At 42.1% G+C, this 288358-nt stretch overlaps 1 protein-coding gene across 1 annotated transcript; it reads left to right on the top strand.

Moving 5' to 3' along the window:
- The first annotated feature begins 92280 nt into the window (after window positions 1-92280).
- LOC126456740 (uncharacterized) lies at window positions 92281-273813 on the top strand. Its single transcript, XM_050092485.1, has 9 exons — window positions 92281-92310; window positions 120353-120654; window positions 129903-130104; window positions 187389-187720; window positions 192479-192670; window positions 211827-212005; window positions 237906-238130; window positions 272244-272420; window positions 273311-273813. The coding sequence occupies exons 2-7, from the start codon at window positions 120383-120385 to the stop codon at window positions 237914-237916; spliced, it is 1188 nt and encodes a 395-aa protein (XP_049948442.1). The 5' UTR covers window positions 92281-92310; window positions 120353-120382; the 3' UTR covers window positions 237917-238130; window positions 272244-272420; window positions 273311-273813.
- Window positions 273814-288358: the final 14545 nt, after the last annotated feature.

Here is a 288358-nt window from a genome sequence, read left to right as displayed (position 1 = left end):
AGGAATCTGGAAAACTCAAAGGAGTTAATAGACAGAATCAAGAACATACACATACCGGACACAGCAACCCTCATATCATTCGACGTCACATCAATGTACTCTTGCCTTCCAATAAATGAAACAATCATCGTCATCACACGAATATTAAAACAACAAGGAAACATACCAGACACACAAATCAATGAAATAACCAACATACTCAAGACCATTACATCACAAAATAATTTTGTATTCAATAAATAATTTTATTCTCAACACGAAGGACTGCCAATGGGATCACAACCCGGACAATCTTCAGATCCATAATAAAACCAAAGAACTACAGGTTATATACTGGTACCGTTATGTCAATGCCTGATTGATGAACCACATACACACATAGAACAGCTACACAATGAAATAAGCAACTTACACCAAAAATTAACTTCACATTAGAAACATAAACTAACAACGCACTACACACTACACTTTCTAGATCTCACCATACAAAAAACAAACAACACACGCAACTTCACAATATTCAGGAAACTGACAACCACAAGCACCACCATTCACAACCTATCAAACCACCCATTGACACATAAGCATGCAAACTTCTGTTTCTTCATGGGTGTTCTGTTTAATCTGTGGAGCATGAATCTGAACTATACACAAGAACTAAACAAAATAAAACAAATAGCAGCAGAAAATGGTTGTACCCTCATATGGTAGACAAGTTAAATGAAACAATATGCAAATAGTACAAAAATGAACACAGAACACACCACACACACACACAAATCCTCACCCAGCACAGAACAACACAAAACACAACAGAGCAACAACACACACATGAAACGAAATGGCACATACTCACCTGCAATAAGAGCAAAAGCATGTGGCAACTTATTAATATGGATACTAATAGAGGAAAACAACTACAAAGTGATATTACCTTAAAAATAGAGGGAAAATTAGTCTCCAGTGGGAAAGAAACAGCAGAGGAATTCAATAACTACTTTACAGAAACAATAGAAAACCTGGCTGACCATCTTAAAAATAGCTGTCCCTTGCAACTAGAACCAAACTTATGCTCTGAGACACTATTTTTAAGGCCTACATCTGAAATTGAAATAGAAAAGACACTTCATAGCAAAATTTAAAAAAAATCATCTGCTGGACAAGATCAAATTCCATGCTTCCTCCTCCATAATTGCAGTAACTATCAGTAAACCCCTAGCCCACATAATAAACTTCTCATTCCTGAATGGTGCATTTCCTGGTATGCTCAAAATTGCAAAAATTATACCTGTCCACAAAAAAGAAAGCAAAGAGGATCCCAGTAATTATCGACCCATTGCACTGCTTTCAACTTTTAGTAAAGTATTTGAATATATAATGGCCACCAGAATCATGTCCTTTCTAGACAAAGAAAATATCCTGTCACCTGCTCAGTTCGGCTTCCAAAGTAAGAAAGCTACAACTGATGCAATACAAGAATTTCTAGATCATGCACTGGAGCTTGTGGACAAAAAACTCCCAGCCATAGGTATCTTCCTAGATCTAACAAAGGCCTTCGACATGGTTAATCATAGTATACTTTTGCAAAAGATGAATTCCTATGGAATAAGAGGAAATGCCTATGACTGGTTTAAAAGCTATCTGGAAGATCAACAGCAGTATGTCGAATTAAATGAACCTAAGTTCTCGGGTACAGCTAGCACTGTACATTCCTCCATACATACCATAAAGCAAGGCGTTCCCCAAGGCTCCGTCCTGTGCCCCTTGCTGTTCTTACTTTACATAAATGACCTTCCTCACAGCCTACCAGACACAAAAACCCTTTGTTTGCTGATGACACCTCTGTACTCATATCTGCGCCCGAACAAATTCTCCAGTCTAATATAGATAGGACCACAGATCAAATAAGTTGATGGCTTCAAAGTAACAGCCTGCTTCTTAATGCAAAAAAGACAATTGGAATAACCTTCCACACTGGCCAAAACAGAAATCCATTATTACCAACTATATCACTGGACAAAATAATGTTAAACTTGAAAATGAAATAAAATTTTTGGGGATCACTATTACTGATACGCTCACATGGAAAAGGCGCATTGACATTACCAGCACAAAACTTAATAAGGTATGCTTCATGATTAAATCAATAAGGAACGTCACTAACACAAGTACCCAAACCACTATGTACCGTGCACTCTTTCACTCTGTACTTAACTACGGAATCTTCTTCTTCTGGGGCCAAAATTCTGAATCAATTAAGATATTCAAACTGCAAAAGAAGATAGTCAGAACAATTATGTTCAAAAACCAAAGAGACACTTGTAAACCATTATTTAAGAAACTAAATATTTTGCCCCTCCCATGCCAATACATACTATAATTATTATTCTTTACCAAAAAAACTATCAACAAAATTAGCAAAAATATGGATTACATCGATTATGACACAAGATCAAAAACCTCTCTAAGAATACTTCCCCACTCAACAAAATTATACAGTGATGGTGTCAATTGCATGGGAATAAAATTATATAACCATCTTCCAACTTTTATACAAGAAATAAATGAATTCAAACAGATGGTGAAATCTCTTTTAATAAAAGACTGCTTTTATACCATCCAGGAATATTATGAATCAAAATTGTCTTAGTGCACGATAATGTATCAAAGCTGAATGTTATTAAGTCAATTTTGTCACATCATGTAAAAATTCTCCGTGAAGCTGTAACTTTAAGTAACATAATTTGTAGGTAATGTAATATAATCATTCTTCTGTGTTCTTGTTTACTGTTTTAGACTATTGTAAACTGTATATTTGTATTGACTTATCCCATATCAGTTGTACAAGCCATTGTACTGATTTGACCTATGGGACAAATAAATAATAAATAAACAATAACAAGATCGTTCACAGAATAGGCAACATATTAAAGAAACAGGGACTCCAAATAGGATACAGGACAGAGAACACAACACAGAAAAAGATAAGAACACAAGAAACACCCATGGATAAATTTAACAGATCAGGAATGTATGAACTCACATGCAACACTTGCCAGTCAGTATACGTAGGACAAACATGCAGAAACTTCAAAACAAGATATTCGGAACATCTCAGAGCTTGTAAAAGCAACAGCTCCCATAGCACATTTGCTGACCACCTTATAGTCAACAATCACCACCCAACCATAATAGAAACAGACTTAAGAATACTAAAAACCCAGCCACAGCCTATACAGCAAACTGACTATTGAGGAAAACTTAATACACAGAAGGCAATAGCAGAAGGAAATCAGGTCTTAAACGGATACACTACACTCTCTAATGGCACACTATTTAACACATTAAAGGAACTTTACAAATAAAAACTGCACAACAGATAAAGTCTACACACACACAAAATGCAAACAAAATTCAAATTTGGCGCCGAACTCTCTGGTAAACAAATGAACACGCTCTGGGCTGAGACACACAACAAACCACAATCACACTGTGTTCTGGTGTAGTGAAAAAGTGTTTTACTACGTTATTTGTGGAAAATACTTGTAATAGTTACGTATGCATGACAACATCTCAGCGTGATGCGGAGAATGCAAGTGCTTGCCACATGAAAACGTAAGTAAATACGAAAATAGGCGCGAAAAACTAAATTACATTCTAAAAGATAGGTTAACTCCCAGCAAAAAACTTTCCCATTAACATCGTTTGGTTGCAGATGACAAGCAACCTGTAGCAATTAACACAAAAGTGGTACATAAAATTCATACACACCAAATGTAAAGGTATTTACAAAAAAAGAAACGATCTGTTGTTTGAACTAGAAATACACATAATTTTATAATCATTTACCAAATATGTTCACATTGCAGAATAAATAAAAACGAAAACCCACTGATGGTGCCGAAACATGTTTGAGTACTGAGAAAAACGGTGTTTTGCGTAACGCGGACCTCACATCAAAAAACTTTAACATATGTACAGTTTGCAGTTAATTTATTCTTTCTTATAAGGAAAGTGGGTAATTTTTCACATACTCGAGGAACTCGTGAGCAGCGTAAATTAATTTACTTTTGATCCACCTTATTTGCTGGCGCTGTGTAGGCATTTTTAGGTAATTTGTTGAAGCAGACAGGACCAAGATTTTTGTACCTGTTGTGTGTCTTTGCAAGCCTAACACATGGCAAATCAATTGTATGTCCACTTATGTTATGGTCATGAAATGCCCTCCTTAAGTCAAATTTACTCAAATTCTCATTAACGAAGACGAGGGAGTTGTGAATATACAGGCCAGACACTGTAATTATATTTAGTTTCTTAAAATAATCTCTTCGTGATTTGTATGGTTTAAGCCCTGCTATGCACCGTATGGCTTTCTTTTGCCATTTAAACACTACAAAAAGCGATTCGGATAGCTGGAGTAGGAGGTTTTTGTTAATCCTGCGTTGTTTTAACATACTCTTGGAAAATGACATCTCCTAACACAAATTTCTAATAGCTAAATGAAATACCAATTTTCCTAGATTTGGCTTTAAAAATGTTTTGATGTAACGAAATATTTTCATAGAAACTTTCTTCCCCCATTTCCAAACTTAGGAGTTGAATCTCTAAAATTGCTGAAACAAGTATTTTTTTTATCTCCAACCAAGAAGCTAAATACAGTTTCATAGACGTAGCTTTAAAATGTTTTACCAGTTCTTTAATTATTTAGTTTTTTTAAAAAATTCACCCACTATTTCACCCTTTTGGGAGTTGAATTTCGAAAAATGTTGAAACATCATCTTTTTATTTCTGGCCGAGAAACCAAATAGGCCTACCAATTTTCGTAGTTCTAGCTTCAAAATTGCCTTAATAGCGATATGTTGTCAGGAAGCGTTCCATCCCCTATTTCGCCCCCACATGGGTGGAATTCCGAAAAATCCCTTCTTAAACGATGTCTTCCGTATAAGATCAACACCTCCAAAGTCTGGCGGTTTGGGCTGGTTGATGATGAGTCACCATTCAGTCGGGGGATTTCCTTTCGTATTTATAGAAATTTGGAAATTTGTGGTAAGTTCCTATGGGAACAAATCACGTCGGATGAGAAAAATCGGTTTTTAGCTGTTCTGAGGCCAAAAACCGCATAAAACGCATCAATCAAAATCAAATCGGATTATTAGTTTCCGTGTGACTGGCGCAAAACATATTCAATTTGCTGCCTACAGTTTTCTGCAACAAGTTGAAGTCGAGAAACAGCATGTTTCCTGGGTCACGTTCAGAATGTGTTGCGCAATGCGTGCCTTCAGTACAGCTGGTAAGTTTGCAGTCGGAACAGTGAGCACAACATCTGTCAGACAGCCCCCAAAGCCAGAAGTCACACGGATTAAGACCAGGTGATCGGGGCGGCCAGGCTGTAGGGAAATGGCGGCCGATAATTCTAGCTTTTCAGAAATGGCGCTTCAGCAGCCGCTTAACTAGATTTGCGATCTGCGGAAGTGCGCCATCTTGCATAAAAATGATCACATCCACGCTGTTGGAGAGCTGGAATGACGTGGTTGCGCACAAGACAGTCGTAGTTCTTACCAGTGACGGCACAGGTAACAGGACCGGAAGCACCTGTCTCTTCGATAAAATATCGCCCTGTGATAAATGATGCCGTAAACCCGCATCACACAGTGACCTTCACAGGATGATTGATGTGCGTGTTGGATTTCTCGTTGCCCATATTGGACAATTCTGTGTATTGACAAATCCTGTCAGAAGGGAGAGGGCTTCGTCTGTCCTCAAAATCTTCCACGCCGATCGTTGTCCACTTCCATGCGAGCAAGAAATTCTAAAGCAAAAGTCTCCCTTATTGACAAGTCAACAGGAAGCAGCTCGTGCTCATGGGTAATTTTGAATGGATAGCAAAGAAGGATGTTTCGTAGGATTTTAAGCATCGTGCTCACGGGTATGTCCCATGTTCGGGCAATTCTCCGTGCACTACACGTTTGCACACTCGCCTTCTCCTGCACTGCTGTGGCCACTGCTTCCACTGACGTCGAATCAATTCGTTTCCTCCCTCGACCAGGTTCCACACCAAAAGAAGCCGTCTTTTCGAATTTCAGAATCATTTTCTCCAGACCCACGGCAGTCATCCGATCAACGCCTTCTTTCAAACCCTTCAATGCCTTGAACTTATGCAGAGCGACGTGGGCAGCAAATTGATCATGATTCTTGTAATGCAGCTGTACAAGCAGATCGCGATCCTGCTTTGATTTATTTATGGCGAACGTCGCAGACGCGAGAGGAGGAAAAGCCGTGTACCCGGCGTGTTCACACCAACTTCACCACTGTTCTTTTTCTTATGCCATACGTTTTCCCCCTTCTGCGATAATATTCCGTTGTAATTTGACGTCATTCTGACAAGTGGTGTTATTTCTAAAGCGTTTTGAAAGTTTAACTTTAATTATAATCACCCTGTATATTTGCGAGATTATAAGGCACATTATTTGGTACCGAGATGCAGCGCCACACCCCTTTGCACACCATTCTTATGTCATACGTAAGTGGATTTCGCTCTGTAGAATTCGATTGTTTATATTTGCGCCAGAGATTGTCATACGTGAAAGAAAAGACTATTGATATCGATACTTTCTCTGGAGAAATGTCTTTGTGGCGGTACCCAAAACCCAAATGAAAGTTCTAACAAATGTGTATGGGAAAAGATTGCCAAAAACTATTTTTGTGGGAAGAAATGCACTTGCCATTGGTGTTTATAATGCAGTTTCATGTTTCAATGATGGTGTGCAAAGCAGGAAATATGTTTTAGAGAAAATGGGAGGTTCGAGTCCTCCCTCGGGCATGGGTGTGTGTGTTTGTCCTTAGGATAATTTAGGTTAAGCAGTGTGTTAGCTTAGGGACTGCTGACCTTAGCAGTTTTCACACACATTTAAACATTTGAAGAAAATGGGAATGAAGGCCAAAGCTTTGTATGCCATAGACGGAGAGCGGGTAGTGAAAGCAGATAAATCATTTTTGGAGGTAATAAAATCAGGAAGAGTGCATCATAAGAGTGTGAAAAGGAAGAAAACTTATTTAGAAAATGGAAAAGAACCTGCTTATGATACTGGACAGTTCTAAAAGAATGCCAAATACAAGCAGAAACTTTAACGGCCATTTTCCGCAATACACAAATTTCTGTACTTAGGTACATGTAACATCCAAAATAAATATCCTAGTGCTTTCAAACTTGGTATGCTCATTAAACACAAACTACTTAATTCAAAACACTAGAATTTTCCAAATCTATTAAAAACTAGCTATAAAATTTAAATTTTTTTCCAAACGCGAAGTTTAAAATGTAACAACTCATTCATTTTTTCATAAATTGAATAAATTCTAGAGTTTCATACATCTGTAAGCGTAGTTTGTATGCTGTGCAAAATTCGTTCAAAAATCTCTCCTACTTACGAAGGAAAGGGTACCTATAGCAACAAATGCAGTCAATAGTAAGTAAAAAAAGATGAAGTTTCACATGTAAAAAAACGTATTTTTTATGTTTTTGAACTTTCACTGCTACGAGTGTGAATCCTGAATGCTTCCTGGTCGTGTTGACAAAGTTTTGTGAATTTATTTGTAAAAGTATAGTCAGTGGAAATTAAAATGTCCTGTGGTGCCTCTCCTGCTCCAAGTCGTCCCGTTTGACGCCCTACTCCCCTTAAGTCCAAAGACTGGTCTAATGCAACTCTCCGTGCCTGTCTCTGCTGCTACAGACTCGACTACCTCCCCAGTCGGAATTGCGAGGTGTAACACCCTCCGTTCCAGTCCCCCCACCGGGGGGAAACCGCCCAGGTATTACCGGAAATCGGGCCCTGGTCCCCCGTATGACAGTCAAGTGGCTCTGAGCACTGTGGGACTTAACTTCTGAGGTCTTCAGCCCCCTAAAACTTAGAACTACTTAAACCTATCTAACCTAAGGACATCACACACATCCATGCCCGAGGCAGGATTCGAACCTGCCACCGCAGCGGTCCCGCGGTTCCAGACTGTAGCGTCTAGAACCGCTCGGCCACTCCGGCCGGCCTGCGCTCAGAAGAAAGCGTGGATGGACAGACAAATATTCTCTTGGTGGTTCCATGAAACTTTTGTACCAGCAGTGAGAAAAGAGCTAAAGAAGGAAAAGCTTCCACTGAAAGCTATCCTTATAATTGACAATGCCCCCAGTCGTCCTTCAGTCCGATGGTATGGCGTGTAAGGATGAGAAACGCCATCCTCACCTGCTGTAAATTGACGAGACTCTGGTGACCGAGTGACTCCCGGGATAAGGAGTCGCCCTCTTCCATGCCAACGTCCTCCTTGCAGGGCGGATGAGCGGTTAGAGATTAGGGCATTAAGACATCCTATGTTCTTGGGTTGAGAAATCGTCCCTAAAGGCGGAAGATCCAAAGATGGGCAACGACAAAGGACACCAAGGGTAGGCAATTCACCTATGAGAAAGCAGCTGTGATCACAGACTGGGTGGCTCAGAACCGTGTCCGATGTACAAGCACTCTTTCTCCCACCCGATGTGACAGCCTAATTCAGCCCACGGACCAGAGACCAGGGAATTTTGGAATTACCTCTTTTCTCACTGCTGGTACAAACGTTTCATGGAACCAACAAGAGAATGTTTGTCTGTCCATCCACGTTTTCTTCTGAGCGCAGGCCGGCCGGAGTGGCCGAGCCTTTCTAGGCGCTACAGTCTGGTACCGCGCGACCGCTACGGTCGCAAGGTCGAATCCTGCCTCGGGCATGGATGTGTGTGATGTCCTTAGGCTAGTTAGGTTTAAGTAGTTCTAAGTTCTAGGGGACTGATGACCTCAGATGTTAAGTCCCATAGTGCTCAGAGCCATTTGAACCATTTTTGAACCGCGGCCGGCCTATGACAGTCAGCCCCACTCACTACTCAGCTACGGAGGTGGACGTAATTAATCTTCGTAACTGCTTCAAGAGATACCTGCAAGATGTACGTGTGTGAGACCCACACATATTTCTGATTACTTTCTTTTGAGAAATGAACGCTTTTGGGCTGAGTGAGGAGTTACTGCAGAATGCAGGGTGAGTCAAAAAGGACATTACAACTCTGGAATTATATAGGAATGTATTGACGTAACTTACAGAATCGGTAGATGTGTCATTTAGTAGCAAATAACCTCGCCATTTGAGATGCGTCACCCACACCAGTAATAAATTTCTTTCCACACTCATTGCAAAAAATCGGATGTAATACACTAGACTCTCGCTAATCCCGCCATTCCTGGCACGTATGGGTGCCGGATTACCGGAAGTGTCTGAAATTTATTTTATTCATTTATTTTGTTTCTTATTTATTTTGAAAACATAGGGGATATAGTATACTGTACATAGAGGATATGCTTTAAATCCAAAAATACATTAATTTTCAGTGAAAACTTAGTCCTCGAGTGTATACTGTACGTAATTATACAGTCGTGTCACTCACTACGAAACATGTCCCTAATTTTTAACTGTCGCGATTACGATACGCAACGGTGGCATGCTTTATCACGCAACCGCTTTACAAGCATTACATCGGTGGTGCTTGTTGCATAATGTACTCCAGGAAGACCTCGGCAGCTCAGCACCAGCAATGTGAGAAATCTTCATGCTCTCTCCTCCTGTGTCCTCTTCTTCATTACTTTCATCATTACTTTCTTCCATACTTTTGATTATTTCTTCATCTGTTAAAGTTTGGTCCATATTACAATTTTCCTCATTCAGTCACTTAGTAGCATCTTCATCATCAATTTCTTCTCCTCCTGGAAGGTTGTAGAACATGTCAATGTACAAAGTAACTGATAATTCCGAATTGACTGGCTCATCGCTGTCACTCACTACTGGATCTAACTCTGCATCAACGGATGGCCACAATTTTCTCCAGCTCTGCATTATGGTAGCGCTCTCCTCTTTATCCCATGCTTTGGCTGCTTGGAAAACTATATCAAGTATGTTAATCGCTTTCCACGCCTTCAGCATAGTCTCAATAGAGTCGTTTTCACTTTCGTTCATCAAGGAGACGAGAAGTGAATTTCGATAATGACGTTTAATTAATTCCAAAATTCCCTGGTCTCTGGTCCGTGGGCTGAATTAGGCTGTCACATCGGGTGGGAGAAAGAGTGCTTGTACATCGGACACGGTTCTGAGCCACCCAGTCTGTGATCACAGCTGCTTTCTCATAGGTGAATTGCCTACCCTTGGTGTCCTTTGTCGTTGCCCATCTTTGGATCTTCCGCCTTTAGGGACGATTTCTCAACCCAAGAACATAGGATGTCTTAATGCCCTAATCTCTAACCGCTCATCCGCCCTGCAAGGAGGACGTTGGCATGGAAGAGGGCGACTCCTTATCCCGGGAGTCACTCGGTCACCAGAGTCTCGTCAATTTACAGCAGGTGAGGATGGCGTTTCTCACCCTTACACGCCATACCATCGGACTGAAGGACGACTGGGAGCATTGTCAATTATAAGGATAGCTTTCAGTGGAAGCTTTTCCTTCTTTAGCTCTTTTCTCACTGCTGGTACAAAAGTTTCATGGAACCACCAAGAGAATATTTGTCTGTCCATCCACGCTTTCTTCTGAGCGCTATACTGCACTGGTAGAGTATTTATGTCAGTGTGTTGAAAACAACGTGGATGTTGAGATTTTCCAATCACCATAAGCGGTAGTTTATGACTCCCATTTGCATTACAACACACCATTAATGTTACACACTGTTTCTGTTGCTCGTAACCACGGGTTTCCTCTCCTTATTGGCAGGTAACGTTTTTGAATGAAGTATCTTGTAAAAGAGTCCTATTTCATCAGCAGTTAAATCTTGTTCCTCTATTATCTTCTGCATCTTGCCTTAGTGGCCGAGCGGTTCTAGATGCTTCGGTCTGGAACTGTGCAAACGCTACGGTCGTAGGTTCGAATCCTGCCTCGGGCATGGATGTGTGTGATGTCCTTAGGTTAGATAGGTTTAAGTAGTTCTAAGTGCTAGGGGACTGATGACCTCAGATGTTAAGTCCCATAGTGCTCAGAGCTATTTGAATTTACAAACTAATCAACATCCTTATCGTTAGCTGAGCGAATTTCCACGGTGACTGTTAGCTGCCGAATGCTGTGTCGTTTTTTCCAGTTTGACAGCCAACCATCGCTCACTGAAGGACATCACACACATCCATGCCCGAGGCACGATTCGAACCTGCGACCGTAGCGGTCGCGCGGTTCCAGACTGAAGCGCCTAGAACCGCTCGGCCACACTGGCCGGCTACTACCGTCAAGTCGTTTGTTAAATGCAGCTGCTCTTTCCTTTATAATCAGGCCACTGACTGGAATTCCTTTACTGCATTGTTGTACGAACAGTCTATAAACAGCTAGCAACATCCAGTTCTTCATGCTCACTCTTTTGCATAACCTTCCGATTTCCCAACTCACTATCGATTTGTGTCGAGTACTGTCGAATAACATTTTCTTTCTTTTTGATGTCACGAATAGTTGCTCGTCCAACATTGAACTCAGCAGCAATGGCTTTCTGCGAAGAACCTCGATTTAACTTGTCTAAAATTTCTAGTTTTTGCTTGAGGTCTAGCATAACGTGTTTCCTTTTAGAAGACATTATTTCGAACTGTAAGGAAAGCTACAATTTCAAATACAGTATATAAAGCATTGTTGCGCACGATAATTCACCGTGCCCGTGTTTTTGGATATGCGCCAGGTTACTGAGAGGCCGGATTAGCGAGAGACTAGCGTATGTGCTACGTCAACGTGGATTCGACGAAATTGTATGCCCAAGTCTGCTTAGAGGTTGTTTAGCGTATTCAGTGCGAAATTGACGCTGGACAGTTGTTGCACACTTTGTTTCACGAAACCAGAACACTCCGAGAGCATGCTCCACACCAGTGAAAGTAGCCACTTTAATTGTGCAATGCGTTGGCGCTCCTGGTGGCGGAAGGGGGTACTGATGCACTACGTGAGGTTGTTTGCTACAAAACGACACGTCTACCGATTGTGAAAGTTACCACAATAAAATTCTATACCATTCAACATTTGTAAAGTCTTCATTTTTTTTCTGTTTTCCGTCTTTCCCTTCATTGCTATAAATACACTAACTGAAGGCATAAATACTTGTTTTGTAAATGGAACTGCCTTTTCCTGCTGCCACTTAATTTATTTTCCCCAGTTGCGTTTCGCCTTTTTCGTATTCTAAAGCATCCTCAGTGGGATGGTTTGTGTTCCCTCTCAACAGGTCTGGAGGTCGCACTACCACTTTATTTCCGACTTACTTGTTAACCACGGTTAGCGAGTGGTTGAAACATGGCGAACAGTGTGAAAAATGTCGAAACTCAAAATTGTGCCTACATGTCGGTAAAAAGTGGTAGTGCGACCACCAGACCAGTTGAGAGAAAACACAGATCAGAGCAAATGAGCGCACTGATGATGCTTTTAAACATGAAAAAGGCGAAACGCGTCTGGGAAAAATAAATTAAGTGGCAGCAGGAAAAGGCGGTTTCATTTACAAAACAAATATTTCTGTACTTCCAGCGGAGGAGGGCCACGCAAACAAACTGAAGGCTGTTTGTTTATTGCCATACGCATTTTTCTTCTTTTATTTGGGATGCATCTTCAGTGGCCTGTAATGTATGTTTCTTTTTATACATACAATAAACTTATTATGTGGTAGATCAGGGCTTCCCAACGTGTGGTCTGCGGACCCCTTAGGGGTCCACCGGCTCTTTCTAGGGGGTCCGCAGCCACCTTTCACCCAATCGTGTAAAATAATGAGTAAATTTATTGAATAAAAATGTGAAAATCAAATTCATCACTTTTTTCGTGCGAAAAACGTGTACTTTTTTTACTTCATGTCGTATTCCTAAGCAGCCTTTGCGGTTCCTAAGTGAGACCGCATACACAGTTTAGTGCCGGAGAACGCTGCTTCTCTGATCGACTGTTTCGCAACAATACGGCGGCCGTTTGTGAGCCAGGCCACGGCGCTAGACGCGCTGAAACCTTTTGCGCATGCGCAGAACGAGCTTTCTCGACCAATCACAGCGCTAGCTGGCACGTATGCGGCCCCAGGCATCGTTAAATGTTAAACTTGCTTTGTCAGTGCACTGCCTACTTCATGACTCGGTTTTTGACCTTCAAGTTGTTTTCATTCATCTCTAAACCAAAGACTATTGATACTTTCGGGTGGGGAGGGGGGGTCATTGCGAACATGACACTTGCACTAAGAAGCTTTCAGTTCCCATGGCTTTCGCTCTGAAATTTAAAGTTACTGTGCTCTTGACTGACTAGGGGTCCGCCATGGATTTTCGACTGAAGTAAGGGTCCGCCAGCTGAAAATGTTGGGAAGCCCTGTGGTAGATTGTAACAATACGTTTATTGTATGTATAAAGAGAAACATGTATTACAGGCCACTGAAGATTGAAGATGCTTCGCAGATAAAAGAAGGGAAACGCGCATGGCAATAAACAAATAGCCTTCAATTAGTTGCACAGACGGACCATAACCACCACGAATTGTAAAAGTCCTTTTTGATTGACCCTGTAATATACCATAACGTACCAATGAGCAAAAATATGCAAAGTTAACTGACCGACTTTGACGAGGCAACTCGAAACCGTAAGTTACCGAGCGAGGTGGCGTACTGGTCAGCACACTTGATTCGCTTTCTTAAGGAGAACGGTTTAAACCTGCCTTCGGCCATTTTGATTTAGGTTTTCGAGATTCCCCTAAATCGCGCCAGGAAAATGCCGGGACGGTTCCTTTGAAAGGGCACAGCCGATTTCATTCCGCATCTTTCCGTAATCTGACGGGACCGATATCGATCAGTGAAACAGTAAGTTAAACATGTTGTTGAATGTTAACAAGGGGATTGCGCCTGCTCGTCATCACTGATTTGGTCCAGACTCATCGTGTATGCAGGGCTTGGCGAGATATGAGAGTGACAGAACTGAGGGCCACAGGTGATCAACAGTTTAGGGGGAGGGCAAAAAAAGTTGGGCTCGACTCAGCCACTTTAGATGGCAGGAGCAGCTGCTGCAGCCGGAAGGGTCACGGAATCACGTGCCTGTGTGCACACTTCCGAATTTTAATTTTTTCGTTACTTACGTTGCAAATAAACCGAAATGATTGTTAATTTACATTATTTATTACTACACTACTGGCCATTAAAATTGCTACACCAAGAAGAAATGCAGATGATAAACGGGTATTCATTGGACAAATGTACTACACTAGAACTGACATGTGATTACATTTATAACACATTTTGGGTGCATAGATCCTGAGAAATCAATACCCAGAACGACAACCCCTGGCCCTAATAACGGCCTTGATACGCCTGGGCATTGAGTCGAACAGAGCTTGGATGGCGTGTACAGTTACAGCTGCCCATGCAGCTTCAACACGATACCACAGTTCATCAAGAGGAGAGACTGGCGTGTTGCTCGGCCACCATTGACCAGACGTTTTCATTTGGTGAGAGATCTGGAGAATGTGCTGGCCAGGGCAGCAGCCGAACATTTTCTGTATCCAAAAAGGCCCGTACAGGACCTGCAACATGCGGTCGTGCATTATCCTGCTGGAATGTAGGGTTTCGCAGGGATCGAATTAAGGATAGAGCCACGGGTCGTAACACATCTGAAATGTAACGTCCCCTGTTCAAAGAGCAGTCAATGCGAACAAGAGGCGATCGAGACGTAACCAATGGCACCTCATACCATCACGTCGGGTGATACACCAGTATGGCGATGACGAATACACGATTCCAATGTGCGTTCAGAGCGATGTCGCCAAACACGGATGCGACCATCATGATGCTGTAAACAGGACCTGGATTCATCCCCTATTCGTGCAGCCAGGTTCGTCGTTGAGTACACCGTCGCAGGCGCTCCTGTCTGTGATGCGGCGTCAAGGGTAACCGCAGCCGTGGTCTCCGAGCTGATAGTCCATGCTGCTGCAAACATCGTCGAACTGTTCGTGCAGATGGTGGTTGTCTTGCAAACGTCCCCATCTCTTGACGCAGGGATCGAGACGTGGCTGCACGATCTGTTACAGCCGTGTGGATAACATGCCTGTCATGTCCACTGCGAGTGATACGGGGCCGTTGGGATCCAGCACGGCGTTCCGCATTACCCTCCTGAGCCCACCGATTCCATATTCTGCTAACAGTCATTGGATCTCGACCAACGCGAAAAGCAATGTCGCGATACGATAAACCGCAATGGCGATAGGCTACAATTCGACCTTTACCAATGTCGGAAACGTGATGGTACGCATTTCTCCTCCTTACCCGAGGCATCACAACAACGCTTCACCAGGCAACGCCGGTCAATTGCTGCTTGTGTGTGAGAAATCGGTTGGAAACTTTCCTCGTGTCAGCACGTTGTAGGTGTCGCCACCGGCGCCAGCCTTGTGTGAATGCTCTGAAAAGCTAATCTTTTTCATATCACAGCATCTTCTTCCTGTCGGTTAAATTTCGCGTCTTTAGCACGTCATCTTCGTGGTGTAGCAATTTTAATGGCCAGTAGTGCATATTCATAAAACACATGAAGAAACAAAGAAGAAAATTTGGAACTGGAAACAAGTTCCACGGAGGGACTCTGTGTGCAGTGTTGGACTCTAGAAATAACACTTTAGGAAGGGACTGTAATTAATGCATACAGGACTTCCTATTCCGTTTGTTTCATTTTGACCTGCGAGCAGTCCTCGGCTGCCGTATGCGAGCAATAGTTTCTCCACGGAGATAAAATCGGCCGCTGGGGAGGCCAGTGACTAGTTACGGCTGCGGGGCTCGTCCGCTTGCACGCTCTTCTTTCGGTTCATTCGCAGTGTAAGTAACGCAAAAATTAAAAATAAACAAGTATTCTGCAGAAGGACCGGTCCCCACGATCTCGGGATCACAGTTCCGCCACCGCCTGGGCCCGCACTAACGTAACGGCTCGCGTTTCGCCCGACCCACGCCAAAAATGCTGTCTTTCCCTCAGCAATTGGCCATTTGGAGCTGACATTTCTCTCGATTTCTGCGTATACCACAAATTCGGACGAAATCGGCGATGACGAGTTGGCGCGGTCCCATTGTAAGACCGCTGTGCAACGAGAGTGGCGGCACGCTGTGGGGAGGAGGGTCGAGGTTACAGCTTTCCTGCACACACAGTTCTGCCGCGGTACAAGTAACAGCAGGTGCTCCCCGGTGGACGAGCGAAGTCGCGCGACAGCTGGAAGCGTACTCCGGGGCAGTGCGATTCTGGCGGCCAAAACGTCTGCAGAGCACGCGGATTCCAGCCGTGGTGGAACTGTGCCAGCGATTCGGCTGCAGACGACAATGTGCGAACAATCGGCGGCCGATTGGCAGCAATCGCAGATTTTCTGTCAGTGACGACGTTCGCACAAAGGGTGACCAGAGGTCCGGATTAATCCGGACATGTCCTCCTTTTTAGATCTTTGTCCGGGGTCCGGGCGGATTTTTACAGTGTCCGGCTTTTTCGCAAAGTTCAGCGTAATACAGTTAAATCTACAACTCGTCCCGTTCTGTTGCTCTTTTCTTAAATACTTTAACTCTTGGCACAGCCTTCGTGATAAACACGCACCAAGGCGGTGTTAGTAGGTGGCACCAGGATCGTCGATGTTATCGTTGCTCGACCCATAAGCTAATGCAAATATCGATTATTTAAAATTTTCGTTTCGCATCTTCGCTTGGGTCCTGTGGTGCACGTGTGATTTGTGAGTGTAATTTTTAACCGACTGAGTTACGTAAAATATTTGGCTACGCCTAAACGAAAGTGTACATTTTCTGATTGCCTTTCCTGCAAATATCCTGCTTTCAAAAAAGGGAGAAATGAATTTGAAGCGGAATGTAAGATATGTGGAGCTGGAACGTACGACTCAGTGGCCAATAAAGGTAAGAAATAACTCGACACATTAACTGTCACGGTTTTATTTCATGCATAATTTAGGACTTTATCTTGTAGTAAAAAAACGGGCAAAGATTTCTTTTTTTGTGAAAGTAAGTCAGATGAGTGTCACTCAGAGTTGCTGAATACTTTTTCAGTATTTCAGGACATAATTCCAAAAGAATATTTTCTCTAATTACGACATTGTGGACTGATGAGTGGAATAGATTAAACCTTGATGGTCCAATATAATTTCAAAGAATCTTTGTGTGTGTCGTCTTACAATTATCTGTTAAGTAAGCCTAAACTTCTGCAAAAAATTGGTTCCCTCGAGAAGTATCTATAATTGTTACGGAATGTATGTATGTAATGTCTATAAATAATAAACTCATTTATTAAAATTGAACGTATGTTTGATGGGGAATACTGCAGATGAGAATACCACCCGTCAGCTTTGGCCAAGTCACATGTAAGTAGCCAATCAGGAGTGGCGTTTAGGCAGCCGTCTTTGTTAAATCTTAAGACTACGCGTATATATAAAAACAATTGATACCACACTGACACCACAACCAATTTTTTAATTTAAAATAAAGAAAAATATTCCTCTGGGAATCACCACCTGACCACCAGTAACAATTAACGACTAGTTATACTGGTAATTCCCGGCAGTCACGTGACTTGCCCAGAGCTGACGGTGGTATCCTTATCTGCAGTTGACCCGTTCGATTGGTTGGTTGTTTGGGGAAGGAGACCAGACAGCGTGGTCATCGGTCTCATCGGATTAGGGAAGGATGTCGGCCGTGCCCTTTCAGAGGAACCATCCCGGCATTCGCCTGGAGTGATTTAGGGAAATCACGACCCGTTCGATGTGTCCTCTTTTTTCTTCCTTTGTCCTCCGTTTTGAAGCTGTTTGTCCTCCTTTTTAAACAACTGCATCTGGTCACGCTATTCGCACAGTGGTTGTGGAATGGCTCCGTGACCGAAGAGCTCGGTGCTGACCGATTGGTAGAACGTTCCGATTGGTGTTGGCAAAGACTTAGGAGACCGTGTTGGAAAATAGTGTCACGTATCTGTATCAATATGAAGTGAAGGGAAGCATTCAGTAAAAACTAGAAGGTTGCTCCATAAGAAAGTTGAGTTTTTCTGTACGTTTAGTAAACGCAACAGATACACATAATAGAGACTTTACTCATCAATAATATATTCCCCTTCAACGCTGGGGAAACTTCTCGATTCCGAACTGTAGAAATCGCGTCCTGTATAGTGTTTTCTGTCGGGCGGGCGTTACTGTGGAGCAGCATCTCTTAACGCAATCTTCCTGGTCTCGTTCTCGGATCTCTCGGCTGTTGACAGTAAATGTCAGCGGCGATGGCCACTTTCCGGGGAAGCAGTGCGTAGTACACCACACAGCTGCTCTTCCACCAGATGCATTACATTATCTCTTGTGGATAGCTCAAATGGCTCTGAGCACTATGGGACTTAACTTCTGAGGTCATCAGTCCTTTAGAACTGCTTAAACCTAACTAACCTAAGGACATCACACACATCCATGCCCGAGGCAGGATTCGAACCTGCGACCGTCTACGAATGCTAGAAACATAGGTTTGCCTTTCCTTAATCTTTCTTCTAAGATAAGTCGTAGGGTCAGTATTGCCTCACGTGTACCAACATTTCTACGGAATCCAAACTGATCTTCCCCGAGGTCGGCTTCTACCGGTTTTTCCATTCGTCTGTAAAGAATTCGCGTGAGTATTTTGCAGCTGTGACTTATAAACTGTTAGTTCGGACCGGCCCGTGTGGCCGTGCGGTTGTAGGCGCTTCAGTCTGGAACCGCGAGACCACTACGGTCGCAGGTTCGAATCCTGCCTCGGGCATGGATGTGTGTGATATTCTTAGGTTAGTTAGGTTAAGTAGTTCTAAGTTCTAGGGGACTGATGACCTCAGATGTTAAGTCGCATAGTGCTCAGAGCCATTTGAACCATTTGATAGTTCGGTAATTTTCATATCTGTCAACACCTGCTTTCTTTGGAGCAACCCGAATACCAAAATGCAAAACAATAACGCTACAAACTTACACACAACCTAATATTTGGGCAAGCAAGAAACCTGTAACCTGCTTTTTGAATACACCCCATTTATCCCGACAGTTGGAAATTACTCTTATGGCGCAAGCAGCCGAACCTAACCGTCTTACCACATCTTCTGTAAGATTTTTTCCACTTTACGTGTTGTCCAATACGCGACTCCCAGGGACAAGTAGTAGTCGATGTTGAGCGGGAAGTCGCTCGTGTGAAACGAGACACGGGCACCCACCCCCGCCCAGTGTTCTCGTGAGCGGGAGGGGGGGGGGGGGCGGCGGCGGCACGCAGAAGACAGACGGAATGACTGAGAGAGGGGGGGGGGGGGCGCAATTTGCGGAGCGCTCCATAAGAGCTGTCTGTGTTCCGCAGGGGAACTGCCTGGCAAATGGTGGGTCGCAGGAGGCCCGCCTAACACTGACTCCGCATAGTGGCGTCACAGACTCACAAGGGGAGGCCACGACCTTTGGAACGCGGATTTACTGCAAACTTCGTACAATATACTCCATGAGGACAACAAAATGTGTAAGCAGTAGCGCGTACTTCTCAAGCGTTACTCAGAAAATCGCAACATAATTTCGGTCGTCGAATATATATATATATATATATATATATATATATATATATATATATATGTGCGTGGCCATTTTAAAAACGAAGCGGCGGCACCCGAGTAAAGCCGGCACGGTAGCTCAGCGTGTTCGGTCAGAGCGTTAGCTACCCTTTCTAATAAAAAACTGAGTGAACGGATCATCGACAAACTGAATGGGTGTCATTGGACGTCCGCCCTGAACAAAATAAACGAATAATATAGAACAATATTTGTAATCTCTGTGATAACTTCACATGTGGCAATTTCTTTTTGGTGTGTGTGTGTGTGTGTGTGTGTGTGTGTGTGTGTGTGTGGTGCTTTGCACAATATGGTGCTGTAGAAGTTACGTAAGTGCTGGGTATATTTAGGAATATGCGAAAAATGCAATCCCGCAACTTCGCAACAAAATTGCGCGGAATTTTCGACGGTAACAACACACCAAAAATACTTTGCCACAGTGGAATAATAAAAATCGAAAACGGACGATAATGTAAAGAGTATCTTGAAAATCATGTGAACAGCCGTCTGATGATGAACTTTCCAGTTCGAAACCGGTAACGGCGCTATTTACCTAAATAAATAACAGTATTAATAGTGGCTGGTTGCTGTTTTCTTCTCTGTAAGAATTAACCTACATTAATTGTACACAGCCACGGTTTCACCATGTCAGTTTTAGACAAAATACCAATTTTTTTAAGTATTTTGCCTTCAAGCCGCTGGATCGCTGGATCGAGTTGCGTTCGTTAGTTTTTTTTTTATTTTCAACACTGTCATTTTCTTTATTATAATGGTGAAAGTACGTGTAATCGGATGAAGTATTATTAAATTTACAATGTTATTTTGCAGTCTAGTAATTTTTATTATCACAAATAATTTAATATTCATAACTATCGACTAGTAAACGACCAAATGCATAGTCATACTAAAAATGTATGCTTGTCCGTGATTTGAGAAATCCCTTATACCTGGAAGGAGCCCGAAACGACTTGTTACCTCCAAGTTTTGACCGGCACAGACTGCTTTCGAAAGATGTAATGTCGAAAGCGACGATTAATTGTACAAGTTGCAGGATGGTATTTTTCGTAAAAACATGGAAAACATAAAGTTAAACGGCACTAGCTCCATTGAATAAATGCCATGTTTCCGCATACGCCAGGTCTTTTGACGTTTTCTGTGGAAAAACAAACCTCGTTTACATTTTCAAAAACCTCTCTTTCAGACGATAGTTGGGAAGCAAACCTTGCATAAGTCAGTATTTCCTTAATAATCGGCGCTGATAATTGGTTATGCAGTATCGAGTGTATTTTAATAGCGTCTTTAAATAAAAAAAAATTTTGTTTTACACTGTTCGCCGAATTTGTTCAGGGCGGACGTCCGATGACACCCGTTCAGTTTGTTCGTTCCCTCGTTCGCTCAGTTTTTTTTCTTAGAAAGGGAAGCTAACGCTCTGCCCGAACACGCTTTTTTTTTGTATATATCATTTTGTTCGTAACTGTTCGTTGTATTTGTTCGGGGCGGACGTCCCATGATGCTTGTTCAAGTTCATCGTTGATCCGTTTGCTCAGTTCTTTTATTAGAAAGGGTAGCTAGCGCTGTGACCGAACACGCTGAGCTACCATGCCGGCACCACTTGACTGCAGCCTCTTCATGGTTAAAATGACCACGCGCAGCTGTATATATTTGACGATTGAAATTATGTTGCGATTTTCTGAGTAACGCGTGAGAAGTACGCGCTACTGCTTCCACATTTTGTTGTCCTCATGGAGTACTACGAGTGTACAAAGTCTGCAGTAAATCCACGTTCCAAAGGTCGTGGCCTCCCCTTGTGAGTGCTACGCACGGACGCTGGTGCTAGCAGTTGTGGCGCCGTTCCCAGTAGGAAATTGTGGCAAGGATGCGTATACCGTCATATACAGAACATCTCACGCAGGTACCTTTATTCCCCTTGTCAGTTCCTGGGCGGTGTAAAGCCTGTAAACTCTCTTCAGCAAAAACACTACTGCCATCCAGCGGATCAGTTGCATGTGGTATAAAAAAGAAAGGCACCTCAGAAAAGAGCGGAGGCAAAGTCACACCACTACACACAAACTTGCATTTAAATTCAAACTGAAATTTTCTTTTGTCCAATGTAGTTTACAAGGAAGTAGATCCTTAATTTAAAATAAGTGTTTATGAAAACATTTCCCAAAATTTGACATATCTTTGAAGTACACTACTGGCCATTAAAACTGCTACATCAAGAAGTTATGCAGATGATAAACGGTTATTCATTGGACAAATTTATTATACTAGAACTGACACTTGATAACATTTTCATGCAATTTGGGTACATAGATCTGAGAAATCAGTAACCAGAACAGCCACCTCTGGCCGTAGTAACGGCCTCGATACGCCAGGGCATTGAGTCAAACAGAGCTCGGTTGGCGTGTACGGGTACAGCTGCCCATGCAGCTTCAACATGATACCAAAGTTCATCAAGACTAGTGACTGGCGTGTTGTGACGAGCCAGTTGCTCGGCCATCACTGACCAGACGTTTTCAGTTGGTGAGAGATCTGAAGAATGTGCTGGCCAGGGCAGCTGTCGAACATTTTCTGTATCCAGAAAGGCCCGTACAGGACCTGCAACATGCCGTCGTGCATTATCCTCCTGAAATGTAGGGTTTCGCAGGGATCGAATGAATGGTAGACCCACGGGTCGTAACACATCTGAAATGTAACGTCCACTGTTCAAAGTGCCGTCAATGCGAACAAGAGGTGACCGAGACGTGTAACCAATGGCACCCCGTACCATCACGCCGGGTGATACGCCAGTATGGCGATGACCAATACACGCTTCCAATGTGCGTTCCCGTGATGTCGCCAAACACGGATGCGACCATCATGATGCTGTAAACGGAACCTGGATTCATCCCAAAAAATGACATTTTGCCATTCGTGCACCCACGTTCGTCGTTGAGTACAGCATCGCAGGCGCTTCTATATTGAGCTAAAAGTCACTGGATCTCGACCGACGCGAGCAGCAATGTCGCGATACGATAAACTGCAATAGCGATAGGCTACAATCCGACCTTTATCAAAGTAGGAAACGTGATGGTACGCATTTCTCCTCCTTACACGAGGCATCACAACAACGTTTCACCAGACAACGCCGGTCAACTGCTGTTTGTGTGTGAGTTGGAAACTTTCCTCATGTCAGAACGTTGTAGGTGTCGCCACCGGCGCCAACCTTGTGTGAATGCTCTGGAAAGCTAATCATTTGCATGTCATAGCATCTTCTTCCTGTCGCGTAAATTTCGCGTCTGTAGCACGTCATCTTCGTGGCGTAGCAATTTTAATGGCCAGTAATGTAATTTCCTTCAAGTGCTTACCACAAGTACATGTCTCAGAATTGCAAGTTAGTGACTTGTCATTTCCAGAAGCCGTTTAAAAGCTTCTCTGTAATTTTTGCTTCTTGGGAACGCATTTCGAATGACCAGATATAAATGTTTCAAACAATTGGTATTCGTGAACGACAATTTGAAGCCGTGATTTAAAGCTTGAAGGCAGCTCTGCACACATTGAGTAAACATGAGTTAAGAACACCGTTCCTCCCGCTTGTAGAGAACTCGTCACCAGTGATAACAAGTGGCTTACATTTGTTGCTACCATGTATGAATTTTCGTAAATAGTGCTAAACATACTGGTAACCTCCTGTGTGGTTTCTACTTCATTTCTGTGTTCGTGGAGGCGCACCAAATGCCTAACAAACACTAGTTCCTCAGGCGTTGCTACAGAACTCAATGTCTGCACAGAAGACACCAAACAATACAGATTTCACATTTAGTTCACTCATACTTTTGGCCCTGTGACCGATTGCTCTTAGACTTAGAGAAAGCTTTTGACAATGTTGATTGGAATACCCTCTTTCAAATTCTGAAGGTGGCAGGGGTAAAATACAGGGAGCGAAAGGCTATTTACAATTTGTACGGAAACCAGATGGCAGTTATAAGAGTCGAGGGGCATGTAAGGGAAGCAGCGGTTGGGAAGGGAGTGAAACAGGGTTGTAGCCTCTCCCCGATGTTACTCAATCGGTATATTGAGCAAGCAGTGAAGGAAACAAAAGAAAAATTCGGAGTAGGTATTAAAGTACATGGAGAAGAAATAAAAACTTTTAGGTTCGCCGATGACATTGTAATTCTGTCTGAGACAGCAAAGGACTTGGAAGAGCAGTTGAACGGAATGGACAGTGTCTTGAAAGGACCATATAAGATGAACATCAACAAAAGCAAAACGAGGGTAATGGAATGTAGTCGAATTAAGTCGGGTGATGCTGAGGGAATTAGATTAGGAAATGAGACACTTAAAGTAGTAAAGAAGTTTTGCTGTTACGGGAGCAAAATAACTGATGATGGTCGAAGTAGAGAGGATATAAAATGTAGACTGGCAATGGCAAGAAAAGCGGTTCTGAAGAAGAGAAATTTGTTAACATCAAGAATAGATTTAAGTGTCAGGAAGTCGTTTCTGAAAGCATTTCTATGGAGTGTAGCCATGTATGGAAGTAAAACATGGACGATAAATAGTTTAGACAAGAAGAGAATAGAAACTTTCGAAATGCGGTGCTACAGAAGAATGCTGAAGATTAGATGGGTAGAACGCATAACTAATGAGGAGGTATTGAATAGAATTGGGGAGAAGATTTTGTGGCACAACTTGACAAGAAGAAGGGACCGATTGATAGGACATGTTCTGAGGCATCAAGGGATTACAAATTTGGCGTTGGAGGGCAGCGTGGAGGGTAAAAATCGTAGAGGGAGACCAAGAGATGAATACACTAAGCAGATTCAGAAGGATGTAGGTTGCAGTAGGTACTGGGAGATGAAGAAGCTTGCACAGGATAGAGTAGCATGGAGAGCTGCATGAAACCAGTCTCAGGACTGAAGACAACTTCAACAACAACTCTCCTCTACAAGTCCTAGAAGTTTGTAGTGGGTATTTTCGAACACGCCTCGTACAGGATGTAACTAAATTCCCTTTACAGTCTTCAAGGAGAAATTACTTAAAGTATGCATTTTAGAGCCCATTTTTGTTAGATATGTTTTATTATTTTGGTTTAAGTGCTATGAGCACTTGTTCAACGGAAGAGATTTATTTCACAGTGGCGAAGTCGTGCAAGTGGTCACAGCTGCTGAGGGAGTGGTTTCGAGACTTTCTGAGACCATTGCTCCAGAGTGCAATCAGATCTCAGCTAGTACTGCCGCCTCCCTCCTTCTCGAGTCCCATCATTAACATTAGTGCCTAACTAAACTTTAAAACAAAAATAGTTTTTGTTTCAGAGGTTGTATTTTTAAAATGACGAAAGATGAATGATTTAGTGGTAAGATGGCCCAGTGGACAATCCGTCACAAACTGAACACTGATGAAGCATGAAAACATGGAAACAGATGTACTGAACTGTGGAAAAGACGGCCGCGGTGGTCTAGTGGTTCTAGGCGCGCAGTCCGGAACCGCGGGACTGCTACGGTCGCAGGTTCGAATCCTGCCTCGGGCATGGATGTGTGTGATGTCCTTAGGTCAGTTAGGTTTAAGTAGTTCTAAGTTCTAGGGGACTGATGACCACAGATGTTAAGTCCCATAGTGCTCAGAGCCATTTGAACCATTTGAACTGTGAAAAAAAAAGCAAAATAAACAGCGAACGGTCGATGAATGAGAAGCGCAACAAGCAGCAGGATAAGTGGTGACGGTGTTGGACTGCCGAGCGGGCGCGTCGTATTCAAAACTCCCTCGTGCTATTTTTTTTTTTTTCCACAACATTATAAACTGTGCGTCCGGTCATTGAAATGTTTGTTCTCTTTCTGTAGTCTTGGCAGTTGGCATACTATACACTGGTCATAGAACATGAGTCATGTGGTGAGAATACATTACTGTCGCAAGTACATGTGATGAATAGTGAGAGCTGGCGAGATACCACATAGACGTCTCACAGAAGTGAAAACAATGAATAAACGGGTGTGGCATATGTTACAGCAAAGGAATTCAGGAGCCAAGACTTGCAAAATGGAACGCAACTTCAAAAACGTATGTCTTGACAGAGCACAAAGAAACTGTGCGATTGTGAAACTGTCGAGTTCGTTTGTTGCAGGTTATGTGACAGACTATTATTTTTTCACCATTTCCTTGGGAGTCATCACATTTACATTCATACGAACACCTAAATCGGGCAAGGAGGCAAATCTCACTCACCGATCATACAAATTAGGTTCGTGGGTAACAGATTCCTACCATATGACACCGATTCCGTGTATGACACACCAGACGTGTTTCACAGTGGAGTATTCCGCTGACTCGTCATTAAACGTTAGCAGTTCCCATTCGAAAGCCTCTTCCTTCTTAACTGCTTCATATTCTATTAATTAATTAAACCAAACAACTAAATAAGCCTCCTAATTCAGGCGATAGCAAGGAAATTCATTCTCACTAACCGCTTTTTCACAATAAAGAACAGTGGTAATTGTTTATTTCCTATTGTACTTCGACGAAACGTGAGTAATTCATAGTCATACGAACAGCGTTTGTCGGTATTTTGCGTGATTCATTAAAGTACTCCAGGATTGGTGTAAACGACGAGCGGCGTTAGCGTAGGGGTTAATGTGTTTGGCTGCTAAGCAAAAGGTTCTGAGTTCAAATCTTGTTCGGTGCATAGTATTTTCTTTGTGTCTTACTTCATGAACTGTATTCGTTTGAATGTAATTTTTTGAAATTTCTAGTGGCAACCAAAATCGACCATACGGAAAGTATACGCTGTGGACTTTTACCTCTACAAACTCTTCAAAATTTCCTGTAATGGTTTACTACATCTATAATGCTGCACAACAACTGCGTTGAACATCGAAACAAAATTAAGTCATTTATGGGGGGGAAGGTATCAGTCTAGATGTGTAAAAATCAAATTTTTGGGCCAAATAGTTTTTGTGAAATCGAATGATAAGTGTGGAAAAGCAGTCGGAACACCGTGTGTCTGCACAGGCGAGAAGTGCAGTGATGACAAAACCGCGCACAGCGCGGAATGCGGGGAGCACGTCTCTGTAGCAGCGAAAGGGTTAATGCGGCCGCTTTAGCTCATAAACTGCGCGCTCCCCCTAAACGTAAGTTTGCGAACTACACTATACTATGGCGCTGCTTCTCTCGGCGCGTGCGTCGTGTACAACTGGCAACGCAGCAATCTCCCGCGTCTGGGCGGGAATGCGCGAGCCGCCAAGATAAAAGAATTGAACTATAACAGAGTAGCTGCGCACAGTCCAGTGTCATTACACGTCCCTACCTTACACCTCGCTGTTGCAAACGGACGTTACACCACGACACAGACTCAAATCTGAATAAAACGAAAAATAAAAATAAAAATTAGCGGTAGGGAGGTTTGAAGAAATTGGAAGACTTCATGCTGGCAATGCTTTGTGTCTCACTGATACCACTTATAATAATAAGAATAATAATAGTGTTTCAGCACTACAATAATAGAGCTGTCATTACATAATTACTGTTGTATTGTGCTGCCAGTTAGTTCGTTTGTTTATTGTGAAGTGAATAATGAAACAATTGGTTCAAATGGCTCTGAGCACTATGCGACTTAACTTCTGAGGTCATCAGTCGCCTAGAACTTAGAACTAATTAAACCTAACTAACCTAAGGACTGCACACACATCCATGCCCGAGGCAGGATTCGAACCTGCGACCGTAGCGGTCGCTCGGCTCCAGACTGCAGCGCCTAGAACCGCACGGCCACTCCGGCCGGCAATGAAACAATTCCTGGGTAATTGTGGGAACTACTCGCGACTGAGAGAAGGTATTTTCCTGAGATATTTAAGCATGTATGACGTACACTGAAGAGCACAAAGAAACTGGAACACCTGTCCAATATCACGTAGGGCCCCCGCGAACACGCAGAAGTGCCGCAACACGACGCGGCGTGGACCAGACTAGCGTCTGCAGGGAACTGACACCACGAATCCTGCGGGGCTGTCTGTAAATCCGTAAGAGTACGCGGGCTGCAGATCTCTTCTGATCAGAACGTTGCAAGGCATCCCCGATATGCTCTATAATGTTCACGTCTGGGGAATCGGTTGGCCAGCGTACTCAGAAGAGTGTTCCTGGAGCCACTGTCTAGCAATTCTGGACGTGTGGGGTGTCGCATTGTCCTGCTGGAATTGCCCGAGTCGGTCGGGATGCACAATGGACACGAGTGGATGCAGGTGATCAGAGAGGATGCGTACGTACTTGTTACCTGTCACAGTGGTATCTACACGTATCAGGGGTGGGGTCCCACATCACTCCAATTGCACACGCCCCACACCATTACAGAACGTGCACCAGCTTCAACAGTCCCCTGCTGACGTGGAGGCGGCCTTCGGCTCCGTAAGCCCGTATCGATGATGTGTCGTCGAATGGTTCGCACACTAACACTTGTTCATGGCGCAGCATTGGAATCTGCAGCAATTTTCGGAATGGTTCTGTGACGTTGAACGATTCTCTTCAGTCGTCATTGATCCCGTTTTTCCGGCCGCAGCGATGTTGGAGGTTTGATGCTTTACCGGATTCCTGAAATTCACAGTACTGTTATGTCAGATGGCCACTTGTTACGGCTTCTGCAGTACTTGTTATGGCCGTTTGCTACTTGTTACGACTTCTGCAGTACTCGTAAGCAGCAGACACAGTGGCTGCGCCAAAGACTGAGACGGCGTGGAGTTTTACAGTTGTTTATTCAGCTTTCTTTACAATTTCTCCCTCGTCGTCGCCGCCCATCCCTGCGGACCCTTCCGCCCGGCTGCTGCTGTGTAGATTCTCCGACAATGCGCCACCAGTGCTCCGCTGAGGTCAGGATGCCCTGTGGTGGAGGTGAATTCGTCGCCGTGAGGTCAGCTGCCGCCGCCTGCCGCACCGGCGGCTGGGAAGCCGTCAGTCGCGATGTCCACGAGGTCCCGTCATGAACGGAGCACGCACCGTGGGTCCGGGTTGCCGTGGAGTCCGGGCGTCAGTCCCCGGCGGCGCCTGTGCCCGAGACCGCGCTGCGGCCGGTCCTGCTGGAAGTTCTCGCTGTAGTCAGTCACCCACGGTGCCGACCGGACTCGAGCCGACCTCCAGAGCTGAAGTTGACATCTGGCAGCGAACAGATGACTCCGGCGAGCTGGAACACACTTCCGGAATCGTCACCTACGAAGAGTGAACATTCGGACACGGACCACGTCCGTCCTCAGATCCGAACTGCTTCCTAATGGCTTCTGTCCGTTGCTGTCTGCGCTCCACTATTTATATCCGGCAGGAGGAGGTTTTTTACCCTCGGTGGCAGCTTCTTGTTATTACTCCCGCAGTCTATTGCAGCGTAACTTAGCGTGCTGGCCTCACTTCCCTTACTCATCACTCCCCAGGCTTCGTTCGGTCTGCGTGGGTCCTTGCGTCAGCCGGTCGGTAGACTGCTGCTGTCGACAAGGCTATCTGTGCCGCGCCTACTTCGCAATGCCGCGATCGCCGGCTGCCTCTGTTTTGCCATTCTCCACTGCGTGAAGCAACGCTTACTACATGTGGCCGCAACAGTACACTCGCAAAATGTTCGTACGGGAAAATCCGCACGTCATCGCTACCTCGAACTACTGTCCCGTTGCTCGTGCGCCGACTATAACACCCATGTTCAAACTCACTTAGGTCGGCTACTACTGCTACAATGGCAGATTATCGAGATTTAACAACTGCGACAGCCACTTGTCGTCTTACATAAGCGTTGCCAATCGCAGCACCGTATTGTGCCTGTTTACATCTCTCTGTATTTGAATACGCATGCCTATACTAGTTTCTTTGGCTGGCTGGGCTGGACGGATTTGTGGGGAGGAGACCAGACTGCGGGGTCAACGGTCTCTCAGGATTAGGGAAGGATGGGGAAGGAAGTCGGCCGTGCCCTTTCAAAGGAACCATCCCAGAATTTGCCTGAAACGACTTAGGGAAATCACGGGAAAGCTAAATCAAGGTGACCGGACGCGGATTTAAACCGTCGTCCTCCAGTGTGCTAGTTACCGGGTGATCAAAAAGTCAGTATAAATTTGAAAACTTAATAAATCACGGAATTATGTAGATAGAGAGGTACAAATTGACACCACATGCTTGGAATGACATGGGGTTTTATTAGAACAAAAGAAATACAAAAGTTCAAAAAATGTCGGACATTTTGTGACCCTTTTTTTTTGGTTCTAATAAAACCCCACTGCAATTCCAAGCATGTGTGTCAATTTTTACCTCTCTATCGACATTATTCCGTGGTTTATTAAGTTTTCAAATTTATGCTGACTTTTTGATCACCCGGTACTGCGCCACCTCGCTCGGTGTTTCTTTGGCGCTTCAGTGTATGTCTCTCAGTTTTAGTGTGAGAAATGCTAGGCACAAAGTAGATCGTGTGTGTGTGTAGCGAGTGGGCTATGTGAGGAAGGTAATGGATAGGTTCGTTTCACAGGCTGTAACCTCCACCACAGTCTGCCTCACGTTAATGCTAGTGTTGGCCGGCCAGGCGCGAGAAGCAATCGCGCACTGTGGGTCCGAACGCAGTTACGTACGTAGAGAGTTACTCCATTCCAGGAATCGAGAATCACGACCATTTTTGCCTGTTATTGACATTGACACTGGCAACATATTCGGGCCACGCGTTAGAAGATTTTCGAGAATCTTTTGATTTTGTGACTGTTCAAGCTTTCCCGGCGGATGCGTTGTAAACAGTTTCCATGGGTTTGCCGCCGGATCACGTTGTGCAAATTCCACAATATTTCCTCGGAGCAACTGCTGGTGGCTAGGTACGACTGCCGGAAATCGCGCATGCGCTATGATTTGCAGATAGATGGATGGTGCCATATTCAAACTCCCTCTGCCGAAAATCGCAGACCGGCTCTCCCTGCGCGTGCGCTGTACGCTGCGTTTGCCAGCAGTCAGGCCAGACGTTACTCACCAACGGCCGCACTAGACCAGTGTTAGCACGGGCCTGTTATCGAAGAATCTGGATTTAAGGGGACCACACCGTGGTTTTCATCATATTTCGATAGATTAACGTTTTATGTAAGTACTCCGAAAAAAATTTTTCAGCAAAATCTTTTTCAAGCATTTAAAGAGGATTTGCCTACCAGGTGTGTTTATGTGCCACGCTCACTTTTCTGTCACCCACTTTTCTGCATATATTTTAGATCTTTGTATCCCCTACATTGCACTTTAGGGATTTTTTTTTTTTTTTTTTTTTTTACTCCCGAGTGTGTTTTGGCTATCCTTGGAATGCAACGGTCGGTATTCTTTTGTATCTGCTGTTTGTAAACAACACGCTTTGAAACACGCGGTTAGTTTTGTTCAAGTGTGATTGCGAGTAGTTGTTATACTTACGTTTGCGGTGCTTGATGACTTGTGTTTTGTTGTTCAAAATGGTTCAAATGGCTCTGAGCACTATGGGACTTAACATCTGTGGTCATCAGTCCCCTAGAACTTAGAACTACTTAAACCTAACCAACCTAAGGACATCACACACATCCATGCCCGAGGCCTGCCTGCGACTGTAGCGGTAGCACGGTTCCAGACTGTAGCGCCTAGAACCGCTCGGCCACCTCGGCCGACTGTGTATTGTTGTGTTTATTGAAGATGACGAAACGTAAAGGCGTTTTCAAGAAATGATAATTTAGAGGAAACAAGTTTAGAAAGCTTTCTGTACAAGAGTTTACGTCGCCTGGCAACGATGTTTCTAATTGTAATTCTTCAACAAGTGCATCATCAAAGAAGCTCTCACCGTTTCAAGAGAGTTACAACGAATTTACTGTAAGTGACAAGGTGTGCAGTAAAATTATTATAAATTTGACAATATTATCAGATGTAATTTCTAAATTTGTACAATATACACGGTGTGATGAGTCACAGTCTGTGAAAATTTGTGAGAATGCCAGTGGGAGAAAAGGCCTAGCAATTGCTTTGGATTTAATTTGCACTAAATGCTCAGCTGTAATTTCAATTATGAGTGCTTCAAAACCAGATGCAACTGGCCCTTATGAAATCAATTCTAGATTAGTTTATGCCTTACGATCCATTGGATAGTTTATGCCTTACGATCCATTGGCAAGGGCATGGCTGCAGGGAGGACATTTTGTTCAGTGATGACCTTATCAACCACCAAATAAATTTGAAAAACTGACTGCAATATTAGAGAAAGCTGTATGTGAGGTCAGTGAGAAAAGCATGAAACTGGCTGCTAGAGAAGCAGTGGAAGAAAATGATGGGTGTTCGCATATTCCAGTTGCACTTGATGGAAGTTGGCAGAAAAGAGGACATACTTCTCTGAATGGAGTAGTGACTGCCACGAGTGTAGGCACCGGTAAAGTGTTAGATGTGGAGATAATGTCTAAATATTGCAAATGTTGTAAAGTCAATGAACATAAAGAACACACCTGTGTGGCTAATTTTAGAGGAACAAGTGGTGGTATGGAAGTTCATGGATTACAAGAAATATTTCATCACTCCGTAGAAACAAGAGGCGTACGTTATACCAAATATTTGGGCGATAGTGACAGGCATACAACAATGTGGTGAACTCTCAGCCATATGGCGATGCCATTATTAGCAAAACAGAATGTGTAGGCCATGTTCAAAAACGTTTGGGAACAAGGCTGAGAAAACTAACTGTTGATATGAAAGAAAAAAATTAGAAGGAAAATTGTTGACCGGATAGGGTCGGTTAACTAAAACTGAACTAGAAAACTTGCACGTATACTTTGGACAGGCAATTAGGAGAAATAAAGAAAATCTCGAGGCATTGAAGAGAGATGTTTGGGCCATATTCTTCCATAAGTCCTCTACTGATGACAAGCCATGTCATGGATTGTGTCCATGAGGAGAAAATTCGTGGCGCAAATACAATAGGGCTCAGGCAACTGGAGAATATTATTCTCACCAGCATTCTCTTCCTGCTGCTGTTATTACAGCAATTAAATCTATTTTCTGACACTTGGCTCATCCTGACCTTCAAAGGAAATGTCTTCATGGGCAGACACAGAACCCAAATGTCTGTTTCAACAGCATAATTTGGAACCGCCTTCCTAAAACTGTATTTGTGGGCATGCATACAATGAAACTAGGAGTGCATGATGCTGTTATTACATTCAGTTGTGGTAATAATGGAAAGTGTTGGGTACTGAAAAAGCTGGGAATTAATCCTGGTGAAAATATGGTCACTGGGCTGCAACACTGCGATAAAATGAGGATAGCCGATGCAGACAGGTCTGCATCTAAAATCCCCAAGAAAGCAAGACAAACATCCAGGAAGGTGAAAAAGAAGCTGGAAGACCCGCTAGCGGCCAAAGAATGGCCATCACATGCAGCAGGGCAGTTTTAATTAACTGTAAGTGACTTTAACAAATTTAAAAAGTTTTTTCTTTAATTTCCCACAAACTAAAATTTTCAGTAGATATGCCCCATTATATCAGAAACTATCATAAATAAATGAATGAAATTTTCAGAGACTCTGCATGACATAAAAAGCCACCTCTGGTACTACATTCATTAATATTTCCCCATTAGGAAGTTCACAAAAAAATATTTTCTGCAGTAAAAACTTAATATCTTTTGTTGATAAAGTTAAAAAAGTATTTCTTAAAGACTGTACAATGGATACAGTAGATTTTAGTAAAGTTGACTCTATTAGCATCATGTAACATAAAGTAAAAATGTTAAGGTCCTGCATCAAATAGTTTTTTTTCAGAAATGGGTCAAATACTTGCCTAAATTAACACGGGTTAGATAGGCAGGGTGTGGTCCCCTTAATAGCAGCCAGTGCAAGGTTCCAGGCTGTGCTCAGTTGAAATCCCGCATCCTTGTTGATGAGATTATCGGCTGTACGGATATGTACTGCTTCGTTAATGAAGCAATCCCAGAAAGATGATGCCGGGGATGAAACTTCCGTCTTTTCATAAGTCATCCGATGTCCTGTATTCAGGCAGTGTTCCGCCATTGCCGACTTTTCCGGTTGACGAAGGCGTGTATGACGCTGATATTCACCGCAACGTTCTTGTACTGTGCGGCATGTCTGGCCTATATAAGCTGCCCCACATTGGCAAGGAGTCTTGTACACACCACGTTTCCTCAGGCCAAGGTCATCCTTAACCGAACCCAACAGGTTTCTCAGTTTTGCAGCCGGTTGAAAAACACACTTAATTCCGTATCTTCCGAGGGCTCTTCCAATTCTTGACGTCATGGCACCAAAATACGGCAAATGTTGTATTTCACTCGACAGGCTTTGAGGATCAGATGTCACATGTTCTCTGTGAACTAACGTACGTAATGCACTACCGCATTGTGCAGGATGATGGCAGCTTGTGGCCTGCAGATACAGATCCGTATGCGTTGGCTTGCGGTAGATGCTGTGTCGCAAGGTTCCATCTGCTTTCCTTCGTACCAAAACATCAAGAAAAGGTAAAGTACCGTCTTTTTCCACCTCCATTGTGAAGTTTGTATTCGGATGCATCGAATTCAAATGCTGAAGAAACGTAGGTAGTGTATCAAGTCGATGTGGCCACACCACAAATGTAGCAGTATCCACATATCGCAGAAAACAAGAGGGCTTCAGAGTGGCTTGGTGCTTTTTCTTCAAAGTCCTCCGTAAAATAATTGGCCCCACAGGAGACAGAGGGCTTCCCATGGCGACACCAACCAATTCTTCAAAATATTGGTCATAAAATAAGAAGTATGTTGAAGTAAGCACGTGTTTAAATAATGCTACTATGGCCTCCTCAGACTTGTTGCTAATGAGCTCCAAAGAGTCCTGCAAAGACGCGTTTGTAAATAAAGACACAACATCGAAGCTTGCTAAGAGGTCCGATGATTGCAATCTAAAAGTTTTCAGGAGCCCTAACGAAATCCAGAGTTTCGAATGTGGTGGTCGCACTCGCCTACGGGAAGTCCCAATAGTGATGTCAGGTATTTGGCAACAAAATAAGTAGGTGCTCCTGTGTTACTTGCAATGGGACGGAGAGGCACCCCACTCTTGTGGGTCTCGGGTAGGCCGTAGAGTCTAGGGGGAAGTGCAGCCCGTTGACGCAAACTCTTCGAAACTTCCGCTGTAATCGAGCTCTTCCTGACGAGTTCCACAGTCTTTCTCTGGACCCTACCAGTCGGAACACTTTTTAATTTACTATATGCAGGATCGTCGAACAGTTTGTGTATCTTGCTGTTATATTCTGTGCGTGAGAGAAGCACAGTAGCATTTCCTTTGTCAGCAGGTAAGGTGACGATGTCTCGGTCTTCTCTCAATTCTCCTAGAGCAGGGCTTGCCAACGTGTGGTCCGCAGCCGGCTTTCTAGGGGTTCCGCGGCCACCTTCACCAAATCGTGTAAAATAATAAAATTATTGAATAAAAATGTGAAAATCAAATTCATATTTATTTTTTTTCGTCTGAGAAACATGTGCACTTTCACTTCAGGTCGTATCCCCAAGCAGCCTTTGCCGTTCCTTAGTGAGAACGTATACACACTTAGTGCCGGAGAATGCAGCTTCTCTGATCGACTGTTTCGCAACAATACGGGGGTCGTTTGAGCCCCGGCTCACGGCACCAGATGCGCTGAAACCTTTTACGCATGCGCGGAGCGAGCTTTGTCGACCAATCACAGCGCTTGCTGGCCCGTATGCGGCCCCAGGCATCATTAAATGTTAAACTCCCTTTGTCAGTTTATTACTTCTAACATGGATCGGTGGCTGAAGTCAGGATCATTGAAGAAGGGTGCAGTTTCTCCATCGTCTTCACAACAAGGGAAGTTTCCAGTTGAAATGAATGAGGAGGGAGGACGACCAAAGAAAGACTTTACATACATTTCAACGTTTTTCTTCGAATTTCACGAAAAACGACACACACACACACACACACACACACACACACGACTGTTACGAAATACGCATGCTCCTTACACAACAGTAGCCAAATAGTGGAAGTGAACAGACCACAAGCGACAGCTTGTCAACAGCGAAGAGTTCGGACGTGACGTTGATTACTTAGTAATCGAAATTTCACACGATGGAGCTGTCTTCCTCCAAGAGCAATTTTAATAAGGCTATAGTGTGTTGAACAAAGGGAGTAAATCCACTAGTAAGTGTCTGGATAAAGTGGGAATTCAAATTGGATCGTTAATTTCAAGTTGTTTTCATTCATCTCTAATCCAAAGACAAAGACAATTGATACTTCGGGGGGGAAGGAAAGGGGGGGGGGAGGTTCATTGGGAACATGGCACTTGCATTAAGAAGCTTTCAGTTCCCATGGGTTTCGCTCTGAAATTTAAAGTTCCTGTGCTCTTGACTGACTAGGGGTCCGCCAAGGATTTTCGACTGAAGAAGGAGTCCGCCAGCTGAAAAGGTTGGGAAGCCCTGTCCTAGAGCATTTCTTTCAGCTGAGGTGATGTTAAAGTTGGACCTCTTAGATGAAGCTCGAGTCAAGATGCGGCATGTGCCGCGCCTAATCTCTTCGGCAGCATCCTTAGAAAGTTTCCACTGATCACACCTCGCATGGGAATGGTCCCTGGTGTAGGTGCAAAATTCAGACCCTTCCCTAGCACCGAAACTGCAGCGTCGTTTAGAGTCTTCTCCGTGAGATCAAACGCGGTACGTCTTCTTGGCAAGTCTTCTTGCGTTCGGGCTTCGAGTCGATCGTGTTTAGTCATTTGACGAACCTTAGCCTGTCGTTGAGTCCAGTTAGCCAGTGCCCAAGCGGCGCTGCCTACCCAGTTCCAGGATACTGCTGAGAGGTTCGCTGAAATCTTCAGATGGAGTGACAGTAGTTGTCTGGACGCCGAGCACAATTCCTGACGCATGTAGCGCACCCTTTCTCTCGCAAGTGCCCGTCGTTTAATACTAATGGCAGCCGCAGAATTTATACAATGTTTAACTTTAGCAAACATAGGCATGTTTGCTTGTCGCGGCATCGCTGTAAAAATGCAAGGCTGCTTAACAATCTACCTCTCTTGCGACGTAACTTGTCAAACTCACATACGTTCTTCGCCATCTCCTCCCCGTAAAGATACCAGATGTGACTCTTCAAGCTTTCCCGGCGGATGTTTTGATTTTAATCATATAAATGTGACATAAGGTCACACAGGAGGCAGGCGACCATTATTATAATAATCACAAGTTCTGCATTCCGGCTGACTGGGTCGCAGTGGTAAAAGTGAGACATCGGACTAGGAATGGCTTCATTGCTCCTTTAGCTCGTTCCGGAATGTATCCCTCACCAGATATGCAGGAGCGACTGCTAACGTAGATACGGCACGTCAACAAACATTACCAGACAAGTCTGTGTGCAGTAATATCAGCAGTAGAGTCATTCCTTGCCGGATGTCTGACTTTTACGTTGCGACCCACTCAGCCTGAATGCAGAACTACTTACTCATTGTTTTAATTTCGTGTTTAACGTCGGATAACAGATGACAAAATAAATATTATTCTTGTTGTGATATAATTACACTCCTTCGGTTGTTCTGTGGAACCTTGCTTTTAGCCAAATTGCGTGATTCTAGGACAACGTGAAGTGCGCTATAGATTTTGAGGTGCGACTGTGTGACCGTCGAGACATGTGACATATGTGGTCGCGTCATTCGACTACACTGGCGTAGAAGCCAACGTACGTTATACCGCCACGGGACCTTAGTACGTGACATCAATTTCAATTTGACACACTTATGTGTTCCTGAGGAAAAGTGGTCTTGACAGATATATGCACAGAGGGACAGTCTAATAAATAACAAAAAATTTTCTTTCATAAGATGTAACGACAAATTAAAAATTCGATTTTTCGCATGACTAGTATAGTGAAGCCATTCTTCTTGCCAAATGTCACGATTCGAGACCAACGGGAAGAACCGTACAGATTTTGATGAGTGAGTTTTTCTGTGTCAAAATCTACGACAACGCCATCAAAAGATACGGACGTTTATTTCGCAAAGTGACCACACACCTCAGTATGTGACATAAAGTTCAACGTGATACGTCAACCCACTCCTGAGAAAAAGCGCTCTTAGCAGCCAGACAGGCACACTGTCGGTCAAGAAATGAGAAAGAAATACTTTTTCGTGTGACATAATTACAAATCAAATTTTTTTCCCATTAAATGGTTCAAATGGCTTTGAGCATTATGGGACTTAACATCTGTGGTCGTCAGTCCCCTAGAACTTTGATGTCCTTAGGTAAGTTAGGTTCTCACACATCCATGCCCGGAGCAGGGTTCGAACCTGCGACCGTAGCGGTCACGCGGTTCGAGACTGAAGCGACTAGAACCGCACGGCCACACCGGCCGGCTTTTTTCCATTACTTGTAGTGTGTAACCTAGCTTCTCGCCAAATTTCATGTTTCGAAGTCAACGGGAAGTGCCCTATAGGGTTTGGATGAGTGAGTTTGCGAGTATCAGAACATGTGACAGAAATTGGCGTATCTTTTGATTGCGTCGACTTAGAAGCTTCGATGTTTTACATCCACAAGGGAGTCGTAAATTTCAACTTGATGTATGTCCCCGCTCCTGAGAGAAGATGGACGTAACATACGGACGGACAGACAGACAGTTGGATAACAAATGACAAAAAGTTTTTTTCGTGTGATGTAATTACAAATTAACAATTTTCGGATATTTTCCCTTTGCTTACTCTGTGAAATCCCCCCCCCCCCCCCCCCCCCCCCCAAGAACAATGGACCTTGCCATTGGTGGGGAGGATTGCGTGCCTCAGCGATACAGATAGCCGTACCGTAGGTGCAACCACAACGGAAGGGTATCTGCTGAGAGGCCAGACAAACGTGTGGTTCCTGAAGAGGGGCAGCAGCCTTTTCAATAGTTGCAGGGGCAACAGTCTGGATGACTGACTGATCTGGTCTCGTAACACTAACGCTATAGATACAACAGTAAGGAATAGCGCAGTAGGCAGTACAATTGAAGAGCAATGGACATCTCTAAAAAGGGCCATCACAGAAGTTGGGAAGGAAAACATAGGTACAAAGAAGGTAGCGGCGAAGAAACCATGGGTAACAGAAGAAATACTTCAATTGATTGATGAAAGGAGGAAGTACAAACATGTTCCGGGAAAATCAGGAATACAGAAATACAAGTCGCTGAGGAATGAAATAAAGAGGAAGTGCAGGGAAGCTAAGACGAAATGGCTGCAGGAAAAATGTGAAGACATCGAAAAAGATATGATTGTCGGAAGGACAGACTCAGCATACAGGAAAGTCAAAACAACCTTTGGTGACATTAAAAGCAACGGTGGTAACATTAAGAGTGCAACGGGAATCCCACTGTTAAATGCAGAGGAGAGAGCAGATAGGTGGAAAGAATACATTTAAAGCCTCTATGAGGGTGAAGATTTGTCTGATGTGATAGAAGAAGAAACAGGAGTCGATTTAGAAGAGATAGGGGATCCAGTATTAGAATCGAAATTTAAAAGAGCTTTGGAGGACTTACGGTCAAATAAGGCAGAAGGGATAGATAACATTCCTTCAGAATTTCTAAAATCATTGGGGGAAGTGGCAACAAAACGACTATTCACGTTGGTGTGTAGAATATATGAGTCTGGCGATATACCATCTGACTTTCGGAGAAACATCATCCACACAATTCCGAAGACGCAAGAGCTGACAAGTGCGAGAATTATCGCACAATCAGCTTAACAGCTCTTGCATCGAAGCTGCTTACAAGAATAATATACAGAAGAATGGAAAAGAAAATTGAGAATGCGCTAGGTGACGATCAGTTTGGCTTTAGGAAAAGTAAAGGGACGAGAGAGGCAATTCTGACGTTACGGCTAATAATGGAAGCAAGGCTAAAGAAAATTAGGTGGACTGATAAGGTAAGGAATGAGGAGGTTCTACGCAGAATCGGAGAGGAAAGGAATATGTGGAAAACACTGATAAGGAGAAGGGACAGGATGATAGGACATCTGCTAAGACATGAGGGAATGACTTCCATGGTACTAGAGGGAGCTGTAGAGGGTAAAAACTGTAGAGGGATACAGAGATTGGAATACGTCAAGCAAATAATTGAGGACGTAGGTTGCAAGTGCTGCTCTGAGATGAAGAGGTTAGCACAGGAAAGGAATTCGTGGCGGGCCGCATCAAACCAGTCAGTAGACTGATGACCAAAAAAACACTAACCAAAACGGCCTTTCTGTGCTGGTACTGCGAACGGTTGAAAGCAAGGGTTAACTACAGCCGTAATTTTTCCCGATGGCATGCAGCTTTACTGTATGGTTTAATGATAATGGCGTCCTCTTGGGTAAAATATTCCGGAGGTAAAATAGTCCCCCATTCGGATCTCCGGGCGGGGACTTCTCAAGAGGACGTCGTTATCAGGAGAGAGAAAACTGGCGTTCTACGGATCAGAGCGTGGAAAGTCAGATTCCTTAATCGGGCAGGTAGGTTAGAAAATTTAAAAAGGGAATGGATAGGTTAAAGTTAGATATAGTAGGAATTAGTGAAGTTCGCTGGCAGGAGGAGCAAGACTTTTGGTCAGGCGAATACAGGGTTATAAATACAAAATCAAAAAGGGGTAATGCAGGAGTCGGTTTAATAATGAATAAAAAATTAGGAGTGCCGGTAAGCTACTACAAACAGCATAGTGAACGCATTATTGTGACTAAGAGAGACATGAAGCCCACGCCTACTACAGTTGTACAAGTTTATATGCAAACTAGCTCTGCAGATAACGAAGAAATTGAAGAAATGTATGATGAAATAAAAGAAATTATTCAGATAGTGAAGGGAGATGAAAATTTAATAGTCACGGGTGACTGAAATTCAGTAGTAGGAAAAGGGAGAGCAGGAAACGTAGTAGGTGAATATGGATTGGGGCTAAGAAATGAAAGAGGAAGCCGTCTGGTAGAATTTTGCACAGAGCACAACTTAATCACAGCTAACACTTGGTTCAAGAATCATAAAAGAAGGTTGTATACATGGAAGAAGCCTGGAGATACTGACAGGTTTCAGATAGATTATATAATGAGAAGACAGAGATTTATGAACCAGGTTTTAAACTGTAAGATATTTCCAGGGGCAGATGTGGACTCTCACCACAATCTACTGGTTATGAACTGTAGATTAAAACTGAAGAAACTGATTTAATCAGTTTATCCAGGTCCCATCTCCTTAAATTCCCACCTTTTTGCAGAGGTTGCACAAAGTTTCAGGGAGAGCATAAGGGAACAATTGACAGGAATGGGGGAAAGAAATACAGTAGAAGAAGAATGGGTAGCTTTGAGGGATGAAGTAGTGAAGGCAGCAGAGGATCAAGTAGGTAAAAAGACGAGGGCTAGTAGAAATCCTTGGGTAACAGAAGAAATATTGAATTTAATTGATGAAAGGAGAAAATGTATTCCTTTTTGCCTGCTTCATTTACTGCAGTTTTATAAACGTCTCAAAAATTAAATCGACACGTAGTGCAAAATGGCTAAGCAGTGATAGCTAGAGGACAAATGTAAGGATGTAGAGGCTTATCTCACTAGCGGTAAGATAGATACTGCCTAGAGGAAAATTAGAGAGACCTTTGGAGAAAAGAGAACAACTTGTATGAATATCAAGAGCTCAGATGGAAACCAGTTCTAAGCAGAGAAGGGAAAGCAGGAAGGTGGAAGGGGTATATAGAAGGTCTATACAAGGGCAATGCACTTGAGGACAATATTATGGAAATGGAAGAGGATGTAGATGAAGATGAAATGGGAGATACGATAAGGCGTGAAGAGTTTGACAGAGCACTGAAAGACCTGAGTCGAAACAAGGCCCCCGGAGTAGACAACATTCCATTGGAACTACTGACGGCCTTGGGAGAGCCAGTCCTGACAAAACTCTACCATCTGGTGAGCAAGATGTATGAGACAGGCGAAATACCCTCAGACTTCAAGAAGAATATAATAATTCCAATCCCAAAGAAAGCAGGTGTTGACAGATGTGAAAATTACAGAACTATGAGTTTAGTAAGTCACAGCTGCAAAATACTAACGCGAATTCTTTACAGACGAATGGAAAAACTGGTAGAAGCCGACCTCGGCGAAGATGAGTTTGGATTCCGCAGAAATGTTGGAACACGTGAGGCAATACTGACCCCACGACTTATCTTAGAAAATTGATTAAGGAAAGGCAAACCTATATTTCTACCATTTGTAGACTTAGAGAAAGCATTTGACAATGTTGACTCTCTTTCAAATTCTGAAGGTGGCAGGGGTAAAATACTGGGAGCGAAAGGCTATTTACAATTTGTACAGAAACCAGATGGCTGTTATAAGAGTCGAGGGACATGAAAGGGAAGCAGTGGTTGGGAAGGGAGTGAGACAGGGTTGTAGCCTCTCCCCGATGTTATTCAATCTGTATATTGAGCAAGCAGTAAAGGAAACAAAAGAAAAACTCGGAGTAGGTATTAAAATCCAGGAAGAAGAAATAAAAACTTTGACAGAATTACAATGTCATCGGCGAACCTCAGAGACAGCAAAGGACTTGGAAGAGCAGTTGAACGGAATGGACAGTGTCTTGAAAGGAGGATATAAGATGAACATCAACAAAAGCAAAAGGAGGATAATGGAATGTAGTCGAATGAAGTCGGGTGGTGATGAGGGAATTAGATTAGGAAATGAGACACTTAAAGTAGTAAAGAAGTTTTGTTATTTGGGGAGCAAAATAACTGATGATGGTCGAAATAGAGAGGATATAAAATGTAGGCTGGCAATGGCAAGGAAAGAGTTTCTGAAGAAGAGAAATTTGTTAACATCGAGTACAGATTTAAGTGTCAGGAAGTCGTTTCTGAAAGTATTTGTATGGAGTGTAGCCATGTATGGAAGTGAAACATGGACGATAAATAGTTTGGACAAGAAGAGAATAGAAGCTTTCGAAATGTGGTGCTACAGAAGAATGCTGAAGATTGGATGGGTAGATCATATAACTAATGAGGAAGTATTGAATAGGATTGGGGAGAAGAGGAGCTTGTGGCACAACTTGACTAGAAGAAGGGATCGGTTGGTAGGACATGTTCTGAGGCATCGATGGATCACCAATTTAGTATTAGAGGGCAGCGTGGAGGGTAAAAATCGTAGAGGGAGACCAAGAGATGAATACACTAAGCAGATTCAGAAGGATGTAGGTTGCAGTAGGTACTGGGAGATGAAGAAGCTTGCACAGGATAGAGAAGCATGGAGAGCTGCATCAAACCAGTCTCAGGACTGAAGACCACAACAACTACTCTGTGAAACCGTGCTTCGTGCCAAATTTAATGATTGTAGATCATAGCGAAGTACACTGTCGCTTTTGTTGAGTGAGACTGTATCAAAATTTGTGACATAAATGGCCTATCTTTTGATTGGATTGACCTAGAAGCTGCAGATTCTTACGTTGTCAGGAAATTGTAGATCTCAGTAGGGTACATAAATTTCCACCCGTTCCTGGGAAAAGGGGGGGTCTTAGAATCCTAATGGTCCTTAATATTTAACCGATTGTACAGTGTAATTGCCCTGAATGACTGTATTTATCATATTTTGGAAGTATACAATGAAACAGGAATCACAGCTGCGAGAGCAAATTAATTAATTTTTTTTTTGTTAATGGCTCGTAGTTGAATGTAGTCAATTAAAGTCATTGGAAAAGGAATGGACAAGGTACAGGGACACAGTACTAGAAGTGGCTAAAGAATGACTTGGAACGGTAGTGTGTAAAGATAGGATGAAGCAAACAGCTTGGTGGAATGACACAGTCAAGGCAGCCTGTAAAAGGAAAAAGAAGGCGTTTCAAAAATGGCTAAATACTAGAACTCGGGTAGACAGCGAAAGTTAAGTTGAAGAAAGAAACAAAGCCAAACAGATAATTGCAGCATCCAAGAAGAAATCTTGGGAAGACTTTGGAAACAGGTTGGAGACTATGGGTCAAGCTGCTGGAAAACCAGTCTGAAGTGTAATTAGCAGTCTTCGAAAGGGAGGTAAGAAGGAAATGACAAGTATTTTGGACAGGTCAGGAAAACTGCTGGTGAATCCTGTTGATTCCTTGGCAGATGGAGGGAAAATTTTGAAGAGTTGCTCCATGTAGGTGAAAATACGATCAGTAACGTTTCAGATTTCGATGTACAATGGCATAGGAATGATAATGGAAATAGGATCACATTTGAGGAAGTGGAGAAAATGGTCAATAGATTGCAGTGCAATAAAGCTGCTGGGGTGGATGAAATTAAGTCGGAACTCATCAAATACAGTGGAATGTCAGGTCTTAAATGGCTACACAGGATAATTGAAATGGCGTGGGAGTCGAGACAGGTTCCATCAGACTGGACGAAAGCAGTAATCACACCAATCTTTGAACATGGAAACAGAAAAGATTGTAACAACTACAGATGTATCTCTTTAATCAGCGTTGTGGGTAAAATCTTCTCAGGTATTGTTGAAAGTATAGTGCGACTATTAGTTGACGACAAATTGGATGAAAATCATTGTGAGTTTAGGCCTCTTAGAGGTTGTCAGGACCAGATCTTTAGCTTACGGCAAGTAATGGAGAAGTGTTACGAGTGGAACAGGGAACTGTATCTATGCTTTATAGATCTAGAAAAGGCATATGACCTGGTTCGTAGGAGGACGTTATTGTCTGTTCTACGAGATTATGGAATAGGAGGCAAACTTTTGCAAGCAATTAAAGGTCTTTACATGGATAGTCAGGCAGCAGTTAGAGTTCATGGTTCAGAATAGTTTCAGGGGTAAGACAAGGCTGTAACCTGTCTCCACTGTTGTTCATATTATTTATGGATCATATGTTGAAAACAATAGACTGGCTGGGTGAGATTAAGATATGTGAACACAAAATAAGCAGTCTCGCATATGCGGATGTCTTATTTGTGATGGCAGATTCGATTGAAAGTTAAGTAATATTTTACAGCTAGATCAGAAATGTAAGGACTATGGTATGAAGATTGGCATCTCCAAAACGAAAGTAATGTCAGTGGGAAAGAAATATAAACGGATTGATTGCCAAATAGGAGGAACAAAGTTAGAACAGGTGGACGGTTTCAAGTACTTAGGATGCATATTCTGACAGGACGGCAACATAGCGAAAGAACTGGAAGCGAGGTGTAGCAAAGCTAATGCAGTGAGCGCTCAGCTACGATCTACTCTCTTCTGCAAGAAGGAAGTCAGTACCAAGACTAAGTTATCTGTGCACCGTTCAATCTTTCGACCAACTTTGTTGTATGGGAGCGAAAGCTGGGTGGATTCAGGTTACCTTATCAACAAGGTTTAGGTTACGGATATGAAAGTAGCTAGGATGATTGCAGGTACTAGTAGATGGGAACAATGGCAGGAGGGTGTCCACAATGAGGAAATCAAAGAAAAACTGGGAATGAACTCTATAGATGTAGCAGTCAGGGCGAACAGGCTTAGATGGTGGGGTCATGTTACACGCATGGGAGAAGCAAGGCTACCCAAGAAACTCATGGGTTCAGTAGTAGAGGGTAGGAGGAGTCTGGGCAGACCAAGGAGAAGGTACCTGGATTCGGTTAAGAATGATTTTGAAGTAATAGGCTTAACATCAGACGAGGCACCAGTTAGCACTGAATAGGGGATCATGGAGGAATTTTATCTACATCTACATGATTACTCTGCAATTCACATTTAAGTGCTAAGCAAAGGGTTCATCGAACCACAATCTACCATTCCACTCCCGAACAGCGCGCGGGAAAAACGAACACCTAAACCTTTCTGTTCGAGCTCTGATTTCTCTTATTTTATTTTGATGATCATTGCTACCTATGTAGGTTGGGCTCAACAAAATATTTTCGCATTCGGAAGAGAAAGTTGGTGACTGAAATTTCGTAAATAGATCTCGCCGCGACGAAAAACGTCTTTGCTTTAATGACTTCCATCCCAACTCTCGTATCATATCTGCCACACTCTCTCCCCTATTACGTGATAATACAAAACGAGCTGCCCTTTTTTGAACCCTTTCGATGTCCTCCGTCAATCCCACTTGGTAAGGATCCCACACGAACGAGTGTAGTGTAAGCTGTCTCTTTAGTGGACTTGTCGCTTCTTCTAAGTGTCCTGCCAATGAAACGCAACCTTTGGCTCGCCTTCCCCACAATATTATCTATGTGGTCCTCCCAACTGAAGTTGTTCGTAATTTTAACACCCAGGTACTTAGTCGAATTAACAGCCTCGAGAATTGTACTATTTATCGAGTAATCGAATTCCAACGGATTTATTTTGGAACTCGTGTGGATCACCTCACACTTTTCGTTATTTAGCGTCAACTGCCACCTGCCACACCGTACAGCAATCTTTTCTAAATCGCTTTGCAACTGATACTGGTCTTTGGATGACCTTACTAGACGGTAAATTACAGCACCATCTGCGAACAACCTAAGAGAACTGCTCAGATTGTCACCCAGGTCATTTACATAAATCAGGAACAGCAGAGGTCCCAGGACGCTTCCCTGGGGAACACCTGATATCACTTCAATTCTACTCGACGATTTGCCGTCTATTACTACGAACTGCGACCTTCCTGTCAGGAAATCACGAATCCAGTCGCACAACTGAGACGATACCCCACAGGCGCGCAGTTGGATTAGAAGTCGCTTGTGAGGAACGGTGTCAAAAGCTTTCCGGAAATCTAGAAATACGGAATCAAGTGTGAGATCATCCACGTGGGTGCTAAAAGGAACTCGTTAAATTTCGGTTACACGAAAAATCAGTCTAATCTAAAAGCCGTAAATTCAACTAAATACGTAGGTATTACAATTACGAACAACTCAAATTGGAAGGAACACATTTATAATGTTGTGGGGAAGGGTAACGAAAGACTGCGTTTTATTGGCAGGACACTTCGAAAATGTAACAGACCTAAGGGGGACTATGCCCCAGACTGAACGCTGAAAGGCATAATCAGTCTTAAATTATGATGATGATGACTGGCTCGTAGTCTGTTTTCATTTCTCGTGAACGTCGGGTTGACAAATCGAGGACGGCGTAGTGTCTGGCGCCGAATCGCGGTTATAAAGTCTGCCGTCACAGAAGACGACCGACTGGTTGCAGTCATTTCTGGCAACGTCTATTCGCTATAGCAGCAGTGGTCCGCATCCGTATTCGATTAAAAAGTTTTGTTGGTACTTTAGTTTCCAAACTTTCAAGAGTACGGCAGTTTCATTGCGATATTACGAACGAGTAAGGTACGGACAGTTTTGGTCGGATACTGCGACCCGAGATTTGTGTACGCTCGGACGCCAGACCTCTGTGTTGTGTGTACTGCTGGTCAGAGCGCGAGTTCTGCGAGGGGGCGTGGCACGGCAGCGACGGGCGCGTGCGGCCCTGGGCTGGTCGATACAGCGGCGAGCGAGTCAAAAGGGCCGGCCAGGGCGCAAGGGCACGTGTGGCGAGGGCCGGGGGCACCTGTAGCGCGGTAAAGCGGGACACAGCTGTGGGGGGTGGGGACATGTTCGTGGGGAGGGCCCCGGTGCTTCTGCATCTGTTTTTGTTGTGGTCTTCAGTCCTGAGACTGGTTTGATGAAGCTCTCCATGCTAGCCTATCCTGTGCAAGCCTCATCTCCCAGTACCTACTGCAGCCAACATCCTTCTGAATCTGCTTAGTGTATTCATCTCTTGGTCTCCCTCTACGATTTTTACCCTCCAAGCTGCCTTCCAATGCTAAATTTGTGATCCCCTGATGCCTGAGGACATGTCCTACCAACCAGTCCCTTCTTCTCGTCAAGTTGTGCCACAGACTCCTCTTCTCCCCAATTCTATTCAATACCTCCTTATTAGTTATGTGATCTACCCATCTAATCTTCAGCATTCTTCTGTAGCGCCACATTTCGAAAGCTTCTATTCTCTTCTTGTCCAAACTATTTATCGTCCATGTTTCACTTCCATACATGGCTACACTCCATACAAATACTTTCAGAAACGACTTCCTGACACTTAAATCTGTATTCGATGTTAACAAATTTCTCTTCTTCAGAAACGCTTTCCTTGCCATTGCCAGTCTGCATTTTATATCTTCTCTATTTCGACCATCATCAGTTATTTTGCTCCCCAAATAGCAAAACTCATTTACTACTTTAAGTGTCTAATTTCCTAATCTAATTCCCTCAGCATCACCCGACTTAATTCGACTAAATTCTATTATCCTCGTTTTGCTTTTGTTTATGTTCATCTTGTATCCTCCTTTCAAGGCACTGTCCATTCCGTTCAACTGCTCTTCCAAGTCCTTTGCTGTCTCTGACAGAATTACAATGTCTTCGGCGAACCTCAAAGTTTTTATTTCTTTTCCATGGATTTTAATACCTACTCCGAATTTTTCTTTTGTTTCCTTTACTGTTTGCTCAATATACAGATTGAATAACATCGGGGACAGGCTACAACCTTGTCTCACTCCCTTCCCAACCGCTGCTTCCCTTTCATGCCCCTCGACTCTTATAACAGCCATCTGGTTTCTGTACAAATTGTAAATAGCCTTTCGCTCCCTGTATTTTACCCCTGCCACCTTTAGAATTTGAAAGTGAGTATTCCAGTCAACATTGTCAAAAGCTTTCTCTAAGTCTACAAATGGTAGAAATATAGGTTTGCCTTTCCTTAATCAATTTTCTAAGATACGTCGTGGGGTCAGTATTGCCTCACGTGTTCCAACATTTCTGCGGAATCCAAACTCATCTTCGCCGAGGTCGGCTTCTACCAGTTTTTCCATTCGTCTGTAAAGAATTCGCGTTAGTATTTTGCAGCTGTGACTTACTAAACTCATGGTTCTGTAATTTTCACATCTGTCAACACCTGCTTTCTTTGGGATTGGAATTATTATATTCTTCTTGAAGTCTGAGGGTATTTCGCCTGTCTCATACATCTTGCTCACCAGATGATAGAGTTTTGTCAGGACTGGCTCTCCCAAGGCTGTCAGTAGTTCCAATGGAATGTTGTCTATTCCCGGGGCATTGTTTCGACTCAGGTCTTTCAGTGCTCTGTCAAACTCTTCACGCATTATCATATCTCTCATTTCATCTTCATCTACATCCTCTTCCATTTCCATAATATTGTCCTCAAGTAGAGCGCCCTTGTATAGACCCTCTATATACTCCTTCCACCTTTCTGCTTTCTCTTTTTTGCTTAGAACTGGGTTTCCATCTGAGCTCTTGATATTCATACAAGTGGCTCTCTTTTCTCCAAAGGTGTCCTTAATTTTCCTGTAGGCAGTATCTATCTTACCCCTTCTACATCTACATGGGTACTTTGTAAATCATATTCAGCTGCCTGACACAGGGTTCATCGAACCACCTTCACAATTCTCTATTATTCGAATCTCGTATAGCGCGGAGAGAACGAACACCTATTTCTTTCCGTACGAGCTCTCATTTCGTTTATTTTATCCTGGTGATCGTTCCTCCCTATGTAAGTCGGGGTCAACAAAATATTTTCGCATTCGGAGGAGAAAGTTGGTGATTGGAGATTCGTGAAAAGTTCCCGTCGCAACGAAAAACGCCATTCTTTTAACGATGTCCAGCCCAGATCCTGTATCATTTCTGTGACACTCTCTCCCATATTTCGCGATAATACAAAACGTGCTGCCTTTCTTTGACCTTATTCGATGTACGCCGTCAGTCCTACCTGGTAAGGATCCCACACCGCACAGCAGTATCCTAAAAGAGGACGGACAAGCGTAGTGTAGGCAGTCTCCTTAGTAGACCCGTTACATTTTCTAATTGTCCTGCCAATAAAACGCAATCTTTGGTTAGCCTTCCCCACAACATTTTAAATGTGTTCCTTCCAGTTTAAGTTGTTCGTAATTGTTGAATTTACGGCTTTTAGATTAGACTGATTTATCGTGTAACCGAAATTTAACGAGTTCCTTTTAGCACCCACGTGGATGATCTCACACTTTTCGTTATTTAGGGTCAACTGCCACTTTTCGCACCATTCAGATATCTTTTCTACATCATTTTGCAATTCGTTTTGATCTTCTGATCACTTAATTAGTCGATAAACGACAGCATCATCTGCAAACAACCGAGAGTGTCTCCCAAATCGTTTATATAGATAAGGAACAGCAAAGGGCCTATAACACTTCCTTGGGGAACACCAGAAATCACTTCTGTTTTACTCGACGACTTTCCGTCAATTACTACGAACTGTGACTCTCTGACAGGAAATCGCAAATCTCGTCACATAACTGAGACGATATTCCATAAGCACGCAATTTTTCTACGAGCCGCTTGTGTGGTACCGTGTCAAAAGTCTTCCGGAAATCCAGAAATACAGATGTTTTCTAAATCCATGTTGACTGTGTGGTGTCAATAGGCCTGCTTTTTTTTTTTTTTCATCAGTCTACTGGCTGGTTTGATGCGGCCCGCCACGAATTCCTTTCCTGTGCTAACCTCTTCATCTCAGAGTAGCACTTGCAACCTACGTCCTCAATTATTTGCTTGACGTATTCCAATCTCTGTCTTCCTCTACAGTTTTTGCCCTCTACAGCTCCCTCTAATACCATGGAAGTCATTCCCTCATGTCCTATCATCCTGTCCCTTCTCCTTATCAGTGTTTTCCACATATTCCTTTCCTCTCCGATTCTGCATAGAACCTCCTCATTCCTTACCTTATCAATCCACCTAATTTTCAACATTCGTCTATAGCACCACATTTCAAATGCTTCGATTCTCTTCTGTTCCAGTTTTCACACAGTCCATGTTTCACTACCATACAATGCTGTACTCCAGACGTACATCCTCAGAAATTTCTTCCTCAAATTAAGGCCGGTATTTGATATTAGTAGACTTCTCTTGGCCAGAAATGCCTTTTTTGCCATAGCGAGTCTGCTTTTGATGTCCTCCTTGCTCCGTCCGTCATTGGTTATTTTACTGCCTAGGTAGCAGAATTCCTTAACTTCATTGACTTCGTGACCATCAATCCTGATGTTAAGTTTCTCGCTGTTCTCATTTCTACTACTTCTCATTACCTTCGTCTTTCTCCGATTTACTCTCAAACCATACGGTGTACTCATTAGACGGTTCATTCCGTTCAGCAGATTATTTAATTCTTCTTCACTTTCACTCAGGGTAGCAATGTCATCAGCGAATCGTATCATTGATATCCTTTCACCTTGCATTTTAATTCCACTCCTGAATCTTTCTTTTATTTCCATCATTGCTCTCTCGATGTACAGATTGAAGAGTAGGGGCGAAAGGCTACAGCCTAGTCTTACACCCTTCTTAATACGAGCACTTCGTTCTTGATCGCCCACTCTTATTATTTCCTCTTGGTTGTTGTACATATTGTATATGACCCGTCTCTCCCTATAGCTTACCCCTACTTTTTTCAGAATCTCGAACAGCTTGCACCATTTTATATTGTCGAACGCTTTTTCCAGGTCGACAAATCCTATGAAAGTGTCCTGATTTTTCTTTAGCCTTGCTTCCATTATTAGCTGTAACGTCAGAATTGCCTCTCTCGTCCCTTTACTTTTCCTAAAGCCAAACTGATCGTCACCTAGCGCATTCTCAATTTTCTTTTCCATTCTTCTGCATATTATTCTTGTAAGCAGCTTCGATGCATGAGCTGTTAAGCTGATTGTGCGATAATTCTCGCACTTGTCAGCTCTTGCCGTCTTCGGAATTGTGTGGATGATGCTTTTCCGAAAGTCAGATGTTATATCGCCAGACTCATATATTCTACACACCAACGTGAATAGTCGTTTTGTTGCCACTTCCCCCAATGATTTTAGAAATTCTGATGGAATGTTATCTATCCCTTCTCCCTTATTTGACCGTAAGTCCTCCAAAGCTCTTTTAAATTCCGATTCTAATACTGGATCCCCTATCTCTTCTAAATCGACTCCTGTTTCTTCTTCTATCACATCAGACAAATGTTCACCCTCATAGAGACTTTCAATGTATTCTTTCCACCTATCTGCTCTCTCCTCTGCATTTAACAGTGGGATTCCCGTTGCACTCTTAATGTTACCACCGTTGCTTTTAATGTCACCAAAGGTTGTTTTGACTTCCCTGTATGCTGAGTCTGTCCTTCCGACAATCATATCTTTTTCGATGTCTTCACATTTTTCCTGCAGCCATTTCGTCTTAGCTTCCCTGCACTTCCTCTTTATTTCACTCCTCAGCGACTTGTATTTCTGTATTCCTGATTTTCCCGGAACATGTTTGTACTTCCTCCTTTCATCAATCAACTGAAGTATTTCTTCTGTTACCCATGGTTTCTTCGCCGCTACCTTCTTTGTACCTATGTTTTCCTTCCCAGCTTCTGTCATGGCCCTTTTTAGAGATGTCCATTCCTCTTCAACTGTACTGCCTACTGCGCTATTCCTTATTGCTGTGTCTATAGCGTTAGAGAACTTCAAACGTATCTCGTCATTCCTTAGTAGCTTACTTCCGTATCCCACTTCTTTGCGTATTGATTCTTCCTGACTACTGTCTTGAACTTCAGCCTACTCTTCATCACTACTATATTGTGATCTGAGTCTATATCTGCTCCTGGGTACGCCTTACAGTCCAGTATCTGTTTTCGGAATCTCTGTCTGACCATGATGGAAAAGGCCGGGAGATACGGGAAGATTTCAATTAGATTACAAGTATACCTCCTCCTCTTGTGATTCTTGAACAGGGTATTCGCTATTACTAGCTGAAACTTGTTACAGAACTCAATTAGTCTTTCTCCTCTTTCATTCCTTGTCCCAAGCCCATATTCTGCTGTAACCTTTTCTTCTACTCCTTCCCCTACAACTGCATTCCAGTCGCCCATGACTATTAGATTTTCGTCCCCCTTTACATACTGCATTACCCTTTCAATACCCTCATACACTTTCTCTATCTGTTCATCTTCAGCTTGCGACGTCGGCATGTATACCTTAACTATCGTTGTCGGTGTTGGTCTGCTGTCGATTCTGATTAGAACAACCCGGTCACTGAACTGTTCACAGTAACACAACCTCTGCCCTACCTTCCTTTTCATAACGAATCCTACACCTGTTATACCATTTTCTGCTGCTGTTGATATTACCCGATACTCATCTGACCAGAAATCCTTGTCTTTCTTCCACTTCACTTCACTGACCCCTAATATATCTAGATTGCGCCTTTGCATTTCCCTTTTCAGATTTTCTAGTTTCCCTACCACGTTCAAGCTTCTGACATTCCACGCCCCGACTCGTAGAACGCTATCCTTTCGTTGATTATTCAATCTTTTTCTCATGGTAACCTCCCCCTTGGCAGTCCCCTCCCGGAGATCCGAATGGGGGACTATTCCGGAATCTTTTGCCAATGGAGAGATCATCATGACACTTCTTCAATTACAGGTCACATGTCCTGTGGATACACGTTACGTGTCTTTAATGCAGTGGTTTCCATTGCCTTCTGCATCCTCATGTCGTTGATCATTGCTGATTCTTCCGCCTTTAGGGCAATTTCCCACCCCTAGGACAAGAGAGTGCCCTGAACCTCTATCCGCTCCTCCGCCCTCTTTGACAAGGCCGTTGGCAGAATGAGGCTGACTGCTTATGCCGGAAGTCTTCGGCCGCCAATGCTGATTATTTATCAAAGTTTAGGCAGTGGCGTGGATCGAACCCGGGAACGAAGATGTTTTGATTTTGAATCAAAGACGCTATCCCTAGACCACGGGTACACCTTGCCAATGCCTTTCATTTGCACCGACAATATTTACATTTTGAAAACCAGAAAGTGAATATCGACTTGATTGAGAAAAGGGTAATTACGCAAAACCTGAATGTGCAGTATTTGCAAGATTTGGTTCTGTCATTCCGGATTCCTAAGGTGAACTGTTGCCGACCGATCGATCGACAATACTTCCCTGTTCACTGTTTCAGTATCTACCCCGTTATTTACTGCCTGCTCCATTGCCTTACGCTCAATTACCAAATTATTATGTTGAACATTTGTTAATTCATTACAAGGTGGTGCTAACACACTACTCTCGTCTTCACTGTCATTTCTCAATTTACTTTGGAGCCTAGTGTTGCACTTTTCACACGCCATGATTATCACAGTATTTCATACGATAATACAGAAAAACACAATTTGAAGAGCAAAAATAAGAAAACACATCAAAAATAGCACTGAAAATAATATCTAATTAATTGCAAACGCGACTATGAAATACTTGGTGCAACTCCACATGCATGCCACAACTGCTTCATTACAGTATCGTACAACAATGAAAACTAAAACTACAAAGGAAATTCTCTATACAATTGTTGTGTTGGCAGAAGAGCCAACACCGTGTTACGAAGGGAGGCCGAAATGCACGCGTTTTAGCTCACGCAGGCTGGCGTGAGGAGGGAAGGACTATACTGACGTGAGGTCTGGAACATGACAAGGAATTAGAATTCAGAAAGCAGACGTAATTAGTTTGATACTTAACTTTAATCCATTAATGATGAACGTCGCTCTTGACGGTACATGATTCACAATACTATCTGTTCAGAATAGTAACTGAATACGGCGCCTTGCTAGGTCGTAGCAAATGACGTAGCTGAAGGCTATGCTAAACTGTTGTCTTAGCAAATGAGAGCGTATGTAGTCAGTGAACCATCGCTAGAAAAGTTGGCTGTATAACAGGGGACGAATGCTAGGGAGTCTCTCTAGACTAGACCTGCCGTGTGGCGGCGCTCGGTCTGCAATCACTGATAGTGGCGACACGCGGGTCCGACGTATACTAAAGGACTGCGGCCGATTTAAAGGCTACCACCTAGCAAGTGTGGTGTCTGGCGGTAGGGTCGACCTCCATCGGGCCGGGGCACCCGACGGGCGAAGACGACATATGGACCGGAGCGGGCAAGAGTTCCATGTCGGAGGACAACTGGTCACGGGAAGCGATCGGCGGCGCGTGACCCAGGGAGGCGCCCGGCGGTTGCAGCGACGCGTCCACTGCGGGCGGCGCCGCCGGGAGAACAGGCGGCGGCAGCGCGTCGCCATGGGGCAAAATGGAAGGCAGCGTCGGTAACACCTGGGGCTGAGGCGAGCCAGTAGATGGGTCCCCGAGGCGCTGACCGGACGGCACCGTCGCTGAAAGCAGACGGCGAGCGGCAGATCCCGTGCGACGACAGAGGCGCAGCTGATTGGTTTTGGGGGCCTCTGGTGAGGCGCGCCGGCATCTCAGATACATAGCGCGTCCGAGGCAGCGAAGAATGCGCCCTGCGAGCCAACGCTGTGAACCTCTGTAGTGGCGGTAGTAGACAACGTCGCCTGGAGCAAAAGCAGGTGGCTGCCGCTGCACAGGAACCTCATGCGGCGGATGTAGCAAAGACATCAAGGCTCGATGAGGGCGACCGTGGAGCAACTCAGCCGGCGAGCGATCATCTCGGGGCTGAGAGTGATACGACGACAAAAAGAGCAATAACGCGTCCTCCCGAGAATGCGACTCTTTCAATTTCAACATCTGTGACTTGAAAGTCCGGACCAATCGTTCAGCGGCACCGTTTGACTGAGGCGAAAACGGCGCGGACGTCAGATGTTGAATACCATTGGCCTTGCAGAATGACTGAAATTCTGCGGACACAAATTGTGGGCCATTGTCGGAAACAATAGTCTGCGGAAGACCTTCAATGCAAAAGATAGCAGATAACGCTTGGATGGTGGCAGACGATGTCGTGGAAGACATCCTGACAACAAAAGGAAAATTACTGAACGAATCTATCACAACCAATCATCGAGTATTTCAGAATGGACCAGCAAAATCGATGTGTAAGCGTTACCAAGGGAAAGTGGCTTTTGGCCATGAAAGAATTTCCGCGGTGGTGCTGATTGTTGTTCGGCACACACCATGCAAGAAGAGCACATATTCGTAATCGCGGCATCGATTCCGAACCAAGTACAGTGCTGACGAGCAAGTTGTTTATACCCCAATTTCCGTGGTGGAGAAACTTTTAAGACAGAGGACTGTAACGAGCGTGGGACCACGACCCTGGACTGATCATTGTCAGAACGCAACAGCAAAACACCACATCGAACAAAAAGTCTCTCCTTGTGAGCAAAAAATCGGCGAACCAACGTGTCCTCGATCCGTGACTTTGACAAGGGCCATTGCGTAGCAACTAAATGCAGAACGGTAGCAAGGACAGGGTCGGCAGTTGTGGCTGTGGCTACTCGACGAAAATCAATCGTAAACGATTGGACCACGTCATCGGTTTCCAAATCAATGAACATGCATGCAAGTTTGGAGGAATCGAATGCTGTATCCTCAGCAACAGGCAAACGGGACAACGCATCGGCGTTTCTGTGCTTATCTTGTATCGGTCCACTGCTATCGTAGCGGTACTGCGAGAGGAAAATAGACCAGCGAATGAATTTTTGCACTGTAAGTGGAAGTACAGGCTTGTTCGGATGAAAAAGCGATGTCAAAGGTTTGTGGTCTGTGATGATGGTAAAGTGACGACCATACAAGAAATCATGAAACTTTGTAACACCAAGTATGAGAGCCAATGCTTCTTTTTCGAGCTGTGAATAATTTCTTTGTGCAGACGAGAGCAATTTGGAAGCAAAGGCAATAGGGCGATCGTGCGAGCCATCTTTGTGCGCGAGCACAGCACCGATCCTGAAATCCGATGCATCTACCATCAACAAAAGGGGCTTCCGGGAATCGAATGGCGTAAGGCAAGTGTTGGAAATCAACGCCGATTTCAACCGGCGAAAGGCGCGTTCGCATTCCGTCGTCCAGACCAACGGAACACCTTTATGGCGAAAGCGATGAAGCGGAGCTGAAATGGAAGAGGCGTGGCGCACATATCTGTGATAATAATTGAAGCAGCTACAGAGTGTGCTGGGAAAAATCAAACTCTGCGGTGAAGGCAAGTCTTTTATGGCACGGAGGTGTGTGGGACTGGGATGTATGCCTTGGGCATTGAGTACATGGCGCAGGTATGGCAAGTCACGAGCAAAAAACACACATTTGTCCTTCCATAAGCGAAGACCATTTTGTCGCAAGACCTGAAATAATGTTTTGAGATTGGCTAAATGTTCTACTTCCGTCTTTCCAGAGATCACAATATCGTCCAGATAGTTTGCTGCAGTAGGGACCGATGCACAAACAGTTTGTAGATATTGCTAAAACAATGCAGGGGCGGATGCACACCTGAATGGCAGTCGTTTGAATCGATGCAAACCAAGATGCGTGTTAACCACCAAAACGTGCTGGGATTCTTCATCCATCGGTATTTGCAAGTACGCATCTGCTAGGTCCAACTTCGAAAAATATTTACCCGGGCACAGTTTGTCAAAAAGATCTTCTGGGCGGGGTAAAGGAAAAGTGGCAATCACTAGTTGTGGATTCACTGTTGCCTTGAAGTCCACACAAAGTCTTAATTTTCCCAAAGCTTTTGGCAAAATTACTAAGGGTGATGCCCAGAGAGAAGCCTGCACAGGTTCAATTGCACCTTGTGATTCCAAATCGTGTAATGGTTTTGCAACCTCATCACGCAATGCGTGGGGAACATTGCGCGCTTTGAAAAATTTTGGTTGCGCATTTACTTTTAGTTCCAAATGTGCTTTATAATTCTTAGCGCAACTGAGGTCCGGTGTAAAAATGTCTGCAAATTCTTCACATAGACGAGAAACACTGTCTGAAGGCAGCCTGGTTCACTGATTTACTATAGACAAGTTAAACAACTGAAATAAATCGAAACCAAACAAGTTCACTGCAGAGGAAGAATGAAGGACGTACAATGACACAAGTTTTGTTTGTCCCTTGTATGTTGCAAGAAGGCTGCACTGTCCTAACACAGTGATCGCTTGTCCTGAATAACTAGTTAGCTTAACATTTGCGGCACGCAACAGTGTGCCCAGCAGTTTGTAAGTGTCTTGATTGATCAGTGAAACTGCAGCTCCGGTATCGAGCCAGAATGGTATCACTTTGCCATTAATGTCCAAGTCTACCAAAAGTTTATTGTCCTGCTGACAAGAGCGACTGTCTCATGCAACGTGAACTGACACTGGTACAAAATCACTTGCGACTTGACAAGATTTCCAGCGATGTCGACGCACGCTATTAATGGGACGAACACAGTCACTGTTAGAGAGAGTGGCACTGGGCGGAGTGGAATGAACGACATGAATTTTCACGGGCGAAGTTTTGCGAGCCAGAGTATCCTTGGTTCAATTCCGATTCCGGTGCAAAGCAAAGGGCCGGGAATGGGTTTGAGTTTCCGAGCTGAGCTTTTTCTGGCAAACACTCTGAACATGTACTTTTTTATTACAGAAAAAGCAAATAGCTTGGCGTGACGGGCAATTCTCACGCGAATGTTTAGTAGCGCACCGCGGGCATGATTTGAGCACTGCATTTGCTCGCTGGCGCGGCACACATGGCTGAGAGCCTGGTGGCAGCGGCGCGGCCGGGCGCGAGGGCTGTTTACTGCTCCGTGCTGCTTGCCCGGCTGGCCGGTTAACCTGACACACGGCTGGCGAAGTTTCAAATGATTCCTGAGCAAAGTCAAGTGTGTCCTGCCGATCCAATATGTCCATCACTTGCTGAAGGGGGGGATTGACTAGTTTCAAAATCTGTACCCTTATACGAACATCAGAAACGTTCTGTGCAATTGGATCACGTACCATAGTATCTGAATATGGGAGTCCACATTGACACTCAAAAGCACAATCCCTAGTAAGGCCTTGCAAGGTTGCAACCCACTCCTGATTAGTCTGACCTGCCGTAGCATTTGTACGAAAGAAAGTATACCATTTTGCAACTACATTGACTGATTGTTTTTGTCTGCATTAGATGCATATTTCAATTTCTTTGTAGGACAGGCTTGCTACATCGCGTCGGGGAAATAATTTGACTATCACCTGGTAAGTTTCGACACCGACGGACGACAAAAGAAAAGGCTGCTGCTCGTTACCTTGAATTCTGTAGGCGGCGAGATGGAATCCAAATTGGCGTGACCACTCCGTCCAGCTTTCCAGTGCAGCATCAAAAGGTCTGAAAGGCGGTGCAATTACGTGTTGTGGCTGTGATAGCGGTGGAGCAGCGGCTGCCGCTTCGTTTTGCATTGCCCGTTGACCCTGGACGAGCTGTCCAAGGGCATCCAGTAATGCTTGCGTCTGCTGATTCTGTAAGCGATAGAATTCGAACAGTACATCTGGAGATTGTGGCGAAGCCATTACACAATGAAATCAGGGCATTATAGATAAGAACATCGTTTTTACACTCGTCGCCAATGTTCTGTTGGCAGAAGAACCAACACCATGTTGCGAAGGGAGGCCGAAATGCACGCGTTTTAGCTCAGACAGGCTGGCGTGAGGAGGGAAGAACTATACTGACATGAGGTCTGGAACAAGACAAGGAATTATAATTCAGAAAGTGGACGTAATTAGTTTGATACTTAACTTTAATCCATTACCGATGAACGTCTCTCTTGACGGTCATGATTCACAATATTATCTGTTCAGAATAGTAACTGAATATGGCGCCTTGCTAGGTCGTAGCAAATGACGTAGATGAAAGCTATGCTAAACTGTCGTCTCTGCTAGCGATGGTTCACTGTCTACATACGCTCTCATTTGCAAAGTCGGCTGTACACCTGGGGCGAGTGCTAGGGAGTCTCTAGACTAGACCTGCCGTGTGGCGGCGCTCGGTCTGCAATCACTGATAGTGGCGACACGCGGGTCCGACGTATACTAACGGACCGCGACCGATTTAAAGGCTACCAACTAGCAAGTGTCGTGTCTGGCGGTGACATCTCAACAATTATGCGTTAGCAGTAAACAATAACCAATTTCTAATCTTGCACTAAATATTCAAACTGCAAGAAAAGTCAGAAGATTCCAGTGAGGTATCCTCGGCTAAGGGTCGACAGATGAAACTCCTTTATTTAAAATGATTCTGAAACAGCAGAGTGAAACTGAACGTACTGAGCCTATTTCTCTTTACTCATTCTTAAAATGTCAACACTGGCCAATACTATCCTAGCACAACGCAATCTGACTACTCAAAAAAAGATAACCTGACTTCAAGTAATTAATACAAAAGAATGTCCCTGACTAAGAAGAAATCCTAACAAACCTATACAGTATTGTTCCATCATCTTTCGGGCGTGCACTCGGGACAGCGACAATTCTTCTTGCGATATTTCGGCTGGAAACCTCCCAGCCATCTTCAAGGCGAATCGGAGACTGAGTTCGTAGCATCCCTGCTGGTTGTTCGCCTCCAACAGCCCAACAGTACTTCCATCACTGCTGGCGACTAACTTCCAACTGCCCAACAATACAGGCGATTAACTTCCAACTAGTCCGACCAGCCACAGAGTCTCTGACCGCTTTTTTTTTGTAAGAGATCCAATGCAAAGCACTACACAGCGCTGCCAACTCACAAGCAGCCCACTTACACAATTATACACTGAAGCGGCAAAGAAACTGGCATAGGCATGCGTATAACAATACAGATATATGTAAACAGGCAGAATACGGCGCTGCGGTCGGCAACGCCTATATAAGACAAGTGTCCGGTGCAGTTGTTAGATGGGTAACTGCTGCTACATTGGCAGGTTATGAAAATTTATGTGAGTTTGAACGTGGTGTTATAGTCGGCGCACGAGCGATGGGACACAGCGTCTCCGAGGCAGCGATGAAGTGGGGATTTTCTCGTACGATTATTTCACAAGTGTACCGTGAATATCAGGCATCCAGTAAAACATCAAATCTCCGACACTGCTGTGACCGGTAAAAGATCCTGCAAGTACAGGAGCAACGACGACTAAAGATAATCGTTCAACGTGACAGAAGTGCAACCCTTCCAAAAATTGCTGCAGATATCAATGCTGCGCCATCAACAAGTGTCTGCGTCCGAATCATTCGACGAAACATCACCAATATGGGCTTCCGCAGCCGAAGACCCACCCGTGTACCCTTGATGACTGCAAGACACAAAGCTATACGCCTCACCTAGACTCGTCAACACCTATACTGGACTGTTGATGACCGGACACATGTTGCCTGGTCGGACGAGTCTCGTTTCAAATTATATCGAGCGGATGGACGTGTACGGGAATGGAGACAACCTCGTCAATCAATGGAGCCTGCATGTCAGCAGGGGACTGTTCAAGCTGGTGGAGGCTCAGTAATGGTGTGGGGCGTGTGCAGTTGATACGTCTAGATACGACTCTGACAGGTAACAAGTACGTAAGCATCCTGTCTGATAACCTGCATCCATTCACGTCCATTGTGCATTCCGACGGGCTTGGATAATTCCAACAGGACAATGCGACATCCCACACGTCCGGAACTGCTACAGAGTGGCTCCAGGAAAATTCTTCTGAGTTTAAACATTTCCGCTGGCCACCAAACTCCCCAGACACGAAAATTAATGAGCAAATCTGGGATGCCTTGAAACGTGCTGATCAGAAGAGATTTTCACCTTGCGTAGTCTTATGGCTTTATAGACAGCCCGCAGGATTCATGGTGTCAGTTCCCTCCAGCGCTACTTCAAACATTATATACTTATATGGATGTGGTGTCATATCTATATAAGTATATAGTTCTGGCAATACCGGCCATGACCTTCTTCTTCTGTGCGGATGCACACATATTACCCGAACTCTTACGGGACTTGGTAAGAATGTCTTCCACGAGTAATGGATGTATTGGGTAGGGCACTACGAATGTAGTGTGTGGACGTGTAAGGTGAGAATGTGGGTCTTGCGGGAGGCGTGTGCGAGATAGTCCCTGCAGTCATACTGTCCTCTGAGCCCGCGGTGGCTCGGATGGATGCCGGCACGGTAAGTCAGCATGTTCGGTCAGAGGGTTAGCTGCCCCCTGCAATAAAAAACTGAAAAAAAAAGATAGAGCGTCTGCCATGTAAGCAGGAGATCCCGGGTTCGAGTCCCGGTCGGGGCAAACATTTTCACCTATCCCCATTGATATATATCAATGCCCTTTAGCAGCTGAAGATATTAATATATAATTCTAAGTTCAGGCATTAGTCGAGCATGCCACGTCGTGTTTCAGCACTTCTGCGTGCTCGCCGGGACCTACACGATATTAGGCAGATGTACCAGTTTCTTTGGCTCTTCGATCTATGTGTCTGGCAATTAACGTAAAACAGTTTTTTTCACGCTTTGTAATAATTTGGTGAAACAGACGCGTGTTTCACAGACCTTTTACAAGTCACTGCAGATATATGACGCATTTTTCGAGATGGGAACGTTTAACCAAACTGCTGTTAGATACACCAATCTGTACTATACTTTATAATGTTTGAAGTAATCAGTGTCTTAGGGAATCCTCCGTTAACCATTCTAAAATGGTGTATACAAAGATTACCCTTGCATAGGCGTATTGGAATTCTATTGTGTTAAAAAGTTCTTTAAAAATTGAATCTAAGGTATGATTTACACAACGGCGTATTGGAAGACAAACAGTGCACACCAGCGACACGCGCCTGGTCCCTGAAGCTCTGTCCAGATTTGAATATTATGAGACCGTCCGTACTCGACCCGACACGTTCAGGACGTTTCGACAATACTGACAATATTTTAGGTCCACCTCAATCTGTGGAGGGCTGCAGTGCCGCAAATAATCTTTATCCCAGTACCTTCAGATGCCCAAAGTTATTCCAAATTCAGTCTAGTACCCCTGTATGTCCCTGCTAAATACAAAAGCCCACTGCCATTATTCCGTGTTCGTTATATGTTTAGTACGTTTTCTTGTGAATACTTCTATCTCTGACTCTCTACGGTATTATATGTAAAAAAATAAATTTGTTCAATAAAAATCAGAAAAACTAAAGAGTCTGAAACAGTAATGGTATAGCACATTATTTGGCATTACCAACGACGCCTTGAAGATAGGTAAATAATATTGTGCGACCTTATTCTAACATTAGGGCGTGGAAATACTTTTCTCCATTTTATCTGGGAAAATATCAAACGACTAAAAGTACCACTAGTCTGAACGTCGTCATTTTCATCTCCTCCCTCCTCTGATGTGTCGTCATCACTGACGATAACAGCATCCTGTTCATCTCCATTAACGGAACCAGTTGGCCCCTCGTCATTTACGTGATCAATCAATGCTCGCACGCACTTTCTCCACCTCTGGCTCAAAACAATCCATAAACAATCCATATACAGGGTGTTACAAAAAGGTACGGCCAAACTTTCAGGAAACATTCCTCACACACAAAGAAAGAAAAGATGTCATGTGGACATGTGTCCGGAAACGCTTAATTTCCATGTTAGAGTTCACTTTAGTTTCGTCAGTATGTACTGTACCTTCCTTCAATTGGGCCAACTGGCGGTGAATCGAGGAAGTAATGTTGACTTCGCTGCTTGTGTTGACATGCGACTCATTGCTCTACAGTACTAACATTAAGCACATCAGTACGTAGCATCAACAGGTTAGTGTTCATCACGAACGTGGTTTTGCAGTCAGTGCAATGTTTACAAATGCGGAGTTGGCAGATGCCCATTTGATGTACGGATTAGCATGGGGCAATAGCCGTGGCGCGGTACGTTTGCATCGAGACGGATTTCCAGAACGAAGGTGTCCCGACAGCAAGACGTTCGAAGCAATTGATCGGCGTCTTAGGGAGCACGGAACATTCCAGCCTATGACTCGCGACTGGGGAAGACCTAGAACGACGAGGACACCTGCAATGGACGAGGCAATTCTTCGTGCAGTTGACGATAACCGTAATGTGAGCGTCAGAGAAGTTGCTGCTGTACAAGGTAACGTTGACCACGTCACTGTATGGAGAGTGCTACGGGAGAACCAGTTGTTTCCGTACCGTGTACAGCGTGTGCAGGCACTATCAGCAGCTGATTGTCGGATGAACCATTGGCAGAAGTGTACCCGTGGAGGCCAATGTGTCAATACTCATTTCAGTGCAAATGTTCTCTTTACGGATGAGGCTTCATTCCAACGCGATCAAATTGTAAATTTTCACAATCGACATTTGTGGGCTGACGAGAATCCGCACGCAATTGTGCAATCACGTCATCAACACAGATTTTCTGTGAACCTTTTGGCAGGCATTGTTGCTGATTTCTCGATTAGGCACCATGTTCTTCCACCTACGCTCAATGGAGCACGTTATCATGATTTCATACGGGATACTCTACCTGTGCTGCTAGAACATGTGCCTTTACAAGTATGACACAACATGTGGTTCGTGCACGATGGAGCTCCTGCACATTTCAGTCGAAGTGTTCGTACGCTTCTCAACAACAGATCCGGTGACCGATGGATTGGTAGAGGCGGACCAATTCCGTAGCCTCCACGCTCTCCTGACCTCAACCCTCTTGACTTTCATTTATGGGGGCATTTGAAAGCTCTTGTGTACGTAACCCCGGTACCAAATGTACTGTAGAGACTCTTCGTGCTCGTATTGTGGACGGCTGTGATACAATACGCCATTCTCCAGAGCGCATCAGGGATTCCATGCGACGGAGGGTGGATGCATGTATCCTCGCTAACGAAGGACATTTTGAAAATTTCCTGTGACAAAGTGTTTGAAGTCACGCTGGTACGTTCTGTTGCTGTGTGTTTCCATTCCCTGATTAATGTGATTTGAAGAGAAGTAATAAAATGAGCTCTAACAGGGAAAGTAAGCGTTTCCGGACACATGTCCACATAACATATTTTCTTTCTTTGTGTGTGAGGAATGTTTCCTGAAAGTTTGGCCGTACCTTTTTGTAACACTCTGTATAACAATATTTGCTACTAATTAATGTCGTGTATTATGCAAAATACTCTCAAAAGGGAATGAATTAGCTACTTTAACTTTTTATTCTTTGGGGTGAAAGTGGCGTGCTGGACTTCCACAAATCCCAGAATCCGCAGACTTGTTTCAGCAGCGTCTCACGTGCTCCTGTTCACAATTAAAGTTACAGAAACACACTTGTACCACTCCACTGACATCTCGTTGCAGCTGCCAGGAACCACAAGGCAATGTGGCGTGGCATCCACCAACCACTTGTAAAAATTCGTCGTAAGGAGTGTACCACACCGCTACACGCCGTAGGCCGACGAGCGACAGAGACTGGATTCGGCCAGTGCATCGGCGTTCGTCTTCTCATCCGCACCAAACGAAGGGCTTAGAGCCAAACGAATTCTGTCATGTGGAATCGCAGTTTACTTTGATAACATTCTGATACAAGGTAGCGTTTTAATCACTATTTCACCGGCCAATGTTATGTGAATAACATACGCGGCGCTACGAGATAGAGTGTTATATGGTTTTTTCCCGCGTCAGTTTAACCTGAATGTTAAAACCGCCGAAATAACCGATTTTCTGTTTTTTATTCCTTTTTTCTATTATTTCGTGTAGAAAAATTTTACCTTCCTCAGTTTCGAAATACATTCAGTCAAAATATTAAATTAAATAGGCGAATAAAAGAAAATTTATGCTACGAACAGAGCAAGGCATATTATGTTGATACAGGCAGCAGAGAGACTACGTGTATGTAAATGAAGAAGCAGAACTTGAGCCAAGATCGCTGTTGTACAGAATTTATTTTGATGAGTGGTTTCGTGCAGTACATTTCGCTGAATCTTGATCAAATACTTACTATACCGTATCGTATCATAGAACGATATTTCAAGAACATGAGAACAATAGTATATCAGCAAGTCAAGCATAAAATAAACACTACTTAAAACAAAGTAAACATTGCTCTGATTATGCAATCTAACGTTCGTTCATTAGCAAAATGAAAACTCTATACAATCTCATGTTCGTACATTAGCAAAATAATCAGTGCATCTCGCTTCCCGCGCCCGGGTTCGATTCCCGGCGGGGTCAGGGATTTTCTCTGCCTCGTGATGACTGGGTGTTGCGTGATGTCCTTAGGTTAGTTAGGTTTAAGTAGTTCTAAGTTCTAGGGGACTGATGACCGCAGATGTTCAGTCCCATAGTGCTCAGAGCCATTTGAACCAATCAGTGCAATTTGTGTACGTTTATTTTATGTTTGACTTTATAAGCTCCCTTCTACTTGGAGATTATATGGGTTAATTAATGATTATTATGTTAACTCTTATTGTAGTTGGCCGCGTACATCGAGACTTCGTTCATTGTTAAATGCAATGGTGTGGCACTAACTGATGGAGATGCATTAAGAACTGGTAAAATTTAATTTTTTTTCTTTATGACACTGCACAAACATAAACAAACTACTATTCAAACTGTGTGCCACGACTATTAAACAGAAATCCTTCGCTACGTAACCGCCTGTGGCTCACGCAGCCTACACCGTCCGCAGCCTCTCAACAACTGCCTCTAATTGCGACTCTCTGCGCCACTGGCCATTGTCGCCCTCCAAAGAACAACCACTTACAGATACTACACACCACTACCCTCACAACTTGTTGATATACTTTATTCTCATGGTCATGAAATATCGTTCTGTGATATGATAGTATGTAATATGCATGATCGCTTGACAATTCATACAGTGAACAATTTTTTTCTTTAAATACCACTGTGAAAACTATTAAAATGAAACTAAATGATTTGTCCAATGGTCCGCTGTTGCTGTATTTGTTAAGGTCACTTTATAAACCAGACAACCAGTTTCGCAACTTTTCAGTTGCATTTTCTGGTGCAAGTATGAATGCTATGTCATAGGTTGCAGAATGCCGCAAAGTAACAATTGTTTGTGGCTTGGTAAAGTTTTCCGCTCTATTCCCATCGTCAATTGATAAAGACCATCGTCAATCGCGAATCTCGTGTCTGTGTTGTGTCGCGAACTGTACACTTTCCGATTAAAATACGCTGTTGTCGGCCCATGTCAAGAAACAGAATGCCCCTCACAGATGTTAGTCACAAAAGCCGACACGCCCGTGTGTTTCTGCCACCAGCATACCAGCTGAGAAGGTAATCTGCGAGCATCCCGTCTGTAGAAGCGTGTGCAATGGCTGCCATCCCGGTATACTGCTCACTGTTTGAATTGCCAAGCAGTCATGTATAATTTTAGCTGCGGTTGTCCCAGCTTTAAAATTTTCTGTAACAATGTAGTATGCATTTGATAAAGATTCAGTGAAAGGTACTGCAGGAGATCTGATGATGGCAACTTAGTCTGCTGAAACTCATCATTACAATAAATGCAGTACGATAGCGCTCTTGGCTGTTTGAAGTTCAAGTTCTGTTCCTATATTATTCTAGATTGTTCACCAACATGATAATGTCAAGTATATGTATTATAAATGATTTGTTCTTAAACAGAAAACTTGATCACCTCAACTTCCTGCGTAGGGATAGTGAAATGTTTAATAACTTGTTTAGAGTCACTTAGTCCTCATATTGAAAATGAAGGCAGACGTATACGAAAATGTATTCTTTTCTTCTTGGTCCTCTAATGACAGTTCATTAAAATGCAACAGTGTGGGAACATGTAGCCCACATCGTCTGTAGAACAACTGGAGACCTTCGATTTCTTTTACTTTATGGCACTTCCGCTTGTATGTTACGTGGAAATTGTTGATTTTGCTCATAATCTCTTCCTGCATATGGCTGGGAAAGATGTGATACCTCTACTGCTGTGGCTTTCTCCACCAGACATCACGGCGCCTAGAGTATCAGCAACCAAACTGACAGCCTGCAGCCGCGGGTTGTCCGCTTCGCAGGCACACCGAAGCACTACACAACCGATGGGCAATATTGATGAACGGCCACAAGAACAACAACAACAACAACACAGCAAAGACACCAGCGGCCACCAGGGGCCACTACCGGCCCTCATAAACATAAGGATGAGGTCGCTGCAGATCCCGGAACTCTTCTCACACGTAAAAACAACTTGATGGAAGATAGTTCCGAGGTACACATCCGCCGAAGCGCTATAAAGGCCGGCGCTCGGCCGCACATCGGCAGGTCATCGACCGCCAGCAGACGTGGATAGCTGCCGCCCCGGCAGCCCGGCTTGGATCTTCTCGCTAATCTCTGGATTAGGCTCGGTATGTCGGAGAAGTCTGGCGGAGACTAGTAAGTTTGTTTTCTATATTATTCTTGTATGTAGTTGTGATTCGAAGACGGATCACTGTTTTGTGTGGTGTTATACTTGGAGAATTTGTTTTGGTTAATTGAACAGTCCAGTAAATTGTTTTCGGACTTTGATCGTTACTTTCTTCTGCTTACGCAGACATATCATCTACCATTTTGGTAATTGTCAGTGCTATTTTGTTTGTTTCCATAGTTGTGGAAACTCACGACACAGTGCGACAAACTGTAATAAAACAGTTCACTACTAAAAACAATGCGGCGAAACATCGACAAAACGTCCGCCATCTTGTCAAATTTTCCGTCAGTCAAAATTTCTCGGAAACATGTCAAACACGAAAATGCTTGACAAACACGTCAAATAGCACCGTACAGGCTCAAATGTTTGGCGAACATAGTGGAGTTTGACAAATTGTGCGATCGTGTAGGGGGGTCTTTGCACGGGTCTTGCAATGCTCATTTTTTGGTGTTCTGTGACGCACGCTACCCGGGGAGAGCGACGCGGCAATTCTGCCCGCCATTGCTCCACCGGAGATGCACGTCAAACAGGGAATTTAGTCTTCGTGCGTTTCCAGTTGGTGAAGAGACAAGTGTCGTTGGCTTTCCGATGTTGCATTCGGGGGGTGGTGTCTATTCGACGGGAATAATCATTTCAGTTTGAGTGCACAGAATGTAGAGGTGGATACAAACACAACGAAAATATGCGGGGGGCGCGTTTGAGCGCTCACCGAGAGAAACTTGACGATATCGCAGATATCGCGCAGAGTCTAAAGGCGCGTTCACAACATTGTTCGTGGCTAGTAATGGACTACCGATGTTCGCAACATGTTCGCAACATAAAATCAGTGTTCCCCGGCTGTGTCGGTTGAGATCAAACAAACGTTGTTGGTGGCCTGCTACCAGTAAATTCCGCTACGCAGCGCTAGTGTTCGTTTGCTCTGAGTGAGTGTTTTGGTGTTTGTTTTGCTGGAGGGTAGTGGTGCGTTTATTTTATGTGCCTTCATTTTTATCTGAAATGGAGTGGTCACGAGACAAAATTTTCCAGCTGCTGTCGCTCTGAGGAGTGCCTGTGGAATGTACGCTGCGCAGGTTACAAAAATACTGAAATCAAACATGATTCTTTACAAAAGGTTGCTGCGGCGCTTGGCACCTGCAGCAGTGACGTGGACAAAAAAAGTAAATCTCTCTTGTCTCAGTACCGGCGAGAAAAACGAATAGTAGAGGAAAGTAAAAAATGTGGATGTGATACTGACACACTTTACGAAACGAAGTGGTTTGGATTTAAATGTTTACGTTTTCTGGATGATATGGAACCATTTGGAACTATTTGAGATATGAGATGTGCCTGGCTTTGATAGGAGTCTCCTGATGCCAGAAAACGAAGAGTAACAACAAGTCTTTGGTTCACAGGGATTGCTTTTCTGAAATTTGGGACTTTCTTTGAAACAACTGGTTCTATAATATTCAACAACATTTCAAAATCTGGCGGCGACATCCTACTGAAGTTGCGAAAGCCAGAACCGTCTTCCAAATTCAGCTCACAAAGCATGTCATTCCCGCCACGTCTTCTATAGTATGTTTTGTTCCACCGACGACGACTACATCGTTTCTGTTTATTTCGTTAAGTATTATTAATGCAGCACCAAATGTCATTAACTCTTCCTCTTCACTTGACATAGAGTATCTCTTGATGTGAATACACAAAGTAACCTGTCAGTTCACCGCAGCAGACTACGCGAATACGTAGAAATGTTGGTGGCTAGTGTAAACGGGCATGCGGACAACGAACAACGTTGCCAACATGTTGAGGGAACAAGTTGCACACAATGTTCCGAACAAAAACATGTCCTGAGCTCAACGTAAACGCGCCTTAAAGCGACAGGGATGTTTCGCGTTTAGCTGTCAAACCTGTGGCAAGAATTTCAGTTGCGAGTTCAATTTTAATCATCAGCGAGCCATCGACTGAGACAAGATCAGTGAAGTGAATATGTCATTACGAACTTGTGCCAATCGTGTTTAAAATAATTGTCCTTTGTAACGAGTGACGTCCAAAGAGCTTCTCTTTTCATGATTTGATTCTCTGTACGTGGCTTACATTCTCCTGCTGACAACAGTATCAGGCATTATTATGCACTAAGAGACAAATCCACCATTACATGCGTATTAATTTTGCCAATTTCGTATTACGAACGAAAAGAAAAAATGAACTCTGTTTGTGGTGTAATGAAAAAAGAAATTCATTTCGATGTATCCGTGAAAACACCGTTGAAGTTATGAAATATTTGTACAAAGAAATATGCATAATGCAACATCCAAATCTTCTGTAAGGTTTATTTAACTCAGAACTTGATTAGAAGAAATATTTCTAGTTACATTTCCAGGAAGTATGATGAACTGATTTAGCAGCAAAGACGTAATATTATATTAGTGCTAGTTATTGTTATGACTGAGTGTTCTGAATGATGAGTGAAGCCACAAGTGTGCGTGCGGATGCGCAGCTACTTCCCGCCTTGAGAGGGGGGCTGCGGACAGGTGGGTGAGAGGACAGGGGGGGGGGGGGGGGGAAGCGAGCTGCGTGCGGATGGCGCAGCTGCAGGGGGTCACGGGTTCGAATCGCGGTAATCGAACATTTCGACTCATCGCCGCTGATTCCGCACCAAAGTCCTAATGTAACTAATATGGACAGTTCCTCCTCTTTCCATCCCTCTCTCTCCCCTCCATCTTCAGTTTACACAAAGAAGTAATAAATTTAAATATCACGCATGATGCGGCTGTTTTTCACTCATCTCAGTGTTTATGGCGTTAGTTCCTCATCTGTATGTCATTCAATGGCATAATTTTGTAGGTACGTTCAGCGACATATGTGGATATTGTCTGCAAAATGTATTGCGAACACCGTTAGCAATAAAGAAGTAATACATTTAAACGTCATGCGCAATGCGGCAGCTTTTGACGCATTTCGGTGCTTATGATGTCGTACCTCCGGAACTACGATAGGCAGGTGGTTCTTATCCCAATAGCGATCGTTGCCTCCACTGTAAGGGATATGTGTACGAAGTTTGGTTGAAATTGCATCAGTTCCTCTCAGGTGGAAAATCTCTCAGAACCAACTGCTTTTCGCCAGCACGATAATAAAAACACAAATGTACATGGCATAGACAAAACAATGTGAACACCTGTACTTACTTGGGAATGGTTTATTAATTAGGGGGTTGGACCACCATTCGCCCGTAATAGAGCTGCGATTCTTCTTGGAGTACTGGCATATAATGACTGTATAGTATCCAGTGGAATGTTTCGCCACTCTTCGAACAGAACCTCTTCTAACTCCTGTAGTGAGGAGGGAGGCGGAAATCTGCTCCGGAGTCTGCGCTCCAATACCGCCCACAAGGGTTCCATAATGTTCGAGTCCGGGGACTGCGCTGGCCAGAGTTGACGCTGCCGTTCAGTCGCATGCTGTCCCGGCTGTCTGAATGGGTGCGTTATCGTCCTGAAATGTGACATAATTGTAGGGGAACAACATTTGAGTCGTGGGGTGCGCCTGATCACCTAAAATGTTCAGATAATCGTTGGCGTTTGAGAATAATGATGGGACCAGCAGAATACCACGATATGGCTGCCCACACCGTCACACTTCCACCTGCGTGCTTAAACGTTGGAATCAGGCAATCAGGATTTTAGGCTTCTTTTGGCGTTCTCTAGATGTAAACCGGGCCCGATGTCGGAAATAACGATAACTTCGACTCGTCGGACCATACGATGTTTTTCCACTGATCATCCATCCAGGATTTATGCTCCTGACACCATATTTTACGCTGCTTTGCGTCGGTTGTCGTCACCAGTTGTTTCGGTACGGCAGCTTGTTCTCGGCGAACACTGTCAATAGATACGGAGTCTCGAAGATGGCTATTGAGCGCTGATGTCACTTTAGCCCCCATAGTTTTGTATTGTTTTGACGCAATTCGTGTTAGCGTACGACGATCTCTGTCATTTGGTTTTGATTTGCGCCTACTATTACGTTTACACGATGATGTCTTTCCATATTTTGTGGGGGCTGTCATGACTGTTGAAAAAGTTGCTCCTGAAACATTCAGTAAGTTGGCTGTCTTAGTTACTGATGCCCAAGCTAATCGGGCCCCCACAATCTGCCCTCTCTGTAACTGTGGCATTGCACGTCGACTTCGGCCTCTGAATGCAAATACGAAGTGTGCACTACTCGTAAACAACCTGCACTGGCGCCTCGTCACAACTGAACACACAGCCCAGCGCGACGCGTGCCTTGCCTGCGTTGTTGACCGTCAAACACAACCACCCCGTTACTACCACTGTTCACGTTATTTTGCCTCTCCCCTGTATGTACAACCAGACGTTCTCTGTCGGCTCTAACAAGGGGAGGCCACGACGTTTGGAACGCGGATTTACTGCAGACTTCCTACACTGGTAGTAGTACTCCACGAGGACAACAACATGTGTAAGCAGTAGCGCGTACTTCTCAAGCGTTACTGAGAAAATCGCAAGATAATTTCGGTCGTCGAATATATATATGTGTGCGTGGCCATTTTAACCATGAAGCGGCTGCAGCCGAGTAAAGCCGGCACGGTAACGCAGCGTGTTCGGTCAGAGCGTTTAGCAGCCTTCTGTAATAAAAAAACAGAGTAAATCGATCAACGACGAACTTAACGGCTATCTTACGACGTCCGTCCCGAGCTGATGCAACGAACGAAAGCGAAAAAAATTGAGATTAAAAAAAAAAAATAAATAAATAAAAACGCGTTCGGTCAGAGCGTTAGTTACCCTTTATAACAAAAAAAAAAAAAAAAATGAGCGAACGGATCATCGAACAACCTGAACCAGTGTCATCGGGCATCCGCCATGAACAAATTCAACGAACAAAATGTTTAAAAAAAACCGTTTGGCGTTCAAGTCGCTGGATCGAGTTGCGTTCGTCAGTCTTTTTTTTTCTACACTGTCATTTTCTTTATTATTTATATTACAACTGATATAATGGTGAAAGTACGTGTAATCGGATGAAATTTTATTAAATTTACAATGTTATTTGGCAGTCTACTAATTTTTATTATCACAAATAATGTAATATTCATAACTATCGACTAGTAAACGACCAAACGCATAAAGTGGTACTGACAATGTATGCTTGTCCGTTATTTGAGAAATCCCTTATGCCTTGAAGTATCCCGAAACGACTTGTTACCTCCAAGTTTTGACCGGCACAGACGACTTTCGACATTACAAGTTGCAGGATGGTATTTTTCGTAAAAACACGGAAAACATAAAGTTAAACGGCACCAGCTCCATTGAATAAATGCTATGTTTTCGCATACCCAAGGTCTTTTGACGTTTTTTGTGGAAAAACAAACCTCATTAACATTTTCAAAAACCTCTCTTTCGGACGATAGTTCGGAAGCAAACACTGCATAACCAATTATCAGCACCGATTTTTAAGGTAATACTGCGTTAGGCATTATCGAGAAGCAACTTCTCGTTCTCCTTCGATTAAATACGAACAGTTTTGAAGACACAGACAAGCATACATTTTCAGTATCACTTTATGCATTTGGTCGTTTACTAGTCGATAGTTATGAATATTATATTATTTGTGATAATAAATGTGGTGTGTGTACTGTAAGACCTTCGGTACACACACCATCAGATTATTTGACTTGTCACTCTAACGAAGTAGGCGAGTGTCAGCAATATGTCTCGTGGTCTTATCGTGGCGTGTTTATCTTCTGATGTTAGGTGAGACGATAGAAATGCCACTTGCACGCTTAGAGTAGCAGATTGACGGTGACCAACTTTAAACAGAACTTGATTAATTTTCACACACATTTATTAAAATAAGAACAAACATAAACATTATGTAACTTGATTCTTGATGCTATTTACAATTGACAATCTGAAGTTCCTTTTGCCTGGGTACGTTAATCTTATTCTCACATATCTCTGATACTTGACAAAGTGTCTATACATTTATATTCATGACTATGTACAGGAATATGGTAATCTTATTAGGCGCAGACTGAAACTTGACTATAGACTGGTATAGACTAATGTAGACTGGTACAGACAGGTGCAGATAAATGCAGACTGACTAATTGGAGGTCTGTACACTCGTTATAATACCTCATGCGTTCAGGTAATCACTGCGCAAGTGTGATCCGTGAGGAGAAAAGGTCCTACATTAGCAGAAATCTCATTGGCTGCATTACATATTAATACGCGGATTGGCGGAAACAGAATTTGGTCCGTCTCTAAGGCAGCGCCATCTCGTAGTGCGGATACGGACGAGCGCTGCGCCTGCGCTGTTGTGCTTAGCGGGGCGCGCTCTGGTGGGAAAGTTGTGTACGCGCCGACTACACGGAACTATGTATACAACAATAAAAATTAGTAGACTGCCAAATAACACTGTAAATTTAATAAAAGTACATCCGATTACACGTATTTTTCCCATTATATCAATTGTAATATAAATAGTAAAGAAAATGACTGTATTGAAAATTAAAAAAAAAAAAAAAAAAAAACTGACGAACGGAACTCGATCCAGCGATCCAGCGGCTTGAAAGCCAAATACATATAAAAAAAAATTGTTCTCTATTGTTCGCTGAATTTGTTCAGGACGGACGTCCGATGACACCGGTTCAGTTTGTTCGCTCATCTATTTTATTATAAATGGTAGCTAACGCTCTGACCGAACACGCTGAGCTACCGTGCCGTCACCACTCGGCTGCAGCCGCTTCATGGTTAAAATGGCCACGCGCAGATATATATTCGACGACCGAAATTATCTTGCGATTTTTCTGAGTAACGCTTGAGAAGTGCGCGCTACTGCTTACACATTTTGTTGTCCTCATGGAGTACATTGTACGAAGTTTGCAGTAAATCCGCGTTCCAAAGGTCGCGGCTCCCCTTGTAAGCCGCGGCAGCGTGCGGAGCTACCTCCACGCGCCGGCCACCGCTGCCCTCTAGGAGCTGTTCACTTCCGCGTCGCGGTAGGCCTGTTTGTGTATGTGTAGTCCCCTAATAACCAGCGTACCTCATGCCGCACTCTTATCGACGGGTAACGATCGAGGCGGAACATCCACGACCGAGAGCCTCTGAACCTGAACAGTTCATACGAGAGGATCTGCGTTTGATCCCCCTGGACGTGACTGTAATAAACTTTTCCATCGCGGGAAGTGCTGTACACGTCAAGACGTCGACTTAGGCGCTTTATGTTGAACCTGTCCAATGACGTGACGCTGGAGCAAAATTTAAACACACTGATGGAGACGTAGCTGCGGTGAGTGTGGAACATGAGGCTACAGTGTTTGAGCTGCCATTCAGAGTACCTCACGAAGTGGTCACTGCCGCAACGTATTGGGTCATCTCGCGGAGAAGTGGCAAACATACACTACAGGCCATTAAAATTGCTACACTACAAAGATGACGTGCTACAGACGCGAAGTTTAACCGACAGGAAGAAGATGCTTCGATATGCAAATGATTAGCTTTTCACAGCATTCACACAAGGTTGGCGCCAGTGGCGACACCTACAACGTGCTGACATAGGGAAAGTTTCCAATTCATACACAAACAGCAGTTGACCGGCGTTTCCTGGTGAAACGTTGTTGTGATGTCTCGTGTAAGGAGGAGAAATGCATACCCTTACCTTTCCAACTTTGATAAAGGTCAGATTGTAGCCTATCGCGATTGCGGTTTATCGTATCTCGACACTGCAGCTCGCGTTGGTCGAGGTACAATGACTGTTAGCAGAATATCGAATCGGTGGGTTAAGGAGGGTAATACGGAACGCCGTGCTGGATCCCAACGGCCTCGTATAGTAGCAGTCGAGATGACAGGAATCTTATCCCCATGGCTGTAACGGATCGTGCAGCCACGTCTCGATCCCTGAGTCAGCAGATGGGGACATTTCCAAGACAACAACCATCTGCACGAACAGTTCGACGACGTTTGCAGTATCACGGACTATCAGCTCGGAGACCATGGCTGCGGTTACCCTTGACGCTGCATCACAGACAGAAGCGCCTGCGATGGTGTACTCAACGACGAACCTGGGTGCACGAATGGCAAAACGTCATTTTTTCGGATGAATCCAAGTTCTGTGTACAGCATCATGACGGTCTCATCCGTGTTTGGCGACAATGCGGTGAACGCACATTGGAAGCGTGTATTCGCCATCGCCATCTTGGCGTATCACCCGGCGTGATGGTATGGGGTGCCATTGGCTACACGTCTCGATCACCTCTTGTTCGCACTGACTGCACTATGAACAGTGGACGTTACATTTCAGATGTGTTACGACCCGTGACTCTACCCTTCATTCGATCCCTGCGAAACCCTACATTTCAGCAGGATAATGCACGACCGCATGTTCCAGGTCCTGTACTGGCCTTTCTGGATACAGAAAATGTTCGGCTGCTGCCCTGGTCAGCACATTCTCTAGATCTCTCACCAATTGAAAACGTCTGGTCAATGGTGGCCTAGCAACTGGCTCGTCACAATACGTCAGTCACTACTCTTGATGAACTGTGGTATTGTGTTGAAGCTGCATGGGCAGCTGTACCTGTACACGCCATCCAAGCTCTGTTTGACTCGATGCCAAGGCGTATCAAGGCCGTTATTACTGCCGGAGGTGGTTGTTCTGGGTACTGATTTCTCAGGATCTATGCATTCAAATTGCGTGAAAATGTAATCACATTTCAGTTGTAGTATAATACATTTGTCCAGTGAATACCCGTTTGTTATCTGCACTTCTTCTTGGTGTAGCAGTTTTAATGGCCAGTAGTGTATACGACCTACCCCGTGTTAAATGGCGTCCAGGAGATCGTAACTGAGGTGACGAAACACGTTCCACCGTACTTGAGGATTGGCGGTGTGCGCGCCAGGTGGGAATGTTTTTGCCGACGTCTGACACGGACACGGCTGGGTGAAGTGACCGCCACCCGTGCGACAGCAGCACAGAGCCGTGACACGCCACTCCAGGATACGCCCGAGGCCTCGCCGACGCCACCCACCACAACACAACACGCCGACGAGACCGGCCTGGCATCGCCGGGACTGTCCAAACTCAGGAACATGATGGACGAACGAGCGTGTTCGAACAACACCGACTCAAAGGAAGGCCTCGGCGCTTGTTGGTGACGTCACGTCAGCTAGGCACGGCGAACGCCACGTCTGTTGCAGGCAGAAACGCCTGGCCGTGCTTATCACTATAAACCTCTTATTTTTGGACAAAATGTTTGGTATTGTGTTGCATTCTGCAGTTTTATTTAGATGAAAGATTTTCTTACTATCGTAAAGCTACAAATCAAGATCATAGCTCCGTATTACTGAATCCTGTCGAAACAAACGTAGATCAATATGAGAAGATGCTTTGCCCCATTACAAGCTTCGGAAACTTTACATTCAAGTGACTAAATTTACTTGATCCATTTTGCTATCGATACTTACCCCAACCCCCTTACAATTATCTCGTTTCTTTTATTCCTTACCGGCCGGAGTGGCCGTGCGGTTCTGGGCGCTACAGTCTGGAACCGAGCGACCGCTACGGTCGCAGGTTCGAATCCTGCCTCGGGCATGGGTGTGTGTGATGTGCTTAGGTTAGTTAGGTTTAAGTAGTTCTAAGTTCTAGGCGACTGATGACCTCAGCAGTTAAGTCGCATAGTGCTCAGAGCCATTTGAACCATTTATTTTATTTTTTTGTTTTCGTTTGACATCGTCACTGGCAACAGTTGGACATTTACACATGTAAATTAGTTCACATTTCCAGTCATTATATTACAGTCGTTTTCAACGAAAGGAATTCTAAACAGGAAACAAAATAGCTTCATACATCGAAAATACTGCTGAGCTTAAACTTTTTTAAACATGCACATTAGAAAAGATAAATATTCCCCTCTTGCAACTGTAAGGAGAAACATTATAAGATAAAAAATTTTATTTGATAAAACAAGTATTTGTCTTTTGGCTCTTCTTCTGTCCCCCACCCCCTCCCCCAACGTTTACACTCGCGAGATATTTCATTAACATTCAGTGGTCCTCACCCAATAGTCAACTGAGATACCTAAAGAAGAACACCAATATGTTCACAGTTTCTTGTAAAAGCATCCCAGTAAAAAGGTAACTTCCTCAGACTTACAAATAAGGTAAAGAAGCACGAATTCTGTTGCTGCTGGACCATGAAGTTGTTTTTGTATGTCAATCCTTAAGTTCAGGAGTACACTATTTGTTAAGAAGTGTAATGAATTCCTCAATTAATTGATTGCAGAGATCTCTCAGAACAATGTGTGTCGGTCAACTACCGCCAATAGTTTCCTGTGTCAGAGAGGGAGACACCACCATTATGAGTATGCCTGCAACAGACCTGGCGTTCGCCGTGCCTAGCTGACGTGACGTCACCAACAAGCGCCGAGGCCTTCCTCTGAGTCGGTGCTGGCTCGAACCGCGGACGTCTTCTGCCTTTCTGTAGTCGGATACGGTATCGGATGATAGCCGACCACATTCAGATTCGGAACAACACATGAGGAAACTGTGATCACCCAGGAAGCACAAGAAATGCTGACGAAACCGTCCGTAGACGCCTTCCTTGAGATGGCCTCGTGGGATGACGACCTTCCGTATTGTGTCACGTGACACGTGGCGGCCCTCCTGTGTCGGATCCTCTCTCAGTCCAGAACACGTGACCCAGTGTTGCCGGTGCGAGAGGACTGCAGTCTTTGTCGCAGCACCCACTTCCCCCACCCCGATAGTATACGACCTGGCATGTCCGAGCGGGAGCGCCCTGCCAGTAGCCGGGGCATCTACACCTGCATCGACTGAATGACACTGTAATCAGCAATGTCGTGTCTTGCCAACATCTGAGCCCCCCACAAACTGGCCCCATCTACTCTGCGGCTGTCGACACTGCACTCATACAGAAGGTATTCGTCCCGATTTCCCAGTGCCCATCAGCTACACCTTCGACACTGCCACTGGCGTAGCCATCCTCCTCCGGAATGGGCTCCCTGCAAAGGTTGTCCTATACCTCCCTGAGCTAGATCGCTGGTCGATCATCAGCGAGCGGCTTGTTATCTTTGGCGCGTTCCCGGGCATGAGCATCTTTGCGTTTTCGGCTGGGGCGCGCGGGGCGGCGAGAGGCAGTCGGTTTGGGGCGACCGGAGTGACTGGCGGAGTGGCGGCTCGGGCGTAACTACTCGTGTGATGCTTGTTACGCTGGAGCTGTTTGCTAATCGTGAAACTCCTTGCGCAGTTACTGGTTGCCTGGAAGGCATTTCGTATAAACTGTGACAAGCCTGGCGGTGAGAGGGGAGTCCGGAGTGGGTGTCGGCCGAGGTGTTTGTACAAACTGAGGTGCCCGTGTGAGAAGCACGGCGTGGGCCCGTCGGTCGCTTCGTCCTTCTGGCAGCCACCGCAAGATTATGTTCGGCCGGAATGTCTGCAGTTTGTGGTGAGCGTAGTGTGGACGAGTTCTCGTAGGATGTGCTCCCGGCCTGACTCTTAGCCTGTGTTACTTGTGGGTGCCGACCCCTTGCCTGCTACTGCTTCTGGGCGTCCTGTAAGATTTCACAGCAAAACTGTGTTCTTGGGGCATTCTGTGTTTCTGGCTCAGCCTCCACCTAGAAAGGGGAAAGATTTGTGCCTCAACTGGAAAGGGGGGGGGGTTCGATTGGACATCTTTTTGAATTCCTTAATGCTGTAATTTAAACATATTTAAAAAAAATGTTCTTTCAGAATAAGCGACTGTTTCTTTGGGACACTGCAGTTCCAACAGGAGTGGCGTAATGTTAATGTTGTTCCTCATATGAAGTGTATTTAACGTCTTGCTGTTTTCTGGGACACACAGCTGTGTTATTGAACTCATTTGGAAGTATTCTGCCAGGTGAATGACTGCTCCCCACTTCAGTGTATTCTTTTCAATAGTATTGTATGGTTTTTTGAATATTTGTCAGTGGGGTGTATTGATTCAATTTTGTTTTTCTCTTTCTTTTGAATTACGGTGAATTGATTAGTTTACCTGGTTATTGGCTTAACTCGCGCTTCACGCACTAAATCAGCTGATATTGAATTTTTTTTTTAATTCCTCTTTGATGTCACACAGATTCAAATGTAACTTCATTTATGTTATTTGAAATGAATGTGTTGGCTTGACCTTAATGAATTATGTGCAATCGAAGTAAGGTACCCAGTCCTTCATTAGTGCTTAACAGTGGCGTGTGATTCGGGTCGTGAGCACCGTGCTCGGTCCACTCCCCACTGCACGAGGTGTGCCCTCGCCCTGTCTGGATGTAGCCGCCATCACGAACACCGTACATTCTTTGCCGAGGAGGTCACGCCGCTTTTCAGTTGCTCGACGGGGCTCGACACGTGGCCCCCGCCGACCGACTCCCCGTGGGGCTCTCTCAGTGGTTGTTGGCAGCTGGACGGAGCTCTACAGAACCGGACCAGGTTACGCGTTTTGCACTGCTCACTCGTCAGGCCACGTACACCAGTCATGCCTCATCTACATCTACATCCATGCTCCGCAAGCCACCTGATGGTGTGTGGCGGAGGGTACCTTGAGTACCTCTATCGGTTCTCCCCTCTATTCCAGTCTCGTATTGTTCGTGGAAAGAAGGATTGTCTGTGTGGGCTCTAATCTCTCTGATTTTATCCTCACGGTCTCTTTGCGAGATATACGTAGGAGGGAGCAATATACTGCTTGACTCCTCGGTGAAGGTATGTTCTCGAAACTTCGACAAAAGGCCGTACTGAGTTACTGACCGTCTCTCCTGCAGAGTCTTCCACTGGAGTTTATCATCTCCGTAACGCTTTCGCGACTACTAAATGATCCTGTAACGAAGCAATCTGCTCCCTGTTGGATCTTCTCTATCTCTTCCATCAACCCTATCTGGTATGGATCCCACACTGCTGAGCAGTATTCCAGCAGTGGGCGAACAAGTGTACTGTAACCTACTTCCTTTGTTTTCGGATTGCATTTCCTTAGGATTCTTCCACTGCATCTCAGTCTGGCATCTGCTTTACCCACGATCAACTTTATATGAACATTCGATTTTAAATCACTCCTAATGCGTACTCCCAGATAATTTATGGAATTAACTGCTTCCAGTTGCTGACCTGCTATATTGTAGCTAAATGATAAGGGATCTTTCTTTCTATGTATTCACAGCAGATTACACTTGTCTACACTGAGATTCAATTGCCATTCCCTGCACCGTGCGGCAATTCGCTGCAGATCCTCCTGCATTTCAGTACAATTTTGCATTGTTACAAACTCTCGATATACTACAGCATGATCCGCAAAAAGCCTCAGTGAACTTCCGATGTCATCCACAAGGTCATTTATGTATATTGTGAATAGCAACGGTCCTACGACACTCCCCTGCGGCACACCTGAAATCACTCTTACTTCGGAAGACTTCTCTCCATTGAGAATGACATGCTGCGTTCTGTTATCTAGGAGCTCTTCAATCCAATCACACAATTGGTCAGATAGTCCATATGCTCTTACTTTGATACAGTTCCCCACAATCGTTTAATCAACAAACGCCTTGCGGAAGTCAAGAAACACGGCATCTACCTGTGAACCCGTGTCTATAGCCCTCTGAGTCTCGTGGACAAATAGCGCGAGCTGTGTTTCACACGATCGTCTTTTGCGAAACCCATGCTGATTCCTACAGAGCAGATTTCTAGTCTCCAGAAAAGTCATTATACTCGAACATAATACGTGTTCCAAAATTCTACAACTGATCGACGTTAGAGATATAGGTCTACAGTTCTTGCTCATCTGCTCGACGTCCCTTCTTGAAAACGGGGATGTCCTATGCCCTTTTCCAATCCTTTGGAATGCTACGATCTTCTAGAGACCTACGGTACACCGCTGCAAGAAGGGGGGGCAAGTTCCTTCGCGTACTCTGTGTAAAATCGAACTGGTATCCCATCAGGTCCAGCGGCCTTTCCTCTTTTGAGCGAGTTTAATTGTTTCTCTATTCCCCTGTCGTCTATTTCGATATCTACCATTGTGTCGTCTGTGCGACAATCTAGAGAAGGAACTACCTGCCCCCTCGCTGACGGCACTCGTCAGGCGAGAGCCTGGCCTGTGGCCTTTTCAGACCGTGAAGCACACATCTGTGACACCACTCTCTCTCTCGACAGCGTGTGTGGCACAGTCTCGAAATTCGACGTCGCCCACCTGACCTCCCCAGACTGCCGCCGTACGATGCTGGCGGCGTCGCGACGCCTCTGACTCGACCTTATCTCGGTGGCTCTCCTGAGCAGAGCCGACCGTCCGTAAAATCATTGATGAGTTACTGTAAGGAAGTCGAGGCATGGAGTAATAGAAGTGCAAGGTTATTAGTTCGCCATTCTTAGTAAAGACGTCGGCACACGGGCCGTGCTGTCGAACGTTAACGTTGATCGTGCCAAGTTCAACGTGCTGCTGAACGCTCAGGAACGATGCGACTTGTGCATACGGTACGTGGGGCCCAACGTGGTATACGCGATCACAACGCACTCCAGCGGCAGTTTGAAGGATGTTTCTAGTTCGTAAATCACACTGTTTACTCAATGGGCGCGCGTAAAATTCCCACGTTAGCTCTATTAAAACGCACGTTTCCCCCATCGTCCACGAAAAGGAAAGTATCATGTCCAATCAATAAGGACACACGCTTACAAAAGTTCCATTACAAACAGTGCGGTACAAATTTGGAATAATTCTCCACATAAGATAAACATTATTTCATCATTCCCACATTTTAGTAAAACTCCAAGGTCAGTCTTACTTGATCACTGTTCCTACCCAGTAGCAGAATCTTTGCAACATGGGAATTACGAAGCGTAAAAGAAAAACGAGCAAAATATATTTATACAAGTAGCGCGAGCTGTCCTGTAATTGAGCCAATCGAACAAAGTCACCCCCTCAAAAAAAGGTGAACTTATATTTACATAACATCAAATATTATAGTATATATTTATATTAAACTAATAATAAAGTATCAGAACTAAATAAAAACGCGAATGTTAGGCAAAAAAATGTGGGGGTGTAAAGACGCGAATCACCGCCTCAACATAGACTTTTTACCGGACAGAAACGCTACCCATTGCGCTAAACCAACAACAGGCTGCTACTGCTTAAAAATATTGTGTTACTCCTTGATAAAAACCTTAATCGTAGATAATTATGTTATTAATTGAAATTTTATTATAACAAATTGTACGATGAACATTGCGTTTTGGGTGGATCTTCAGCGTGTCGCTGCCTTCAAATAGTTACAATAATTCATTTGCCACGATAATGATATTTCTCATTATTTTATCGGAACGAATCACACAACTAACAACGGGTTTTCCAGTGATTCTCAATTTGCTGGTGCTCAGAAACGGCATATATGCATATAGGCTTGACATGAATGCCAATATCGCGCCTCACAACTCTGTACTGAAGGGAGACGGCGTGCTTCTGACGTAGGTGGCGCTGTGCCATCTTATTGGTCAACGCTCAGACGCACACTCAGAATATCTGACAAGCCAGATATTGCTCTGCACGTTCGGAAAGACTTCCGAACGTGCTATTCCACGCTATGACGTCAGAAACTCGGCACGCTCAACGCTCAACGTTCGGATGCACGGTCCGTGTGCCGACGGCTTAACCGTGCGACGATGCCTTTCTCGCCAGCCTGGCAGATTGTGATACACTGAACGAAGCTGCAGATGTCCTTCATCGTGTACCGTCCGAGGTCGAACCTCGGATCGTACACATCGAGAACATCCGCCGATCTACCACCTCCTCCAGGGAAGACGACGAAAAACGCAGGGCTCTGATCCACGTCCTTACTGACGCAGAACGCCACGGGCACGACACCTGGCAAACCATCGGCCGTGCTCTCCACGACCATTTCGTCGGATGTGTGCAGCTCTAAAGCGTCGGTTTATCTCAAATACAAGTTTTCGGACCGACTCTGCAGTTAGCTGTCCATCGTCAACTTGACACTTTGTATAAAATTTCGTTATCTTACGTCTTCTGTTTGATGTTATGCAACCATCCACTGCTTCCCTCGAAATCACTGTATTATATGTGAAACGTCCCCTTAGAAAAATTAATGAATTATTGTGCTGATGAACCTCTTACGTTATTTGATTTTCAAACGGCTGAGCAGAACTGAACGTTCTCAGACATTTCTCTCTTTACTTATTCTGATCAACACTAAACTGACGCACAATATTTTTAATGCAATGCAATCTGACTTTCAACAATCCCTACAAAAGAATGGCCCTGACTAACAATAACCTATACCTTTCATGAATCACTTACCTCACAAAAATCTTCGTTACTCGAACTACTGCAATGCAGCGAGCGCCAATACTGCTAGCTAAATAAAAGACTCTGAAGGCACTAATTACTGATAGGCATAGTTAGCAAATGAAAGATTTTGATAGAGAACAATGTGTTTACCTTAATAATGTTCAAAAGTTATCATATATATATATATATATATATATATATATATATATATATATATATATATCACTTCATGATAACCAATATTACAAATGTACTGTTTCTGATAGACACACGTCCAGATCGTCCGCTCTCAAAACTCCGCCATCTCTCTCCCCACATCCACCACTGCTGGCGGCTCACCTCCAACTGCGCAACGCTACGCGTTGTTCACATCTAGCTGCCCAAAACTACAATAGCGAATATTCCAACGCCAACCAGCCACAGACTGCACACAACACAGCCAGTGATTTTCATACAGAGCGCTACGTGGCGTTACCAACATGAAAACCTAAACAGCCCACTTACGACATGTTGCATGCAGTTTGATGTTCATAATGTTGTATGTCACTATCGTGCACATAATGTAAATTGTGTCAAGCATCCTTGAAACGCGCGAGCACCCGTTCTTGTAACAACTGCGCCTCGTCTTCTCTGGAATATCCGTAGTTCTTGTTGAGTACCACACGGTCATGTTGCTACGGACTTAATCGAAATATGTTCATAATTACTTTTGTACTATGCTGTGGATGATTTTCCATGTGCGTAATTATGTTCAGTACCTGCTCCTTGGTTAACGATTGTCTTTTACTACGTTTCACTGGAGACGGTATTTGTGCCTCACTGTCTGTTGTGTACATAGTTCCGCGTAGTCGGCGCGTACACAACTTTCCCACTAGAGGGCGCCCCGCTAAGCACAACAGCGCAGGCACAGCGCTCGTCCGTCTCCGCACTACGAGATGGCGCTGCCTTAGAGACGGACCAAATTCTGCTTCCGCCAATCCGCGTATTAATATGTAATGCAGCCAATGAGATTGCTGCTAACGTAGGACCTTTTCTCCTCACGGATCACACTTGCGCAGTGATTACCTGAACGCGTGAGGTATTATAACGAGTGTACAGACCTCCAATTAGTCAGTCTGCATTTATCTGCACCTGTCTGTACCAGTCTGCATTAGTCTGTACCAGTCTATAGTCAAGTTTCAGTCTGCGCCTAATAAGATTATTATATTCCTGTACATAGGCATGAAGATAAATGAATAGACACTTTGTCAAGTATCAATGTGAGAATAAGATTAACATACCAAGACCAAAGGATTGTCAATTGGAAATAGCATCCAAAACCAAGCTAAGTAATTTTATGCTTGTTATTATTTTAATAAATGTGTGTGAAAATTAATCAAGTTCTGTTTAAAGTTGGTCACCGTCAATCTGCTGCTCTAAGCGTGCAAGTGGCATATCTACCGTCCGACCTAACGGCAGAAGATGAACACGCCACGATAAGACGACGACACGTATTGCTGACACTCGCCTACTTCGTTAGAGCATCAAGTCAAATAATGTGATGGTGTGTGTACCGAAGGTGTTACAGTACGCACACCACACTGCCCAACAAGGGCAATGAACTCGTCGCTCACACCTGTTTCAGCATCAACCTCACCATTGTACTGCTCATGTGCACTGTTTGCACGCTCGATCGTATTTGGCACCACACATTTCCACTGACTCGTCAGTCAGAAACTCTAATATTTCAACAGCCACTTCTTTCTAACTCTGTGAAATTCCTTCGGTCCCTTTCTGACTAAATGTCAATTTCGGCAAGTGTTGTTGTAGGTATGACGCAGTGTTTGCTTCGTTTATCTTTGCTTTGTATCAACACTACTAGCATTGTGGCACTGTCTTGAGGTACTCGTCGACTAAGCAGTACCTCGTGCTGTGCTCACCCTAGGATACCTCCAGTCCTGCCGCAGCCAATATTGCGGTTGTGTGGCGGGCAATATCTGGGGCGTCGAATTCCGTCAACATCATCGGCCTTTTGCGACCTCGCACTCGAGGGGGTTCCTTGTCAGAAGTCGTGGGAGTTTATTTCGTCAAAGACAATCGAGTGAGATGCACCCGTTAACTGATATGCCCCGACTGCAGAACTTAGGATAAATTCTGGTGTCGGCTTTGAGCAATGACGTCATATCCGAGGCAAGGACGCTACATGTCTTTGAAAGTAGCGAATAATATGAGTAAACATAGGACTTCAGCGTACGATAAAATTGTAATCAAAATTCACACAATTATTTACTTACTTGTTAGCCGCTAATTATATCGGACCAAAATGAAGATAACGGAAATAAATAAGTACAAAAAAGTGTGAATTCCTAAGGGACCATACAGCCGGGTCATCAGTCCCTAGATTTACATTAATCTAACTTATGATAAAAACAACAAACACACAAACACACACACACACACACACACACACACACACACACACACACACACACACACACACACACACACACACACGCCCGTGGGAGGACTCGAACCTCAGGCGGGAGGGAGCGCGCAATTCGAGACATGGCACAACCGCACAGGCACTCCGCGCTGCTACGAGCAAAACAATACATAAATATATATGTGTGAACATCACCCCATGAACCATGGACCTTGCCGTTGGTGGGGAGGCTTGGCGTGCCTCAGCGATACAGATGGCCGTACCGTAGGTGCAACCACAACGGAGGGGTATCTGTTGAGAGGCCAGACAAACGTGTGGTTCCTCAAGAGGGGCAGCAGCCTTTTCAGTAGTTGCAGGGCCAACAGTCTGAATGATTGACTGATCTGGCCTTGTAACAATAACCAAAACGGCCTTGCTGCGCTGGTACTGCGAACGGCTGAAAGCAAGGGGAAACTACGGCCATAATTTTTCCTGAGGGCATGCAGCTTTACTGTATGGTTAAATGATGATGGCATCCTCTTGGGTAAAATATTCCGGAGGTAAAATAGTCCCCCATTCGGATCTCTGGGCAGGGACTACGCAAGAGGATGTCGTTATCAGGAGAAAGAAAACTGGCGTTCTACGGATCGGAGTGTGGAATGTCAGATCCCTTAATCGGGCAGGTAGGTTAGAAAATGTAAAAAGGGAAATGGATAGGTTAAAGTTAGATATAGTGGGAATTAGTGAAGTTCGGTGGCAGGAGGAACAAGACTTCTGGTCAGGTGAATAAAGGGTTAATAAAGACAAAAACAATGGAATAGAAATTCACTAAACATCTCGTCATGATCATGTTTAATGCTCGCATTAGCTACGGCATTCACAGCAGAGTGCTCAGAACACTTCTGAATGTTCATTGGTTGTAGGAGTATGCGTGACGTAGGTGCACAGAACAAGTCTAACCCCAAGGAACCTAACCTCCACACTGAAAACCAACTCCAACAAACTCTATTGTCAACTGTTCTCAACTCGAAGTTTGACTTAGTTTTCAACTGTTGTTAACAGTTGTTTGAAGTCTCGAATCTGAACAACTAGTTGAGGGAAGTTTTGTCTCGAGTTTGTAATTTATGGCCGGTTTTCAAAAACATGGCAGAGTTGTCTGACTTGCGCATGCGCATTTGCCGTGTCGTCTGCTGTTTTTCTTTCTTCGTCTGCTGTGTTTCTTTCGACAGTGGCAACTCTCGAGCCGTCAACAGATCCACCAATTCAGTTTTTGTAAGAAATTTAAATGAAGACACCTCTGTAGGATCCTTCAGATTCTGGATATGAAGACATATAAAAGGAAAGATTTGTTGAATGAAGTCTCGGATAAAATTGGTGTACCGCTTGTGGAATGTGAACGGAAATGCACAAATATGAAAACACACTACAATCGTGAGCATTGTCAAATGATCAAAACTAAAAGTTGGTCTGGGAAAACTGAGATCTACGTTCCGAAATGGGTATTTTACTAGCATATAAAGTATTTGGAAGGTGTGAACAAGCCAGAGCGAGAAATATTTACAAGCGTAAGTAAAATGTCATTCACAAGCGTAACTGAAGCTGTAAAAGTTTTGGTCGGAAATTTTGTATTTACAACTGTATTTTCAGTGGAAATTTATTTATTTCTCTTGTCATATCTTTTTTCAACATGTGGTACAAAGAAGTTTGCAAATTAATGGCTTACATTGTTAATAACTAAAGCTGTAAGGGTTTTGTTCAGAAGTCTACGTCTACATCCATATTCCGCAAGCCACCTGACGGTGTGTGGCGGAGGGTACTTTGAGTACCTCTCTAAGTCTTTAATTATATTTGTCTTTTCTCTCGATATTTATTTATTCATATTTCTGTTGCTATTTCACTTTACCAACACCTGGTGCAAAGTAGTTTGCAAATTCATCCCTTATGTTCATTGCGGTTGTTCCTGCGTTGCCTCCATTTCTCTGAAGACATTTATTTTGCGGAGACATCCTCCATCTGCCATCCGGAACCCTGCCTGTTAATGGATCTTCCAGATCAAAACTGCCGGGTGGTGAGTAAACTTTCTTTATTTCTTCCAAGAAAACTGTGCAAAGACGTTGTTGCAGAAGTCACTGATGTTGCTTTTTCAGGACTTAAGTGCATAGTTGTTCTAAGACAATAGCCCAAAAAAATTATCCACAATTCTTCTAGCGCGAGATTTTCGGTAATTAAACAGTCTTTCCTGGCTGCCTTTCTCTTGCAATCCTGCATATGGTTTCATCATGTACTCTGAAAGAGCAAACGCATCATCTCGCACCGTAACAAATTGATAATCTTCAGTCAGAATCAATTTCCAATGCTTTTCTTTAACAAAAAGTAAAAACGCCGACTGTGTGTTTACAAGGGTTTCAGATTGTTGTCAACAGTTATAAGGTTGCCAAACTCACATCAGTTACAACTGTTGTAAGTTTGGCAAACTTGTATGATTTTGTTTGTTGGAGTTGGTTTTCGGTGTGAAGGTAGCTTAAGCAGCAACTTTGCGTTAGGTATGACGTCTTTGCTCAAGGCTGACGGGTGGAATCGGACACTAGAACTTGCATCCATAGGTATTCTTGCAGATGTGTCGATTCGAGTGTGCAAGCACGTACGCTGCATATGCCAAATGACTGCCAGTTGTTCTCAGCATCCGGCCGCCACGAAAAATGGCGACGGTCTTTCCGTTCTGAACGAACGAGACAAAATACCGCAGCAAGTCAGTAAATATAGCATATGTCAGGCTCCTGTAGTCCTAAAGCAGCAGAGGGACAGATTCGGATCTGAACGATTAATCAACGAGATCTCTACAGCTATACTCCATTCACCGAAACAAGAGACGTACTGTAAACATGGCAAGGCCGTCGAGGGGCGTACAAGGCAGGGGCGTCAGAATTAAAAAATGAAAGTCGTGTTTCTTATAATTTGGCACCTGAACATGATAAAGGATCCGATAACTACCTTCCGAGCCGGCCGAAGTGGCCGAGCGGTTAAAGGCGCTACAGTCTGGAACCGCACGACCGCGACGGTCGCAGGTTCGAATCCTGCCTCGGGCATGGATGTGTGTGATGTCCTTAGGTTAGTTAGGTTTAAGTAGTTCTAAGTTCTAGGGGACTTATGACCACAGCAGTTGAGTCCCATAGTGCTCAGAGCCATTTGAACCTTTCGAAACCTTTCTTTACATTACATTAAAATTTATTGTCACTGAAAAAGAGAAATATTTAAGCTTTCAGGAAAAGTTGTTTTTTCGCGTTACTCTTTATCACGCCATGTCTCCTAAACTGTGTGTCGCACAGCAAAATAATTATATAATTGCCTTCAGTACTATATGTTGATGACGTCTGTAAATTTTCTGCCCAATAGAGTCAGTAATAGTGAAGTAATAAATTAAAATCTCACGTCTGATGCAGAACTTTTACCAAATCATCATCCGAAATATAGTAAGCGACAAACTTTTCCCCTTTAAATTTTTTTGTGGGGCTGTAAGCGAGAAAGGTTTCAGAAAAGTTTGAATTTAGTTTTGTAGTTTGTTCGAATGCGATGGGTGCAACCGTTTGTGCGCTGTCAGTGTGGCCGTCTCAGTTGCAGGTGTGAGCTCGTCAGTGGGTGTTGTACAGCGGCGATTTCAGGATATTTTAAGTTCATCTGCAAAGACGCTTGAAAGACTAGTTATTGATTATTAGAGTAAGTACATGTGTTTGTAGTCACGCTGAGCATTCACTGTTTATGTGCGCATCCAATAGCATCGCGTGATTTCTTATTTTATATATTCACTTACTTCATTAGCATCACATACGGCTGTCCTCGTTATGTCATCCACGGATTCAGCGCGCGAGGTCGACGTGTCAGTTCTGAGTCCAATAAAGAAGCGAGCAAAGAAGTAATCATTAAGTTCTTCTGAGAAGCACGTGGTGCTTAATGTGTATAAAACGGAACTGTTACATCCAGAGCAGTCGATGAGTGACATTGTTTTGAAAACAGCTGCAGCTACAGGTGTTGGACGTTCTTCAGTGTATCGTGTGATAAGTGAATACAAGGCCACACACTCTTTGAAGTCTCCCAAGAAAGGAAAATTACGACAGAAACTTTCTGAAAGTGTTGATGACTTCGATAATAATACGATAGGAAGGAAAGTACACGAATTTTTTTTCGTAACGAATTGTTAACAATGGACAAAGTGCTTACAGTCGTGAACGAAGATGCAGATCTGGTCAATTTTCGGAGAACTACATTTTATAAGTTATTGAGAGAATTGAATTTCAAATATGTCCGGCATGGGCGCGATAGCATGCTAATAGACAGGGATGACATCATTTTATGGAGGCGGCGTTATCTTCGAACCATTAAACGGTTTAAACGGTTGAGAGATGAAGGCAGACCCATTTACTATTTGGACGAGACGTGGGTGAACGCAGGACATACCCGAAGTTCGTCTGGGTAGATGACATGATAAATTCCTCAAAACAAGCGTTTCTGTCCGGATTATCTACCGGAAGCAAGGGTCCATCAGGAAAGGGAAACGTCTGATTATCGCACACATTGGCTGCAAAGCAGGGTTCGTTGAAGGACGTTTGTGTGGACTTTCGAATCCAAGAAAAGTGGAGATTATGGTGAGGAGATGTGCGCCGAAACCTTCGAGAAGTGGTTTCAAGATGTTCTTCCTTGGCTTCAGGAAAATCCAGTTATTGTTCTCGATGACGTGCTGTATCATTCTCGGAGAAAAGAAAAAGTTCCCAATGCGAATTCCAATAAGCACGAAGTATCAAAGTGGCTAAAATCTAAAAACATCGATTTCGAAGACGGTATATTGAAGAAAGAACTTTTAGATATAGTTAAAAAAAATCACAGAACAGCGCACAACGAATACGCAATAGATGAAATGGCGAAGAATGCAGGGAAAACTGTTCTCAGAATTCCTCCGTACCACTGTGAATTAAACGCCGTCGAGTTAGTGTGAGCCAGAATCAAAGACTATGTTGCAGCGAAAAACATACAAAATGCCGGAAGTTAAAGTACTGCTAAAAGAAGCAGTAAGAACAGTGACTGCAGAGGATTGGAACAAGTGCGTCTTCCATGTCGTAGAAAAAGTGGAAACTCAAATGTGGAAATTAGGCTGCATTATAGAGGAGAGAGGTTTATAACAAACCGGTCCTCTATTACAACAGTTAAAGTTCGACAGAGTGAACCTTGTTTCGTCCTTTATCATTATTATTACTGGTATTGTTATTAAAATTAACAATTAATTGTGTTTGAATGGAGCGTTTTGTTAGCAACCTGAATGAAAATATATCTCCTTCGACAGAATGAACTCAGTTTAACATTATTGTTAAATTTGTGTCGCGCATTGTTGCCCAGGTTTCTCACGGTCCTCTGAGACATCTCGCCAGCCAGCCGAACGCCACCAGCTGCAAAGCGTGCCCCACGTGAACACCGAATGCTTTCTCTGGAAACGAGCATAGTCGCTCACGTGACACTGTTTATGTTTCGTCCCAGCTCTCGGTGAATAGACTTTAGTGTATTACGTGTTATCGAAAAACAGACAGTTTCCACAAAAGCAACGTTAACTGCAATTCGCAGTCACAATGATAAGCACTTCATGCCAGAAGAGAAAAATTGATCTACAACGAAAAAGAAAAGAGCTGTACAGCGCATTCTGTTTGGAAGGGCTGACCCAGCGGAGAGCCATAAAATAGCGATGTCTTTGCTGAAAGATCGGGATGAAGAAGCTGATGTTTCGTCGTGTCAAAACACTGCAACAATGACTCAAGTTTGTGAGACAATGGACAGTGGGCAAAATAAAGTTGTGATAAAGCAGGCTGGAACAATATAAAGCCAGCCATAAACAGTATGATCAAGTGCTTTCTATTTTAGTTTCGTATTATCTAGAATGTAGCGTGGAAATCCGGGATGACGTCGTTCCGTCTGCTACGCGATCGATGCTAGACCTCTACCCTTCGGCTCTCTTCGGCGCTATTCGGGAGAGCGTCTCACAGTATCGATTGCGAGACAGTGTGTGTAGGTGTGTACATGTTGCGCGCATCGTAAGCAAGCGGAGCGCGGTAAGTTCTGTGCTCATTTCCTTTACCCGTTTAACTCAATCTTCGTATTGTTTAGTTTTTGCTTCGAATTCGCGAACTATCGGACCTTACTACGGCAATGTGTCCGTGCAGTATATACAGCTAGACGACGAGTTTTATTTATTTATTTAGCATCAAAGCCACCGTACAAATGGTATTGGACTTGCCATACATAAAAATTAAAAATATGGAATGTACGAAATGTAACTGCTTACAACATTTACCAGTAAATTTATAGTTTCTTTGCATGTGAATGGTATATAATAGTTTATTCTATATGTAGTTATTACTGGGAAACAAAGAGTAATAAAGGTAGTAAAATACTATAGTATAAGCTCACAGGACTTATCAGAGAACTGCATTATATTGGAGATAAGTTTATAAAATCATTTCCTTGATATGAGAGGTATTCATATACTGAATTGCAACGTTTATGAGTTACAAAATTTTCAAAGTTCCAACTTAAAATTTATATCATCCGTTAAGTCTTTAATGCATTGTAGAGCTTATACGATTCTGAGTTGCTGCTGTTTTTGTTTGTTCGGTATGTAGATTATTCCTATTCCATATGTTATAGTCGGCATTTGTGTGGAGAGTGCTTAGATTTGCTTTGGTTAAGAGTACACTTTTAAATATATAGAGTGATGACAGAGTAAGTATTCCTAATGTCTTGAAAAGAGACCTGTAGATAGGTTTGTACGGCTGTGGGTAATTATTCGAACAACTCATTTTTGTAAGATAAAATTTCTTTTTAATCAGATTCTGAGTTTGCCGAGAATGCTATTCCATATGAGGCAACGGAATGAAAATATTCCAAGTCTGCCATTCTGATGCCTTCTGAAGTGGAAACACTTGCGACAACACTCAGTGGAAATCACTTAAGTCTGTGTAGAAGAAATCTTACGTTATGTTTCCAATTTATAGCCTCATCTATAAGAATCCCTACAAGTTCTGCAAACTGCACTCTCTCTGTTAGTCTGTCATGCAGTAATAGATTAATGTCTTCATCCTGAGTGCAATTTGTTTGCATTGCATTCATTGTAAGTTTATTTGCACTAAACCGAGTCTAAATACTTTTTTGCTGCTTCATCAGTAGTGGAATGTGATGAGTCTAAAATTGAGTGACTTCAAAAACTCGTCATCTGCATGTAATACAATTTTGGCTGTATCATATTGTAGCTGTAAGTCATTTACGTATATCCTCTCCAGTCCCGAGCATATATTAAAATTTCAAGTGAGCTAAATTTGTGTTAACTGCAATCTGTTAATGCTAGTTAACTATGAATGACCTCAAAAAAAGTTTTTAACCATTCACAATTTTTTATAGATGGTATCACGTATGATACCTTGGGACTCAAGCAGCGCATTTATATACACAACTATGCAGTTTCATTTTGATTTATTCCAAAAAAATTCCAGTCAGAAGTATTACACACATTGTTCATATTTTCTGTAGATACCATGATAGGTGAAAAAAGAAATTTGGTATCAAAATTTTTAACCATATTATGTAAACAATTAAAAATATATAAACGAAATTACCATAGCAAAATGTGTCAAATTATTGTCCCTCTTTTGGTATTATCACAAGTATCAATAAATTAACAACACTTACACTAAATATATTTTAGTTTTTGTGGAATTTGTTAAAACAGTTCCTCTCAGCAATGAAGCAAGGGAACATTTTGCACTGCTCACATTGTACAAAAGTAAGACCTCCACAACCTTCTGCCCAGCATTTTGACCTGTTCTTCTGAACATGATTCATCATTTCAGGCAAATGAAGCTTGCTTGCTTTTCTTTTTTCCATTGGTGGTAGTGGGATGGGACGTCATGGTCTTTTCCTTCATCTTCGGAGTCTAGTTCTTGCTCCACAGGTTCGATCAGTAAACTTGACTGTTGGTGAAAATCCACCAAATTTTCTGCAATATCAAGCTTGAGCTGATAGTATGGCACTGTATGGTTCTTTGCAATACCATTCTGCATTGCAGTCTCTCTGTATTCCAACCATGCAGCAGCAATTGCAAAATCAATAAAGTGATGAATCACTCTGATGGTCCATTTGTGGGTCCGGGCTCTCATGCCATACTTTCCCACCATCCTATCTAACAGGTCAACACCTCCCATGTAAGTATTGTATGCCTTTACTACACATGGGCGAGGAACTTCAATGTACTTTTTCTCTTTTTTAGACCACCAAGTGCATTTCTCAGTTGGCTCAACACTTGGTTCTGTTGAAGCCAAATAAATCACTCAGTTGTCAAACCATTTGATAATTGCTAGGTTCCCGTCATTCCTTACCACCTGATCATGGCTGCCTCTTGTTTTTCTCATTGTTGTATCTTCCTCAAACCGTATACGTGTGGGGATGCGACTCAGCATTATTGTGCCAGTGGCAGTAATGTTCCTGTCTCTTAGTAACTTGTCGAGGAGGGGAACAGAAGTAAAATATCTGTCAACATAAATTAATGACTTCTCTGTCAATGTATCACTAAGTTTCACCACTACTCTGCCTCTTACATCTAATTTCTCTGGAGGGGGCACTTTTTCAGACTGAATTTCTTTCCCTTTTCCTTCATACATACAGAAATAAAGGGGTATGCCATGAGGGTGTGCCATGACAAAATTCTTCAAACCTTCTGGGTTAGGTTTTCGCTTTACATACTGCTTCATTTTCACTTTTCCATGAAACAATCATCTGCTCATCGATAGATATTTCCGTTGACCGATGGTTTTCTAAACATCCCTTTCTAACAGTCTCCAATATTGGTTTTATTTTCCAAAAGTGGTAATGTTTTCCTGTTCACTAACAGCATTGTCGTCAACTAATTTTATATTGTTCCTCAGTAGCTAAAATCTGTCTCTAGAAACATTGTCTGCAACTAGTGGGTACCTACTTTTCCTCTCCCAGCACATTCTTAGATGCTGCAACAATGCTCACTCCTCAAAACTTGTCCATTTCTTCTGCAGTACATTTTAGTGATTTTTCTGTTTTATTAACATGCCTATAATTTGTGAATTGAGACATATCCGTAAAAAATGAACCATGGAAGTATTTGCAAAAGTATTCAAATGGTTTCTTGAGTTCATCTGTGGCCACTGATGTGCTGGCAGCAATGTTGCATCGGAGGTTTTTGGAAGTGCTAAGCACCTGAAAACTAAAAAAAAGGCAAATTAGTTTTTTTTAAGTAAACCATCTAGTAAGAGACCGTAATTTCTTTAATAACACAATCATCCTTACACATCTGTATACCTCCAAAACTCGCTTCTTTCTCGGATTTTAGCAAGAGGTACAGATTCTTCATCTGATGAACTTTCGTCACTTTGATTTCTTTGTATCAAAGCGTCATCTTCATCATCAGACTCTACGTCAGACTTATCTGGATCAATTCTGTTGACCAACTCAGTGATCTCTTCATCAGTCAAGCCTGAGAATCAAGCGGAAAACAAATATAACCTCACTTCCACTGACGTGAACAAAATCGACATTGAGTCCCAGGGTATAGTATAAGATACCCAAAACATTAACTTTTATAAATCTTGTAAAACATTAATTTATAGTTGACTATTGAGTGACTTTTGTCTGTAGAGGTTTCCTAATCCATGCTGCTGCAAACATCGTCGAACTGTTCTTGCAGATGATTGTTGTCATGCAAACGGCCCCATCTGTTGTCTCAGGGATGGAGACGTGGCTGCACGATTCGTTACAGCCATGCGGATAAGATGCCTGTCACAAGGGCATACCCATGATCTGAACTGGGGGGGGGGGGGGGGGGGGCAGGTCATACTAGTCTCAGGAAACAAGGACTCGAGACAACATACAGTACTTCTTATTAAATAAAACAGTAAGCCAGTGAAAAACTGCTTTAATAAACATTGTAAATACAAAAATGCACTTGTGCAATCCGAGAAAACATGCAGCATTTCTTATTAAATAAAACAGTAAACTAGTGAAAAACTGCGAATATCTTCTAGGGGAGGGGGGGGGGGGGCAGCTGACCCCCCCCCTTACCCCTCGCTGGGTACGCCCATGGCCTGTCATCTCGACTGCTAGTGATACGAGGCCGTCGGGATCCAGCATGGCGTTCCGTATTACCCTTCTGAATCCACCGATTCCATATTCTGCTAACAGTCATTGGATCTCGACCAACGTGAGCTGTAACGTCGCGATACGATAAACCGCAATCGCGACAGGCTACAATCCGACCTTTATCAAAGTCGGAAACGTGATGGTACGCATTTCTTCTCCTTACACGAGGCACCATAACAACGTTTCACCAGGCAACGCCAATCAACTGCTGTTTCTGTATGAGAAATCGGCTGGAAACTTTGCTCATGTCAGCACGTTGTAGGTGTCGCCACCGGCGCCAACCTTGTGTGAATGCTCTGAAAAACTAATCATTCGCATATCACAGCATCTTCTTCCTTTCGGTTAAATTTCGCGTCCTTAGCACGTCATCTTCGTGGTGTAGCAATTTTAATGGCCAGTAGTGTATCTACATGGTAATGTCTACTGAAGAACGGGATACAACCTTTCCACTTTGACCAATGATGTCATAGATTACTCTTAGATATTATGTGTTTACTTTCGAGCCATAGATAATAAATAGGTTGTCTGCTGTGGATAAGCGCCATCATTGTACATTGAAAAAAAAAAGAATGTGGCTTTGAGCCGGCCGAAGTGGCCGTGCGGTTAAAGGCGCTGCAGTCTGGAACCGCAAGACCGCTACGGTCGCAGGTTCGAATCCTGCCTCGGGCATGGATGTTTGTGATGTCCTTAGGTTAGTTAGGTTTAACTAGTTCTAAGTTCTAGGGGACTAATGACCTCAGCAGTTGAGTCCCATAGTGCTCAGAGCCATTTGAACCAATGTGGCTTTAAAAGACAGCGCTAGACTTGCATAAGATTTTTTTCGTGTGCGTTGATTTAAATAATTGGTTCTATCCAATTCAGTCGGTACTTAATTTCATTCTTAGTAAGTTTGAGATAATGTGGACGAATAGTTTTTTAATTTAGAAAAATTTTTAGTTTTTCATTTTCGTTTATAGGTATGGATTTATCTATTCCCATGAATATAGATGATTTAAAGGAGCCTGTGGGCGTAGACATGATGGAAACCATTCGATTTTTGCAAATGTCTGGTCTTCTTGCTGATTACGTTCGATGTCGTGAGTGCGGCGACCATATGCACCTGATAAGTGTGTCTGCTCGTCGTACTCACGATTTACTCGTATGGAGGTGTAGCAAGGATCGGCTATGGCACTCAATTAGACGAGGAACATGGTTTGAGCAATCTAACCTGGCCTTGAAGGATATAAAAAAAAATACGTAGTGGTGGTGTTTGAGGTATCCTGTGTGGCTGCGTGTGCATGAATGTCGTGTATCTGAGCATACCGTTGTAGACTGGTGCTTGTTTTGTATAATATATAAACGAAGTACAACAGGAGGGAACCTGCGGTAGGATTATGGATTTGGGGGGCTGTAATTTCAGGTCCAGAATATGACGATGTAGTTTTTAAAGTAGTTCCTAATCGAACGAAGAAAGTTTTGGTGAAATTAATTGAAGATCAAGTTGCAGAGGATTCCGTAGTCATTTCTGATGGTTTTTCTACATACAGGGGGAACAGGGGTTTTCAGCATCTTGTTGTCAATCATAATATTGAATTGAGATCTTCATCGACTGGGGCTTGTACCAATAGTTCAGAAGGTTATTGGTCCGTCAGAAAATCTGCACTACTAAAGGCGAAAAGACCGACAGACGTAAAATTTGTATCCCGTGTGTGTCGTCTTCTTCCGCCTTTGCGTAGTTGACGTGAGGTAGAGGTTGCCAATGTAACGTACGCCGATTTCCTCGTTTTCGTTAACAGTAGTATCCTATTCTTTCTTATCTTCTGCCTTCGCTATTAATATTAACTACGTAAGAACAGACTATTAGTGGTAGCGAAGGCGAAAGAAACAACGCCTGTAAAATTTGTATATCGTATTTCAGTTGACTTATGCAGTTCAGCTGAACAATAGGATACTAATACAAACTAAACCGAAGAAATCCACGTACATTACATTTGTGTCCCGTACTGCAGTTAACCTACACAGCTTTACTGCAGTTCGAGATACAATTCATAAATATGTCAGGTGAGGTATTCTATGCTACAGCTACTTCTATCCCTTTTCTTTCCCTTATTTTTTTACAGAAGTATTAGGACTCAAACAAGCGATACCCTTAACATTATGGTCGAAATATTACTGGCTGCCATCTGTTTTTTTCCTGCGTTTATGAACACTCGTCTCAGCTGTTAAATCTGTGTAACAAATGATGTCTGGCAAATTACGTCGTCATTGGCCAAAGCCGACGGGTTGTATCCCGTTCTTCGGTAGTCGCCAATCGACCTGCGTGAGCACGCTAACAAGGAGAGGTGTGATCGCCTTTTTGAAGTATCTACATGGTAATGTATGGCTAGTATTGTGCTAAAAAGTTGCTCATCTGGTAACAGAAATACATTTTTCACACTACTGCACAAACATAAATAGATTATTCCATCTTTTTTTAGCTGATCGAAATTTTCAAATAATTGAATATTATGGTAGGTAAATATAATTAAATTCAGATGTACAAAAATTTCAATTGGAAAAAGAATGATATAAAGAAAAAATGAAATAAATGGTTCACATGGATCTGAGCACTACGGGACTTAACTTCTTAGGTTATCGGTCCACTCGAACTTAGAACTAATTAAACCTAACTAACCTAAGGACATCACACACACCCATGCCCGAGGTGGGATTCGAACCTGCGACCGTAGAGGTCGCGCGGTTCGAGACTGTAGCGCCTAGAACCGCACGGCCACCCCGGCCGGCTGAAATAAATAAAAACTTTCATACTGTGATTAAAATAATTTGACAAAGGAGTAGAAATAAATTGCATTTAAACCAGTTAATGGAATAAAAATAATGGTCGAAGCAATTTCGATAAAGATCTAAAAGTAAACAAATTTTTTGCTTGGGATAAGCTTCAAATCAATAATCTACCCGATGAGAAGTTGTTATCCTATCCATTATACCACACAAAGGGACGATGTAATGCAAGCTTTTTTTAGCACTGTTATCATACTACTTTCGGAATGTTTTATCCGTCAGTTACTCGCAAACTAGGGCCCACGAGAGTGAATGGCTGCAGTGTGGTGCCTGCGTCACCGTGTAGATAGGTTAAAAAGTTGATGGACCTCTGCTTGTAAGTGGACCAATGTTTTTTAATTAAATAACGGGAGAAGGTAGGTGGATCAATCTTTATTAAAACATCGAACATGCGATCTATTATTAATAAACATTGATCCTCTACCTTCTCCCGTGATTGAATTAAAAAACATCGATCCACTCCATTTGCTCAGAGTAGCAGCTTTTGCTGCACTTTCGGATGATTTCATCCACACAAGTTTGTGATTCTTTAAAAGGCATTTCACCACCGCATTTGATGCATTTTCGTGCCTCTGCAGTTAATCCAAGCGTCATGCACCCACGGACGATGTCGCCGTGCACAACTAAATTATTTAAATCAGTTCCCTTCATAGCACTCGCTGCCATAATCGCATAATATTTCTCTCGGAACTCGCTAATACACTGAAAAGCAGCAAACGAGACACTGGTTTCAGTTTTGGCTCTAGAAACACATTGACACTCCTCTTGCGTCTGATTGGTTATGTTAGAGAATCGTGGTATTGGCTACGCGAAACTGACACATTGGCAACCTGTGAGCACTAGATAAAGCATCGCCGTGACTACCGCTGACCCGGATCATGACTTCAACCGATTTAAATTGATTCCTACGAAACTTTTTATTTTTCTCCAAACTTTTAATTGTGTCTTGCGTGTAGTCTATGAGCGCAATTCCCGTACTGGACAGAGACCGTGATGGCTGCAATTCTGAAGTTCATTGTTGGCTGGGTAAATAGTAACTTTCAATTTCATCAGCTCCTGTGATATTTTTGAGAAAGCAGAAAGAAGTGATATGGGATGGCAGTTTTATATTTTACGTCTGCCTCACTTTTGGTACCTTAACTGCAAAGGAAACACTAAAGGATAAATTTTCAATGAGTGCTGAAGGTTTTGTAGTCTGCACTGCAGTCTTCACTATCCTTGCCACTGATATTTCATCTTCCCCTGCTGCCATTTTTGTTGTTAAGCTCCTAGTCACCCCAATTTACATCTTGTTCATCTGTTGAAGGAATGCTGCAGGCAAGAAGTTTGGCTAAGGAAGAACTTAAATTAAGAAGGAAAATAATTTTAGTTTCTGCCCCGTGGTGCACAGTTTTGGGTGCAATGGAACTGTTCCTCGATGAACATTTCAGTTTAACATTTGACATCTCATATAAATCTTGTGATCAAGGCAAAAATTGCGGAACTATGAAGTGTGTTGTGTATGTCTAGCAGTGGGTTCGCAGTAAGTTTTCTTCTCCCTCTTTCTGTAATCTTAAGAGAAACAAATTTGTTCAAAAAACAAACTTAGTTCTAGGTCTAATGCAAATTGTTGCTTCTTGCGAGTATCCAAGGTAGCCAATAGAATTTTATACATACTGGATACACTGCTGTGTTATTGTTATCAGAAGTTTTGTGGAGAAACATTTTCACTTGCTCTGGAGAAAAAAAAAACTGGAAAATCTGCATTAACACCTGGTGCCCCTCTGTTGTCTGTGTGCATACTACTATTTCAGACACTTATCTTTGATCTGAATTTTATTAACATCGTTATTGGTGAACTGGTCCCAGAATTAAGAATCAGGAAAATGGATGATCTACAGGAATTATACAAGTGATGGTACTTAATCTGTACTCTAGTGTTTCTGAATTGTTTGTGAATGTTGTTAGTGCAGCAGTGACTTAAATCTGTGTGTCACTCGATCTTTTGGGAGTTTGTGTTAACTTGACAGTGACTTATTTTTTTTTTTTTTTTGTTGCTAGTTATTGGCAACTGATTTCTTTTCCGTTTTGAAATTGTTAGTTCGTCATATGGTTAATAGTTCGATGCTATTTGGTAGTATGTTAGTTGGTATGGATTTTACAACGACATTTATTTTAGTGACGTTATGGACGACATATTGTATGTACTGGAAATAAGAGTGTCCTCCATCTTGACACCAACACAGATCAAAGTAGATGGGCGGAATCGGACACATCTGTATTGCTGATGAGTGGTCCATCAAAGAGAATCCAGCTGTAGAGACTTCAGTTGGAAACTACTGTAGACATTTTTAAACAGTGGGAAATCCAGGATAGAATATTCATAACATTATGAAAAGGACATAGTGAAGATGCTGAGTCCCAGACAGGCACAACAAAACGAAGCAGTCTTCTTGTTGTGCCTGTCTGTAACACAACATCTCCGTTATATGGTGGGTAGCAGTCCATACTTTTCATAACATTGTACAAATTACATAATATTGTACACATTTTTACATATTTATGAGTGAAGTATGGAGTTTCTACAGAAAAACTCCTTCTGCAAAACATATGTCTTTTTGTTTTGTTTACATGTGTGTGTTTTCACTTCGTGTATGCACATCTTTCAACAGCCATGGTGCCTTGTTTTACTAAATTGGTATTAGTATTGAAAGCCTGTGATGCAAGGTAACACTGAAGTGGCACAATATTTGAATAAATAGTGTGAGTACACAGTTACAAAAAAAAGACATATTCCCACACTTGGAAGTACATAACACAAGGTAAAAGACATATTCCCACACTTGGAAGTACATAACACAAGGTCCCACCCTTTAGAACTCGTGCATTAAATGATATATCTAAATTAATGTGATTCAAAAGTGATTGTGGTGGTATCTATGATTACAGGGAAAAGGGGAGATAACTTGAAGAAGTATTGAACATTTTTGTCAGTTGAGCTTGTGCTGTGACTAAGATAAAGTGAAGATTAAAAATGCTCAACTCTCCTATGTGTCTCAAGGCACATTAAGCAAGCAGAGTACAAGAGTTACAGCAGTGGGTTACTCGTGGAAAATTACTTACAGGAAGTAGGATGCTCATCAATAATAAATAGTTAAATGATGTTCTGTAAACTGGCATATGAATACAAGATGGGCTGTGGGTTGATAAATTATCTGTTCCATATAGAGTAGTGCTGGGAAACCACTTATGACCATCTGAAGAACAGATCGATATAGGCTATATGTTAACTATAGCAAAAAGTTTAAAATTACTTGAAAAATAGGAGATAAAAGTTACAGCAATTCAGTGAAACAGAAAAACAATTAAACAAAAAGTACTGTAATGATGGGCCTAGAAACAATCTATGTTTAATTCCCTTTTAGGAGCCAGAAAAAAGGTTTTATCCACATAAAAAACTCTGTTAGGGTCATTTAACATATCCTTATGTTTCAGCGTTTCAGATGCTTTCTGGCATCAATTTCTTGTTTCTGTCCTCTGTAGAAGAATCTCGAGTCCCATTAACCTATACCATGTTTCTGTGACATAAATTTACCTCTCTTAAGAAAGCCACGATATCACTTTTCTCAAGGTTGATTGTTTCTAATGCAGCCTTCGAACTTTATGTATCTGCTCAAAAACTATTGAAAAGGCAGATATGTGGAGATTTACCTGGAAATCGCATGTTGAAACAGTCCAGAACCAAACCCACCAATATTATTATTTTTATTTTCGTATTTTCCCTCTTTCAACAGAACGTAGGCCACAGTGCACTGTACATTCTTGTGGAGATCGACCAGAAATTTTATTTACTAATGTTCTTGGAGCATTGTACAACTTGTTTGCAGTAGTAGCCATAATACCATCAACAATAGCCTCTTGTGCGTTTTAACTTTGCTTATTCATTCGTTGACTTCAAAACTTTGAGCTAAAAAACATTATATTTTCATAATATGGGTAGCATATTTCACTATTATGAGGTTAGATAAATTAATATGAGATGTTCAGGCAAGACAATTAATTAGGTATATCTTGATATAAAAAAACACCAGAAATATTTCAAATATGCCTAATTAAATAAAACTGGTCTACGTAGAATGTAGACCAAAACTGTATTATAGATGCATTGTACGTATTTTTAGAAGTGGCCAAAATAGGTCACATGTCTCTACTTGTGCCGTAACAGTGAACCAAGATCTTGTAATGGCCATAGAAATTCAGTGGTTTGGTTGGTTGGTTTAAAGATTAAAGGGACCAAACTGCAATGGTCATCGGTCCCTTGTTTCAGAAACACACAGAGCACAGTGAAACCATACATTAGTCATTCTAACCACTAAAAGAAAAACTCCGGGGGAAGAAAAGCCATAAAGAAACATGGAAAACTGTTTTTGAGTTGTATCATATTTAACGTGTAAGAAATGAAACTATAATTCTTAGCCCTACCTCCCAAAAGACACAGTTTTATTTAAATGTGTAGAAAACTAAAATCAGATTATGCTTTGCGTAAAGGAAACGCTACAAAACTCAGCTTATACAACACAGACTTTTTCAAAAAATTATGACTCCAAACAAGAACAGTCAAAGAAATGTTTCAATATCTAATGGAATCGAACAGTTCATATTGTTCATACCTGTTGGTGTTCAAAAGAAGCTTTACAGTTCAGTAATCACATCAAATTGGCCATAAGTGGTGTAGTGGCCAGAACTGGAGACTTGATCCTAATTAGTAAATGTTGGGTCTTGTGAAGAGCCCTAGTATTTCTTATATGCTTTAAAGTATGATGTCTTATCAATCTGTTACGTAAATGGTGATTTGGATGTTTTCGTTTATATTCTATGTACCCGATTATACAACGACCTTGAACTTAAAAAGACACCCCTTTTTCTTGAGAAGTTTCTTGAGGACAAATAATTTTTTTAAATATTCTCACTAATCAAAATTTCAAACTTTTTCTGCCTAAACAGCTAACATACACCTAAGCTACACTCGTGCCATTTATTGTTTTATAAGGAGAAATAGAAAAAAAACTGTTTACATTAATTTTTACTTCACTACCTTTTTTGTTTACTTAGACTGCTCGTCTGTTGTATCAATATTTTTCATCATCATGCGGTCATGATCCTACAGGGTGATTATTATTGAACTACACGAAATAAAAACATCAAAACTTCTGAACGGTTTGCGTTAGGACGTTCAAGCTGCATTGTTGGCAGTGGGGCGTGATGGGAATTAGTGGTTTGGTTTAGCGACAGAGTTCACTTTCATTTAGATGGGTTCGTCAAGAAGCAAAATTGGTGCGTTTGTGGGACTGAGAATCCGCATTTCGCAATCGAGAAGTCCTTCACCCTCAACGGATGGCTGTGTTCTGTGCAATGTCCAGTCACGGAATAATCCGTGAGATATTCCTTGATTGCACAGAGATTATTGAATGGAACATGGTTTTGGAAGACGATTTCATCCCCATTATCCAAAGTGACCCTGATTTCGACAAGATCTGGTTCATACAAGACGGATCTCGACCCCATCGAAGCAGGAGAGTGTTTAATGTTCTGGAGGCGCACTTTGGAGACCGAATTCCTGCCTCCATGGCCGGCATATTCTCCGGATCTGAACGCATGCGACTCGTTTTTGTGGGGATATATTAAAGACAAGGAGTACAGAAATAGCCCTAAAACGATTGTTCAGCCGAAAACATCCATTCAGGAGATCATCGACAGCATTTATGTTCCGACACTTCAGTTGGTCATGCAGAATTTCGCAGTTTGTCTGCTCCAGCCATATCACCGCCAACGATGGCAGGCATATCGAACATGTCATAATGTAAATCCGAATATCTGTAGAGATGTTGAATAAAGTATGTGAACGCCGTAGTTTGTACCTAATTTACTTTTTTTTCATATAGTTCAATAATTGTCACCCTGTATATCTTCATTGTCACAAATACAGCGTGACACAATACTGGGTATGTTCGAAATGAGTAGTGCCAGCCATGGGCAGGTGGCAGCACTGTGTGTGCGTGACAGCTAGTAAACAGTCCGCCATTTCAGTAATCGTGGATCAGTGGAAAGGACAGCAGCGTGCGTTAGCCATAAAAATGTTTTATGAAAACAGTGATGGTTTGGTAGCGGCGCAGAGGGAGTTTGGACGTTTTTATAATTTAGGACGTCATGATGCCGTTCCGTCGAAACGCACGATAAAATAAATAACTTTGAAGAGACTGGATCTGCCCTAAAGAAGAAACCAACAGGACGACCGAGAAGTGTGCTTTCTCCAGCGAACGCTGATGTTCAACGCAGGTGTGTCTTACGCAGCCCACGGGTTTCAATTCGTAAGCGAGCAGCAGTGGTTTGAATGTCCCGACAGAGTGTTTCGCAGAATTATTCATCTTGATTTAAAACTTCATCCGTACAAACTACAACTGAAGGACAACGATTAGGATTCTGTCAACAAATAACAAAAATAAACAATGACGATGAATTTTAAAATGAGCTGCTACGTCGTAAAGAGAAAACAAATACTTAACTTGACCTTTCGCTTTGACACAGATAAGACAGGTACTGCATTTAAAACTCTCTTTTGATTTTTTTGCCTAGATGCGTACATATTGAAATTTTTTACCAGTCTTAATACAAACAGTCTGTGAAAACATTTGGTTATAGATGAATATGTTTTCTTCGTGGCTGCTGTAAGGAGAGACAGGTTAGGTACAGGATGAGTTGGCGGTCGGAGGTTTCCGTTTCTCACAAGGGAACCTCCCCATCGAACCCTCCCCCCCCCCCCCCCCCCCACACACACACACATATTTAGTTATAAGTGGGCACAGTGGATAGGCCTTGAAAAACTGAACTCAGCTCAATCGAGAAAACAGGAAGAAGTTGTGTGGAACTATGAAAAAAAAAAGCAAAATATACAAACTGAGTAGTCCATGAGCAAGACAGGCAACATCAAGGATAGCAAGAGCTTAGGAGCGGCGTGGTCCCGTGGTTAGCGTGAGCAGCTGCGGAATGAGAGGTCCTTGGTTCAAGTCTTCGCTCGAGTGTAAAGGTTACTTTATTTATTTTCGCAAAGTTATGATCTGTCCGTTCGTTCATAGACGTCTCTGTTCACTGTAATAAGTTTAGTGTCTGTGTTTTGCGACCGCACCGCAAAACCGTGCGATTAGTAGACGAAAGGACGTGCCTCTCCCATGGGAACCGAAAACATTCGATCGCAAGGTCATAGGTCAACCGATTCCTCCACAGGAAAACACGTCTGTTATGTTCTATACGACACTGGTGACGGCATGTGCGTCACATGACAGGAATATGTTGTCGACCCACCCGATTTGTACACTTGGCGAATGGGTAAAAAGATTCTTCTACCTTGCCCGATTTAAGTTTTCTTGTGGATGTGATAATCACTCCCAAAAAAGTAGCGAACAGTCAGCTGCCAGCCAGGAGCCTCGTTAGCAGGAATACTCTCTCTTTCGTGCACTGTAGTCGACTGACGTGGTGTGTTTCGATGTTTGTTTAGGTGTAGCGTCCCCATACTACGGCGCAGTTACCTCGTATCGGACGGACAGATAATAATTGTCTGAAAATAAAAAATTAAACTTTTCATTCGAGGGAAGACTTGAACCAAGGACCTGTTATTCCGCAGCTGCTCACGCTAACCACGGGACCACGGCGCTCCTGCGCTCACACTCTCCTTGATGTTGCCTGTCTTGCCCATGGACTACTCAGTTTGTATATTTTGCTTATTTTTTTCATAGTTCCACACAACTTCTCCCTGTTTTCTCAGTTGATCTGTGTTCGGTTTTTCAAGGCCTATCCTGTGCCAACTTATAACTAAATCTGAGGGGGGTGCGATGGAGAGGTTGCCTTGTCAGAGAACACCACGGAAAGTCGGAGAAAACTGCTACAACTCGCGATGAAGACTCCGTCTCTCGTGGCTGCTACAATACTCACAGTCGCCGTAAGATTTTCTGGAAACACTTGCAGAATGGGAAGGTATAACAACAGTGGCGGTATGATGATATCTTCTGAGTAACAAACTGGTCGCTTAGGGAGCGTCTTGAACACACAGGCAGGCGGCGAAATATTGCGCGTCGTTCGGACCGTGATAGTAGCAGATTCTCCCAGTATTATTAATTCGCGAAGAAATCACTATGTACTGTATTACTTAACACACTAATAGTTGTATGAAGGCCCAGGGATCCAACACCGAATAAAAGTTCGTAGACGATATTTACCTTCTTTTTCACAAATTACATTTTTTTATTCTTTATAATTGCGATTACAAGTTGTATCTCCCTTGCACTTCAAAATTACTTCTATATGCATACTTACCTGACCTCAAAAAATCACAACGTCCAATCCGCATTCCTTACCTCCAACAATTACAAAAAAAATGTAATGCCTTTTTTTTCACAGAAAAGAGCGTTGTCGTCACAGCAAAGAGCGTTGCCGTCTCAATTACGGCAGCGCATCATCGCTGGTACTCGCAGCGGTAATATTACAATAATATTATATTACGTAGGGGCATTACAGTTTCTAAACAAGTTATGGATATCAGATGAGGCACATTTTGATGTCCCAGGTTATGTGAATAAACAGAACTACCGTTGCTGGTCAAACACAAATTCTAATGACGTTCACGTGCGCCCCTCACACGCTAGTAAAGTGACAGTATGGTGTATTTTATCACATGGGATTATCGGACCGTATTTTTTCGAAAATGATCAGGGAAACACAATTACTGTCACTGCAGATCGTTACGTGGAGATGTTACGAACTTTCTTTACACCTGCATTGAACGACTTTTCAAACGTTCAAGAGGCCTGGTTTCAACAGGACGGAGCGACATCACACACTGCACGGCAATCGATGGAATATGTGCGAGAATTGTCCGGCAACCGTGTGAGTGATCTCACGATTCGGTAACATTCCCTGGCCCCCTAGATCGCCAGATTTATCCGTTTGTGACTTTTTCTTGTGGGGCTGCCTTAAGGGCAAAGTCTACACGACTCGAACAAGAACTGTGGATGATTAAAAACAGATAATTCGGGATCCAATTCACAGTATCCCAGCTGAGATGTGGCAGTGGTCAATGAGGAATCTCAACAGCAGATTTCACGAATGCATTCGTACAGGAGGACGCCATCAAAAGAACGTAATTTTTTAAAAAAAAATAAACATCAGTGTTTCGTAAATGATACTGATGTGTGAATGTTGCAATGACTCTTGCTTCCAAACATATCGTGTGCCCGCCGCTCTCTCGCTGGTTGTGTAGAACCAGCAGCTGATACACTCCCGTCATATCTCACGGTGAGCGTCGACAACATCGTCGCACGAAACACGTAAGTACACCACTGGCCCCCAATCTAGGTTGTTAGCATATCCTGCAGAAATACATGCTATTGTTGAGTATTTGTCCAATTTTAAAGTCAATTCGATTTCGAATGCAAATGAATTTAGGCAAACTGCAGTTTCAATGTGGTAGATGTTCATAAAAAACCAAACTATGCAGTATACATTACCATGGTTGGCAACACGACGTACTTTCTGCTCGCTCACAGCCAAACTTGTTTGACTGTGCCGCATCCAACGTTCCGTAGTGCTGTTCTTGAGCAACGTGGACGATAAAGTCTTCCACGGTGCAAGTCATGTGCAACAACAACAACCAGTACATAATAAAAGATCACAATCACGATTCAATCCAATTCTCGAACCCGCGACGTATTTATTTCTCTCGATACTATCTCCAAAACGCGTCTTTCCTCTGTAATTTATTCTTGCGATAACAACTGCAATCAGTCTAATGTGATTTATTTCGTTCTTTAGACTTTTAATTCTGGATTAATTTTCTTTCTCGTTTCGTCTGAATTTCGTCAGCTTGCTCCAAAACTGATTAAATGCTGGTAACGTTTTTCCGCGGTATTCTAATACGTTATAGGAGCCTTTATATTTTATGAAGTAATAGCTTTTTCATGAGATGAGAAAACATTTTATTTTCCAAGCACAGATCAAAAACTAACAACTCGTAACCAAGCCGACTACGGCAAAGATAAATGTCTATCAGCTGCAGCTTTCACCCGCTGTTTTCGGCGCAGTGGATAAATGACGTCGCCACATCAGCCCCCCTCCTTTTGAAGCCGGGTGCACCAGGTATGTGGGGAAACTTGCACTTGACTTTTCTACCAGCTCTCGTGAAAACATCTGGTGCAGGCAATGGCTGCTCCTGTTCTGCACTTGCTGCTTCGTTGTCCTCTTCTGAAACCGAGAGCTCGGCGAGACTCTCTGCTGTTTCCTTGGCCTCCACGTTTCAGGGTGATTTTGCAGACCGAGGAAGGAGTGTACCCTCTTCGGTGTAAGCAGGTTTAAGCCGCTCAATTGAGACTCTCTCTTCTTTACCATCCTTATCGATTTTGAAGCTGTGGCTTCCTCTTGTGATTACCCTGTATGGTCCAGAGTAAGGCGAAACAAGCGGCGGGCGCACCGTATCATCCCTAAGCCACACGTGGGACGTTGCTTGCAGGTCTTTATGTACAAACACTCTCCGGTCTCCATGTCTGACAGGGTTAGTGGGTTTGATGTTTCTCATTCTAACGCTGAGTTGTCTCGCGAATTGCGTGCATAGCTCAGGGGCGAACGGCTGTGTAGATGCTGAAACGATAAATTCTCCAGGAACCCTCAATTGCTCGCCATAAACCAATTCTGCGGAAGAGCATTGTAAGTCCTCCTTCACGGCCGTTCTCAATCCGAGTAGGACCAGCGGTAGTGCTTCAGGCCATGACGTGGAACTACACATTAATGCAGCTTTGAGCGTGCGGTGTAGTCGTTCCACCATTCCATTACTAGATGGATGATAGCTTGTGGTGCGTAGGTGGTTGCACCCGCACAGTAGTAAAAGTTCATGGAAAAGTTGGCTTTCAAACTGCCTTCCGCGATCTGTTGTTATGTTTTGCGGAACGCCAAACCTGGAGAACCATGAATGCAACAGTGCTTTTGCAACCGACTCCCCAGAAATGTCTTGTATTACAACTACTTCTGGCCACCTGGTAAAACGATCAATGATTGTGAGCAAATAGCGTTGTTCTGAAGAACATGATAGCGGGCCCACAGTGTCCACATGTATATGTGAAAATCTTGCAGATGTCGTCGGGAAGTCAGCAATAGGTGCAAAGACATGTCTGCTGATTTTATTACGCTGGCATGTCAGGCATCCACGCTCCCATGCACGACAATCTTTTTGTATTCCAGGCCACACTACTTTGGAGGAAACTAACTTGACTGTAGCTCGTACTCCTGGATGTGATATGTTATGTAGTGCACTATAAATCTCGCGACGATATTGTTCTGGTATGTAAGGTCGCTCCTTTCCTTTTGCTACATCACACCAAATTCCGTCTGGAACATTTGGGACAGACACACGTCTGAGCTGCAGCGCAGTTCTCTGTTCCTCTATTAGACGGCGCAAGAAAGGATCTTCTCGTTGTTTAGACGCTAACTCGGTCCAACGAATTGAATTTAAACTGGCACAATTCCTAGACAGGCAATCTGCGACCAGGTTGTCTTTTCCTGAAATGTGACGCACGCCAGTTGTGAACTGTGCAATGTACTCGACTTGCCTGCACTGACGTGGTGACTTGAGCTCTGTGTCTCGTCGAAATATAGCTACTAACGGCTTGTGATCGGTAAAAATTGCAAAGTGTCTCCCTTCGACAGATGTGCGAAAATGCTTTATGGCTAAGTAAATATCAAGCAACTCACGGTCAATAGCACTCCATTTTTGCTGCTGTCGAGTCAGGTTTTTAGAGCAAAATGCGAGCGGCTGCCATCTGCCATCAACTTCTTGCTGTAGCGCTGCACCCACTGCTGTTTGGCTCGCATCAACCATGAGCGCTAAAGGAGCGCTCAATCTTGGATGTCCCAGTAGTGTTGCCCGAGAAAGACATTTCTTTAAGTCATGGAAAGCTGCTTCAGCATCTGGACTCCATGGAATTTTACGATTTCCTGTTGTATTTTTACCTGCAAGTAACGTTGTGAGTGGCTCTTGGGCGGCAGCTAATTTAGGTAAGTGACGTCTGTAATAGTTGAGCATGCCTAAAAATCTGCGAAGTCCTTTGTAAGTTGTGGGAAGGGGCATCTGTTGTACTGCTTCAACCCGCTCAGGCAAAGGTGACAGGCCTGCTGCTGAAACCAAATATCCCAGGAACTTAACCTCGCGTTTTCCAAACCTGCACTTTGTTTCGTTAATAATTATGCCATACTGTGTCAGACGGCGGAAAAACTGCCGCAGATGTTCGACATGCTGATATGCAGAACCAGAGAATACTAAAATGTCGTCCATATAACAAAATACGAACGGTAATTCTCGAAGCACCTCATGCATGAATCTTTGCCATGTTTGGGCAGCGTTTCTGAGGCCAAATGGCATAAAATTGTACTCAAACAAACCGAATGGTGTGATAACTGCTGTTTTTTTAATGTCAGATGGAGCCATGGGAATCGGGGAAAATGATTTGGTGCAATCAATCACACTAAATATTTTGGCATTGCTAATCGTACTGTTAAAATCAGTCACATTGGGTACTGGGTAGCGGGCATTGAGCGCCCTGTAGTCTCCACACACTCTCCATGAATTGTCTTTTTTACGGACCATGTGAATTGGAGATGCCCACGAACTATCAGACCTACTTAGAATACCTGTTTTTAGAAGTCTGTCGAACTCAGCTCGCGCCGCGAGCAGCTTCTCTGGAGGCAGACGCCGCGGGCGGAAGGCAACGGGTTGACCTCGTGTCGTGCTGATGTGGTGTTGAGTATTGTGTCTGCATTTCCTGGTTGCGTTGACGGGTTCGGTAAGTGCTGGAAAGTCTTGAAGCAGTTTACGAAAAAGTGATTCCTCCGACAGTGCCCTGATATTGCCTGCAGTATACGAATCGTTAAGACTGTCGGCTGTCTTCACACGTGTGCGCCCCGGTTAGTTGCCGATACGACATCGTATCACAATATCCCGACGCGGATGACGCGGTAGAGGAGCCGGAAATCTTCGTGCGGAAAGACACGGGCACATCGCACTGTACTTGAACCGACGCGGAAGACGCAGTAGGCAATATCCCTTCTGTGAGAACTGTCACCAAACGACGGTAAACCAGGTCGGGCATAAGTCGGTAGTTCCGTAAAAAGTCCGCCCCAATTATAGGGCTCGGCACATCAGCAACCACAAAAGTCCATTTTGGATGGAAGTTGGAATTTAGATGTAATGCCAACTGTTTCTCACCATAGGTAGATATTCTGGAATTGTTTGCCGCAGTCAGCACATGTTGCGTTGTTGTCGTGAGTATATCACCTCTCTTTCTTGGATAAACACTGACTTCTGAACCTGTGTCAATCAGAAACTTCTCACCTGAAGAGAGGTCCAACACGAACAATCGGTGTGATTGGTTGACTGCAGATACTGTGGCGTTTTCACCTCTTTGAATCACGCTATGACTCGGGCGCCTATGTTGTTGTTGACGAACGTTAGCGCCCTTTAACGCCCGCCTTAACTTTGGGTAGCTGCAGGGTTGAATACATTGACGGGCAGTGTTACCGAAGCGTCTGTGGTACCAGCATCATTGATCTATCAAATCCTGCTGGATATCATTTCTTCGTCTTTTCCAACTGCGACTTCGTAGCTGCTGGTGGAGTGAAGTTACTTGCACGTTGAGTTTTGCCACTTGTGCTGCCAGTTGCTGTATGGTGGGTTCGGTCGATGAGCACTGCTGTTGGGGAGTATTATTGCATGTTCCTGGCTCACTGACGTCAGATTCCATCACACTACACGTTCTTGGGCCTCTATCCTGGCTGGAGTTGAATTCGGAACACGCAGAAACTTCGGTTAAGGTGTTTGCATTGCTGTCTGCCTTTTTTGCTAAGACTTGCAATGGTAAGTCTGTTTCTGCTGCCATGACGGCACGGATGTTGGCAGGAAGTTTACGAAGCCATATTAGACGTAAAGACTCTTCAGGTAGGAGTTCCGGGCCGCCTAATGAACGTAAGGCTTTGAGTACTTGTGACGGAGTCTTGTCGCCCAAATCTTCGTGTGCGAAAATTTTTTGTAGTCGCAAATCTGGTGACAACGTATAATGCTGTATGAGAGCTTCCTTTAGCACAAAGTAATTTTGTTGCAACAAGGTTTCTTCTACTTGCTCTATCACTTCTAAATTTAGATGTGAAACCACTATATTAAATTTGTCAATGTTGTTAGACACCCCACGCTGCCGAAATATGCATTCAGCCTGCGTAAACCAAAGCTGGGGGCGCGTCGGCCAGAACGCGGAAAGCTTAACATTTCCGTGTCGCGCGTAGGTACTCCCATCTTTTGCGTTAACATCTGTCGTTCCGTTTTGTGGCGAATCAAAGGGCGTGGATCGCGATCCTTGGTCGAACAGACTGTAGTCTTCAATCTTGATTCCACTGCACCATGCTTTTGTCTCTGAATTCATTATTCTCGTCGGTACATATATTTTCTTTATGCTTCTGCTACGATTTTTCGGGGTCACCACTATGGGAGCCTTTATATTTTATGAAGTAACAGCTTTTTCATGAGATAACATTTTTTTCCAAGCACAGATCAAAAACTAACAAGAATATACAACTCGTAACCAAGCTGACTACGGCAAAGATAAATGTCTATCAGCTGCAGCTTTCACCCGCTGTTTTTGGCGTAGTGGATAAATGACGTCGCCACATCGTGAACATCGAGCGAATTTCTCATTTGCAACCCAAGCGGCAAATCGTTATAGTTTGTCATAAACAAAATATTGACTTGGGTTCAGAATCAAGTAATGGTTTTCGAAGGAGAACATCTTCCCGTTTGAATGTTACCTTTACTTTAAAAGCAACATAGATGAGTGTATACAGTATCTGTTGTGTCGGTAGCTGGGCCGACACCGTGAAGTTGAGATGGCTGAAAAGGCAAGCTAGACTAACGCAGACGGGCGTGAAGTACTGGAACAGGATACGTAATTAATGTTAGGAAGAAAAGTACGGAGCAGGTTTAATACTTAACTTTACTCAATCATGGTGGTACATCGATCTTGACGATACACAGGAGACTTTAAGTACAATCACTGTATGGCTAATGGCGCCTTGCTAGTTCGTAGCCATTAACTTAGCTGATGGCTATTCTGTCTCTCGGCTAATGAGAGAGAAAGGCTTCGTACATCTGGTCGGTAGCTAGGTTCTCGTACAACTGGGGCGAGTGCTCTCTCGTATCACGAGACCTGCCTTGGTGGTGGCGCTAGGTCTGCGATTACACAGTGGCGACACGCGGGTCCGACATGTACTAAATGGACCGCGGCCGATTTAAGCTACCACCTAGCAAGTGTGGTGTCTGGCGGTGACACCACATTCCTCCCCCGCAAATCGGCGAACGGTCGTGTGATAAGGCTTCCGCCCGCCGTGGGGAGGACCACATGTTGACGTATGCGATGAGGTGGGGATCCTAACAACAGGCGAGGCTGTGCCACCCGCACCCGGCCATTCGGTCCGAGGGGAGCTAGGAAACGCCTGAAAAACTAGTCCAGGGTGCACGTCAACATGCGGTGTATGCGCCCGTAAAGAGACAGGAGGGACCGAAGGATCAACCTCCATTGCGTCGGGGTAGCCGACGCGCGATGACGTCATGTGGTCCGGAGCGGGCGGGAGTTCCATGGCGGAGGACAGCTGGTCACGGGAAGCGATCGGCGGCGCGTGACCCAGGGAGGCGCTTGGCGGCTGCAACGAAGCGTCGAATGCGGGCGGCGGCGGCGGCGGCGGCTGCTGCTGCTGCTGCGGCGGCGGCGGCGCGTCGCCATGGGGCAAAAGGGAAGGCATCGTCGGTAACACCTGGGGATGAGGCGAGCCAGTAGATGGGTCCCCATGGCGCTGACCGGACGGCACCGTCGCTGAAAGCAGACGGGGAGCGGCAGAACCCGAGCGACGACAGAGGCGCAGCTGATTGAGATGCCGACGCACCTCACCAGAGGCCCCCAAAACCAAATACATCGCGCGGCCGAGGCAGCGAAGAATGCGCCCTGCGAGCCAACGCCGTGAACCTCGATAGTTGCGATAAAATACAACGTCGCCTGGAGCAAAAGCAGGAGTCTGCCGCTGCACAGGAACCTGATGCGGCGGATGCAGCAAAGACATCAAGGTTCGATGAGGACGACCGTGGAGCAACTCAGCCGGCGAGCGACCATCTCGGGGCTGAGAGCGATACGAAGACAAAAAGAGCAACAAGGCGTCCTCCCGAGAATGCGACTCTTTCAATTTCAACATCTGTGACTTGAAAGTCCGGACCAATCGTTCAGCGGCACCGTTTGACTGAGGCGAAAACGGCGCGGATGTCAGATGTTGAATACCATTGGCCTGGCAGAATGACTGAAATTCTGCGGACATGAATTGTGGGCCATTGTCGGAAACAATAGTCTGCGGCAGACCTTCAATGCAAAAGATAGCAGACAACGCTTGGATGGTGGCGGAGGACGTCGTGGAAGACATCCGGACAACAAAAGGAAAATTACTGAAGGCGTCGACCAGAACCAACCATCGAGCATTCCAGAATGGACCAGCAAAATCAATGTGCAAGCGTTGCCAAGGGGAAGTGGCTTTTGGCCACGCAAAGACTTTCCGCGGTGGTGCGGACTGTTGTTCGGCACACGCCGGGCACGAAGAACACATATTCGTAATCGCAGCATCGATTCCGAACCAAGTACAGTGCTGACGAGCAAGTTGTTTCGTTCGCACTATACCCCAATGTCCTTGGTGAAGAAGCCGTAAAACAGAGGACTGTAACGAACGTGGGACCACGACTCTGGACTGATCATTATCAGAACGCAACAACAAAACACCACGTCGAACAAAAAGTCTCTCCTTGTGAGCAAAAAATCGGCGAACCAACGGATCCTCGATCCGAGACTTTGACAAAGGCCATTGCGTAGCAACAAAACGTAAAACAGTAGCAAGGACAGGGTCAGCAGCTGTGGCTGTAGCGACACGACGAAAATCAATCGGAAACGATTCGACCACTTCATCGGTTTCCGAATCAATGAACATGCAAGCAAGTTCGGAAGAATCGAATGCTTTATCCTCAGCAACAGGCAAACGGGACAACGCATCGGCGTTTCCGTGCTTAGCAGTGGACGGATACAAGATATCGTAGCGGTACTGCGAGAGGAAAATAGACCAGTGAATGAATTTCTGCGCTGTACGTGGAGGTACAGGCTTGGTTGGATGAGAAAGCGATGTCAAAGGTTTGTGGTCTGTGATGATGGTAAAGTGACGACCATACAAGAAATCATGGAACTTAGTAACACCAAACACGAGAGCCAAAGCTTCTTTCTCTATCTGTGAATAATTTCTTTGCGCAGACGAGAGCAATTTGGACGCAAAGGCAATAGGGCGATCATGGGAGCCAACTTTGTGCGCAAGCACAGCACCGATCCCGAAATCCGATGCATCTACCATCAACAAAAGGGGTTTCTGGGGATCGAATGGCGTAAGGCAAGTATTAGAAAGCAACGCCGATTTCAACTGGCGAAAGGCGCGTTCGCATTCCGTCGTCCAGACGAACGGAACACCTGTACGGCGTACGCGATGAAGCGGAGCTGAAAGAGAAAAGGCATTGCGCACATTCACTCACACCTTGTGATTCTACATTGTGCAATGTTCTTGCGACCTCCTGACGCAATGCGTGGGGAACATTGCGCGCTCTGAAAAATTGCGGTTGCGCGTTTCCTTCCAGTTCCAAATGTGCTTCATAGTTTTTAGCGCAACCTAAGCCCGGTGCAAAAATATCTGCAAATTCGTCACATAAGCGAGAAACACCGTCTGTAGGCACAGTCTGATTCACTGATAGGACCTGATTTACAATAGACATGTTAAACAACTGAAATAAATCGAGACCAAACAAATTCACTGCAGAAGAAAAACGAAGAACGAAGAACGTAAAATGACACAAGTTTTGTTTGTCCCTTGTATGTTGCAAGAAGGCTGCACTGTCCTAACACAGGAATTGTCTGTCCGGAATATGTAGTTAGCTTAACATTTGCGGAACGCAACGGAGGTTTGCCCAGTTGTTTGTACGTGTCGTGATTGAGCAATGAAACTGCAGCTCCGGTATCGAGCTGGAATGGTATCACTTTGCCTTCAAAGTCTAAGTCCACAAAAAGTTTATTGTTCTGCTGACGACAAAAGCGGCTGTTTTGTGCAATTTGAATAGACACTGGTACAGAATCACTTGCTAATTGACGTGATTTCCGGCGACGTCGACGCACAGTTTTTGTGGGACGATCACAGGCACTGTTAGAGAAAGTGTCACTGGACGAAGTGGAATTAACGACATGAATGTCCATAGGCGAAGGGCCACGAGCCTGAGTGTCCTTGGTTCGATTCCGGCGCGAAGCAAAGGGCCTGGAATGATTGTGATTGTCTGATCTGAGCTTTTTCTGGCAAACACTTTGAACATGTCCTTTCTTATTGCAGAAAAAGCAAATAGCTTGGCGTGACGGGCAATGTTCACGCGAATGTCGAGTAGCACACCGCGGGCACGATTTCACTACATGTGTGGGCTGGCGCGGCACACGTGGCTGAGCGCGCGGCGGCAGCTGTGCGGACGTGCGCGAGGCCCGGTTACCGGGCCGCGCAGCGCGTCCAGCGGGCCGGTTAATGTTACACACGGCTGGCGAAGTTTCAAAAGATTCCTGAGCACAGTCAAGTGTGTCCTGTCTATCCAATATGTCTATCACTTGTTGAAGGGAGGGATTAACTAGTTTCAAAATTTGCTCCCGTATGCGAACATCAGAAACGTTCTGTGCAATTGCATCACGCACCATTGTATCTGAATAAGAAAGACCACAGTCACATTCAAAGGCACAGTCCCTAGTAAGTCCTTGCAATGTGCTACCCACTCCCTATTAGTTTGACCGGCCGTACGTTTTGTACGAAAGAACGTATACCGTTTTGCAACCACATTAACTGTTTCTTTGAAATAGGCATCTAATGCAGACAAAATTTCCTCGTAGGACAGAGTTGCTACGTCGCGTCGGGGAAACAATTTCACTATCACACGGTATGTGGACACACCGACACAAGAAAGCAAAAACGGCTGCCGCTCTTTACCTTGAATTCTGTAGGCTGCTAGATGAAAGTTGAACTGGCGAGACCACTCGTGCCAGGTCTCATCGGCTGCCACGTATGGTCGAAAGGGAGGTGCAACAGCGTTTAGTGGCAGCGGTAGCGAAGAAGCGGCGGCGGCCGCATCTGTTTGAATGGTACGTTGACCCTGGACGAGCTGTCCAAGGGCATCCAGTAACGCCTGCGTCTGCTGATTCTGCAAGCGATAAAATTCGGACAGTACATCTGGAGAATGTGGCGAAGCCATGACACAATTAAATGTAAGCAATCAGAAAGAACTCTTTTCCCTCGTCGCCAATGTTGTGTCGGTAGCTGGGCCGACACCGTGAAGTTGAGATGGCTGAAAAGGCAAGCTAGACTAACGCAGACGGGCGTGAAGTACTGGAACAGGATACGTAATTAATGTTAGGAAGAAAAGTACGGAGCAGGTTTAATACTTAACTTTACTCAATCATGGTGGTACATCGATCTTGACGATACACAGGAGACCTTAAGTACAATCACTGTATGGCTAATGGCGCCTTGCTAGTTCGTAGCCATTAACTTAGCTGATGGCTATTCTGTCTCTCGGCTAATGAGAGAGAAAGGCTTCGTACATCTGGTCGGTAGCTAGGTTCTCGTACAACTGGGGCGAGTGCTCTCTCGTATCACGAGACCTGCCTTGGTGGTGGCGCTAGGTCTGCGATTACACAGTGGCGACACGCGGGTCCGACATGTACTAAATGGACCGCGGCCGATTTAAGCTACCACCTAGCAAGTGTGGTGTCTGGCGGTGACACCACAGTATCCATATGTATGAGAACTTTTATTACGAACCTGTTCAAATACAATAGAAGTTTTTAAGTTGATAGAATTGAATGTTATTTCCTCGGGCGTTTCACAGAATTGTCAGGTTTTAAGCAGATCATTTGATTGTCGTAGTTTCTAGTACATAGCTTCTCGCGTATCCCTAGCGCTCGCACGACGAGTCTAATGTCACGTGATTGATCGAGAAAGTCAATATTGTATCGAGTGCTTCGGCATATCGATAAATCCCTTTCTCTTTGAACGCAAGCATTTTTTTCTACACACTACCGTTCGGGATCGTTCAAAATACCTTTTTATGAATATGAGACCTCAATGGACAAAGCTTCATCTGTAAATATAAGACGACCCTACATTCATCTATTAAACAATGTAAAAACGTTGACCTGAGCAGCAGTTACTCGATATGCGAATATAAGCGACCCTGTATTTCTCGGACAACCGATCTAGGAAAAACCTCGTCTTATAACCGGATAAATGCGGTATTTGTTTTAGACTTTGGTCGTAAGTTTTGCATATAATGTCATAATGTTGTTAACTGAAACTTCCTGGCAGACTAAAACTGTTTGCTGGATCGGGACTCTAAATTGTGTTTCACGAGCAAGTGCTGTACGTATTGCAGCTTCAAGTCTGTTAATAACTCGTCTCCTATCTTCCATATTCCACATCTGTTCTCCTGCATGCTGTGTGCTGTTCCGTTTTTGTTGGTGGTGGCGTAGGTTTTCTGTTTACTGGATCCATGTGGGTTTATTGGCAGTGGCATTTCGTTGAGGGGAACAATCTTCGTGTAAGTTTTTACTGTGTTTAAGTCATTAGTAAGAACAAGATTCTCTACCCAAAACCATTTATGATCTAGTGGAGAACTTGTTAATTCGTGATATTTTATTTTGCTATCCTTTTTTCCCTAGTAACGTCACCCGCTTGGTTCTTAAGCCTTGTATCTGTCACATAAATGACGTCAACGCTCTGTCGGCATGGTATCGCACTGTTAACTCGCCACTTACGATTTTCACTTGTAAGAAATGATTTCAAAAAAACTGTCAAGTGATAGTGCAATGAATAACAGCATCAGCTCACTAACATTGTTGCCAGCAGTTGAAATCCACAGATTCGTATGAATCTAGGTTTATAACTCATTTTGTTTTATTTCAGCGCTTGCGAACATATCTGACAGACATCCACATGACAACTCCTTCCACCTCGCCGCGGGCTGAAGGCCCACCCGACAGCAAAATGGCCTCAGGCTGCAATTACAGAGGCAGGCGCCACGTGCCCGCTGAAGGCAGCGTGATGTGGCATACGGGCATCAATGACTTACCAGACGAACTGCTGCTAATGATCTTGTCCCACGTGGCTTTCACCGATCTACTGGATGTGGTACCGAACGTGTGCCGTCGTTGGAAAAAGCTGTCTCAAGATTCCAAGTTGTGGGCTGACAGGGAATTCAATATTGGGTAAGAAACCTACTAATACATAAAACGCGAATTGTTCTGCTTTTAAAAAATATTGTGGGGTGATACCTTTATTTATTATATTGTAACGTTGACGTTGAAAACTTTGCATTTAAACATACTGTCAGGTCAACTCATTGGAGTAATCTGGTTTTAACCGAAAATGTATTCCAGTTTTAGAATACTGTTTTCCTTTTTTTTGTATTTGTTAGATTGAGAGAGTGTTGGGTAGATGTGGTAGAGGCACTTGGTATGTGTGCATGCTATTAATTCCCCGTTAATCCTTTTCCCTCTGCCACCTATGAGCCAGTGTGTATAGCAATCTCTTTACCTTTCTATTTTGCTCCTTTAGGTTTGTATGTGAGCGTGTATCTGTTCATTTATCCTCGCCCTCATTTTTATCCCGATGGAGTTTTAGAAAAGTGTGAACGATCTGGTCTGGAGGGACAGTTTAAATTCAGCTCCAGTTCAGCTGGAACGAAACATGCCACTTCTCGCAAAAAAATTACAATCGGAATCGTGTTTTATAGCAACTGAGGTGAGTTCTGCCACGAGCATACGGTATGTGTAAAAAATCTGGGAATACTTAATAAAACTGAACCCACCCATTGCGCCCAGTGACAGAGGCCACCTGTTTGAGGGCTGTGACGTACGAAAAGTACTTTCTGATTGTCACAGTATAGGTGCCTTGGACGAATACGGTATCATCGTCTGGGATGCTCTAATTCCTAACACCTTTAGATATATCGAAAACTCGAAAATATTTGACCGTTGTGGAGAAAAATAGGATTGTCATTGGGGTCATAAATACAGTGATGGAAAAAAATCGCAGCACCGAAAATTAATTACTGTAGAGTAATGAAATTTTGGCCATACATCTGTCTAGGTAACATATTTAACTGATTAACATTTCGAGATCACAGATTAATCTTAGCAAGAGAGAAGCCTTTGCAAATGTGAAATGCCGGTACATTAATAACTGGTGTAACCACCAGTATAATTTCTAACACGCAAACGTGCGTTCGTGGTGTTGTAGAGGTGCCAGATGCCAATTTGTTAGACGGAGTTCCTCGCCTGTTGCACTCGGCTGCTCAACACGGGGGTGGTTAATGCAGTTTGTGGCCGATGCTGGAGTCGTCATCTCGTGACGTCCCGTACGTGCTCGATCGGAGAAAGGTGTGGCGATCGAGCAGGCCGAGACGACACGTCGACACTGTGTGGAGCCTGTCGGATTACGACAGCGGTATACGGGCGTGTGTTATCCTTTTGGAAAACACCTTCTGGAATGGTGTTCACGAATGGCAGCACAACAGGTCGAGCACTGAGGCAGAATCAGCTCGATCAGACAACACTTGGCTACACTAAAGTCGCAGGAGGAGGTGGTGGTGGTTTGAGGTAAGTGAAGTGCACGTGAGACAGTGTCTGGCTCTCAGCTGTCCTCGAACTAACCAATTTGTAACAGTTCATCGTGGCATTGTGCTGCTCAAATTGGTGCTGCAGACGCACGTACCGAACACGACGGCCTTCCCCTCGGCAGTGCCACACGGTCGTCTGAAGCGCGGTCTTCTCCCAATTGTACATTCTCTCGACCACCACTGCCAGTGATCAGTGTACAGTGGCTACATTCCTGCCGAGTATTTCTGCAATACCACAGAAGGAACATCCAGTTTCTTGTAGCCGTCTTACACGACCTCACTCAAATTCACCGAGGTGTCGATACATCCTTGTCGTCTTTAAGCCTTTCGTGACTGACGTCAACCCGCCGTGTCCGATCTCGAAGGTACCTAGAGCTCACAACAGTTAGAGTGCGTGTCTGAAGCAAATCTGATTCGCATCCTCACAGTGGCGTCACTGGTGCCACTGCTACGCGACTGGTGTGAAGTCTGGACAGGTGACATCTTTCAGATATACAAACACGCCTTCCAACTTTCATTTATGTAGGACAACTCACACTGGGTGTCGAGATTTTTTTATCCGTCAGTGTATTATGACTCAGTTATTAGCATCCAGATAGGCTATATTTGATTCTGTCTTACTTTCTGAGGTTACTCACTGTAATATGACACTATTTAGCATGTCTGTGACCTAGTTTTGACTGAAGGAGAAGAAAGTGCATGAAGTAATTTTTAGCCATAATACTGCCTGGTGCACTGAGAAATAAATTCTCTCGGTACCCTTGTGCAGATTTTATTCGTTTACATTACAGCAGTATAGGCTTTTATAATTTCTGATTTTTAAAAAGATATTTAGCCTTGTTTACTATGACCAATTTGTATAAACATTTTACCTGCAATTGTAAGCAAGATCTTTTGTATGGCTTTAGTGTTTGTCATGTTTCTCTTTGTGAATAAATCTGGAAACCTATCACAATCCCATCCACCTGCTGTGGGCTGTGTATGCTAGCCGTTTCTATTTGTACATTTCTTTTCTCAGTAGTACATGAAGTGTGAGCAACTGTGGCTGCTACGTATTTACTGCGTGATGCATCTGTGTAGGCTCGAGCCCATTCTAGTAGACGTGGACGGTGCCGCTTATCTGAAAAGGCAATCTGCTGCATATTTATGCAGATGTATGTACTTCTTGTCAGACTGAGCTGGTCATTTGTTTTTGAATACATCTCAGCTATTCTTACGGTAATGTGTTTTATAGGACACCACGCAAGGCCTTGTCAAAAAAATGTGGGCAGCTACCTACTGGGTCTTTCGTATGTTTTAGGCCCAGTTGCCCGTGTATTTAATATCTTCTGTATCAGTAAGTTATTTTTTATATATTTTTAAATTTTTTGGGCTTTTAATGCATTGACTGTTACTGGCTTTTCTGCTAAATCACGGTCATGCCACTTGTATGCAAGGTTGTATTTTTTCTCATAGATCAATCTGAACATGCCTTGTATAAGGTTAAATGCATCATTGGAGGAGAAATAAAATAAAAAATCCAGTTTTGCAACCAGTACTGTTCGTTCATTTGTATTCAAGATTTCGTAATATTCGAACCTTTCTTTAAATGTACAGAAAAGTAAAATTACGTACTTAAGAAAACACACGAATGTGGTATTCTACGAGTACGACATCCCTGAGTTATTATTGGAATCGTTCAACTCGTACAAACACTTCTTTAACCATTTGTGGGAATCTGAAATGGGGTGACCACATAGGCAATTGGAAGTAAAGCAGATGGTATATTTAATTTCACTGGGAAATTGCAATCAAATTCCAAATAATATTGCTTACATACATCATTCGATCCATCTTAGAGCATTACTCGAGTGTGTGGGACCCAAACCAAATGTGACTAACAGCTGATATTAAACTATACAAAGTAGAATAACATGAACGAACAGATTTTTTCGTGTATTATTTAGAATCCAATTGCTTCAGTATTGCTGTCGATGTATATTCATGATACTGTTGCTTCATATATTGTTATTATTAATATTGTATTGCTAGTAATGATGATGGTGATGATGATGATAATTGTTATTACCACCATCACTATCACCAGAACCACTACCAACGGATGAAAGGATCCAGTGGCAATACACGGGACTCACGCTTGGGACAATGACAATTCAAAACTGTTTCCAGTCATCCATATTCAGGCTTTGCACGATTTCATTAAATCTACTGAGGCAAACTATGAGACAGTTCCTTTGAATGTGCATAGCTAATTTTCTTCCCCATTCTGCTCCTGTACACATCTTCAGAAACCACTCCCCACACACGGCCATTTCCCTCCTACATTCAGCCGCTCAGTCGGCATCCTGCCGTGCTAGTTAGAGGTTCGTGCTGTACTCCGTTGAGTTACTGTGACAGTTTGAAATTTCAGCGTTAATTGAAAATGCCGCGAAGTGTGAAGTTTCTGACTGCAAAAAACTGTACACCGATAGAAATCTATCGGCAGCTTTGTGAAGTGTATGGGGACAACATAATCACTGAAGGTGGAGTGCGTCAATGGGTCATAATATTTAAAAATGGCCGAACTAACGTTCACGACGAAGAGCGAAGAGGAAGACCCAGCATAGTGACTGCCGAACTTGTCGGAAAATTCGATGCCGCGGTCCGTGAAAATCCGTAATTTCACAGTAACGGAACTCTCTATGAGTTTTCCACAAATTTCACGAAGTTTGTTGCATGAAATCATTACCGAAAAGCTTGGTTACCACAAGTTTTTCGCAAGATGGATACCAAAAATCTTGACAGAGATTCACAAAAATCAGCGAATGGCTGCAGCGTTAACGTTTTTGGACGCTTACGAGAAAGATGGCGACTCATTACTCGATCGCATCGTTGCTGGTGACGAAACGTGGGTTAAGCGTGTGAACTGTGAGACAAAATTGCGGTGAATGCAGTGGGGGCACACAAATTTCCCTCAAAAACCCAAGAAATGCATGCAGACAATGTCGGCAAGGAAGGTGATGGCGACTGTCTTTTGGGACAGAAAAGGTGTGATTTTTGTGGATTTCCTGGAAAGAGGCACTACAGTAAACTCTCAAAGGTATTGCCAAACTCTGCACAACCTCAGAAGAGCAATACGAAACGAGCGCAGGGGAAAGTTGGGCTCAAAGCTCTTGCTGATTCGTGACAACGCCCGGGCCCACACGGCAAATGCCACTCGTGAAGTTCTCGAATCTTTTAAGTGGGAGTTGTTTCCTCATCCGCCGTACGGTCCTGACCTGGCACCGAGCGACTTCCACTTATTCCTAGCAATGAAGAAATGGTTGGCTATGCAGCATTTTGATGACGACGCACAGCTTCGAGAAGAGGTAACCACGTGGTTGAAGCCGCAGGCGGCCGAATTTTACGATGAAGGAATTTCTCAGCTCGTCCATCGCTACGATAAGTGTCTTAATTTAAATGGCAACTATGTAGAAAAGTAGTATTTAAGTGTGGCTTTCATCTGTATATAATAAAAAAGTTTTCCAATACTTTATTTATTTTTAATTCCAAAACGTAATGTACTTTGTGGATAGCCCTCGTACTAAATCATCTGGTAGGGGCCTTCTGATTGACCAGGTTCTCTCCAGTCTTGATCTGTCTCTTGCCAAAGAGAGCTGTCCTAACCATATCATTGTTGCCTGTGGCACTTTTTCAGCTGTCGACCTTGCGCTCTCTTCCCCAAACTGATGGACTTGCTACAGTGATTGCTACGTGACAGTCTCTCTGACAGTGACCACTTTCTAGTGATTTGCCACTTCCTGGTCATTGTCGAATGGTGGCTGATGCTTAATGATCAGTTTTCATCCAATATGTAGGGTGAGTTCATTCATTTGTTTGCAAAGGAAGGCCAATGTTGTTTGCCCCATTTTGTCCGGTCGGCAACACGCTTTGATGACAGAACCGAGGTCCACATCCTGCAGTCTTTCTCAAACGATTTTACAGAGACTGTTTGGTAAAAAACTTGCATTTTTGTGTTAAATATATCTTTTATGTCAGATTCGTGATGATGTGCCCATCATTTCATTGTTGGTCATTGTTATTGTGATATTGCACGAACTTCGAAAAAGTTTGTAATGAAAACTGGGGGTCGCTATGATTTTGCGTGTGGGCCGTACTGCATAATATGTAGCCATGTATGAAATTTAGCTGACGTATTGAATTTTTCTTTAGACTTTGGTGTAGGTCTTTACTTGTAACCAGTCTGAAAAAAATTGATCTGGTGTAGCACACTTTTTTGCAACCCGCAACATTCCTCATATTTTTCAAACAGTTTCAGTTGTTGAAATGTTGTCGGCAAATGATAGCGAACAAAGAGGAGAATATTTTTCCAAATGGATATTGTGCAAAACTTCATTATCTACCTTGTTATTTCCACTAACTACAGACTTTTTTGACGAAAGAGTGTAATTCTTAAGGGCCATCGATAGCTGGTGAAACGAGATATGCCGTTGGGTTTTGAAACAGCATCAGTGAAGACATTACACATTTATTTTTGTAGTGAGGATGTGCTTTTTCATTAGCTATTGACTTGACTTTACTTTTCTTCAATTCCTCAATTAATAAAACTACAGTTTCAGAATTCTCTTGCAGCTGCATGTGCACAGCATGTAAGTGAGGAGAATAAATGTGTAGGTTTTACTCAAAACTTGCAAGACATGATGCTTCTCTAAAAGTTACAAATGGCTAAAAAGCCTGGTGAAAACCAAATCACTGCTTTTTTTGCATTTTCAGCGGAATTCTTTCTAGACACTAACCAAAGCAGAGGTGACAGTAGATCTTTTTGAATGCTCACTATACAAGTGTGGGCACCGAGAGGCTCCACTTAATACTTACAAAAAATGTGAGTGTAGAATTTAGTTTAGAACAGCACTTCCCTCCACTGCTCGGCATTCCCCGTACAGTACGTGCCTGCAACCCCCATCACTGTTGCCCCTCCATCCGTGCCGTGCCGATTGCGCATTTATCAGCCACGTTATTTTGCACGCACTCTACCACTTTGTCCCCTCTGTCGAGAGGGCATCGGCAAAGCCTCGGACACTACCACCCGTGCTATTGGAGCTGTTATTCCCCTCTCCACGAGTCCCCCCTACCTCTGGCTGCTGCTAAAGTGGACCAAAGACACTGCAGTGGCTACTCAGCTGTGAAAGTGTACTGCAACGTCTCTGATGACATTCCATCACGACAAATTATACGATGACGCTTTCGCCGATTGAGAACTCTTCGGGCTCTTCACTCGTCACGTGATGTGACCCCAGATCCTGATTCAATTCGTCATCCGATTATCCAATGCACTTTTCTACTATTCCTAGAAAGTATTTTCCATTCACAATGTTGAGATAATATAGTTAGCCCAACCCTCGAACTAGACAGTATCCTAGCCATTTCTTGAAGGATTATGTAGTTTCCAAAATAAGTTTCTTCTTATGCTCATCTATAATTAATCATACATCACCCAAAATTGCAATTTTGTGGTTTGAAAGCTCACAAGTAAGACCTATGTTGAGCATTAATAACACATGTACTTCCTTCACAAATCATGCCAACTCATATACAATTAAACCTCCTGGATTCAATATATTATGCCCAAACTGAGACTCAGACAGGATAATGGGGATATCTTTCCTTAAAAACCTTAAAATGTTTCTCCCTATGCTTTGGAACTCGGTGCACCTCTAAGGATGGCAGTATGTGTATCTTATGTTTCTGTGTCTGAGCAGATATTTCCTCTCAAAAAGCTGCTACAACCGCCACCCCATCTCGGAAGATGTCTTTCTTTGATAGAATTCGTCACGTGCAAATATAACTTAACAACCCCAAACAATAACTGTACTCTTGCCTATGACATTTTATAATTTTCGGTTGCAAGTATGATATGTTTGTTGGAAGACATAGGGGCACACAACTCCTCTGGAGTGGTGTATATTACCACAGTCGAAACGAGGGACTCGTTGCATTGGCATAGCGAGGTGGAATGAAAGCACAAATTGCATTGGCATAGCGAGGTGAAATGAAATCACAAATTGCATTGGCACAGCGAGGTGAAATGAAAGAATAAATTGACCAGATGAGAGTAGGACTTGGACACTGAGGGTTCCATACAGACTTATTTATGTATATGAAACAGTTTATTCATTTATCAATCTAGAATATTAGTGACTTGTGCCTGGTATTGACATTGATACTTGCAAGGTATGAGTCCCAGAGATTCCAAGACTTCCAGGAATGTTTTAATTTCATGTTTGAAATGGCAAAAGAAATATATTTTTCATATAACAAAATTACAAATCCATAATTTTCTTTTTTTTCCCTTTATTTATGCTGTGAAAATATGCTTTTTGCCAACTTTCATAACTCTACGTCAATGAGGAGTACCCTAAATTTTAATGAGCGAGTTTGCGAGTATCAAAATTTGTGATGTAAATAATCTGTAATAATATGTAATAAATAATAAATCTTTGGATTACATTGACTTAGAAGCTTACATTCTTCACACTGCCGAGGGACTGTAGACGTTAAGGTGTGACAAATTTCAACTTGATATGTGTACACATATCTAAGAAAAAGGGATTTTAACAGATTGTGGACAGTCAGTCTGTCTGATAACAAGAGACAAATAAAATGTTTTTCATGTGATATAATTGCAAATTAACAATTTTTGGAGTTTTTTCCTTTGGTTGTGCTGTAAAAACTTGCTTCATGCAAAATTCCATGATTCTGCATCCTATAGGTTTCGATGAGTAAGTTTGTGAGTATCAAACTTGCAACGTAAATGGCCATATCTTTTTATTGCACTGACATAGAAGTTTATTGCTCCAGTGGGTGTGTAGCACACTTTGTACACATGTGACGAATAGTTGTCTTTACGTTACTGAGGTAAACGTGTATGTGCAAAATCAGAGTTTAATCTTAGTGTTATTAAACAGTGATAAAATAAACTTACATTATATGAGCTAAATCACTGTTTAATTAAACAATAATAAAAGAAAAACTTCCTCCGTGTCATGCTGTTGCCACGTACAAGTGTTACCCCACAGTGATGGCCCACTCGAAGCATTAAACGGCACAGTCGGGTCAGGTCCGTGCGACCCACACTTGATTACTAATTATCTCGTAGGTAACTGCCCGATTGTGGGATCGTGCTGCTGGCTCAGAATCTGGGCATTTTCTTGCTTGAATCGTAATTTTTTTTCATCTAGGTTGCTGTTTATTTTATATTAGTGCTGCTCTTTCGGCTGTACGACAACACAACTTATTACTGTGTTAGCTGAAGAAACAGTGAAGGAATAGATATGGACTTCAAATTGTAAAACTAGGGAACAGAACAAAACAATATCATTTGCGATCGGTGCACTTTATGCGAAGGCACGCCATTTCGAGGGTTAAATTTTTTTCTTCACCGAGGGACGGTAGATGGTAATATGTGAGATAAATTTGAAGTGGATATGACTACGCATTGCAAAAAAAAAAAGGTTTTTAACAGTCTGACACAGACAGACAGTTGGACAATAGAGTGAAACAGTAAGGGCTTCCGCTTTTAGCAATTGAGGTACAGAACTGTAAAGATAAAGGTACTTCAAATGATCTTTTCGTTCTATTGCCACGTGAAGGAACCGGTAGCTCTGAGAGGTAGTGTTGTTCTTGTTCTTCCATTTTTGTGTCTGTGTTTGTTGCCATTTAATTTTTTTATCTGTTTACTTCTGGTTTTATGAGAGCATAGCTTCAATTATACATGCTAAAATAGGTTACTACACACTGTTTGCAAATTGTCAGAGATACTATTTGCGAATGAACTATCGACACATTACTGTGTCGCAGGGCCCTGTGGCAGTGCTACCTGGATGACCGTAAGGGTGGTGGGAACGAGCAGGAAGCAATAGAGATCTTCCGAAACATCCCCAACCTGTGTATAGTGCGCATGTGGTTCAATGTCAACCCCCTCGTCATCCAGGAGCTCTGCGATCACTGCCCGAGGCTCGCGGAGTTGCACCTCCATCCCAGTCAGAAGCTCACCTACTCGGTAAGTGTCACATCTTTTAAAGTGTAAGGTAAGTAAACCTGCCAGTGGTTACGCAGGGCAGCTGTTCACATCTCAGGAGATACACAAATTTTCCCTGGCCTTCATTAGATCATTAGGGGCATCGTGGAAAGGCAGTGGACACGGTGTGTAAATTTTCTGATGTTTACGGTTCAAAATCGACCACTTTACAGTTTGTACTAGTAAAGTATCAGCATATTTATTTCTGAAATTGGTAACTGTCAGAGAATTTCAGTATCTGTATCCATAGCCTCTGTAAACGCCACAGCTGGAAACAAAACTACAGTCACAGCACACTTTCTCATTTCTGTTATATACTGCCACCAGCAGCACTCTGAGCAGACATAAAGCTGAGCCTCTGGATACAGTATCGGATGAGTGAGAATAGTTTGTACTGACTTGTAATATAATTTTTGCAATAGGAAGTGTGTGTGGTGCCATAAATATCGGCAGTCACTAAATGCCTTACTTTCATAAGGGCCTGAAATGTACGAAACGGAACAGTTGTTGTTGTTGTGGTCTTCAGTCGTGAGACTGGTTTGATCCAGCTCTCCATGCTACTCTATCCTGTGCAAGCTTCTTCATCTCCCAGTACCTACTGCAGCCTACATCCTTCTAAATCTGCTTAGTGTATTCATCTCTTGGTCTCCCTATACGATTTTTACCCTCCACGCTGCCCTCCAATGCTAAATTGGTGATCTCTTGATGCCTCAGAACATGTCCTACCAACCGATCCCTTTTTCTAGTCAAGTTGTGCCACAAACTTCGCTTCTCCCCAATTCTATTCAATACCTCCTCATTAGTTACGTGATCTACCCACCTAATCTTCAACATTCTTCTGTAGCACCACATTTCGAAAGCATCTATTCTCTTCTTGTCCAAACTATTTATTGTCCATGTTTCACTTCCATACAAATACTTTCAGAAACGACTTCCTCACGCTTAAATCTATACTCGATGTTGACAAATTCCTCTTCTTCAGAAACGCTTTCCTTGCCATTGCCAGTCTACATTTTATATCCTCTCTACTTCGACCATCATCAGTTATTTTGCTCCCCAAATAGCAAAACTCATTTACTACTTTAAGCATCTCATTTCCTAATCTAATTCCCACAGCACCACCCGATTTAATTCGACTACATTCCATTATCCTTGTTTTGCTTTTGTTGATGTTCAATTTTATATCCTCCTTTCAAGACACTGTCCATTCCGTTCAGCTGCTCTTCCAGGTCCTTTGCTGCCTCTGAGAGAATTACAATGTCATCGGCGAACGTCAAAGTTTTTATTTCTTCTCCATGGATTTTAATTCCTACTCCGAATTTTTTTTTTGTTTCCTTCACTGCTTGCTCAATATACAGATTGAATAACATTGGCGAGAGGCTACAACCCTGTCTCACTCCTTTCCCAACCACTGCTTCCCTTTGATGCCCCTCGACTCTTATAACTGCCATCTGGTTTCTATACAAATTGTAAATAGCCTTTCGCTCCCTGTTTTTTACCCCTGTCACATTCAGAATTTGAAAGAGAGTATTCCAATCAACTTTGTCAAAAGCTTCCTCTAAGTATGGGAAAATTTATTTTCAATTTTCTTGTAAGCTACAGATATCTTTTGAAGAATAACTTTTTTTTTTAAGAAGAAAAAATTATTAGTAAACAGCAGAAGACGTGACCTTTTGTAGAAAGATGTTGTACATCTACTCAACATTGTGACGTCTGCTTTACTAACCTTCCAGTCACATGAATGAGTGAAATAAGCCTCCTAGCTGAAGAGGGAACCACACAGGCATCAAAAGCAATAAAACTGTTTACCCACACAGAAGATACAAATTCTGTAAGTGTTGTTATACCAGAACTACAGACTGAAAGAATCTTAAACACATTTGATTTTCAGGCAAAAGTGATTACATTTACAAAAATATTTGTGTATTCGAAAGTTGATTGAAATGTAAGATTGTGCGAATCATTAGACTCCGTACAAAGCTGTAATGTTAAGGGAAGTGTGTATCATAATAACAGATAACCTCTCATAGAACTGACAATAGAAATATATGCTTCTCGTGTATGACATATATGTTTAAATTCTCTTGCTTTCAGTGGAGTGAACTGAAAGTGAAAGTATTTTTTCATGAACAAGTTGTAGTTTATGTCACTGAATCAGTAAGATTAGACCGCTTGTACATTTATTTCACGATCATGTAGAAATACTTGGAACTCGCACATGAAGTAACTATTTTAGGATGCCTGTAAACAGGGAATATAAGGAATTATCAGGGAATTTCATGCAACTGCAAAATATCAGGGGATTTCATAAAGTATCAGAGAATTTTCTTGCAACTACTCAATACTTTTTTTTAATTACTGCAGAGAGGTACTTTGTGCCAGCATGTTCATCACAGTGATTCATGCTCTTTATGGATTGCAGTTGAAAGCTTAGTACACATTATTGTTTACAATAACACCATAATTGTTGAGACCTGTATTTGTGCTTGTTGTTCTGTGATATAAACTGTGGAAACTGAGTCATGGAACATACGATGCATATGTATCATATAATGACCTTACATACTCTTTGCCATTGTTAAACATAACAGTATAATATAAAGTTCCATAGTCCTAATATCATTCTCTCCATTCAGGCCAAAATATAATCACCATCATCATCATCATCATCTCTCATCTCTCCACTCTCCACTCTTTTCAACATTTCACGAGGACCCTATTTCACCATAGTATCATCACCTGATAATTCTCAACCAACCAATTTAATATTCTAAAATCAACCTCTACATTACACATTTATAGTCAAACTACAATCAATTCCAGTACACATGTATCACTCAACTATTCCATTAAAGAATATTACTATCATTATCAACAGTTTTCATCTATGTGATCTGAAAAACAGTTTCCTTACTTAATTAGCATTTATTGCATTTATACAGCATGACAATTATTGAACTATATGAAAAAAAAATGCAAATTAGTTACAAACTACGGCATGCACACACTTTATTTAACATGTAAACATCACTACAGACATTCGGATGTAGGTTATAACGTGTCCGATTTGCCTGCCGTCATTGGCGACGATATGTTGCAGACAAATAGTAAAATTCTGCACGAGCCGCTCAATTGTCGGTTCATTGATGCTGCCGATGACCACCTGAATGATCGTTTTCAGCTCAGCAATGGTTTTGGGGTTATTGTTGTACACTTTGTATTTAATTTAGTCCCACAAAAAGGAGTCACGTGTTCATATCTGGAGAATATGGCGGACAATTGAGGCCCGTGTCAGTGGCCTCTGGGTACCCCAGAGCCAGAATGCAGTCCCCAGAGTGCTCCTCCAGGACATCAAACACTCTCCTTCTTCAGTGGGGTCAAGCCCCATCTTGCACGAAACACATCCTGTCGAAATCAGGGTAACTTCAGATAATGGGGCTGAAATCATCTTCTAAAAGCTTCACACACCATTCGGTAGTCATCGTGCCGCCGAGGAATAGCACACCGATTAATCCATGACTGGACATTGCACACCACACAGTCACCCTTCGACGGTGAAGAGACTTCTCGATTACGAAATGTGGATTCTCAGTCCTCCAAAAGTGCTCGGCCACACTGTACTGTGACATTTTCACATGCAAATGGCCGACAACAACAATGCACGTGCACATGTGCGTAATAATTCCCATCGTGCTCTGTGGCCAACCGTGCAGTTTGAATGTCCTAACACAAACCGTTCAGAAGTTATGACAATTGTATTTCATGTATTTCAATAATTGTCACCCTGCATATTACATAATCAATGTATAATACATGTATCTATGGACATTACATAGTCAATACTCAAATGTGCTCATAGATGAAGGTTCGTATCAAATGCTTTTATTCACAAAGTTTGTAGAAATTCTAAATTTTTTCCATAATAATTCAGATGCTGACTGTGAATCTGCAGTGTAACAAGTCTGAACCATCTTCAAAATGATACAAGTTTCGAATAACAACACACACTATTTCACCTAACTAAATACCGTGTATCTGCAAAGTCTCTCTACAGTGGTGAGCCTCGCATGTCTCGCCTTGTGGTGCACACAACGTCGGCACCACATTTGAGTGTCTCCTGCAACAGGAAGGGAAAAGGTAAGTTAGTGTTTCTATTAGCAGATACTGTAAGGGGAGCCACAGTCACACAGGGGATGACCCCTGTGGTTAATGGGACCAGACAGACAGGTTTTATAGTTAAAGTCAAAGTCCAGACAGACAATAATCAAGAAAAATAGAATAAAAGAAGTTTCATGTACAGTAAATAGGGATAATGCTAAGTGCGAGGGTCTACGGTTTGTGCGCAGACGTACGGTACGTAACACGTGCTTGCCAGTCGACCTGTCTGAAATGCTGACAATTTGCTCGGTCAGTAGATGCCGCCCGGCGGCACTGCGACGAGGGTGCACCACCTGTCCGCCGTCTGCAGCGCGCCAATTAACTAGTGAGACCTCGGGCGCCAATATGTCTTTCTTTGCTCACCACGGAGCCTTTTGATATGGCCGTAATTAGCCAGTGTTAGGACGTCGGACACAGTGGTCGTGGGTGTGCGTAGTGTGCTTATTTTTTATGATCTGTCTTTGTTAATAAAACTGTTTAAACATACTTCTCGTGTTCGCGTATTGCCGTACCTCGAGGACCCGCCGCTTACTAGTCCTCACAAATATTTTGTCTAATTGTCATTCGTGGCAACAATACAAACTACCCCCTTATAGAAGTGGTGTCAGCATGGGGATAATTATGGAAAATCTACAGTCCTGAAGAGGTGCAGCACAACGTGAACTTCAATCGGCAGCAGCGTGAACATCTTCTGACTACACGGGGACATCCGGTGCTGGAATTCAGGTCAGTCTCCTCCAGTTTGGATAGAATACGAAAGGCAGTGACGGATGTTTATTTTACATTCGAGTGACTCATTGGCGTTAAATTAGACGAAATGTCGCAGTCCGATCTGGGTAACATTGTCAACCTACAAACTGTTATTAATGAATTGCGAGAAGAGATTCGGCAGTTAAAAACAAAGACGTGAGCGTAACATTCCGAAAGACTTGTCAAATGATAGTTCGTGCAGCACAGGTACAACTACAATAAACAATTTTTCATTATTGCCATCAGTACCAGTGTTTAGCTGGAAACCCAAAGATGATGTGTGAAGGTGTTTTTTCGTAAACTTGAAGGTGCCACACAGTTAGGATCCTGGACAGATTCCAATAAGCTAGTGGCCGCCAAATTAAGAATTCAGGGAGCAGCACAACATTTCACTAGCGTGGAGCCTACTTGCATGCAAACAGAAGATTACAATAAGTTTAGAGTGATTGTTGTTCAGAGATTGAAACGTAAAAACACAATCAGATTTTACAGAGAGCAGCTTCTCAGTTTGCGAATGCGACGAGACGAATCTATCGAGCAGTTTGCTGACAGAATTCGAAACATCGATGCTCAAACATGCGAGTTAGTAGAAGATGAAAATGAAAATCACATTCAGTTGTTCGAAGCCGACCAGAGAGCCTTGGACACATTCATTCGTGGGTTGCACAGAGAGGAAGTAAGCAAAGCTGTTCTATTGACATGATATAAAACGTTTCAGGAAGCAGTAGAATCAGCTGTTGATTTTATTGAAGCACTAAGAAGACCGAATGAGATGCAGAAACAAGAACGCAGAGTTTTCAACACCACAGTACAATGCTACAGATGCAGTAAGCTGGGTCACAAGCATAAGAATTGTATAGCGAATCGAATCTGCTGTCAATTGCAGGTTGCAGGGTCACGTTTTGAGAGATTGTCGCAACAAGAAGAAAGGTAATGCAAATAACAGACAATCTGCCAGATCTTTAAACAAGTACGGGGATGTATGGGCTACCCCTCCCTCTGCCCGTTGCCAGAGGCAGTGATTCTTGTTAGTTCCAGTGAAAATCAGACTGAAAATGACTTCTTGATAGGTGCTCTATATCGTGGGAGAAACATCAAACTACTTATTGACACAGGAGCACAGACCTCATTAATGTGGTGTGGCATGCATAAACGGGATAAATTGAAACAACCGCTATTAAAAGTGTGAGGGTTAAATGGAGGGAAGCTACGGAACTATGGAGAAGTCGACGTAAAATTAATTCTTGGCCAAGGCCAAGATGAAGGGGAAAATATAGATAAAGATAAATACACAGCAAGGTTGCGAGTAGTTTCAAATAACGAAACACATTATGACGGTGTACTTGGATTTGATTTCTTGTTTGCTAATGAAGCAGACATATTTGTCGCAGAAAGAAAGATCAGACTAGGCCGTAGCAACTACAACCTAGGAAATCGTTCTCCAGATCATACTCGAAGGAGCAGCAATACTGACGTTGTGGGAATGGACTGCCCAAATGATGCATCAGTTCAAATCGTTGAGTCGATGTTCAAACTGATCAGCCTCAGCAAATTCCCAAGGGTGCAGGAAAGACAATCTACGGTGAAGTTCAGTCACCCCGATGCAAGGAAGGAACTTTGTTATTAATTGAGTGATCTGAGAAAAGTGAGTTACTGGATACAATGAATTGTTATGTTTCTAGAAGTGTAGGTGTCACTACAATGGTGAGACAGAATGTCGCAAAAGTCCCGGTTACAATAACAAATATGAGCAATGAGGATGTTGTTTTGCCCCGAGGAACAAAAGTTGCTGAAGTGTTGAGCGTAAGTAACAGTGACGTAATACAGATTCCAGATGAGGTAACAAATGCTGCAGTTATAAACACAGATTTTTGTAACAGTACCGCAAAATTACAATGAGGAGACGAAGTTAAGAATGAACTGAAGCGAAAGATTTGGAAGAAGATAGAACATTTGACAGCTGATGAACAAAAGATTTTAGCTCCTGTTTTGTTGGAGTATGCAGATTTATTCGGAGAACGTGCAAATTTACCTGTCACTCATTTAGTTCAGCATCGTATTCATACAGGGAATGCAGCCCGAATTGCACAGAAACCTTCCTGTGCACCATTCAGTCAAAGAGAGTTGGTAGAAGACATGGTTAAAGAACAATTAGAAGCGAGAATTATAAAACCAAGAGATCCTTCAGACCCACTGTGGAGTTCGCCTGTTGTAATTGTAAAGAAGAAACCAAATTCTGGAGAACGACAGTACTGGGAGATGAAGAAGCTTGCACAGGATAGAGTAGCATGGAGAGCTGCATCAAACCAGTCTCAGGACTGAAGACCACAACAACAACAACAACAACAGTTCTGTTTTTGTGTTGATTACCGATCTTTGAATGCTGTGACCACACAAGACATTTACCCCTTACCAAATTTAGTGGAAACCTTGGATTACTTGGGCAGATGTCGAATTTTTCCAGTATGTGATTTAACAAGTGGTTATCACCAGTTAACAGTGCATCCAGATGATCAGGCAAAAACTTCATTTGTAACAGCAACAGGAGTCTACAAGTATCTTTGTATGCCATTTGGACTTCATAATGCTCCAGCTTTATTTCAATGCCTGATGGATTCAGTTTTACGAGGGCTCACCCCAACACAAGCACTTGTTTACCTTGATGATGTAATAATTTTTGGTGAAAACATGAAGCAGCACACTGAGAGACTACAAGCTGTTTTTGAGCATATAAGAAGCTCAAACCTGTCTTCATCAATAGATAAATGACATTTTGCACAAAGTAAAGTTAACTATCTTGGTCATGTTATAACCAGTGAAGGTGTTCGACCTGATCCAAAATTAATTGAAGATGTAAAGAATTTTCCTGAACCACAGAATTTGAAAGAACTACAGTCTTTCTTGGGATTGTCAAATTTCTACAGATGATTTATTTCCAGTTATGCAAATATAGCACGTCCAAGGACACAGCTACTGAAGAAAGGAGCCACATTTAATTGGTCAACAGAATGTAAAAAGGCAATGGAAGGACTTAAAACTGCTCTAACCACAGCCCCAGTGTTAGCCTATCTGGATTTCAGTAAACTTTTATTCTTTCAACAGATGCATCCAATTTTGCCATAGGTGCAATCTTGCCTCAAGAAGTTGATGGTCATGAACATCCAATCTCATTTGCTTTTCCAGACAATTAAACAAAGCAGAATGTAATTATATCAAAACCCAAAGCACAAAGCTCCTTCTCAGTAGTAGTATAACACATAACAGATGTTTCTTAACAGGAAGAGAATTTACAGTTATTACAGATCATGCCACACTTACATGGTTTTTGAGCTTAAAGGATCCTAGTTCCAGATTAACAAGATGGGCATTAAGACTGAGTGAGTACCAATTTAAGGTTATTCACCGACCTGGTAAACAACATGTGACTGCTGATGCAGTGAGTCGAAAAGTCAATGTTTGTTTTACAATAAGTCGAGCAGAAGAGTTAAAGGCAGCTCAAGAAGAAGATCCACAATGAAAATTATCGAAAAATGATCAACGTTTTGTCGAAATAGATGGATTATTGTACAAAATCACTAGTAAAAGAAACTGCCTAGTTATTCCAGAAAGCATGAAAGAGCAAATCATGAGAGAACAACACGGTTCTTTATCATCAGGACATTGCGGTAAAAAAGCAACAAACATTAGAATTGCCGATCCACAAAGTTGACATTTTCGAGTTTCTTTCACAATGTGATGCCTGTAACAGACGGAATAACGTAGGGAAAAGTAGAACACCATTGCAAGAACTGCCAGAGACAAGCGAACCATTTGAACGAGTAGGACTAGATGTCGTAGGACTGTTGCCTAAGACTAAAGATGGAAACAAATACATATTGCCAATGTTAGAGCATTTCTCTAGATACCTTCTCATGATACCGATACCTGACGTCCGCCCCCAGTAGCTGAGTGGTTAACGCGACAGACTGTCAATCGTAAGGGCCCGGGTTCGATTACTGGCTGGGTCAGAGATTTTCTTTGCTCAAGAACTGGGTGTTGTGTTGTCCTAATCGTCATCATTTCATCCCCATCGACGCGCAAGTCACTCAAGTGGAGTCAAATTGAAAGATTTGCACCCGTCGAATGGTCTACCCGACGGTGCAGTGGCCCGGTGTAATGTTAAGCTCTCCTTGTACAGCTTAAGCATTTTCGTGGACTTACTTGTTGAAGAATGCTGGTCCTGCTTTCTTGCAGCGCCGATGTCTTCTGCTAGCACCGGACACTTCTCCAAAGATTTCACTGCTAGGAAGGGGAAATTTTCATTCTCTCGCTCTCTCTCTTCTTATTTAAAAAATTCAATGTACCAGAACATATTTATTTCCAGTTTGTACAAAAAAACAACAACTTTATGACGTAAGCCCACACATTACCGGACGCCCAGAATCGGTTAATTACACATTTTTGAACACAATTAATACATAAGCTTTTATCGTGGCTGACTATCCACATCCAGTCCATGTACTCTCAACAGCAGTTACACGTCTAATAAACAGTCACTATCTCGAGTCTCTCCATTTGTTTTTTTAACAATATAATGCTACATTACTCTTTGCAGCCAGCCACGGAGCTTCCGGGACGTATTTGTTTATTCTTGTCAGGTCGCGCCGAACACTTGCCAGCGCCGACGAATTATCTCCCTTCCAGTTTCGCCTGCACAAACAATAAGTGGGTGCAGTATCCCGTGCTCATCCTTACGCCCTGCTTTAAAATAACGCGTCTTCGAAACGGCTGGAGCACAACTGTCTCCAGACTTTCAAAAAATTCTGGGGGCACTACAACGGGAGGCCCTAGTCACACAACATTTACATTTTTTTAATACCTGATCAGAGCACTGAGACTATAGCTAAAGTTTTTGTAAAAGAATGGATTCTTAAGTTTGGATCACCATTAAGTATAGTTAGTGATCAAGGAACGAATTTTATGAGTGAATTACTTAAACAGACTTGTAAGCTCATGCAAATAACTTGGTTAAGGACTACACCAGCACACTCTGCAGGAAACGGAAGAGTCGAGCGAGTCCACAAGACAATTATTAAAAGAGTTTGCCATTATGTGAGCAGCAAACACGACAATCGAGATGTCTGTTTACCGTACTTGGTAAGTGGTTAGAATGCCAAAATGCACAGCTCAACTGGCCTAACTCCATACGAGATCGTTTATGGAAGAAGAATGCGTTCACCCTCGGACGTTGCACGATCCACTGCCGGAATCGGCAACGAACACGTAAGGGGACTAGCACGCAAGCTAAAGGAAGCACGGTGGGGAGTGAAACAGCGAAATCGTCAATCCTTTCTTCAAAAACAGGACAACACGACCGCCAAGCAGCAGTGCCACAGTGTCGAGTTGGAGATCTTGTGTATCTGAGCAACGTGGTGTTAAAGAAGAGTCAAGGCAAAAAGTTTAAGAAGTTTTCGAAAGGACCATATCCAATCTTGGAGGTGTTGTCACCAGTCACTCATAAGCTCCAACTGCCCTTTCATTCGATTGTCGTTCGTGTCAATTGTGTAAAAGCCACTTTTAGGTAGATTTCCTGTAGTATCGCAAGACGACGAGGGCTGACCAAGAGGCAGACCTGCTGTTCTCAAACCCAGGAAGTGAGAATTGCGAGGTCGCAGTCCGAACTTTGAGGCCGTGGCATCGCCACCTTCTGAGCGATCCTGTTCCAGACACCCCTACAATCTGCATTAACATGTGTAGTGGGTGAGAGTACAATGTGTGTGTTTATTTCAGCCATGTGCTTCTGTGAATGTGTTGTGAAAATTTAATATTGAAGCTATTACACAAGTGCACAAGTGAAGCTAAACCTTTTATTCCACAGGTTACCATGAGAAACTCATTTATTTTATGATTATTGTTAACTAGTATTCATAACTAATTAACCATGCTCATTTTTATTCTAATGTTTGCTATGATAGCTTATTCTACTAATGCTGTAGTAATAGTACCACAGAGTACAGGTGTTTCGTTTTACAGATCCTACCATCAATTGAGCGGAAGCTAGATGCGACCTATACTATAATTTACCCTGTTAACTCTTACAATTTATATGATTACTGTAAGTTAACCACCACACACTCTTTAATGATTGAAGATGAATTAACTGTTATACATTTCAAAATTATGCTTTCATCTAGCAATGGGTATAGAAACAATAAGATTTATACTTACCCTGTGAAATGGAGACAGGCAGGTATTCATATAAAGTACATACTGAATGATATCTACTGATCAGCAAGGATCAAGGATATTTTGTGTCCCTAAACGAAAATGATTTGCATATGTGTGAATGTAGTCATAAGTTAATTTGCCCTGAATCGGCAGTGTTCTTAGATAGTAGAGTGTACAGCTGTGAGAAAGAATTGTGGATGAATCATCCCCCAAGAGATGATTGCCCTAGAATTTTAACGCATCTTTATCATCCATTTGTTAAACGATGTTGTGAAGGTATAATTTTCTCATTTAACTCCACCCTTGATGTCACATTTACATGTAGAAATTATGATACACATGAGCTACATTCAAATTGAGTAATAGTGGATTAATCTTGAATACCACACATTGTGGTTTATCATGTGAACTATTTGATATGCCTAGTATATTGCCAACTACATTTCATGCAACTGGACAGTTGCCATTAATGAGAATGTTATCTGTTTATTACAATGATTCATACATATTAACATAAGGAAAGCGTTCCTTATCTAGTTTTTCTGAAGACGGTAATTAAGCACATCCATGAAAATGTAATCTCTTCCAATAATGAGTTAAACTTCACTGAAGCAGCAAATAGAATTAAGTCCTTTGATTCATCCAGTGATGTTAATGCATACTTGATTGTCAGTATTATGTTTTTACTGCTTTTATTAATTTGTCTTTTGTGAACAGCATTTGTCATGTACGAAATTGTCATCCTGACGGCACGCTTCTCTGTACCGAATGTTACTGTGTCTGCAAATGAAATACATGTTGCAATGCCCTCTGATGCCACAAATGGCGAAATAGATTCATAACACCTAGGAGGTCGTTCTGAGCCACCTACGGTTGCTCTTTTTCTTTGGGGAGAGTGATGTAAGGGTCTACGGATTGTGCGCAGCCATACGGTACGTAATACGCGCTCGCCAGCCGACCTGTCTGGAATGCTGACAATTTGCTCGGTCAGTAGACATGTGTCCGGCCGTACTGCAACGAGAGTATGCCACGGCCGCCGTCCACAGCACGCCGATTAACTAGCGCAGCCTCTTGTGCAAATATGTCTCTTTTCTTAGCTCACCACGGAGCCTTCCGATACGACCATAATTAGCCAGTGCTAGGATGTCAGATACAGTGATGAGGGGTGCGCATGGTGTGCGTGTTTTATGATCCGCCTTTGTTAATAAAACTGTTTAAACTTACTTCTCGTGCTCGCGTATTGCCGTACCTCAAGGACCCACCGCTTACAGATACTGACAGATATTTCGTCTAGTTATCATCTGGGGTAACAACACAAACTACCCCCTTATATAAGGATGGTATCAATTTACTTTATCAAAATATCAGTGGAATAAAAAAATAAAGTAGGTGAGCTACTACTGTGTTTAGATGATCTCAAAAATAAGAATGAGATTGATATACTTTATCTGTCTGAACACCATGTAACTGTGGGGATGGAAAGTGTCGACATCAATGTGTACAATTTAGCATCTTACACTTGCAGATCTGGCATGGATATAGGAGGAGTTGCCATTTACCCAAAACAAGGATGTATGTACAAATCTGCAGAAGTAAGCAAATTTTGTGTCGGTCAGCACTTTGACGTTTGTGCATGTGAACCACAGCTTGATAACGTAGTGTTAATTTTAGCAACAGTGTACAGGTCCCCATTAGGTGATTAGGAGCTATTCATAAAAACTTTGACTCCCTACTATGCTGTCTGACAGGCAAAAAGAAGAAGTCATTAATCTGTGGGTGATTTCAATGTAAACTTTCTAAGCAATTCTGATAGGAAAAATGAACTAGAAGTGTTATTAATTCCATATAACTTAGAATCGGTGATAAATAAAAATGAACTAGAAGTGTTATTAATGCCATATAACTTAGAATCAGTGATCAATTTCCCTACACGTATAGCTCGAGACAGTAGCACTCTAATATATAATGTATTTGTGCAGCAAGAGGATGTAAAACTAACACATACTTTCCCTGTGATAAATGGATTATCAGACCGTGATGCACAACTGATTTACTTAAAAAAACTTAGCAGCTTGTTATATTTCAGAAACCATTAAGGTGTAATGCTGGTCAATTTGTTATTTAGAGAAAGTTGAAGAAATGTTAATTGAGGAGATGCATTTATCATTGGCATATGGCTCATTACAAACAACATATTTCTTGATAAATGTGTATCCCATTTTGAACACTGTTGTCCCAAAAAAATTACTAATTGTAACACCAGTTTTCCAAGAAACCTTGGATGACTACAGATATTAAATTGTCTTCAGAGAGGAAAATAAAATTGTATGAGGCAGCAAGAATTAGTAAAGACCCACAAGTAATTTTACAGTATAAAAATTATTCTAACTTCCAGAGAAAAGTTCTCAGAAAATAAAAAAAATATGTATATTACAGATGAAATTAACAACTCTGGCAATAAAATCAAATCAGTATGGAATGTTGTTAGAAGAGAGACAGGAAAAATAACCACTGGGGTAGGTAGTATTACTATTAAAGAGAATGAGACCATCCTAACCAACAGTACACAAGTATATCATATATTTAACAATCATTTCTTAAGTGTAGGTGAAAAAATTGGTGAGAATAGTTCAAACGAAAAAGCCAAGCTGTACATGGAAGAGTCAGTTTTGAGAAATCCTAGTCAGACTAATTTTAAATCTAACAACATCTTCTGAAATAAGGAAAATCATTAAATCTTTGAAAAATAAATGTTCTTTTGGAGTAGATGACATCTCTAAAAAGATATTAAAACAATGTGGAATGGCTACGGGTGATGTTCTGAGTCACATATGTAATGCATCGCTAACTCAAGGTATTTTCCCAGACAGGTTAAAATATGCCATCATCAAGCCTCTCTACAAAAAAGGGGAGAGCACAGATGTCAATAACTACTGGCCAGGATCCTTGCTCACAGCATTTTAAAAAATTGTCGAGAAAGTAATGTACTCGAGACTGGTTAGCCATCTCAGCAGTAATGGGATATTTAGTAAATCACAGTTTGGATTTCAAAAATGCTCGTCCACTGAGACAGCAATATACAATTTCACTGAACACATAATTGTGTCTTTAAATAGTAAAATGTCACCCATAGGAATTTTCTGTGACTTATCCAAAGTGTTTGATCATGACATTATGTTACAGAAATTACAATTCTATGGGATAAATGGAACAGTATATGAGTGGTTTAAGTCATACCTACAGAACAGGAAGCAAAAAGTCTCTTTGTATGGTTTAAGTGATTTAAGGAAGTTTTCCATCTTATTGAACTGGGGTGAAATTAGATTAGGCGTTCTATGGGGTCTGATTGTGGGTACCCTTCTGTTCATCATCTACATCCATACTCCGCAAGCCACCTGACAAGTGTGTGGCGGAGGGTACCTCGAGTACCTCTATCGGTTCTCCGTTCTATTCCAGTCTCGTATTGTTCGTGGAAAGAAGGATTGTCGGTATGCTTCTGTGTGGGCTCTAATCTCTCTGATTTTATCCTCACGGTCTCTTCGCGAGATATACGTAGGAGGGAGCAATATACTGCTTGACTCTTCGGTGAAGGTATGTTCTCGAAACTTTAACAAAAGCCTGTACCGAGCTACTGAGTGTCTCTCCTGCAGAGTCTTCCACTGGAGTTTATCTATCATCACTGTAACACTTTCGCGATTACTAAATGATCCTGTAATGAAGCACGCTGCTCTCTGTTGGATCTTCTCTATCTCTTCTATCAACCCTATCTGGTACGGATCCCACACTGCTGAGCAGTATTCAAGCAGTGGGCGAACAAGCATACTGTAACCTACTACTTAATTTGTTTTCGGATTGCATTTCCATTTTTATTTCGTGATATATGTGAATGACGTCCCTTCTTATTTGAAACAGGAAGCTAAACTAACTCTGTTTGCTGATGATACAAGCATCACTATTAATACAGTAGAAGAAAGTCCAGTAGAAAATGATACGAATAATGTCTTTGTGGAAAAGTTATTGATTGGTTTTCTGCAAATGGGCTTGCTCTGAACTTTGAAAAAATACAGTACATCCAATTTTCTACTGGAAGGAGTACAGTTCTTCAATAAATATAACACATCAACTGAAGTCAGTAGCCAGGGTAAAGCATACTAAGTTCTTGGGTGTCCATATACAGGGGTCACTCCAAAAGAAATGCACACTTTTTTTGTAAAAATACAGTTTTCATTCTGCATGTGTGAAAGTTTTGCAGTGTGTAGATACATCCTTCACGCTTGTTTTCAAACTTAGTTCAATCTGTTCTCGTGAGTGGCACCATCACAGCATGTCTTCAAGATGGCTGCTACACTTGACGTTCATCAGGAGCAACATGCTGTCATAGAATTCCTGTGCTGTGAAAACAAGACAGTGGGAAACATCCAGAAGAGGTTGAAAAAGGTGTATGGAGATGTTGCTGTTGATTGCAGTACAGTTAGTCGGTGGGCAAGCAGGTTACATGATGAAAGTGGGCATGGCAAGGACTCTTGTTTGTGGACATCATGCCGAGTGTAACCATCATAAATTCTGATGCATATGTGATGACACTGAAGAAACTTATAGCTCGACTGAGTCGTATTCGACCACATCGGCAGCAGCCCGATGTTTTGCTGTTGTACGACAATGCACGGCCACATGTCAGTCAAAAAACCATGGATGCGATCACAAAACTCAGATGGACAATACTGAAACACCCGCCTTACAGTCCTGACCTGGCCCCATGTGATTATCATCTCTTTGCGAAACTGAAAGACTCTCTTCGTGGAACAAGGTTTGAAGATGATGACTCCCTTGTGAACACTGCCAAACAGTGGCTCCAACAGGTTGGTCCAGAATTTTACCATGCGGGTATACAGGCGCTGTTTCCAAGATGGCATAAGGCAGTTGAGAGGGATGGAAATTATGTAGAGAAATGAAAATATTGTTCCTAAAGGATGTATCTACACACTGTAAAACTTTCAAACATGCAGAATAAAAGATGGATTAAAAAAAAAGTGTGCACTTCTTTTGGAGTGACCTCGTAGATGAGAATCTTAATTGGACAGTTCATATTTTGCATCTCCTAAAGCAACTAGGTTCAGTAACAACTTTTGCAATCAGAATAATGTCTAATTTTGAGGATATAGAAATAGCTAGCTAAAATATTTTTCATACTTCCGCTCTCTGACATCATATGGAATAACATTTTTGGGTAACTAAACACTTAGGCAAAAAGTAATTCACTGCTGAAAAGAAAGTGGTTAGAATAATGTGTGGGGCTCATAGTCACACATCTTGTAGGCATCTCTTAAAAGGTTAGGAATTCTTACAAAAGCCTCACGGTACATTTACTCAGTAATGAAATTTGTTCTCAACAACATGGACCACTTTGGAAACAACGGTGACATTCATGATTATAATACCAGAAGAAAGAAGGACTTACGCTATCCTCTACTTAACCTATCTTTGGCACAGAAAGAGGTAAAATATGCTGCTATAAAACTTTTCTATAAATTACCAGATGAAATAAAATGTCTGACAGAAAGCAGTAACAGTTTTAAAAATAAATTGAAGTCACATCTCCTTGACAACTCCTTCTATGCCATATATGAATTCTTGAATAGGAATAAATAAATCTGTAGGTATAACATATGCAATATATGCATTTTGTACCATTTAAGGGAATGGGATAGGTAATAAAAATTGTAAGGTTTTTTTAAAAAGAATCCCTACATTCATGTATGCATTTTTTATGCACTTGACATGTTCCTTTTTACGCACTTGACATGTTGCACTGAGAGATTGATCAGTGGAACACTAAGTGTGCTGTGGACCTGCAGTGGTAGGCTGGGAGTAGTAGTGTTGCATTTGCATTGCAGCTGCTAGTTGTGTGGTTGCCCAATTCTTATGTAAGCTGTGTGGTGAGAATGCTTACTACTGCACAGAGAGCATTTTTAGTGGAAGAGGTTTTCTGTGTGGGAGGAAACTTTACGGCACATGTGAGACAGTAATTTAGATTGGGTTTTTCCTGCTTCGAGGTGTCCATACCGTTGACACGATACGTGATTTAGTTCGCAAATTCCAGTCGGCTGGTTCAGTTTGTAATGCACCGCGATCTGGTAGCCCACAATTTTAACAGAAAGGGAACTCGGTGACATTTCAGGAATTGTGTGGCAGAATCCGACAAAATGAGCGAGGAGATTATCGTGAGTGGCTAAATTCTTTTGTATGACAGCTTGTATGGCTGTAGCAAAAGGATTGGTGATGTAACTGTATAAAATTACTGCCGTGCAACAATTACATTCTACGGACTGTGCGAAACGAATACATTATTGTGAATGGTTACAGAAATTTGTGAACCACCATGGAGTTGGTGTTTTAGATAGAACCTTTTCCTCTGATGAGGCTCGGTTTCACATATTTGGCTACATTACTTCCCAAAATTCACGACTTTGTTCATCGGAACATCCACGTGTCTTTAGAGAAAAGCCGTTGCACCCAGAGAAAATTGCAGTGTGGGTTGCCAGAATGTGTGCAGGAATTGTAGGGCCGCTTTTTTTGGTACTACGTTCACTTCTGATGTCTATTGTTCCCAGATAATTTTTCACTTTATTGACCTGTCGGATAAAAATTTCCAACAAGACAGTGCTACTGATCATATGGCACACCCGTCCCTGTGACTTTTACCTGAAATCTTGGGAGACAGAGTAATTACGAAAGGTCTCTGGCTCCTACACTTACTGGACCTCTCTCTGCCTGACCGTTTCCTTTCGGATGCAGCTAAAACATTTGTGTATCAAAACCACCCAAGACAATAGATGAACTGAAGACAGCGATAATAACCGATTACCTGCACTCGATTACGTGTGAAACATTGGTAAAGGTTTTCACAAATAAATGTGAGTATGTTGAACTGTGCCTTCGAAAGGTCTGGAATTTTATGTGACTGATTTTACTGATGTGGAAAGCCCTCGATTTTAGGGGCCTTAACTTTTACAAATGGATGTACGGATCATTGCCGACACATTTCACATTGAGATGTTAGATCGCTTCACTAACTGTTTGCTAAAGTAAAGTTTGTTTCGTGTCCTTCTGAAGAAGACGGGTTTAAAGCTGTTGAAAATGTGATTAAGCTTAATTGAAAACTGCCATTTATTGCAATTGACTGGCTGCTTATTCAGCTGCTGAACATCGTACTCATTAGCAAAAGAAAGAAGAGAAAAGTATAGTCTGAACAATGCAACAAGGGAAGAGCGGTGCTTAAAAATAAGTGCACGGAAACAAAGATGGAAAACTGGTACTACTGGAGAAGTTTAACTAAAACTACCGCTCATCAGAAGAATAAAGAAAGGATAGTAACTGTTATAACTTCAAGTTGAACAAATATATTTCAAGGACGATGCGTACACTTTGGAAAATAGACGGACAAAAGTGAGCACATTTCAGCAAAGGACAAAGACGCAGGATCTTTCAAAGGAGCCAATTGCGACAACAACCGATACATTTGAGGTGAAATCCATGAAAGGAACAGGGACATACATGTTTGGTCGTCCACGACACGAAATGCCAAGAAGTGCTGTCGAAGACGTTTTTCGTAATCAGACCAGTCTTCCGCCGTCTCGTCGAGGTAGAGACGAAATCACGAATTGCATTTGTGAGAAGTATTTGCTGTTCAATGAGACCTTGCAATAGTTGCTCTAAAGTAGCCGTGGAAACATGTGGGTCAACGATGAAAAAGAAAAATTCACTACCTCTTCGCCACTTGTTATAACTTCAAGTTGAACAAATATATTTCAAGGACGACGCAATACATGTAAGTCACAGATCAAGTAAACAGACTCAGTTGTGATTTGACTGTTAACGTGTATACTCGTCTTACTCCGAGTCTAGCGGCCGCTGGCTGGCTGGCCGCTTAGGTGGCGCTGCTGCTGCACGGCTGGCAGACAGCGCCGCATGTGGAGGATGCGCGTAACTGTGCGGCGGCACTTTGAAAGATCGGCGAGTCACAACACTTTTCCACCCTTTGAATTTTTTGCACAGATCTCGATGGAGGTGGCCTGTAGATTGCTAACGTCCATAGGTGTTGTTTGACTGGCCATAAAGTCTCGAGGAGGAGGCTTCCCGTACAGACGGAAGTGTCCCCAATGATAACGGGTCGAGATGACAGGAGACGTGGGGGTAAAATCTGTTGGGGCCCCGTGCACCGAGCCGGCCGGGGTGGCCGAGCGGTTCTAGGCGCTACAGTTTGGAACCGCGCGACCACTACGATCGCAGTTTCGAATCCTGCCTCGGGCACGGATGTGTGTGATGTCCTTAGGTTAGTTAGGTTTAAGTAGTTCTAAGTTCTAGGGGACTGATGACCTCAGAAGTTAAGTCCCATAGTGCTCGGAGCCATTTGAACCCGTGCACCAATCTGCCCGTTGCGGCAAGTCCGGTTGTTATAACAGGAGACATGGCTGATGTGTCCGTGTCCGTAGGAGAAGGAGGCGAGTAGAGTTGCTCTGACAGATGATGGTCATCTGGTTCCTGCATGGGCACGTCTCCTGTTGGCATCAGTTCTTGTGCTGACACTGATATGATGGTGAGAGGACTGCGTTGTGAGTAATGACAGATTCCAGGATCCCGAGCGTCAGGTAGAGCTGAAAGTGGTGTAGCGGCATCCGGAACAGGTGTTGCCGGCACACGAGGCCAAAGTTTGTCCGAATGACGCACTGCAACACCTGTGTTTGTCTGGATTTCGTACAGGTGTCGGCCACGGTGTCGTAAGATGCGGCCAGGACTCCATTTTGGCCACCTGCCGTATCCTCGTACCCGTACGAGGTCGCCGGTGGTGAACCGGCCAAGTGAAGGCACCCGTGGCCTAGAGGTGGAAGGCCGCAGAAGATGGAGTAGCGTGCGGGACTGTCGGCCGTGTAAGAGCTCAGCCGGGCTGTGGTCGCCCGTGGGGGTGAAATGGTAAGAAGCCAGAAACTGGAGAAGCGCATCATCAGCAGCAGAAGAAGTCAGGAGTTTCCTCATCTGAGCCTTAAATGTGCGGACCAGTCGTTCAGCCTCACCTCTTGACTGTGCACGGAACGGAGGGGCCGTGACATGCATGACGCCGTGACGGGCACAAAATGCCGCAAAATTGAAAGAGGCAAAATGCGGACCATTATCAGTAACAAGAGTAGAGGGAAGGCCTTCCAAAGAGAAAATGCGAGCTAGAGCATTGGTGGTTGCCGCAGTGGCAGGTGACGTGCAACGGGCAATGAAAGGAAAGTTAGAGTAGGCGTCAATAACGAGAAGCCAATAAGTACCTACAAAAGGTCCCACGAAGTCAGCACGAATATGATCCCAGGGCTTCTCAGGCGAAGGCCACGGTGACAAATATGACGTCGGGGCGGCGGCCTGTGACGCACGAGGGCCGCAGGCAGTGGCCATGTGTGCGATTTCCGAGTCGATGCTGGGCCAGTACACATGACGGTGCGCCAGAGATTTTGTGCGAGACACACCCCAGTGCCGTTGGTGAAGCAGGTGCAAGACCGAAGCACGCAAAGACGCAGGTACCACAACACGCGGCGAAGCATTGTCGGTGGAAAGGAGGATAACACCATCCCTAGCCGTGAGGTGGTAACGCAAAGCGTAGTAGTTCCGCAACGGATCAGAAGTCTTAGCGGATGGTGATGGGGAACCCGTCCACAACACGCTGCTCGGCAACATCCAGGTGGAAACACAAAAGTTCGTCCCTATCGAATGCCAGATCAGGACCCATGGGAAGGCGAGGCAGTGCATCTGCCATTTGCATGTTGAGCCGTCGGCCGGAAATGAATCTCATAATTGAAACGGGACAAGTAAAGAGCCCAACGCTGGAGGCTGTGTGCAGTCTTGTCGGGAAGTGACGTGGATGGATGGAACAAGGAAACAAGTGGTTTGTGATCCGTAACAAGATGAAATTTGGATCCGTAGAGAAAAACACCAAACTTATGAAGAGCATAAATAATGGCCAAAGCTTCTTTTTCAATTTGAGAATACTACTGTTGGGCATCCGTGAGCGTTTTAGATGCATAAGCAATGGGTTGTTCAGAACTGTCAGAAAAATGGTGCGCAAGGACTGCACCAACCCCGTATTGAGAGGCGTCCGTGGCAAGAACAATATGTTGGCCAGGTCGATAAGTAGCGTCTTCAATTTCTGGAAAGCCGCATCACATGACGCGGACCAGTGAAACGGCACGTTTTTATGCAACAGGCGATGCAACGGCTGAGCCACCGAAGCAACAGATGGTAAAAACCTGTGATAGTATGCAATTTTCCCCAAGAAGGCCTGCAGTTCCTTAACAGATGTAGGGCGAGGAAGGGCATCGATTGCAGCGGCAGTTTGCTGAAGCGGACAAATACCATCCCGAGAGAGTTGAAACCCCAAGTACGTGATAGATGCCTGAGAAAAATTTTTATTTCTGAAGATTACACTTAAGACCGGCAGTCTGTAAGACATGAAAAAGTGTGCGGAGGTTTTGAAGATGTTCGTCAGTGGTGGAGCCAGTGACAACAATGTCGTCCATGTAATTTATACACCCAGGGACAGGGAGCAATAATTGTTCCAAGAATTGCTGAAAGAGAGCAGGGGCACTGGCAACCCCGAATGGCAATCATTGTTATTGATAGAGGCCGAAAGGCGTGTGAAGGACCAGAAACTGCCGGGAAGCAGTGTCGAGAGGAAGTTGATGGTAAGCTTCTGACAGGTCAAGTTTAGAAAAATACTGGCCTCCAGTAAGTTTAGTGAACAATTCTTCAGGTTGAGGCATAGGGTAAGTGTCGATAAGGCATTGAGCATTTACAGTGGCTTTGAAATTGCCACAGAGATGAATATCACCATTTGGCTTAGCAACGACAACGACAGGAGAGAACCACTCACTGGAAGTGACAGGAAGCAAGACCCCTGAAGCAGTGAGACAATCCAGCTCCCGTTTGACCTGATCACAAAGGGCCACAGGAATGGGCCGAGCCTGAAAAAACTTAGGCCGAGCAGTGGGTTTGAGCGTGATATGAGCTTCAGAATCATTTGCACGGCTTAACCCAGGAGAAAAAAGGGACGAAAATGTCGTCGACAAGGAATCCAATTGAGCATAAGGAATAGCATCAGAGACGATATTGACGGAGACATCTATGGAGAACCCAAAAATGCGAAAGGCATCGAAACCAAAAAGATTCTCCGCATTACTATGGTCGACCACAAATATGGGAACAGTGCGAATGACACTTCTGTAAGATACCTCAGCATCAAATTGTCCCAAGAGAGAAATCTTCTGTTTATTGTAAGTCCGTAATTGCCTAGTGATGACAGGTGACAGGATTGGAGAACCCAACTGAAGATACGTCTGAGAATTGATGATAGTGGCAGCAGAACCAGTACCCATCTGCATGCGAACATATCAACCAAATATTTGGATCGTAAGGAATAACTTCCCTGAAAGGGAAGAAGTACAATTGACAGACAACACAGAATCAGAATCAGCGTCATGTTCATGAACATCATGTATGTGCTTGGATTTGCATATGGATGACACATGACCCTTCTTTTTGGCATTTGTGACACACGGCCCAACGTTGTGGACAATCCTCTCGTGAATGTTTTGTAAAACACTGCGGACATGAAGGAAGTTGCCGTGGGTTTTGCTGCAGTTTCTTAGAGGTTTGTTTACAGTTAAGCCGAGGCTGCGCTTGGGAACGTACTGCGGCCACACGCTTCGTCAACAGCACACCGAGGTTGTATTTCCCCGACGTCACCCCATGCCTCTATTTGCGCTCCAGTGGCGTGAGAAATTTCAAAAGACTGAGCGATGGATAGGACTTCATCTAGAGTTGGATTTGCCAACTGAAGGGCACGTTGCCCAACTTCTTTGTCGGGCGCCGACCGGATAATAGCATCCCGTACCGTGGAATCGATGTAGGATTCTTTGTAAACTTCAGTAACAAATTGACACTTTAGACTGAGGCTATGAAGTTCAGCAGCCCAAGCGCGATAGGATTGATTCGGTTGTTTTTGACAAATAAAAGGCAACACGAGAGGCTACCACATGCGTATGCTTTTGAAAATAGACGGACAGAAGTGAACACATTTCGGCAAAGGACAAAGACGCAGGATCTTTCAAAGGAGCCAATTGCGACAACAATCGATACATTTGAGGTGAAATCCATGAAAGGAACAGAGACTTACATGTTTGGTCGTCCACGACACGAAATGATAAGAAGTGCTGTCGAAGACGTTTTTCGTAATCAGACCAGTCTTCCGCGGTCTCGTTGTAAGGAGGAAAAGGAGGTAGAGACAACGATGAGAGATGCCCCGCCTTTGATGCCGCGCCGAAATCACGAATCGCATTTGTGAGAAGTATTTGCTGTTCAATGAGACCTTGCAATAGTTGCTCTAAAGTAGCCATGGAAACATGTGGGTCAACGACGAAAAAGAAAAATTCACTACCTCGTCGCCACTTGTTATAACTTCAAGTTGAACAAATATATTTCAAGGATGACGCAATACATGTAAGTCACAGATCAAGTAAACAAAGTAAGACACATGTACACTTCAACAGTCAAATCACAACTGAGTCCGAGTCTAGTGGCCGCTGGCTGGCTGGCCGCTTAGGTGGCGCTGCTGCTGCACGGCTGGCAGACAGCGCCGCATGTAGAGGACGCGCGTAACTGCGTGGCAGCACTTTGAAAGATCGGCGAGTCACAACAGTAACAGTGATAAGACAATAGGGTAACAATATGAAAGGGGTGGCCTCTAAAATGAAGCTACGTAGTGTCACATAATAACCACCCTCCAGTACAAATTCACTATTCAGATTGGCTGAACAGACCATTGTGGTTGTTCCCTTATCAATGTAGAAGCCTGTATCACAGAGACTGGTCCAAAACTTTTTTCTGACTGTTAAAGAAAATGTAAAAAAGAACATTAGTATGTGTATATGTGTATTTACAAACAGTAGTAACACGAATATAGAATTTGATACAGATGTGCAAACAGTAACTGCTCAGCAAATGATCGTAAGACTTCAACTTTTGTGGTCCTGTCCTCCTCAGTTGCGCGTAATACTACGGTATATTGATAAATTTCACTTATGGACCGTCTGACAGCAACTGAATAAAACACAATTTTAGTGCCATACGCGTTTCGCCTTTATTTTCTGCAAGGCATCATCAGTGGCCTGGAATATGTACATATGTTAGCTATATTATTTACATTTTTGTCACTGTGCCTATAGGTTATAAACAGTTCTGGTGGTTGGTTTTTCCTATTAAGTAGTAATGTTTTGAACTGTACTTACAGGTTGCGTAGAGAGTTTCTTACATATTATGCTCCTGTTGCATTTTTGGTGTTGTTCTTCTTCCTATGAGCGCCAATTTGCTGTTTTTCCACATTCCACAGCACTATACACTGAACGTTTGTTTTTATGCAATGTTTTGGTTTCTGTTGCCGACTGTCAAATGTTTTTGCCAAAGATCGAATATTACTGCCAAACTTATGAGTGTAACTATTGAAGTATCTGTGGTCTGTTCGTGTATGCATTTGTGTGTGCGTTTGTGTGTGTGTGTGTGTGTGAGTGTTTTTTGGTGTGGTATTAATTTAATTTAATTTTATTGTATTTATTTATTTATTTTTGTTTTTGTCCTGTGTGTGTGTGTGTGTGTGTGTGTGTGTGTGTGTGTGTGTTTTGGTGTGATATATACTTTTTTGTGCTGTGTGTGTGTGTCTGTCTGTATTTTGGTGTTACGTTCTTTTTTTTTTTTGGGCGGGGGCGGGGGTCTGTGTGTGTGTATTTTGGTGTTTTTATATATATATATTTTTTTAAGTTATCATTTCCTTTATTAAGTGTAGTAGGGAGCCTGTGCTGATGTGTGTTTGTTCATTTATCACATGTTTGTTTTCTGCTATGGCTTTCTGGATATGGAAGTTTTCTTGCATTTGTCTAAGATGTTTGTCATGGTTGCTTATTCTCATTATTTTCATTTCTTGTTCCATGTTTGTAGGATGATGGTTGTAGTGTTTTAAATGCTCTGCAAATGTGGAATGGTTTGTTTCATATTTCCAACATCTGATATGTTCTTTGTATCTTGTTTCAAAATTCCTGCATGTCATGCCTATGCATACTGCATCACAACTTTGACATTCAAGTTTATATATTCCTGATTGTTGGAATTTGTCCCTCTTGGTAGCTGGCTTAGGTGTGATTGAAGGGTTTGCCCAGGCTTATATGCTATTTTGAAGCCCTGTCTCTTTAGGATGTTTGCAACTCTGTGTGTTAGTTTATGTGTGTAGGTCATGGTGTACCATCTGGTTCTTTTCTGTGTGATGTTGTCATTGTGTGTGTTTGTTGAGTGTGTTTGTAAGTTTTCAGCTTGTGAGTTCTTTTGTATTGTGGAAATGTTGTGTTTGTTTTTTATTTGTGTTTTTATTTTTTGATTGAGCCTGTGTACCACATGTGTGTCATACCCGTTGTTCCTAGCTATTTGTATGATCGTGTTCATTTCTTGTTCATAGTCTCTCTTGCTGAGTGGGATTCTGTTTAATCTACGTAACATGTGTCGTAGTGCTGCAAGTTTCTGGCTTTGGGGGTGGTTGGATGTGGAATGTATTATTGTGTCTGTGGCTGTTGGTTTTCTAAAGATGTTAAATGTATGTTTTCCATTTTCTTTTTTAATTGTAATGTCAAGAAAATTTATTTGATTTTCTTTTTCTTTTTCAAGTCTGAATTTTATGTTCTTATGAGCTTTGTTTAATTCTAAATGGAGTTCATCTATTTTTTCACTTTGTTCGTCTACCAGACAAATAATGTCATCCACGTATCTGTACCAATATACGATTTTGAAACTTTCATTTGTGGTTATCTTATCAAATATCTGATTTTCAAGGTGACTGATGAAAATGTTTGCTAGTGTTCCTGATATTGGGGATCCCATGGGCAGTCCATCAGTTTGTAGATAATATTCTTCCTCAAACTGAAAGTAGTTTTGTTCAGTTGTCAGTCTTGAGCATATCTGTTATTTCTTTTATTGCATCTGTGGTGAGGTTGCTGTGGGATGAGAGATTTTGTTCTATGATTTCTATTGTTTCTGTGATAGGGATGGAGGTATACATATTTTCTATATCGAATGAAATCAGTGATGCTGTGTGTGGTACCTGTATGTTCTGTATGTTTTCTATTAGGTTTCCTGTGTTTATCACTGTTTTGTTGTTTTCTACTTTATAGTGTTTTGTAACTAACTTTTGGAGGTGTTTGGCTATGCGGTATGTTGGGGCTTTCTTGAAGTTGATAACAGGTCTCATTGGCATTCCGTCTTTATGTACTTTCGGTTGACTGCGGAGTGTTGGTGCTTGTGGGTTTTTCTGTGTTAAGTAGTATTTCTGTTTGTCTGTGAGTGTGTGTTCAATGTTTTTCAGTGTTCGTTTCACATTTGCCTGGAATCGTGTAGTTGGATCTGACTTCAGTTTCTGTATTGCGTTGGTGTTTATGTATTCCTTGGTTTTTGTGATGTATTGCTCTTTATCCATGAGTACTGTTACATTTCCCTTGTCTGCTCTTGTTATTAATATGTTGTTGTTTGCTAACTTTTGTTTTAACCTTTTCATAGTAGCTACTTCTGTTTGGTTGTTCTTATTGTGTGTCTGCTGTGTTTGTTTTATTATGCCTTTTATTTCTTTTTTTACTAGTTCTCTTGTCAGTCCTATGTTTATTTCACAATTATTTTGTTGTTCTTCACGTGTAAGGATGTGTTCAGTTTCTACTATGAGATTTTCTATGTATTGATTGTTCACTTTGCTATTGGTGCAGTGTTTCAAACCTTTTTCCAAGAGCATTTTTTCGTTTTCATGTAGTTCTGTCTCTGTTAGGTTAACTAAGCGTGGATGGAATGTGTGTTGGTGTTCATGTGGTTTCACATTTAAAATGTAAATGTATTTTTTGCGTCTTTTTTACTGTGAGTTTCATTATCTTGTGTTTATGTTTGTTTTGTAAATGTTTCATTGCTATGTATGTGCTGTGCTCAGTTTTTTCTACTAGTGCCATGAAAACTGCGGCGTTTCCTACGTTTTTTGCCAATTCTAGATGAGTCTCATAGAGCATCATGTTTAGGTGCTGTTTTTTCGAATAGAGCATCTTAATTTCATGTAGTAACCAATATCGTTCTGCAAATGATTTCGACTTTTGTGCCACTGTAGAACTGTTTTTAATCTTTACATTAATGTAACTTGGAATTAAATCGTTCTTTTTGCATGTTCTGTTGAATTTTATATGCTGTATCGTCTTATGGAGTCTCAGATGTATTTTCTTGAACCTGTTGTACACGTTGACAGGGAATGCTTGACATAGCTGTATTGACATCTTCAACTTTTGTGGTCCTGTCCTCCTCAGTTGCGCGTAATACTACGGTATATTGATAAATTTCACTTATGGACTGTCTGACAGCAACTGAATAAAACACAATTTTAGTGCCATACGCGTTTCGCCTTTATTTTCTGCAAGGCATCATCAGTGGCCTGGAATATGTACATATGTTAGCTATTTTATTTACATTTTTGTCACTGTGCCTATAGGTTATAAACAGTTCTGGTGGTTGGTTTTTCCTATTAAGTGGTAATGTTTTGAACTGTATTTACAGGTTGCGTAGAGAGTTTCTTACATATTATGCTCCTGTTGCATTTTTGGTGTTGTTCTTCTTCCTATGAGCGCCAATTTGCTGTTTTTCCACATTCCACAGCACTATACACTGAACGTTTGTTTTTATGCAATGTTTTGGTTTCTGTTGCCGACTGTCAAATGTTTTTGCCAAAGATCGAATATTACTGCCAAACTTATGAGTGTAACTATTGAAGTATCTGTGGTCTGTTCGTGTATGCATTTGTGTGTGCGTTTGTGTGTGTGTGTGTGTGTGAGTGTTTTTTGGTGTGGTATTAATTTAATTTAATTTTATTGTATTTATTTATTTATTTTTGTTTTTGTCCTGTGTGTGTGTGTGTGTGTGTGTGTGTGTGTGTGTGTGTGTGTTTTGGTGTGATATATACTTTTTTGTGCTGTGTGTGTGTGTCTGTCTGTATTTTGGTGTTACGTTCTTTTTTTTTTTTGGGCGGGGGCGGGGGTCTGTGTGTGTGTATTTTGGTGTTTTTATATATATATATTTTTTTAAGTTATCATTTCCTTTATTAAGTGTAGTAGGGAGCCTGTGCTGATGTGTGTTTGTTCATTTATCACATGTTTGTTTTCTGCTATGGCTTTCTGGATATGGAAGTTTTCTTGCATTTGTCTAAGATGTTTGTCATGGTTGCTTATTCTCATTATTTTCATTTCTTGTTCCATGTTTGTAGGATGATGGTTGTAGTGTTTTAAATGCTCTGCAAATGTGGAATGGTTTGTTTCATATTTCCAACATCTGATATGTTCTTTGTATCTTGTTTCAAAATTCCTGCATGTCATGCCTATGTATACTGCATCACAACTTTGACATTCAAGTTTATATATTCCTGATTGTTGGAATTTGTCCCTCTTGGTAGCTGGCTTAGGTGTGATTGAAGGGTTTGCCCAGGCTTATATGCTATTTTGAAGCCCTGTCTCTTTAGGATGTTTGCAACTCTGTGTGTTAGTTTATGTGTGTAGGTCATGGTGTACCATCTGGTTCTTTTCTGTGTGATGTTGTCATTGTGTGTGTTTGTTGAGTGTGTTTGTAAGTTTTCAGCTTGTGAGTTCTTTTGTATTGTGGAAATGTTGTGTTTGTTTTTTATTTGTGTTTTTATTTTTTGATTGAGCCTGTGTACCACATGTGTGTCATACCCGTTGTTCCTAGCTATTTGTATGATCGTGTTCATTTCTTGTTCATAGTCTCTCTTGCTGAGTGGGATTCTGTTTAATCTACGTAACATGTGTCGTAGTGCTGCAAGTTTCTGGCTTTGGGGGTGGTTGGATGTGGAATGTATTATTGTGTCCGTGGCTGTTGGTTTTCTAAAGATGTTAAATGTATGTTTTCCATTTTCTTTTTTAATTGTAATGTCAAGAAAATTTATTTGATTTTCTTTTTCTTTTTCAAGTCTGAATTTTATGTTCTTATGAGCTTTGTTTAATTCTAAATGGAGTTCATCTATTTTTTCACTTTGTTCGTCTACCAGACAAATAATGTCATCCACGTATCTGTACCAATATACGATTTTGAAACTTTCATTTGTGGTTATCTTATCAAATATCTGATTTTCAAGGTGACTGATGAAAATGTTTGCTAGTGTTCCTGATATTGGGGATCCCATGGGCAGTCCATCAGTTTGTAGATAATATTCTTCCTCAAACTGAAAGTAGTTTTGTTCAGTTGTCAGTCTTGAGCATATCTGTTATTTCTTTTATTGCATCTGTGGTGAGGTTGCTGTGGGATGAGAGATTTTGTTCTATGATTTCTATTGTTTCTGTGATAGGGATGGAGGTATACATATTTTCTATATCGAATGAAATCAGTGATGCTGTGTGTGGTACCTGTATGTTCTGTATGTTTTCTATTAGGTTTCCTGTGTTTATCACTGTTTTGTTGTTTTCTACTTTATAGTGTTTTGTAACTAACTTTTGGAGGTGTTTGGCTATGCGGTATGTTGGGGCTTTCTTGAAGTTGATAACAGGTCTCATTGGCATTCCGTCTTTATGTACTTTCGGTTGACTGCGGAGTGTTGGTGCTTGTGGGTTTTTCTGTGTTAAGTAGTATTTCTGTTTGTCTGTGAGTGTGTGTTCAATGTTTTTCAGTGTTCGTTTCACATTTGCCTGGAATCGTGTAGTTGGATCTGACTTCAGTTTCTGTATTGCGTTGGTGTTTATGTATTCCTTGGTTTTTGTGATGTATTGCTCTTTATCCATGAGTACTGTTACATTTCCCTTGTCTGCTCTTGTTATTAATATGTTGTTGTTTGCTAACTTTTGTTTTAACCTTTTCATAGTAGCTACTTCTGTTTGGTTGTTCTTATTGTGTGTCTGCTGTGTTTGTTTTATTATGCCTTTTATTTCTTTTTTTACTAGTTCTCTTGTCAGTCCTATGTTTATTTCACAATTATTTTGTTGTTCTTCACGTGTAAGGATGTGTTCAGTTTCTACTATGAGATTTTCTATGTATTGATTGTTCACTTTGCTATTGGTGCAGTGTTTCAAACCTTTTTCCAAGAGCATTTTTTCGTTTTCATGTAGTTCTGTCTCTGTTAGGTTAACTAAGCGTGGATGGAATGTGTGTTGGTGTTCATGTGGTTTCACATTTAAAATGTAAATGTATTTTTTGCGTCTTTTTTACTGTGAGTTTCATTATCTTGTGTTTATGTTTGTTTTGTAAATGTTTCATTGCTATGTATGTGCTGTGCTCAGTTTTTTCTACTAGTGCCATGAAAACTGCGGCGTTTCCTACGTTTTTTGCCAATTCTAGATGAGTCTCATAGAGCATCATGTTTAGGTGCTGTTTTTTCGAATAGAGCATCTTAATTTCATGTAGTAACCAATATCGTTCTGCAAATGATTTCGACTTTTGTGCCACTGTAGAACTGTTTTTAATCTTTACATTAATGTAACTTGGAATTAAATCGTTCTTTTTGCATGTTCTGTTGAATTTTATATGCTGTATCGTCTTATGGAGTCTCAGATGTATTTTCTTGAACCTGTTGTACACGTTGACAGGGAATGCTTGACATAGCTGTATTGACATCTTCAACTTTTGTGGTCCTGTCCTCCTCAGTTGCGCGTAATACTACGGTATATTGATAAATTTCACTTATGGACTGTCTGACAGCAACTGAATAAAACACAATTTTAGTGCCATACGCGTTTCGCCTTTATTTTCTGCAAGGCATCATCAGTGGCCTGGAATATGTACATATGTTAGCTATTTTATTTACATTTTTGTCACTGTGCCTATAGGTTATAAACAGTTCTGGTGGTTGGTTTTTCCTATTAAGTGGTAATGTTTTGAACTGTACTTACAGGTTGCGTAGAGAGTTTCTTACATATTATGCTCCTGTTGCATTTTTGGTGTTGTTCTTCTTCCTATGAGCGCCAATTTGCTGTTTTTCCACATTCCACAGCACTATACACTGAACGTTTGTTTTTATGCAATGTATTGGTTTCTGTTGCCGACTGTCAAATGTTTTTGCCAAAGATCGAATATTACTGCCAAACTTATGAGTGTAACTATTGAAGTATCTGTGGTCTGTTCGTGTATGCATTTGTGTGTGCGTTTGTGTGTGTGTGTGTGTGTGAGTGTTTTTTGGTGTGGTATTAATTTAATTTAATTTTATTGTATTTATTTATTTATTTTTGTTTTTGTCCTGTGTGTGTGTGTGTGTGTGTGTGTGTGTGTGTGTGTGTGTGATATATACTTTTTTGTGCTGTGTGTGTGTGTCTGTCTGTATTTCGGTGTTACGTTCTTTTTTTTTTTTGGGCGGGGGCGGGGGTCTGTGTGTGTGTATTTTGGTGTTTTTATATATATTTTTTTTTTTTAAGTTATCATTTCCTTTATTAAGTGTAGTAGGGAGCCTGTGCTGATGTGTGTTTGTTCATTTATCACATGTTTGTTTTCTGCTATGGCTTTCTGGATATGGAAGTTTTCTTGCATTTGTCTAAGATGTTTGTCATGGTTGTTTATTCTCATTATTTTCATTTCTTGTTCCATGTTTGTAGGATGATGGTTGTAGTGTTTTAAATGCTCTGCAAATGTGGAATGGTTTGTTTCATATTTCCAACATCTGATATGTTCTTTGTATCTTGTTTCAAAATTCCTGCATGTCATGCCTATGTATACTGCATCACAACTTTGACATTCAAGTTTATATATTCCTGATTGTTGGAATTTGTCCCTCTTGGTAGCTGGCTTAGGTGTGATTGAAGGGTTTGCCCAGGCTTATATGCTATTTTGAAGCCCTGTCTCTTTAGGATGTTTGCAACTCTGTGTGTTAGTTTATGTGTGTAGGTCATGGTGTACCATCTGGTTCTTTTCTGTGTGATGTTGTCATTGTGTGTGTTTGTTGAGTGTGTTTGTAAGTTTTCAGCTTGTGAGTTCTTTTGTATTGTGGAAATGTTGTGTTTGTTTTTTATTTGTGTTTTTATTTTTTGATTGAGCCTGTGTACCACATGTGTGTCATACCCGTTGTTCCTAGCTATTTGTATGATCGTGTTCATTTCTTGTTCATAGTTTCTCTTGCTGAGTGGGATTCTGTTTAATCTACGTAACATGTGTCGTAGTGCTGCAAGTTTCTGGCTTTGGGGGTGGTTGGATGTGGAATGTATTATTGTGTCCGTGGCTGTTGGTTTTCTAAAGATGTTAAATGTATGTTTTCCATTTTCTTTTTTAATTGTAATGTCAAGAAAATTTATTTGATTTTCTTTTTCTTTTTCAAGTCTGAATTTTATGTTCTTATGAGCTTTGTTTAATTCTAAATGGAGTTCATCTATTTTTTCACTTTGTTCGTCTACCAGACAAATAATGTCATCCACGTATCTGTACCAATATACGATTTTGAAACTTTCATTTGTGGTTATCTTATCAAATATCTGATTTTCAAGGTGACTGATGAAAATGTTTGCTAGTGTTCCTGATATTGGGGATCCCATGGGCAGTCCATCAGTTTGTAGATAATATTCTTCCTCAAACTGAAAGTAGTTTTGTTCAGTTGTCAGTCTTGAGCATATCTGTTATTTCTTTTATTGCATCTGTGGTGAGGTTGCTGTGGGATGAGAGATTTTGTTCTATGATTTCTATTGTTTCTGTGATAGGGATGGAGGTATACATATTTTCTATATCGAATGAAATCAGTGATGCTGTGTGTGGTACCTGTATGTTCTGTATGTTTTCTATTAGGTTTCCTGTGTTTATCACTGTTTTGTTGTTTTCTACTTTATAGTGTTTTGTAACTAACTTTTGGAGGTGTTTGGCTATGCGGTATGTTGGGGCTTTCTTGAAGTTGATAACAGGTCTCATTGGCATTCCGTCTTTATGTACTTTCGGTTGACTGCGGAGTGTTGGTGCTTGTGGGTTTTTCTGTGTTAAGTAGTATTTCTGTTTGTCTGTGAGTGTGTGTTCAATGTTTTTCAGTGTTCGTTTCACATTTGCCTGGAATCGTGTAGTTGGATCTGACTTCAGTTTCTGTATTGCGTTGGTGTTTATGTATTCCTTGGTTTTTGTGATGTATTGCTCTTTATCCATGAGTACTGTTACATTTCCCTTGTCTGCTCTTGTTATTAATATGTTGTTGTTTGCTAACTTTTGTTTTAACCTTTTCATAGTAGCTACTTCTGTTTGGTTGTTCTTATTGTGTGTCTGCTGTGTTTGTTTTATTATGCCTTTTATTTCTTTTTTTACTAGTTCTCTTGTCAGTCCTATGTTTATTTCACAATTATTTTGTTGTTCTTCACGTGTAAGGATGTGTTCAGTTTCTACTATGAGATTTTCTATGTATTGATTGTTCACTTTGCTATTGGTGCAGTGTTTCAAACCTTTTTCCAAGAGCATTTTTTCGTTTTCATGTAGTTCTGTCTCTGTTAGGTTAACTAAGCGTGGATGGAATGTGTGTTGGTGTTCATGTGGTTTCACATTTAAAATGTAAATGTATTTTTTGCGTCTTTTTTACTGTGAGTTTCATTATCTTGTGTTTATGTTTGTTTTGTAAATGTTTCATTGCTATGTATGTGCTGTGCTCAGTTTTTTCTACTAGTGCCATGAAACTGCGGCGTTTCCTACTTTTTGCCATTCTAGATGAGTCTCATAGAGCATCATGTTTAGGTGCTGTTTTTTCGAATAGAGCATCTTAATTCATGTAGTAAACCATATCGTTCTGCAAATGATTTCGACTTTGTGCACTGTAGAACTGTTTTTAATCTTTACTTAATGTAACTTGGAATTAAATCGTTCTTTTGCATGTTCTGTTGAATTTTATATGCTGTATCGTCTTATGGAGTCTCAGATGTATTTTCTGAACCTGTTGTACACGTTGACAGGGAATGCTTGACATAGCTGTATTGACATCTTCAACTTTTGTGTCCTGTCCTCCTCAGTTGCGCGTAATACTACGTATATTGATAAATTTCACTTATGGACTGTCTGACAGCAACTGAATAAAACACAATTTTAGTGCCATACGCGTTTCGCCTTTATTTTCTGCAAGGCATCATCAGTGGCCTGGAATATGTACATATGTTAGCTATTTTATTTACATTTTTGTCACTGTGCCTATAGGTTATAAACAGTTCTGGTGGTTGGTTTTTCCTATTAAGTGGTAATGTTTTGAACTGTACTTACAGGTTGCGTAGAGAGTTTCTTACATATTATGCTCCTGTTGCATTTTTGGTGTTCCTATGAGCGCCAATTTGCTGTTTTTCCACATTCCACAGCACTATACACTGAACGTTTGTTTTTATGCAATGTTTTGGTTTCTGTTGCCGACTGTTACTATGAGCGCCAATTTGCTGTTTTTCCACCATTCCACAGCACTATACACTGAACGTTTGTTTTTATGCAATGTTTTGGTTTCTGTTGCCGACTGTCAAATGTTTTTGCCAAAGATCGAATATTACTGCCAAACTTATGAGTGTAACTATTGAAGTATCTGTGGTCTGTTCGTGTATGCATTTGTGTGTGCGTTTGTGTGTGTGTGTGTGTGTGTGAGTGTTTTTTGGTGTGGTATTAATTTAATTTAATTTTATTGTATTATTTATTTATTTTTGTTTTTGTCCTGTGTGTGTGTGTGTGTGTGTGTGTGTGTGTTTTGGTGTGATATATACTTTTTTGTGCTGTGTGTGTGTGTCTGTCTGTATTTTGGTGTTACGTTTTTTTTTTTTTTTTTTTTTTTTTTGGGGGGGGGGGGGGGGGCGGGGTCGTGTGTGTGTGTGTGTGTGTGTGTGTGTGTGTGTGTGTGTGTGTGTGTGTATTTTGGTGTTAATATATATATATATAAGTTATCATTTCCTCTTCTTAAGTGTAGTAGGGAGCCTGTGCTGATGTGTTGTTTGTTCATTTATCACATGTTTGTTTTCTGCTATGGCTTTCTGGATATGGAAGTTTTCTTGCATTTGTATAAGAAGTTTGTCATGGTTGCTTATTCTCATTATTTTCATTTCTTGTTCCATGTTTGTAGGATGATGGTTGTAGTGTTTTAAATGCTCTGCAAATGTGGAATGGTTTGTTTCATACTTCCAACATCTGATATGTTCTTTGTATCTTGTTTCAAAATTCCTGCATGTCATGCATATGTATACTGCATCACAACTTTGACATTCAAGTTTATATGTTCCTGATTGTTGGAATTTGTCCCTCTTGGTAGCTGGCTGGCTTAGGTGTGATTGAAGGGTTTGCCCAGGCTTATATGCTATTTTGAAGCCCTGTCTCTTTAGGATGTTTGCAACTCTGTGTGTTAGTTTATGTGTGTAGGTCATGGTGTACCATCTGGTTCTTTTCTGTGTGTGATGTTGTCATTGTGTGTGTTTGTTGAGTGTGTTTGTAAGTTTTCAGCTGTGTGTTCTTTTGTATTGTGGAAATGTTGTTTTTGTTTTTTTATTTGTGTTTTATAATGAGAATAAGCAACCATGACAAACATCTTATACAAATGCAAGAAAACTTCCTATCCAGAAAGCCATAGCAGAAAACAAACATGTGATAAATGAACAAACACATATCAGCACAGGCTCCCTACTACACTTAATAAAGGAAATGATAACCTAAAAAAAAAAAAAAAGAATATATATTCCAACAATCAGGAATATATAAACTTGAATGTCAAAGTTGTGATGCAGTATACATAGGCATGACATGCAGGAATTTTGAAACAAGATACAAAGAACATATCAGATGTAGGAAGTATGAAACAAACCATTCCACATTTGCAGAGCATTTAAAACACTACAACCATCATCCTACAAACATGGAACAAGAAATGAAAATAATGAGAATAAGCAACCATGACAAACATCTTAGACAAATGCAAGAAAAACTTCCATATCCAGAAAGCCATAGCAGAAAACAAACATGTGATAAATGAACAAACACACATCAGCACAGGCTCCCTACTACACTTAATAAAGGAAATGATAACTTAAAATATATATATATATAAACACCAAAATACACACACACACACACACCCACACACACACACACACACACACACACACAGACCCCCGCCACCCCCCCCCCTCCACAAAAAAAAAAAAATCGTAACAGCAAAATACAGACAGACACACACACACACACACACACACACACACAAACAAGATACAAAGAACATATCAGATGTTGGAAGTATGAAACAAACCATTCCACTTTGCAGAGCATTTAAAACACTACAACATCATCTACAAACATGAACAAGAAATGAAAATAAATGAGAATAAGCAACCATGACAAACATCTCTTATCACAAATGCAAGAAACTTCATATCCAGAAAGCCATAGCAGAAAACAAACATGTGATCAATGAACAAACACACATCAGCACAGGCTCCCTACTACTTAATAAAGGAAATGATAACTTAAAAAAAAAAAATATATATATATAAACACCAAAATACACACCACACACACACACACACACACACACACACACAGACACACACAAACACACACACACACAGACCCCGCCACCCCCCCTCCCCCCCCCCCCCCCCACAAAAAAAAAAAAAAATCGTAACACCAAAAAAAAAAAAAATCGTAACACCAAAATACAGACAGACACACACACAAACAAGATACAAAGAACATATCAGATGTTGGAAGTATGAAACAAACTATTCCACATTTGCAGAGCATTTAAAACACTACAACCATCATCCTACAAACATGGAACAAGAAATGAAAATAATGAGAAAATGAGAATAAGCAACCATGACAAACATCTTATACAAATGCAAGAAAACTTCCATATCCAGAGAGCCATAGCAGACAACAAACATGTGATAAATGAACAAACACACATCAGCACAGGCTCCCTACTACACTTAATAAAGGAAATGATAACTTAAAAAAAAAAAATATATATATATATATATATATTAACACCAAAATACACAAACACACACACACACACAGACCCGCCCCCCCCCCAAAAAAAAAAAAAAAAAAAAAAAAAAAAAAAACGTAACACCAAAATACAGACAGACACACACACACACAGCACAAAAAAAGTATATATCACACCAAAACACACACACACACACACACACACACAGGACAAAAACAAAAATAAATAAATAAATACAATAAAATTAAATTAAATTAATACCACACCAAAAAACACTCACACACACACACACACACAAACGCACACACAAATGCATACATGAACAGACCACAGATACTTCAATAGTTACATTCATAAGTTTGGCAGTAATATTCGATCTTTGGCAAAAACATTTGACAGTCGGCAACAGAAACCAAAACATTGCATAAAAACAAACGTTCAGTGTATAGTGCTGTGGAATGTGGAAAAACAGCAAATTGGCGCTCATAGGAAGAAGAACAACACCAAAAATGCAACAGGAGCGTAATATGTAAGAAACTCTCTACGCAACCTGTAAGTACAGTTCAAAACATTACTACTTAATAGGAAAAACCAACCACCAGAACTGTTTATAACCTATAGGCACAGTGACAAAAATGTAAATAAAATAGCTAACATATGTACATATTCCAGGCCACTGATGATGCCTTGCAGAAAATAAAGGCGAAACGCATATGGCACTAAAATTGTTTTTTATTCAGTTGGTGTCAGACGGTCCATAAGTGAAATTTATCAATATACCGTACATCGTAAGACTGTAACGAAAACTGATTAGCTATGTGTTATGTTGCAAACAAAGACCAGTAGACAATTAAATAATACTCGAGACAAAAAAGAACATCAAAATTGTTCCTTAAAATGAAAGAGGGATAGTATGGATAGAAAAAGATGAAATGGGTAGATTTAAAGGTAAAGATGAACTAAGAATAAAACAGTGCAACAACAGCTCGAAGCCGTGTACCCACTGAGCTTGTAATACACTGATGAATGTATATTTCTCTGAAGGATTCATTTACCTCTCTGTACAAAATTGGCATATTGCAGACTTATATTTACATCATATCCTTCATATCAGCTTCCAATACAAGAACATGTCAGTCTCACCTTAATCACCTCATTTATCAAAACACGTAGTCAACTGACAACAAAAATATTCTCCACATTGCAAAAATAAAAATAAAAAAGTTCTGATCATGATTATAACATACATATCATCCAAAATAGAGTCATTCCATACCTATCCATAGCTTTCCTCTCCTATATCTTATGACAGTTTTCAAATACTACCTATGTGGTCTGAAAAAAAAAAAAAAAAAATCTCTCCGTAGTCAACGTTCTCTTCTAATGACTGGGACAAGATAAAAGTTATAAAATAACTTCTCTGCTTAATGCATTATATACTCAATGCTAAACCCTTTTTTTGTCTGTTCAGTTTGTTGTAACAATTCTGTTAAAATGCTGACTGTAAATAGTAAAAGATCAAATCTTAAATATTGTGCTAAATGTAAGCCAAAACATGCAAAAACAGTTCCATGAAACTGAACACCAAGGAAACCTAGAAGAACAGGAAATGACATTACTTTCCCAAAAGTATTTTCAACACAGATACTGTAATAATGTTCCAAGTAATCTTATATTTCATTTATAAATATTTTTCTGTTCCACAAACTATGAAAAAGCTTAAAGGATATTTACTGACAAATTCTTAACTTTCTAACCAAATCAATAAACTGCACATTCCACTTTAATGTCAGGATAATATTGTTTTAAATAATGAAAAAGTTTATGTGTCAGAGTTTTATCACAACCCAGGCAGAGTAATATGATATAGCACAAGATAACTAACTACTTCATAGAGTATGTTTCATCTTCAGTACTAATCATTCCACAACATAGTTCAAATTGTAAACAAAGAGCATAATAAGAACAAAAGCGTTAGGGAATCACAATATGACACCGATCCTACCATTTTCAAAGCCCGTAAGAGAGAAATTTGTTCATCGATCACTGTTGTTGGTCTGAAATGTAATTTTGTCAGTGGGCTTTTTCTGTTTTTTAATTAATACAAATTGTGATACTTTATTTTTGTACCCTACTGCTAATCTGTTTACATTTGTTGTCACATAGAAGCTACATAGCTTGTGAGAATCAATTGGCACAGTTTTGCTTTCATAGATTACAGCTCTTCACTCAACAGTATTCTGCTAAAAATTATGATTATTGTTGCTAGACTCAGACAAGTGTTTGTGTAAACAGCATTATTAGAGTGCTGATTTGACATATTTGTGGATATTAATGCAGTTAAGTAATGTAGGAAATACATTTATTAAACACTGAGTAACTAGACACAAAACAGCAGAAAGGAGGAGCGTTAGAGCACGTAAGAAAGCTGGCAACAGACTCCTCACAGACAATCGTTCACAGATAAAACCCTTTTTCACTTACTAATAGTCACCACAGAGGCCCCCCACCCCCATCCCAGATGTGCGGAGCACGGTGGAGAGATTGTCCACAGTCCTGTGGCAGTGTGTAGGAGACTGGCAGCAGCAACACGTAGTATCTTAATGCCAGGTGCAGAATTGTCCCGTAACGTAACAGAGTGACACGTTTTCTAGTCCTTACGTGTGGAGTGGTGTGAATCTTAGGTGGCGGTGTCCGAAGTCGGAGACGTGCGCACGGGTGCGCTCGACCGGGGCAAGCGGTGAGCCTCGAGAGGGAGGTGGGACGTCATCCGCCGGCTCGGCGGGCAGGATTAGTGGTTCGCCGTACAGAATTTTTGCAAGTGATGTGTCTGGGCCCTCTTTGAGTGCCACACGTATGCCTAGAAGTATCTGGGGAAGTTCCTCAGACTAGAGTCCACCACGGCACACGAGTGCAGCCTCAGCTGTCCCGTGCCGGCACTCGACCGGGCTGTCGCTCTGCAAGTGGCGGGGTGCGGTGTGGATCTCCGACACGCCACACAGAGCACACAGCTGGTCATACAGGTTACACTTGAAGTGGCAGCCCTGGTGTGTCATCAGGGAAAAGGGGCAGCCTAATCGGTAGACTCACACATTGACGAATGTGTGGGCAATAGAGTCGGCTGTGACGTCCTCCAGAGGAACCGCCTCAACCTACTGAGTGGCCTGATCTGTCACAGACAGTACGCATTTGAAACCCTCAGACAGAGGGAGAGAACTCACGAGATCGACGTGGACGTGCCCCGGCCTGCCGGTGAAGGACGGTGGAGGTGCCGAATCGTGCCCGCCGACCTCACTACATCGGCACGGGGTGCACGCCCTTGCCCACGTGCAGCAGTCATTCTTGACTCCTGGCCAGATTTAACGTTCAGTTACCAGTGTGGTGGTTGCTCTTATGCCCGAGTCGGACGAGTTGTGTTAGGCACTGAAGACGTCACGTCACAGTTCGGTCGGATGACTCGTCAGACCCTGCCCGTCGACGTGTCGCAGAGTGCCGCTGTCGTCACTGTGGGAAGGTGGCGCATTTTGAGAGTGAGGGAACTCGATCGGTCGGTACGTAGATGTCGGATCGATCTGTCGGCTGCCTGCCGGCGTGCCAGGTCTTCGAGGTCGGTAGGCACGGAGACGGTACTGACCTGTGACAGATAGTCCGCCACCACTGTCTGCCTCGTGAATGTATCACGCCTCTGTGGAATTGAGGTTGGGGTGGCGAAACCGACTGGGAGGGAGATCCTGAGACGAGTTGCAAATGGCGTCAATAAGAGGTTTATGGTCCGTGAATATTGATGTGTCGACAGATGTGCCGACACAGTGTTATTTTGAGGGGGCCGATAGGCACGCTATCTAACGCGGACGGGCGTGAATTCTGGAACAAGATACGTTATGACTGCTATCAAGAAAATACGTAGCTTTGGAATATACTTAACTTTATTCACTCCTGGTGATACATCTCTCTTGACTATACAAATGAGACTCGTAAGATACATGCACTGTTACAATTGGCGCCTTGCTAGGTCGTAGCCATGGACTTAGCAGAAGGCTATTCTAACTGTCTCTCGGCAAATGAGAGGAAGGCTTCGTCCGTATGGTCGCTAGCAATGTCGTCCGTACAACTGGGGCGAGTGCTCTATCGTATATTGAGACCTGCCTTGTGGTGGCGCTAGGTGTGCGATCACACAGTGGCGACACGCGGGTCCGACATGTACTGAATGGATCGCGGCCGATTTAAGCTACCACCTAGCAAGTGTGGTGTCTGGCGGTGACACCACATTCCTCCCCCGCAAATCGGCGAACGGTCGTGTTATAAGGCTTCCGCCCGCCGTGGGGAGGACCCCATGTTGACGTATGCGATGAGGTGGGGAGCCTAACAACAGGCGAGGCTGTGCCACCTACACCCGGCCATTCGGTCCGAGGGGAGCTAGGAAACGCCTGAAAACCTAGTCCAGGGTGCACGTCAACATGCGGTGTATGCGCCCGTAAAGAAACAGGTGGGGCCGAAGGGTCGACCTCCATTGCGTCGGGGCACCCGACGCGCGAAGACATCATGTGGTCCGGAGCGGGCAAGAGGTCCATGGCGGAGGACAGCTGGTCACGGGAAGTGAGCGGCGGTGCGTGACCCGGGGAGGCGCGTGGCGGCTGCAGCGAAGCGTCGAATGCGGGCGGCGCCGGTGGGAGAACAGGCGGCGGCGGCGGCGGCGGCGGCTGCTGCGGCGGCGCGTCGCCATGGGGCAAAATGGAAGGCATCGTCGGTAACACCTGGGGATGAGGCGAGCCAGTAGATGGGTCCCCATGGCGCTGACCGGACGGCACCGTCGCTGAAAGCAGACGGGGAGCGGCAAAACCCGTGCGACGACAGAGGCGCAGCTGATTGAGATGCCGACGCACCTCACCAGAGGCCCCCAAAACCAAATACATCGCGCGGCCGAGGCAGCGAAGAATGCGCCCTGCGAGCCAACGCCGTGAACCGCGATAGTTGCGATAGAATACAACGTCGCCTGGAGCAAAAGCAGAAGTCTGCCGCTGCACAGGAACCTGATGCGGCGGATGCAGCAAAGACATCAGGGTCTGATGAGGACGACCGTGGAGCAACTCAGCTGGCGAGCGACCATCTCGGGGCTGAGAGCGATACGAGGACAAAAAGAGCAACAACGCGTCCTCCCGAGAATGCGACTCTTGCAACTTCAACATCTGTGACTTGAAAGTCCGGACCAATCGTTCAGCGGCACCGTTTGACTGAGGCGAAAACGGCGCGGATGTCAGATGTTGAATACCATTGGCCTGGCAGAATGACTGAAATTCTGCATACATGAATTGTGGGCCATTGTCGGAAACAATAGTCTGCGGAAGACCTTCAATGCAAAAGATAGCAGACAACGCTTGGATGGTGGCGGAGGACGTCGTGGAAGACATCCGGACAACAAAAGGAAAATTACTGAAGGCATCGACCAGAACCAACCATCGAGCATTCCAGAATGGACCAGCAAAATCAATGTGGAAGCGTTGCCAAGGAGAAGTGGCTTTTGGCCATGCAAAGACTTTCCGCGGCGGTGCGGATTGTTGTTCGGCACACGCCATGCAAGAAGAACACATATGCGTAATCGCAGCATCGATTCCGAACCAAGTACAGTGCTGACGAGCAAGTTGTTTCGTTCGCACTATACCCCAATGTCCGTGGTGAAGAAGCCGTAAAACAGAGGACTGTAACGAACGTGGGACCACGACTCTGGAGTGATCATTATCAGAACGCAACAACAAAACACCACGTCGAACAAAAAGTCTCTCCCTGTGAGCAAAAAATCTGCGAACCAACCGATCCTCGATCCGAGACTTTGACAAAGGCCATTGCGTAGCAACAAAATGCAAAACCGTAGCAAGGACAGGGTCAGCAGCTGTGGCTGTAGCTACACGACGAAAATCAATCGGAAACGATTCGACCACTTCATCGGTTTCCGAATCAATGAACATGCAAGCAAGTTCGGAAGAATCGAATGCTTTATCCTCAGCAACAGGCAAACGGGACAACGCATCGGCGTTTCCGTGCTTAGCAGTGGACCAATACAAGATATCGTAGCGGTAATGCGAGAGGAAAATAGACCAGCGAATGAATTTCTGCGCTGTACATGGAGGTACAGGCTTGGTCGGATGAAAAAGCGATGTCAAAGGTTTGTGGTCCGTGATGATGGTGAAGTGACGACCATACAAGAAATCATGGAACTTAGTAACACCAAACACGAGAGCCAAAGCTTCTTTCTCTATCTGCGAGTAATTTCGTTGTGCAGACGAGAGCAATTTGGACGCAAAGGCAATAGGGCGATCATAGGAGCCAACTTTGTGCGCAAGCACAGCACCGATCCCGAAATCCGATGCATCTACCATCAACAAAAGGGGTTTCTGGGGATCGAAAGGCGTGAGGCAAGTATTAGAAAGCAACGCCGATTTCAACTGGCGAAAGGCGCGTTCGCATTCCGTCGTCCAGACGAACGGAACACCTTTACGGCGTAAGCGATGAAGCGGAGCTGAAATGGAAGAGGCATTGCGCACATATTTATGATAATAGTTAATTTTACCCAACACACTCTGTAGCTGCTTCACGTTTTGAGGGGAAGGCAATTCTTGTATGGCACGGAGGTGCTCTGGACTCGGATGTATGCCTTGGGCATTAATGACATGTCCCAGGTATGGTAAGTCACGAGCAAAAAACACACATTTGTCCTTCCTCAAGCGAAGACCATTTTGTCGCAAGACCTGAAATAATGTTCGTAGGTTCGCAAGATGATCTTATTCTGTCTGTCCGGAGATCACTATATCGTCCAGATAGTTTGCTGCAGTAGGGACCGACGCAGAAATAGTTTGTAAATATTGCTGAAACAATGCAGTGGCGGATGCACACCCGAATGGCAGTCTTTTGAATCGGTACAATCCAAGATGCGTGTTAACCACCAATACGCGCTGGGATTCGTCGTCCACCGGCATTTGCAAGTACGCATCGGCTAGGTCCAACTTTGAAAAATATTTTCCCGGGCACAGTTTAGCAAAAAGATCTTCCGGGCGGGGCAAAGGAAAAGTAGCAGTCACTAGTTGGGGATTCACTGTGGCCTTGAAGCCCATGCAAAGTCTCAATTTTCCGGAAGGTTTTGGCAAAATTACTAAGGGTGAGGCCCAGAGAGAAGCTTGCATAGTTCAATTACACCTTGTGATTCGAGATCGTTTAACGTTCTTGCGACCTCATCACGCAATGCGTGGGGAACATTGCGCACTCTGAAAAATTTCGGTTGCGCATTGACTTTCAGTTCCAAATGTGCTTCATAGTTTTTAGCGCAACCTAAGCCCGGTGCAAAAATGTCTGCAAATTCGTCACATAGACGAGAAACACTGTCTGAAGGCACAGTTTGATTCACTGATAGGACCTGATTTACAATAGACATGTTAAACAACTGAAATAAGTCTAAACCAAAGAAGTTCACTGCAGTAGAAGAACGAAGAACGTAAAATGACACAAGTTTCGTTTGTCCCTTGTATGTTGCAAGAAGGCTGCACTGTCCTAACACAGGAATTTTCTGTCCTGAATATGTGGTTAGCTTAACATTTGCGGAACGCAACGGAGGTTTGCCCAGTTGTTTGTACGTGTCGTGATTGAGCAATGAAACTGCAGCTCCGGTATCGAGCTGGAATGGTATGACCTTGCCATTAAAGTCCAAATCTACAAAAAGTTTATTGTCCTGCTGACGACAAGGGCGACTGTTTTGTGCAATTTGAACAGACACTTGTACAGAATCACTTGCTAATTGATGTGATTTCCGGCGACGTCGACGCACAATTTTTGTGGGACGAACACAGTCACTATTAGAGAAAGTGTCACTGGACGAAGTGGAATTAACGACATGAATGTCCATGGGCGAAGGTCCACAAGCCTGAGTGTCCTTGGTTCGATTCCGGCGCGAAGCAAAGGGCCTGGAATGGTTGTGATCGTCTGATCTGAGCTTTTTCTGGCAAACAATCTGGACATGTCCTTTCCTATTGCAGAAAAAGCAAATAGCTTGGCGTGACGGGCAATGTTCACGCGAATGTCGAGTAGCACACTGCAGGCATGATTTCACTGCATTTGTGTGCTGGCGCGGCACACCTGGGTTAGAGCGCGGCGGCAGCTGCGTCGACGTGCGCGAGGCCCGGTTACTGGGCCGCGCAGCGCGTCCAGCGGGCCGGTTAATGTTACACATGGCTGGCGAAGTTTCAAAAGATTCCTGAGCACAGTCAAGTGTGTCTTGTCTATCTAATATGTCTATCACTTGTTGAAGGGAGGGATTTACTAGTTTCAAAATTTGCTCCCGTATGCGAACATCAGAAACGTTCTGTGCAATTGCATCACGCACCATTGTATCTGAATAAGAAAGGCCACAGTCACAGTCAAAGGCACAGTCCCTAGTAAGTCCTTGCAATGTTGCTACCCACTCCCTATTAGTTTGACCGGCCGTACGTTTTGTACGAAAGAACGTATACCTTTTTGCAACCACATTAACCTTTTCTTTGAAATAGGCATCTAAAGCAGACAAAATTTCCTCGTAGGACAGAGTTGCTACGTCGCGTCGGGGAAACAATTTCACTATCACACGGTAGGTGGACACACCGACACAAGAAAGCAAAAACGGCTGCCGCTCATTACCTGGAATTCTGTAGGCGGCTAGATGGAAGGCGAACTGTCGGGACCATTCTGTCCACGATTCGTGCACCGGGTTGTAGTGCCTAAAAGGCGTTGCAACTGCGAGTTGTGGCTGCGGTAGCGGTGAAGCGGCGGCTGCCGCATCGTGTTGCAGTGCACGTTGACCCTGGACGAGCTGTCCGAGGGCATCCAATAACGCCTGCGTCTGCTGATTCTGCAAGCGATAAAATTCGGACAGTACATCTGGCGAAGCCATGACACAAATAAATGTAAGCAATCAGAAAGAACACGTTTCCTTTAAGCCGCGTCGCCAAATGATGTGTCGACAGATGTGCCGACACAGTGTTATTTTGAGGGGGCCGATAGGCACGCTATCTAACGCAGACGGGCGTGAATTCTGGAACAAGATACGTTATGACTGCTATCAAGAAAATACGTAGCTTTGGAATATACTTAACTTTATTCACTCCTGGTGATACATCTCTCTTGACTATACAAATGAGACTCGTAAGATACATGCACTGTTACAATTGGCACCTTGCTAGGTCGTAGCCATGGACTTAGCAGAAGGCTATTCTAACTGTCTCTCGGCAAATAAGAGGAAGGCTTCGTCCGTATGGTCGCTAGCAATGTCGTCCGTACAACTGGGGCGAGTGCTCTATCGTATATCGAGACCTGCCTTGTGGTGGCGCTAGGTCTGCGATCACACAGTGGCGACACGCGGGTCCGACATGTACTAAATGGACCGCGGGCGATTTAAGCTACCACCTAGCAAGTGTGGTGTCTGGCGGTGACACCACAAATATAGTGGGTGAAGCCCTTCGATATCGTACAGAAGTATTTGATCACCTTATGAACCAGTAAAAGTTCTCAATCAAACACCGACCACTTACACTGAGACATTGTCAGTTTTTTCGAGGCAGATCGGAGTGATTCTGTAGTGTCACCCACGCCCTGTTGCTGGCATCTGCCGTGAGGGTCGTAAGTGGATTTAGCTTGGAGCGGGCGAGGGTAACAGCTTCAGAAAGCGTGGTTCTCAGATAGTTGGACGTGTCGATCGTGTCGTTTGATCCATCGGCCAGGAACACGTCGGGCAAACAGCATCTTGTACAGAAGCTGCACGGGGGAGGTGTCGGCGATAAAAACTTACCCTGACTAGAAGGCATCTTAGTGCAGAATAATCTTCTGGGAGAGGCAAGCTAAGATTTGAGTCGACCCATCTGAAGGGGGGCGCATGCCTGCAAACGAAACAGTGTGTCCCAGAAAAGTGACAGTGGTGTTACTAAGCTGCGACTTTTCACAATTCATCTCGATGCTGTTCAATTCTGATGCCATGCGAACTTGACGAGGTTCTCCTGACGGTCGCTGATAGATGATGAGTACACGAGAATATCACTGAGGTACACATAGGCAAAACGAAAGTTAAACACCACTGAGTCGATAAAACGTTGCTACGTTCGTGCAGCATTTTTAAGGGTGTAAGGCACGAATTGGTATTCAGAGAGCACAAATGGTGTATCGATAGCAGTCTTAGGTATGTCGGGTGGGTGCCAGGGAACTCGGTGACACGCCATACAGCAGTCAAGCACTGTAAACACTCGGACACTGTGCTAGAGTTGTGTGTAGTCCTGGATGTGGTGCGAATTTAGCTCAAATGGCTCTAATCACTGTGGGACTTAACATCTGAGGTCACCAGTCCCGTAGACTTAGAAGTACTTAAACCTAACTAACCTAAGGACATCACACACATCCGTGCCCAAGGCAGGATTTGAACCTGCGACTGGAGCAGCCGTGTGGTTCCAGACTGAAGTGCCTAGAACCACTCGGCCACAGCGGCCGGCGAAAATTTAGCATTCAGTAATCACCGTATATACGGAATGTACCATCTTTCTTTAACACGAGGTGTATCGGTGAGGGCCAGTTGATGGTTGAGACCACAGGATATCCGCGTCTTTGACAGTGTCCTCAGCACAATGTAGCTCGATCGGGTTAAGGTGCCAAACCTTGTCGAACCAGAGTCCCCTCCGCGGTATTTATCTCGTGACAGGTGCCACTGCTGATAGCGACTAAGCAGTAGGTGAGACGGCAGGGGGGGGGGGGGGGGGGCGCGATTGTGTGAGCTGCAGGTCGCCGGTAGCAGATGAAATATAACATTGTGGGAGATGGAATGTTGGCGCGTGGGAGGTGGAGTAGGTTCACTGGCAGTGTGAGTGACGTGTCAGCTGACATCGGGAGATCGCGGGTGAGATGCGGTGCGACGGTGGGCAGTGAGTGTGACGGCGTGCTAGCTGCGAGGACGATGTCGCAATCACTACGCACGTCACACGGAAACAGGTGCGGTTGCCGGGCCTCGTGTATTGGCGTCCGTGTAGTTGCCGTGGACAGAGAGAGCGGCACGTCCGCCCGGGTCGCAACTGTGGGGTCGAGATCGTGCTCGGGAAACAGTATCGGCAGAGAGGCGGCGGAAGTTTGCCGGTACATGTGCAGTCGGGGACGGCGCCGAGTCGAAAGAGATCTGCTTCAAGTTTTGCGTGCAGAGGGCTGCCATCTGAGAGCACTCGTGTGAGAGCTCGGAGATCTGAGAAGGCTGTCGCCACAGGAGATTGTGGCACCGGAAGAGTGGTGGACTGCAGTGCCTCGAAGGTAAGGCGAGAGGTCACAGTGGCAGAGGAAGTTCAACCTTATGACAGGTTCGTCGATTTCTACGACGTAAAAAGTCCAGGGAAAAGCTTATTGTGGGAAACACAGAGTGATAACCTTACGTACCTGTGAGAGGGGATACGTGGTCTGTTTACAGTGACAAAAGGTAGTGAAGCTGGAGAGGGGTCATCAGATGTGACAGTGGCGAGGGTGACGCCGACAGCTGCTCCCGTGTGCACGAGGAAGTGGAGGCCGGACATTACGTCACCACGTAGAGACGGTGAGCGTGTGCCCGAGGTGGGCGCCGTGTGACCCGGACCGGTAGGCGCCGTGTGGCGTAGAGGCGGGACGTGGCGTGGCACCTAAACGTGACTGCCGTTCGTGTTTAGGTGACTGCGCAGAGGCCTGCAGTTGTGAGCGGTGGGCAAAACATCGCACGAAGCTGACACTGTGGGCAGGTAGGGAGGGGGGACGGAGAGGCAGTGTCGGCACTTGGAGGCCGGTCGGGCACAGCTTCGTCCGTGTGTGGTGCATGTCGGGTCGTCGACTCTGGCAGTGTGGGGCGGAGGCCGACAGACGGCAGTGGTGTTGCAGTGGTGGTCTGGCCCGGGTGTGCGTGACTGTGAGCATGTGAGGAAAGGGGTAGCGGGGACGGCACTGCCCCCACCGCCGCAGTCGGTGACGACGCTCGAGGCGTGCACCGGCAGAGGCGAATAATAGCGAATGCTCGGTCAGCGGAACGGATGCTCGACTCCGTAGCGGCAGTGGTACGCGGAAGCAGCTCCGTCTGTACCTCCTGAGAAAGTTTGAGGAGCCGAAGGGTCCAGAGAGTGATGTCGGTCCTAACTTAACTGTCGATTTCCGAGTGAAGGTGCCGTCAGAACTCTGACGGTGTTCATTTGCCGAATAGTTCGGCGTGAATAATCTGGTGTGTGGCCTCCGGAGGAGGACAGGAGAGGTGCTCGATGAGGCAACTTTTACACAATGTACAGTTGCAGTCTGTAGGTGATGAAAGCAGCAGATCACTGATGAGATCGATGTGGTCGTGCCAATGACTGGTAAGGTAAATTGTGCTCACGATAACGTCAGATACAGCACGGAAATCGGAGATATAGTCCACTAGGGCAAACCACATCTTAGGGTTGTCCTTTCGCACCTCGGGAAAGCTCAGAGTGGTAGTATTAAGAGTGGGTGAGGAAGCAGCCAACGTGCACTGAGACAGGGGAGCTGTACTGGCCTGCGGTGTCAAATCGTGACCGAGTGGTGGGACGGCCGTTATCGGAACGGTGCCCGAAGCAGCGGAAGCCCGGCCCGGCTCATGGTCGGACGCGTGCCGGAGGCTGCTAATATCGAGAGTGGGCACGGTCAAAACGTGTGCGTCGGTGAAAGGGGCCATCGGAAGGCGGCACGACCGGAGCAGGTGCAGGCAGAGCAGGGGTGGTGTAGTGGAGGGCTGGGCTCTGGGGAGCAGCGACGACCCGAGTAGGTCCGGAGGGGGCTGCGGCGCCACAGTCGGAGGCAGCAGGTGCGGACGGTGCGGGTGTGGACGAGAAAAGGATGCTGTGGTCTGTAGCGGCAGGACCGGGTGCGAGTGAGGTGCGTAAGGAGGGTTGCTGCGGCGCCGTCGGCCGATACGTTTGGAGCGGGCACGAGCAGAGTACGGGTGCCGTAGGGCGGTGCCGCAGGAGCCGGGGTGGAAGGTGCGAGAGCGTAAGTGACCGGTGCGGCAAAAGCGACCAGCATCACCGAAAATCTGTGCACGTGGGAAGCGAGACGTGCGGAGATGCGGTCCTCCGACACGGCGGAGGTGACCCGCGTCACTGCTGAAGCGGGCGATAGTGCTGACACGGAGAGGTGAGCGTGCTGGCGTATCGGTGCGGCAGAGGTGACTGGCGTCACCGAGTGAGCGTACGAAAATGAAACTGTGTGACCGGAACCCGTCGCAGCAGAGGAGCCGGTCGTCGTCATCGCAAATTGTGAGAACACTGCAGAATGGAGCAGCACGCTTTGGACTCACCGGACGGGCCGTTTCGTGATGTGAAAAACCCAGCATCAGACTTCTCAAAGAAAGTCTTTCACAGATAAAACACACATTTCCCTTATTGACAGTTGCCACATATTTTTGAAAAAATTTTGATATGAGCTAGAGATTGTGAGTTTAAGTTTTACATTTTTACATCAGAATTGCATACAGTAAATATTATGTTGTTTGCATCACTACCACAAACTAGTCTGCCACTGTTTCTAAACCAACCACCAATTGAGCTGTAACTGTTTACAAAATTGAAATTTTCAAGTTTTTGTACTTTGGAAAAACTATTACAGATTTTTTCTCCACACGAAATATATGCAAGTGCCAGGTTCCTAATGCTTTTTAGCAACTAATACTGAAACTTCATTTGCCCTAGCCAGTTCGAGTAATGCTTACAATTAGACTTTTACAGCAGAAAACAGTTTGTCTGTAGAACAGGATCCTCTACTGTGCTTAGAGCATTACCTCAAAATATTATCTTCTACAACATTATCATTCAAAGTTTGCAACTTTGCTACATCACCATGAACACTAATTTCAGCTTTGCTGTATTCTTCAATTAATACTCTTGGTGCTACGACTTTATTCACAGTTTCATAAATTTAACATATTCACTCAAATTGAAACACCTCAACATAAAAGTTTCACGAGCTTCTAAATTTTCTTCGCTTGAGTGTTAGTCCAACCATCATTCTTGCATTTTAGAAATAATTACTGTTCCTTTCCATACAAACCCATATAAAATTCCTTCTCCTCAATCTGCAAACACGTAGGTCCACAACAGTATCCAAATTTTTATTCTGTAAGATCCCAGACCTGAGCTTCCAAATTGAGCTGACTCTCTCCTCTACTGTTGTCCAGAAAGAACTGAAAAATAAAAGCTGAGAGAAAGCACACTTTTTTTGCTATGTGTGTGCAGCTAATAAATTGGCAAGAAGGAAGGTCGCACAGTACCTTCTTTTTATTGCTCCTTGTTGAATTTGTGGCTCTATGGAATTAGAATTTTTAGATCTAGGCAGAACGACTGACCTTCACTGTAAGATAAGGACAATGCTGCACGATGAAACTTTATCCTTCTCTCTGTTTATTGTTTCCATCTCTCATGTAGTAATTTATAGCAGTTCCACATTGCAGTACAAAACAAACCTCAGCCAGCCAGTGACCTCAAAAAGAAAGGGATACCTCCCACGTCATTCACCTCGTGACTTCACAGTGAAACTATTTGCTCCGTAACTAACCGACAACTGCTCGTTACACAAATTGACGAGAGCAAAGATAGGAGAAGTTTCAGTTCAGCTATCTTATAATACGTCGATATTTTACATCCGGAGATCTTCGTATGTGGTTAAATACTTCTTTTATAAAATTGTCAAATTATTGCTCAAAATATTTCATACGATGAGATTGATAATTTCAGATACGATTATACTTTTGAATTAAATTAGAAGTACAAAGAGTAATAGTTTTTGAAAATAAGGCTTACAATAAGGTACAGAGCACATTGTTCAGAAGTGCAGTGTAATATTCCTTCGGGCACGCACGCATGTCCTAAGGAACACGGGCTGTGGTAAGCTGCAGCTATTATGACGTACATGAAATGTATTTGCAGTTGCAAATACGGACAAATCTCAGCTGTATAATGGAATGGTGACAGCAAAAATTTGTGCCGGACTGAGACGTGAACCCGGATTTTGCACTTATCGTGAGCGGTCACCTGTCCGTTTGCACGCTTCACGGCCAGACCCAAACTTCCACATGTCGAAAACCTGCACCGGTGCGTTCATTATGTACGTTTCTGTACAGGGGAGGCATTTTTAATCGAAATTCACGTGCCCAGTGTCGGTGGATAAATACGATATTGTAGTGCCTGTGTTGTCCAGAAGTAAAAAGCGTGCATCTCTGAAGGAATATTGCATGATACTTCTGAACAATACAGGCACTGAAATATCATATTTATCCATCAACACCAGGCAAGCAGCATTCAATTAAAAATGCCTCCCCTGTATGAAAAATATATAACGAATGTACGAGTGCAGGTTGTGGACATACGGTTGACAATATATTGAAGTTTGCATCTCGTCTGGAAGTACGGTCCGATAGCCTAACGGCAAACTGACTGCTCGCAATAAGTGGGAAATCTTGGTTCGAGTCCGTGTCTGGCACAAATTTTCATTGTCATCATTCCATCATACAGCCAACGGTTCTCCGTATTTGCAGCTGCGAATACATTTCGTGTTAAAATAAGGCTTACGTATGTTGTATCTTTTTTTGAAAAATATGAGACTGTTATATTATCAGAAGTACAATATAAAGTCACGATTTCTTCGGATCGTGTCATGAACTGAATGAGTGTACACAGTCTACAATACACGACACTGACCAGCTCCGTAACACAGGGGGGGAGTGATCTGTGAGCTTGCTGCTGCTGTTGCTGCCACTGAGTCTTGTTCGCAGGGGACTGTGCCTGTTCTTTTCCTTCCCTCTTCTCTGCTTACAAATACCCATGCTTAATGGTAGTAGCCAAAATAATGACCTGACCATGGAATATGCACAAATAGGTTGCTGTTTTGCCAGGTGGTGTAAGTGGAACGTGGTTTATGGTTGGCTTACTACAGGTATCTGTGGCATTGCTTTTAGCCTGCTTAATTGTGAAAATGTTAGTGCCTTATGCTGATTAAATATTGAGTGTCTTGTGAAACTGCCCATGGGGGTCTGTAACACAGCATACGCATACCAATGGGGCACCTATGCTGTGAGATCTGTATCACTAAATAGCTAACACAGATTTGGAACTTGCAACTGGGATTGTACACTAACAACTTCAGGGACAACAAAAATTGGATTTTCGGCCTTTCATATAATTATTGATCAAATTTAAAATTCTGCCATAATATACTCACTGAGATGTATGATCTTATGTTAAAGGTTTAACACAATAAGACCAGTATTGTTTTGTTTTATTTTAGGGCACAAGAACAACTAGAGTCGTACGTGCCCATTTCAGAACTGTAGGACACGAAGATGAAAGGGAGTAAAAATGACTACACATTAAGCCCAATTCACAGAAGGAAAGACAGCTAATAAAACGAACTTAAGTTGGCTAAGGAGACGACCGTTTGCCTCTGTTCGATTTCTCGGAGCCTTTCTGGTCGGCAGAGGAAGACTCGGACGTTTGTCTGCCGGAGAGACGTAAGAGGGCTTCACGGGAGTATTCCTCCTATCCTTTCCGGCCTGCCGGTCGTGTAGCAGGTGACTCTGCCCCGAGGCAAAAGTTCGGTGACTCGTCGCACACCCGGAGCAGGAGACGGGGACACCGTGCGATTTCACAACCGCGGTGCCGAATTTGAGGTCGCATGTCCGCACACTTCGTGGAGTGACACGTAGCGATGACGGTACTTTAAGTGCCGGACGGTAGAACACGTGGTTTCCGACTGGCTGACAATTGCGAGTGACCGGGTGAGGCACTTTTTCCTTCGCCCAGATCTTCCGGGCGACCCACTCGTCGAGATACGCAGACAGTCTCAGGAGGAGACGGCACAGTCGCCACTGCAGTCGGCAGGGCGGGGAGAAGGAAACAGAATGTCATCCTCTCGAGCATCCCTGTTGCAAGCTACACATTTGGCCAGGTGTCGACAGGACATTCGAGTGTGGTTATAACGGTGACAGTAGTAGCAGCGCATTGGGTTAAGAACGTAGCCTGCTTTGATCTTTGACAGAAACATTTTTCTATTAAAAGTGAGAAAAAGAGTGCACACGAGCACTAGTGATTACACGTAACGGCACCCTGATCGGAGAGGTACATTTGGATTTCTGTCTCGATCGGACCGTCGAGCTACTCAGTGTAAATAACACCGCGGGACGCATACGGCATTCGGTGGGCCTCGACACGGCGGGATAGTTGCGGAGGAGCGAAGTTGCGAGCTGTCGTCGTGCTCGAGAATCGGTAGTAGTCTCCAAAACTGAAGTACCGTCGTGTAAACGAGAACAGGATTTCACGTGCCTGGCAATTGCGTCGACACCTTTCCGAATAATAAATGTATTTACCGTAGCTAAAGCACAGACCGTCTTCAGCTGTAAAATGGCGAGGAACTGTGGTGCAGAGGGTCACCGAATCTTTAGCCTCATTCCACTTACGTTCGGTAGATGTCTTCTACCAAGAGACGATCGGCTCGTGGCGAGAAAATGCCCCGGGGTTGTCGGCGCCTCTGACGGCACACTCCTTCCGACCGTCAGCCTCCCTCGGAGGGGAGCGCTCCTGGCTCAGGTGGTCGTTCGCACCTCCCGAACGCCTGACAGAGGGACCGATTGGCAGTTTGGGAAGGTGGCAGCACGGGCAACCGCCCCTCCTGGGCCGGGTCCGTACCGGGGGGGTACGTGCGAACCCCACCTGTCGGTGTGGGGCTACGAGTTGTGCGTTACCGCGTCACCCGTTACGTGTCAGACGCACGGGTTGACCTTTGGGAGCGCACAGTGAGGAATAAGAAAAGGAGGAACCTCAAACACTGGAGCGGAGGAAGGACGGGAGAACGGGAACGGAGAAAGCGAAAAGGACCGAAAAATGTTGGACTGTTCTGATATCGGCTACTGAAAATTTGGAACACACTTCAACGAGAGGACAGACACGTGGAACGAAAGGGAAAAGGTGCTGCAAAAGCTGGGCCCCCGTGGTGGCCTAAGAGCGGCAAGCCCCCTGGGGGGGATGAGACCAGTACGAGACTTAGAAACTGTGTATATGTGTTGAGGTAGAATAACTCATCCCAGACTATACTCGTCCTATGTTTGATAATGAGAGCACGTAATAATTTCTACTTCTAATTCTGCATCTACATCTAATCTAGTCGTACTCTGCAAACCACCGTGAAGTGCGCGGCAGAGGGTATGTCCAGTTGTACCAATTATTAGGGTTTCTTCTAGTGCAGTTACGTATGGAGCGTGGGTAAAATGACTGATTGAATGCCTTTGTGTGTGCTATAATTATTCTAATTTTAATTCGTGATCTCCGTGTGACAGATATGTAGGCGTTTGTAGTATATTTGTAGAGTAATCATTTATAAGTCAGTTGTTGAAACTTTGTTACTAGACTTTCTCAAGATAGTTTACATCTATCTTCAAGAGTCTGACAGTTCAATTTCTTCTGCATCTCCTTAACACTTTTCCGTGTGTCAAATTAAATCTGTGACCATTTGTGCTGCCCTTCTCTGTATCCATTCAATATCCCGTATTAGTGCTATTTGGTACTAAATCTATGAGATCATTCCGTTTAACATCCCTACAATGATATGTCCAGGTACTTAAATGAGTTGGTCGATTCCATCTTTGACTCATTGATATTGTAGTCATAGGATACTACATTTTTTGAGGTGTGCACAATTTTATATTTCTGAACATTTAAAGCAAGCTGGCAATCTTTGCACCACATTGAAAGCTTATCAAGATCTGACTGAATATTTATGCAGCTACTTGCAGGTAATACTTCATTATAGATAATTGCATTATCTACAGAAAATATGAGGTTACTATTAAAATTGCCCACAAGGTTATCAGTACACGACATGAGGAGGAAGTTTCCCAACACACTTCCTTGGCACACACCTGAAGTTACTTCTACATCTGACGATGATTCTCCATCTGAGATAACACGCTGTTCCCTCCCCACCAAAAAGTCCTCAATCCAGGTACAAATTTCACTCGATTCCCCCAACGATTGAACTTTTGACAATTAGAATAAGTCTGGTACTGAATCGAATGCTTTTCAGAAATCGAGAACTTCTGACGAAGTTCAAACATAAATTCAAACTTTTCCAAAACTTTTTCTTCCTTCCATCCTTAATGTCTGACATTTAACACATTAACACATTTTGTAAAATAATCAGACATCTGGAGCTGTTCTACATATGTAAGTTTGTTTCTTTAAGGGATTCATTTTGGCTAGTTATATTGGTTTGATACTAAAGCTAAAAACCATTACGTAAACTGTCATTGAGCCAAAATAAACTTTTCATACACTAAGCATTTCTTCCAGTTATTGCTGTCAGTGCAGATGCATATAGATTCTGCTCCTTCTTTCAACTTTTTCCCAATAGAAATTTTGTTCCGATTTGTTTACGATTAGTGAGAGGGTACACAGTCAGTTAAGAACAAGAAAACGAGGCAAATTCAGTTGTCGTGCAATGTAGGTCATGAGAACAGAGAATTTGGTCGGACTAGAAAAGAACCGGGGCGGTCGGAAGCAGCTGCGACACAGACAGTACGAACCGACTCCTCGAGGATTTGCCAGATGAGATTGTAACCTGTTCACAGTGAATACCAGCCGTCTCTTAGCTGACAACCAGTTGGCCCAGTGAGCGTGGACGATGTGGGAGCTGTTCAGTCCACAGCTCGTGGTCTAGTGGCTAGCGTCGCTGCCTCTGGATCGCGGGGTCCCGGGTTTGATTCCCGGTTGGGTTGGAGATTTTCTCTGCCCGGGGACTGGGTGTTTGTGCTTTCCTCGTCATTTCACTACTGTCGTCATCATTCGTGGCAGTGACTACATTGGATTGTGAAAAAATTGAAACTTTGTGCGGATGCTATTGACCGTGCAATTGAGCTCCTGACAAACCGCACGTCGTCATCATCGTCCTCGTCCTTCTGTTCACCACTAATACTGACTTCGTTTGCGTCCACCTGTCTTGCTGCTGTGCATCTTCTGTCACTGGAATTTGATTATGTGCCTCAGAAAAGACAGAAAGCATCTGTTTAAATGACCGGTAACGAAGTTTCTTTCTTCTTGAGGTTTGCCATTGCTTTCTTTGTAGGTGTTTGTACAGAAGGGGAATCGTTCAGTTGCAGGTACTGAAGACCTTGGTGGAGAAGTGCACCAGAATACACACACTGACGGCTCCCTACAAACTGCTGAAGTCTGAAAGGTGCTCGGAGGCCCTGTCGCAGCTGCACAACCTCCGTGTGCTGAATCTGGAACCGGAATACAAGGAATTCGATCGTAGCTCTACCCAGGAACCTTGTTTGGTGCGACCTCTGGTGAACGGATGCCCGCAACTAGCCGAGGTCGACTTTGGGTTTACGTATATCGATATGGAAGACCTGAGGTACTTTCTGAGAGCCAAGAGGAACACCCTCAGGTCGATACGCATAAAGTGGGCGATGGGTGGGACGAGGTGAGTGTTATTACCTGTCCTCCTAAGATTGTCTAACTTCTACTCGAAATTACTTTCGGTTGACGAGTGTGCTTCCCGTGTATTCGATATCTTCACCCTACACGGTATAACCTGCGCCTTTCTCGTTATGGTAAGTGGACTTTTGGCATATTTCTTCTCGCGTACGTATAAAGGGCTATTAAATACAGATTGTTATGTAGCTAGCTAAATATTGCTACGATTCCTTTAAAAAAGCTGCAGGTCAGCTTTCGTCAGTTTGGTACGGAATTACTTCCATTCGTAAGTGACCGTGCCACTGTTTAAGCCTCCGTATTTAACAGTTGTACCCAGTTCAGTTCTGTGAAATACAACAATACCTGGCAAGACAGCCTCACCCGCGCATTTTGGGTTCCGAGTTTGTTGTGAAAATTATTCTGCACATTTCGTAGTGAAATTAACAGGCAGAATGTGTCATTTCCAAATTAGCACTTATAATTTAAGAAATGCTGATAATGATTCATTGCATAGACACAGCCTGTGGATGAGGAAGTTTTTGAAACATGTATCCCTCAGGGCACCATTCTGGATCCATTACTTTTTCTGTTTATGTCTATAATATTTTACCATAAATTCTTTCTCTTCAACTTGTTGGTGTACATTATTATCGCCCAAAGTAGAAAGCAGCAACATTATGAGGCACTTAGCAACTTGTGTACGAAGGAACTGTTCACGTTATTACGGGAGCTTGTACTGGAGCAGATACCTTAGTTATTTACTGGTACTACGTAGCTTCGTTGTGAAACGTTTGCCGGAAATACCTGTGTTCATACTACGGTAAATTCCACAAAGCAAATATATCACAAGTTGGTCCCGCCAGTTGTGTCTTTAAATTCAGTATACTCCAGTTCCTTGACGTAGTTTTTATTTTATTTCCACTGATAAATTAATGACTGTTGACAATTAACTGTTATCAGGAATCATTGTGACCTGGACTATCATTGTTTCATTAGTAAGCATCATACAGAGAGACACAGAAACTATAAAAAAAAATTATTCATTCCAACACGTGCAGATAGAATGTAAATACTGTGAAAATAATGTCCATAAAAATACTCGGTGAGCACATGTATTTGCAATGCTGGTAGATGATGCTGACTTTCAAACAGTGCGGTAATATCTAAGTGAAATAAATGTAACAACTGGGAAAAAAAATTATAAAAAATAACTCACGATCTTTGTTATCATCCAGGACAGAACAACAGATTTCGAGCAGTAACAAAAGCTTCACTCTGAAACACATAATTCGAGCTCACTACAATCACTGGTGTACGAACCTACTGAGTGGTGAACTGATAAACTGATCAGGCCCTGACTGAATTACAGCAGTTGGTCAGGAAGTTACCGTAGCTGTACTGTAGGAGCGGCTGCCGACACCTCCAGTTTAGTCTCGCAGGTATTCCAGTACTACACTCCATTCACTGAAATGACAGACAGCCTGCGGACACGACGAGGCACGTGACCGCAGCACTGCCACCGAGAGGTGAGCAATACGGGGCACACTTCACTCAGTTTGGCCACGTCTGTTGCGATTGTAAGTCATTAGTGTGTGATCTTAGAATCTGATTGTAAAGTTCGTCTCATTTGAAAGCCCAGTTTTTGATTATTCGTGTGTCAGTGTCAGTGATTGTAATCACATTCGTCATTCATTATTTTTGTGGTCACCTAGTAGCTACCCCCTTTATTTCTATTTGTATAACATAGGAGTAAACTTGTCATGTTGTCCTCTGCGGAGACGGTGAGCGAGGCCGACTTGTCAGATTTGACTCTAACTGAGAAGTGATCAAAGAAGAAGTTATTAACTTCTGTGGAGAAGCACATGGCTCTTAATCTGTGTAAAATGGAGCTGTTGTATCCAGAGCAGTCAGTGACCAATATTGTTTTGAAAAAAACTTGGTTGTCACACTCTTCAAAGTCTCCCAAGAAAGAAAAATCATGACAAACTTTCAGGAAGTATTGGTGACTTCGATAGAACTGCGATACGAAGGAAATTTTTTGTAACAGGTCACTAACAACTGACAAAGTGCTTGTGGCCACGATTAAAAATCCACATTTGAGCAACTTCCATATATCATTTTATTATCATACAGTTTTAAAAGAAATGAATTTTAAATACTTTCGGTGTGGATGCAGTAGTGTGCTAATAGACAGAGATGATTTCAGGGAGGCAGTGTCATCTACAAATGATAAATTGTTGAGAGATGAAGGAAGACCTGTCTATTGTTTGGACGAGACATGGCCAAATACATGACATACCTGAAGTAACGTCTTGGTGCATAAGTCCATAAAATCCTCTAAACAAGCATTTCTATCTGCATTATCCACTGGAAACAGGTAAAGGTAAATGCCTGATTATCACACATATTGGGAGCAAAGCAGGTTTTGTCAGAGGCAGTGTGTGAACTTTCAAATCCAAGATGGGCCCAAGAAAAGTGGAGGCTACTGTGAGGAGATGTGCAACAGTACATTCGAGAAGTGGTTTGAAGACTTTTTCTTCGGCTTCAGCAAAAAGAAGTTACTGTTCTCGATAACATGTCGTGCTATTCTTGTTGAAAAGAAGTAGTACCTAATCTGAATGCCAATAAGCGAGATATACCGGAATAACTAAAATCTAAAAATATTGTTATTGGAAAATGGAGTATTGAAGAAAGAATTACTGGAAATTGTTAAAAAAGAACACAGTAGTGCACAAAGAATATGCAGTGGATGAAATGGCTGATGGAGCAGGGAAAACTTTTCTTCTGATTCCTCCATACCTGGTGAATTAAACATAATCGAGGTAGTTTGGGCCAAAATCGAAGGCTGTGTTGCAGAAAAAGACAGAACACACAAAATGTCAGAAGTTAAAGAACTATTAAAACAAGCAGTGACTGCAGAAGAGTGAAACAAATGTGTTTTCCATGTGATGGAAAAAGTTTGACCTCAAATGTGGAAATTAGACTGCATTATAAAAGAGAGAAAAGTGTGTTTTGTTATAAACTTGAATCAAAGCAGTTCAACTTCAACAGAATAAGTTTTATTCTTCCTTTAACATTATTATAACCAAAATCACTTGTGTTTGAATCTGCTATGCCACCTGTCGGGTTTTTATGACTTCTTGCATTATACTATAAGCCAATATTGAAATATAAGGTTTTTCACAAGCGACGTATGCTTCACTGCGATGTCAGCGTGACCGCCACGTGGAGAGTGTGCACGAAGGATTTTCGACACTCTGTTTTTGCTGGAACAGATCGTGCGTAGTCACGTGAAACTGTGTCTGTTTCATTCCAGCTCTCAGTGAATAGACTAATGTGGAGATTTTCCACACTCAGGTTATCCTCTGGACTCAAATTTTCCTGATTTCAGCACATAAATGGTAATTCCTATAAACATGTAACAATACCACTGTGGCTTTAGCTAAACTTCTGCACAGACTGTTCAGAATTTTTAACTTTTCTCTGTCTAGGATCACTGGAATTGTGTTTGTATCTTTTGTAGTTTGTCAAACGTTAATTCTAGATATCTGCTGCCCCCTTTTGCGTAAACCCTGTACTTTGACAAGAGGTCATCGAGCCCATGTAGTCTTTCGAAATGACTGTTTTTGCACGTGAGACGACGACTCACGGGCAATAGTAGAAGAGATGCTCCACACTGGCTCTAAATACACGTGGGTGTCCGATCGACTGACGGGCACTCGTCAATGGGCAATACCGGCAGCGTACCATTTACTTCTGAAGATGTTTCCCAAAACGGGAGACAAAGAGCCAGAGAAAAGTTTTATATATTGACCTCAGCTTCTCAGCTCAGAAGTTTAAACTGGACTAAACACCAGCTTCGAGAACCTACGTGTTGTTTACGAAGATGTCTCATACAAAGATTTTCATTTCGGCAATATATTCTCATGAACAATTATGCCTATATATGTCAATAATCATTTAAAGGCAGAATGTTGTAACAGAACTTTTTGTTTTACTTATTTTACTGAATTACATGAGCAAGCAACAGCTGGCAGCACTGACTTATTGGTCATCATATACACACAATAAATAAATATGAAATGCCCAGTTTCTGAAGACAAAAAACAAAAAAGAGAAAAAACTGTATGTTGAAGCCTTAGCAGTATTAAAAGCTGACTTCGGAAACACTATTTCATCACCAACTGAATGTGTTAATATGTTGGGCCTTAACTCTCACCATTATGTCTAACGTATATTAGTATAATTTATCAAAAAACAAAGATGATGTGACTTACCAAACGAAAGCGCTGGCAGGTCAAAAGACACACAAACAATCACAAACATACACACAAAATTCAAGCTTTCGCAACAAACTGTTGCCTCATCAGGAAAGAGGGAAGGAGAGGGAAAGACGAAAGGATGTGGGTTTTAAGGGAGAGGGTAAGGAGTCATTCCAATCCCGGGAGCGGAAAGACTTACCTTAGGGAGAAAAAAGGACGGGTATACACTTGCACACACACACATATCCATCCACACATATACAGACACAAGCAGACATATATTAGTATAATTCATCCCTGATGGGTATACTTTCTGTGACACTAATAGTAATGATCTCAGCAGCGAATGATGCGATAGTGACAGTTGAACACGTTGTTGTTGCAAATACAGTATAAGAACTATTAATTTAGAGTTATAATATAAAGTACTCTGTTTCTTTGGTCTTTTGAAACGTGACGGGAGACGAATAATTCTGAAAGACCCCATTTCTGTTGTTACACAGCTGTGTCCCACCATTGCTGGAGGCCTGCACCGAGTTGGAACGTCTGGAACTCTGCGAGGATGACGACTTTGAGATGGTCCACAGTATACCGAGAGAGGCGTTCACTGCCCTGGGAAAGCTGAAGAACTTGCAGGAACTCAGGATATCGATCCCTATTCGACTACCGCCTGGAGTTGCTCCTCTGGCATTTAAGTAAGTTAAGTGGTGAACGTAAACATTTCTTGTGAGTGCTTAATGCATTGGGGATGGAGTCTATTAAAATGGGATAGGAGAGAAAAAGAGAAGGAGAAAGGAATATGCAGGTACTCTGGAGGGATAGAAAGTGCGTAGAGGCCGGGGCGAGGGCACCGTAGAGGTTACAGGACGGTGGAGGCTGGGGACTGGCAGAAGTAGGGCTAGGGGAGTTACGGGAATGGTAGATACGTTCCTAATTGAGTTCCTACCTATGCAGTTCACGTAAAAATCCAGACGGCACGGGCCGCGAAGCGGTCGTCGAAGTCGAGCACACTGTACCGGGTGTGACTCTCGGCAACCGTGTGGCCGCCGTCTCTCGGCCTCAGTTGGACAGCGGCCATTTGCGTGGACAGACAACTTGTCAGTTTCGTGCCTACGTGGGATGCTACCTCTACATTCGCACTCCGCAACCCACCGTACCCTGTACCACTACTACTCATTTCCTGTCCTGCTCCACTCGCAGATGGTCTGAGGGAAAAATGTACGACCTACTGCAGATCCCAAACGCTCGAGCAGTACTCGAGACTAGGTCGCACTACTGCCCTATATGCAGTCTCCTTTACAGATGAATCGTACTTTCCTAAAATTCTCCGAATAGATGAAAGTCGACCGTTCACCTTACCCGATTGTTCCGTTTCGTACCACTTTGCAGTGTTACACACAGATATTTAAATGATGTGACTGTGACACACAGGACACTACTAATGCTACATCTGAACATTACGGATTAGTTTTTGCTACTCATCCACATAAACTTACATTTTCCTACATTTAGGGCTAGCTGCCATTCATCACACCAACGAGAAATTCCGTCCGAGTCATTTCGTCTTCTCCTGCAATCACTCAGTGACGACACATTGCCGTACACCTCGATGTCACTGGAAAATGACGGCAGGTTGCTGCCCACCCCGTCTTAGATATTATAGATATAGATTATTATATATTATATATATATAGATAATAACAGAAGTCCTGTTGCATTTCCCTGGGGCACTCCTGACAATCCCCTTGTCTCTGACGAACACTCACCATTTCTATAATTTAAAGTGTCTTTGAGCCACTCACATATCGGGGAACTTGTACTTTCATTAAGAGCCTGCAGTGGAATGCTTTCTGAAAATCTAGAAGTATGGGATCCGCCCAGTGCCGGTGCCCTTCATCTATAGTTTGCAGTATATCACGTGAGAAAAGGACGAGCCGAGATTCACACGTGCGATGCTTTTTAAAACTGAGTTGATTTCTGGACATGAGATTTTCAGTCCCTAGGAACTTTATTATATTAGAGCTCAGAACATGTTCAAGAATTCTGTAGAAAACCAGTGTTAAGGATATTGGTGTCTAATTTTGTGAGTCAATTCTTTTACCCTTCTCGTATACGGGAGTCACCTGCATTGTTTTACAGTCGAGTAGGCCTTTGCGCTGGGTGATTTGCAATAAATTCCGAGCCGTAGAGTACTCTTTGTAATACTGAATTACAATTTCATACAAACCTGGTGACTTATTTGTTTGCAACTCTTTCAGTTGTTTCTTTACACAAGAGACGCTTATTACTATGTCATCCGTATCGGGCTCAGTACAGTGTTCAAACGACGGTACGTTCGTACGATTCTCTCGTGTTAACGATTTCGTACACGTGGAATTTAAAGCTTCCATTTTCATTTGCTGTCTTCGACTGCCACACCAGACTGGACATCGAGTGATCGGACGAAAGCCTCAAATACACTTAGCGAGTTTATGTAGGACCAGAAATGCCACACAGTGGTTGCAGGTAAGTACACAGCCGACGTGGCTGCTACCACAGGTGGCCCAGATTTTGATGGGGTGGGAAACATCTGTCACAGAACTGGAGTAGTCGTCAGTGATAGGAAGTACGGAACAGATCTCGCACGTAGGTCTATTACTGGGATATCGGCACGAGGGTAGGGTTTAGGATCGAGGGTGGAGTAGGAACAGACAGAGATATCGCGTACGTCAGATGAGCAGTGGGATACTACTGTAGGGGGGTCGGGGGAGGTAGTGAGGAGGACATTCCTCATTTCAGGACACGAGAGGTAGTCCTAACCCTAGTGGTGATTCACTTGTTCCAATCCTGGATGCCACTAGTCACAAAGTGATCTGCTCCTTTGTGGCCAGTCGGTGGGTACGAGGGGATTACTAGGTGACTGGGGAGAGAAAGTGCAAGGGATCTGTTTCTGGACTGGGTGGTCAGGTCAATTTCGGTCTGTGAAGGCTTCGGTGAGACTCCGAGCGTGTTTAAAGAGAGTCTGCTCAGCACTGCCACAGATGGCTAGGCTATACGTAAAGGATTTCTTAGTATAGAATTGGTGGCATCTTTCATAATAGAGCTTCTTCGTCGGGTGGTAGGTTTGAAGTGGACGGAGGTACTTACGGAACCGTACGTGAGACATTTGTCGTCACTGAGGAAGGTAGCTTGCTGGGCTGAGATGGAACTACACCTACTGAAATTAACAATATAATGGAAAGGATAGATTGTTACTCACTATAAAGATGCAGACAGGCACAGTGAAAAGACTGTTAAGGTTTAGCTGTAGGCCAAAATCTTCTTCAGAAAAGGAAAGGAAACACACACACACACACACACACACACACACACACACACATACACATTCACATTCACATGCATTCCCGACCAAGCTGCTAGAGCTGGCAGTTTCGTGTGTGTGTGTGTGTGTGTGTGTGTGTGTGTGTGTGTGTGAGTGAGTGTGTGAGGTGTGCTTGCTTGTGTGAATGAATTTTGTGTGTGTGTTTTCTTTTCTTTTTTGAAGAAGGCTTTGGCCAAAAGCTAAATTGTAACAGTCCTGTCTGCAACTGAAAGTATCATCTTTATGGTGAGTAGCAATCTATCCTTTTCCATATATTGTTGATATTCCAAACTGGTGTTTCCATTGTTAGATTCTGAAATCAGATATTAGATTGTAGGGTGCACCCAGGAGCACATACAGACTAAGAACCCAGTTAAGTAACAATGAAGAGCAAGCTGAAGTTTGATCATACAGCGGAATCAATGCCTAAAGAAGTGGGACACCGACATCCTGATGAATGATGTACCTTTAAAGCTTTCCGAGGCTCTAGTTACTGTGATCATGAATACCACAGTAGTCTCTCAGTGACAGAAGTTGGACAGGTATAAGGAAGATAACTTTGGGGAAACCTTGTGTAACATAAGAAATACTTAAATTAATTGACAAAAGGAGGTGATACAAAAATACCTAGGCGAATATAGGAATATAACAATAAAAATCATTAAGAACAAAATAAATAAGAAGGCCATGGAAGCCAAGGAATTATGGCTGCAGGAAAAATGTGGAGAAATCAAAAAAGAAATGGATGTTGGAAGGACTGATTCTGCAGATAGAAAAGTCAAAACAATCTTTGATGAAATTAAAAGCAAGGCTGTCAATATTAAGAGTGCAACAATAGGAATTCCACTGTTATACACTGCTGGCCACCGTAAATGCAACACCCTGAAGGAAGCATCCGAATCAAGTGAAATTTACACCATGGGTTTGCAGCGATGAGATATGTAACTGATTAGAATTTCAACGCAGACGCAGTTTGGGCAGAGATGGACATCTCTGCCCAAACTCTTTGTCTTTTAAATATGTCTGCTTGTGTCTGTATGTGTGGATGGATATGTGCGTGAGTGCGAGTGTATACCTGTCCTTTTTTCCCCCTAAGGTAAGTCTTTCCGCTCCCGGGATTGGAATGACTCCTTACCCTCTCCCATAAAACCCACTTCCTTTCGTCTTCCCCTCTCCTTCCCTCTTTCCTGATGAGGCAACAGTTTGTTGCGAAAGCTTGAATTTTGTGTGTATGTTTGTGTTTGTTTGTGTGTCTATCGACCTGCCAGCGCTTTCGTTCGGTAAGTCACCTCATCTTTGTTTTTATATATAATTTTTCCCACGTGGAATGTTTCCTTCCATTATATATATATATATATATATATATATATATATATATATATATATATATATATATATATATATATATATATATATATATATATATATATATATATAAAAAAACAAAGATGAGGTGACGTACCGAACGAAAGCGCTGGCAGGTCGATAGACACACAAACATACACACAAAATTCAAGCTTTCGCAACAAACTGTACCTCCACCTGTCCAATGGCCAACTTCACACGTCCGTCCACATCAAGCCCACCAACAAGCAACAGTACCTCCATTATGACAGCTGCCACCCACTCCACATCAAACGGTCCCTTCCCTACAGCCTAGGTCTTCGTGGCAAACAAATCTGCTCCAGTCCGGAATCCCTGAATCATTACACCAACAACCTGACAACAGCTTTCGCATCCCGCAACTACCCTCCCGACCTGGTACAGAAGCAAATAACCAGAGCCACTTCCTCATCCCCTCAAACCCAGAATCCCCCACAGAAGAACCCCAAAAGTGCCCCACTTGTGACAGGATACGTTCCGGGACTGGACCAGACTCTCAATGTGGCTCTCCAGCAGGGATACGACTTCCTCAAATCCTGCCCTGAAATGAGATCCATCCTTTATGAAATCCTCCCCACTCCGCCAAGAGTGTCTTTCCGCCTTCCACCTAACCTTCGTAACCTATTAGTTCATCCCTATGAAATCCCCAAACCACCTTCCCTACCCTCTGGCTCCTATCCTTGTAACCGCCCCCGATGCAAAACCTATCCCATGCACCCTCCCACCACCACCTACTCCAGTCCTGTAACCCGGAAGGTGTACACGATCAAAGGCAGAGCCACATGTGAAAGCACCCACGTGATCTACCAACTGACCTGCCTACACTGTGACGCATTCTATGTGGGAATGACCAGCAACAAACTGTCCATTCGCATGAATGGACACAGGCAGACAGTGTTTGTTGGTAATGAGGATCACCCTGTGGCTTAACATGCCTTGGTGCACAGCCAGCACATCTTGGCACAGTGTTACACCGTCCGGGTTATCTGGATACTTCCCACCAACACCAACCTATCTGAACTCCGGAGATGGGAACTTACCCTTCAGTATATCCTCTCTTCTCGCTATCCGCCAGGCCTCAATCTCCGCTAATTTCAAGTTGCCGCCACTCATACCTCACCTGTCTTTCAACAACTTCTTTGCCTCTACACTTCTGCCTCGACTGACATCTCTGCCCAAACTCTTTGTCTTTAAATATGTCTGCTTGTGTCTGTATGTGTGGATGGATATGTGTGTGTGTGTGCGAGTGTATACCTGTCCTTTTTTCCCCCTAAGGTAAGTCTTTCCGCTCCCGGGATTGGAATGACTCCTTACCCTCTCCCTTAAAACCCACTTCCTTTCGTCTTTCCCTCTCCTTCCCTCTTTCCTGATGAGGCAACAGTTTGTTGCAAAAGCTTGAATTTTGTGTGTATGTTTGTGTTTGTTTGTGTGTCTATCGACCTGCCAGCGCTTTCGTTCGGTAAGTCACCTCATCTTTGTTTTTTATATATATATGAGAGAGGATCAGAAAGAAATGCACAAAAAAATCTTTGTCCCCCGGTATTGCAGGTAGAATGTTGAAATTTCGTGATGATATAATTAGAAGTTTTCACTACAGAGGGTATTTTGTTTTCATGTGCAGCTCTAGTGAGAGAAGCCTAAACTACACAAAAACACGGCACACGTGTTACTGTCAACAACTTGTGAAGAGCAGTGAAGTGTAGTTCAATATTTGTGGGCCAGAGGGCATAAACTGAGTGAAACTGACAGGGACATGCGTGGCTCGTGTGCAACGACTGTACAGACTGTAGCAGTGTCTCCAGGTGGTGTGCATTCTTCGGAGAGAACCGTGTTGACCTCAGTGATTCGCCAAACTCTGGGTGACCGGTAACAGCTGCAACCCCGCCACATGTCGAGCCACTGAGGCAGCAATTTTGAAAGACCGGCACACGCAACTGCGAACCTTATCGCAGCAATTCGAGATTTGCTATAGTGCAGTGTACAATATTTTTCGCGACACGTCGAAATTTCGTAAAGTTAGTTCTCACTCGGCACATATGAACACGATAGACGACTGCGAGGGCCAGCGAATGGTGATGGGCTCGAACCACTTCATGCATTATTCGGCAGAACGGCACAACTTTCTGAAAGGAATTGTCACCGGTGACGAGTCTCGGGCATACCACTACGTTCCCGAAACCGAACACGCCTCGACGGTGTGGAAACGTGCCGGTTCCCTAGTATGAAAAAAATTCAGAGTGACTCAGTCTATTGGGAAAATGCTTGTGACAGTGTTCTGAGATACGCTCAGTGTGGTACGGTGGACTACACTGAACATGGAATCACGGTGAACGCTTCAGTCTACATTAAAACTTCGGTTAATTGCGCCGTGCCCTTTCGTGACAGACATCCCGACATTAATGCTGACGGTTCAGACTTCTTCGTGACAATGCTCGCCCCCTCATTGCTGCTCCTGTTTGTGCCAAATTTGGGTGGGAGGTGCTCCAGAAACTACCACATAATGTGGACCTTGCATCTGTTTGGTCCTGTGAAGAAATTGCTGACCAGGCAATGCTTTGGGACAGATACAAAAGTGAAATCGGCAGTCCACAGGTGGCTATACTCCGAACAAACAGACTTCTATGAACAGGGGACATCGAAACTGGTACCGCGACGGAAGAATTGTGTCGAGTATGTTGGTGACTGTGTAAAAAAGTAGGTAAAAGAAGCAAATGGATTTGTGATTTTTTTTTTTTTTTTGTTTTGTTACCTATTAAACTTTTTGGTGATAAAATTATTGTGTGCTACTTTCTGATTTTTCCTCTTACAAAAATGTGTCATAAATTCCTGATTATTATTTCGTGTCATTTGCTTCATTTTTAAAGATGTGTTCTCTTCATTCCCACAACTATCCGTATCCTAGCCATTACACTAATTCCAAATACTGTCATTATTTAGAACTGTAAAAGTGTGGAAGTTTCACACATGTCCACCGGTATCCCTCTAATAGACCTAGACACGAGACCTGCCTCGTAATTCCTCCCACTGCAACGTACTCCAGTCCTGTCACAGACATCAGAGGCAGGGTCACCTGTGGAAGCAGCCGTGCAGTTCGCCAGTTTAGCTGCGACCACTGTGTGGCATTCTACACGGGCACCACTGCCGGTGAGCTGTTTCTCCACACGAACGGCCGTCGCTCGACTGTGGCTGACACACAGGTGGTCCGAGTACCGAGTGTGCTATCTGACAGTTTATTTTAATAGTTTATTAGTTTAATGATAAATGGTTTTTTGATGTTACCGAATCAGCTCTCAAAAGGTACGAAACTCGTTCGGATGGAACTTTAGAGCGTATCTGTCACAGTCTATAATGTATCCGAGTTAAATGTTGCACTTCAATGGACGAAATTCGTCATTGCTTTTTAGAATCTCACGAGCAAAGGACAGACACTGTGACCCAGTAATTCTGACGAATTTAAAGTGGGAGTTTACAGCCACTCTGACGTAGCTCCTGTGAAAGGGTGTGGTTGACTGTCGCTCCATTTTTAGAAATAATCTGGGTGTGGTGTTGCAGTGCGAGATCTTGTGAATGGTGGGCTCCATGTGGTTCCCTAGTTGTGCAGCGGCTGTAAACTGAAAATTTACGGAGTAAGCAGCAACCAGTCACAAAATCGTGTTTTCTTTATTTACTTTTGCAAATCGATTTCAACTGATTAACAGCTACAAACACGAGAATAAAAATAAAAATAATTAATAACAGTGACCAAATGAATAAATGTACATAAAGCAACGTAAAACCAATTAAATGTATATAGATGCATTAAACCATTTAAAATGCGCATACAAATTTACCTTTCAACGAATATGTTCCCTGAGTAGTAACACTGTATTAAGCAGAGGCCAAACATTAAGTGGTACGTCGAGAACTGACTGTGACAACGAGGAACTGTAAGGGGGCGCTGCAAAGCAAACCCACCCTCTATGCGAAAAGATACAGTTAAAATAAAAATGAGAAGAAGAAATTACATACAACGTGAGGTAAAATATAATGATAAAATACTGAAATATTTACAAAAAAGGGATATATTCACAAAGATTTTGTCAGCCACATAGTACTGTTATGTACGCCAAAAAGCGATTGTACAAATTAGTAAAAAGGAACAAATGTAGGTCGATTTGCAAAAGTAAGTAAAGAAAACATGATTTTGCGACTGGTTGTTGCTTACATGGTAATTTTAATGTGAGATCTGTTTGTGAGCAGGTGGAATTTGTTGTAGATTCACATGGGGAGAAACTCCTGGCTTTTTTTCTTTTTATGAAGCATACAACACACAGGTGTTTAGGCATCTTCTATTATTAGTATTGGTGTCCTTTAAACCGTCATCACCGTATTTGTATACATGTAAGAAAGTGTGAAACGGGCAGAAATGCTTAAAGTACAATCACTTATATGTGAGATGATATAAGCTAATACTGACAAAAGACCAAATATTATTCACATAACATAACATATCATCTCCCCCAAGAACCATGGACCTTGTCATTGGTGGGGAAGCTCGCGTGCCTCAGCAAAATAGAGTGTCGTACAGTAGTTGCAACCACAGCGGAGGGGTATCTGTTGAGAGGCCAGACAAATGTGTGGTTCCTGAAGAGGGGCAGCAGTCTTTTCAGTAGTTGCGGTTGCAACAGTCGAGCTGATTGACTGATCTGGCCTTGTAACACTAACCAAAACGGCCTTGCTGTGCTGGTGCTGCGAATGGCTGAAAGCAAGGGGAAACTACAGCCGTAATTTTTCCCGAGGGCATGCAGCTTTACTGTATGGTTAAATGATGGTGGTATCCTCTTGGGTAAAATATTCTGGAGGTAAAATAGTTCCCCGTTCAGATCTTGTGGTGGGGGCTACTAAGGAGGATGTCGTCACAAGGAGAAACAAAACTGGTGTTCTGCTGATAGGAGTGTGGAATGTCAGATCCCTTAATAGGGCAGGTAGGCTAGAAAACTTAAAAAGGGAAATGGATAGGTTAAAGTTAGATGTAGTGGGAATTAGTTAAGTTCGGTGACAGGAAGAACAAGACTTCTGGTCAGGGGAATACAGCGTTATATATACAGAATCATATAGGACGAATGCAGGAGTCGGTTTCATGATGAATAAAAAAATGGGAACACAGGTAAGGTACTATGAACAGCATATTGAATGCCTATTTGTAGCCAAGATAGACACAAAGCCCACATCTACCACACTAGTACAAGTTTATATGTCAAGTAGCTCCACAGATGATGAAGAGATTGAAGAAATGTGATAAAAGAAATTATTCAGATAGTTAAGGGAGACAAAAATTTAGTAGTCATGGGGGACTGGAATACGATTGTAGGAAAAGGAAGAGAAGGAACTGTAATAGGTGAATACGGACTGGGGGTGTGGAATGAAAGGGGAAGACGCCTGGTAAAATTTCGCACAGGGCATAACTTAATCATAGCTAAAACTTGGTTTAAGAATCATGAAAGAAGGTTGTATTCATGGAAGAGGCCTGGAGACACTGAATGTTTCATATAGATTACATAACAGTAAGACAGAGAATTAGGACCCAGGTTTTAAATTGTAAGACATTTCCAGGGACAGATGTGAACTGTGACCACAATATATTGGTTATGAACTATAGATTGAAACTGAAGAAACTGCAAAAAGGTAGAAATTTAAGGAGATGGAACCTGGATAAACTGAAAGAACCAGAGGTTGTAGAGAGTTTCAGGGGGAGCATTAGGGAAGAATTGACAAGAACAGGGGAAAGGAATGTAGAAGAAGAATGGGTAGCTCTGAGAGATGAAATAGTGAAGGCAGCAGAGGATCAAGTAGGTAAAAAGAAGAGGGCTTGTAGAAATCCTTGGGTAACAGAAGAGAGATTGAATTTAATTGATGAAAGGAAAAAATACAGAAATGCAGTAAATGAAGCAGGCAAAAAGGAATACAAACATCTCAAAAATGAGAATGACAGGAAGTGCAAAATGGCGAAGCAAGGATGGCTAGAGGACAGATGTAAAGACATAGAAGCACATATGAGTAGGGGTAAGATAGATACTGCCTACAGGAAAATTAGAGAGACCTTTGGAGAAAAGCGAACCACCTGTATGCACATCAAGAGCTCAGATGAAAAACCCATCCTATGCAAAGAAGGGAAAGCAGAAAGGTGGAAGGAATATATAGAGAGTCTATACAAGGACAATGGACTTCAGGGCAATATTATGGAAATGGAGCAGGATGTAGAGGAAGATGAAATGGGAGATGTGATACTGCATGAAGAATTTGACAGAGGACTGAAAGACCTGAGTCAAAACAAGGCCCCAGGAGTAGACAACATTCCATTGGAACTACTGACGGCCTTAGGAGAGCAAGTCCTGACAAAACTCTACCACCTGGTGAGCAAGATGTATGAGACAAGTGAAATACCCTCAGACTTCAAGAAGAATATAATAATTCCAATCCTAATGAAAGGAGGTGTTGATAGATGTGAAAATTACTGAACTATCAGTTTAATAAGTCACGGTTGCAAAATACTAACACAAGTTCTTTACAGACGAATGGAAAAACTGGTAGAAGCCAACCTTTGGGAAGATCAATTAGGATTCCGTGGATATGTTGGAACACGTGACACAATACTCACCCTACGGCTTATCTTAGAATATAGATTAAGGAAAGGCAAACCTACATTTCTGGCATTTGGAGACTTACAGAAAGCTTTTGACAATGTTGACTGTAATACTGTCTTTCAGGTTCTGAAGGTGGCAGGGAGCAAAAGGCTATTTACAATTTGTACAGAAACCAGATTGCAGTTATAAGAGTCAAGGGAGTGGTTGAGAAGGGAGTGAGACAGGGTTCTGGCCCATCCCCCATGTTATTCAATCTGTATTTTGAGCAATCAGTAAAGGAAACAAAAGAAAAATTTGGAGTAGGAATTATAATCCATGGAGAATAAATAAAAGCTTTGAGGTTTGCTGATGGCATTGTAATTCCCTCAGAGACAGCAAAGGACCTAGAAGAGCAACTGAATGGAATGGACAGTGTCTTGAAAGGAGAATATAAGATGAACAACACTAAAAGCAAAATGAGGTTAATGGAATGTAGTCAAATTAAATCAGGTGATGCTAAGGGTATTAGATTAGGAAATGAGATATTTAAAATAGTAAATGAGTTTTGTTATTTGGGGAGCAAAATAACTGAGGAGGGTTTGAGTAAAGAAGATATACTTGTGAAATGTAAATTGGCTATGACAAGGAAAATGTTTCTGACTAAGAGAAATTTTTTAACATCTAGTACAAATTTGAATGTCAGAAAGTCGTTTCTGAAAGTATTTGTGTGAAGTATAGGCATGTATGGAAGTGAAACATGGACAATAAATAGTTTAGACAAGAAGAGAATACAAGCTTTCGAAATGTGGTGCTACAGAAGAATGCTGAAGATTAGATGGGTAGATCACATAACTAATGAGGAGGTACTGAATAGAATTGGGGAGAAGAGGAATTTGTGGCACAACTTGACTAGAACAAGGGATCGATTGGTAGGACACATTCTGAGGCATCAGTGGATCACAAATTTAGTATTGGAGGGAAGTGTGGAGGGTAAAAATCGTAGAGGGTGACCAAGAGATGAATACTCTAAGCAGATTCAGAAGGATGTAGGTTGCAGTAGGTACTGGGAGATGAAGAAGCTTGCACAGGATAGAGTAGGATGGAGAGCAGCACCAAACCAGTCTCAGGACTGAAGACCACAACAACAACATATCACATCACTGTGTCTATCCATGAAAATACTGCCCCATCTGAACATGCACAAACTATCTTTGTTCTTTATTTTGTGATAGTAATACAGTAATGGAAAAAACACTGGCAAAAATGTATAAAGTCAGGTATTTTTGCACAACAGTTGGTGTGTCCTATTATAACCGATCATCTGCTAATTGTAAAAAAAAAATCTGACCATAGATGTTTGTTACAAAGTGAAATTGAGGCAAAGATACCACTAATGCTGCTTCATGCTTTGAGTGTTGAAAGTTACCGCAATGTGTTAAACAAAACATTCACTCTAAACATAAAAACAATAAAAAAAATTCTGTAAAAGTACAAGCCAGTTGTACAAGAGGTCAATGAAAGACGAAAGTTGGTAAGCTATCAGAACCATTGCAAAAAGTCAAAAGTGTAGAATAGCACATAGGTGTAGATAGTAGATACAGGTATGAGTAGTAGCATTACATTAAAGTGAAGTAATTATATCGAAATCATATGAAAAGTATAGCACGCATTTAAAAATGTAGGTCACCACATAGATGTTTGTGGATGAATAGTAATCACAGCTCAAGTCATCTTGCTGGTATTAAACATCTTGTCTCATAAAGTACAGAAACATAATAAAGCTTTCGGATGTACTCATGCAAACATTACAGTCAATGTAAATGAAAAGATATTCATATAATGTAAATAACTGACAGATTTTAGACATTTAACATTAGACCTTCCTAACACATTAGTGGGTCAGATCCACGGATTAGGTGCTAGCGCAAGACAATGGAAGTCACAACAAAGTCACGTAACTAGTGTTATGCATGACAAAGATCAAGCCCTGCAGGGGGCTAGAGAGGCTGAACAAACAGTAATAGCCTTTATGTCAGTACAACAGCAAACAGTAATAACCTTTATGTCAGTACAGGTAGTAAAACTTTGTAACCGTTTGGAGGAGAGATCCTTTCATGAGCTATAGTGTACACACACACACACACACACACACACACACACACACACACACATTCTCCTCTCTGCAGGCTGGACACACAGTGTGAGTGAGTGTTCTCTAACTCACAGAAGGATGTTTTCCCAGAAGTAGCAAGATTTTCCTCCTCTTTTTGTGTGATCTGTTGAAAACTCAACACTCCTGGTATTTGGTGAGTGGCCTCATTTACTCCTAATTATAAACAAACAACAATTTTTTGACCAAAAATTAGTGCACAATATTTGCAGGAATTAACACAATATTCCAATCAGTTAATGTCTCTACACTTATGTTTGTCTGACTCAAACTTGTTGCAATATTTTTTACACTTATAGCACTGCACACAGTCAGTCGACAGCCCCAATATTTCAAACATATTGTTGTATTTAGGATACATGCCACAAGTAATCACCACAAGTACCGTTTTCGCAAAGAAAAAATAAGTTGGCAGCTTTCATCCAATGTGCCTGTCGCAGATGATTTCTCTGATTTCCCTACTCCCATCCTGAATTTCTTCCAACGTAATTTGAAGGCTTACATCGCAGGAAAGAAATTAGTGAGTCGTCAATGAACATAGTGAGTTTGTGTGTGGTTGTGTGTGTGTGTGTGTGTGTGTGTGTGTGTGTGTGTGAGAGAGAGAGAGAGAGAGAGAGAGAGAGAGAGAGAGAGAGATTCCAGCAATAATTGTGTTAACACATTTGCTTGACTGTTTGTATTCATATTTCATTAGGAAAGAAAAAGGAAAAGTATACATGACGGTTTCTTAATTCTTATTACAGACTTCTGAGGGTTGTGGAGGAGACTTAGATTCTTCATCCAAACTTTGTCTACTAAGTCTAGAAATTTGCTGTTTCAGTATGAAATAAGTGTGAAGCTCAGACCACTTTGAAGTAACCTGCTTCACGGTACGCACACAGTGGAGATACGGGCACTCACCGTCGGGTCCTCTTCTGTGTGACAAAAATGTCCTCCTGAAAAGTAGTGTGTGGAGAAATCTGTGAAGAAACGCAGTCAACCGTTCCAGTTGCAAAACGTACCAGTTTCTCACAGTCATTGTTGTGTTTGGAGGGAAATGGTAAGCAGTATCATAATCCCAGTAGAGAGTGACAGCACTGCCCTCTCCTCGGTTTGTGTGTGTGCGGTGGAGTGGAAGGTTTGGAAGTGATCTGATATTAAAACGAAACTTATATCAAAATGGTACATTTCCACAGACAGTAACTCAAGTTTTGATGACGTAACTCTAAGTCCCCTTTACAACTGTAGAAGTGCCCGTAAGCTTTTCCTCCTGCAACCCTTGAAGACTGCAAGAGGACACAAATGAATTAATGACATTTAGCTGCTAGAGGGCTTTTATTTACATCAGTGGGAAAATTTGAAAATTTGTGCCAGACCAGGATTTGACCCGGGTCTCCTGCTCACTCGGCAAATGCTCTGACCACCGAGGCATCTGGACACGGTAGTCATTGCAGCTTCACGGACTACCGTATCACACCTCCTGTCAGACCTAGTTCTCAATTTACGGGTGTAATGAGCAGGGACACTATCTCAGTAGTGTGTGGATAAATGGAGAATTTGAGTCTAAAGGGAGGTGAGCCAGCATCTGTCTAGCAAGCAGGAGGTGCAGGTTCGGATCCCGGTCCAGCACAAACTTTTAATTTTCCCCACTGATGTAACTCGATGCCCACTAGCAGCTAAATGTCAGCAATTCCTTTGTGTCTCGATTCGTACTGGTTGCAGGATCAAAAAAGGTGTCTGTTCTCTTGGACACGCGAATTTTGCAGTAACTTTCATTTTCGAGTTGGAGAGGAAAAAGTACTGCGAGAACAGAAATTATAAGCCCTGCGGACGGGAGTTGACTATTTAGACACGGGTTTTGTACCGTTCGGCCACAGTCGGTGAGGGTTTCCTCGTGAAATGTATCTCTGATAGTGGATGACATTTCACTGTGACAGGTACCGCAGCTGTATACATTTTAAGAAATCGTTATTTGCACAGTCTCAGGTGTATGACATAAATGATTGAGGACTATCTTTGATCAAATATAAGAGAAAGGAAAAAAAAATAAAAAAACTGTCCTGAGCGGGATACGGGTCCATTTGACCAAAATTTTCAGAGTAACTGTAGGCCATAACTCGACTATTGCGGACCTACAGCAGATTGGTATGAGTGCACGGAAATGTGTGTGATTTTAAACTGACTTGCCCCCAGATAGCTACCTGTTATGCTAAAGAGCATAGTTACAAAACACAAAGGAAGGATTAGATAGGTTGAGGACAAAGGGCACTAGGAATGGGAAATGGCAGTTGGTAAGAAGGCAGCTAGGAGGAGTAGATATTCGGATAGTTGTCGTATAACAGATAGATTTTACCAACTGTCTGTGTTTAGTGGAGTGTCTCTTGCAGCCTCTTGTAACTGTAGGTGTAGGAAACATGCAGAAGTCCTCAGCAGTTAGAGAACCTGAGTCAGTTGCAAATTCTAGCAGCAGAACCTTCTCCTTCCTGTTAGATAATTCACACGGCAGAGGTATGAACCCGCAGTTACAGGAAGTGTCGGGGGGAGAGTAACAGGTCACCGGCATTGTGAAGCCTAGTGCAGGATTGGCTCAGGTGACCGTTAATGTAGAGGAGTTACGTAGGAATTTTACAAAAGAGGATCACATCGTGATTGTGAGTGGCGCTGGGAATAGTATCAATAGGGTGAGGGAGTGTGATGCAGGTGGTGACCTGGTAGAGATAGCTACTCAAACTGGTGGCACTAACGTGCACTTCGTGCAACCGTTTCAGCGTCACGACTGGCCTCGTCGTAGTGTTGCTGTTAGGTGTGTTAACGTGGGGCTGGAGAAGGACACAAACTCGACTGGCAGCACTGCCATGTGATCCATCAGTAGATCGGATGTCACTAGGCATGGTCTGCACCTCAATAGGTATGGAGAGGGGAGGCTGCCAAAGCTTATAGGTAACAGTGTAGTGGGTGGTGGTGGGATCACTCGTGGAAAAATTCCTGTAGTAATTGGTGTTAGAGCTGCATCTTTTTTAGATTGAAGTCAGCTGATAAGTGTTGTTGTTGTTGTGGTCTTCAGTCCTGAGACTGGTTTGATGCAGCTCTCCATGCTACACTATCCTGTGCAAGCTTCTTCATCTCCCAGTACTTACTGTAGCCTACATCCTTCTGAATCTGCTTAGTGTATTCATCTCTTGGTCTCCCTCTATGATTTTTACCCTCCATGCTACCCTCCAATACTAAATTAGTGATCCCTTGATGCCTCAGAACATGCCCTTCCAACCGATCCCTTCTTCTTGTCAAGTTGTGCCACAAGCTCCTCTTCTCCAGAATTCTGTTCAATACCTCCTCATTAGTTATGTGATCTACCCATCTAATCTTCAGGATTCTTCTGTAGCACCATATTTCGAAAGCTTCTATTCTCTTCTTGTCTAAACTATTTATAGTCCATGTTTCACTTCCATACATGGCTACACTCCATACAAATACTTTCAGAAACGACTTCCTGACACTTAAATCTATACTCGATGTTAACAAATTTCTCTTCTTCAGAAATACTTTCCTTGCCATTGCCAGTCTACATTTTATATCCTCTCTACTTCGACCATCATCAGTTATTTTGCTCCTCAAATAGCAAAATTCCTTTACTACTTTAAGTGTCTCATTTCCTAATCAAATACCCTCAGCATCACCCGACATAATTCGACTACATTCCATTATCCTTGTTTTGCTTTTGTTGATGTTCATCTTATAGCCACCTTTCAAGACACCATCCATTCCGTTCAACTGCTCTTCCAAGTCCTTTGCTGTCTCTGACAGAATTACAATGTCATCGGCGAACCTCAAAGTTTTTATTTCTTCTCCATGGATTTTAATACCTACTCCGAATTTTTCTTTTGTTTCCTTCACTGCTTGCTCAATATACAGATTGAATAAAGTCGGGAAGAGGCTACAACCCTGTCTCACTCCCTTCCCAACCACTGCTTCCCTTTCATGTCCCTCAACTCTTATAACTGCCATCTGGTTCCTGTACAAATTGTAAATAGCCTTTCGCTCTCTGTATTTTAACCCTGCCACCTTCAGAATTTGAAAGGGAGTATTCCAGTCAACATTGTCAAAAGCTTTCTCTAAGTCTACAAATGGTAGAAACATAGGCTTGCCTTTCCTTAATCTATCTTCTAAGATAAGTCGTAACGTCATTATTGCCTCACGTGTTCCAACATTTCTACGGAACGGATGGGTTAAACAAAAGGTTTCAAATGGTAGGCATCCTTTTTTATTTAACTAAGGCATTTGATTGTGTTGTTCAAAGAATATTGCTGCAGAAGTTGACCATTATGGAATACAGGGGGTAGCTCACAATTGGTTCACCTCTCATTTTAACAATACAGCAAAACATCATGATCCACAGTGTTGAGAATGTGTACAATGTGGGGTCTGAGGGGGGGGGTGGGGGGTGGGGTGCACCAGCGATCAGTGCTGGGGCCACTCCTGTTCCTTATTTATATAAATGATATGCCTCCAAGTATTACAGGTGATTCTAAAATATTTCTGTTCACTGATGACACCAGCTTGGTAGTAAAAGATGTGTGCAACATTGGCTCTGTTTCAGATAATGCAGTTCATGACATAAGTTCACAGCTTGTAGAAAAGAAACTAATGCTAAATTACAGTAAGACTCGGTCTTTACAGTATCTAACAGACAATTCAGCAAAACCTGACATTTTAATTTCACTGAATGGGCATGTGATTATTTAAATTGAACAGATCAAATTTCTAGGTGTTTAGGTAGATAGTAAACTATTCAGGATCTTGTCTAAAGACTTAATGGTGCCATTTGTGCTATTTAAATGGTATCTGAAATAGGTGATAGTTTGATAAAAAAAGTCATTTACTTTGCTTATTTTTATTTTCTTATGACATTTTGTATTATATTATGGGGGAACTCTTCCCATTCTCTAAGGGTATTTGTGGCTGAGAAACAGGCAGTTCGGGCAATAACTGAATCTATTGTCGACCCTTGTTCATTAGTCTGGACATTCTGAAATTGGCCTATAAATATATGTATTCTTTACTGTCATTTATTGTTAACAATATCAGCTTATTCCCAAGAATTAGCAGCTTTCACTCAGTTAATACTAGACAAGAGTCCAATCTCCATTTGGGTCGCACTTCGTTGGCTCTTGTGCAGAAAGGGGTGCATCCATTTTCAATAAGCTACCACAAGAATTCAAATGTCTTAGCAGTAATCCACACTCTTTCAAATAGAAACTGAAGAGCTTCCTCATGAGCCACTTGTCATGTTCTGTCAAGCAGTTCCTTGAAAAAATAAGCCGATTCCTGTGTTATATTGTTGATTTTGTTTACATAAACTTATGGCTTGTCTTTTTTGGGTTCATAAACATTTTATTTTATCTGTCAATACTTTTATTCTGTAATTTCATGTACTGACCAGTCCCATGACCTTAGAGATTTGTTCCTCAATTTGGTCCTACAAAACTAGTTGCTTAAAATAAAAAAATTAAAAAAAAAGTTCCTGAAGATTATGATTCCTGCTGACCAGTCAAATGTAGGCAAACTTTAAATTACTGCCTGTGGGTAGTTATGTTTGTTGCAAATTTTCTGTGGTGTCTACTGGGCGATGCACGACTGTGCTAATTATAGCATACTGTCATTAATTTATTAAGATGGTAATTTATGTTGGAGAAATGGAACTACACTAAGATAGTAGACATGTAGTACCACAAGATTTGATGTTGTTAACAGTGAAATCTAAGGGCTAGCTAATGTGGAAAGACACTGAATTAACTGTTATTGTAACAAGTGGAGTAGCACCTTATTCTGACAAAAGCACACTGGTAGACACACACAGACTGATTCCCTTCCTGGAGGAGGTTTTGTATGCTCATTGCTGACTCTCCTTAATTTTGTGGCCATAGCTTATCATAAGTGCCCTTCTGACCTCTGATTATTCCGAAAATTTTGCTCAGTTTGATGTTGCTTATGCTGCTCTGGCATTATCTTCAGTTTTTTTGCCTCCCTGTTTATTGATCCTATTAATATCTGAGTGTTCACAGTTGGTGATGAGTCAGGTATATGTGAAACAAATTGAAATTCAGTCTTTGATATCTTTGAAGCTATTATACTTACAATTCCCTTATTTTTAAGTATTCTGTAATTCTACCTGCCCTAGTGTATTGTGACCTGTGACTTGGATATTTCCTAAAAACTATTTTATCTTCGCATGGCACTCAGTTAGAATATCAAAGTCGTCAAAACTGGTGAGCAGTTTGCAAGCAGGTCATTTAAATTTTGTCTCTCTCATTTTTTTCTCTAATAAAGACAAGATAATCTGACACAACTTTAACTATGTATTTAATTGTGTTTTAAAGGGGTCGAGGGCTGAAAAGATTGAGAAAGCTGGACATATGGTGTGGACCTGGCTTGGACAATGAGACAATAATTGCCATCAGCCGTGGGCTCCCTGCTTTGCGGAACTCTCTGTCTGTGATGCAAAGGTGCTCTCGGCTGCTGCCTTCTCTGAGATCTACCGCCTGCAACAGCTTGAAATGTAAGCACTGCTACTGACTTTGTAGTGTAGTTCAAACAAAATAACTGGCTAGGTGATGAAACTGTAACTGGTGAAGGAGTTGAGAACTGTATGAGTAATTCATAAATGTGATGATTGAAAATGTGTTAAAAATCATAAGTGCAGCCATTAAATGAAAACACATTGGGGGACATTAAAATTGCAACAGTACACAACTGGAACATGAGGAACATCAAATTTGCTTGAAGGGTACTGAATGTTTGGATACGCAAACAACTGGCATTTCAGTGTAACCCCACAGAGTAAGTAGAAGTAAATCCACTACCTTCTGTATGTGAGGAAAGATTACACAGTGGATTTCACATTCAGAAATCACATTAGATGTTGTTCGTGAAAAGGTTGCATTATACCTCGTGTAAGATGGAGAAATGTCTGTCGGAACATGTCAGGATATGAGAGCAGCACGGTTGTGGCCTGTAGAGACTGTTGTTTATCAATGAATGATGTTACTGCTTACATCAGTCGAGATCCGACAACTCTACTGCAAATATGGAACCGATGTATACTTGCACCAAGAATGATCAAAAGTACTGTTTGTTAACAAAACCAAAACTCAATTATAATGTCCTCGGACAAATATCCACACGACTATATGCACATGTCAAAGAAAGTTTTGCATCACCCTGGTTCCCAGAACTCTTGAAGATAGACATTGACTGTGGATATTGTATCACAGACACAGTCCCTTTGACTGTTGAGAGATGTCACTAAACCTGCCCAAAGGTGTAAACAATCCTGCATGAGCAGCACATATTAGATGCGAGGGGGTCCGATAGCCAATCAGTTCCAGTCATCTACCAGGAAGTAAAAGGTACACGGCTTGTGTTGTCTGTATTTCAATCGTGCCTAGACAGTCATGGTCGCAGTTTGATCACATCCCCAGTGTTACTTTGTGCCAGGAAGGGCTTTCAACAAGGGAAGTGTCCAGGCATCACGGATTGAACCAAAGAGATGTTGTTCAGATGTGGACAAGATACAGAGAGACAGGATCTGTCGATGACATGCCTTGCTCAGGCTGTCCAGTGGATGACCGCTATCTACGGATTAAGCCTCACAGGAACCCTGATAGCACTGCCACCGTGTTGAATAATGCTTTTCGTGCAGCCACAGGATGTCATTTTGTGACTCAACTGCACGCAGTAGTCTGCATGATGTGCAACTTCACTCCTGATGCACGTGGTGAGGTCCATCTTTGCAACCGTGACACCATGCAGAGTGGTACAGATGGGCCCAACAACATGCCGAATGTACAGCAGTCCGGACCACTACGTCTGAAGGTCTCGCTGTATGGTGGTACAACGTGCAATGTGTGGTTTTCACTAGCAATAAACATCATTTCCGCCCTTTTTATGTTGATCTCTATTCCAATTTTCTGTCTTGGAACCGAAGTGATGCAAAACTCTTTTTTGATGTGTGTATAACAGAAATGTCTCTGCTGTGGACATCGTGTGTTATGTTCCTACACGATGAATCCTAGAGTTGCAGTAGGAGGCGGCGTGAAGTGTGGGGACGTTGTTGTTGCTGCTGGCATGCAACAGCTGATGTGCTGCCGGTGAAGATCGGGACAAACTGGGCTGAGTTGCCAGCGTGGAGTGCTGAGATGGAACTGCCAGTACTGCCGAATGGTGGCATTGCATCTGATCTGCTGGTACCGTCTGCTCCATAGCATGTAAATGACTTTGTATGGTTTTGTAATGGCTTAAATAGTCGGAGCAGACGAGTATTTGCATGGCGCTGCAAGGCAGCGTGACTAGGCGTAGCGAAATAGTGTTGTGCTGATAGTGTTCTCTGCTGTAACAGGCAGACTTACAAAAGAACATTCCAAAATCAAGATAGGAGACGAGGTACTGGCAGAAGCAAAGCTTTGAGGACGGGGCGTGAGTCGTGCTTGGGTAGCTCAGGTGGTAGAGCACTTGCCCACGAAAAGCAAAGGTCCTGAGTTCGAGTCTCAGTCTGGCACACAGTTTTAATCTGCCAGGAAGTTTCATATCAGCGCACACTCCACTGAAGAGTGAAAATCTCACACTGGAAACATTCCCCAGGCTGTGGCTAAGCCATGTCTCCACAATATCCTTTCTTTCAGGAGTGCTAGCTCTGTAAGGTTTGCAGGAGAACTTCTGTAAAGTTTGGAAGGTGGAAGACGAGGTACGGCCAGAAGTAAAGCTGTGAGGACGGGGTGTGAGTCGTGCTTGGGTAGCTCAGTCGGTAGAGCACTTGCCCGCGAAAGGCTAAGGTCCTGAGTTCGAGTCTCGGTCTGGCACACAGTTTTAATCTGCCAGGAAGTTTCAACATTCCCAAATGTCAATAAACGATCTCGATGAAACTTGGCGGGTGTGTTGAGGGGCAAATAGTACAGTATATATTTTTTTGTTGGTACCTAATTTCACTATTAAGGGATAAAACACACCCTGAAAGACAATTTGGCAGTTTAGGTTTAGAAGGAATATCTTCAAGACAATATATAAAAAATGTTTTTCGTATGAAAGGTCATGTGTAATTAATATTCTTGAAAACTGTGTAATCAGCTTCTGTAATAATTTGAAATTTTGCAAAATGCTGCCTACTGCAGTTCTATTGTGTTGTTTCTCAGGTGGAGACTGACATCATAATCATTCAGCAGATGTAAATCAGAAAGTCTTCTCACAAAAACTTCCAACATCGCCAACTGTATACTTCCCACAGCTGTACCTGTGCTTTCGATCCCTTTGGTATCACTAGGTGAGGGTGAACGAGTTCTTTGTCTTCAGGTACGATGCTCTATATGGTTCTTTCACACTGACCACTGCAATAATCTAACAACAATACAGATATTCTCCCTCACTGGAAAAGAAAACAGCTTTCAAATATCTTTCGACTTGGTCGGGTGTTTGTTTGGTGACATTTTGATGGTATGACAAGGACATTTGTGGCTTCAAAAAGAAATTCTCAAGTTCTCGGACCAAACTCACCATTGTTTTCTCTTACAACTATGAAAAGGCAGCTGGTCAATGTGATAAAACCATTTAGAGCATTGTACATGAGGAGAAGGAACTTGTTCGTAAGGCGATCCCAATAGGCTTGATGGCACAGGTACAGCCGTGGGACGTATACAGCTTTTGATTTTGGAAGTGGTGTCAATCTTCACTTGTGAAATAATGAAATCGAGCTGCAGTCACTAGCAATAAACAACCAATTCTCTTCGCCAAGACTTATAGATATATTGAAATATGCCTGATCCACAACAGAATATTTTGAGTACCATCTGTGACAATTTGGAATCCTGCTGAATTTTGTTTTATATTGTCTTCTCTGTTGCGTATATTACATGAAGAAATTTCATTCATTTTATGTGCATGCTGTAAGAAAACATGTTTCAAGAATTTCTTTACAAATTATCGTCGTCATTATTTTCTACAATAATAAGTAGTTACTTATTATTTTCAATTAACAAAACACACATGTGAAATGCTAAACGAAGAAAGAAAAGGAACAAGAATGTAAAATAACAACTGAAGAAATAAAAAAAATATAAGTGAAATGAATAATTTGAATTGTAATGAAAGTTTATATATCTTACAAAGTAAAATCAAGGATGGAATGTAACAATACCAGAGAAGGAAAGTTGCGGAGATGAAGAGTCGCGATAGGCACAGTTAAAAGATTCACACCATCATAGCTTTTGGCCATGAAGGCCTTTGTCAGCAGTAGACACACATACACATACACACACGCACACAAACACTCACACAAACACAACTTGCATACACGTCTGCAGTCTCAGAGAGCTGAAACTACACTTTTACATATCTTAATCTACGTTGAAAATACTCTGACAGCACACATTGTGTACAGCTTCTTTTCAAAAAATTGTATTTCAGAAACCAGCTTTATTGCATAGGGAAGCTTGAAAGCTTCTTTAATTTACGTTATACAAAAATTTTCATTTCTCGAAATTAATTTGATTTGATTTGATTTATTATTGGTCCAGTTTTATCTTACATCACAAATTGTGCAATTAATATTGGACAGGTCAAAGATAAGTTACAATAATACATAGTATTAGCAAAATAGTAGGCAAATTAAAAATAAGTACTTTTTACAATTAATTTTGTTACATATTTAGAAATTCTCAGGCAGAATAGAAACAGTGCTTTATTAGAAATGCCTATAGTTTAGCTTTAAATATTGGATGAGTAGCATTTTTTATTTCCTCTGGTATCTTATTGTGTAGTATTACACCAATGTTAATTATGCTCCTCTGATAGGTGGTTGTTCTGTGATATATATTTGATGTATATATGATTTCCCTCTGGTTCTATGGTTGTGTACATTTTTGTTCTGCAGCAGTTTATCTTTTTCACTATGGACTACCACCTGAAAACAGGCAGTTTCATAAATGAATAAACTTGGAACATTTAGAACACCAAGCTCTGTAAAATGGGGTTTACAGGACTCCATCTTTTTAAGGCCACAAATTATTCTTAAAGCTCTTTTTTGCATTCTAAAAACCTTTACACTGTGAGTTGAGTATCCCCAGAAAATGATCCCATATCTGATTAGTGAGCGGAACTGTGCATAGTATCCTTGCAGTACTGTTGTTTTGCTTGTTGTAGCCTTTAAAATTCTTAGGCCATAGCATACAGATGATAGATTTGTACACAAGTTATTTATATGTGTGTCCCACTTTAAGTCTTGCTGAACCCTAAGACCCAAGAATTTTTTAACACTTACATTTTCTAGGGGATCATTTTTTAATTGGGCTTGAATAGACATTTGATTACTTCGAGGAATTAAATGAAAATCGACATACACAGTTTTTTCAGTATTTATAATGAGTTTGTTTTTTTGTGAACAACTCAGAAAGTCTTTTCATAGAACTTTCTGCTGTGGACCGCAAAGTTTCTGGACTGGATCCAGTGAGCAATATGCTGGTGTCATCGGCAAACAGGATAATTTTTGTGGAACTCATATATTCGACTAAGTCATCCACATAAATCGAGAAGAGTAGTGCCCTAAGATTGAGCCCTGTGGTACACCATATTTTATTGGTAATTCGCTAGATAGAAAGGAGTTCTTTCTTGTTTTATTCATTTTGTTGAATTCATACTGAAGTGATACTTTTTACCTGTAGTTTTTTAGGTATGGACACAACCAGCTATGTGCTATACCTCTTACTCCTCGTCTTTCTAATTTTTCAAGCAGAATGTTATGGTCCAGGATGTCAAACGCTTTTGATAGATCTAGAAAAATACCTGCAGCTAATTTATGTTGATCAAGGGATTTTAAAATGCAATCTAGGAATTCGAAAATTGCTGTCTGTGTAGATTTAGACTTTCTAAAACCATGTTGTTGTATTTTAAGAGGTGCATATTTATTTATAAAACTTAAAAGTCTGTCATAGAAGAGTTTTTCTAGAATTTTTGAGAAGGAACTTAACTGTGACACGAGTCGGTAGTTCGATATTTTATCAGAAGAACCTTTTTTAGCAGTGGTGAAACTTTTGCTATTTTAAAAATACCTGGAAATACACCAGTTTTTAAAGAGAGGTTGAAAATTTTTGCCAAGGGGTTTGCTATGTTGTGAGCACATGCTTTTAATATGAAATCAGGTACTTTATCATGACCACTTGGCGTTTTATTGCTTAATGATTTAATTTTGCTTATAATTTCATTGGGGTTCATTTCATAAACATACGTAGAAGCAGCCGAGATCACTGACTTGCCGGAGAAACTTGGGACCGGTCCTTGACAGTTTACTTGAATCAGGTGTTCAGCTAGTGAAGTGAAGTATTCATTGAATTTTTCCACAACTGAATATGTGTCTGTGACTTTTGAGCCTTCTAGTGTTAGTGATACATTCTTTTTCTTTGGCACTGAACTACAACTTTCTTTCTTTGTAACTCTCCATGGGGATCTCATTTTGTTAGATGAGTTTCTTATCAAATTGTCATTCCACATAATTTTTGCCTCTTTGACTACTATACCATAGATTCTTTTGTAGGCTTTTGAATAATCTACAAATTCTTGGCTTACTCTATATTTCTTACAACAGTAGTGCAGAAATCTGTTTCTCTCACTGGAAATTTTTATGCCTTTAGGTACCTGTTGCTTATTATTCTAAGGTTTTACTGTTTTTGCTACTTTTGGAAACGCTACATTAAAATAGAAAGATGCTCTGAAAACTCATGTACATGCTATTAACATTTTTTGAGTGGCGATGCTTTCCCAGTTTTCCTTCGTTCTAAACATAATAAGCCAAATTACCTTTCGGGGCATGTATCACCCCTTAAAAGTGAAACTGGGCACAGACAAAAAAATATGAATCACACTGTTTTTCCCCTCTACACACCCACGTAGTTTCATCAAGGTTGTTTATTGACACTTGGGATTGTTCTCGGGACATTCACCCAGCAGCAGTAACCGGTGTGACCATTTCCACTGGCAACATGTAGCCAATCAGGTTTATAGAACGTGGTATCCAACGCAAAACTTCTATTTCTTTGCACCCACACTGTAAGTATAATTGTAAAAAGGGAGAATAATCGGAGAAAGGAATATAGATGGTTGGTACATAACTTCTCTGTAAACGGTTTAGTTATGGAGGTTACAGTTAAGTGATGAATGACCTAAAAATTTTTTTCGTATGTCTGAGACGGACTTCCAGATGTTACTAAATATGAAAGCTCAGTACGACATACTGAGGGTTACAAATTTTTGAGAAGTTGTAACCCCTGCTGAATATCTTTCTGTTAGATTACACTTTTAGCTACTGAATATTCGTACAGCTCTTTAATGTACATGCATAGCATTTCAATATCTAAAATTAGAGAAATAGACCCGAAAGTGTTGGTTTGTTTACATCCTGCAGGAATAGCAGTGAGTCATAGGCATGCCACTTCAATACGTTCAGCTCTTTTCTGCCTGATCTTCAAGAAGGGACATCTGCTAAATTCACGGAGCAATTGTGACCTCAGATTGTGAATTCTGCTGTCCAATTCTTTATCCAAAATACCAAATGGAGGTGCGAGTTGGCGAACTGCATCACGTTTGGCAATGTGGTTTTTGTAATCAGAGAATGTAGAATCCTACAACGAATGTCTTTCACGAAATTCTTCAATTAGTTTAATCATATTATTTTTTGTCCAGTCTATCTTCACACACTGCTACCAGCTGATCGCCTGCACCCGAGACGTAACACGGGGAGCCTGCCTATGAACTGAGCAGGGATTTGTGCTGCGTTTTCAGTGAGCGAACGGATACGAGCACGCTTGCCAGGATAGAGTATTTCTTGGAATTCTAGCACTGATGTTTCAGGCACACGTTTAAGCGACAAATCTACTTGCTGAAGCTATTGTAGTGTGCCCTTCTCCTCGGGGTTCTGCCGTGAAAAATATAAAATAAAAAATCTGATTGGGTTTGGAATCTTGGTGGTTTCAGTTACGGATAAGGCGGACTTCGTATTATTGATTGAGATCGTGCTGTAATTTGACCGTGCATGGCAGACCGGGTCGATAACACTACAAAAAGCGACTGTACGGAAATAGCATCAGAAACTAATTGAAATTTACCTTATAATCTTGTTAGACACGCAGTATTAATTACAATGTAGTCATCATGGCTGTCCTCCTAATTTCACTTGTAGGACGACCTGTCTTTCACTTTTCTCCGTCTGTTGAAAACTTCTTCAAGTTGCCACTGTCATGATCAGTTTACAAATTTGATGATAACCCCCTCGAATCACTTTTGAAACAACCTCACTTTGTAATGTAATTTTAATTTCCACCCAAAAGCACATTTAACACATCGCCGAAAAATACACGTCTTTCGTATCAAGACAAGAGAGAGAGTCCTCAGTTAGTTCTTAAAAACAAAAACCTACGCAAAACTAAAAAGACGAACAAAATTATTTATAAAAATCGGTCGCTGGCGCAGCGCTCTTCTGCATGTGCGATCGTAAATTATATCTTTGTATTAGCGGTGGTGCGGAAGTCAAGGTACCATTACAATGCCTCCTCTACTGACACGCTCCGCAAGCGAGCGTGGCAGTATAGAAAATTTACATAGATACATATATATGAGAAAATAAGAAATTTACATATTACAAAAAATATTTCTGAGCACAATGCTCTTTGCATATCAGTCTTTGTATACAGTCTTTTTGGTGTGTATCTTCTTTAGGAGTCGTAACATTAATGTCTTTGAATTGCAGCGTATTATCGTTGCTTAGCACAGCGTTTGAATTCAGTTCACATGATTCGTGTTTACAATGGGATTAATTCGAACAATAAATGTTTCTATTATATTGCTCCAATGTCTTTAAACGTAGTATCAGATTCTGAGTGTGTGTGTACTGCCTGGATCTCTTGCGTGTGACTTGAAGAAAATCCAAAGTTTGTTCAATGTGTCAACACGAAATTGTGATCTCCAGCAGTCAAATTTTGGTGGCGTCTACCGGGGTATAAATGGTCAATGAGGGCATAGGAAACACCTCACTGCCTAAGACAGGTGATGAACTTGTCTTTTACACCAACCTGAAGACCTGCCGGCTTCCACTACACCATACACTTCAAGGTATATTGACACTACGTAAATATTGCTTGACCAGTGTTCCATCACGTTGGTTTCTTCTTTGCATTTTCAGTTCCATTTATATGAATCATGTGCTACATGCACAAGTCCTTTGCAGCTCATTAACATCTACTTAAAATACATTTCTTGATATAGTAAGTACATAAATATACAAATATTTACAATTAATCATTACATGAGATAGTTACATTGTTGTCATATAGCACATATACAGAATTAAATGAAAAATATAGTAAATTTTTACGTTACATTCAATATCATTGTGCTGACATGTGAATTACATTACATTCAGATTGAAATATACATTTTATTTATTTTATTTGTTAGCTCATTCTTTTTTTCTTTTCTTTCCTTTTTTTTCCCTTTCGTTACACTTGCAACATTTGAAGATAATTGTGGCAACTCGCTAGAATATTCAACTTAAAATTCATCTTGCCTCCTGGAATAAAATTTACACATATTTCAAGCTTCAAGACAGCCCTCTGTAGGAGGGTAGGTTCATGGGATGATTGCTAACTACTTCATAAATACTAGTAAAGTCATCTCCTACAGTGGACTACACAAAATAAAATATGATAAATAAAATACATGTTAACTTAATATAATGTAAAAGTTCCTATACCTAATACTGTTTCTAAGTGTGGTATCCCCACTATTGCTGTTTCTAAGAGTGGTATTCCTCTATTACCATTTCTAAGAGCGGTGCCCCTCTAAATATCTTAGGATCCTAAAAGTCTGTACATCAGTGTGGTAAGTGTGTGTGTGTGTGTGTGTGTGTATATATATATATATATATATATATATATATATATATATATGAATATATATATATATATATATATATATATATATATATATATATATATATATATATATATATATATATATATATATATGAATATATATATATATATATAATGGAAGGAAACATTCCACGTGGGAAAAATTATATATAAAAACAAAGATGAGGTGACTTACCGAACAAAAGTGCTGGCAGGTCGATAGACACACAAACATACACACAAAATTCAAGCTTTCGCAACAAACTGTTGCCTCATCAGGAAAGAGGGAAGGAGAGGGGAAGACGAAAGGAAGTGGGTTTTAAGGGAAAGGGTAAGGAGTCATTCCAATCCCGGGAGCGGAAAGACTTACCTTAGGGGGAAAAAAGGACAGGTATACACTCGTACACATGTGGATGGATATGTGCGTGTGTACGAGTGTATACCTGTCCTTTTTTCCCCCTAAGGTAAGTCTTTCCGCTCCCGGGATTGGAATGACTCCTTACCCTTTCCCTTAAAACCCACTTCCTTTCGTCTTCCCCTCTCCTTCCCTCTTTCCTGCTGAGGCAACAGTTTGTTGCGAAAGCTTGAATTTTGTGTGTATGTTTGTGTTTGTTTGTGTGTCTATCGACCTGCCAGCGCTTTTGTTCGGTAAGTCACCTCATCTTTGTTTTTTTATATATATATAGTTCAAGTCACTCACTCATGTTCCTATAAAGTTTGTGTAGTTCATCTCCTTCCTTTCATGAGTATCAACCAATATAAATAAATGTTTTACTTAATAAATAAATAAATCTTCTTAGATAATTGCTGCTGCGTTCCATGCTGTATATCCATTCTGTATTTACCTTGTGGTACCTGTAAAATTCTATTCATAAATAAATATGTGTGTATGTCTCTCCATACTGTCAGATAATCACGAATTATATAATGTCAAATATTTCATCAACATGTATAAATTTTTCTAAGGGAGGGATGAGAGTATGAGCCGCAACACAGGACTGACGTTTTGTTTTCTCCTTATTCTCCTTTCTATTTAATGGTGCATTAGTTCAGTTCAGTAGATGAGCTTTAATTATGTCATTAGATGACTGCTAAATATGTTCTCTTAAATAATTCTTCCAATCTGAAGTGTCAAGCCTACATAACTCAAAAAATTTCATTACAAGTTCCCATTAGATTAGTGTTAAAGTGTTATAGATTTAAATCTACTGGTATATTTCCAACAGTGGCTGCTGTAAATAATTCTTTCCACATAAATCTATACTTTCACCTTTAGTTATAAGAATATATAAGACATCACATAAGTTATTATCTCAGGCATACCAATCTTTCAATAAATAGTATTCTTTCCACTACTTTCATTCTGTATTCCATGAGTACATGTGATATAGCGTTCAAATCTAGTTTCTCCCCGCTCAACATATTCTCAATTACTCATAACATTCTCACCTATCCATTATTCATTCTTTACAAAATAACATATATTTATTCCTCAGCATTATATATATATATATATATATATATATATATATATATATATATATATATATATATATATATATATATATATATAAAAACAAAGATGAGGTGACTTACCGAACAAAAGCGCTGGCAGGTCGATAGACACACGGTAAGTCACCTCATCTTGTGTGTCTATCGACCTGCCAGCGCTTTTGTTCGGTAAGTCACCTCATCTTTGTTTTTATATATAATTTTTCCCATGTGGAATGTTTCCTTCCATTTTATATATATATATATATATATATATATATATATATATATATATATATATTCCTCTTATTCATCATCATTTCCTTTTTTTACTTCAACAGTAATAATAATACCCTTTTCTCATCTTATATTCCATTTACCTCTCTCCATATTACTATTTATCCTCTTACTAAACTAAAATTACATTCACTCATCTCATTCAGTCACTCACATCACTCATATCAACATTACTATTATCACATGCCTCCTAAAGAAAATAATTCTGTTCAGTTCTCTGCCTCCTCTAATGTGTATATGCCTCCTCTAATGTGTATATGCCTCAATAGCAACTCCTCTTATAACCAAATATCTTATTAGCTATTGGATGGTTCACATTGCTTTCTAGACTTACCTGCATTCATTAGATTGTAAGTATCTGTATAACTTAAATGTAGGCTCATCATAACTGTATATCATATTAATTATCTTCTTCTCATTAGCTAACATTTTACTGTATGTATTTTTTCAAATGTCTGTGTGGATGTAGACCTCTGGGTTTATGTGTTAATGGATATTCTAATGAATAACAGCCAGGGTGTGGAATATTTGCAATTTGGTATGGTCCAGAGTATAAGATCTGCCATTTCCTGTTTAAATGTTTCAGTTTTGTGGGTTTAGGATGTGTTCTTAGTAAAACTAACTCATCAACTTGAAATGTTTGTGCTTTCCTGACACCTCTGTCATATTTCTGCTTTCTTTCCTTAGCTTTGTCTCATAATGTTGTGTAAGTTTGTCTTACCTTTTCTTCTAAACTAACATGATTTGTTGTTGCTGTAAATTTAGGTAGAGGGTCTGTCCATTAATTTCTTTCTGTTTTATCCATAATTAATTCAGTTGGTGTGTATCCAGTAGAAATGTGAGTTAAATTGTTCACTATTTGTTCAAATGGTGCTAGGTATTCTACCCATTTTGTGTGCTTCTCTGGTGTCCGTGTTCTCATAAACTGTCCAAATTCTCAAAATGTTCTTTCTACTGGGTTTCCTGCTGCATGAAATCTTGAAATTAAAATATGTTTAACATTCTGTTCTTCAATAAAAGTCTTCCATTTTAAACTGGTAAAATATGCTGCTTTATCCGTGATAGTAACTTCAGGTTTTCCTATTCTTACAAAATAATCTGTTAATAGACGTCTGGTAATAGCAGTGGTAGAAACTGAACATAAAGCATATAATTTTAAATACTTTGTGAAAACATCTAACACAGCAAGGACGTATTTTATTCCTCCACGTGCATGTGGATAGGGTCCTGCAATATCTAAAGAAATTAGCTGTAATGGCCTCTTAGGTATGATTTGGGTGCAATTCATTCATGCTTGTGCGATTAGAATATTTGGCTTTCTGACATATGATGCATTTCCTAATATTACTCAATACTCTTCACCTTAAATTTGGAAAATAGCAATATTGTATAATCTTATCTGTACATTTCGTTACACCATAGTGTCCCCAAGTTCTGTGTGTAAATAAAAGAAAATCATCAACATGAGCTTCAGGTAAGCAAACACACCAATGCTGTGATTCAGAGTTTCGTCGGTGAAATAATACTTCTTTGTGTAATGTGTAATATTTTTCAAGATGTGGGTCTGTTCCTGCACGTAATTTATTCTTTATCTGGATCCACCTGGTATCATTGTCCTGCAGTATGGCTAACTTCCTGCACATGTTTTTGTAGTAAGGTGCAAATGTGCCGTCATACATGAGTAAAATTTTGAAATCTGATGTTTGTTCTGTCACATCTGAAAATTCTTTTAGGCCTTGTGGCAAACAAGATAGAGCATCGGCTATAATGTTGGATTCTCCTTTTATATATATAATATCAAAATCATATTCTTGTAGTGATGCACACCAGCGTGCAAGACGTGAATGTAATAACTTGCATGATAGCAGGAAAGAAAGAGCTTGATGATCAGTATAAAGCTTAGTACGTTTTCCCCATAGAAAGTAGCGAAACTTGCGAAATGCCCATACTATGGCAAGTGTTTCGCGTTCAGTCACTGAATATGACTTTTCGCATTCAGTGAGCGTGGGGCTAGCAAAACTTATAGGTTTGATGACTGTTTGTTCATCTTCTACATGAATTTGGAATAAAAATGCTCCGAGTCCATAGGAACTTGCATCTGTTACTAGGCAAAAGTCTGACATCATGTCAGGATGACATAACAACGGTGCATTAACTAAAGCATTCTTAATCGCTTCAAAATCTGTCTGACAGAACTCTGTCCATTTCCAAATATTATTTCTTTTGAGTAAAGATAGAAGATGCTGACTGTTAAGAAGGTGGTAGGGTACAAATTTCCTGAAGAATGAAGATGGACCAAGAAAGGCTTTGAGTTGTTAACGATTCTGTGGGGATGGAAAATTCTTTATTGCATCAATTTTTCTTGAGTCTGGATAAATGCCTTCAGTTGATATGATGTGACCAAGGAATTTGATTTCTCTCCTCCCTAATTTCGTCTTTGATAAATTGATAGTGACACCTGCGTCAGAAAATTTAGTCAGAAGTTGCTTCAAAAGATTTACATGTTCTTCCCAAGTAGTGGTGGCAATGACAATGTCGTCAACATAAACTGTGATTTGCGATAACTATTGTGGTCCAAGAACAGCATCTAAGGCTTCAATAAATACTCCAGCACTCACTCGTAGACCAAAGGGTAGAACACAAAATTGATAACTACGTCCCTCATTTACGACTGCTTTTATGGAGGTTCACCTGCCAAAATGATGAGCGGAGGTCGATATTGGTTAAATACTGTACATTATGAAATTTTAAAAGTTGTTCTTCCAAATTTATAGGTCGTGTGTCGATTGGGATTATAACTTTGTTAATTTCTCGTGTGTCCAGCACTAACCTTACACTACCATCCTCTTTATTAACTGCTAGTATCGGACTGCAATATGGTGAATGTGACCTTTCAATGATACCCCAAGCTTGCATTTTTTCAATCTTTTTCAAAACTGCGGGTTTCTTTGACCAAGGAATATTATAATATGTTCTACAGTATGTTTTGTGTGGTTTAACATCCATCTCATAAGTATAGCCTCTAATAATTCCAGGTTTCTCCACAAATACCTCAGCAAATTGCTGCAAAACTTCAAGTAATTCAAGTTGTTGTTCCTTCGTCAGATATTCAGATTCTGTGCATTTCTCATATAAATCATTAGGTTTAATTCCCTGAAATACAGCTTCATTAAAAGTTAAATCACATATGTTTGTTGCTGTTGGATACATAAAATGTAACTGTTCAAATTTACCTTGTTTACTGTTTAAGTTTTTACCCTGTGTTAACTCTATTGTCTGTTGTTGTTGGTTTACGGTTAAATGACATTTCCCTTTTCCTAAATCTATGATTGCTTGATATTCATTCAAAAAAGTCAATTCCTAATATGCAATGCATAACTAATTTGTCTACTTCCAGAAAACTGTAATTGAGTGGTATATTTGAAAATGTGAAGTTAATTAGCACTTGAAATTTCACATTCTTTGATTTGTTACCGGTGGCACTTATAATGTGACAATTCTGTACTGGCAATGTTTGTATGTTTATTATTTGTTTGAGTTCATTATATAAGGACATTGAAATAACACTTGCTGCTGCTCCTGTATCTAACATTACTTCCACTTCATAACTACCAATCATAACTCGTGTTATAGCCTGAATAATCTTCTTCGTCTTACTGGTACTATTAAAATCTACATCCTGATATAATTCTTTTTCTATTTTCTTACTGTCCTCATATCGGAGAAAACAAATCGTCGGTTCCGTTGCGCTCTGCTCCCTATCGACCGTAACTCGAGCGCTTAGCTCGGTCGTCGTTCGTTTTCCGGGAAATTCGGTTGTTGTTGCGGGTTGGGTTCATTGCCCAACTCAATAATATTTACATTTCTGTCACGCGTCACCCAAGTATCAGCTGTTTGGTTGTTGACATTACCTCGCGTCGCATTGGGAGTTTCGTTAGGTAGGAATTGAGGGTTGCTGTATTGCATGTGTCGTGGCGGTGGTCCATTGTGATTTCCCCATACATTATTTCGCCCATGACTGTAACTGGTATTGTCATTACTGTTATTCCTGCAATACATGTTTGGATGTTGTTTCTCTGAAAATATCCTGGATGGTACCGGTTATCCTCTCTTCTTTGATCTCTATGATTTTGGTTCCTTCTTCTGTTGTTGTTGTTTTGAATATAACTGTTATTGTTCTGATTGTAATTACTGTTCTGATAACCATTATAGTAATAATTACTGTTTCCTTGCCAATGCTGCGAGTTGTTTCTCCTAATATTGAATGGATTTGTCCTAGTGTAGTGCGAGTTGTTTCTTTGAGTGTTTTGTTGTGGTGTCAGAGGCGGATTCCAATAGCCTCTGTCATTTCTGTTGTGCGTACGCGAATTACTTGGATGGATCGGATACAATTGATTGAAATTCCTGATCTCATCTCTGCAAACAACATCTATCTCATGAACATAACTAAAAAAATTCTTTATGTTGTCCTCGGACACTCCTATTAATTTATCACGGTAAGGAAATGGTAAGTGGCTTTTAAGTGTTCTAATTACATCTGGTAAATCTGCTGGTTTTGTCCAATATAATGTTTTGTCTAGGTAGCGTTCGAAGTATTGACGTAAAGTCTCTTTCTTCGGGTTGTAAATTTCTGGATTGTATACTTCTCGTTTTAAACTTTGCTGTTCTGTGATCGACCAGAATTCCTCAAGAAATGCTTGTTCAAACTGTTCAAATGTTTAACATCGTCTTTTCATTGCTGCTCCCCACTTAGCTGCTCTTCCACGTAACAAATTTGTAACATATCGAATTTTATTGGCTTCTAACCAATGTCTCAGGAAAATACCATCAAAAGAGCGGATGAAAACAATCGGATGCACTTTGTCTTTCTCATCACATGAAAATGTCTGAAAGTATCCATGTCGTACTAATGTTTCATCAGCTACTCCCGATGGTATTATGGGTCCTGCATTTTGTGTCAACCTGTGCATAGTATGTGGTGATGTCTGATAGTAATTTTGATCTTGTGGTAGCATTGAAAATGGTTCATTGGGATTTGTATCACTCACTGGTAATTCAATTTTCGGCTGTGTGCTGGGTCTAGCATTATTATGATTCTCATTTATGTTTTGGTTGCCTGTTATGGGTTTTGGTATCACTGACGAACTTGGTATTACATTTTCTTTAAGTTTACGTACCTCTTTCTGAATATTATCTGTTTCTCCCTTTACTTGTTCCTTTGTCTTATCTAAAATGATCTGTGTCATTGTCTCACACTTCTCATCTAAATAATCATCACATAATTTGCATTCATGTACAAGTTTCTCTGCTAGAGTTGTGCCATTCTTTAAAGATGCTACATCTGCTCTGTCTTCAAGTTCTTCTAAATTTTCCTGTAAGGATTTCTGCTCCAATGTTACATCATTTAATCTGTCTGAAAGGTCTGTAATCGTCAGGTCTAAGTGTTCTTGGTTTGTTTTTACGGAATTGTGTGACTGTCGTAATTCGTCAACTTGGGTACTGGTTTTCTGTTGTTCAAAAACTACTGTTAACAATTTCTCATTACATCATTGTAAGTCTGTTTTTGTCTTGTCACTGAATTCCACAAATACCTTTTATTGTCTCGTAACCTTGTCTGATAAGTCAGTAAATTTCCTTTCAAGACTACTGCTGGTTTCTGTCAAGTCGGCAATTTGTCTCGATTGTTTTTCAGAATTTTGTTTTATGTCCCGTGTCAGTTCATCGAATTTAGTGTCAAATTTCCCAATGTCACGTTTTAAATTGTCGTCTAAAGCATCAAATCTTTTGTCTAAAGTGTCAATTTTCTGTTTTGGTCACCAAGTAACTTCAGAATCTGGTTGAGCATGTCAGAGTCCTGTGTCTTAGTTTCGTCATTTTTTCGTGACTGATTGATGTCTGGTTCTGAAGTTGACATTGTGAATGTCATGTTTTGTCGCGTAGTACTCACTCTCCATTCGCCTGTATATCTGTTTAAATATAGGGGTTGTTGTCTTAATCGAACCGGTAAAATTATGTCTTGAACATCCTCACAATTATGTTCAATTTTCATTTGACTGTCGGACATGTTTTGCAATGTGTCACTTTCACTAAGCTCGTCCGCGGAAACAATTTCTACGCGTCTAGCGTCCATCTTGCGATTTTTGTAATTAATTGCAAATAAAATTTTCCAGTGGCAAAAAAAAAAAAAAAATTTTTTTAATATGATATGTTGAAATCTGAAATTTCTCTTATGGAAATGGATATTTCTATATGATTTCTAATTAGAAATTAAATTATTAAACTGGTACTGAAATTTCCCTCTCACAAATAAATGACTGTGAATATGCTCTTCACTTATCATTTGCAATAATAGTAGTAAATCAATTTTAACTACAATTTGAAAAAATAATTTCGAAATAAATGGATCGGAATAAAGGGAGTACAGATGGCTGCTTGAAACTGGAAAAAATGTAAATTTCTGTACTCACCAATTTTTTTTTTTCTTCAGTCTTATGTTGCAAATGTAGCGTCAAATATACAGTTTTCAATCCAAAATTTTTCTTTCGCGTCCGTGCAAATTATTTTATGGAATGTTATCCTTTTCCTTTTTTTTTTTCTTTTTTTTTTTTTTTTTTTTACCAAATTAATTTCCTCAGCATGAAAATGAAAATTAACACAAATTAATAACAGGGAAACCAATATTGTTGTAAATTTCATGCATGTAACATTACAATTGAAATGAACGGGACTTAGTCCAAATTCATTTTCTGATGCTATTAAGTGGTTAAAATTAGATAAAATGTCCAAAATTTATAATAACTGCACTTGTATCAAATGTGAAGATAGCAAGTCCTGTCACCATGACGCCAATTGTAGTGTACCCTTCTCCTCGGGGTTCTGCCGTGAAAAATAGAAAATAGAAAATCTGATTGGGTTTGGAATTTTGGTGGTTTCAGTTACGGATAGGGCGGACTTCGTATTATTGATTGAGATCGTGCTGTAATTTGACCGTGCATGGCAGACCGGGTCGGCAACACTACAAAAAGCGACTGTACAGAAATAGCATCAGAAACTAATTGAAATTTACCTTATAATCTTGTTAGACACGCAGTATTAATTACAATGTAGTCTTCATGGCTGTCCTCCTAATTTCTCTTGTAGGACGACCCGTCTTTCACTTTTCTCCGTCTGCTGAAAACTTCTTCAAGTTGCCACTGTCATGATCAGTTTACAAATTTGATGATAACTCCCTCGAATCACTATTGAAACAACCTCGCTGTGTAATGTAATTTTAATTTCCACCCAAAAGCACATTTAACACAACGCTGAAAAATACACGTCTTTCGTATCAAGACAAGAGAGAGAGTCCTCAATTAGTTCTTAAAAACAAAAACCTACGCAAAACTAAAAAGACGAACAAAATTATTTATAAAAATCGGTCGCTGGCGCAGCTCTCTTCTGCATGCGCGATCGTAAATTATATCTTTGTATTGGCGGAGGCACGGAAGTCAAAGTACCATTACACTATGTCTGCAATGATAATGTCCGAGAGGACATATTTAGCGCTTCCTCAGCCTCGCAGGGTCGTAGAGCCACATCACGTCTGCCTAGTCGGTTTGCAGCAGGACGAGTACACGACGTGGATAGTGGGACAATGTAGGGGGCACAAGATCACGTCTGTTAATTTCTTACTTTTCTGATCTGTGACATGACTTTTGAGGTCTCTGGAATGTCACGACACGGCAATTGTCGTCGCGGCTTCCCTTGACGTGGACGTGGTGAGAGATGTGTCGGTAGCAGTGTGTCTGACAAGGACAGTGGTCACAGGAGTGAAACCGCATCATTTTTCCATAAAAGTCCCCATTCTGAGCACACTTGAAGATACACGCATCAACATGTGGAGGTCGAGAGGAGGAAGAAGCATTGCAAGATAACATTTGTGGTACTCGTTGAAGCCTGACACCTGGCGCAATAGTACGAGGTGGCCTCAAGTACATAACAAGATTACATCTGTTAATTTCTTACTTTTCTGACCTGTGACATGACTTTTGAGGTCTCTGGAACATCTTCTGACAACATAATGCGCAAACCGAATCACCTCAATCCAGAGGGCGGTGAGCTGTTGCCGTGGCCAGTGAGTTCTCCGCACCTCTACTCTGTTTCATAAATTTGGCCACAGGCTGCTGAGAGAATATCGTGCCACCACTGTGACTGATGACCTCTGGCACAGAGCATATGTAAGAATAAAATATAAGAATTAATATAAGGACTGATATAAGAACGAAATATAAGAATGTGGGCATTTAAAAGGATTGTAACGCCTGAAAATATTGTACACACATATACTATATAATAAATGCATGACACTTATTGTGAAACACAGTCATAATTTTACAATTAGTATAATGCCCTTGTATACTTAACTTGATAAGAAACATCATGTAGTAATCTTCTATGGACATGGGTAGATAAATGTAAAATAAATAAAAGAAATAAATAAATAAATAAAAGCAGTAATTGGGTTTTGAACGTGGGGCACAAAACTGAGAGGCTGCATCACTAGCCATTGTGACACCATTTCACCTGAGATTACTGTGCTCTAAAAGACACACACGTAAAGTAGCTAAAAAACTTTGACTGTTGTTTTCCCGAATAAGCTTAGACATGTGTTAGCTTATTTTGACTCCTCTTGCACTGTGCAAAGTTTAAGTTACGGCACTCGGCATTTTCTCCTCATTGAGCCAGCTCGATGTACGGCCAGGTCAGAGTCGAGCCGCTGATGCTACCTGAGGTGACGCCTCCCTACTAAATGTATTCCCTCAAATCACCTAAAATATAATAGTGTATGTTCTTACTATACTGCAGACCCACAATAAGAAAAGTGGTATTTGTTTTCATTCCTGATGTTGCAGTTTTAATGGCCAGATTCCTGATGTTGCAGTTTTAATGGAAAGCAGTGTAATTTCCCAGACGAGTGAAGATATAAAGTGAGAAGCTCGTCTTACTTTCACATTTCTTACAATAATCAAACTATTCGAGCAAATCAGATCTCTGTAAAGTCATTTCTACATCTGCAATCTGCAAGACACCTTATAGTTTGCAGTGGAAGATACCTCCGCTACCACTGTCACTGCAGAAGAAGTTATCAAAAAGTTTCTGTTCGAGGGCACTGTTGTAGTGTATATGCGACACAGCACATGTCCGACGGTGATATATGAGCTCTGATGTGTAGGGACAGCTTAGTGAGGCATTCGTGTCTTCCTGACACGTGTGCGGAAAAAGTGTGCCGTGGCAATATTAGTACCAAATGTGTCCAAACTGGACCAATGTGCTGCTGTTCTTTTCTCAGCTGCTGAAGGACAAACACCAGTCAGAGAACAGAGAATGTGTTTCGGGCAGCACATCTGTTGAAAACCACAGTTCAGGAATCGTACACCAACTTCCGTGCCTGTGACAGTTTGACACGAGACGCCAGCTGATCTAGGAGGTTGGCTTCACCCATTAGAGATAAGTGGGAGACACTCGAGCACCTGCCCTTCAGTCCCAATTTCTCCCTGTTCGATTATCCTGCCGGCGGTCCCTTAAAAAAGTCCCCGAAGGGTCGACAATTCCTGCCGGACGAAGGTGTGCGGCAGGCAGTTACGGACTTCTCTGCGTAGCAGGACACAGTGTTCTTCCGAGCAGGTGCCTTCGACTTGGTGTGTAGGTGGGAGGATTGCCTCAGTGCTCACAGCCATTTTGCGCGATTGCAATCCCATACTGTACGGCCTTCGAATGGGAACTTTTTGATTGCCCTTTATAATTAATGTTTGTCAGAATGTCTATACACAAATAGTACCAAGGAATACATTTCACTGTGAGTACTTCACTTACAAAAAAGGAAAAATCGATAATTTGTCCTTGTACTCCTCCACGTAGTAGGTGAATATGGATTGGGGCTAAGAAATGAAAGAGGAAGCCACCTGGTAGAATTTTTCACAGAGCATAACTTAATCATAGCTAACACTTGGTTCAAGAATCATGAAAGAAGGTTGTATACATGGAAGAACCCTGGAGATACTAAAAGGTTTCAGATAGATTATATAACGGTAAGACACAATTTAAAACCTGGTTCCTAAATCTCAAAGACATTTCCAGGGGCAGATGTGGACTCTGACCACAATCTATTGGTTATGAACTGTAGATTAAAACTGAAGAAACTGCTAAAAAGATGTGAATTTAAGGAGATGGGACCTGGATAAACTGAAAGAACCAGAGGTTGTACAGAGTTTCAGGGAGAGCATAAGGGAACAATTGACAGGAATGGGGGAAAGAAATACAGTAGAAGAAGAATGGGTAGCTTTGAGAGATGACATAGAGAAGGCAGCAGGGGATCAAGTAGGTAAAAAGCCAAGGGCTAGTAGAAATCCTTGGATAACAGAAGAAATATTGAGTTTAATTGATGACAGGAGAAAATATAAAAATGCAGTAAGTGAAGCAGGCAAAAAGGAATACAAACGTCTCAAAAATGAGATCGACAGGAAGTGCAAAATGGCTAAGCAGGGATGGCTAGAGGACAAATGTAAGGATGTAGAGGCTTGTCTCACGAAGGGTAAGATAGATACTGCCTACAGGAAAATTAAAGATACCTTTGGAGAAAAGAGAACGACTTGTATGAATATCAAGAGCTCAGATGGAAACCCAGTTCTAAGCAAAGAAGGGAAAGCAGGAAGGTGGAAGGAGTATATAGAGGGTCTATACAGGGGCGATGTTCGTGAGGACAATATTATGGAAATGGAAGAGGATGTAGATGAAGATGAAATGGGAGATACGATACTGCACGAAGTGTTTGACAGAGCACTGAAAGACCTGAGTCGAAACAAGGCCCCGGGAGTAGACAACATTCTATTAGTGGATGCATATTCAATAAAGTGAGGAAACGTCAAATTTCACCTGTAAAAGGTACAGGAAATTTAAATAACAGTGCTGCAGACGCTATTCCAAAGGGTGTAGTACAATTTTCGACAGAGTCACCGAGTTCATCGAGGATGATGATGCTGTGCCAAAGATGAGTTTCCCAGTGGATTTAGAAATACCTGCCTATATGATTGTTTCACGTGCATATGGTAACTGTGGGCACTGTATGGTGACAGTGACCGTATTAGCATTTTAAGTAATTGATAATAATAAAGTGTAAAGTTTGTAAGTACGCTGTTCAGTTCAAGACTTCTGCTCTCCACGGGAAGATGTATGAGGTGAATACAAGATTGAGTTGTGGCATGAGATGCTTAGGTGTAGGCAGAGAAGGCACAAATCTGTTTTGTGGCTTGATGAACTTGCCTGCCGGCCGGTGTGGCCGAGCAGTTCTAGGCGCTTCAGTCAGGAACCGTGCAACTGCTACGGTCGCAGGTTCGAATCCTGCCTCGGGCATGGATGTGTGTGATGTCCTTAGGTTAGTTAGGCTTAAGTAGTTCTAAGTTCTAGGCGACTGATGACCTCAGCTGTTAAGTCCCATAGTGCTCAGAGCCATTTGAACCATTTTTGAACTTGCCTGCACTAGTATCTAGGATCAGTGATTACAACAGAACACTTTTCAGTACTCTTGGAGTTGAGTGCAAGGATATGAAAGCAGCTATTGAGGAAGCTGTAGACATTAACAATGAAGGGGAAAAAGACATTGTGAGTCTCTTGTGATGAAACCTGGATGAAAAGGGGCAATACACTACATCGTGGTGTAACATGTCATTAGTGTAGATACAGGGAAAATCTTAGTCTTCCAAGTAATGAGCAAGTATTGCTCTCAGTGTGACACAAGAAAGAACAATGATGGCAGTGAAGAAGAAAGGTGGCAGCAGGAGCACAAGAAAGTATGCAGCAAGAAACTTGGGGCTAAGTGGTGGAATGGAAGCAGCGGGGACAAAACTAATATTCCAGAGGTCAGTTGAAAAATATGGTGTTAGTTATGTGAAGTTTCTAGGTAATGGACCTTCCAGTGCTTTTAAGACTGTTTGAGAGAGCAATTGTTATGGCTCACAAAAACTAAATTTGAAAACCTGGACTGTGTGTGGCATATTCAAAAGTGAATGGGGGGTAGACTACTCTAATTGAAGAAAGAAATGAAAGGCAAGAAATTAGAAGGAAGTTCACACTTACAAAAAACCCATCGGGGGTAACTTCGTAGTGTGGAAACAATGTGCAAGTCGTGTGGGCAAATTCTTTCATAGACTTTCCACAGATGGTGATCCTCAACATTCCCTTTGTGACATATAGTGATGCAAATATCTTCAGGCAGAAGCCAGTGGAAAGCCATACACTAACAAACATCGTTTGCCACTTGCTGTTTTAGATGCTATAAAACTAACTTTCAGGTATCTAGCCAATCCTGAACTGCTGAAAAAATGTGTACACGGGAAAACACAGAATGTAAATGAGAACTAGAATCACCTTGTTTGGATGCGTTGTCCAAAAACACTATTTGTATCCTCAATTGTTGTGAACATCCCTGCATGTGACGTCTGTCTAGCATTCAATAGTAGAAATGCAGGTAAGGTTAAGCGCATGCAGAGACCGGCCTTCCATCCAGGTGCATTCACACTCGAGACGCACACAAGCATTGATGAAGCATTACTGGAGAAAGCTCAGGCAGCAGAAAGAAAAATGCAAAATTTGAAGTATCAACGACACGACACGTAAGTTGCAGACAGGCCCACCCAACCGCCCCCCCCCTCCCCCCCCTCCCACACACACACACACACACACACACACACACACACACACACACACACACACATGCATACACACAGCGAGATGCTGCAGTCGGCAGTCATGTGTGCATGAGACGTGCCTGCTACTCCAGGAAGACGAGGAAGAAAAAAAAGATTCAGGACATGGACATCATTAGTCACTAGATGCACACCAATATTGTCAAAAATTTGAATAAAAAGTTTAAATGTCAATTGCCATAAACTGACTTTTCTTAGCTATGATGTACCTTTTTCTCAGGAACTGTAAAAGCTAACATTCTGATATTTGCTGTAGTTCTTAAGATTACTGAATAATCCTGCTCAGCAGTTTTCCATTATATTTTCTCTGAGAAAAGTTCTCCTTTAAAATTTGAGAAATATAGAGCAGTCCCTGGTAACACAAAACTGAAAAATTAATTTCAAAGCAACTACGACCTTAAACAAAAATCGGTTCCACACATTTTATTAGCCACTTATGTAGATGTAAACTGTGAAATTCCACTTTTATTGCTCGAGTAGTTTACGAGAAAAGGTTATAGAAATAATGGTTCAAAATGGTTCAAATAGCTCTGAGCACTATGGGACTTAACATCTGAGGTCATCAGTCCCCTAGAACTTAGAACTACTTAAACGTAACTAACCTAAGCACATCACACACATCCATGCCCGAGGCAGGATTCGAACCTGCGACCATAGCAGTCACGCGGTTCCGGACTGAAGCGCCTAGAACCGCATAGCCACTGCGGCCGGCTAAACAATGGTAATTGAAAAATAAAATCCTTATAAGATGTTTGTCATCATGCATTGTCAACCAAAAACTGCACAGAATATCAAGCATTATGTTGTACATAATAGCCTCAAGTTTTAGTATTTTAGCTGTCATATTGTTGGAGATACATATGTTAAAGTACAAGAAGACATTTTGCCCTATGCCTGTCCTTAGAGAGTATCATTTTCTTATTAGTACTCTCCACATTCAGGAAGACCTTCAGGGTTTGATGATGATCATTCAGATGCTTGAATCCACAATGATCCAGGTTGGTGTTCTTGAGGACTGCCAAATGTGATGAACTATGATCATTTCACCATCATATGATATTTGCATGCAGGGGGGAAGGTTCAAAAATTGGCTGCATGGATACCACATGGTCCAAGCCAAAATCACAAAAATCAGTGGGTAGCCATATGTGCGTCTCTGCTTATTTATCGTCCACTGGCTCGTGAACAACACTGACCATTCCTATCCTGTATCGTGACTAGTGGTGAGAAAAGGTTCCTTTATGATAACATAAGGAAAAGAAATGAGGCTGAGCCCAAATTAAGCAGCAACTCCCTGCGTAAAGACCTGTGCACATCCACAAAAAATAATTTTATGCATCTGGTGGAACGGCAACGGAGGGGTGTACTTCCCCGAGGTGTAACAGTCACTGCTGACGATAACTGTCAAAAACTGACACATCTTGCAGATGTAATCTGAAAACAGTGACCAGGAAGATGGGGTAAAGTGATGCTGCTCCACAATAATGCATGCCTGCATTCTGCTAGACTGACAGGAATTGGATTGGGAAGTCACACCACACCCATCTGATCTTGCACCCTCAGTTTTCACCTTTTCTACTCTCTATCAAACAACCTTAAAGAAAATTCATTTCTGGATGAAAATGTGCTTCAAACATGGCTCAACAAGTTCTTTGCCTCAAAACCAAATGATTTCTACTGCTGCAGAACTGAAATGTTACCCCAGACATTGTAAATAGTGATGGAGAACATATTATTGACGACTAAAGACTGTTATGTGTGTCTTTTGTGTTTATTAAACTTATGGAAAAATGCTACGAACTTATGCACTAAACCGATACATTGTATTGGAGTTTAATTGCTTTTACTTGAAGATATTCATAATTTTTTGATTTCCATCAAAGATTCTCTGTTTTGCTGGCAACAACTGGAAGTAAAATCCATTACAATTTTCTCTACCAGCTTGTCCCCAAATAAACGACAGCACACTCGTGGTTTGTTTCAGATTGGACGTGACAGATTGCAGAACACTCGGCGGGGCCCTGTTCCCCTACCTCGTCGGGCTGCCGCGACTTCACACGCTTTGAATGGAAAATATGGCTTTTGCGAGGCTGCAACTGGGTGTGAGCAGCATCCTCGAATTGTCAGGTGTGCGCTGCCTGACATTCGATTATTCCGTTGTCGCTGGAGTGCCGTTTGAAAAGTTTCCAGAAAAGCTCGTCAATCTCAGGTAACAAAAGATCTACACCTGTTAGATTACCCTGCAATTCACACTGTGTGTTTGGCAATGGGTTCCTAAATATAGAGCATACCAAGAAGTGGTACAGAATGGGACAGTGCTTTAATGCCACTGCTTATCAGTATGACATCCTGAAGACACATTCCAGTTGGAAACGGCTGTCTTCCAGCCACATATTTGAGCCATCGTATCCCTCTACAGTTTTTACCCACCGTACTTCCCTCCAATAACAAACTGACAATTTGTTTGTGTCCCAGGTTGGGACCTACTGACAAATCCTTTCTTTTAATCAAGTTGTGCCATAAATATTTTTCTTCCCCAGTTTCTGTCTACTTTCTCCTTGGGTATTCGATTTACCCATCTGATCTACAGCATTCTTTTGCACCATCTTATTTCAAAAACTGCTATTCTTTTCTTATCTGAACTGTTTATTTTACATGTTTCACATTTATATGAGGCTTTACTCCAGCCAGAAAAGACTTTCTAAGCTCTTTTTCAGAAGTGATTTTCTTCATATTTTCACTTGCTGCTTCACGTCTTCTCTACTTTAACCATCATCATTTATTTTGCTGCTCAAATAGCAAAACTCATTCACTCGTTTAGTATCTCATTTCTGAATCTGATTCTCTCAGTACTGCCTGATTTAATTTGACTACATGCCATTACCCTCATTTTACTTTTGTTGATGTTCATCTTATAATCTCTTTCCAAGACAGTAGCCATCCTGTTAAACTGCTTTTCCGAGTCATATGGTCCCTCTGACAGGATTATAATGTCAGCAGCAAACCTTTTCTCTGTCAGAATTAAAATGTCGCCAACAAACTTCAAACAGAAAACAACACAACTAAGAAATTAACAGGAAAGCTACACCTTAATAACATCATATTCGTATAAATGATTGACAGGTAGATAATAAAATGAAATTAAATTAAAGCATCGTCAGAAGAGCTCATAAAGGGAGCAGCACAGTACTGATCAATGAAGAGCAATATATAGAAAAAAAATCAAAGATTTCATCTGTGGTGTCACCGCCAGACACCACACTTGCTAGGTGGTAGCTTAAATCGGCCGCGGTCCATTTAGTACAAATCGGACCCGCGTGTCGCCACTGTGTGATCGCAGACCTAGCGCCACCACAAGGCAGGTCTCGAGATACGATATAGCACTCGCCCCAGTTGTACGGACGACATTGCTAGCGACAATACGGACAAAGCCTTCCTCTCATTTGCCGAGAGACAGTTAGAATAGCCTTCTGCTGAGTCCATGGCTACGACCTAGCAAGGCGCCATTAGCCTTACCTAGTTTGAGAGTTATCGTATAAATGTCTCAAGAAGAATGCTGTATTCATCAAAGAATAAAAATTAAGTATAAAGCAGCTACGTACTTTTCTTGCTACCATTCAATAGTTATCCTGTTCCAGACTTGACGCCGGTCGGCGTGTGTGTACGCGTGCGTTTCTTTCGGCTCCCTTCCCAGTGTGGCGTAGCAAGCTTGTTACGCCACAACATCATCTCCTTGAACAATATCAGAAAACTGAAATCCAATCCAGCAGCACATTTCCTGACACACATAACAAACAATTTCAAAGACATCAAACACATACTCACAGGTAAACAAAAACAACACATCACACAGAAGAACCCAAAATCTCCAACACTCAGAGGCTGACCTGAGGTTCACAAACCCCTTATTCCAGTGAGGGCCATTATCAACTTGATGAATGCACTACCTACCATGTGGCAAAACACATGAAAAAATTGTAACACAGCAATATGAAATGAAGAGCAGCAGAACAGTGAAACACACAAATGAGTGCATAACACAAATAAAAGACTTACACATATCACTAACAGCACCTCTCATAATTTTCAACAAAGAGAATATGTACAACTTGATACCCAGTGCAGACACAATAAAACTAATTGAAGAAAATCTACTGACGTTTAACAAACTACCGGCAGAAATGAAAAGACCAAAACCCTTCAAGCTATCACATCCAAAAATTACTTCCAGTTTGAAAAGGAATTTTACTTACAAAAAGATGGCCTTCCAGTGTGATCGTCAGTATCAGAAACATTGGCAAACATATTTATCAGCCACATAGAAAACACATTCTTTGATAAAAACATCATAAGGAAATGACACATAATTGCTTATTGGTACAGGTGGCAGGGGTAAAATACAGGGAACGAAAGGCTATTTACAATTTGTACAGAAACCAGATGGCAGTTATAAGAGTCGAGGGACATGAAAGGGAAGCAGTGGTTGGGAAGGGAGTGAGACAGGGTTGTAGCCTCTCCCCGATGTTGTTCAATCTGTATATTGAGCAAGCAGTGGAGGAAACAAAAGAAAAATTCGGAGTAGGTATTAAAATTCACGGAGAAGAAATAAAAACTTTGCTGTCTCTGATAGAATTACAAAGACATCGGCAAACCTCAAAGGACTTGGAAGAGCAGTTGAACGGAATGGACAGTGCCTTGAAAGGAGGATATAAGATGAACATCAACAACAGCAAAACGAGGATAATGGAATGTAGTTGAATTAAGTCGGGTTATGTTGAAGGAATTAGATTAGGAAGTGAGACACTTAAAGTAGTAAATGAGTTTTGCTATTTGAGGGGCAAAATAACTACATTTTATATCTTCTCTACTTCGACCATCAGCAGACTGGCAATGGCAAGGAAAGCATTTCTGAAGAAGAGAAATTCGTTAACATCAAGTATTGGTTTAAGTGTCAGGAAGTCGTTTATAAATAGTTTGTACAAGAAGAGAATAGAAGCTTTCGAAATGTGGTGCTACAGAAGACTGCTGAAGATTAGATCGGTAGATCACATAACTAATGATGAAGTATTGAACAGAATTAAGGAGAATAGGAGTTTGTGGCACAACTTGACCAGAAGAAGGGATCGGTTAGTAGGACATGTTCTGAGGCATCAAGGGATCACAAATTTAGCATTGGAGGGCAGCGTGGAGGGTAAAAATCGTAGAGGGAGACCAAGAGATGAACACACTTAGCAGATTCAGAAGGATGTAGGTTGCAGTAGGTACTGGGAGATGAAGAAGCTTGCACAGGATAGAGTAGCATGGAGAGCTGCATCAAACCAGTGTCTGGACTGAAGACCACAACAACAGCAACAAATCTGTGGATGTCATAACCTGTAGGGTGAATGAACCAACAGAGTAAATAGATAAACTTCATACAGACATAAACAGCATGAAAATAAATAAATAAATAAATTCAATTCACCATGGAAAAAGAAACACAAAATCAAATACATTTCGTGGATATAACAATAAAGAGAGACAGCAGTAGGCACACATTTGACATATTCAGAAAGCGAAGAGCCACAGATACAATTACACATGCTTCAACCAACTATCAGTAAAATAAAAAATTATCAGCCCTATGACATATACCACTCAGCCAAGAAAACCATGAAAAAGAATTACAACCATACAACTAATTGCCAAACAATGTTTATAAAATCCATATAGTGCAAAAGACTCAACCCCAAAATCAAAATATAACTAAAGAAAAATGAAAACAAGCAGAGAACACAAACACCTAAAAATGCCATAGACACTACAACACACACAGAAACACAAACTAACAGACATAACTAACAGAAAGAAATGGCGCAATTTAATATACACACAGAATAACAAATACACTAGAGAAACAGGGATTACACATTGCTTATGGAATGAGATACCCATTCCTGTCACATTTACAAACAACAACAGACAAACCAGATATATACCAAGGAGTGTACCACCGAGACTGTATGCTCTTCCTAAAGTGCATAAAGAAGGTCTGCCTTTACGGCCTATAGTCAGTAATATTGACGCACCCACATATGATTTAGCCAAACATCTAGCTTCTTTGTTGAGACCATTTGTTGGCAAATGTTCACACCATATACGGAACTCTGCTGATTTTATTAATAGACTGGGGGCTCTCCACTTAAGGCGGGGTAGGACGTCAGACGGGCCGACTTGGAGCAGGAGAGGCACCACAGGACATTTTATTTTCTGCTGTCTATACTTTTACAAATAAAGTCATAAAACTTTGTCAGCATGACCAGGAAGGATTCAGTATTCACAATCATAGCAGTGGAAGTGCAAAAATATAACAAAATGATTTTTTTTTAGGTATGAAATTTCATCATTTTTTCGCTTACTGTTGGCTGCATTTGTTGCTGTAGGTACATTTTTCTTCACAAGTAAGAGAGATTGTTTGATGAATTTTGCACAGCATACAAACCATACTTACAGGTGTATGAAACTCTAGAATTTTCCAAATCTATTAAAAGCTGTGGTAAAAATTGAGATAATTAACTACAAAATTTAATTTTTTTTCTAAACATAAAGTATAAAACATAACAGCTCATTCATTTTTTCAAAAATTAAATAGATTCTAGAGTTTCAGACAGCTGTAAGTACGGTTTGTATGCTGTGCAAAATTCATCGAACAGTCTCTCTTACTTATGAAGAAAAGTGTACCTATCGCAACAAATGCAGCCAATAGTAAGTGGAAAAATGATGAAATTTCACATGTAAAAAAATTATTTTGTCATGTTTTTTAACTTCCGCTGCTACGAGTGTGAATCCTGAATCCTTCCTGGTCTTGCTGACAAAGTTTTATGAATTTACTTGTAAAAGTATAGACAGTGGAAATTAAAATGTCCTGTGGTGCCTCTCCTGCTCAAAGTCGGCTCGTTTGACGTCCTACCCCCCTTAAGTAGTTCGGATCTTCTAGTGAGTTTTGATGTAATTTCCCTTTTCACAAAAGTACCTCTTGCAGATTCCTTGATTCTAATTGGTCAACAGTTTGAATCAGACATTATGTTGAAACAAAGCAGTACTCTTTCCTCAACTTATTTTATGTTTAACCAGGAATATTATGAACAGTCTGACGGTGTCACCATGGGCAGCCCTCTGTCTCCTCTGGTGGCTAACCTCCTTATGGAGGATTTTGAGGAGAGAGCACTTGAAACAGCGGTCTGTAAACCAACTGTTTTTTGGAGCTATGTCGATGACACTTTCATAGTGTGGCCCCACAGAGAAGAAAAGTTAATGGAGTTTTTTCATCATCTTAACTCCATCCATGAGAATATTCGATTTACTATGGAACTAGAGAAAGATGGCTGCCTTCCATTCCTGGATGTTTTGGTTAAACAGAAGAGCGACGGCACTGTGGGACATTCTGTCTATCGGAAGCCCACTCACACTGATTTGTATTTGCATTCATCAAGTTGCCATCACCCATCCCAGACTGTGAGTGTACTTAAAACCCTTGTACACAGGGCACACACGGTGTCGGATGCAGAGAATTTGCCTATGGAACTGGCACATTTGAGGATGGTGTTCAGAGACAATGGGTGCTTGACCCGGCAAATTAACAGGGCCTTCTCAACTAGAGCCAGGAACCGGGAAGTGGATAAAGAGGAGAACGTCCCAGCCAAGTCCCTAGCTTTTCTTCCCTTTGTCGGAAATATCTCCTTCAAGATAGCAAGGATTCTTAATCATTTTCATGTGAAAGTGGTTTTTTGTCCGCCTTCTACGATTTCGGATTTGCTGGGATGGATGAAGGATGATTTGTCACTGCGGAAGGCGGGAATTTACATAATACCATGTTAATGTGGTATGGCCTAAATAGGACAGACAATGCGTACAATGGAAGAGTCTTGTACAGAACAACAACGATGCACTCACCTACTGCAAGCCAGTAAGTCTGCAGTTGCGGAACATTGTATTTCTAATGGACATTCAATGGAGTACTACAAAACTTCGATTTTGGCCACTGCAAAAACTTTTTGGACTCCATTATCAAAGAATCAGTGGAAATACGCATTGCGGGAAATCTAATGAACCGTGACAGTGGTTACCAATTGAATAATGCATGGAATCCCATCGTCTCCGAAATTTGCTCGAGACGAAGACCCCAGAAGTGTTCGATAGCTGCGGCCAGTGACAATACCCACGGCAGCTGAGTATTGCAATTCCACCAGCGAGGGTGCTGCCACTGGGAGGTGTGGCCCTATCTGTCTCTGCGACTGCAACGCATGCGCAGCATTACTATCAGTGCACTATATAAGCTGGAGTTGAGAACGTCTTTGTCAGTCCTCGTTCCACTCACCTGAAGATGGTTGGCAGTTGTACAGTCGAAATATCGTGCAGTGAAGTTTATGACGACTGGCTGCAAGCCCGAAATCTTTTTGAACACAGGAATATACTAGTTAGAATGCCAAGAACATGAACCAGTATATCTGGTGATGACAGGTGGGAATTTCAAAACAAGGTGGCGGTGGTGGTTGTTGGGATGTTTAAGGGGGACTAAACAGCTAAGGTCATCAGTCCCCCTCAAAACAAGGTATAAAGAACTTGTAAGAAGTTGGAAATATAAGAATAGCAATTCTACCTCTGCTGGATACCTGATAAAACAAGGGCATGAACTATCCAACATGGAACAGGACATGAAAATTATTAAGGTGAACAACTACAACAAAAAAACTCCAGACATTACAGGAAAACTTTCATATACAAAGAGTCCTTGCAATGAATAAGGAAGTACTTAATGAGAAAATCAATAAAAGCAGTTACTCACAGATCAGTCATTAAAACAATAACAGAGATGTGGAACATCTCTCTCTCTCTCTCTCTCTCTCTCTCTCTCTCTCTCTCTCTCTCTCTCTCTCTCTCATACACACACACACACACACACACACACACACACACACACACACAAAAAACAAATGAAAAATATCAAGCCATACACACAACATAAACAAAAGACGAAAGATAAGCACACAGCGACAATTGGCATTACCCGTGGTAAACACTACATGGTGAACACATAGTGAAAGTGCAAGTGAGTTGTTGCAATAAAGGTGGGTGAAAAAACAACAGAAATCCGCCATCTGGATTATGGGGAACAAGCGAACACATCTCCAGGACCACACATATGAACTAGCATCAATGGAAATCATAAGTAACACCAAATGATAATTTAACCTCATGAAACTAGTGCTATAAATGTTGTTTCTAATCGGAAAAACAAGAGAAAAACATAAGAAAACATAACATAGTAACATATTTGGACTACTACCTAATGCATTTTTATCATAGATATGAAAACAAATATGTATTTCAGGCCACTAAAGATGCTTCATAAATGAAAGAAGTGAAACGCATATGGCAAAAAACAAACTGCCTTTCATTTAGTTGCAAAGACAAAACGTACCTCCAAGAAAAAATATTTCTTATCGCTGAACTTCAAAACCCTTTCCAAATTTTTTGTCCATATCTGTCACAGCTTCCCAACATTTTCACTGAATAATATTATGATAGCTGCAACCCTGTTTCACTCCCTTCTCAGCTGCTACCACCTTCATTTTATCTGCATCTTTTTCCACTCACATGAAGCATATGATACCACCTGGTGTCACTGTAACTCGATCCCATGGCTCTGATTTCAAGCTTCGGGAATCTGCGAGTCCAGTGGCTACACATACTCCTTATTTTTTTTTCTTTTAAGATGTCTTGAGGCCTTCAGCTGCCATTCTCTTTATTTCCTGTACGATTGTACAATTTCGGCCTTAGGCCATTTTCAAGTATTTTTATGCATGATTTTTTAGTAGCAGATTATGTCATTCACATCGTTGTTCCTGTGACATCATGTTATGCTCATAAAATAAATCCAATGTGTTCATGCTATTTTAGGAGCATGTTACTTTTGAGCAGTTACATTACATAACATTTTTATTGGTCCTTTTGATCATTTGTTGTACAAGGTATACTGTACAATATTGGACAGTTCATTGTGATTTACAATACATGTTTTTAAATCATATAACAGTATTTAAATTGTTTTAGCCTTCATATTATTACAACTGAAGGTTCAGCTTCCATACATTATATTTAACGTAAATAATTATCTTTTTTCTTTTTAGGTATTTGGCAATAAATTTTTATGTTTCAAGATATTCATTTATACTATAATAACATTTTTGCAATAGATATTATGGACAGCAGTTTTAAATCTTGAAATGTCTTTTATTGTTTTAATGTTTGTAGGTAGCTTATTGTATAGTCTTGTTTCCTTTTGCAACTACTTGAAAGTAACACGCTCCTAAAATAGCGTGAACACTTCGGATTTATTTTATGAACGTAACGTAATGTCATAGAAGCAATGACTCATATGACATAATCTGCTACTAAAAAATCATCCATTAAATACTTGAAAACGGCTGCTGGTAAACCTTTTGGGATGTGAGGTCGTGGTCTGAGAAACTCTTCTGTTCCTGACGTTTTGTCCAGGACTGTGCTGGACATCTTCAGAGGCAGTCCTCTGCCGAGTCTTGCCGACTGACTGGTCAGACGTCCGAGAGCGACATATATACTGTAGGAAAGGGGGCATGGTCGAAGTAACACGTGATTAGCAGAGATAATCCTTGTCAAAGATAAAACTTAACTATCGATTGTCATCTTGTCAAAGATAAAGTTGTCTAGCGATTCTGCAGAGCTACTGTCCATATGTCACTAAGTTTCATTGCCTCCTATTTTCTGTTAAAATCATCCTGATGCTTATAAATTTCAATGGCTTCTCTACATAACTGTGGATAATAATTTGACGTTGTAAATAAAATTTCTGTTTCAGAAAACTTCACTTCGTGGTTTCCCGACTGAAGAGCATGCTCTGCCGATAGGAAAAATAGAGAAATCAGCTATAGCAGAGACTTTTGTGCTCTTTTAGCCATGTATTTACACTCCTCTTGGTAGTTCCAATATAAACTTTACCACACGTACACAGAATTTTGTATACACCACATGTCAACACAGGAGGGTGTTTATCCTTTGCAGATTGCAGCACTTGACTTATTTTCTTTGTTGTTGTAAAGACCGGTCTGATGTCATGTTTCTGTAAAATCTTACCAATCTGATCTGCTACTTTTTTAATAATACGTGAAAATGGCCTAAAGCCAAAATTGTACAATCGTACAGGAAATAAAAAGAATGACAGCCAAAGGCTACAAGAAATCTTTCAAAAAATTGCACTGAAAATTATAGACTCCTTATATGACGACTTTTGCTTGTGGTACGGCTATGAGTCCGTGGCCTTAGCTGAACGTCAACTTCAAGGTGTCGTACAGAGAGCCCATTCTTGGGACCTGTAGCAAGGCTCCCAGTTTTCCTCCAATAAAGCACATATCATACATTTTTGTCGCCACAACACGGTCTGTGCAAATCGAAAGCTCTACTTAGAAATCCAGTGCCGTGAGATACATTGACCTTCTTCTGGGCTCCTATTATAATAGACACTGTTACACCATACCTGTCAGCTTAAAACAAGTTGGATGCAGAATCTCAATGCTCTCCACTTTCTTACGTCTTTTTCCACTTTTGTGTGTGGTTCGTACTGCACAGCTTGTAACGGTCGTCATCACTCGGGTACTCTTTCCAGATGGTCCTTCCATTTAATTCTAAATTCATATATCTTATCATTTTTTTATTCAACTTTGAACTGTTTTTGTAATATGCATTTTTATTTTGTCTATTTTTGCGTATCCTTTCACCATTCATAGGAATCTCATTTCCAGCACTTGAATCTTATTTTTTAGTGCATAATGATTGGTATATAAGTTCATAGTGTTTTTCCATAAGTTTAATAAACACAATAGATACTCATAACAGAGACTTTAGTCATCAGTAATATATTCTCCTTCACTGTTTACAACAGTCTGCCAATGCCGGTGTAAATTTTTGATTCTACGACTAGAAATCGTTCTTTCGAGACGAAGAACTCGTCGAGCCACTTTCGGAGCACATTTTCATGTCGAATTGAATTTCCTTGAAGGTTGTTTGATGAAAAGCAGAAGGATGAAAATTTTAGGGTATAAGATCAGGTGAATAAGGTGGGTGTGGAATGACTTCCCTACCCAACTCCTATGTAGTGTTTTTTGTCAGTGATGCAAAATGCAGTCTAGCATTATCGTGGAGTAGCATCGCTTCACGCAGTCTTCCTGGTCGTTGTTCTCAGACTGTGTCTGTGAGATGTCTCAGCTCATAACAATAAATATCAGCAGTGACGGTTACACCCAAGGGAAGCAATTCGAGGCACGCCCCACCATCACTGTTCCATCAGATGCATTACGTTATCTTTTGTGAATACGTGCAAGTCTTTGTACGGACAGTTGCTAATTTGTTTGCGCCTTAACCATTCCTTTCTTTTCGTAATGTTAGCATAAAGACACCATTTCTCGTCACCCGTAAGGATCGGTCGGAGGTGTTCACGAGTCAGTTCACGACGAGCGAGAATAGGTGCAAGTACGGCCACCTGTTCATTTTTATGATTTCGGTTTAGTGTGTGCGGTACCCATTTGCCCAATTTTTGAACCTTCCCCATTGCGTGCAAATGTTGCACAATGGTGGAACGATCACAGTTCATCACATTTGCCAGTTCTCAAGCACACTGACACGGACGAGTGTGGATTAATGCATTTAAACTATCTTCCTTCGTCAAGCCCCGAAGGTCTTCCCGATTTCAGGCAGTCACTAATGTCGAAACAATACTTCTTAAAATGAAAAAACAATTTTCTTGTTACGCTCTGTCCATTGGCATTATCCCGATGTTTCTGGCCACCTCCACTGCTGTCCGAAAAGTTCAGATTTCTCCACTCGGCCCTCAGTTTTCTACTCTACTCACTATCTCAAAATGACAAAATGGCAATATGTGAATGCAAGTAGCAATAGCAAACTACAAAGAAAAACTGATAATCGCTAAATAAACCCGTAGCGACTGGATTACCGATAAGCAAAACAAAAACGCTATGAAGTTGTTCGCCAAACTAATGTTACACTTGTATTTCCTGCAGCCATTTACCCCCTTGCCTCGTTCAGCCCCTCTCACTCTGGAACTGCTCCTTCCCTGTGCGTACTGTCACTCTCCTCTTGTTACCTACCCCCCCCCCCCCCCCCCTCCCTGCACCCTTTCCTACCTCGTATCCCAGTATGTCACTTCCTTTTAGATTCTTTTCTCATTGTTTTCTCTGAGATAAATATGAGCCTCCATGTATATAATTAAATTTTCTGTTGTTCAAACATGCACAATATAGAGGTAACTCCATTGGATGGCCACGTTGTCACAGTAAAAGCAGTGTTTTCATTCTTATCACTGGGAGCTGGGAGTCAAAGAGTGTCAAGGTGACCCGAAGGCCGTAGAAGGGCTGGCCAAGCAGATGCCCGGTCTTAAAATCCACGGCGTCATTCGACCTTTGTAACCGGCTTTCTACGTGTCCGATAACGAGTGTGGTGCAGAACTTGAAGAGGAGGAGAATGTGTTGCTTCGCAGTGCAGAGGAAGCAGTGGATGACTGGAGAGTTGCAGTGATAGTTAAAGAGTGATAACGATGTCTAGGATTAAAGCAGTATATCTGTTCTCTTTCTAGAGAATATATAAAACTGATATGATATTTATAGGGAACTAATTTTAAATACTGATTGCATCTCAGCTGGAATATTGTAACTGGGCCAAAATTTAATACTTCTCAACTTTTGTTACTAGACTGTGTGTCGTAGTGGACTGCTGCAGGCTGTCAGGTCGAAAATATTTATTTTGGGTGTAACGTCACATTAACATTGGTGGAAACTGTTTTGAAACAGGGTAATTACAAGTAATTGTGGAAGTGTGTAGAAAGAACATAAATTATTTACAGTAATATTAGGAAAAGGATAGTGTGCAACTCAGTGGGTCATCTTTACACTGATTAGCAGACAAGTACAACGAATAGACTGTTATACATTCTAGCTCCTGGCCGTGTTCGCTCGTGCGAACGTACGCGTATTTTCTTTGCCGAAGGAGGCTCTGACAGAAAGTGGTAATGTGTAACAGTCTTTTAGTTGTGCCTGACTGCCAATCCTTTTTTTAAAATTGTTGATATTTCAGCCTGAAGTTTCCATTGTTTAACCATCTGCAATAGTGTTTAAATTCTGGCTTTAACGATCTGCAATGACGCTCGGTTTCTCGTCGTAATGACAGTGGATTTGAAACAACTTTTTCTTTACGAGATAAAGTGGCAAGACTGATGAGGTAGCCATTCTTAAATATCACTGGCTGGACTAGCATGTATTATTGTGTACAGTAATTAATTTAAAATAGTTATGAAATATTTGTTATCTGTTTATCCAAAAAAATTTTTCTTGCTTATTTATTCACTTTTTATTTGTATTATGTGCAAGTTTCATCAAAATAAATGTTCTCTTTGTGGTAATCTGAAGTTAGAAACTTTTGTCAGTTTTTATGAACTAGTGAAACAATAATAAATTAGCACCAGATACCCTATTATTTTAAGTGTCAATTATACAGGTATTTATCAGGTTACTACTAATTAACATTTTTAAACTTGGCGATATCACGTTCCATTCAGAGCAACGTACCCCTTGAGTTATAAGATGTGATCGACTGTGCTTAATTTATGTCTCTGTACATCTGTGTCATCAGAAAATCTTCTTTAAAGTAATGAGTTCATAGTTCATGTCCGAGAGAGGGGGGCGGGTGGGGGGGAGGGGGGGGGGGGGAAGGAAAGAAAGAAATACCCAGAAGGGGAGGAGGAAAAGAAATGAAACTTCACAAGTTGAGAGGGTATGTGATGTAGGAATGATTACAGAATGGAGTCAAATTTACAAAATCTTGGCAGTACGAGCCCACTTAACCAGTACGATGTCGCCCCCACTCTGGCCTGGATGCGTGCACTGACATGGCTGGGAAGGATATCGTACACTGGCTGCATCCTCTCCTGAGGGGAGCCGGCCCCCAGCTGGCACTCAGTACCCTGCGTACTGGCACTCGGATAGGCTCGATGCCCGAACTGGTCTCGCGCATCTTCTATCAGTGGCGAAACTGGCGATTGTTTTGTTTGCAGAACTCCCTCAATATCATGCCGTTGTAACATTTTTAAACAAACCAGGTGGATTCTTTCACACTGTTACATTTTTCTCCCCCGCCACTAGCTCCCTCATCCCCCGCCCCGCCCCCTTTCCTTTCCTTTGTGTGTGTGTGTGTGTGTGTAAACATCATTGGCTTATCATTTGTATGGCAGGTGTGCACAATATCAAAAGTCTCAAATATTAGCTCAGGCTAATTTTATTATCCATTACATTCGTCTGGTTACCTAGAAGCCATTAGTGTAATTAGTTTACTAAAAACTGTGCTGACTACAAATACCAGTAACATAAAACATTGTTATCATTGTTCATGTGTAAACATCTATCTCATTACTGGCTTTCAGATAAAGTATTTATAGATGCAGCTAATGTCGGGAAACTGGTGGTGAGTTTTGCTCACAACTAGTTTCAGAGTAATTAGCATTTATAGTAGAAGCGTTGTTACCAAAAACAGAATACCATTTTTTGGCAAACTAAGCAGCATAATCCAATAGCAATTATTGTTTTATTTAAAATTCCTCAGTCACACTGTGGTGGGTGTACTGTAAGACCTTCGGTACACACACCATCAGATTATATGACTTGTCACTCTAACGAAGTAGGCGAGTGTCAACAATATGTCTCATGGTCCTATCGTGGCGTGTTTATCTTCTGCCGTTTGGTCAGACGATAGAAATGCCACTTGCACGCTTAGAGTAGCAGATTGACGGTGAACAACTTTAAACAGAACTTGATTAATTTTCACACACATTTATTAAAATAATAACAAGCCTAAAAACTACTTAACTTGGTTCTGGATGCTATTTACAATTGACACTCTGAAGTTCCTTTGTCAAGTATCAGAGACATGTGACAATAAGATTAACGTACCAAGACCAAAGTGTCTGCCATATTCCTGTACACAGCCGTGAAGATAAATGAATAATCTTATTAGGCGCAAACTGAAACTTGACTATTGACTGGTACAGACAAATGCAGACTGGTACAGACTAATGCAGACTGACTAATCGGAGGTCTGTACACTTGTTATAATACCTCGAGCGTTCAGGTATCACTGCGCGAGTGTGATCCGCAAGGACAAAAGGTTCTACGTTAGCAGCAATCTCATTGGCTGCGTTACATATTAATACGCGAATCGGCGGAAGCAGAATTTGGTCCATCTCTTAAGACAGTGCCATCTCGTAGTGCGGAGACGGACGAACGCTGCGCCTGCGCTGTTGTGCTTAGCGGGGTGCGCTCTAGTGGGAAAGTTGTGTACGCGCTAACTACGCGGAACTATGTACACAACACACACAAATCTTATTCCACTATTTGACCGAGCGAGGTGGTGCACGGTGAGCACACTGGACTCGAATTTGGGAAGTTGACGGTTCAATCCTGTGTCATACACATTTAGGTTTTCTGCGATTTCCCTACATCACTCTACGGAAATGCCGGGACAGTTCCTATCGGAGAGTGCGGCCAATTTCCTTCCCTGTCTTTGACACGATCTGACCTCGTGCTCCATATCTAATGACCCCGATGTTGACAGGATGTTAAATCCGACCTTCCTTCCTCGTTTCCATTATTCACAAATAGAAATCTTTAGCTATAATTTGTAAAAGGACAGCAAGTAACAGTAACTGAATGTACTGCAGATTTTTGTACTTTATAAAAGAGAGGTTGCTAAGAGCCACACGAGTCAGTCTCCAGAAGTGTATAATGTGAGCGAGATCTGTTCCAAAAATTGCTACACACTGTCAGCAGAAGAGTTAGCACTGTGTACTGAGTTTTATATGAATTTCACACCTGGGAGATCATTCTGTAGTTTAATTGCAAATTCACAGTGAATCATTCAAAAGCAACAACTAATCTCGAGAACTCTGTCAAACTTCGACAACGGTTTCTGGAAACTGTAACGACAGTATTGGACTGTGACCTGTGTTATCTCCAAATGATATTTACTGTGCATATCATTTTCATTTTGATGTGATTAGTTACTTGAAAGGATAACAATTTAAGGATGTTAATCGGTGACTGTGTTAATTGAACGTCAGCCACACATAAACTTCTGTCACTTTAGTGTTTAGGTTACTACACTTGAACAACCGTCATCATTGTAACATCAGTAGAGTGTACTATGTGGCTTATCCTTTATCTGTGCATAAACTACAGTGACTGGGACTCAGATCTGACCATAAACAAAAAGTTATTTAATATCAAAGTGCAAATAAAGTGTTTTGGATTCTAAATCTGGTGCAGACAGTATCATTTGACACAGCCTATTTTTGACAATCACTTTTCAGCCAAATCCAACGGAGGTGCTTCTACCGATGATATATTAGCACGGGTAAATAGGGTAATGTTACAACTTGGGAGTGTTATGCCATCAAAACTGGTGCCAGAGACAGGGAATTGTATGGCACTGTTCTGGATGTCTTGTCCAAAAATTACCTCGAGCAGATAGTTAGAGAACCAACTCATGAGGGTAACATCTTAGACCTCCTGGCAACAGACAGACCTGGACATACAGAATCAGTTAACATAGAGGAAGGTATCAGTGACGTGACAGCATCTGTGACAACGGTGAGCCGTGTGGCTCGATCGGCGATATTCTCACCGCCGGTACGGGTCACCTTTCCAGTGGTGTGTGCAGAGCACACGGTGGCGCCACCTCCTGGGCCGATTGAGGAGGGAGGGGCTTGTGCTGTAAATTGTGGCCGGAATAGACTACTTGGTTCTGTGCTGTTGACTTCATTTTCTTGGCCGGCCATTCCTACTCCTACTGAGTCTGTCCTTGAATGTGTTAATTTCAACTTCCTTAGTACGCAAGGTTCTAGTGAGAGCTGTATGTGATGTCACGATTAACGTTTACTAGGGCCTGGAGTGCTGATACATTCTGTTTGTAGATTGCTACTGTCAGTGTTAACCGCCATTGAAAACAGTTTGTCTGGCCCTTGTCTAAGTGCCGCCCGGTTATTGTATTTATATCACATGACGGAGTTAAGCTGGCTAGTTGCTATAGATATACATGGATAAAATGTTCCCTGGATATATTTTGCTGCGAATTGCAATAACATTACTGTTACGTTTCTATCTGAAGCGATAGTGTCTTTGAGAGACACGTTGTTGTTGTTGTCGTGGTCTTCAGTCCTGAGACTGGTTTGATGCAGCTCTCCATCCTACTCTATCCTGTTCAAGATTCTTCATCTCCCAGTACCTACTGCAGCCTACATCCTTCTGAACCTGCTTAGTGTATTCATCTCTTGGTCTCCCTCTACGATTTTTACCCTCCACGCTGCCCTCCAATGCTAAATTTGTGATCCCTTGATGCCTCAAAACATGTCCTACCAACCGGTCTCTTCTTCTTGTCAAGTTGTGCCACAAACTCCTCTTCTCCCCAATCCTATTCAATACCTCCTCATTAGTTACGTGATCTACCCACCTTATCTTCAGCATTCTTCTGTAGCACCACATTTCGAAAGCTTCTATTCTCTTCTTGTCCAAACTGGTTATCGTCCATGTTTCACTTCCATACATGGCTACACTCCATACAAATACTTTCAGAAACGACCTCCTGACACTTAAATCTATACTCGATGTTAACAAATTTCTCTTCTTCAGAAACGATTTCCTTGCCATTGCCAGTCTACATTTTATATCCTCTCTACTTCGACCAAAATCAGTTATTTTACTCCCTAAATAGCAAAACTCCTTTACTACTTTAAGTGTCTCATTTCCTAATCTAATCCCCTCAGCATCACCCGATTTAATTTGACTACATTCCATTATCTTCGTTTTGCTTTTGTTGATGTTCATCTTATATCCTCCTTTCAAGACACTGTCCATTCCATTCAACTGCTCTTCCAAGTCCTTTCCTGTCTCTGACAGAATTACAATGTCATCGGCAAACCTCAAAGTTTTTACTTCTTCTCCATGAATTTTAATACCTACTCCGAATTTTTCTTTTGTTTCCTTTACTGCTTGGTCAATATACAGATTGAATAACATCGGAGAGAGGCTACAACCCTGTCTCACTCCTTTCCCAACCACTGCTTCCCTTTCATGCCCCTCGACTCTTATAACTGCCATCTGGTTTCTGTACAAATTGTAAATAGCCTTTCGCTCCCTGTATTTTACCCCTGCCACCATCAGAATTTGAAAGAGAGTATTCCAGTTAACGTTGTCAAAAGCTTTCTCTAAGTCTACAAATGCTAGAAACGTAGGTTTGCCTTTTCTTAATCTTTCTTCTAAGATAAGTCGTAAGGTTAGTATTGCCTCACGTGTTCCAACATTTCTACAGAATCCAAACTGATCCTCCCCGAGGTCCGCTTCTACCAGTTTTTCCATTCGTCTGTAAAGAATTCGCGTTAGTATTTTGCAGCTGTGACTTATTAAACTGATAGTTCAGTAATTTTCACATCTGTCAATACCTGCTTTCTTTGGGATTGGAATTATTATATTCTTCTTGAAGTCTGTGGGTATTTCGCCTGTCTCATACATCTTGCTCACCAGATGGTAGAGTTTTGTCATGACTGGCTCTCCCTAGACCATCAGTAGTTCTAATGGAATGTTGTCTACTCCCGGGGCCTTGTTTCGACTCAGGTCTTTCAGTGCTCTGTCAAACTCTTCACGCAGTATCTTATCTCCCATTTCATCTTCATCTACATCCTCTTCCACTTCCATAATATTGTCCTCAAGTACATCACCCTTGTATAAACCCTCTATATACTCCTTCCACCTTTCTGCTTTCCCTTCTTTGCTTAGAAGTGGGTTGCCATCTGAGCTCTTGATATTCATACAAGTGTTTCTCCTTTCTCCAAAGATCTCTTTAATTTTCCTGTAGGCAGTATCTATCTTACCCTAGTGAGATAAGCCTCTACATCCTTACATTTATCCTCTAGCCATCCCTGCTTAGCCATTTTGCACTTCCTGTTGATCTCATTTTTGAGACGTTGGTATTCCTTTTTGCCTGCTTCATTTACTGCGTGTTATATTTTCTCCTTTCATCAATTAAATTCAATATTTATTCTGTTCCCCAAGGATTTCTATTAGCCCTTGTCTTTTTACCTACTTGATCCTCTGCTGCCTTCACTACTTCATCCCTCAGAGCTACCCATTCTTCTTCTACTGTATTTCTTTCCCCCATTCCTGTCAATTGTTCCCTTATGCTCTGCCTGAAACTCTCTACAACCTCTGGTTTAAATATGTCTGCTTGTGTCTGTATATGTGTGTGTGTGCGTGAGTGTATACCCGTCCTTTTTTCCCCCTAAGGTAAGTCTTTCCGCTCCCGGGATTGGAATGACTCTTTACCCTCTCCCTTAAAACCCACATCCTTTCGTCTTTCCCTCTCCTTCCCTCTTTCCTGATGAGGCAACAGTTTGTTGCGAAAGCTTGAATTTTGTGTGTATGTTTGTGTTTGTTTCTGTGTCTGTCGACCTGCCAGCACTTTCATTTGGTAAGTCACATCATCTTTGTTTTTAGATATATTTTTTCTACGTGGAATGTTTCCCTCTATTATATATATATATATATATATATAACCCGGATGGTGTAACACTGTGCCAAGATGTGCTGGCCGTGCACCAAGGCATGTTTAGCCACAGGGTGATCCTCATTACCAACAAACACTGTCCGCCTGTGTCCATTCATGCGAATGGACAGTTTGTTGCTGGTCATTCCCACATAGAATGCGTCACAGTGTAGGCAGGTCAGTTGGTAGATCACGTGGGTGCTTTCACACGTGGCTCTGCCTTTGATCGTGTACACCTTCCGGGTTACAGGACTGGAGTAGGTGGTGGTGGGAGGGTGCATGGGACAGGTTTTACACCGGGGGCGGTTACAAGGGTAGGAGCCAGAGGGTAGGGAAGGTGGTTTGGGGATTTCATAGGGATGAACTAAGAGGTTACGAAGGTTAGGTGGACGGCGGAAAGACACTCTTGGTGGAGTGGGGAGGATTTCATGAAGGATGGATCTCATTTCTGGGCAGGATTTGAGGAAGTCGTATCCCTGCTGGAGAGCCACATTCAGAATATGATCCAGTCCCGGAAAGTATCCTGTCACAAGTGGGGCACTTTTGTGGTTCTTCTGTGGGAGGTTCTGGGTTTGAGAGGATGAGGAAGTGGCTCTGGTTATTTGCTTCTGTACCAGGTCGGGAGGGTAGTTGCGGGATGCGAAAGCTGTTGTCAGGTTGTTGGTGTAATGCTTCAGTGATTCCGGACTGGAGCAGATTCGTTTGCCACGAAGACCTAGGCTGTAGGGAAGGGACCGTTTGATGTGGAATGGGTGGCAGCTGTCGTAATGGAGGTACTGTTGCTTGTTGGTGGGTTTGATGTGGACAGACGTGTGAAGCTGGCCATTGGACAGGTGGAGGTCAACATCAAGGAAAGTGGCATGGGACTTGGAGTATGACCAGGTGAATCTGATGGAACCAAAGGAGTTGAGGTTGGAGAGGAAGTTCTGGAGTTCTTCTTCACTGTGAGTCCAGATCATGAAGATGTCATCAATAAATCTGCACCAAACTTTGGGTTGGCAGGCCTGGGTAACCAAGAAGCAAACCTCAACCACCTCTCATTGCACACAAACCCAGTCTCTCCCATCTACTCAGTCTCCCACTTCCAGCTCCACTCCCTCCAAAACCTCGAAGTTCCAAGCAACACAAACTGGCACCATAACACCCTAATTCAGTAGTTAACCTTTCCTCCAAACCTCTCTCCCAATCTGAAACCTCTGTCCTATCCAAAGGCCTCACCTTCAGCTTCACTCCCAGATTCAACCAAACAGCCCTCGTCAAAGATTTACTGTCCTACACTCGTACTCTCTGCTGGAAGTATCACTTTGCCATGAAGAAAAATGATCCTAATCCTACCCCTAATGATCCAACTCCCCAAGACACTATCCAAATTGAACCCTGCCTGGAACAGTTCCGTCCTCCGTCACAGTGGGACCCACCTCCTCTGCCTCAAAATCACCCTCTCCAAACCTTCCAGGAATTTCTGACTTCCAGCCTTGCCTCTCAATCCTTCTTAAAAAACCTTAATCCTACTCCCAACATCACCACTGCTGAAGCCCAGGCTATCCGTGATCTGAAGGCTGACCGGTCCATCATCATTCTTCCGGCGGACAAGGGTTCCACGACCGTGGTACTTGATCGTCGGGAGTATGTGGATGAGGGACTGCGTCAGCTTTCAGACAATACCACATACAAAGTTTGCCAAGGTAATCCCATTCCTGATGTCCAGGCGGAGCTTCAGGGAATCCTCAGAACCTTAGGCCCCCTACAAAACCTTTCACCTGACTCCATCAACCTCCTGACCCCACCGACACCCCGCACCCCTACCTTCTACCTTCTTCCTAAAATTCACAAACCCAATCATCCTGGCCGTCCCATTGTAGCTAGTTACCAAGGCCCCACAGAACGTATCTCTGCCTACGTAGATCAACACCTTCAACCCATTATGTGCAGTCTCCCATCCTTCATCAAAGACACCAACCACTTTCTCGAACGCCTGGAATCCTTACCCAATCCGTTACCCCCAGAAACCATCCTTGTAACCATTGATGCCACTTCCTTGTACACAAATATCCCGCATGTCAAGGGCCTCACTGCGATGGAGCACTTCCTTTCACGCCGACCACCCGCCACCCTACCTAAAACCTCTTTCCTCATTACCTTAGCCAGCTTCATCCTGACTCACAACTTCTTCACTTTTGAAGGCCAGACATACCAACAATTGAAGGGAACAGCCATGGGTACCAGGATGGCCCCTTCATATGCCAACCTATTCATGGGTCGCTTAGAGGAAGCCTTCTTGGTTACCCAGGCCTGCCAACCCAAAGTTTGGTACAGATTTATTGATGACATCTTCATGATCTGGACTCACAGTGAAGAAGAACTCCAGAATTTCCTCTCCAACCTCAACTCCTTTGGTTCCATCAGATTCACCTGGTCATACTCCAAATCCCATGCCACTTTCCTTGATGTTGACCTCCACCTGTCCAATGGCCAGCTTCACATGTCCGTCCACATCAAACCCACCAACAAGCAACAGTACCTCCATTACGACAGCTGCCACCCATTCCACATCAAACGGTCCCTTCCCTACAGCCTAAGTCTTCGTGGCAAACGAATCTGCTCCAGTCCGGAATCACTGAAGCATTACACCAACAACCTGACAACAGCTTTCGCATCCTGCAACTACCCTCCCGACCTGGTACAGAAGCAAATAACCAGAGCCACTTCCTCATCCTCTCAAACCCAGAACCTCCCATAGAAGAACCACAAAAGTGCCCCACTTGTGACAGGATACTTTCCGGGACTGGATCAGATTCTGAATGTGGCTCTCCAGCAGGGATACGACTTCCTCAAATCCTGCCCAGAAATGAGATCCATCCGTCATGCAATCCTCCCCACTCCACCAAGAGTGTCTTTCCGCCGTCCACCTAACCTTCGTAACCTCTTAGTTCATCCCTATGAAATCCCCAAACCACCTTCCCTACCCTCTGGCTCCTACCCTTGTAACCGCCCCCGGTGTAAAACCTGTCCCATGCACCCTCCCACCACCACCTACTCCAGTCCTGTAACCCGGAAGGTGTACACGATCAAAGGCAGAGCCACGTGTGAAAGCACCCACGTGATCTACCAACTGACCTGCCTACACTGTGACGCATTCTATGTGGGAATGACCAGCAACAAACTGTCCATTCGCATGAATGGACACAGGCAGACAGTGTTTGTTGGTAATGAGGATCACCCTGTGGCTAAACATGCCTTGGTGCACGGCCAGCACATCTTGGCACAGTGTTACACCGTCCGGGTTATCTGGATACTTCCCACTAACACCAACCTATCCGAACTCCGGAGATGGGAACTTGCTCTTCAATATATCCTCTCTTCCCGTTATCCACCAGGCCTCAATCTCCGCTAATTTCAAGTTGCCGCCACTCATACCTCACCTGTTATTCAACAACATCTTTGCCTCTGCACTTCTGCCTCGACTGACATCTCTGCCCAAACTCTTTGTCTTTAAATATGTCTGCTTGTGTCTGTATATGTGTGGATGGATATGTGTGTGTGTGCGAGTGTATACCCGTCCTTTTTTCCCCCTAAGGTAAGTCTTTCCGCTCCCGGGATTGGAATGACTCCTTACCCTCTCCCTTAAAACCCACATCCTTTCGTCTTTCCCTCTCCTTCCCTCTTTCCTGATGAGGCAACAATTTGTTGCGAAAGCTTGAATTTTGTGTGTATGTTTGTGTTTGTTTGTGTGTCTGTCGACCTGCCAGCACTTTCATTTGGTAAGTCACATCATCGTTGTTTTTTATATATATATATATATATATATATATATATATATATATATATATATATATATATATATATATATATATATATATATATATATATATAGACACACACACACACACGTACTTTTTGATAGTAAAATTTGTTACGTTACAGAAACAGCATCTCAGAAGAATTGGGCGATTATTGTTGCTAAATGTTGTAATTCTTTTAAAGTAGAACAACATAAGAAAGTCTGTGTACAATCACTAAGAACTGTAAGAGACTGAATGTGCTCTCTAGACTTAGGAATCATTAGTGGCATGAAAATATGTGATGTATGTAGGAAAAAGATTAGTGACAAACACAAAACAGAAGAAGTAGTTTTACCTTGGAGTAGCGAAAATGTAAACGATTCTTTTATTGATCCTCAATCTTCCGTAGACTATTTCAACAAGTCTTTGGAACTCATTGGTGAGTCACCACTAAAGAAGAAAAATTTTTCTGTGCCTACCTATACAAAGAAAACACTTGATAAAATAAAGTCTAGCTTAGAAAAGAACTTACTACCAGAATCGAGCCCTGAAGAAGTTATTACCGAACATTCCGAAGATGAATCAGAGATTACTCAACAGTTAAAAGAAAAGTTTGCTCAAACAACAAAAAGAAGTGAAAACATGATGATTTTGTCTATCTTACCTATGAGTTGGAGCTGTCAGAAAATAGAAGAAGAATTTGGAGTGACAAACTACATGGCTGGTGCAGTAAAACTGTTAGGATTTGACAAAATTCCTTTTTCTTTTACTAATCCTAAACCTGGAAGAACTCTAAATGAGTATATTGTTGACTGTGTAAAAGACTTCTACAATTCTGACTATGTTAGTAGAATGGTGCCAGGGAAAAAAGATTGTGTGACTATAAGAAATAAAGATGGAAAGATCCAGGTTCAAAAGAGGTTAGTGTTGGCAAATTTGCAAGAAATATAGCAATTACTTAAGGAAAAGATCCCTGCAAACAAAATTGGGTTTTCCAAGTTTTGCAAATTAAGACCAAGGAACTGTATCGTGGCTGGAAGAAGTGGCACACATACTGTTTGTGTGTGTACCTTACACCAAAACATTAAACTAATGATGAATGGTGCTAAGATGCAAAATTTTGTTTTGGATGGAGATGTAACTGCTTTGAACTTTTATCATTGCTGCCTAGCCAAGATGATGTGCAATCCACCATCGTAACAATGTTTTATGGATATTTGTAAAGAATGTCCTGGTGTCTCTAGACTTAAAGATCTATTGAATGCAAAGTTCACTGACAATATGATTGAAGTTAACTACAAAAAGTGGGTAACTGTAGATAGGTGTTTAATGGAAACTGTAGTAAAAAGTACTGATGACTTTATGGATGAGTTTCTGGACACACTAATGAAGGTAAAAACTCATTCATTTATAGCTAGTCAGCAGAAAGAATACTACAGCGAAATCAAGGACAATTTAACTGAAGGCCATATAGTAGTCAACTGTGATTTTGCAGAAAACTACTCTTTTGTAGTACAAGATGAAATACAATCATTCCACTGGACTACCACCCAAGCTTCACTGCATTCTTTCATCATATATTATAAATGGGAGGGAAAACTAAAACATCTGCAGTATGTCTTCATATCAGATTGCCTGAATCATAATCCAGTCGCTTTCTATGTATTCCAGAAAAAACTGCTAGAAATCATGAAGCAAACCTTGTCTTTTGCACTTAAAAAGATTACTTAATTTTCTGACGGCAGTGCTGCACAATATAAAAATAAGAAAAACTTCTTTAATTTGTGTTTGCACAAAACTGATTTTGAAGTTGAGGCAGAGTGGGAGTTCTTTGCAACATCCCACGGCAAGAGTGCATGCGATGGCCTCGGTGGAACTGTTAAGCAGCTAGCTGCTAAAGCCAGCTTACAAAGACCGTATGACCAACAAATATTAACACCCAAATCACTTTATGTCTTTGCCATGGAAAACATAAAAAAAATTGACTTTGAATATTGCTTAACAGAGGACTATGAATTGACCAAAGAATACTTACTTCCTCGGTTTAGTGACTGTGGAAACACAAAAGTTTCAATCACTTTTGACTCGTATAAACCCTGCACAGAGAGTAAAATTACTGTCAAGCCCTATCATTTTAGCCTGGACGAGTCTCTTTAATATGTGACAACACTGAACCAAATAACACAGTCATATATGGAAAATATTGCTGCTGGTTTTGTGACAGTAGCTTACGATGACTCTTGGTGGCTAGGATCCATTGAAGAAAAATACAGGGCATGTACTGAATAAATTTTTTTCACCCAAAGGATCCAGCCCTGTCTTTTTACTATCCACAACCAAGAGATATATTAGATGTCCTAGGAAATACTCTTTTACAAACAGCAAATCCAACAACAGCTACGGGAACAACCTACACTTTAAGTGCTAAAGAAATGAAGTTGTCTTCTCTTGCTTAGGAAAAATATCTTAAAAGATCATAAAAGAAGCACGTTTAAATTATGTTACACCTACCCTCACTAAACACTAAGTTGTATAAATACCATGTGTATTAACTTTGTAAATACCAATTAGTATTACAAATACAGTTCTATCCATGCAAATATAAACAAGCTAATCTTTTTCCCCAACTGAAATTACTTATATGCCAATTTCTAATATAAGGAACTTGTTGTAAATGATTACAAATAACACTGGAAAACCAAGAAAAAGATAATCTCTGCCATTTACAACTATGGATGAAGGTGAGTGGCTTTATTCAAAATTTTAACTTGTAGCATGTATATTACCAATTAAAATGTGTTCACTTTCTTCTGATGCATAGTTAAAAGAATCATGAGCATTAAATTAAAACAACACCATATCATTTAATGAATTAACAAACAAAAAGAGGGTAATGTTGCATAAAAAGGCTAACATAATAATTTAAGTTTGTTAGAATTACATAGGCCTACCTTAGTATTCATAGCCTAGAAATAGTCTGCTTTTCAACTCACTAGTGTGTATTGCGGTAGTAAAATATTATTTTATACAAGAACCCATTGAGATCCAATCTTGAAATTTTGCATGCAAGTAGTCAGTTAGACTGGACAACACATGTAATTTTTATTAAAAAAATCTGAGGGTACGTATTTTGGAAATTTTAAGAAATGTTTTTTTGGAATAGTTTAAAATTTTCAGATTTAGGTAGCATAGTCATGTTACATATAAAGTTGAAGGTAATTTTTAGAGGAAAACAATGGTGCAAGTTTGACCTCTATAGGTTGTATAGTTTTTGAGCTACAGGATTTTAAAACAATCATCGATTGATCAAAAACAAAAGTTTTTTTTTTTTCATTTTTAAACCCTTGAAACTCATAAACCAAAGGTCAGTTCAAGCAGCATACGGATTAGGTTGTCACAATTTCCTTGTCTTTTGTTAATGAACTGTATAGCTTGGCTCATTCCACATCCCTGAAGACTACTTTCGTGATGGGATTTATACAGCCTGATGAAGAAATAATTATACCCTGCTGGATTTACATTTGTCAATTGTCCTGTAAGGATATGAGAAATTAGTGACCCCTTATTATTATACCTTCTTTTCCAAGAACGTTCCTAAAGAGCTTAAATCACAGATGATATCGCTGGACCTTGAACTTCACATAGAAAATATAGTAACCTGGTAGTCACTTAACAAAGAGTTTTAAACTATTCTGACATTTCTCTCTCTCTCTCTCTCTCTCTCTCTCTCTCTCTCTCTCTCTCTCTCTCTCTCTCTCTCTCACACACACACACACACACACACACACACACACACACACACACACTAAGCTTTATTCACATTAGCTACTTCTGCATCACACAGTGGCAGCACAAAACTTGGAAAATAGCATTTGTGTGGGTCTAAATGGCATTCAACCCAATCAGTGACATTACCCATATAGGAATTTCATCTTAACTCTCCTGCAACAGTCTTAACAGGTTCTACAGATACATTTTTGGTTCAGGGGGTATACAGGAATTTATATACTGCTGCACTTGATACAATGTTTTATAGTCTACAAATGCTACAGAAGAATGTTGAAATTTAGGAGGAGTAGGAGTGAGAACATTCTCTGGAGAATCGGCAGTGAAAGGAATATATGGAAAACTGTGACAAGAAAACAGATATCCTACTGTCCACCCTATCTGTTCAAGACCATTGGGGAATAACTTCTGTGCTACCAGAGGGAGTTGTAGGGGGTGAAGTCTGAAGAGGAAGACAGAGACTGGAATACATCAAGCAAATAATTTAGGATGTAGTTACAAGTGCAGCTCCGAGATGAAGAATGAAGAGGTTGGCACAGGAGAGAAATTTGTGGCAGGTCAGGACACACACACAACACACACACACTTCCCACACTAAGCTTGCACCTTACGAGCTTGATTGTACTGTCACAGATTGTTTGGAAATTTCTTGAGTTTCTTGAATACGTTTGTCCTCACATGGTGAGGAAACAATAGTTTCAGTGGAAACTTCAAAATTTTTAGGTGTCCATATTGAAGAGGATTTAAACTGAAAAAAAAAACTGCAACTCCTATAAGAACTTAGACCACCCACATTTGCACTTTGAATCTTTGCAAATCTTGGGGAGAGAGAAATCAGTAATCTGACATATTATACATCTATCCATTCAATAATGTTCTGAGATAACTCATCTTTGAGAAAGAAACTGTTCATTGCTTAAAAATGTGCTGTAAGAATGTGTGGTGCTCACCCATGATCATCTTATAGACATCTGTTTAAGGAGTTAGGCATTTTAACTACTGCCTCTCAGTCTATTTATTCCCTCATGAAGTTTGTTGTTAGTAATCTATGGCAGTTCAAAAGAAACAACAAGACACACAAATACGATACCAGAAGCCAAAATGACATTCATTGCTGCACATTAAAGTTTTGGCCTTAGCACGGAAAGAGGTGCAGAATGGTCTCAACAAAATGTTTGGTCATTTATACTGTGATATAAAATTCTCAAGGCACAGATAAGTTAATTTTGCAAAAAGTGGGAAAGTTTCTTTACATAATATGATTGGGTAATGACAATGTAAAATGACTTGTTCCACATCATAGACATCAGTTGTACAAATGACCCGTGGAACACGGAACCAACTATATCAGTCTCCACTGTGCTGAAGTTGCCTGAGACATCTAGACTGAAGCTAACAGACTTGCAGTGTCACCTGGACCTTTGCACTTGTATAGGAGGCTTGGTTGTAATCCTGTCTACTAGTCTAGCACTAACACACTGAAGCAAAAAAAAAAAAAAAAAGGCAACTGGTATAGGTGCGTATTCATTCAAATACAGAGATATGTAAACAGGCAGAATACGGAGCTGGGGTCAGGAATGCTTATATACGAGGGGGGACCCAAAAGTAACTGGAATCGTAATGCTGCACATTGTGTACTTGTAGTAGCAGGTTGCCCCGCCAGAGGTTTGTAGTAGGAGCTCTGCTGAGTCATTCCGCCATGTGGCGTCACACAACAGTGAGAAGGGTGGTTTCTTTGGCAGTTCTTTGAGTGTGCGTACAGTGCAGACATGACACGAGGAAATGGCTAGTTCTTACGAACAATGAGCGGCAGTGAAGTTTCGTTCCTTGCTCAGCAAGAACGCAGAAGAAACTGTTGCGATGATTCACACGGCCTACAAAGACCGTGTTCTTAGTAAAACGCAAGTGTTCAAATGGTTTTCTCAGTTTAGAAGGGGAGAAATGGTAGTTGTAGATCAGCCCTGTTCCGGTCGACCTTCAACTGCTCGAAGCGAAGACAACATTGACAAAATCCGTCATCTCGTCAGTGAAGATCGAAGCAGGACAATTGATCTACTCGAGAACTTGTCCGGGTTGTCCTGGAGCTCAATTCAGCGCATCTCGACCATCGATTTGGGGATGTGAAGAGTGGCAGCAAAATTCGTGCCGAAGCCTTCGTACCGAAGATCAAAGGGATCGTCACGATCAAACCTGTCTCGAAATGAAAAAATGTGGATCATCTTTGAACGCATCCTTCAACAAAATCATTACAGGTGATGAATCATGGTGCTATGGTACGAGCCAGAAAGTAAACAACAGTCATCACAATGGAAGTCACCTGGCTCACCTCGACCAAAAAAAGCTCGACAAGTGAAATCGAATGTGAAAACTATGTTGATCTGTTTTCTTGACATCAAAGGGATAGTACACTCAGAATTGTTGGTTTTCTGTCTGGTTTTCAGGGACAAATTCAATTTGGAAGCTATGAAGTGGCTTCGCAGACATTTGTCGCGAAAATGTCCAGCTTTGTGTGATTCTGGCGTATGGTTCCTGCATCACGACAACTCTCCCGCACACACGGCTCTCAGCGTTCGCCAGTTTTTGGCCTCAACGAAGACGACTACCTTGACCCACGCGCCCTATTCGCCGGATTTAGGACCCTCGGACTTCTTCCTATTCCCGAGGATGAAAAGAGACTTGAGAGGGAAGCGTTTTGCGGATGTGGAAGACGTAAAACGCAATGTCATCAAAGTGCTAGCATGTACAAAGAGGACGAATTTAAAAGGTGCTTTGACTACTGGAATGAACGTTTGGACAAGTGTATTAATGCTAATGGAGAGTACTTCGAAGGAGATTAAGGTTGTATTCGAAAACAATAAAGTATATGCTTTCTAGAAAGAAATTCAGGGTATTTTTGGGTCTCCCCTCGTAAGACAACGTGTGTCTGGCGCAGTTGTTAGAGTGGTTAGTGCTGCTACAATGGCAGGTTACAAGATTTAAGTAAGTTTGAACGTGGTGTTACATTCGGTGCATGAGCGATGGGACACTGCATCTCCGAGGTAGCGATGGTTCGAGGATTTTCCCATATGACCATTTCACGAGTGTCCTATAAATATCAGGAATCTGGTAAAACATCAAATCTCCGACATTGCTGTGGCCAGAAAAAGATCGTGCAAGAATGGGACCAACAACAACTGAAGAGAATCGTTCAGTGTCCTTCTGCAAATTGCTGCAGATTTCAGTGCTGGGCCATCAAGAAGTACCAGCATGCAAGCTATTCAATGGAACATCATCAGTATGGGCTTTCCACGCTGAAGACCCAGTCGTGTACCCTCGATAACTGCACGACACAAAACTTTATGCCTCGCCTGGGCCCGTCAACACCAACACTGGACTGTTGATGACTGGAAACATGATGTCTGGTCGGACAAGTCTCTTTTCAAATTGTCTCCATTCCCATACACGTCCATCCGCTCGATACAACATCACGATTCCTTGGACCCTGCATGTCAGCAGAGGACTGCAGTTGTAGTGATACCCTGATACGTCTAGATACGACTCTGACAGATGACATGTACGTAAGCATCCTGTCTGATCACCTGTATCCATTCATGTCTATTGTGCATTCCGCCAGACTCGGGCGGTTCCAGCAGGACACTGCAACACCCTACACGTCCAGAATTGCTACAGAGTGGCTCCAGGAACACTCTTCTGAGTTTAAAAACTTCCACTGGCCACCAAACTCCCCAGCCATGAATGTTATTGAGCGTATCTGGGATGGCTTGTGAAGTGCTGTTCAGGAGAGATCTTACGGATTTGTGGACAGCCCTGCAGGATTCATGGTGTCAATTCCCTCCAGCACTACTTCAGACATTAGCCAGTCCATGCCACGTCGTGTTGCCGAACTTCTGCTTGATTGCGGAGGCCCCACACAATATTAGGTAGGTGTACCAGTTTCTTTAGCTCTTCAGCGCATTGCTACTGCAGACTGCAGCTCCTAAAACTCCCAACTCCACTTGTACAACTGTCAAATCAGCACCTAGTTTCATGATAAGCTGGTCTTTTTCAACCACTGTGTAGCAAAAGTGACGATCATTGCATTTTCAGAAATTATTAAATTTTGTTGTTTCTCGTGTTGGTTGCATTGCAATATCCCACATGAAAATGACGCTTACTCTCATCACACTTAATTACAATTTCTGACGATACTTTAGTAGTAGTAGCCTAATTGATGTTGTTTTATTCATTTGTGGACTACTTTTACAAGGCTATTGGGCATATCAGGTTATTACAATTTCAGAAAAACAAAAGTAGTTCTAGAGGAATGTTCGATACTAGCCGATCGACTTTAACCCGTGACGTACTGGCTGCTGTGGTGTCACATTTTGGGGCGTATTTAAAATTGAATTCCTGTGTAATCTCGTTGGTTTATTCAGAAAATAATTTGTTAATCTTTGCGTGGGATTTGAAATTGCTTTTCAAGTATTGGTAGCATTGCGAGATATGGGGCAAGTGTGGGGCCAAGTTCTGCTGCTGATTTTGAAGATGTGGAAAGTAGCAGGAATGGGGTGCAACGTATTCATCTACTTTGTTTCGCTATAGTGAGATTGATGACATTCATTGGTGCCTCAGTTCACCAAACAGCTTCGCCAGACAGTACAATTTAATTGCTTGCTGTTGTAAGTGTGGGCTGGGTTAGCACTTGAATGGGTGACCATCCGGTCTACCGAGTGCTGTTGGCAAATGGGATGGACTCACCCCTTGTGAGGCAAACTAAGGAGCTACTCTATTGAGAAGTAGCGGCTCCGGTCTCGGAAACTGACATACGGCCGGGAGAGCCGTGTGCTGACTATATGCCCCTCCATATCCGCATCCAGTGATGATGCCTATGAGCTGAGGATGACATGGTGGCTGGTCAGTACCTTTGGGCCTTCATGGCGTGTCAGGGAGGAGTTTAGTTTAGTTATTGTAAATGTAGTGTTTGTGACATTTTCGAAGGTTTCGGAGAAACACATGAGCTATTCGTTTATATGGGACTGTCCAAAAGATGGTGTGTGGTGGTCTGTTTGTTAGAAAGGTATGATTTGAGGTAAATGGAAATGCCGTGTGGCTAGGGCCTCCCTCCGGGTAGACCGTTCGCCTGGTGCAAGTCTTTCGAGTTGACGCCACTTCGGCGACTTGCGTGTCGATGGGGATGAAATGATGATGAAAGACACACAACACCCAGTCATCACGAGGCAGAGAAAATCCCTGGCCCCGCCGGGAATCGAACCCGGGACCCCGTGCGCGGGAAGCGAGAACGCTACCGCAAGACCGCTACCAAGATTTGAGGTATGAAGGCTTCCTACGAAAAGTATTTTATTACTTTCTTATATTTTTGTTTCAGATCTCCTATTTGGTTTGCTGCTCATGGGGCAGAAGCAGACTATAAAACTGTTACAGACTGGCGTTCGTTTTGCCTGGAAGTTTATTTGCATTTTGTTATGAGAAGGAACAGAATTGGTCGGCCGGTGGTTTTATAGAAATTGACGAACTGCAATTTCCGAGAGAGAAGTTACCTCCTGAGTCAATAGTCCAGCGTAATGTCACAATATGGACTGGTTTAGCTGGAGGTCTAGGTTAGCAAAGAAAGTGACGTTTTGCATGTGAGTTGGCAAAGCATAATATAGTCGAAAAGGTACCTGTGGTGACACACTGATCTGTAGCGTAACCTGAGGTCTAAGTTAGGTTGGAACGCAACAATTAGATTTGTTGGTTTTGCCAACTAAAAACCAGACAGCGGAAAAGATTTCTTTGGTGATACATCTGATCTATACCTTAGCCAGAGGTCCAGGTCGGGTTGGAATTCGCGAAGCCAACGAATCTGACAGCGGAAAAAATTTCGGTGGGGACCCACTGATCTGTAACGTAGACCGAGGTCTAGGTTAGGTTGGAATGCAACAGTTTGGTTGTGAGTTTAGGAAGCCACCGAATCTGAGAGAAAAAAAAATTCTGTGGTGACACACTGATCTGTAGCGTAACTCGAGGTCTAGATCAGGTTGGAATGCAACAGTTTCGTTGTGAGGTGGCGAACCCAACGAATCGTTCAATGGACAAAGAGTTTGTGGCGACGCACTGATCTGCATTGGAGCCTGAGGTGTAGTTTAGGTTGGAATGCAGCAGTTTAATTGTGAATTGGCGAAGCCAACGAATGAGACGTCATCACAGAAAGCTTTTCTGCTGTCAGTTTAGTTCGACAGTTTTCTCGTTAAAGCCAAGACAACTATATGTGGTAGGAGTAGTGTGTTAGGTGTAATGCGAAAATTTCGTTGAGGTGTCGAAGGAAACGAATGCCGTTTGGTTATCAGCATCGTATGTCGTGATATATTATGCTCTTCGCAATATCCGACTTGTATTTAAGACTTTGTCAAATATTTTAACTATGAGGTTCATTAAGAATTATTTAATAGCAAACTGCAGCTAATATTATTTACGAATGACTACTATTGTCACTGGCTGATAACAGAGTAACGATTTAACTTTATCACTTCGTTCGTTGTGATGCTTGTTTGGCTTATTTCTGAATATGATTCGATTCACGAGTAATTATTTATTATAAATATTTCGCGGTTTCTGAGTATAATATGAGCGACGGTTATTCGGGAAGCAAATATTATTTCCGAGAGTCATGGGAGTGATTATCAACAGTAGCAGACTTTGGAAAAGCAACCTGTAAGTGTATTTCTAGTTTACTTTTTTTGAATGATAGTTATAGCTCTTTCGTTTAGTAGCATGTTGTTTTCTGTTACATGGGCTGTATTTTCAGGAAATTAATGTGTATTTTTCATTTTGATAGTTTCTGGCGTTTTTAACAGATAGTGGCAGTTACAGTTCTTGGTTATGATTCGATTTAGTGACTAACAGTTCATCTACAGTATTTGTAAATTCATAATGAAATGATCTCACTTCTTTCCACTTCAAATGTTATGATCTGACGTCCGTTATAGCGATACAGTGTGTTTTTACGATGGGACCTACTCGATTCCTTTTTCGCTCTAAAAATTATTTCTTTCACTAGAATATTCGCAGTCCTAAGTGTTTATTTGCGACGTTGTAACTTTTTTTTTTAACTCGCTGTTTTTATCGCGTTGAAGAAATCCACATTTATGTGACGTCACAATGAACGTAATATTTACGATGTTTGTTCCATGTTTTTTACGTCACTCGCCAAAGCCAATTACTCGTATGGAGGACTCCTCTCTATCCAACTGCTGTAACTACGAAACTTTAAACAGCTGCGTCTAAGCTAAGCTGAAAAGCAGTTCAATAAAAGAACCTTGGCCTACATTACAACCCTATATTTCATCGCAGCCTCCACTACAAAGTAGTAATTAATGTCGAATGCATGTTGCTGAATATTCGAGGAAACCACGACGAACTTCTGTCGATCAGTTTCAGTTCCAGCGCTCCGAACAGTTTCCTCGATCCTCGTCTCTCATTGGTTAGGCCGGTATTACACTATCAAATTTCTTTGTCCAATATCTTTGTCAAAGATATTTGATGGTGTAATAGGGAACTTTGACAAATGTTGTCCAATATTTGATCAAATCTAGGGCCTCGCCGTAGATTTGATCAAAGAAATCGCTTGTCTTCTGTTCACTGCTATGCGATATGTTAACACGCGGAGCGCTAGCATCACTGCAGCGTTCTGTCATCTTTAGTGTTTGTGAACATGGCAGCAAAGTACAGTTGGTGTGTGGCGTCTACCACAAAATTAATAGAAATTTATGAAACGAATGAGGCGCTTTACAATGTGAGGCACCCTGATTATAAAAATAGATTAATAAGATTGGAGAGTTACAAAAGTATTGTGGAGATTATTAGCCGTGACATACGGCCTGGATGTACGGCTGAGGACATGAAGATTAATGGTCTCCGCACAAGTTAGTCGTACGAGAAAGCAAAAGTACGTATTGACATATTCATTTATTTTTATTTATGCAAGTAAAGTTTACATGTCATACAAATGATTAGCATTCATTTGTTCACTGCAGCGACTTGAAGCATACAATAATGTTTACGTAACCTATAAGTAGTTTACATTATTTTTATTACTAATATTGCAGATGCATAAAAGCAAAAGTGGAGCCAATGCACAGGCGGCGTATACTCCACAAGGGTACTGGTTCCACATGCGGAAATTTCTGGACCAGGCAACAGAGGCGGACGAGAGTGCTTGCAACATAGAAAGCACAGAAAGTGAAAGTGAACGTTCCACACCAACGTTCGAAGAAATGTTTGAGGTATGTACATTTGTTTAGATTTTACATAACTAAATGTGATTATGTTGCCAGGGCACTTTTCCAGCGCCATTGTAAAATGTCTTAAAGTATTCTCTAACTGCTCTCCTGTGTACTGGACGTCCAGAAGCAGCTTGGCAAGGTATTGGTTCCATTCGCTATAGGTCCTCAGTGCTTTGCACTTATCTTGCGACACAGTCTCCTACTACGGCAGACACTGTTTCCTGACGAGTGTACAAGTGTTTTCTTCTCTCAGTTAACAAGTTGTGCAATGTGCAGGCAGCCAGTGTAATTGTGGTAACTTTTTCCGGAGGCAGATTAATGGTAGTAAGAAAAATCCTGAAACGATTTGCAAGCATACCAAAGCTGCTCTCCACTAATCTTCTTCCTCGTGACAGTCTGTAATTGAAAACCTTTTCTTCTTTTGTGATTCCTTTTAAGGGGTATGGCTCCATAATGTTATAACTCAAGAGGAAATGTGTCATCTGCCAGTACTACCATTGGAGTTGTAATGTTTGTGTTCCCAAGCTTCCTGCCTTCAGGAATGTTGAGAATAGATCGGTCAGTTTGCTTTTTGAAAACACTCCAGCATCACCGACACGCCCATTAGTTCCTACATCAACATACAAAAATTTGTAGGAAGCATCTACCGTGCCAAATAAAATGATACTGTTGAAGGATTTGTAACTGCAAAAGTGAGATCCACTAGCTTGTGGACATTTAATATGAATGTGCTTTCCGTCCATTGCTCCTATAGTGTTATAACAGTTCCACTTCTTCTTGAAATCCTATTTCCTCCCACTCTCCTCTGCTTGTGGGCACCTGTAAATACATAAGATGTATGTATGTGCAAGGAAGTACGTAACTAATAGCTTTTATCTCTTATTTTTTAGCATGAGATGCAAGAGCCTGTCGCATGTAGCGAGGCACAGCCCCAGCCCCTGCGTCAAGAGCGGCCTCCCACTTAAAGGAGGGAAGTCACACCAGACGTGGCAACAGATGTGATGGTGGAGGCCAGCAGGACACTTAAGGCTATGGCTGATGCTGCCAGAACCATGCCTGTCCAAGAAGACCGCTACAGTACCCTTGGCGCCCACATCACAGCAGATCTGCATGGAATGGAAAAAGTGGGTGGCAAGGAATTCACCACTGCCACAATGCACTGTCTGGAGCGGAATTTAATGGACAGGTGGGATTTGCTGCATGTGACAACCCAAGCACAACCGTCTGCCTCTGGGTATATCCAGGTTGCCTTGCAGCAGGCTGGAATAGAGGAAGAAGACTCGATTTTATATGTATATAATTTTTGTATCTCTCTAATCTTCATAATCTATTTTTATAATCAGGGTGCCTCACATTGTAAAGCGCCTCATCCGCCTCATACATCTCTATTAATTTTGTGGTTTCACACATCAATTGAAATTTGCTATGTGAATAAAATAAAATAACAATTTATCTTAATGGACAGAAACTGTATTGAACATTTATTTACCTTCAGACAATGGTCCTTTGGTGCTTTATAAATGGCTTCACATGTTTCAGGTATTATTTTACTTAATGTGCACTGTGGAATTCGAGTGCTGTACTGTAAGCTAGAGTAACTAGCAAGGAATCGAAGTGTTACAGTGAGCCTGTCTTCTGCAGATATAGCAGTTCTTAGTTGAGTATTGTGTTTTGAGACATGAGGAATCACTTCACTGAGCACATACTGAAAAGTATGCTCATCCATTCGCAAGTAATTGATGTACGACTTGACGTCTTCCACTATTAGCTCACATAACAAGTTTTGTTGAATGCTTCTTTGGTCTCATCGTGAAACCCATGGCTTCACCCAGGTACGTTTCCTTTTTTTCCCCCGCTTCTGTATCACATGTGCACACACGGCAATTGTGGTACAAGCAGCTGCTGCGGTAAATAACAATTTGTTTTTGTCAGACGTCTTGAACTTTGACGTAGCGCTAGACGGGGTATTACATTGTCATCAAAGATCTTTGTCAAATATATTTGACGGAATATTGGATCACATCTTTGATCAAATCTTTGACGAAGAAATTTGATAGTGTAATACCGGCCTTATCTTAACCTACTTCCCATTGGCTACAAGAAACTGTCACATCGCCAATATATGTACTTGAAAAGAAGGAAGTGGTTGACACTAATCCTGATATGAACTGAAAAACTCGCATGTTAGATGTTGTTTCTGCCTGGCAGCTTTTGTGCTTTTAGAGGGCCTACATACGCATCAGTTAGTTGAGCGATCGATTCGATTGTCCACTCCGTTTCGCCAACGTCACCTGGGCGTTCGTTTCGCCGTACAAATTATGCCTTGTGCAGCACTGTCGTGCCAACCGTCCGACAAAAGCTCGTCGTCAGTCACTCCAAAACACTAGTACAATGAGATTCTCTCGAAAACGTACACGTTATTGATGGTAAATGTCACATAATGCGTGAGCGGCGCGTTTAAATATTTTAGGAGGTTTATGACACAGAACAAAGATAAAGGTATCCCATATTATTCGTCCCAGTAGAGGGCGAAGATTACATACGTGACAATTCTGGTTCGAGTCCTGGTGATAGTAAGACTTTTAAATTCACCTTCACGTCTCTGAGACCTTCTGGGTATTGTTATAATCAATAAATTTACAAAATAAACATGAAACACAGAAAATGCGAGTGGATATTGAAAACACATTGATTATCTGGTAAAAACAAACTACCACTCGTCGTCAGAAGAAAATATATATAAAAGACACGCACACGTAAGAAAGAATCAAAAGGTTACTTAGTCTCATTGTCAGCCGCCTATAACGTATAAAAGAAAATTTACAAGCTAATTATTTTAAGAGACATCCCTTCCAAACAAGAACACCTTCAAAGAAACAATATACATGCAGACAAAATATATTCTGGTACTGGTATAGACATATTCTTGCCGGTGTTTTTTTCCGTTGTTTCAGTTACTTTCAACAGCAAAGGAAGAAGTTTACATTTCAGGCAGTGAATTGTAATTTTTCGCACAAGTTAGAAGGTACTTCACATGACTGGCACAGTTATTTATCTAAGAGGGAGCTTCTTAAATGCTTTTCGTTCCACATACCGCTCCATGAACCATTGACCTTGGCACTGGTGGGGTGACTTGCGTGCCTCAGCGATGCAGATAGCCGTACCATAGGTGCAACCATATCGGAGGGTTATCTGTTGAGAGGCCAGACAAGCGTGTGGTTCCTGAAGAGGGGCAGCAGCCTTTTCAGCAGTTGCAGGAACAACAGTCTGGATGATTGACTGATCTGGCCTTGTTACATGAATCAAAACAGCCTCGCTCTGCTGGTACCGCAAACGACTGAAAGTGAGGGGAAACTACAGCCATAATTTTTCCCGAGGACATGCAGCTCTATTGTATGGTTAAATGATGATGGCATCTTCTCGGGTAAAATATTCCGGAGGTAAAATATTCCTCTATTCAAATCTCTAGGCTGGTCTACTCACGACGATGCTGTCATCAGGAAAACCAAAACTGGCGTTCTATGTAACAGAGTGAGGAATGTTAGTTCCCTTAATCAGGCAGGGAGGTTCGAAAATTGAAAAGGAAAATGGATAGGTTGAAGTTAGATATAGGGGGAATTAGTGAAGATCGGTAACAGGAGGAACAGGATTTCTGCTCTGGCGAACTCAGGGTTATATATGTAAGACTGAATAGGGGTAATGCAGGAATAGGTTCAATAGTGAATAAGAAAATAGGAATAGGGTTAGGCTACTGTGAACAGCTTAGTGAACACATCATTGTAGCCAAGATTGACTGTGGTGGGTATCGGTTTTGTGTCTTACAAGTTTATATGCCAACAAGCTCCACAGATGATGCAGAATTTGAAGAAATGTATAATCAGATGAAAGAAATTATTCAGGTAGTTAAGGGAGACGAAAATTTAATTTTGATGCAGGACTAGAATTCAGTAGTAGGAAAAGGAAGATAAGGAAAAATAGTAAGTGAATGTGGACTGGCAGGAAGGAATGAAAAAGGAAACCACCTGGTAGAGCATAATTTAATGATCACTAATAGATGGTTTAAAAATTGTGAAAGAAGACTGTATAGTTGTGTCTCCAGGTCTCTTCCATGTACACAATCAATCTGAAACCTTTACATAAGATAGAGATTTTGGAATCAGATTTTAATTTGTAAAACATTTTCGAGTGGAAGATGTGGAATCTGGCCATAATTTATTGGCTTTGAATTGTAGATTGAACTAAAGAAATTGCAAAAGAGTAGGCAGTTGGAAACATTAGGGAACGATTGACGTGGACAGGGGAAAGGAATACAGTGGAAAATGAATGAGTAGCTTTGAGAGATGAAACAGTGGAGGCAGCTGAGGATAAGACAGATAAAACGACAAGGCCTAGTAGAAATCCTTGGGTGACACAGGAGATACTGAAATTAATCGATGAAAGGAGAAAATATAAAAATGCAGTAAATGAAGCAGGCGAGAGGGAATACAATCGTCTAAAAAATGAGACTGACAGGAAGAGCAAAATGACTAAGCAAGAACAGCTAGAGGACAAATGTAAGGAACCAGAGGAAAGATAGCTAATGCCTACAGGAAAATTAAAGAGGCCAATGGAGAAAGAGAAGCACCTGTATGATATCAAGAGCTCAGATGGCAACCGGTCACAAGCAAAGAAGGGAAAGTTGAAATGTGGAAGGAGTATATAAAGGGTCTATACAAGAGAGGTGAACTTACAACCAATGTAATAGAAATGGAAGACGACACAGAGAAAGATGAGAGAGGAGACATGATACTGCGAGAAGAATTTGATAGAAAGACGTCTACCCCTGGAGCCTTGTTTTCACTTACAACATTCTATCAGGACTGCTGATAGCCTCGGGAGAGCCAGCCATTACAAAAGTCTTCCATCTGGTGTGCAAGATGTATGAGACAGGCGAAATACCCTCAGACTTCCAGAAGAATATAATAATTCCAATTCCAAAGAAAGCAGTTGCTGATAGGTGCGAATACTACTGAAATATTACTTTAATACATCACGACTGTAAAATAATAACACGAATTCCTTACAGAAAAATGGAAAAACTAATAGAAGCCAACCTCGGGGAAGAACAATTTGGATTCCGGCAAAATGTGGGAACACTTGATTCCGGCAAAATGTGGAAACACTTGAGTACTCTACAACTTACCTTAGAAGATGAGTTACGGAAAAGCAAATCTGCGTTTATAGCGTGTGTAGATTTAGAGAAAGCTTTTGACAATGTTAACTGGAATACTCTCCTTCAAATTCTGAAGAAGTGGAAGTTGTAACTAGCTTTTCACTCCTTGTATCTTACTGCTACAAGAGGACATGCTACAACATTGAGAAGGGAGTGAGACAATGTTATTCAGTTTGTGCGTTGAGCAAACAGGAAAGGAAAGGAAAGAAAAAATTGGAGGAGAAATTAAAGTTCTGGGAGAAGAAATAAGAACTTTGAGGTTTGCCAATGACACTGCTGTCTCTGACAGAATTACAAAAGACTTAGAAGCGCAGTTGAATGAAATGGACAGTACCTTGAAAGGAGGATATAAGATGAACATCAACGAAAGCAAAACAAGGATAATGGAATGTAGTGGAATTAAATCAGATGATGCAGAGTGAATTGGATTGGGAAATGAGACACTTAGAGTAAAGGCGAGTTTTGTTATTTGGGCAACAGAATAACTGATGATGGCCGAAGCAGAGAGGATATAAAATGTAAACTGGCAATGGCAAGAAAAGCGTTCATTAAGAAGAGAAATTTGTTAAGATCGAATATAGATTTAACTGTTATGAAGGCTTTTCTGGAAGTATTTGTATGGATTGTAGCTGTGTATGGAAGTGAAAGATGGACGGTAAACAGTTTAGACAAGAAGAGAATAGAAGCTTTTGAAACATGGTGCTACAGAAGAATGATGTAGATTAGATGTGTAGATCAGGTAACTAAAGAGTAGTACTGAATAGAATTGGGGAGAAAAGAAATTTGTGGCACAACCTGACAAAAAGATGGGATTGGTTGACAGGATACATTCTGAGACGTCAAGGGATCACCAATTTAGTAATGGAGGCGAGTGTGTGGTTAAAAATCGTATAGGGAGACTAACAGTTGAATACTCAAGCAGATTCAGGAAGATGTAAGGTTAAAAATCGTAGAGGGAGACCAAGAAATGAATACTTAAACTCCAAGAAACTACTGCAACTTACAACCTCCTGAATTTGCTTAAGAGGCTTGCCAACTGCCTGACAGAACAGCATTTAGTCTCGTGCACAGTGTCAAAAGTCGAACTTCTAACATACATGGTATGGCGCGAGGAGGGCGTTACTTCAAGGATGGAGTTTATGTAGAAATATAAAGACTGCAGATGTTTGTGGAACATATTGTGCGAGGCTTATAGCAATACAAATGCAAGAAATGAAGGACTTTTTTCATTTTTTTAACTAATTTACATGTTTGTATTTCTCTTTCATGGTTTTATTTCCAATACTTATCTGAAATGAAATCTAAAAACCGAAATGTTCAATGGAAGTTAATTCAGAAAATACTCTTAGTTTCGACGTTGCAAGTGCTGAAAAGGCCCAGCAAATATTGAAGCCCTCTGCTACGAGGAGCAAAGTGTGGAATTTTTTTTCGTTATAGAAGTTGTTAAATGCTTCATTTATTATGTATCTGTTGTTGTATTTATTAGATCACCATCATGTGTAGTATTTCTTTCAGGAATTCGAATTCAGTTTCTTAATTTTACAAGTTGTCTTCAAAATTACACGCATAAATAAATTGATAACGTTTACATGAATTTCTTTTATTTTATTTATTTGCTTTACCACATTTCCTCAGTGAACTATAAACCACGGTGGAAGTTTCAGGCATCATTGTAGGTAATAACTGTGGGAATACAACACTATTGAATTTGAGGTCATCTTAACCTCTGTATGTTGCTGTTACCTACATTACGATTTTTGGCCACTGAAAGCCTCTCGCATGCCTGTATTCTTTTTCGTTAAGAATGGTTTGACGGAGTTCAGCAGCTCCGAAATGCATGATTCATTCATTCTTAGATATTTACTAAAACCATCGGTTCCCAGCTGCTTAAGTAACAGAATATGCGTGAATTTCTTTCCTTGCATTAGGCAGTTCTTTGCCCACAGCTTTCTCTCGGCTTTTTTTTTTTTTTGACCTTGTTACCTCTAAAATTACAAAGGCAAACCCCAAAACCAAGCGGGATCTCGTAGGATATAAAACTCAGTGAACAGCGCAGCGCTGTTGTGATTTGTTTGAGTGGAATCGATTGGGACCTGTGTAGACTGCGTCGATCGCTCCGGACGTGTGTACAACGTCACGAAATTGGTCAATCGGTCGGCCGGCAAAATTTGTGCCCATCTAGGATCCCTTAACAATATGCCTCATGTGACAACGTACGCCACTTCATTTGACTTCCTCCTGCAGCAGAAACCATCCACAGAAAACTTCACAAGGTCTGCTTCAGTAATTTAACAGTGTGTTACACGTATTATTTTCCGACTGTATCAAGGATATGGCAGGCCAGTTGTATTAAGATATGGTTATCGAAACTAAGAGACCCATGGATATCACGCCAAAAATTCCTTCTCGTGACATGGCTTTCTACATAAATAAGGAACAAATACACTCTGCGCCACTCTTATATGCAAAATAGGAGTTTAAATTTTATATCATTTTATTTATTTGTTCGTGTTCTGTTGATCCAATGTACAAGAGAATTACATGGACAAGGAACATGAAGACAATACTTTCAGATCCCAAAAGATACAAATTGTGATTTGTACAGGAAGAAAATACGCTAATAATTACAAGCTTAGGCATTTCCAAAAGTGAACAGAGGTATAAAACAATCACATAATAAATTTCAATTATTATACATTACAAGTTAAAAGGTAGAGAGAATTTAAGTACATCATCAACCTGAGAAAAAATTTCAATGCTAACATAGGTTGTGATTACCAATTGGTAACAGCAAATGTTGCAAGTACAATGTGTCATATCTAAATTATGATGAAGATATGTTTACATTAAAGATTTCGTTAAAAGAGTAAAAAAGTTTTCCACAAGATAATCTTTAATTTACTTTTAAACTGTGTCATTACATTGCTAAGATTTTTTTATGTTTGAGCAGTTTACATCTTTTGTAGTTGACTCAAGTTTTTTCTGTCGACATGCAAGTCATGTTTTGACCTTGTCTTGTAGTCATGAAAGCACTATTGATTTTGTACATGGTAGGTTTTTAATTAAAAAGCATATAAGAGATGGGATGTAATGTAAGGTCATTGATAATATTTTATGTATTTTAAAGTGTTTTCTGCAGGAACGATTTCTGATAACTCTGTGACTCAGAAAAGAGCAGTCAGAATTCTAAGCAAATACTTTATTTGCCATTGGTTGGTTACCCCAAGATATTACGCTATATGACAAAAATGAATGAAAATAGCCAAATAAGTAGCCTTAACAGTGTCAGTATTAGCAGTTGCTGCTGCAATACGTAAAGCATAACTTGCTGAACTAAAAGTCCAGAATATGGCAAGACCAATTTAGTTTCTTGTCGATGTGAAGGCCTAAAAATTTTGAAGAACGAACTTGCAGTATATAATGATCACTATGGTTTAGACACATATCCTCCTGAACTTTCTGAGACCCATGGAAATGAACCCAGCTTTTTTTAAAATTTAAAACCATGCCATTTTAACTGAACCACCTATGGAGATCATGGAACACAAAGTTGGCAGACGTTGTAATGTCACTGTCAGGTGTGCTTTCAACTAAAAGGGATGTATTGTCAGCAAAGAGAGTAAATTTGCTAGTAGCTTTTGTACAAAGTGGAATAAAAATAAGAAAGAGGTAAGGGCTCAGCACAGAACCTTGTGGCATTCCTGTACTTACTGTTCCAAACGACTTTAAGCTATTTAGCCATTTCAGTGATTCAGTGATACCCTCTCATTTCCTTCGGTCAGGTACAATACAAGCCACATTTCAGTTGTGTCATTGGCAAACCTCAGAGACAGCAAAGTTTTTACTTTTTTTTCTTGAACTTGAATTTCTTCTCCAAATTTTTCTTTGTACACTGTGCAAGCAATATAGGAAATCCGACTGGATAGGCTAGAGCCCTGTCTCACTCTGTTATCAAACACTGCTTCCCTTATAACTGCTGTCTGGTTCCTATACAAGTTTTAAACAGCCTTTTGCAGCCTGTGTTTTACCCCTGCTGTCTTCAGAATTTCAAAGAGTCAGACTGTCAAAAGTTTTCTCTAAGTCTACAAATGCTGTAAACGTAGATTTGTTTTTCCTTAACTTTTCTTCTAAGAAGGTGGACCGTCGGAAAATATCTGTAAACGTATGTTACTTTCACAGCATAAAATAAAAATAAACACGCTGTCTCTTTGTCCACGGAGTCTGCAGTTTCTTTTGGCTCATGAATGTCATTGAGAAACTGCAGGAGTGGCGAACCAAACTAAGTAGATTTGGATAGTGTCCGCTCAAATGCTCCATCTTTCGCTAGTTTCCACTTTTCGCTTCTCCCTTCAACACTGGACAATAAGCGAACGCGTTTTTTTTTTTTTTTTTTTTTTTTTTTTTTTTTTTTTTTTTTTTTTTTTTTTTTTTTTGGGTGAGACTGTGCAAAAAATCGACGCTACTTTTGAAACTAGCCAGTGAGTTTTGTTTGTTGTTAGTGTTCTTGTACTTCTTACTGCTAACACTTCAGAGGTACTCCTCTGTCTGATACAGCGATACCAATCCCACAGTTTGCAGTCTCGCCCACGCGACTATTTCCGAAAAAAATTAAAGTGCTGCGAACGAAAAAGCAACACAATGTATTAATAGGGGATGTCAGACTGATTCCTTTCTTTTTTTCTATTTCCAGTAGGCTTCTGACACCGTATTTGATAAGAACCTTCTAACCAAACTGCGTTCCTATGGACTGTCGGACTAGTTGTGTGACTGGACTCGTTACTTCATGTCAGGAACCTCACAGTCCGTAGTGACTGACAGAAGGCCATCGAGTAAAACAGAAATAACACCTGACGTTCGCTAAGGAAGTATTATAGGCCCTCTGCCGTTCCTGACCTACATAAGGATTTAGGAGAAAATCTGAGTAGCACTCAAATTGTCTGCGGATGAAGCTGTCATATACCGTCTTATAAAGTCAGCAGGTCATCAAAACGAAATGCAAAACGATTTAGACAAGGTATCTGTGTGTTGCGAAAAGTGGCAATTGACTCCATATAATGAAAAGTGTAAAGTCATCCACACTAGTACCAAAAGGAATACGATAAATTTCAGTTCCACGATAAACCATGCATGTTGGAGAGTGGAACAGTAGAGGAATAGCTTGAAGGTGGTTCGATGAAGCCTCTGCCAGGCACTTAATAGTGAATTACAGAGTAATCATGTAAACATAGACGTAAATGTAGATAAAAGTTCGCTTACATTTGCCACTGAGGCACGCAAGTTTCAACATCGCAGGAGCCACTCTTCGAGGTACAATGCCTCGTAGATCGCTCGAATAAAAAACTGTGCCCAGTAGTTGGAAGAAAGCACAGGTCACACTTGTTTACGAGAAGGATAGTAGAAGTGATCCACGAAACTACCGTCCAGTATTCTTGACATCTGTTTGTTGTAGAACATATTCTGAGCTGAAACATAATGAGATACCTCGAACAGAATTACCTCCTCCATACCAACCAGCATGGATTCCGAGAACATCAATCATGTGAAACCAACTAGGCACTCAGGTACATGTAGTATTTCTTGATTTCCGGAGAGAATTTGACTCGAAATCACTTCTCTGTTTATTGTCAAAGGTACGGTCATACGAGTTATCAGACGAAATTTGCCACTGGATTGAGGATTTCTCGGTAGGAAGGACACAACGTGTTACCTGAGATGACGGAAATGTAGAAGTAACATCTGGTGTAACCCAGGGAAGTGTGCGGGGTCCCTTGCCATTCAAGTTTTATGCCACTGATCTTGCAGACAATATTAATAGTAAACTTAAATTTTCCAAAGATGATTCACTTATCTACAACGAAATACAGTCTGTGAAAAGATCTATACTGAAGCGCCAGAGAAAGTATAATAGCCAAGTGTATTCAAACACAATTATACGTAAGCAGGCAGAATAAGGCGCTGCGGTCAGCAACGTCTAAATAAGACAAGTGTCTGGCGCAGTTGTTAGATCGGTCGGTTATGGCTGCTATAATGGCAGGTTATCAAGTTCTAAGTGAGTTTGAACGTGGTGTTATAGTCGGCGCACGAGTGATGGGACACAGCACGTCCGAGGTAGCGATGAAGTGGAGATTTACCCGTATCACCATTTCACGAGTGTACCGTGAATATCGGGAATCGCGTAAAATATCAAATCTTCGACATTGCTGCCGTTGGAAAAAGATCCTGCAAGAATGGGACCAACGACGACTGAAGAGAATCATTCAACGTTACAGAATTGCAACCCTTCCGCAAATTGCTGCAGATTTCAATACTGGGCTATCAACATGTGTCAGCGTGACAACCATTGAAAGAAATATCATCGATATGGGCTTCCGCAGTCAAAAGCCCATTTGTGTACTCTTGATGGACTGCACGACATAAAGCTTTATGCCTCGCCTGCACCCGTCAATATCGACATTGGATTGTTGCTGACAGGAAACATGTCACCTGGTCCAATGAGTCTCTTTTCAAATTGTATCGAACAGATGGACATATATGGGTATGGAGACTACCTCATGAATCAGTGGACCGTGCATGTCAGCAGGGGACTGTTCACGCTGGTGGAGGCTCTGTAAGAGTGTGGGGCATGTGCAGTTGGAGTGATATAAGACCCCTGGTACGTCTAGATGTGACTGTGACAGATGGCACGTACATAAGCATCTTGTCTGATCACGTGCATCGATTCACGTCCATTGTGCGTGCCAATGGACTCGGGGCAATTCCAACAGGACAATGCGATCACAGATCCAGAATTGCTACAGAGTGGCTCCATGAACACTCTTCTGAGTTTAAACACTTCTGATGGCCACCAAACTCCCCAGACATGAACATTATTGAGCAACTGGGATGCTTACAACTTGCTGTTCGGAAGAGATGTCCACCACCTCGTACTCTTATGTAGCAAAAGATCTGGCAGAGAACCCAAGAAAATTATGGTCCTATGTAAAATCGCTAAGTGGGTGTAAGGTTTCCATTCAGTCTCTTGTTGACCAGTCTGGTGCGGCAGTTAAAAATAGCAAAACAGAAGCTGAAGTTTTAAATTTCTCTTTCAAGTAATCGTTCACACAGGAGAATAATACAAACATAGTGTCATTTGGCCATGGGACAGACTCCTGTATGGACGACATAGTAGTAAGCATACCTAAAAAACTAAAACTAAAGTTTGCTCGAACAAGCCATGAAGGCCTAATGCTACCGACCGACCACTGTGTCATCCTCAGCCCACAGACGTCATTGGATGCGGATATGAGTGGGGGGGCGGGGGGGCATGTGGTGAGCTCACCGCTCTCCCAGCTGTATGTCAATTATGGGCCAGAGCCGCTACTTCTCAATCATGTAGCTCCTTAGTTTGACTCACAAGTGCTGAGTGCACCCCATTTGCCAATAGCACTCAGTGGACTGGATGGTCACCCATCCAGGTGCTAGCCCAGCCCACTAAGCATACCTGGCGGAGAAAAACAACTGACAGATTTGAAAGTAAATAAATCCTCAGGTCAACATGGAATCCCAGTTCGATTTTACGGCATTGACTCCTTATCTACCTTGAATTTATCGTGAATCTCTTGCGCAGCACAAAGTCCCAAGCTGCTGGAAAAAAGCGCAGGCGACTCCAGTATATAAGAAAGGTAAAAGGATGGACCCACAAAATTACAGACCAGTATCCCCAACTTCTTTTTGCTGCAGAATCCTTGAACACATTCTCAGCTCGAATATAATAAACTTTCTTGATACTGACAAGCTTATGTGCACGAATCAGCACGGTTTTATAAAGCATCACTGCTGAAAAACTCAGCTTGCCCTTTTCTCACATGATATACTAGAAACTATGGCTGAAGGACAATAGGCAGATTCCATATTTCTAGATTTCTAGAAGGCGTTTGGCTTGGCGCCCCATTGCATGATGTTAATGGAGGTACAAGCATGTGGAATAAGTTCACAGATACGTGAGTGGCTCGAAGAATTCTTAAATAATAGAAACCAGAATGTTGTCCTCAACGGCGAGTGTTCACCAGAGACAAGGATTTCATCAGGAGTGCCCCAGGGGAAAGTTTTCTATATACATAAGTAATTTGGTGGACAGTGTGGGCAGCAATCTACTGTTGTTTGCTGATGATGTCATGGTGTACGGTAAGGTGTCGAAGTTGACTGACTGTAGAAAGATTCGAGACGACTTAGAATTTCCAGTTGGTGTGATGAATGCCAGCTAGCCCTCAATGTGGAAAAGTGTAAGTTAATGCAGATGAATAGGAAGATCAAACCTGTAATGTTAGGATATAGTACTACTAGTGACCTGCTTGGATAAATAAAAAATAAAAATAAAACCGTCAAGTCGTTTAAATGTCTGGGCGTAGGGTTGCAAAGTGCTGTGAGGTGGAACGAGCATCTGAGAGCTGTCGTAGGGGAGGCGAATGGTCGATTCTGGTTTAGTGTGAGAATTTTAGGAAAGGTTCACCTGTAGAGACCGCATATAGGACGCTGGTGCGACCTGTTCTTGAGTAGTGCTCGAGTGTTTGGGATCCGTACAAGGTCGGATTGAAGGAAGACGTCGGAGAAATTCAGAGGCGGGCTACTAGATTTGGTACCAGTAGGTTCGAACAGCACAAAAGTGCTACGAAGATTCTTCGGGAACTCAAATGGGGCTCCCTGGAGGGAAGGCAACGTACTTTTCGACAAATGCTACTGACAAAATTTAGAAAACCGGCATTGGAAGCTGACAGCCGAACAAGTCTACTGCCGCCTGTAAAATTGCACGTAAGGGCCACGAAGATAAGAATCGAGAAATTAGGGCTCATACGGAGGGGTACAGACAGTCGTTCTTCCGTCGCTCTATTTGCGACTGGAACAGGAAACGAAATGACAAGCACTGGTACAGGACACCCTCCACCAGGCGCCGCATGGTGGCTTCTGGAGTATCGATGTAGATGTAGATGTAGATGTAGAAGCTATACTCATATTCAGTCATACCTTGATAAAATTTGCTTTAAGCGTTCAGAAGTGTAAAACTGTCAACGTCACAAAACGAAAAACATAATATTCTATGAACATATCAGCGAGTCACAGTTGGGATTTGTGAACTCAAAGAAATACCTGCGTGTAACACTGCATAGGTATATGAAGTGGATTGATCACATAGCGGTCGCAGGTTCGAATACTGCCTCAGGCATGGATGCGTGTGATGTCCTTAGAACTGCTTAAACCTAACTAACCTAAGTTATAGGGTAGATTAGATGGATAGATCACATAACTAATGAGGAGACATTGAATAGAATTGGGGAGAAGAGGACTTTGTGGCACAACTTGACTAGAAGAAGGGATCGGTTGGTAGACATGTTCTGAGGCATCAAGGGATCATCAATTTAGTACTGGAGGGCAGCGTGGAGGGTAAAAATCGTAGAGAGAGACCAAGAGATGAATACACTAAGCAGATTCAGAAGGATGTAGGCTGCAGTAGGTACTGGGAGATGAAAAAGCTTGCACATGATAGAGTAGCATGGAGAGCTGCATCAAAGCAGTCTCAGGGCTGAAGACCACAACAACAACAAGTTCTAGGGGACTGATGACCTCAGAACTTAAGTCCCATAGTGCTCAGAGCCATTTAAACCATTTGATCACATAGATGCTTAACTTCCACTTAATTGTAGAATACTAGGAAAATGCAATTGGTTGTCAAAGGTGATTGTAAATAACTAGTGCGACCCATCCTAGCATATTGCTCAAGTATGTGGGATCTGTACAGAGTAGGACTGACAGGGGATAGCCGACCGGAGTGGCCGAGCGGTTAAAGGCGCTACAGTCTGGAACCGCACGACTGCTACGGTCGCAGGTTCGAATCCTGCTTCGGGCATGGATGTGTGTGATGTCCTTAGGTTAGTTAGGTTTGAGTAGTTCTACGTTCTAGGGGACTTATGACCACAGAAGTTGAGTCCCATAGTGCTCAGAGCCATTTGAACCATTTTGACAGGGGATATTGAATGTACGCAGACAAGAGCAGCACGAATGATTGCAAGCTTATTTGACCCTTGGGAGAGTCTGAGACGCTGAAAGAAATGAACTGGCAAACTGTTGAAGATTGCCAGTAGACCTACTCAGGATAGTTTATGTCTAAGTTTCAAGAACGGGCTAGTGTAGCGTATCGACGGTATTCGGTCAAAAACTACGCCAGAGTGGGACAGAGTTACAACAGAGTCAGCCGCAAACAGGCAAGAGTGTTATGCATTGTGAAGCAAAACACATCTGACAGGCGTTGTATAGCAGAGCCAGCTGTGCACAGTATAGCAACAGGCGACGCGCGCTACGGTCGCAGGTTCGAATCCTGCCTCGGGCATGGATGTTTGGTATGTCCTTAGGTTAGTTAGGTTTAACTAGTTCTAAGTTCTAGGGGACTAATGACCTCAGCAGTTGAGTCCCATAGTGCTCAGAGCCATTTGAACCATTTTTGAACAGGCGACGCTGCAATACGCTAACAGAAGGACAGGAGCCTTTCCTCACCTGCCAACACAGAAGTGTTTAGAGAATGTGCCTTAAGCCCTGAATGAATCTAGTCTAGAGCACATAAGTACCCAGCCATTCGTGTAGTAAAACATTCTCGTCTCCATATCACAGCCTCCACCACGAACCTGTGACACCCAGAGCAATGGAATGCAGTATGGGGTCCGCTGTTTGATCACGGGACGGGGCAGCCTGCTCTCAG

The sequence above is a fragment of the Schistocerca serialis genome, chromosome 2, assembly GCF_023864345.2.
Source record: "Schistocerca serialis cubense isolate TAMUIC-IGC-003099 chromosome 2, iqSchSeri2.2, whole genome shotgun sequence".
Lineage (NCBI taxonomy): Eukaryota > Metazoa > Arthropoda > Insecta > Orthoptera > Acrididae > Schistocerca > Schistocerca serialis.
This window is presented reverse-complemented; position numbering and strand designations above follow the sequence as displayed.

What these genes read in the sequence shown, in the direction of transcription:
- LOC126456740 (XM_050092485.1), top strand. Translation starts at nt 120,383, where the DNA reads ATGACAACTCCTTCCACCTCGCCGCGGGCTGAAGGCCCACCCGACAGC. An exon ending in GACAGGGAATTCAATATTGG is followed by an intron (nt 120,655 to 129,902) that starts GTAAGAAACCTA and finishes ACTGTGTCGCAG; the next exon opens with GGCCCTGTGGCAGTGCTACC. An exon ending in GTCAGAAGCTCACCTACTCG is followed by an intron (nt 130,105 to 187,388) that starts GTAAGTGTCACA and finishes GGAATCGTTCAG; the next exon opens with TTGCAGGTACTGAAGACCTT.